Raw genomic sequence first — 237,149 nt, 5'->3', positions numbered from 1 at the left:
CCCCAGTGGTAGGCAGATAGTGGGTTGGAGTCCCTTTGCTGTCGGGCTAACCCTGGGAGGATTACGTGATTTGATTTCCTCTCCGTGTAACGCAAATGCTGGTAATTTCCACTAAAAAGTCCTCCACGAAGGCTCGCAATACTGAATCCTGGAGTTCCCTAGTCTTCTGGATTGGGTTCAAACTGACAAGTTAAACATTGGTAGTCGTAAACTGTAAATTGGGTTTGCTGTTCAACGACGGTTGTAAAAAAATAATAAAAAATATTAACTAAACATTGGGAAAATGAAAATAAGTGTCCCTAACCCAATGAAGAAAACAGATCGTCTTTATTATGCCAACGGGATTTCTTACCGTGCCTAGGTGGGAGGACAGGTATAAAGCAGTGCCTGCAACACTGAAATCTCCTTTCAAAATTCTTTTAAAATGAAAAATAAACAATACCGTAATGAAGGTTTGGAAAAAAATTTCAACTATGAAATTATATTTAAATTTAGAGAAAGAAAAATCTTTCGAAAATTACGGAGTGAAAAAAATCCGTCAATGAGTTTAAGAGATCAAAATTGACCATCGAAGGAAAACACAGAAAATTCCTTAACGAATATTAAACTCTAAATTAATTTTATGAAGTGAAATAAAGCGCAAATTTTGTTTTACTCGAAAGGAAATTTTATGAGGAATTAGATTCACACTGGTTGACAAAAAAATAAGGGAAATTTTTTTAAACTGGTTGAACGATATACGTATTATGTATATGATTCGACCTGATTTCATGAACGATGTATGTGATTTTGAGATCGGGTGATTTTTTAGAACAGCTAAGAGTTGGAGAGAATCGAGAGGTACTTGAAAGAAGGAGGTTACTCAATGAATTTTCGACTACGGCTTCAGATAACTAAATTATAATGCAAATTGTTTTTACATTTTACTTATCTAATTAAATATTTTTTTGAATTTAAATTTTTTTCTTCCTTCATAAAATTCATTTCTCGACTCCAAACACCTTTCTTTGTCCTTTCTTTCTAATTACAAGAAAGAAATACGGAACAATTTTTGGATAGAAACGATTTAAAACTTTTCTCTGTATTATTTATTTAAAAAAAAAGTCAAATTGCATTAATATTGGGAATTCTTATCAAAATAATCATACAAGAATATTCATATTAAGGTTTGCAAATATTTAGACGAGGAAAAACTCATAGAAATCTAGTGGATATATAGCGAATATCAGGAGGATATATAGCGAAACCAGTTTGATTCTCCGATGAAAATAGGCGTTTCTATGACTGTTCAACTTTTCTCTTTTTCTTCTGGCTAGTGAGCAGGTTTTGAGGTTTTTTGTCCGAGATTTCATGAAGTTTTTTTCTTCTCATTTTAATACCATTTGCGACTACAAAAGAATATGCTTTTCTGTCAACATTTTTCGACAGGGATTCGAAAAAATATATATCAAGGATAGTGATTAAGGGACACCCTGTATTATGCACAAATCATTCCTTAATTTGTTTCTTTCTTTTATTCTTTTTCAAATAAATCTTTCCGAATTATGTCAGCGATTCCCAACAGGTGTTTCGCGGAACGTTGGGACTCCGTGAAAGGCTCACAGAGGTTCACATTTCTTTTAAAAATTGTAATTATGCTTAAATCGAATCAAGTGTACGTTATTTATATAATATTTCAGATTTTTTTTAATGAAATTAAACGCTATTAAAAAAGAAATGTCGAATTTTTTTTAAAAAAATACATCGAATTTTTCTGACATAAAATTAATTATGAAAATGACAGGGAATCCAGAAGACAAGGGAACTCCTCTATCAAGTATTAGGAGAAATTTATCTTCGTTCAAGACTATTTGATGAAAGTAACCTTTGATCCATCTTGAGGATATTTTACATCAGAATTGTGGTCTGTGTGAGGCGGATACGGAATTCGTAGGGACTAGCTATTGCTGGGATTCGAACCCGCTTTACCTCTTTGGGAGACGAGTGCTCTAGCCTTTGAGCCACCAAGACTCATTTCTTGTAATTGTAGTTCCATATTAATTGAAATAGTTAAAATAAAAATTGTAAAGAGCCGTTCAAGTACCACGTAAGCATATTATCGGCCGTTTTTGAAGGAAATAAGCAAATCTCAAATCCCCTCTCATGCTTGCGTAAAAAAAGTCGCTGCAATCCCCTTGTATGTTGACTTTGACTTCTACTGCTGTAATTTAATTTTGGGGTCACACTCAAATATACGATGCCATTTGCAAGAGACGAAATTCTTTTTGCTATTTATTTAATCAAATTTTTGAGTAAAATATTCTTTCGAAATCTTTTCTGTTTTCCTTTTAAGGTTATAACCCTTTAACTTAGAAACTTCAAGAATAAAAAAATAAAAAATATATACTTTCACCCTCTCAAAACTATTATTTTTCGAAAAAATGGGATTTTAGTTCTTTACGTTTAGAAAATAATGTGATTTTAATTCTTTAAGCAAACATTGCAAACAAGCAAATCACAAATCCCTACCACCCGTTAAGCGCTTACGTTATTTTAGAACGGCCAACCAGTTTTTAACTGAAATTGCTTAAAATCAGTATTAAAATTGTAATTGGTAAATCGTATTAAAATTATTTTGCATTATCCCAATTACAATTATGTATATATATATATATATATATTTAATCGTAATCAGATACATATTGTTCCAAATTGGTGCAGACTCCAACCCACGACCAACATAAAACACCGTGAATAAATAAGTAAATAAATCAAATGAAGAAGCAATGTTTCTTCCACATATCATATTGCTCCAATTTGGTGCAGACTCCAACTCACCAGCAAACTTGAAGGAGTGTAAATAAGTATATAAATCAAATGAAGAAGCAGTGTTTCTTCACACATCATATTGTTCCAAATTGGTGCAGACTCCAACCCACGAGCAAACTTGAAAGAGTGTAAATAATTAAATAAATCAAATGAAGAATCAATGTTCCTTCCACATATCATATTGCTCCAATTTGGTGCAGACTCCAACTCACGAGCAACATAAAACACCGTGAATAAATAAGTAAATAAATCAAATGAAGAAGCAATGTTTCTTTCACATATCATATTGCTCCAAATTGGTGCAGACTTCAATCTAAGAGCAAACTTGAAAGAGTGTAAATAAGTAAATAAATCAAATGAATAAGCAATGTTTCTTCCACATATCATATTGCTCCAATTTGGTGCAGACTCCAACCCACGAGCAAACTTGAAAGAGTGTAAATAATTAAATAAAGCAAATGAAGAACAAGTGTTTCTTTCGCATATCATATTGTTCTAATTTGGTGCAGACTCCAACCCAAGAAGAACATAAAACAGCGTAAATAAATAATTAAATGAAGCAAATAAAAAACAAATGTTTTCTTTCGCATATCATCATAAATAGTTAAAAGTATTGGATTTACTGAAGTATTTTTTATTTCTGGCGACATTATTTTAAGCTTTGACTCTATGAAGACACGAACACCTGCTTTTCAACTACAGCTGCTAATTTAAAATAGAATGCAGCTGCATTCTAAAACACTTCGCCTGCCTTTGACAAAAACAATGATATTTTATCACTAAAACACGATTTGCTCGCTGCGATAACGCTTATAGGACGAGTTTCGAACATGTGTCCAACATAAAGCAGAATTGTAATTCTTTGAGCGCTGATTGGAGTTAACACTAAATATAAAAAAGTGCAAATAAACGATCCTAACCTAATAAACGCAATTTTACCTTTATTTTGTTCGTTTAAAAAAATACAAAAATAGTAGTGTTTCGCTGTAAAAACATGGCTACACGGTTTTTGTGAATATTGCACTCAAAGCAGAAGTGTTATTCTTTCATATCGGATGCTCAAAAATGGCCAAAGACTTAAAAATTAAAAAGAAAAGAGGAGAAAAACGAATAGAATCAAATGTTATACGATTTGATGCGTTATGCTTAAGAAATTATATATATATATATATATATATATATATATATATATATATATATATATATATATATATATATATACAGTGGAGCATCGTTTATACGACGCCGAAGGGACCACCGGAAAACGTCGTATAAACGATAACGTCGTATAAACGATAACGTCGTATAATCGATTTTTACTTCTAAAACTAAAACTAACTCTGTTTTCAGTTAATTTTAATGTTTAACGTGTTGATTTACATACATTTCTAAATTAGACAAAGCAAAACAAACAAATAACCAAAGAAGAAAAATTGCAGTGAGCAATTTGAATGCATGTTACCTTTAATTATATTTTCTTGCTATTGGTCTCTACAATGCTTTGAATAGCGAGTTGAACTTACTGCTTTCTATGACGCAATTTAAATTTCTAATCACGGCCAAAGCTAATGGCTGAAGCGCACTTGTGCAATTTGCAGGAAAAAAGGGAGCTTTTACATTTTCCAAAATAATTAGTATCGATGGGTACGCTGGACATAGGTCGATAAATAGCAAAATTTTACGCTTTTGCCTCTTCATAATATTGTCTAGTTTTTTTTCCAGTCATCTAGTAAAAATTACGGTCGTCATCCAAGAATTCTTGTTGTCACCCTTTTCTGTATCATTCATGTTGGCAAATTCCACCCTTTTTTATAATACACAAGAAAAAATCCAAAATTAAATAAACGTGAACAAAATCTAAAAACAGACGTATAATCGATTCTGTGCGTCGTATAAACGATATATTTTTACATTAAAATGAATAGGAATGATTTGGGACCACACTAAAACGTCGTATAAATGTAAATGTCGTATAAGTGATCGTCGTATAAACGATGCTCCACTGTATATATATATATATATATATATATATATATATATATATACATGTCATACATACATATATATACATGCCGAGAGGAATGATAAAAATAGATCTCAGGCAGGGAAAGAGGGCACAATATTTATTATTTAATAATTCTTAGAGAGATAACAATCATTCTAGTCGTTGTCCTCCCCAATAAAAGTTGGAGAAAATCTTGCAAAGTAAATCCGTAAAATGGTTCGTTTTAGGGAATAATGGAAAACTTAGTAATTATAATTGGTCTGTTAAATAGGTCCAGGGAAAAAGTCTTTTCCACGAGTTAGTTGGAGGGATAATCGTTTAAGCGTTAATTAATGCATACTTGAACTAAAAATAGGTTAAAAGACAGGATGTGAATATATTAAAGTGTGAGAAAGAGCGTTTTCTTTTGAATAATAAATTTAAAAAAATATTTACAGAAAAGGAATAACATAAAAGGCTTAGTTGAAGCTGTTTATTTGGTACTGAAGCTGTATATTTGAACAGAAATAATTATTTTTAGTCAAAATTGGCTTAAAAAGCTAGTCGAATATCTTAAATTGGAAATATAAATGAATAACAGAATAATTGAAAAATAAAATTATAAAGTTTATCTGTTAGTGCTGCTTCAAAAGTTTTGTAGTTTAATATTTAATATCAGTTTTGACTAAGAAATATTTAATTGAAATTATGTAACATTTTATTCCAAATTTCAGCTTTTTGATTTAAGTAAAACTGTTAACAATTCGCAATTGAATGATCTTGCGTTCAGATAGAGAGCAATCGTAAAAAAACAACAAAGACTAAGAAAGAAATCCAATCCATAACAGAAAATTGAGTCTCATGAATCTTTCGCAAGTGGCTATATAAAAATTTAGGTTTTGCTTTATTATAATTTTTTTCATAAAAAATCTTATATCTAGCTCATTCTTCCATAAAAGTATCTCAATTAATCATTCATTCGTTCTATATTTTTTGATATATTAATAGTTTTATTTTATAAGGAAATTTTTCTCTAAAATATATAAATTAATAAATCTATAATCGATCAAATTCTTTGTCTTGTTGAAATGAAACTGGAGCACAAGCTTCTTTAAGTATACTATAGAAAAACTGGAGTATTAAGAGTATTTTTAGAATATTTCAAACAAAAAGCTTGAGTCATCGTAAATTCCGCAGGCTTTATTTCGTTACTTGAACAAAACACAGATTTTTTTTAAAAATCTGAATCAATTTTGAAACTTTTTTAAATATTCAAATTGTTTTAAAATTTTTGGAAGTCAACTTTACGTCGTTACATTGTTGATCAATTTCATCAACAATTAAGTCGTTTTGTTGATGAATTACAATAAAATTCATCAAAAAACAACTGATATAATCTATGATCTCATAACACTGAAAATCATCCGCTCAAAGTAACACTATAAAAATCAACTTTAAAATATAAATAAAAACGAATCATTCTTGTCCTCGAGGATTATGCAAAAAACTTCACGCATATGCAAAAAGTTAATCAACTATTCTTCACATAACTATGAATGAAATCAGAAATTGAAATGGCACATTTTAAAACTAAATATTTTTATACCCTCTAAACCCTCTATAGTAGAGAGACTTTTAAATTAAGCTATTTCTTACTGTTACATTTCTTAACATCAGGCTCAAACCTTTGATTTATTATCTACGACGGCATAGAAATTTGTGGGACATTTTCTTTGGTTTTTAAATATGACATCAGAAATTTTCTATTTTAAACCCGAAAAAAATGGGAAAAAAAATGTATTTTTCAGGTTTTTCCTAGAAAGAAATTTTTTTCCGTGTTCAACACACCAAAAAACATAAATGTACAAAAATGAAAACTCCCACTGAAATTTTTCTAGATCATGCACTTTGTTGCCTGGACTATACCTGGATTGGTTCAGTATCAATGTTGATAATTGTTCAGCGATAAAAAAGGAAATGCATTTTAACAACTACGAAACATTGGTTTTAAGAAATCTCAAGAATCATAAATCTATAATGTAAACAAAAGCAACAATTGTTTTTTTTTTAAGAATTAAAAGGAAGAGATGCGTCTGTGCTTTGACCGGAAATTCAGTACTGAGTTCGAATTATTACATTTTATTTTTATGTTTACAAACATGATATTGAAGAAAAACGAAAATTGATATAAAATTAATTATTGGAATTATAGGATATAACTCTAATTAAAATGCAACTCATTAAAAAAATTACAAAATAAAGTTATTAACAGTTATTAAAATACAATAAAAACATATTAAAAATGTAACTTCCGCAACTTTAAAATTAAACTTTATTTTTTAGCTTAAATTGTCAAAAGTGGTAGTTTAGTCCATGAATGGACCATTATTGCCTTCGGATCATGCCTTGAAATGAATTCCAGACCGTCGCCAATAGCCAATTAGATAGATCTAGTTAACAATTAAACCACTACTCATTTGAATCTCAATTTATGAAATTCTTAAAAACGCAATGGACATTTTTCAATCATTATTTCAATATTTACACAGCCTTTTTAATGTCATAGAATGCACATTATTATTATTTTTCTTTTACATCACATTTTCAAAAAAATTCAATCACCACATTTTTAAACTTTTCATTTCTATACTATCCCTCCCATGAAGTTTTATTTTATTAACTCGAATTCATTCCGAGAAAATCATTAAAAAATATTTATTTGATTAATTAATGCTATTTTGATTAATTAGATAGATTAAGATAGAGACGTGGTGGCTCTGGGGATAGAGCACTTGTTTCTCAGTGAGGTGACCGTTAGGTTTGAATCCCAGCGATAGCTGATCGATAAGAATTCCGTTCCTGGCTCGGTGCTGACTTAAAATATCCTCAGTGGTAGACGTATCACAGGTTAGGGTCCCCTTGCCGCCTGGCTAACCATGTGAGGTTTTCGTAGTTTCGCCTTGTTCACAAATTCAGCTTAGTTGCATCAAAAAGTCCACCACGAAGGCAAATTTCGCCCAATACCAAGAGTTCCCTCGTCTTCTGAATTGAGTTCAAAATTACAATCTGCTATGGAATTGAACATAGGTATTTAGTAAATTCAAAATTGAGTCGGTTATTCAACGGCGCCGATAAAATAAAATATCCCGAGATATTGTAGGAATAAAAAAACTCGAGAGGAAAAGGATCAAAAGTCGTAAATTTTAGAATAAATTCCCGGCACCAGTTAGTGGGTATCGTTTATTTTTAAAATCACAGAATCAGGCTATAAGAACCTTCAAATATTCAGTTTACCTTCTTTAGAAACGATCGTAAAAAAATATTGCTTTTCAGTTGTTTACGGTTTGTGAAGCTAATAAAATAGAGAAACAAATTATCGAGTCATTTTTATGACTTCTTAATTTCATCTTATTACCAATAAATAGTTCTTCAAATATAAAAATATAAAGCTCGCCAGTAGGCTAAAAAATTTTTCCCTATTTCTAGAGGGATGTCATTATCATCCTCTTCCTAGAGTGAAATTTTTACATTTAATGATCCGTATATTACATTCATAAAAGGAGGTAAATGATCATAATAAGTATAGTTGTTTATTGCTGAAGAAAAAAATTTTGTTTTTTGGGTGGACCTGAATTTTACTTCTTGAAATTTCTTTAAGAAGTAATTTTAATCAAAACATAGGCTTTTAATTAAAATTTATGAATTTTTTTTTAATTCATTAAGTATACAGTGTAGAGTTGTGTATAGGATATAGCATATCGGCTTAATGAGCTTCGTGGTTTCACTTACCCATGCTCACTGTTAAAATTTTAAATGATTATTTTGTATAAATATCGCTGTTTAACGCCGCCTTGTTATCGTTAAAGCAGTGAGAACAAAACCTTACGAATCAAAATCTTCAAAACATGTTTGACTGATGGGGTGTGATCTATCAGAAACACTTTCAAATGTCGTCAAGTAGTGCAAAGGGTTTTGATGTTTCTAATAACGCCTTCCTCAATTGGAAACGCTTACGTTATTTTCCTTTCTAAAATATTAGTTTGCAATCGCAAGTATGCATACAATATTGAGTTCAATTTTGATTAAGGGGTCGGAAAAATTTCATTTTTTATAACTACATATATCTATCTATCTATCTAAGTTCAAAATGAAGATAAAGCAAAGAAAAATTACAGACATATGAAGAAAAAAAAAAGGGGGGGGGGAAGGAAAATAATAATAAAAAAATAACAAACAACTGGGGGAAAAAAAGGATAAATTTTTTTAAAAAATCTGGAAAATAAAAGATATAATCTTTACATCAGCCCACACGATTATATCCGCAAAAAAAAATGTTTTCTGATATTGTATCAATATAGCCAAAGCAAAATATATTAATACAATAGTGTGAGGTGAACTCAGAAATTTTTTTTAACAAAAATTACAACAAATAAAATCGAACATAATAAGTAAAAGTAACACGCAAAAACAAAAAATAAAATAAAATAAAATTAAAGAAAAAGAAAAAATAGAATAAAACAAAATCTATAAAGCGAGTAGCAAATTCAAATGTACTTACATGAACGGGAAATTTTTGAAGAATGATTTAAAAAATATTTTCGTAACAAGATTGCCAGATTGCAAAATATGAAAACAAAAGCGCAAATTGAACGTAACTAGAGGAGTTTTGTTTTAAAGCGCCGTTCTTAATGCATTGCTGAATTGCGTTTGATTTGTTAGTTACCAAGGATGGGTCCGAAATGGATGTGTGCAAGGTAATATTATAATGGATAATTTAAAGAAGTTGACCATAAATTATTTTAGAAAATAAATATTTATTTAAGAAAAAAATATAAAATAGAAAAGAGAAACATGAATTGCCTGTTTTGCACATAATTTTTGCCACGGATTTGCCCGAAATGGATTTGCACATGAAAAAATTATATAAATCAGGGAAGAAAAAAATTTTTAGTAGATAATTTTAACACGGATTTGCTTGAAATGGATTTGCACATGGAAAAATTGTATAAATTAATAAAGAAATTTTTAGTAAATAATTTTACCCACGGATTTGCCCGAAATAGATTTTGCGGATATAATCGTGTGGGCTGATGAAAAGATTTTTCATTTTCCGGCGATTGAACTGGAAGAAACTGGGAGAAAGATCTTTTATTTTCCGGATTTTTTTAAAAAAAAATTTATCTTTTTTCTTTTAAATTCTTCCCCCCTGTTGTTTGTTATTTTTTTATTATTATTTTCCTCCCCCCCCTTTTTTTTTTCTCCATATGTCTGTAATTTTCCTTTGTTTTATCTTCATTTTGAACTTATCTAATGTTTACATGTTTACTTGCAGCTTATGCGCAGTAAATGAGACTTATTGTTTTTCTTAATTTTCTTCGTGTTTCTTTGTATTTATTTATTTTGTTGTATATATATATATATATATATATATATTATATTACAGAATAATAAAGGGGGAAGAAGAAAATTATTAAAATAAAAACTCTATAAAAATCCGGTAAAGTTCAATTTTTTTATAAAGATAATTTTCTTCTTCTCTCTTCATTATTCTGTAATTTTTCCTACGTCTATAATTTTTTATGTCTCTATATTTTGAACTTATTTTATGAGTTCTATATACTTACAGCTTATGAGCTGTAAATAAAACTTATCAATTAATGTTATTAATTTTCTTCTTTTTTCTCCTTTTTCTTTTTTCTTTTTTTTCTTTTTATGCTTTCAGTACTAATTTATTTCTCTCTCTCCCTCTCTCTCTCTCTCTCTCTCTCTCTCTCTCTATATATATATATATATATATATATATATATATATATATATATATACAGTAAAACTTGTGTAAGTTGACCACTTGTGGTGCATTGTTTTAGTGGTCAACTTAGACAAGTGGTCAACTTATAGAGGGGGTGGGTCATTGTTTACTTTTCCGTTTCTTATATCATGTTGCTATTTAATTATTATTTTTTTTTACTTGACTTAAAAATTTTATTCAGAAAATATGCAAATGAATGTCTTAAGAAATGTGTTTAAACCTGAATGAACTTCAATTTGATACATTGTATAATTCTAATATTTAACTAATTTTTAAAAAAAAAAATATTTCGCTAGTTATGCATGTGAAGTGTTTAATAAATATAGTTTCTTAAAATATCAGAACACGAAAACATGTAATTTATAAACTTTAACAAAATAAAATTATTTGAACACTTTAAAATTTATTTACTACGCTTCAAGATCAAAGACCATAAATAAAGGATCAAAGCATATTTCAGAGCATTCATTTATTCAAATGCTCACTATTGCAACTGGAAGAGCAACTTTTCAACTAACACACCTGTTTTCAATGAACGGATGAAAGAAATGTTCAAAAGCTGACCCCTTACAGTTTCCCTTGATGGTCAACTCATAAAAGGGTTTAGATTAGCTTTTTACACTATTTCACCAAACAAGTGAAATTTTAACATACATTGCCAAAATGACAGAAAATTTTCTTAATTTTTCTTTTCTGGTCAACTTATGAGGGTTTTAGAATAGAATTTCATAATACTCCTAGATAAAATTGACTTATTTCACTGGTCAACATACAAGATAGACAGGTGGTCAAGTTACGAAGGTTTTGCTTCTTTATATTATATAGGAAAAATTCCGTTCTTGATAATTGAGGTCAACTTATGCAGGTGCCCAACTTACAAGGGTGGTCAACTTGGCAGGTTTCACTGTATATATATATATATATATCAGCAAACATCAAAACCCGTTTGATTACCGAAGGAAACAGAGAAAGGTGGTTGGTGGCTGCATGTTTCTTATGGCAATTAAACGGGTTTTGATGTTTTTCATTCTGTCTTCCCTACTGGACAGATTTTTAAAGCATTTTTTTTCCTTTCCCGCTTGAATCTTACCCTGCGATTCCTAATGCGTTTACTTTTTCAACTTATTTTTTCACATAAGAACGTTGATTGCTTAGTATACACAGTAAGATCCGCAAATATTGCAGGACTCAGGAAACAAAAACAAAAAAATGCTCTTTGCGTCCGATGCTGCGTGCAATTTTTGTTCACTTTACATATTTTAATTACATATCGCGACATTTTTTTCTCTTTTATCTTTGAGCTTTTTAGTTTCGGCTTTTTCTTTTACGGATAAAGTATTTCATTTAACCATTTGTTGTTGTTGTCATAGACCAATAAGGCAAGGGGTGCAATGTTCTTATTTTCCAGTGGCGTCATCTATGGACAAGAATTTGACTTTCGCCACACCCATACGTCCCACCCGTTTATAGGGCGGACCCATTCATACATTCATTCCTTCATCCACAGATACTAATTTTGACCTGAACCAGAGAACGATCAATCTCCAATTCAGTACTCCTCAGATGTATGATTTGTTATGGGAACTTGGAGGTCTAATGTGACTCTGACAGATTTAACGTGTACCAGTCACCATTTATTAAGCAGGAAGTCTTCGGCCGGCTGGATTTGAACACCCGTTATAACGAACGTGCCTCCAGTGCTCTGCCACCCAGGCTACCCCGGCCCCATTTAACCATTTTAAACAGCTGAATAAAAAGTGAGCATTTAAGAAAAAGTAAAAATCGGGGATAAAACAGCTTGCTAAAAGAATGCGTTTAAGCACACTTATAACAGTATACCAAGCAAAACAATCCATCTTGCACGTTAAATTAAGAATCTCCTTAAATGCAAGGTCGGTATAAGTATCTACTGCATTAATGTCCTCATTTTAATACAATCAAGTAACAATTTTTCTAATCAATTCAATTATAAGACTATTGTGACCTCTTATGGAGATGTTCAGGAAATATTGCAATCACCCATTAGTCTTAAAAATAATATTTCAACCCCAATATTTATATACTCATATTAATATATTTAATTAAAAATTTATATAATTACAAAGTTATTTAATTAATAATTTATTTAATTAATTCAATCAAATGACTGTTGCGCCCTCTTGTGGAGATATTCAATTTCGAGCAAATCTTGGCATAACTCTTTAATCTGTAAGAATAATCACAACCCCAATATTTACTTTTTCGTTTCAATATATTCAAATAACAATTTACATAATTACTCCAATTATAAGTGTATCGTGATCTCTAATCGAGATATTCGAGATCGCCGATATTTACATTCTTGTATTAAATATTCAATTAACAATTCATATAATCAATTTAATCAAGAACTATTGTGATCTCTTAAGGTGATATTCGAAAAAATCAGTGGCATCACGCGTTAGTCTTAAAAATAATCCCAACGCCAATCTTTGCGTTATTGTATAATTAAATTCAATTAACAATTTATTTGATGAATTCAATCATAAGTTTATCGTGACCTCTTATGGATATATTCGAGGAACTCTTGGCATCACCCCTTGGTCTTAAAATAATTTTCCCCGCATCTCTCTTCTTGCATAATCTTATCACAAATCTTGTTCCCGATGAAATTTTTGCACAGTGGGGTGACTTATGGGCCTATGCCAACACATGCGCAATCAGATTCATTGTTTTTCTTTGAACTCCGAAGATAGTTTATCAGTAGTCTCTCACATAATAAGAATCGAAAATAATGGTGGAAGGGGGGCGAGCACTTCCGTGTAGTTTTGCTTATTCTGAAAGCGTAGTAAAATGATATTTCTAATTTCCCGCCGCGCGTCTTGTACCAGTAAAGCCACCCGCTGCATACGGGACACAGTGGCGTCTGGACCCTGAGTTGTTAAGAGGATAGGATGGCGCCCTATATCCCGTTACCCCCGAACACAATCTTCTTCCCCAGCATCCCCATCAGGGATGATTTTTTTGTGGATCAATCATCTTTCATAACGAGGCGGCGGCACGATGCTTCTGAAGAGGTCCACATGGATAGATGCCGTCCTCTTGGCGTGTTTGTTTGAATTCGCAATCATTACCGCCTCTTTACGAATCATTACATCTGTTATACGCTGTTTTAGATCTGATGAAATGTCTGTTTAAAGAATCCCCCGTATACGGAACTCGTTATGCACGGATCTAAGATTTCTGTCGCCCCTGTTTTTGTCGCTCTCCGGATGCGACAATTTAAATTTTATTTTAATGATATTTCCGATTTCGATGTTATATTCATATTATTTCTAATGACAGAGGGTTTGGCCGGGATAGCAGGTAGGGCACTGGGCCTATGTCCAAGAGGTCCTAGGTTCGATCCCCTCCTGCCGAAGACTCCCCGTGTAGTAAACGGTGATTGATGCACGTTAAATCGGTCGAGTCTCAAAGTCTTCCATGTTCCCATAACAAATCATACCTCTGGGAGTACTGATGCAGGAGTTTCCTTGTCTTCTGGATTACAAAATTACAAGGATTACAAAATTTCAAAATTACAAGGCTACGGAGTTGAACATTAGTCGTCGTAACCCAAAAAATTGGGCCAGCTGTTCAACGACAGTTATAAAATAAAATAAAATGACAGAGGATTCCGCACTGGACTGATCTTAAAGACACGGTTCCCAGTAGAGCACCGAAGTCAAGCATCACTTGCTGCGATCAGTAAGTGGGTGGGTGACCACTTTGATCAGCATGCGTAGGGACCGAGGGTGTACGGTATCGGTCCTCGTTAAACTGTTCTATCCTAAAGTGCTTGACTTCGCTCATAGGTCGTCGGGCAACCAAGGCAGGGGAGCCATCCCCTCTGAAGAGGATCAAAATTGCGATGGCATGTCTTCAGATCATCCTCAGGGATGTTTCCCAGATCGTCGTCAATGGCCCATTGTGCAGCGCTAGTGTGACGTAAATAAAGTACCTACCTATCTAATGGTAAAGGACTTAACAAAATATAACAAGTATAAACAAAGGAGCAATAAAAATGATATTAAAAAGTCATCGTCTCATTCGGCCCCTCGCCTACTAGTTTGACCAAGATAGTACTACGAAGTAGTGAATATATTTTATTTTATAGCTATCAATGAACAGCCGACCCGATTTTTTGGGTTTACCACTATTAATGTTCAGCTCCGTAATCTAGTAATTTTGAACCCAATCCAGAAAACAAGGAAATCCTGGATCAAGTATTGGGAGAAATTTGCCTTCGTGCAGTACTTTTTGGTGGAACTAACCAGCATTTGCGTTGCATGTAGAAGAAAACTGCGAAAACCTTCCATGGTTAGTCTGATGGCAAGGGGACTCAAACCCACGATCCGTCTACCACTAAGGATATTTTTACGTCAGCACTGTGGTCGGTGCAAGCCGGGTGCGGAATTAGTATCGACCGGTTCACCTCATAGCAGTGGTGAATATAGTGATCATCCATAATGACGTGTTCCACCGCAACGCAAAGGGGTCAGAAAAGTCACCAATTTTAAAAAAGATGTTCAGCCAGACAGTCATGTTGCGTAGAAAGTCTCAACATCGAGTACGCATATTTTACTCTAAGTATGACCAGCTTTTGGAAACAGTTCTAGTCACAGTTACTCTACATCCATGAGTTGGAAAAAGAATTCTCGATAAGACGTTTTATCATCCATTACTACTTGTTTGTTGTGTATGTTACCGTGAACGACAGAAATCAAGAAAATGTCAACTTTCACCGGTGAATGTCACCAATCGCTTAGTCGCTTTGGTGAATGTCCGAAATATTTATTACATCCCATTTGATATTATTTTATACGTTGATATTATTATATGTATTCGATATTTTAATATCTGCTGAGGATAAATTATATGCAATCAGTGTTCGAAGTTCCGGTTAAAGCATACAGGGCAGAGGCGCTTGACCTTAAAAAAACATTGATGTACGGCATACCGGGTAAATGTATACCGGGCAGTGCCGCTTAACTAGACCTGGTATATATTTCGCCCACTTACCAAAGCGACTATGTGAATGTCAACATGGACCGGTGGAAGTGAACAACCACCGATTTCGATCATACACAGTAACATATACACCAACATCCTTTTTCGTCAGTTTTACACCACAGTGGCCCGGGATCCACCGAAGAGCAATGTTCTAATATCCCGCCGCGAATTTTTTTTATAGGCTGTGTTGCTATTTTCATAACTTTTGCGGATTTTTAACCGCTATTCATGACTGCTAAGTTTTCACATTCTTAAGTTATGTCTTAATTATGTTTGATCCCTATGTCTTAAGTATGAAAATGGGTCAAAGCATCAATTAATAAATAATAACAAAATCCACAGTTTAACAAAAATGAAAAGTATTCGTGATCTAAATTTCTTTTTTTTAATTATTTGAAAAGTCACACTCTAACGCTATAGGCTCATGTTAAGCTCATTTGGTTCGGCAAAAATTTGAAATCATTCATTGATTTTAATGATTTTCATTTAGAGTAAAAAATTTTAAAAGACTAACGATACTTAAAATAGTTTATTATTATTATTTTTTTTTAATACTTAAGCTATTCGCCTCTTGTAAAGCCTAGTTAATTTTGTACGGCAAAATATAATAGAGGGCATTCCATTAAGAATTCATTTAGAATTCTTCTCAAAATTGAAAGCAAAAAAGTATGCACTTTGGGGGTTGTAAGCTAACATTCCACCGAGGGAAAAACATAAACGTTATTAAAATTTAACAAATGGGGGCCGGGATAGCCTGGTTTGTAGAGTGTTGGGCCCATGTCCAAGAGGTCGTGAGTTCGATGCCTGCTGACCGAAGACTCACCGTGTAGTAAATGGTGATTGGTGCACGTTAAATCTGTCCGGTCGCAAGGTCTTCCATGTTTCCATAACAAATCAAACCTCTGGGGGTACTGAATTGGAGATGATCGTTCTCTGGTTTAGGTCAAAATTACGTTCTTTGAATGAATTAATGGATGTATGAATGGGTCTGTCCGATAAACTCTGTGACGAATGTGTGTGACAGAATTCGAATTCTTGCCAATAGATGGCGCCACTGGAAAACAAGAAGAAGCTCACTTTCTGTGCCTTAATGGCATGCGACAACAACAACACCAAATCTAACAAATCACAGCAAAGAAAGGCAAACGTAATAAACGACAGTTTTTATTGGATGGAGGACGATTCTTAGAAACACCTCCAACATCTAATTAAGCCTGTTTTGTTGTCTGTAACATGTGCTTCCTTTTACTTCAATTTGCCAAAATTAATTTTTTTTTAATATATATTATTTTGCGACTTCCAAGAGTACATTTTTTTTGTTTTCATTTCTTTTCAGTATTCTAAAAATGCATGTTAGAAGTGCTTTTTGCGGATCGACCTGTATACACTACACTGTTTGAAATTATATCTGCTTCCAGTATAACGCACTTAAACAGTAGAATTTCTATATTTATTTTTTTGACGAAAGAACTTCGAAAAAACTCAATGAAAGTCATACATTAAGTGGTTTAATTTGCAAATTAACAACATATTCAAAACATGTAGATTACAGTAGGAAATAGAATTGAGTACTGATATATCTCCAAAATGCTATTTCTATTTACATTAAAGCAAACGGAAAAAAAACACGCTCCTCCATCTGAGGGTAGGGAATACTTTGTGCTACGAAGAATAAAGTTAAACATGAATAAGGCACAAATAAAGGTACAAAAAATAGACATGTTGCAGTTCCAGTTCTAAAAACAAAAACTGATTCTCATGGCTCGCTCAGACCACAGTGCTGACAAAAATCATTTTCAGCGGTAGACGGATTATGGGTTAGAATCCCTTTGCCGTCTGGCAAACAGTGGTAGGCTTGCGTAATTCTCTCCTTCCATGTAACGCAGATGCGGGTTAGTTCTATATAAAAAAAAAATAATCATCAACGAAAGCTAGTTTGTTCCAATGCTTGATCCAGAAGTTTCTTTGTCTTCTGGATTGGGTTCAAAATTACAAGGCTACGGAGTTGAATATAGATAGTACGATACTCAAAATTGGGTACACAATCAACTCCGGTTTTAAAATAAACTAGTTAATTCAATGAGTTCGTTCTCATTTGAAATAATTCAAATATTTTGGCAGCTCCCCTTGAGTTAGAACTAAAAGAATGAAAAGAATCTCTTTGAGTTTAGAACCGAGTGTGTTAGAACTGTCATTAAAAAACGGAATTCGACCGAATGCTTGTCGTAGATGCACGTTTCACGCTCCAGAACAAATAATAGGCCTGTTGGTGCATTTTTACACATTTCACAGAGCTAACTTTTCTAAAACATAAAACTGCAATAAAAACCTTCATTTTTTTAAAGTTTGCAGCATCTAGAACGTCTACAGCGTCTAGTTTGCGTCATGATTTGTTTAGAATGTTTGAAATCTTTTTTTCAGCACACAAGCAGCGCCTCTATCATAGGAACCATGTATAAAGACAGAATCTTTCTTTATGGAATAAAGACGGCTCACTAAAGAATTAATGATTTAAAATGAATTGTAAAATATTTTTAGCATTACTTTGCATCATTATCCATAAATACTGAAATAAAGGGATTTGTTCATTCGTTTTACATTAGTTTATGAAATTCCCGTAACCAGATTACTATTTTTCTTTTTAAATTTAAATATCGAATAGAAATTCCAAATAACAAATCGTTCATTTTCTACTTGATGCAAAAGTATTACTTAAGTATTACTTTCACATATGCTCTGTATTAAATGGTGGTATATAAGATATTAGTGCTGCTGTGTGTGTAAAAAAGGATTAAAGTTTATGGTGATGAGATAGAAAATCATTAATGAACGAAAAGAAAATCATTCAATAAAACTTAATCAAATTAGCCGTATAATAGAGTTAGATAAAAAATTGGATACAATCATCCTAATTAACCTAGCCATTAACTGATTAAATTTACTGCCACACGTGGTGGATAACTAAACAATTTAGTGGTAGTATAAAGCTAAAAGGAGTCTCTGGAAAATAAATAAAAAAATTTAGATATAAGTAGATTAAGCTGAAATAAAAAAGAAAACATAAACCTAAGAAAACGACGAAAAATTACTTACACAGATTTATTCCATCACATCAATGAGATCACACTTAAAATAAAAAAATGCATATTTCAAATTTTTCTAACACTCATGTAGAAATCAAAATTTAATTTTGAACATTGTATTCCACTACAAACTTTACAGATCAACATGGATCCTGAAAAATTATCACAATTTCATTATTGAGAATCAGACGCTGCTCTCCGTTCTTGGAGAGAACAACGGCAGGCCGAAGCCTCCGCTCCTCACCAACTCATATCATAGTCTGAGGTATCAAATTACTTCCAAAGGGACGCTTCATTATTGTTGCCACCATTCCAATACTTCCTTCCCAAAATCTGGATGTAGGTGTCTCTGCCCTCGAGTTGGAATTTGGCTCTATCTGCTCCTAGAATCCTGAACCATAGTCATAGGAAACTGGAGACTTGTCAAAAAAATATTATTAGAATAAACCGTCGAGTGTGAAAAGTTCCGTGGAGTGTGAAAAGTTCTCATCAATGAAGAGTGTGAAGAATACAAAGTAGAATAAACCTTGGAGTGTGAATAGTTCTTATCAATAAAGAGTGTGAAGCATTCAAAGTCTACTTAGTGCCTCAAAAATTATTGTTACAATGTGTAACACTCTGGATTTTGGCTAATTTGTTCACAACTAATAATTTTTAAAAATATTTTATAAATACTTCTTGTACTATATGGAAAATATTTTTGAACATTCTTAAGGCAATGTGGTGCTGTAAAAAAATTCTAAACAATTCATAAGTTTTCTACCTCAGAATATCAAGTTATAAGACTCTATTAACAGAATGATGCAAATTGGGAAAGTAAATGCAAATTGACTATATTGCGCTATAGCTTCAGAAAAGACTACATAGCATTTACAGCCATTTAGAAGACGAATCTTATAAATTGAGGTATGTTTCCTCTCCTTAAGTTCTACATCTTGCATATATTGGACGGAATTGAAATTTTAAAAAAAATGTTTTATAAACATTCCTTGATATATAATGTTTTAGATCAATATGAGACCCATGGAACCGGTTTTAAATGGCTGTGGTGTTGTAAAAAAAATTATTTTTTTATCCGTCGTTGAACAGTTGACTCAATTTTTCGGTTTACGACTGCTAAGGTTTAACTCCGTAGTCTTGTAATTTTGAACCCAATCCAGAACACAAGGGAACTCCTGGATCAAGTATCGGGAGAAATTTGCCTTCGTGGAGGACTTTTTGATGGAACTAACCCGCATTTGCGTTACATGGAGAGCCACCAGACCACCAGAACCTCCCATGGTTAGATTAACGGCAAGGAGACTCTAACCCATGATCCGTCTACCACTGAGGATATTTCACGTCAGCACTGTGGTTGGTGAAAGCCGGATGCGGAATTCGTATCGACCAGTTATCGCTGGGATTCGAACCTGGTTCACCTCATTGGGAGGCGTACGCTCTAACCCCTGAGTCATCACGGCTCTCCTGGTCACATATTTTAATTTTATAACCGCTGTTGAACAGCCGACCCAGTTTTGGGTTTACGACAACTAATGTTCAACTCTGTAGCCTTGTAGTTTTGAACCAATCCAGAAGAGAAGAAAACTCCTGGATCAGTACCCCCAGTGGTATGATATATTATGGGAACATGGAGGACTTTGTGACTCGACAGATTTAAGGGGCACCATTTGCTGCACTGTCTTTGGCCGGCCAGGATCGAACCCACGCCCTCTTGGACATGGGCCCAGTGCCCTGCCCCTTCTGGTCATATAGGAACATTTTAGAACAATATGACGAATCATAGAAATGTAACCAGATAACATTATTGCCTTAGAAGGAATCGCTACATGCAATTTCCACATTAAAGAAGACCCGCTGTGGACTGATAACTAGACACTGTTCCCAGTTCAATTTTAATTGCTTTCTTTTTGTGGTGTCGTTATTTCTTTATGCATTGCAGTACATACTAGACATTTTTGTTTTTTTGTGAAGATGCATAATGAAAGTTTGAATTCAAATATTTTACTGTATGATCTACGAATATATCTTAAAACTTTTTTATGATATTGCAGATAAAATAAGTTTTTAAACTTTTAAACTGCATTTTTTAAAAAAAAAAAATATTCAGAGGAAGACAAAATGTGTTTCAATATTTCCAAACTAAATACTAAAATATTTTATTAAAAAAAGCCCTTTGCTGTAACATAATAAAAAAATCGCATTGACGCATTTTCCAAAGTTATATTAACATCGTAGTAAAAATTCAGTGAAATGCTAAATAATCTTGACGTAATTAAATCTTCTACAAGTAAAATAGAATTAACGGCTTGCTTGTAAAATATTCAGAGGAAGACAAGATGTGTTTTAATATTTCCAAGCTAAATACTAAAATATTTTATTAAAAAAAGTTCTTTGTTGTAACATAAAAAAAATCACATTGAAGCATTTTCTGGGGTTATATTAATATCATAGTAAATATTAAAATTATCTGAATTATCTTTACACAGAGCCGGATTATACCTTTCGTAGGCCCTAGGCACAGCCGTTTTTGGGCCCTCCCCTCCTTCCCCCACTCCTCCCCACTTTTCAAAATATATGCTAAAATTTCCTTGCATATTTTTTTTTTACATTTTTATTAATATGGATTTTAATTTGAATACGACATTTTGCGTAGTTTGGAATTCGACAGCATAATACAAGATTTAGTTGAATCCAAAAATCGCAAAAAAGTAATATATTAGATCATAAGATTCTGCAAAATAATTTATTACCGAAAAATATTGTATTTTTATTTGTATCTTCATAATTTTGTGCAAAATACACTTGTTGTTTTAAAAGCTAAATTACTTTTGTCAACAAAATTTTTCTCACAATTTTTTCGTAGGCCCCTGAATTTCGTAGGCCCTAGGCACATGCCTAGTGTGCCTATAGATTAATCCGGCCCTGTCTTTACATCATTAAATCTTCTACAAATGAAGTAGAATTAACGTCTTGTTTGTAAAATATTCAGAGGAAGGCAAGATGTGTTTTAATATTTCCAAACTAAATTCTAAAATATTTTATTTAAAAAAACCCTTTGTTCCAACATAAAAAAATCACATTGAAGCATTTTCTGAAGTTACATTAATATCATAGTAAACATTGAAAAGAAATTCTAAATTATCTTTGCATCATTAAATCTTCTACAAGTAAAATGGAATCAACGTGTTGCTGATCGTCACTAATGACGTCACTGATTTCATCACAACTTTCCTCCTTCACAGACAGGAACCGGAACTTGTTTCAATAGAAGCGCGCTGAAAATTTGTAAATAATAATGGCCGACGAGTTAACGTTCACAAGTGAATGTGTTGCTAAATATATAATAGAAAATGGAGGCAAAGTGACTAACCATGAGTTAGTAAGACATTTCAAGAAGTTTTTAAATGGACCCAATAGTTTGCGTAAGTGTTATTATTTTATTCTATCATTTTCACTGAAATTAAACATCCAAATTTCATGTCATCTCTGAAAGGTCGTCTACGAACTTTTTGTTGTAAAACCAGTTACTCGTGGTAAGATGATTACTTTTCCGCATTGGAAGCATAAAATTCATATTAAATTGCTGTGATTTATTTTGTATAATATGTAGGTCACTGTGTTTGCGTATACATTTGCTATGATTGATTAATTTACTAAGATGAAATATACTGATTGATTCAGCGTCTTTCTATGTTTATTTTTATAAAATGCTAGTCAAATTCGTTAGCAATTGTGATTGAAAGTTCAATTTTAATAATCTTTTCAAAATGTTTCATACAATTTGAATAAATCTTCCAAAATCAGACTAGAATGTGACGTTTATTTTCATATCATCATTGAAAATTCGAATTAAACAATGTTTTTATTATGATTTAGGTTTTTATTTGATTTTACTTAATTCATGAAATTTACTATGTTAAGGCATTTCAATTTTAAAGAATTTTTGGATTCATTGGTTATATTTCTAAATCCAATGATAAACAATGTTTTGATTTCGAAGATAGTATTTCAATGCTTTTCAAATTTAAGAAATTTATCATAATAAATTTAATTGTGGATATTTCTGTATCATGATCTGTCGCGCCAACTACAATTGCCAAGGTGCCAAATAGATTTTGAACTTGCTCATTTTTTTTAAAAAAAAAAACATGCAGATGTATGCCCAGGGGTGGCTACGAGTCATATTTTTCTAGTTGGCCCCTTTCTGTGATGTTCTTTTTAGTTTCTCACATACTACCAGTGAGTTGCCAAGACTTGGCGGTTATTCTGCCACAGATTACGATACGGAAATCTCCCCTTTTCATCTTTCATAAAATTTCCTATGATAAAGCTAATGAATGCTTGAATTTGCTGTTCATGTTCCTACCATAGCACCTAAATCAATGATATGGTTGAATATTTTATTTCAATATTTTTTATGCATCGTTTATAAACTTCACTATGATTAAGCTTTCTTAGTTTTAACGAAGGTTTGGATCTGTGTTTATAAAGATTGTATGTTTTGTTTAAACCATTCTGAAAGGTCTCAATTTTAACTCCAGAAATTCACTATTTAATTAATTTAATGCTGATTAAAAACTATCATATGTTATAAAGGTGATATTTCTATGTCAGTATCTATTCATACCAACTGCAATAGCCAAGGTGCCAAAATAGATTTTTAAATCTGTAAATTTCTATTTAAATGTAATTATTTGTTGAAGATGGCTGTAAGTTATAGTCTTTAACTTGGTCTTCTTTTTTGATGCTTCTTTGTTTGCATTTTGCCAAGACTTGGAAATTATTTTGGCACACGCATCGGTATGAAAATCTTCATGTTAAAACTGTCATAATACCAGTAAACGCAAAGTAAAGAAAATATTATAACATAACACGAAGACAAAATACAAGTATTTGAAATAATTTTAACTCAAGTTCAATGCAATTTATATCCAATTTTGAAAAAGATTTCAAGAAACAAGTTTTACTGTTAACTAGAAACTTAGGGGGAATTTATTTTGAATTATTCCTAGTATTTCGGAAATAATCTTTTTGTTGTGGAAGAATTAATACTGCAGGGTGTTGTCAAATGTAAACAATAATTATTGGTATCACCGTGTATTATCAAATGTAATGAAACAAAATTTATTGCTAAAATTATATAAATCTTTCATTACGACTTGGACATAATGTAACATCGATGTAAATAACTTGGCTTCTTTACTTCAAACAGGACATTTTGCAAGGAATTTGATTGTTTTGTGTTGTTCATTGCAGTTTTGAGCACTTTCAGCTTTAAGAATAATGGGATTTGATACTTCTTACATTTAAAACTGTGTTTTAGTTAGATAAGTTTATCGTAAAAATTTTATCTTAGTGAAACTTAAAATAATTACAAGATTTATGAATTTTCTTTTGTCTTTTGTTGATTAAATGTTTATTATACATATATTTTCTTTCATTTCGCTTTTTTCTGATTTATCTAGTATTGAACGTCAATTTCTTATTACAGATATTTTCAGTAAGCGTTTCCAATTTGCTGAAATCAAAAATTTTAACATCATTTTCATCAACCATGTAAGACTATTATTTATTGTTAAGTTATTAAATGAAGCTTGTATTAATGGTGCAATATAGAATAAATAAATTTCAATATCATTTTCAAGCAGTAATAACGTAAAAGAACATTCTATTTGAAGCTGTTGTTGATCTCCCCATACTATATATATTTAATTCTTTTAGTGAATAAATTTAGGAATTTGGAATAATATAGACATACTGAATATAATAATGAATAAGAATGTCTTTCGTTTAAAATCTATGTATATTTTATTTATTGTGTTTTTAAATTGTCTAATGAGAAATATTTGTTTTGTAGCAAACGCTCGTGCTGTCTTCAAAGATTATGTCAATGCTGTTGCTTCAATTAAGACAGAGGATGTAAGTATAATAACTGTTGTGCTGTGTTATAAGATTAAGAAAAATTTAGTACCTTGGCACACAATCCAAAAATATCTGCAAGCTCATAATATTTTTTTAGTACGGAATGAATGATAAAAAGCCCTCATAATATTTTTAATGATATTTTTTTAATACAGAATGAATGAAAAAAAAAACATTTAACATATTTTTTCCTGACCAAAAATATATATATGTGCATGCACATTAAGAACATTCGAGGAAGATTATTATATTGATCGAGATATTTAGTTATAAACAAAAATGAAATTAAAGAACTGTATTGATATTAACACTAAACATTCCATAACCGGTCAAATAACCGGCTATTGTATGTTGTATTGTTAAGTGTTGGCACATTAGTGTTTTATTATCGTATTAAGAATTGAGTAATATTAATAGTTTTGCTCTTGTAATTCTTCTCCACAAAATTCATTTTTAACTTTTATTGTCAGACGTGGGTAACTTTTTTTTTAAATAAATTTCAGTTAATAAATTATAATTAATAAATTTTTTAATTAATCAGTTTCATTTTTATTTAATAAATAAAATTACATTAAAAGATTTCCTACTGTCACCATAATTCTTTATTTTCGTTGCAAAGTGATAGCCTTGTCCAGTTGTTTGCTCATCCGCTAACGATGGGATCACTAATTTTTGGGCTAAATGAGCAGTTGTATCTTTTCTCCTCAGTGGCAGCACGTATACAACTTCTTCTACCTTGCATGAATTATAATTATGTTGTCTGCTTATCTCATTTTTTTCCCTGCCACCATTTTTTATTTTTTGGATACTTTTTTTTTATATTACAAAAAATATTTTTAAAAAAAGTAACCATAAAATTAGAGAATCTCTGCCAGTGTATCCGCAAAATTGGAGAATCTTTGCCAATATATCTGTGCACTGCGTTCATCTATTTTATCTAACTATGCAACTGAGCATTGTGCATTGGAAGAATATTATATGAAATTTCTCTATAGTGTCTTCCTTTTGCATATAATTGGAATAAAATAAAAGTACTGTGTAGGAAATCAAAATAAACTCATAGGCTGTATTTTAATAATTAGTGGGTTAGCGACTCTGATAAATTAGGTGTATTTCTTGTTATTAATATGATGGTCTGGATTTAAATTTATTATAAGTTTTTTTTTTCAGTTACTGTCTTGGTATCATTGTGTATGATTTTTATTGTTTTCTTGGGAATTGTTTTATTGATTAATTATTAGAGTTTATTTTTAGTAAATAATGTAATATTTTTTTATGTTTGTTTCTAATTCAATATATTTTCTAATTTTTTCGTCTCATATCTGGTTGTCAGGCTACTTGCACAAATATTTCCTTTCTGAGCACTCTTTATTGAATCTCTCTAATCTCTATTGAACTTTTTAAAGAAAAATTTCAAAAATGTATTGTAATTTTTTTTTAGTTACTGTCTTAGCGTCACTGTGCTCGATTTTTATTGCTTTGTTGGAGTTGTTTTATTCATTTATTAATAGTTTCTTTTTTAGTAAATAATGTATTTTTTTCATGGTTTTTTCTAAGTTAATATATTTTCTTCTTCTCATGTCTGGCTATGAGGTACAAATATTTCCTTTCTGAGTAATCTCTATGGAATTTCTATTGAATCTTTCTAATATCTATTGAACTTTTTAAAGAAAAATTGGCTTGTTTTTCTAAAAAGCAATAAGGTCTTAAATTATCTGAGCTCGTTTTTAGGTACTTTTTTAAACAGATTCCTATGTTTAATAAGCAGATGTTTTATGAATAGTTGCTTTGTGACTATTCAAATATTCCACAATCATAATTATGGCAGTTTTGAACTCCATTCTCGTCAGCAAAAATCAGCAAATCGCAACCTTTAATTTTGACTGCAATTGTGATTATCTAATTTTAAGGTTAAGTTCATTTTAATGTCTTATGTAAACATTGCTTATAACCCTCTTACACCTTTGTGAGCAAAAAATAAGCAAATTGCAAACCTCTTTTCGTCCATTAGGAGTTAACATAATTTTTGAACAGCCTCTTTACTATTTCAATAGTGAAGGAGCCTTAATGGTAAAATTGTAATAATAATAGTATTAGTAGGATTGTTTAATAATATGGTATGATTGCGAGTTTCAACAGGTTTTTTATTTAAAAAAAGCCTTTTCAAAATATTCTTATTGCAATCCTATCTTGGTTGTTATAAGGGATTTTTCATAGGCTTATCAAATATTATTATGTTGAATAAATAAGCAAAACATAAGAAAATACTTGACCATTCAAAAAAAATTTTTCTGAAGGGCTTAAGAACATCTATTTTAGCATTGTACTTGCTAATTCGGTTGATGAATAAAAATTCCATAAATTTTTTTAGAAAAAAATCATAGAGAGATGTTTTTGAGATGATTTTTTTGCCTTTGGTTTAAAATTATGTAAGTTAAAGTTAAAAGTCTGGCTTTTTCCACTGGCAGAGAACTTGACAAAATGTAACAAAGAAATAAAAACAATGAACAAGGTGGAAAAATCATTGTCTCATTCGCATCTCTCTGAATTGTTGGACCATGGTAGTTCCACAAAGTGTTCCTCAATAGAAAATATGGTAGCCATCTATAAGGATGTGATCCTTTGCAAAGGGTTACAGTGAGGATCTAGAAAGGCATCGATTTTAAAAAGATATCCAGTTAGACAGTCATGTTTAGTAAAAATTTAAATATGTGATTTTTAAAAATATTTTTTTAAAATTTTTTTATTTCCCATGCCCACCTGTGTTAACATTTTGTCAATTCGGGTATTTATAGAGCAGATTGGTTGGCCACTCTTTCTTGCTCCCACAAATCGCTTATCAATAAATGTTAGTTACAATGTATTTTTGCCATGTATGAGGAATTATGCACAATTAAGTCATCATTAAAAAAATATTGTTGCTTCTGTGTCAATAAAAGATAAGCCATTTTTTTATACATTACAGCATACTAACTTGGTTTAAACTGGATACCTAAACTGGCTTGATTTAAATATTGAATTGCCTTCATCCCGACATTAGCATCATAAACTATTTTGATATTGGCTTAAAACTTTTGAACATTTAATTTTCTTACTGCATATTTGTGATATTTTTTTCTGAATGTTTTTTTTATAAATCTATGTTATATGTTTTATATGGGATGCACTAAAGATGAATGCTTTTGTCTCTGAATTATTTTTAAAATTAATGTGATTTTTTTAGTCTCTTTATTTTTTATCTATTGGCTTATAACTTATGAGCATTCAATTTTCTCACTGTATATTTATGTGATGTTTTTTTCTGAATGTTTTTTTTTTTTATAAATCTATGTTGCATGTTTCATATGAGACACATTATAGGTGAATGCTTATGTTTCTGAATCTTTTTTAATATTAGTATATATATGTGATTTTTTTTAGTCTCTTTATTTTTTTACCAATTAGCTTATAACTTATAAGCATTTGATTTTCTTCCTCTACATTTATGTAATATTTTTTGTGTGAATGTTTTTCTTATAAATCTAAATAGAAAGCTGACAGTAAAATAATTGAATAAATTTTTTCCAGGGTGTGAAGTATGTTGTCTTAAAGAAAAGGGGTCATGAAGAAAAGGTTCAAAATTCTTCTTCCTTTGAGGGGAGCGAAGGAAGTCTTAATGAGAGAAAAAAATGCAGATTGAGCGATGACCCGGATTGCTCATCAACAAAAAACTCAACTCCCTATGTTATTTCACACAGCAGCTCTAGTCCCTCTGTTCTTGGTACGACAACATCCATGGATCCTGTCACGACCCCAACATCGCCGATTCTTTGGAGTTCAGACTTACCTCCCGGGTTGGTACCTCAACCTCCTCCGAGGCGTAAGCATTCCATGAAGGGGAAGGAGAACAGGAGTAATAAATTTGAAGCTAGTTTGAAAATAATTAACAGTGAAAAAGAGAATGCAGTAAGTAGCATTTGTTATTTATGTCTTTTATTTATAATCTTTCATGGTAGGGTTTGCTATCTGCCTGTTTAGTTAAGAACTAAACTAAACTAAATTCAGTGGTGCGACAGCCCTTAGAGGGCCAAGGCCTACTGTGCCCATCTCAGTTTTTTTTACCTTTGGGCTCTGAGGTGCAAGAGCAGATGTTAGGGTTAGGTGGTCAACCCAACGCAGAACCCCCAGTGTTTAGTTCCCAAGCATGCTTGGTACTCATTTAACTGACCCACTAAAGGGAATCAACCTTGCCTGACCCGAGGATCAAACACAGGACCTGTGACACGGGAGCGCGAAGCGCTACCACTAAGCCACCGGGCATCCTGTTTAGTTAAGGGTCATTCAAGCTAGGATATTTTTGACTCTCCTCCCCCCTTTGTCAGCAAAAATAAGCAAAAAACAATACCCTTTCCATATCTGCCAAGTGTCCTGTTCTTTAACGAAGACTCCTGTATTTTATGACTATCTCCTGTTTACCTGTATATTCTCAAAATTCTCCGTATTTGTTGAAGAAATTTAAAAAAAAAAATTTGCTGATAAAATATTCACTGATGGCAAAAATACTTCTCTTATTCCTCAACAGATGGTGCAAATTCCAGTATGTTGAGTGTTAATTGTTTAAGTCGAGCCAGGTTGGCTCAGGGGATAGAGTATTCGCCTTCCAATGAGGTAAACCAAGGTTCAAATCTCAACAATGACTGATCGTTACTTTTGTAGTAATTACAAATTTTTTCAAATTATTAACTGATTAAATGGCTAAGCTACTGAAACAAAATTAACTTGCATTAAAATATATTTTTAGTTTATGCCTCAGTCTCTAACCCCCATGACTGTTGAGTTCGTTCCGAATCAGGCATCCGTGATTAAAATCAGCATGATTCAAATCAACTGATTTTTTTAAAATCATTAGTTTAAATCAAATATTTATTTTTGAAAGAAATAGAAATCCTCAATTTTAAAATTTATGCAGCATTTTAATGAGATAATGAAATTTTTTTTATTGTATTAAAATTTGTTGTAAATATTTTGCTATTTAATAAATTTCAGTAAATTTATTTAATAAATTTATTAGATTTCTACTTGGTGTGTAATAAATTACAGTACTTTTGAAAGGCAATTTTGGAAATCTTATTCTTTTAGTACTCACATTTATAAAAATTACTAATTGTATTGAATTTTTTTTTCTTGTAAAAAATATGATGAAAATCCTACCAATTCCTGCTTTTAAAACTCAATCTTTAGAGCAAAATATTATTTAAATGTTAGACATATATTTCTGTATCTTAAAGTAAGGTCAATTTAAAAAAAAAACTGTTTAAAGATAAATTCATATTATCTTTTCTTATTTTTTTTAAAGAAATTATTTCTTAATTATTATTTAATTTAATTCATTTTGTGCTTAAATATTTGACAACCTTGAGTTAGTTTATTTTGTGTTTAAATATTTTTGCAACCTAAAGTTAATTTATTTGATGCTTAAATGTTTGACAACCTGTAGTTAATGTCTCCCTTCCTTCCGCAAGGACACTACAGTGCTATGTGGGCCTTGGCCTTCCTTAGAATTTTATTCTAGGCTATCTACCCATCTGATTCTGAGAGGACCTCTTTTTTGAGTGCCCGTTGGTATGGCTGAGAAATTTCTCTCAGAGTGAGCATTCTGATCTGATATTGTGACCAATACATTTCTATTTTTGGATTTTGACGAAATTTATTATATCCTAGTCTATTTTTATATACAATTAAAACTATTTTATTTTTAGTTGGATTCTGTAAACAGTTCTCTCTGAGTATCCTTAAACTAAAGTACCTTGGTTTCGGAGGAAGAAGGCCTCTTAGGCGAACGCTATAATCTCTCTTACCTCCATTGTTATTTTGAAGTTTAGCCAAAAATTTATACTTATTGTAGTTCGAATGATCAAATATTATGAAGAAGAAAAAAACATTATTTGAAACTTCGTGGTTTAATAATAACTTTACTGGAACTTACTTTTCTCTACATTTTCAATTACTTGTGAAGGAGGATTCGGCATGAAGGATTTCTTTATCGGTTTAGCACCCTCTTGTCATATGCGTCAGATTACTAATTTTAATTTTTTAAATGATCTCATTTATAAAATTTAAACTCAGTATAATTTCTTTTATTGATTGTGCTTAATTATATATTAATATGTAAATTTTATTTTAACTCTTTATGTCAATGACAAAAGCAAAGTGTGGAATTCATTACACAGTATACTCTCGATATCTCAAAGTTGAAGGGACGCTAAAAATTTTTCCAGATAGCGAGTTTTTGAGATAACAAGTTCAGAACTAAATATGTTCTAAAAAGTATAAATTATATATTTTAAAATATTACTCTATTAATAGAGTCATGATACATGAAAATAACATTAATAAATATGTTTGTATTGATAGTTGACTATAAGTCTAAATACAACAAGGATAATTTTATTTTTAAAAGTATGAAGTAAATAATTATGCTGTTTGCTGTTTATTTACGTCGCACTAGAGCTGCACAATGGGCTATTGGCAACGGTCTGGGAAACATCCCTGAGGATGATCACAATTTTGATCCTCTGCAGAGGGGATGGCACCCCCGCTTCGGTAGCCCGACGACCTGCACGCGAAGTCGAGCACTTTACGGTAGAACAGTGTAACGAGGACCGATACCGCGCACCCTCAGTCCCTACGCAGACTGACCTTGCATGACTATGCATTAAACAGAAAAAAATAGGTCTTCATTAAATTTGCATTGCGATTTTTCCGAAAAAATGCATTTTTTATTTCGAAAAAAAAATCGACATAACAAAAGCAGCGTGCTTAGCGATTTTAAAAAGTGCTTAAAGGTGCTTATTTTTGATTTACGTTTTTTAAAAGCCCATAAAGGCGCTTTTTTTTATTCGGGATTTGTAAAAAGTGCTTAATTTTCTATCTTTTAAAAAGAGATTTTTTTCTTTGCCGTTGTCGATTGTCGTTCTAACTTACGAAAAATGCATGATTTTTCACAATTTACTCTGCAATATTTATCAGAAACTAGTCATTTTATCATGATTATGTAAAGTTTTTGAAAATGTTTCTGAATTTTATATGTTTATAAAGTAAAAGCTTTAAAAGGTAGAATTTTTTTTATTTTTTATTACTGCACAGGCTATTCTAATTAGTTTTTTTTTTTTGGAAAGTGATTTAAAAATATTTTTTGAGTGCTTAAGAAGTACTTAAAAAGTGCTTATTTTTTGTTGAAATATCTGGCTACGCACCCTGAAAAAGTTTTGAAAAGAAACTCTTTAACATAGGAATTAAAATTTAGATTAGGAGGATATATAATGCGACGGGGGAAAATATTTTTTCGACATAACAAGGTTTTCGAAATATCGAGAGTTCACTGTAATTAAAAATTTTGTGAAGCGAGAGTCTGGTCACTTGAAATCGCATTCAGTTTGTTTTCCTTTTTGTCCATTCCTATTTCCGCCGGATGCAAAACTTTTAACCACTTGTTTCCTTCGCACCCTTTATTATATCGCTTTTAAAACCTACTTGATTTGAAGAAAGCATAGTTCATCTTATTGAAGTCATTTCTTCTTGTGACTCTTTGATTTAGCGACTATTTTCCTCACTTAGTAGTTGTTGTTACTTTTTGTAAGTATTATTAAAATTTACGAATGTGTTTTTTTTTTTAAATCTCGTATCTAGTGATCTTCCCTTGAAAAATACTTCCTCAATGCGAATCCTGTTTTTATTTTTATATTTTAATTAAGAATAATTAAAGCAAAAGGCGTAAATGTTCTTGTATCGAATATTAACTAGTATACCGATTAATTTGGGCTAGTAATGCGAAATTACCAGACTCAACTGGATTTTCCAGTAGACTACTGTGTTTTGGTAGTTTCTCCTGGTCTACTGGTTAAATTAAAATTCTCCTGGTTTTTGTACGTTTTAGAAAATTCTCTAAAATTGAGTTAGTTTTCTAAAAAGAATCCCTATTGAAATAGAATTTTTGTACACATTATTGCTTGAATATTTAAGTAAGTATTACTAATACAGCGAACCTCATATATAAAGCTCAGTTTAAAACTTTTTTAGTTCTAAAATGTTCAGTTTATTTTTATTCAAGGCTTTTTAAATTAATTAAAAAATCTTTTAACCATCTTTGATGAAGTAAATGCCTTTTAATATTCGAAATTATGAGTAAACATAACATTTCAAGTATGTTTAATGTCAATCAAAACTGGAAAATATTGCAGTTTTTTTTATTTTGATGACTATAAAAATCTTTAAAATTCCCTATGTGTAAAATATTTAGTACATTCTGCAACAATTATCATGAAATTTATATTACTAGGAGGCTCCGCCCCCTGCTCGCTAACGCTCGCCAACCCCCGAGAATTGCTACGCAATCCTATGTGGTTCACACCGTGAACCATGGCTCGCTCGCCAATGAACACAATGTTCTAGCACAAAGACATAGTATATTATCATCAAAGACATAGTATTGTACTTATGTAGAAGAATTCTATCAATGTTCTTATTGGCTTTTAAAACAGTATATTAGCTATTTAGATTGTACATGGTGAAAAAATCAAAACATTAGCTAAATGAGAAACATATTAGCAAAATAAATTATCAAACATTGCAGTTACTCACCTAAATTCAACTAAATGTGTATAATAAATTAGTTAGTGCTAGAAATTCTGAAAGTTTTAGAATTTTTTTTTTTTTATTATTTAAAAATATAAACTTTAAACCCTAACTTTTCCTTGTGAGATAAAAACCCTCAAAAAGTCAAGAACACAAAAATTTGTTTTATCGCCAAATGAAATATTTTTTTGGTGATCAGCATTATTGCAATCAATTTCTATATTAATTAACATTTGTGATAAAGTACTTAACATTTTAGAATTAAATAAGGATAAGGATGTCTTACATACAATAAATTAAAATGCATGGCTGTTAGCATTACCCGAGAAATACCACGTGGAGGTCGCCATGCTGCATTTCTAATCGGGGAGTTTTGATTTTGGCAGTTCCCCTTGCCTACTGCCAATAGAAGTTTCAATTAAATTTTTTCCAAAAAACAGTTTTTTCTGCAAAGCTCTAAGAAATTAACACTTAGCATTTAGAATTTCTTTGAAAACACAATCATAGATTTGGCATCTTGGAGCAATTACTGAAAGGCTGTCAAATGACTTAACTCTTGACAGGCCAACATAAAGTTGTCCATGACTAAAAACTTGTTTAGTCAATACTAAACTGATTTTCTCAAAGCCTAATTAATTCCTTATTGAGTTTAAATTGAATATTATCTTGTTTTTAGGGCATGAATCTGAATTGAACAACCTGATAATGCTCACTCTTGTTATTGTTTCCGTTTTTAAAAGCGTTATATGTTGAGCCAGTTTAAATTAAATATTATCATGTTTTTAGGGCATGAATCTGAATTGAACAACCTGATAATGCTCACTCTTGTTATTGTTTCCGTTTTTGAAAGCGTTATATGTTGAGCCAGTTTAAATGAAATATTATCATGTTTTTAGGGCATGAATCTGAATTGAACAACCTGATAATGCTCACTCTTGTTATTGTTTCCGTTTTTAAAAGCGTTATATGTTGAGCCAGTTTAAATTAAATATTATCATGTTTTTAGGGCATGAATCTGAATTGAACAACCTGATAATGCTCACTCTGGTTATTGTTTCCGTTTTTAAAAGCGTTATATGTTGAGCCAGTTTAAATTAAATATTATCATGTTTTTAGGGCATGAATCTGAATTGAACAACCTGATAATGCTCACTCTGGTTATTGTTTCCGTTTTTAAAAGCGTTATATGTTGAGCCAGTTTAAATTAAATATTATCATGTTTTTAGGGCATGAATCTGAATTGAACAACCTGATAATGCTCACTCTTGTTATTGTTTCCGTTTTTAAAAGTGTTATATGTTGAGCCAGTTTAAATGAAATATTATCATGTTTTTAGGGCATGAATCTGAATTGAACAACCTGATAATGCTCACTCTTGTTATTGTTTCCGTTTTTAAAAGCGTTATATGTTGAGCCAGTTTAAATTAAATATTATCATGTTTTTAGGGCATGAATCTGAATTGAACAACCTGATAATGCTCACTCTGGTTATTGTTTCCGTTTTTAAAAGCGCTATATGTTGAGCCACCTCATGTGACATTTGTAGCAGCAATTATTGGTCGATTTTCTAACGTTGCCATTCGGCGAGTTGTAATGAGGCTTTTTTTTTGGTGCCGTGTAAGAGAAATATATATATAGATTTCGTAAAATCTACTGCATTTTTTTCCTATCCATATTATCAGCTATGGTTACGAAACAAATTACAGAACCAAACTTTGCATTAACATTCCTTCTTTTCTCGACGAACTTGGAATATTAACTATCAAAACATGGATGATATTCACAAGCTGAAATTTATGATATCGACGGTTTTATTCCGCGGAACCCTAGGGTTCCAGGAGAGGCTCACAGGGTTTTGCGAGAATTGGGACTTTTTTTTTTAAAATCAGTAATGATCACTCTTGAACTTTATATCCTCAATAATTTAAGCTACTTTATTCAGAGGTAATTCTATGTATACAATAATAATTATTTGAGAATTACTTTTTACCGTTTAATTTAATATTGATCAGAAAAATTTTGCATTGTAAGGCATGCCAGCTTTTACATCATTTTATTCGATCTATACAGATATTTCTTTTTCACGGTAACAATGAAAGTCCTCATTTTTTCGCGTTTGCAGCGAAGAATTGCAATATCAAGTGTGTGATGTGTCATAATCATGAAAGGGTATACTCACTTGTTAGAAAATTTCTGCATGAAAGTTTTTTTCTCGTGTGAACAACAGGAAGGTCAAACAAACTGAGCTATAAGTTGGGTAGAATTAGAAGGTTAAAAGCGAATAGCTTAGATACCAAAGAGAGTGTTCTATATTATGTTTTAATTATACTTATGTTCAATAATGATAACAATCATACTCAATAATAATAGTAGTTTTATAGTTGTAAATTATATAATTGTATTTTTAATAGTAATATTTTTTTTAAATATAATTGTTTTGTTTCTGCATGTTTTTTTCTTCTTTTTTTGCATATTATTTATTTCAATTTAAAATTTTTATTTCATTTAAGTGTTATTGATTAAAAATTATTATTATTATTATTTTAAAGAGGAATTCGTTTTGAAAATCTTAATAATTCATTTATATTTGTAAGATTTTGCCCCAAAACACATTTCAAAAGGATAACGAGCATAGTTTGTAAAGTATACCATATAATATTGCATAGCAAATAGGAGTTGGGAGCGTAGGCGAACAGGGGCGAGCCCTAATGTAATTTTAAATGACAAAATTTGAGCAGAATCGGTTAAGAAGAATATTTAATTTTTATTTTTATAAATTAGAATGGAGAAATGGGGGGGGGGGTAGCCTGGTTGGTAGGGCACTGGGCCCATGTCCAAGAGTTCGTGAGTTCGATCCCAGGCCGGCCGACGACTCCCCGTGTAGTAAACGGTGACTGATACACGTTAAATCTGTCGAGTCGCAAAGTCCTCCATGTTCCCATAACAAATAAATACCTCTGGGGGTACTGATCCAGGAGTTTCATTGTCTTCTAGATTGGTTAAAAAATTACAAGGCTACAGAGTTGAACATTAATAGTCGTAAACCCAAAATTGGGTCGGCTGTTCAGCGACGAATATAAAATAAAATAAAATGGAGAATAAGATACTTGCAAGTGACGTAGTGTGGGTATCTCGATCCTCATTGGTTATTGAAACGTGGCATTTGTTTACGTTAGTAAGTGTTCTTTCCATTTTAGTTCGAGTAAGTCAAGTCCGTCAAGTGTTCACTTAAGTGACACATTCTAAGTTCTTACACGAAGATTCTTTCTCAAAGATTTTAATTGTTTCACTATCACAGAGACTTAACACAAAGACAGGCACGAAGCCATAAGGAACGTAAACAAACTAATTATGCATCGAAGTTGCCAGGTGCACAAAACAAAAATATATCACGGTTACAATAAAACGCATAAGTAATAAATAAGAAGTTAAGTAAAAGAAGTAGACGAGAAAGAATTATATTTCAACTCATTCGATGGGCGATACGGCTTTGTATTTAATTAACTTTCCGCTAATTAACATTCTAATTTATGTAGAAAAACTCAGCTCATTTTTAATTTTTATGGAAGAAATTAAATAATTGCATGATTATTCTGTTTGTTTTTTTAAAAAATTAGTGCAGCACTATTAGTTCTATTGATAATTAATTTGTAAACGAGAAAAACGCTGTTTTTCGAAGCTCTGACTCCAAGAAAAATTTAAAGAAAGCCTCAGTGTAAGTGCCTTACACTTGAAACAATGCAATGATTTTAAACTATATATATAATCTTGCCGTGAAGAATAATTTGAGCTTTAGAACTAACAAATAACTTAAATATTTTAAAAGCTATTCATTTTTTTTTTTAAATCTCCAATCTGGCGACATTTTAACACCTTGGTGAATATTTTCAAAATTAATGCCTTATTCTCAGTTTTTGCAATTTTGTATGATTACGCTCAGGAGTCGTCGCGGGCCACATGTCGAGAGCTGGCGAGCCGTGGATTGTGCCGAATTTATTATTTATTGGAAATGTTACGGGGCGTAACTATTAATTTTAAGAACTTAAATTTTCAAATGTCTAATAATTAATTGCAATTTTAATTTATAAAAACTAAAGGGAAGAGTCCTGATTTCCTTTTCAGTTTGCTTTTGAAAATTAAATAAAATAACAAGAAATTAATGTATTAATTATGCTTTATTTTGCTTAGGTTTGTTTTTATTTCCTTATCTAATTTTAAATCTATGACAGTGAAGTTTTTTATGATGGAAGTCTCTAAAAAATATATTTAATATTCTCCCTTTTTTATTTATTCAATTCCTACTATTAGTTCACACTCTCCCTATATATCTTGTTCAAATTTTCAATCGTTTAATAAAATACTTTTTATTCATCCACTCAAGTGTTCAAATACATTTTAGACTTTATTCAATTGCTACTATTAGTTCACACTCTCCCTATATATCTTGTTCAAATTTTCAATCGTTTAATAAAATACTTTTTATTCATCCACTCAAGTGTTCAAATACATTTTAGACTTTATTCAATTGCTACTATTAGTTCACACTCTCCCTATATATCTTGTTCAAATTTTCAATCGTTTAATAAAATACTTTTTATTCATCCACTCAAGTGTTCAAATACATTTTAGACTTTATTCAATTGCTACTATTAGTTCACACTCTCCCTATATATCTTGTTCAAATTTTCAATCGTTTAATAAAATACTTTTTATTCATCCACTCAAGTGTTCAAATACATTTTAGACTTTATTCAATTGCTACTATTAGTTCACACTCTCCCTATATATCTTGTTCAAATTTTCAATCGTTTAATAAAATACTTTTTATTCATCCACTCAACTTCAAATACATTTTAGACTTTATTCAATTCCTACTATTAGTTCACACTCTCCCTATATATCTTGTTCAAATTTTCAATCGTTTAATAAAATACTTTTTATTCATCCACTCAACTTCAAATACATTTTAGACTTTATTCAATTCCTACTATTATTTCACACTCTCCCTATATATCTTGTTCAAATTTTCAATCGTTTAATAAAATACTTTTTATTCATCCACTCAAGTGTTCAAATACATTTTAGACTTTATTCAATTGCTACTATTAGTTCACACTCTCCCTATATATCTTGTTCAAATTTTCAATCGTTTAATAAAATACTTTTTATTCATCCACTCAAGTGTTCAAATACATTTTAGACTTTATTCAATTGCTACTATTAGTTCACACTCTCCCTATATATCTTGTTCAAATTTTCAATCGTTTAATAAAATACTTTTTATTCATCCACTCAACTTCAAATACATTTTAGACTTTATTCAATTCCTACTATTATTTCACACTCTCCCTATATATCTTGTTCAAATTTTCAATCGTTTAATAAAATACTTTTTATTCATCCACTCAACTTCAAATACATTTTAGACTTTATTCAATTCCTACTATTATTTCACACTCTCCCTATATATCTTGTTCAAATTTTCAATCGTTTAATAAAATACTTTTTATTCATCCACTCAAGTGTTCAAATACATTTTAGACTTTATTCAATTGCTACTATTAGTTCACACTCTCCCTATATATCTTGTTCAAATTTTCAATCGTTTAATAAAATACTTTTTATTCATCCACTCAAGTGTTCAAATACATTTTAGACTTTATTCAATTGCTACTATTAGTTCACACTCTCCCTATATATCTTGTTCAAATTTTCAATCGTTTAATAAAATACTTTTTATTCATCCACTCAAGTGTTCAAATACATTTTAGACTTTATTCAATTGCTACTATTAGTTCACACTCTCCCTATATATCTTGTTCAAATTTTCAATCGTTTAATAAAATACTTTTTATTCATCCACTCAACTTCAAATACATTTTAGACTTTATTCAATTCCTACTATTATTTCACACTCTCCCTATATATCTTGTTCAAATTTTCAATCGTTTAATAAAATACTTTTTATTCATCCACTCAAGTGTTCAAATACATATTTTTTTTAAACTTGTAGTGGATGACACTTGATATTAATACAGTTTTTTCAAACATTAATTCATTCAATAAATTTAATTAATTAAATTTATATTTATATGGGAGAAAATTTTTTAATTATTTAAAAAAAAGTAACTAAAATTAAATGTTTCTTTGTTGACCTAAGTAGGAATTGACTTAAATTTTTTTTTTACATTAATTGTTATAATTAAGATTAAAAAAACACAGATTTTTTAAGTACTTTTCAGCGTTGGTTAATAATCCCTCATTTTCTTCCTTCTATGATTAAATATGTGACACACTGGCTTATACAGATATTGTGATTCGATTTGTGTGTTCAGCTTTCACTCGATTTGGTTAGTCGTGATTCTGCATAAAGTTTTCGTGTCACGGGAGGGGGGGCGGGGGAGAGAACATGGCAAAGGAAGAAAACAAAAGTCACGTATAATTTTTGTATAGTGTTCGATTTCAAATAATCTATAATTCATCATTTTTGAAGGCTTTTTAATTTCTCCTATTCTAAGAAGAAGTACGCGAAAGAGTTAAGTACTGTGTATCTAAAGTTTGGAAGATAGCATATTTATACTGGGTTAGACTTAGTAATGTGTGTTTATCTGTATCGATTCTTTTAAGAGAATGGATTAGTGTTTAGTTTTGTGTGTGTCTATTTTGCGAGTTCAGGAGTTTGAGTATACATTGGATTTAAATTTCAGTTGTGTGTACCTATAGTTCAAGAGATTGGCTATATATTGGATTAGAGTTTGGTTGTGAGTATCTATAGTTCAAGAGATTGAATATATATTGGATTAGAATTTAGTGTGTATCTATAGTTCAAAAGATTGGATATATACCTATTGGATTAGAGTTTAGTTGTGTGTAACTATAGTTTAAGAGATTGGATTAGACTTTAGTTTTGTTTATGTACCTATTGTTCAAGAGATTGGATATATATATTGGATTGGAGTGTGGTTGTGTGTAACTATAGTTCAAGAGATTGGATTAGAGTTTAGTTTTGTGTATATACCTATTGTTCAAGAGATTGGATTAGAGTTTAGTTTTGTGTATATACCTATTGTTCAAGAGATTGGATATATAATGGATTAGAGTGTGGTTGTGTGTAACTATAGCTCAAGAGATTGGATTAGAGTTTAGTTGCCTATTATATTAGTTAGAGTACCTATAGTTCAAGAGATTGGATTTATATAATCTTGAATTTGTCAAGAAATCGATGTCAAAGTAATTCCCCTTATTTTAGTTCTTTATATAATGCATTTATATATATATAATAAAAAAAAAGTTAAAAAAAGTTTTTTTTTAAAATTTAAGAAAAGGCCAAACAGGAGAGCGGATCGTTAAACGCCGCTGGATTGTAAAATCACAGCCCAGAACGATTAAAAAAATTCTTATTTATTTTGGGCGGTAATCCTAGCCTGCCTGATATCTATATGATTTTTTTGAGGAAAAAAAAAATATCGAAATATAGAAAAAAAAATATGGATAAAAGAAATTCGACTACCCTATTTACAACTTTGGAATTTCGTGTCGAATTTTGGTTTTAGTTTGAAAAAATCATTAAGGCCGTCGACAAAATATGTTTCTAAATCTTCTTTGTCGACTATTTCTTTTCATATTCCCTATCACTAAGATTCCGTCAGATATATAATATCACCTTAACATACTCTGCCCGATTTCCATTTCTGTAATTTTATTTTGAAATTTTAGTTTCTGTTTGAAATAAATTAAGTACATCGATAAAGTAGGTTCCTTAATCTTTTGTCGAATATTCTTTCATTTCCATTGTGCCAAAGATTCCATTTGATCTGTAACTTCACCAACGCTTCATCTGTCCTATTAACATTTCTGGAATTTTATTTTGAAATTTTGGCTTTCTCTGAAAAAAATAATTGAAGCCTCCGACAAAACGTTTTTTGTCCTTCAATTCCATATTTTCTAAGACTCCATAAAATGTAGAATTTCACTTTAAAACTGCTTTTTATTTATTTATTTTTTGTAGTCTGGTCCAACTAAGGACGAAATAAGAGAGATCTGCAGTCCCGGCAGCGTGAAGGAAAAAGCTCATTTCCTGAACAAAATGGCTTCTGAAAATGATGTATCCAAACTTTCAATAAGTAATAGGAGAAGAGATCGTGATGACAAGGTGAGTTTTTTTTAAAAAAATTAATTAAAATTGATTAAAATTTTATTCTTTTTATTAATTTACTAGCTTAATACCCGTTCTCAGTAGAGGATGGAAAAAAAAATTAAACTAACAATAAAACACTACTAAACAACACTACGAAATCATGCACAAAACTGAAAGACGCATAACACAATTAATAAAGATAAAATAATTCCTTTTTCTATTTATTATTTTTTATCCCTGCTGGTGACTTTACGTTATTAGATCAAACAAAACACGTTTTTAGTAGTTTATCCCATCTGAATAACGATCAACTGTATTCTGTATCTTCTGAAATGATGTTATTGCTCGAGGCCAACTCATCATGGTCAAAATTTACCTCAATCAAGCGATTTTCTCTGATCTACCTATTCTATCGAGTCCCTTAAAATATGTTTTTCAGCAATATATTTATTAAAACTTTACAGTTATGCAGTTTTAGTAGGTACCAAATATACTAATTATGTCTGCATTGATATGTTTGGTATTAAATTAAATTGAAGCGACTACCATAAGTGTGTGTTACCAAAAGTATAAGCGTTGGCTTCAATAATAGTATTGCGATTTTTTACTTTTTCCCTAAACGAATTCGTACCATATCTCTATTAGTTTTTCTATTTAGTGCATAGTCTGTTTTTTTCTTCTAGGTCTACCTATTACCAAAATTAATTAAGCTTCGTGGGCATCAATAATAGTTTGGCGATTTACTACGCTTTTCCTAAATTAATTAGTATCATTTCTCCATTAATTTTCCCGTTTCGGACGTATCTTTAGTACCGACCCCAATGCCGACGTGAAATGTTCTCAGTGCTTGGCGGATCATAGGTTAGGATTTCCTTTCCGTCAGGCTGACAGTGTGAGGTTTTCGTGGTTTCACCTCTATGTATGGATTAGTTCCATCCAAAAGTCCTCCATGAAGGGAAATTTTCCCAATACTTGATCCAGGAGTTCGAAATTACACGGCTCAGGAGTTGAACATTAGTAGTCGTAAACCCAAACGATTGGTCCGGTGTTCAACGACGGTTAGGAAATATAAAATTAAATTTTCTTTTAGGGATAACTGTGGAGGCTCAGGTGATAGAGCGTTCGCCTTCCGATGAGGTGAACCGGGTTGTTCTAATCCCTTTGATGGCTGATCGATACGAATTCCGCACCCGGCTCGCGCCGACCACAGTGCTGACGTAAAAAATATTCTCAGTGGTATACGGATCATGGGTTAGAGTCTCCTTGCCGTCAGGCTAACCCTGGGAGGTTTTCCTCTCTGTGTAACGCAAATGGGGGATAGTTCCATAAAAAAGTCCTCCACGAAGGCAAATTTCTCCCATTACTTGATCCAGGAGTTCCTTGTCTTCTGGATTGGGCTCAAAATTACAACGATGCGGAGTTGAAAATTAGTAGTCGTGAACTCAAAAAATTGGGTCAGCTATTCAACGAACTTTTAATTTGAAAAATATTGAAAAAATTTGATAATATAATAAAATTCTGATGTTCTCGAAGATTGTGACTAAAAATTGATAAAATCCTATTTATAGTTTTGAAATATTTATTTACATTTTATTTTATTATATTTATTTTAATAATTAATTATTTTTTAAATTTAAATATGGAAATTGCTTGAACACGCATTAATAAAGTTTCTATAAAAATGTTTTAAAATTTTTTTAATGGCATTATTTTTTATTTTGTGATCAGTTTTGTGCTTTTCAATTGCTTTTTTTTTTTTTGGCATTTTTTATAGAACTTTTTTGTCATCAATATGTTAGCTCTGATAATCAGTAATCACGAAAAAAACAAAACAATTATTTAAAGTCACACTTTTATGTAAGTTCTAAGTTCCCAACGTAAGTGGGGAAAAAAAATCCGATAGCTACACCTGATAATTCACACAATAAAAATATCATACGAAGACAGTTTCAATAAATTTCATTCTTTATTTATTATCGTGTTCGATGACACGATAGTAAATTGTAAAAATAAAACCGTTTGTTTTAACTTAAAATTTATGCTTGCCAATTTGACAAACCTTATTTATTTCATACTTCCTGTTCCAAATGGGATTCTTTTTCCCCACCCGTTGCCATTCAATGGATGAAAAGTTAAATTAACGTCTACTCTAATAACTACTTCAGTATTATCCAATTAAGCAGTCACCAGATTGTTTCTTTATAAATTTAGATTTATTAACTAATTCAATTTAATGTCATTCGTATAAAAGCATAAATTTTTTAGAGGTAAGATTTCTTTAGAATTAAACGTGCCATGTTTGTTAAAAAAGTGTTTTAATTCTACAGTTACTATTATATATTTATGTTTTTATGTGTATTTTTTTATTAATTTTATTCTTTTCAGGGAGGAGAATATGATGATATGTGCTCTGTTTCTAGCGTAAGTTTGTTTTTATTTCTTTATGAATAGCTAATATGTATTATTTCACTTTTGATAAAGGCATATTTAACGTTTCGCTGTTTGTACTGATATGCTAACTAATTGTAATGCATTTGGAAGCTGCAACTAATGTACTTTTAATCAAAGTATTTTTTGTTAAGGAAATTTAGATTATTTTTGACTGGGATTTTTTTAATATAAAACTATGTAACTGGTAAAAACTTTTAAAATAATTATTATTAATAATTATAATATTTATTAATTTTTTTACTTTAATTAAAGTACCTTTATAGCACTTAAACAAGTTTATTTTGATATCTTTTAACCAAGATTCTTTTTGATGAATACGCAAGTGTCCCAATTCAAACCAGAAATAACAAAATCAAATGACACTCGGGATTATTTATTTATTTATTTATTAAAACTGCTCTTAAAAAATATATTCCCATATTGTAAGTAATAAGTTCGTAATAATAATGAGTGACCCAATAAGTACGTAATAATGAATTTCAACTTTATTCTTATAATTATTTAGATGAAATTTTCAAGCAGAGTTTAGTATAAGTGTGTCTCAATTTCAGAGATTCAAAGTCTAATATCCTTCTTCTAGATAAGATATAAGTGGTCTTAATCTTTTAAACGCATGGGCATATTCGATTTCAAAAACACAAAAACCCACTGAAAAAAGTACTTAAATTCTCTCCCCAATTAATCGAACTAAATGGGTATTATGGTCGGTGTTTGTGCCACAAAATAGCATATTTCATCATAATTGTGGACTTAGCACACTCTTAATTGTAATTTTTTATTTAATGAAAAATTACAATTATGATGAAATATGCTTTTTTGTGACAAAAACACAGACCGTAATATCAAATTTTAAGAAAATTATTTTGATGAAAACAAATGAACGGACCAGGGAAAAACCTTATGAACTTGTTACTGGGCTATAGGACCATAGGAAATTTCTACCTCTGACTGGTATTGCTAAAAATATTGTAATATCTTTTATTACATAAAAAGTCCTAAGGCGGTTTGATATTTTTTTTCCCAATGTACTGCAATAAACAATTTTGATAAATATGTATACTTGTTATATTATTTGAAAAAATATTCTGTACTCAACACAGTATATTTTTTACAGTATATAAAATTGCGGTATATTATATTATTTGAAAAAATATTTAGTATACTCAATTATTCAGAACTCAAATAAATATTCAGTACTGAAAAAAAAAAAATCAGCACTCAAAAAATACTCAGTACTCAACTCAGTATATTTTTCTCAACAGCTTGATCCAAGACGAAAAGAGTGGATACTTAAATCCGCTTCCAGTGATTATCACGAATTAGTTAGATTATTGCGAGAAGAACCTAAACTGGTGAATGTCACTGTAAGTATCCATTTTATTTTTAAAAAATTTACTTTTTAATTTTATATGGAAGTCTTGGGACAATAGAGTGATTAGCCAGATTACCTTAGTGTTGTTTCCAGATTGTTACTTTAAAGTTTCTGGAATTTTCATTCTATGACATATTTGTGTATGAATATTATGTTTTTCTTCAAAAATACCCTTCTAAACAATACCGAATATTTCCTGATATAACTTATTTAGGATAAGGAGCCCTTCAAATATTGTGTAAGCACATAAAGAGGTTTTTTTTTTATTAATTTTGCTGACAATGGGGGAAGCATATAAACAATGCTTACGCAAAAAAAAAAAAAAAAAAAAAAATCCCCTTTTTGAAATTATTTTTAATGCAAGAAAAGGGAGGAGGGAAAATCAGTTTCGGAAAAATTTACCATTTGGAAAGATACATTTGGAGAAATGAAAAATTTGAAAAACAATATCTTTAACGAGTTACGTTTCATGAAATAGTCATTATTTTTTTTTATAAAATACTAGAGGACTAAGCCCCTAGTTCGCTGACGCTCACCAACCCCGATGATTGCTTCGCAATAATTTCTGTTTTTTGTCATGAAATAGTTGAAATTATTCGACTAAAAGTATATGTACTAAAAAGAACATTTCTCCCGCCACTTCCCATGTCCAAATATTTCCCTCCCTTATGATATACTACTATTAAGATCTATTAGTGAATTTAAATCATTTTTCTAAGTAATCATTTTTTGAAATAACATTTAAAATTAAAAGTATACTGTTTTAACAAATTTAGTAAATTCACAACTGTGATTTAATATTTTTGCTTACCAAACTAACGGATGTATAATTTAAATAGAATTTTTGCATTCATCACTTTGTTCATGAAGCTGAAAGTTAAATTCTAAATCACTTAACGAATCTCTTTTTACCTTAATTCATAACAGTATGGAGTAATTTGCACCTAAAAATTTTTAATTTTTTTTTAAGAAACGAAATTAAACTAAATAAATATTAAACACATAACTAACTATTCAACACTACTTAAATTATTATTTGAGACAATCCAACCAAATGAATTACTATTTATAACTACAATGTTGCCAATTTTGATAAAGAAATACCCGATTTTTACGGTGCCACGTAAGAGAAAAAAATATAATAGATAAACGTATTTAAACTTATAATTTGTTGTGGGGCAGCCGAAGACCCCATTTTATTTATTATTTTTTAAAAAGTACCTTATAGTGGAAAAATAATTGCGTGTCTCAATCACTAGAATCCCAGAGAGACCGCAAAACATTCGATACGAGCATTAAAAAAAAGCAAATAGAATTTTTTTTATAGTTGGCCCAAAAGAAACTGTAGACGGTGAAGGATATACGTAAATCTACGCCCACCCTACTCGTGCGTGCAGGTTATGTAGTGCGCGTGCCAAAAATTCCAAAGTCAACGGGTGGGCACCTAAAAATCATCTCGTCTGCAAGGGGGCTTCCTGGTAATATCTTTAAGACCCCCTGACAGAAGAAATATGTGGTGCAAGTGAAAGGTATGACAGTTTTCCTCGTTGACTTGGTTATGTGATGGTGTTTTAAAGAAAATGTAGGCGTGTTTACATGCTATGGAATATATTTTACTTGTTAATCTTTAGATCGCTGTAACCGTGATTGATTTCACTCCAATGTGGCTGGGTAGTTTCGTCCTTTAAAAAATGTCTTACTAAAGATTGTAATTTGTAGTTTTTTTTTAAATTTATTTTTCTTTTTGTTTTATTTGAAAGTATGGGGCTGCGATGGCAAGTTTTTCCATCCATAAATAAGTTTCTTCCATCCCAAGTGGAAGAAAGGGAAGAAAATCTTTAGAAATGTAAAGAATTAAAACGATTATTTTAAACAGTTTATTGTCGCACTATACTTTAAATAATAGTTTTAACTCCGAAGCTTTTTAATGCATTCTTAACACTAAACATACCAACACTTAATATCTACCTATTTCTACCATAGACGGTCAAATGACCGGACTTAATGTTTCTTGATTGAAATAAGAAATTTTAATTCATTGCTCGATGCATTTTTTACATATACAGGGTATTTCCATTGTACATTTTCCGCAAACATATTTCTTCTAATTATTATTATTTCTATCATTATTATTATTTCTATAATTCTTACAATTATAAGAATATATATGAGAATTATAATTCTTATAATTATTCTTATAATTAATATTATTTCTTCTAAGAACTTGTGCTGTCTCGATTGTTTCGACATTTTTCTGGGTAAAAACTAACAGTTAGTTAGAAATGAAGTAAAGCTATCCAAAAAATATAAGCTACTTACCAAAGCATGTAGTTTGTGTCGCTTTTTCTGTCACAAAAATGTCAATCTAAAATTTTAGGTACTTTCTTGAAATTTGAATTCACAGTTATTCTGATTGAACTCACTACGTAACAGTCTTTGCAGAAATGTGCAACTATAATCGAATGCAATACGTTGAACACGCAATACATCGTAACCTTATAAAGCAATAAATTGTTCGTCCGGTCAAATGACCGGTTCTGATAGCACAAGTATTACCACAAAACAAACAAAATACAAAAAATTAATAATAATAGAATATTAACTGTATATAATTGTTAGAAAAAGTCATGAAGTGAAATGTGCAAAAACGACAAGATGATAAGAACCTTTTCGAAGCAAAAGTTCTTAAACGGTCATTTGGCCGGTTATGGTATTTTTAGTGTTAAATAAGTGAAAACTAAAAAGAAGTAAAAAACAGTTAGTGTAGGGATGTACAACTTTTTTTTTTTAAGTATTAAAAGTGATATGATTTAGGCAATTGTTCAAACACCCCTCACGATTTATTGAAAAACCGCTTACGGTTATACCAGTTTTTAATTTTTTTTTTTTTTTTGAGGAAATAATTTTTTTAATAACTCATTTTAATTCCAAGATACATTTTCTTGACGGTATTTCCTTAAAAAAAAAAAAAAAAAAAAAAAAAAAAAAAAAAAAAAAGTTTCAAAAGTGTGTTTTATTTCTTTTAACATTTTTTTTTTAAATTTTATTTTTCGATTCCATCTCCATTGAAAACATCTTATAGTTTTTTTTTTAATGTTCCATCTTGTAATTAAATGTAGATGTCGCTGCTCTTGTTTGACTAGTCAGCGATCGCTCGTGAACAAATATTGAAGCGATGATTTTACGGAACAGTTGTTAATGATCTATCGTATTAGCATGAGTGAGTGTCCGTATCGAATTTGCATCGTCATTATTTCAATATCAGGAAATGAAAAGCGAGACATCCGGTTCTTAGTGTTTACATTTTCTATCATTTGCATACCCGGCTGTTTTTTTTTTTTCATATTTAAGTTTTTTATTTTATTTTTTAACCCTTGCATAGTATTTCTTAAAGCGTTTAACTTATACTCTTTTGATGTTTTTTTTAAGGGGAAAAAAAAGAATAATCGTTGCAATAGCAAAAATGAGTGCCTCATCCCCTTTGTTTTGGGGGCCCTCATGGAGGGATCTGTTACACTTTCCAATAAACACGAGTTTCTTTGCAATCACAATTTTATTACATTTTATTCTATAATACATTCCATTTATATTTCGATATATATCGTATATATCGATGTTATACTCCGTAGCCTTGTAAATTTGAACCTCAACTCAAAACACAAGGAAATTCATTGGAACATTTTGATGAAACTATCCCGCGTTTGCGTTACATCGAGAGGAAAAGCATTAAAACTTTCCGAGGTAACACAACGGCAAGGTGATTCGAACCCACGATCCGTTTACAACTGACGGTATTTTACGCTAACACTGTGGGAGGGGCGAGCCGAGGGCAGAATTCATCGTCGGAACTTGAACCTGAGTTGCATCATATTGAACCGAGTTCTTTATCCCCTGAGCCATCGCGAGTATTTGTAGGTTAAATTTGGAAACCTGGCTCTTGTGAAATGTAAAAAGCCGGCACTGCTGGCATTCAATTCAATTTTAAAAAATTAATTATCAATTAAAAATTAATTATTATTAATTATAATAAGTATTGTTTTAAATTTTTTCGATTTGGCTGTCAGATACTGTTGTGAGTTTGAATCATACATTTGAGAACTGGTGCTTCATGAGGTTAATAAAATCAAGTTATCGTTGTAGATGAATTGATATGCATTTAATAATTTGTTGTTGTTGCCGTAGGCCTTTAAGGTAAGGGGTGCGATTGTTATTGTTTTCCAGTGGCACTCTCTATGGCCAAGAATTCGACTTCTGTCACACCCGTTTTTAGAGCGGAACCATTCATACATCCATTCATTCATCCACAGATCGTAATTTTAACCTGAACCAAAGAACGATCAATTTCCAATTCAGTGCCCCCAGAGGTATAATTTGTCATAGGAACATGGAGGATCTTGTGACCCAACGGATTTATCGGGCACCAGTCACCATTCACTACACGGGAGTCCTTGGCCGGCGGTATTAGAACTGCCATTCTTACGAACGTGTGTTCAGCTCCCTGCCAACCAGGTATCACGGCCTAGTAAATTTGTTAAAATTTTTGAGTCTTTGTTAAAAGTTTCGGGTAAATCGGACAATTCTATATTGGGCCTATATTGACTGTAACATATTGGGTGAATCGAACAATTCTATATCGGACCAATATCGGAAAATAACGGTCCTTTATACCCTTATTGAGCCAATATTCGTGAATATTGGTCCAATGAGGAAAGTTATTTTGCTGCTAGGGTTCGCGGGAAATATTATAATGGTTTTTTTTTCTTCTTAAATTTGCCTCTAAGATTGCGTTTTGGATGAAGAACACCAAAGCATTAAGTTCCTCAGCAGCGTGAAAAATTGACTTTAGTCGAGGGGCAGCATAAAAAAAGAAAAGACTTAGAGGTTTCAAGTGGGCGGTGGGATGTCCTGTCGAGCAGTTGATGGGAGTACTGAGCAAACAAAAACAGCGTGTAAGCAAAACAGTGAGTTCTGCTACGAGGAAGAATCGTAAAGTTGGGGACCCACAATTAAGAACAACATAGAAAGACAATAAAAACTCTTAACGTTATCGAGCACGTCCATCTTACTTTTCTGTCTCGTAGACATAAACCAGTTTGTTGGAGAGAAGTTAAATCTTGTGACTGCATGCTAAGCAGGCGCCACAAAGGAAATTCTTTTTTTTTTTTTGGACTCGGAGACATCCTTTTATGAAGTAATTTTTTTAATGCTTAAATATTCAATTTTGCACAGAATTTCCATTAGACTAATGATTTGTAAAAATTTTTTTATTATTTAATTATTTGCGTCAATTTTCAATTATAAAACACAAAAAGTAAAAATACCACTATGATCCAACTTAAGTTCGCATTCCTGATTGAACCATTGTCCATATATATTTTATTTTATAACCGTCGTTGTACAGCCGACCCAATTTTTGGGTTTACGACTGCTAATGTTCAACTCCGTAGCCTTGTAATTTTGAACCCAATCCAGAAGGCAAGGAAATTCATGGGACAAGTATTGGGAGAAATTTGCCTTTGTAGAAGACTTTTTGATGGAACTAACCCGCATTTGCGTTACATGGAGAGGAAGACCACGGGACCCTCTCACAATTAGCCTGATAGCAAAGGGACTCTAACCCATGATCCGTCTATTACTGAGGATATTTCACGTCAGCACTGTGGTTGGTACAAGCCGGATGCGGAATTTGTATCGACTAACCATCGCTGGGATTCGAACCCGGTTCACCTCATTGGAAGGCAAACGCTCTATCCCCTGAGCCATCGAAGCTAGTCCATATATATTCCAAAATTGTGACTCGACTTTTATTATGACAGCTGAGAAAAAGTGTGATTATTGACAGTGTATATTTAGAATATCTATCAATGATTGAGAATATTTTAGTTGCTTTGATTTATTTGGATTATGATTATTTCGTCTTTAATTATCCTAATTTTTAGTTTTTGGTTCTGATATTTCTAATTTTTTTGTTGTGCGTTGAATAACCCATTTTCGAAGAATACAAATGCGATTTTAAAGAATCTAAAGATGAAGATTTCCAAGATCCAACATCATTTTATTTTAATTCCCTAAGTTGGTGAAAATAGCTGAATCTTATAGTTCGAACTTAGGGGCAATCCATTAATTATCTACACATTTTCATGCACGCATATATACATATATGGTTTATGTATAGATGGACATATACAATAATATGCTTGCGGGCAAGGTTATATACATGGTTCATGCTTAACCGCAGGGCTCATTGTTTCAAACTTGTTACGAATTCAATTTTGTTTCTTATAAATAAGAAAGCACATTTAACAATTCTACATTATCTAGTGATGAATTCAGGGGTCATGTGCTTACATATTATTTTCAGGAGATTGCCGTAACAGATTTTGTAGGATTAGAGTTTTATACTTTAACAAAAATATTGATTCACTTTCTTTCTAATTTTAAAAATGTGTCAAGTATTTTTTCGTTCTATAATTTGTCTAGGTACCTAAAATGATTCTAAACTTTTGAGAGCTGGTTTTTAAAATTCGAAAGTTTATCAAAAACAGGGCCACTTCGTAAATATAAGCTTTAAACGCGGATCCAGACAAATCGATTACAATCGATTATCTGTTGAAAAGATGCATGCTCGAATAATTTATCCAAAATTATTGCAGATCAATTTATCCTAGCTCTCTTCCGGAATAAGTATTTTTCAAAGAAATGTTTCATGTCTGTACCTAGTCCTGTCGGTTGGTCGGGATGCCTGAGGCAGAAGTGGCCCTTTACCACTTCATCATGAATTGAAGAATCGTTGTGTTGTGGGAGTTCCTTACGGTCCTTCTTGTTGCCTAAAAATAAAAGTAGATGACCAAAGATGTCTGTACCAAAACAGGCTTCGAAATTTATCCCGAACTGTTTGTTGCAGTTTTCTTATTCATCTTTGCTTTGTTTGGAAATAAAAAATTTTCAATAAATGTTTGTTGACTTCAAAAATGACATGTTAGTTCCACTCAGTCTTGAAATAAAATATTTCCAAATGTTTCACATTCAGAAACAGGAATTTTTTGAAGATTTAGTGGATCCAAAACTGTGACAAACCTACTTTAATTCTGCCTATCCGTGTTACGAAATAGACAATTTTCTGAAAATTTTGCAAATCTATTCCAACTTAACTGTAAAACAGGCTTTTTTTTTTTTTTTTTTACATAGTGGATTTTGGATCTGTCCTTTAAAATTTTAGTTTCAAAACTGGTAAATTTCGATTAATATCTAATTGCTACCAGAGTCAAATTTTTTTTATGGTTTTCCATTGATAGACCAACATAATCTTAATGGTAACCATCAATAATTCCATTCTGAAACATTATATTTTTGATGGTAACCAACATAAATAACCATCACCCCAAAGTAGGAATTCGGGCTGATTTATGATTGTTCAAAATAAGAATAGCAACTTCTTTTGATGGTTTGTACATGTTGAACCATCAGAAATTTCCATCATAGTTTCTTAGAAATTAGTAGTTGGAACGATCATGAACCACCATCAACCCAATGTAGGAATTCTAACTGATTTTTCATGGGCCAACATATAAATAGCAACTTGTTTTGATGCTATTTTGCTGCTGAACCAACAATAATTATTATTAAACCATCATAGAAATGCATTGTTGTACCATTATAGATCATCACGAATTTTCATCTTAGTATCTTAGAAATCAAATGTTGGAAAGATCATGAACAACCATTACCCCAATGTTTGAATTCTGACTGATTTTTGATGGGCCAACAAAAAAAAATTGTTTTGATGGTATTTTCCTGAGAACCAACAAGAATTCAAATTAAACTATCATGGAAAAGTTTAGTTGGAACCATCACGGATCGTCATGGATTGTTGATCCATGAGAATCAAACTTCTCTTGATAATTAACCATCATAGTATATCATTACCATTAAGTAGCATTTTTCATCATGGAGTGATGAAAGTTTGTTCGCATATCAAAAACCATGAATGCATAATTGAAAATGTTGGATGATGGTGTTCATCAAATGACGTTCGACCATCATGAGTCGCACTAAAACCAACATAGACCATCAAATTGTTTTGATGGGACCAGCAAGAATTTCGATCTGGGGTATTCAAGGTATAATAGAATTGTTGCCCCCCTTATGATCTTAAAATCGCCGCATCAAAATACGAAACACACAATCGTATACACTTCAACGACAAAAGATAGAAGCGGTGGCATTATATAAAGCATCACCACGCTAAAAAGTGACAACTTCATCCATTAACAGAGTTGAAAAGGTCACCCATGATAAAACTCTATATAAGATTATCTCAAATGATCAAAACTAACGAACTCCCCAGAGTTAATGGAGGGGAGGACAGCTGGATAAAAAGCATTTTCAATTAATGACGCAGTTGCTGTTTGGGAAGGCGGGTACTTTGTCGTGCGGACTGGTACTATTCAATTGTATTGTCACAAAAATTCTTACAGTTACAAAATTTTTTTCTTCATTACTTGATCATATCAGTTTGTTAAACATTATCGCTTATTTGTTTGGTTAAAGAGTAAGCATGTCACGTATATATTTGTTTGTTTCATTAAATTTTTTTTTATCAGCTCTTCTGATTTCATGAGAAAATTTTAATTTCTTTCACGCATGAGTTCGATTTATAAAAGGATGTCGTTTAGTTTAAAATTTGCCATTTGGGGTCGAAATATTATGTAAGCATGTTTTTAACAATTTTGGACTATGTTATGTTGTTCATAACACATTCTCTCCTTCTCTTTCGTTTTATCCATTACTCTCTTAAGTATTTTTACTTCGTTAACTTTCATTTTTATCCCCTAAGTTTTATTTCTCTGTGTAAGCTATAAGCTAATTCTTTCATCTTGATATCTTCCGGTTTTATGCTTCGAATGCTTCCATAATTTTCTAGATGTAAACAAACGGGAATGTCTTAGGAAAATTTTCTGTAAATTCTATCCAGAAATATATATATATATATATATATATATATATATATATATATATATATATATATATATATATATATATATATATATATATATATATATATATATATATATATATATATACATACATACATACAGTGGAGTATCGTTTATACGACGCCGAAGGGACCACCGAAAAACGTCGTATAAACGATAGCGTCGTATAATCGATTTTTACTTCTAAAACTGGAACTATCTCTGTTTTCAGTTAATTTTAATGTTTAACGTGTTGATTTACATAAATTTCTAAATTAGACAAAGCAAAACAAACAAATAACCGAAGAAGAAAAATTACAGTGAGCAATTTGAATGTATGTTACCTTTAATTATATTTTCTTGCTATTAGTCTCTACAATGCTTTGAATAGCGAGTTGAACTTACTGCTTTATGATGCAATTTTAGATTTCTAATCACGGCCAAATCTAATGGCTGAAGCGCGCTTGTGCAATGTGCAGGAAAAAAGAGAGCTTTTACATTTTCCAAAATAATTAGTATCGATGAGTGCGCTGGACATTGGTCGATGAATAGCAAAATTTTTCGTTTTTGCCTCTTCATAACATTGTCTAGTTTTTTCAGTCATCTGGTAAAAATTACGGTCGTCATCCAAGCATTCTTATTGGCACCCTTTTCTGTATCATTCATGTTGGCAAATTCCACCCTTTTTTAAAATACACAAGAAAAAATAAAAAATTAAATAAACGTGAACAAAATCTAAAAACCGACGTATAACCGATTCTGTGCGTCGTATAAACGATATATTTTTACATTAAAATGAATAGGAATGATTTGGGACCACACTAAAACGTCGTATACATGTAAACGTCGTATAAGTGATCGTCGTATAAACGATGCTCCACTGTTTATATATATATATATATATATATATATATATATATATATATATATATATATATATATATATATATATATATATATATATTGAGTAAAATTTTTCAGACTGCTTCTTTCCCTGAATTTTGTTCCAAACTTTAAGATTTTAAATAAATTTGAAAATAAGGTAATTTGATTGAATATCGCTCCTTCTGCCCGTTTAAATAAATTTGAAAATAGGGGGATGTGAATATCACCCCGTCTCCCCTCTTGTCAGCAAAAATAAGCAATTCTCAAAACCCTTCCTCCGCTAGATGTTTACGTAATATTTGAAAGACTCTTTCCTATTTTTCATGTCATTTATTTATTATTTTTTCATGCAATTATATGGAGTTTAAAACAATGTTTACTTCATATTCTGATTTAAGTTTTGTAGCTGGAATGATTTTTATTGATAAATTTTGTATGGTATTCATTATATAATGAAAATTATTAAAATAGGCGTCAAAATCATATGCTGGCTATGATGAGTGATTCAACATAAATTACTTTCAAGCATTCTTTACTTTCTTCATTAGTGATGTAATTTTTTATTTTTAATTTCGACTTCCACTTTAAATAGCAATAAAAGACCGTTAAAACGACAATTCGCAATATCAGCAGGAATTGTCGTTATAGTGAGCTTGATGTTTTAAGCAAACACATTAAACGTGAAAACAGTGGTCAAGAAAGAATAAAGAGAACATTGTAAATTTGTGGTCATCGCGAAAGGCACATTCTTTTGAAACAGAGCATTTTTTAAAAACAGAAGCGTTTCTCTGTGTAAGAAAGAAGATAACTTGCAGTGGGTCGCTCTCACATGCCTCTATAAACATGGTGCGTAGCGTTTTTAAAAAGTGCTTAAAGGTGCTTACTTTTGATTTTCGTTTTTTAAAAGCCCTTAAAGGTGCTTTTTTCATTGGTTGTTTTTAAAAACTGCTTTTCCCTTTTCGAAAATTAGATTTTTTTTTCTTTACCATGTCAATTTTCGCCACGTATTATGCAAAAGCGTGCTTTTCACATTGTTCTATTCAACGTTTTCACAATTCATTCAACCACAATCTATTTCAGCGTACCGTTGGTCCATTGCGTATGAAAGCGCCAATCACTTTAAAAGTTAGATGAAATATTTGCGAGTTCGCATGTGACCTGGTGTCGGTGAGATTATTGCGCTCTCATGTGCAACTCTGCTGTATTTTGAAAGATATTCTCAAAGTCAAGCTTCATTTCCCACCCTCTGATACTGAACCAAAAATCTCTTGATCATTTTATAATGGCTAATATGATAAAAAAAAAAAGAGTTCTTTGTCAGAAATTAGTTATTTTATCATGATCATGTAAAGTCTTAGAAAATTATTTTGCATTTAGTAAATGTATATGGTGCTTAAAATTATTTTTTGAGTGCTTAAAAAGTACTTAAAAGGTGCTTATTTTTAATTAAAAGATTTGGCTACGCACCCTGTATTAATCTGGAAATTGTGAAATTAAAATAAGTTTCGTTTTTCTCTTTTCTGTAATGATACCAGAAATGAATTAAAATGTCAATTCTGTTTTTTTTTTTCATCTAATGTTGATAGCTTAAAAAGTATACAAATATAATTTTCTTTTAAAATAAATAAATAATAATAATAAAACATCGGGTAACTATACTTATTTCAAATTCGTTGTAAAAATCTTAATCTTTAATGTTAGTACAGACGGAGCTCTTTCCAGGTAGCTAAATCTCGATAATAAGTTCGTTATATGGAAAATTTGTTAACGAAACATAACAGGTTTTAAATTCATAAACACTAGACATAATAAAAGTAGCTATCGATACACCGTTATCGTGTCAACTAGTATTTACTATTTATTTTATAAATCTTAGCCATAAAAGAAATCTGCATGGAAAGCAACAGCAGAGAAAAGCATTATCCAGTGTTATACTATCATGCTACATACATTTTCAACTAAAAAAAACAAACTAAATTTATGTATCAAATTATAGCTGCATTTATTATAACAGTAATTTTAAACATATTTTCATACATTACTGCTACTGGATTTTACTGCTTTCTCAAAAAGAAAATCAATTTAAGGTCATTTCCCTCTTGAAATGCGTTAACAAGTTTGAAATATTTTGGGAAATGGGGAAAGTGGATCTCTAAGAAAAGCTCGTTAAATAGAAAATTCACTTCGCTTTTTTCCAGTTATTTTACGAAGTTATTTCCAAAATGTTCTTAGTTCCTCGCAAAATAAAGGAATTCGCAAATGGGAAGTTCGTTAAGTAGAAGTCCGACTGTATTATGACGGAAACTTGTCGTAACAACGGACTTATCGTAATACGCCGTACACGTTACATCGTGCTTTTACTGTAGTTTGTTAGAATGTCCTGAAGAAAATTTATTATAAACTTATTTATTAATGAATTTGTATACAGCTTTTACTGGTAAATAAATAGATTTTAAGATCTTATGTCAATATTATTCTTCAGGTGACTTATTATATCAAACTGTTTCTTACTATTTTTTACAACTAGGTATTTTTTTTCGGAATTTTAAATCTTGGTGTTATTGACGTAATAAGCACTAGAAATTTTCTCGTTAATGAAATTTTGACTGAGAATTAATTACACTGTCCCAAGTCTTTCAATCGTTGTGTTGTTTATGTTTTTTTTAACATTTCTTTTTTCTTTTTTATGTTGCTGGAAACGAAAGGACCACCACAAGGTGAGAACTATATTTAATTTATAATTATTCAATACTAAATCTTAGAATGTGTTGAATTGGAGAATAGTCCCTCGGTGTTTATATTATTTTTATTAGGAACCATGCTCTTTTTAAATCGAATTTGCGACTCCAGGTTACGCGATTTCTCTACTCTCTTCACTTTCCCCCTCATAACTTAAATCTGAGATAAGGAAAAAAAAATGTTCAATTTTGATAGTTTCTTTAAATTTCAAGTGTAATGCCCGACCGGTAGATATTAACCGTTTTTAAAATTTCTAATAATCTAACGGTTAAAAACTTCATTCATTTCATAAATATATAAATTGCACATAACAGTCGACATGTTTCTAGCACTTCGAAAATAGTCACTAGGCTTTAGAATGAAAATGGGTGCTTATTTTTGAAGCGAATGAGGCTTGTAATCAGGTAATATTTTAACTTAAATCTAAGACTGGAGAAGAAATTTGAATTTTTATAATTTCTTTAAATTTCAAGTGTAATGCGCGACCAAAGCTTTAAAAAAGAATTTTTTTTTCTTTCTTTTTTTGCTGTTGCCCAGCCGAATAAATATGTTCTATATTAGACTATTTACTATTATTATTTAAATGTATTGTTGTGTTTTCAAAATATTTATTTTTCTTTTCTTTTTCATGTCCTGTTTGTTATTCTCGATTAGTATGTAAGTACATTTTGAAATTTATACTTATTTCACTGTTAAATTATGTTTTTTTTCCCCCATGGTTTGAATGTTTTAGTTTTTTTTTCATTTGTAAGAAAAATAAGTTAATATTTTCACTCTTATTATTACTATTTTTTTAATATGGATTTGTAGTTTTTGCCCTATTTTAAAACTGTTTTTCAACTTAAAACTCATCATCTTTAAAACTATCTTTCTCATGAGCTGTTTTGATATTTTTATATCATTCAAAACTTAATTTATTTTAGACTATTAGTTTTTATTCTTTGAAATGCTATATTTTCCACCAAAACAAATACATTTTATTTACAAAATATGCTATAATAATAATATAACATATATATAATATAATAGGAACATTTTTAACGATCGTTATAAAATGAACATTTATCTGGATTTAAAAAATGATCATCTTTATTTGAAGAAAAGAAATTTAACCTAAGGTATTGAATGTGTGAAAGTATGACTCAATTAGGCAACATAAATGAAAAGTAATTTTCCTCGTTAACGTGACTTCGACAACTTAAATAGATAGAACTGTTTTTCTCGCTCTTATACTGTTATTATTTATCTTTAATAAGTTTGAACCCCATAATGTTAATTTTATTTTTTGCCTATTTCGCCATATCTCGAAAACTTTTCACCCGCATTGAAACAATTTTGTATACAATTATGAAACTTGATTATAATAAGATAATACCAAGCAAAAAAAAAAAATTAGTAAATATTTTTTTTTATTATTTTTTACTATTTCATGTAAAAATAGTTGAAAAAATTTTAAATTGTAAGGCTTATATTTTTTGCATCATTTTAAACTATCTTATTTTAAATTTCAAAACACTAAATTTGAGCGAAATCAGGTAAATAGTTCTTGAGAAATTGAATTTTAAACATGCGACGTTCTTAAAATTTGATTTCACAGGAATTATTCAACCGATTTCGCTTGAATTTTATATTTTGCCTCTTAAAATTAGTTGTTTTAAAATGATGTAAAAAATTTTATACCTTACAATTCAATATTTTTTCGACTATTGTTAAATAAAATAGTAAAGAGTAAAAAAATATCTACTAAAATATATTTTTTGCTTGGAATTAATTTTGGATAAACAAATTTTATAATTGCGTGCAAAAAATTTTCTATTCGTATCAAGTTTTCGAGATATGGCGAAATAAGTAAAAAGAACATGGAGTCAAAGCTTTGGACTAAACTGTTACGACTATATCTCCCACTTGGCCAAAGAATATTGCTGCTACCTCCCAGGGGTCTGTTTAGAAGAAATTTGGATCCTTTAACGGACCCTTCACAAAATAATTTATCTTTTAATCGGACCCTTCACAAATTTGTTTATCTTCATTATTGTTTTGTTAATCGAATAAGCCCTTCCCAGGGAGGGGGGGGGGAGAGAAAGACAGATGTAAACGAACTAAATTTTGTCTTTGGCAGACGCTCCTCCCTTTATTCGTCCGAAATGAATATTCTGCATTCAGCAGTATAGGCTAATTTAGTAACTGCAATTGCTGTTTATTTTTAAAATTTTAATTTTTTTAATTATAATTTTACAGTGCTGAGCATAATCTTGTATGTCTTTACAATTTAAAAACTCCTTGAAAAAGTTTTTTTTTTCTCAATAACGGACCCTATTTGCACAAATTCACAAAAGCGAACCCTGGTTGAAAGAATGTGACTTAACGTTTATTTTATATTCACAAATTACGAGCAATTTTTTCACCATTTTACAAAAACTGACCTTTCACAAAATGTCTGGACAGACCCCTGCCTCCTATATTTTGGGGGACAGAAATCTGAATTCGTCTAAAGAAAAGGTATGAGAAGATTCAGTTTTTGTGCCCGATTCCGTAACTTTTAAGAATGAGTCATAGAACCTGAAGATTCGATTATTAGATCAAAAGATATTAAGGGTGGTTCGTTTTTTATTCTGCGCACTGTACACCTTCTCAATAGTTTAATCTCCTCTTTATACTAAAAGTACAGTTCTTTGTGCTCCAAGCATTTCGAATTGACTTTGCTGATATAAATAAACCTATTCTGTATTTTACGGCTTGTACCAGTAGATAAATGCATGTTTTTCCCCATAGAATGTGGTGAAATCATCAATATTTCAACATTTACAACGTCTCTATGGATGTAAATAAATTAAAAAAGCGTAGAATCAATTATTGCTAAATGTAAAATGTTTCCCTCTGTCCATAAATGTTTCTGTCAAACCAGCCAAATAACTATATTTTACCCTTACCCTTTTTCTCGACCTTATTCCTGCCGAACCTCTTGTTTTCGCACTCCTATGATAGTTTACAGATTACGTGATACCCCCCTCCCCATGCACGCAATGCAGCGCACGTGCCTTGCAATTACGTCACAGCGGGCAGTCCTGCTATGAAATGTTCACCCCTCCCCCATCATTTTTGTAAAGTAATTAACCGCCCTCTTCTCTTTGGTTTGTGGTTTATTGAGATAGCGTTCCATGTTGGTGGTTTATTTTATTTTTAGTTTTATGAAGACCATTTTTATGTCGTCTGCTGGAATGCGTCTCCTCCCTCATTTGTTCTCAAGACAGTGGTTCTCAATTATTTTCAGTTGTGAAAACTTAAATGATCGATCTTCTTTTGCCAAAGACCCCGCATTATAAAAGAAAGTGCTGTGAATATACTAATTAAAAGAAGTCTACTAATTATTAATTATATTGAAAACAATTGATGTAAAGAATAAAATATTTAATACAATAAATGTGCTCTTAGGCCCGGAATAGCCTGGGGCACTGGGCCCATGTCCAAGAGGTCGTGGGTTCGATCCTCGCTGGCCGAAGAATCCCCGTGTAGTAAATGGTGACTGATACACTTTAAATCTGTGTGGTCCCAAAGTCCTCCATGTCCAAAGTCCTCCATAACAAATCGCACCTCTGGGGGAACTGATCCAGGAGTTTCCTTGTCTTCTGGATTGCTTCAGAATTACAAGGCTACGGAGTTGAACATTAGTAGTCGTAAACCCAAAATTGGGTCGGCTGTTCAACGACGGATAAAAAAAAAAAAAAAAAAAAAAAAAAAAAAAAAAAAAAAAAAACAGTTCAATTAGAGCCGTGCTCGCTCAGGGGATAGAGCGTTCGCCTTCCAATGTGGTGGATTGGGTTCGAATCCCAGCGATGGCTGGTCGATACAAATTCCTCTTCCGGCTTGCACTGACCACAGTGCTAACGTCAAACATTCTCAGTGGTAGTGGGATCATGGGTTAGATTCCCCTTGCCGTCAGGCTAGCCGTGGTAGGTTTTCGTGGCTTTCCTCTCCATGTAACGCAAAAGCGGCTTAGTTCAATCAAAAAAGAGTCCTCCACGAGGAAAAATTTCTCCCAATACTTGATCCAAGAGTTCCCTTGTCTTATGGATTAGGTTCAAAAGTACAAGGATACGTAAACATTAGTAGTCGTAAACCCAAAAGATTGGGTCGACTGTTCAACGACGGTTATGAAATAGAATAAAATTTTTGCTCTTGTGTTATGCTTATACCGAAAATGAATAAAATTGACTGAATTATGGTTCTTCGAATTCTTGTCCTTGAATTCAGTTTATTTTGAATTGCAAAACTCGATGAGAAATACTTAATGAAATCTATCTTATTTTTTCTTTTCATAATTTATTCAATAGAGTTATACTGAATAGCTAGGATTCGAAGGATTGTTGGATCTAAATTAGTCAACCTAGAGACTGATTCAACTAAGATGGTCATTCTTTAGTTGTATAGACTGTGCCATTCTCGAAGAATCATAGATACCTTCGATACTATACCATAGATATAGTTTGTCTACTGCAAAAACTCCCCCCTTCACAAAGTCTGAGGCCGTCTGCTGCTATGGAAACAAGAATAGCACCTTTCAGGGAGGGTAGCTCCTCTTCACTCTAGGGCTACCACAATAGACTGAAGAATAAGATTCCCTTTCTCCCGCCTACCCTAAACCAGTCCCAAACAGCGACCCCTTGGAATAGTTGTACCTCGTTACCATATTTACCGCCACGGGCCCAGACAAATAGCTAGAGTAGTTCTTGCTTTAGACAAACTGTACCATACCTTTTATTTGGCTTAGTGTCTGTTTACATTTAAAGTATCGAGTTAAGTTATTTGTTTTTTTATTTGTTTACAATTATTACTGTTAGACTGTCGCATCACACGTGACAAGCTCTATAATTTTTTTCTTCTTACATTTTCTTCCTTTTTTTTCTGGAAAGTTTATTAAAATATCTGCATAACAGGATGTTCATGCATCTTCCACAGTTTAAGGATTTCGCCTTTTGTACATTAAAATACATCAGATGTGACAGACTGATTTTGGAAACTATTTTATGAATCTCCTATTTTGGAGACTATTTTTCGTATCTGAGGCAGCTAAAGCGACTATTTTTGGAATCTTACCACTGTGTCAGCTTTGCTATTGCCACAGAACGAGAAAAATTTGGGGAGTTTTTGCATATATATATATAGTATATATATAGTAAGAAAAACGGAAGTCAAGCTTTACTGGGTCAGTTAGCGGGTGGGTGACCACTTAGATCCGCCTGCATAGGGACCGAGGGTGCGTGCTATAGGTCCTCTTAAAAATGTTCTACCGTAAAGTGCTTGACTTCGCTCGCAGGTAATCCGGCTACCTACGCAGGGGAGCCATTCCCTCTGCAGGGGATCAGAATTGCGATGGCATGTCTTCGGATCATCCTCAGTGATGTTTCCCTGACCGTCGCCAATAGCCCATTGTGCAGCTCTAGTGCGACGTAAATAAAGTACCTCTCTCTATCTACCTATATAGTATATAATTTTTTTCTTCAAATTTTTAATTTCAACTTTTGTGGCCAATTTTTATTGTATTTTATTAATTAGAATAAGGAGTAACTCAAAAATTATTAATTCGATTCTCGTCTCCAACTTTATATATAGCCTCTTATATACCCTCACCATCCTTATTATAGTTGGCCGTTTTTAACTTTTTTCATAAAATCTATCTGAAAAACACTTTGTAAGGTGTCAAAAACACATGAAGCTGAATATGTTTAGATGCAGCTATTGAAGACGCAGGTTATATTATATACAAAGTGAGCTAGGTCGTTAAATACAGTGCTATTTAAAGGATTCGCGTTGGATTCAATTATTGTATTGAACTTCAAAACCCATACACCTGTAACATTTCATTTGTGTAGCCTTATGTCTTGTCTTCTGAATGTCTGTACCCGCCCCAGAAGATCGTTAATAATCCTCAGATTTTTTTTTTGTCTCTTACTCTGCGGGATGTCCATGTCCTCCCCTTTCTGTAACCTCTCTGAAATGCTAAAAGATGATACTGTCTGTTCTACAGTTTTTCTGGAGTTTAAAAGTCAAAAGTTATTTAAACAATAAGTTTATTTCTTTTCTTCTTTTGCTGTCACATTTTTACTTTTTTATTACTCTTTGTTTTGGATGTACCATCAAACGTTAATGTTAGCATATTGTTCAAGCAGCGAGATTAAGTTCGTTTTACAAATTATCACATAGGTTGAAATTTCGAAGTTTATATATTGTTGACAAGGTAAGAAGTTTTATAATGATTTTTTTTTTTTCAAATGAAAATTCTTTCGTCTGGAAATGACGGGTCTTCAAATGATCTTCTTTTGAACACAAATAATAAACCAGGTTACAAATAAACGTATACAAGAGATACTACTCAAGAAAGTCTGAAAACACAAGGATCACGTTGAGAGCCAAATGGCTTCAAAACACACCAAAATCAGTAACCCGGAAGTATAGGCAATCAAGAGCTTGCAGCGCTCCCTAGCGTAGAAAACACCATCCATATGTTTGTACATTTGTAGTCAATTCTTATTTTGTAAAAATAATGTTATTATTGAACAATAATCAGTAGATGAACCTAATACTTTGATGAAAGGTATACCATTACCCAAAAGTATGTGAGATCAGAATACTTTGGCTACGCGGCCTGCATAGGAATCTGTCCTACATAAAAATACATTCATTTTAGAAATCAGTCGTACCTAAAAAATTCTTTGCGTAAGAATCTGTTCTGAAATTCATTAGCCATTCAAAACAGGTCTAACTGTGAATGGTTTCGCTACATAGGAATCTATCCTACATAAAAATACTTTTATACAGAAATCAATCGCTCTTAAAATATTCTCTGCGTAAGGGTCTGTTCTGAAATTCATTAGCAGGTCTAATTGTGAATGGGTTCCCTGCATAAGTGTACCATAGAATAGATTCTCTACATAGGAATCTATCCTGCATAAAAATACATTCATACAGAAATCAATCGCTCTTAAAAGATTCTCCGTGTAAGAGTGTTCTGAAATTCATTAGCCATTCAAAACCGGGAGCCATTTTGGTGTAAAAGTTATCATTTGAAGTCTTAACTTCAGCTTCCTATCACCCCACAAAGTACTCTTATTTTATCGTTGATCTCTCAGGTTGTTGATGGACAGCTTAGGTACATTTAATGAATGTTTGCGTCTACGGTCCGTTCCTGTGTCAACCTCATCTCATCCATCAAATGAAGGGTCGTCCCCCCATGCATCAGAAGGGGGAGGATATTTATCCACCCATTCCAGGGTCCCGGTCCTAGATTTCAATTACTGCCATTAATTTGTCTACCATTCTTTCTCGTTCGAAATCGTACCACTTCGGTTGGAATCTGTTCTTTGATGTTTTCCTTCCACCCCCAGTTCGCAAATTTGGATTTTTAAATTAATTTTGCTTTAGAGAATAGACGCTATTAAGTAGCATGTTCCGGCTATCGCGATACAAAAATATCGCTTCTAAAGTAACAATCTTTGTATGTTGTAACATTTGCTTATTCTTTATCTTGATTCACCATCTCGTTTCAGTGGCTATTTTTGGAACAATTTATTTTTCATTTATATTTCGTGGATGGAATGTAATTGAAAAATGATTCTCTATCAACTGGATATATAAAGTGTAGCAGATAGTGAATTGCAGTTTTAATTTATTGCTTTTTGTTAACATGTTTCTTTTTTTTTCTTCTTTTTTTACGTTCTTTCGCCGAGGAAATTTCATCTGTGGTAGACGGATCATGGGTTAAAGTCCCTTTGCCATCAAGCTAACCGTGGGTGGTTTTCGTGGTTTTCTTCTCCATGTAAAGCAAATGTGGGTTAGTTCCACCAAAAAGTCCCCCACGAAAGCAAATTTCTCCCACTACTTGATCCTGGAGTTCCCTTGTCATCTGAATCAGGTTCAAAATTACAAGCCCTTGAAGTTGAACATTAGTTGTAAACCCAGAAGAATTAGGTCGGCTGTTCCAACGGCGTTTATAAAATAAAATATGCTGTACTGGAGCCGTGGTGGCTCAGAGAATAAACCGTTCGCCAACCAATAGGGTGAACCGGGTTCGAATCCCAGCGATGGTTGGTCTATACAACTATCGCAAAGACCACAGTGGATAGCGTAAAATATCCTCAGTGGTAGACGGATTATGGGATAGAGTCCCCTTGTCGTCAGGTTAACCGTAGGAGGTTTTCGTGTATTTTCTCTCCAAGTAACGCAAAAAAAAAAATCGAAAAGTTCTCCACGAAAGCAAATTTCTCCCTATACTTGATCCAGGAGTTCCTTTCTTCGATATTGGGTTCAAAATTACAAGGCTATGGCGTTGAACGTACGTAGTCGTAAGCCCAAAATTAGCTCGGCTGTTCAACGACGGTTATAAAATAAAATATGTCGTACTCGCGCTATCGAGCTTTTACTGTGTTTCTATGGACACGCAGTTTAAATGAAGGGGGTCCATTTTTCCACAAAACATACAATTTTGAAGAGTGAAAGGGAGATATAAAATCGATCTCTATCGTAATAAAACGTGTGTCGATGTAATATGAGGGAGGGGGTCTTTTTCAGGAAGAAGTATAAACAATCTATTGAAGTGAATGAGGGGGAGGGCGACATATGGCCTGGTCATGGTGTGAAAATTGAAGTTCGGATTTAATAACCGGAGTTATGTGAACGTTTAAAATAACTGTTCCAGCGGCAAATGTCCAGAATAGTCCGTTGTTGCCCATGCTTGACATCATGGTAAAAACAGATATTGATTTTTAGAAGAAATTATTTTCCAGGCTTCCTACCCCCCTAAACCTTTTTATTGCTCTCTTCAAGATTAAATTCTCTCACAACTTATCGTAAATAAAATGTGTTTTTCAAAATTCATTTTCGATTATTTTTATTTTATTTTTCCTTTTCAGAAATATTATGTTCTTCTATAAATTTCTACAATGAGGAAACATTAATTTTCATCTCTACTGAATTTTTCTTGTTTCTTTTGATTTAGTTAGAAAAAGAATTTTTTTTTGCCTGTAAATTTTAGAAAATTCCCTAAAATTAGGAAAACTTTTGAAAATATCCCTCAACTTGGGAAAACTTATGAAGAAAAATCCCTATCAAAGTAATTTTTTCTCTAAATTTATTACTACTTTGTGTATTTCTATAAATTCATAAGTAATAATGCTTAATAATGAAGAAAGCTTTATTTATTTCATGGAAATCAAATCAGTTTAAAGTTTTTTTTTTTTTTTTTGGAGGAAATTCTTCCCATTCGTTTACTTCAAATTATGTCAATTCATTTTAATTGCTTGATATAATTTATTTTTGTACGAAATTGCTTTAAAGCAGTGGTCAGAAGTAGCGTACTACAAGTAGTGAAACTATTGTAGTCGCGACTTTTTTTTTTTCGTAGTTTGTAGTGCAGTGTGCTGATTTATTTAAAAAAAAAAGTAGTGTTGTGAGTAGTGCGATACAATAAATAAATAAAATAAAATTTTAAGAAATAAATAAAATAAACAGTAGTTTGTAGCGATATCTGGCAACTACTTTTAACTTCGGTTTAGAATAGTTACTCCGTTTTAACACGGAAATTGATGGGTTCAAATTCTCGCGGGTCCGTCAGTGAATGCAATGAAAATGATCCTGTGGCTGCAGCTGAACGTTAATAGAAATTACGTATTTAAAATCACATATAACTAATACATAAACTAGCCATGACGAAAAGTAGATAATCATTTCGTCCACACTTACACATGCGAGTGCAGACTCGTTAAACATTGATGTTATTTAAAAGGAAGGGAACTTATTTTCGATATATTTAATATTTTAGAGGTAATAGAAAAGCATTAAACAATTTAAAAATTGCTAGTATTTGATAGTTTCGCATTTCTTAAATTAAATATTCGCTGTTGGAAAAGCATAAAAAATTTAAGTTTAAATGAACAAATTCTAAAAAAATGTTTTGGAATAACAAAATGGCTGGTGTAAACATGAATAAATAATTCTTAATTGTTCCCTTATATTTAATGCAAACCGATTTCTTATTCAAAACCCATTTTGAACATTAAATTCTCCAGCAAAGTTCGTCTCCTTAAAGTAGTTACTAAATCAACAAAGTAGTTTGTAGTTACTACATTAAAAAAAAAGTAGTTGTAGTTGACTACATTTGTAACACAGTAGTTGCAGCAAACTACCAAAATAATGTAGTTTTTCCTTGCTCCAAACTTCTCCAATTTAGTTCAGCTGCTCCATTATGCTTCGAAACAGCTATTTTTCGTGCAAATTTACTCCAAATCATCCTATTTGTGCTAAAAACTTCTTCAGTTCAGCTCATCTTCTTCAAAAAGTGATATTTACTAAGAATCAATAATAGTTCCTTTAAAATTTCTTCAATAATAATTCATGAATACCTCTACTTATTCTTTTTGTCGCTAAAAATAGATTCAATGAAATGGTTCGCTTTAAATTGTTTCTTCAAAATTAGGTCGCCATAGATTTAGTTTCTAAAAAATTGTTCGCTATAAATTGTTTCTTCAAAATTGATTCGCCATAGATTTAGTTTCTAATGAAATTGGTCGCTATAAATTGTTTCTTCAAAATTGGGGAACTATAGATTTAGTTTCTAAAAAACTGGTCACTATAAATTGTTTCTTCAAAATTGGGTCACCATACATTTAGTTTCTAAAAAATTGGTCGCTATAAATTGTTTCTTCAAAATTGGAGCGACATAGATTTAGTTTCTAAAAAAATTTATCGCTATAAATTGTTTCTTCACAATTGATTCGCCATAGATTTAGTTTCTAATGAAATTGGTCGCTATAAATTGTTTCTTCAAAATTGGGGAACTATAGATTTAGTTTCTAAAAAATTGGTCGCTATAAATTGTTTCTTCAAAATTGGAGCAACATAGATTTAGTTTCTAAAAAAATTTATCGCTATAAATTGTTTCTTCACAATTGATTCGCCATAGATTTAGTTTCTAATGAAATTGGTCGCTATAAATTGTTTCTTCAAAATTGGCGCACCATACATTTAGTTTCTAAAAAATTGGTCGCTATAAATTGTTTCTTCAAAATTGGGGCGCCATAGATTTAGTTTCTAAAATGTGGATCGAATTGCTTTCTAGTTTAAGAATCCTTTTCAGAGAATTGTTAACTTTTTTAACAGTAAAAATTTTAAATAAAAAAAAAAACTTACTTTTTTTTAAAAAAAAAAGGTAAAAATTTATTTAAAAAAAATTGTAAGCAAATGTGACCTATGTAGTTTCAAGCTGTCTTTATACAAAATAATTTTATAATAAATAGTTTATTAATCTTTAAGTGTTTTCCTCCTGAAAACTATTTTCTTTATTATTTATGCTTGTCAAATCTTAACATCTCAATTCTATTTGAAAGGAAGTGAAGGGATCATCTCTTGACCTGCATTAAGCAGACGATAATAGATATTAGTCACCTGATCCCTTCTACTGGGGATGCTGTGTGGATTAGGTAACATCCACCTCTGAATCAACAAGTGTGGGTGTTTGTGCAACGAATGTTACAAGTTATCGTTTTTGACAGCTCTCGACTAGCCCCATAATCTTTAAAAGTCTGATGTTTCTCATATCTTCCCTCCTTTTATTTTCTTCTAAGTTTTGACGTTTTTAATAGAAAAATGGTGTTCAAAATTTTTCTGTTTAGTGTTTGTTTATGTGTTTTTTTTTCTGACTGTAACTATGACTATGCTTGTATCAAAAATAGAGGTTTATTTTATTCTGATTATAAATACATTGAAATATTAATTTGTATTAACCGTTAAAGATATTCTATTGAAACGCTTTCCCGTAGTAAAAATCGAAATCTTTGTCTAAATTGACTAAGTTTTAATTTCTTTAAAAGAAAAAAAAATCTAGTATGCAAAGCGTTGACGAGAAAAAAAAGATATTGGCAGTGTACATTAAGTTAAAAATTTTAAATTCAGAAGTAAGTATAGTTTAAAAATTTAATTAAGTTCTGTGATAGGACAGTGATGTTTTTAAAACTTATATTTTATTTAGATTCAATCAATAATCTTTGTATTATTTAATGTTTTAATTAAAAGGACAATATTTTTAAAAAAAACTTCTTTTCTCTCTTAACAATATATCGAATTAAGTATGAAAAAAATATGCATTTATAAAACTAGCATTAATATTACGCATTTAATTTTTCAAAATAAAATAAATAAATTCAACATTCCCTAATAACCATTGTCAACATTTATAACAGTTCATTTTTATTTTCATTTTAACGAAAACCATAATTTCAATTATTTAACTTATTTCCAACTTAAGCATACGCCAAAAAGTATTTTAAAAGAAATTTCACTATATGCTCCTCCTGATTTAAAAGTTCAACTGCCAAACTTTAGGACTATTATGGAAAAACGATGAAAAATTTTCTTCATTCTTTCTGTTAAATGTTTTCAAAATAATTAGTAGTCCTACCTTTAATTATTCTGTGCACAATTGCTTTTATTAAAGGTGTGTTTATAGTCAACTTTATTTATAAAGTGGGGGTTCCGCTGAAAAATGGTCGATCAATTAGGATAAAATTTTTCTTTAATCTTTCTATTAAATGTTTTCAAAATAATTAGTAGTCCTACTTTTAATTAATCTTTTGCACAATTGCTTTTATTTACGAAGTTGTGTTTTTAATTAACTTTATTTATGAAGTTGGGGTTTCGCTGAAAAATGATCGTTCAATTAGGATGAAATGAACGATGGAATTTTCTTTATTCTTTCTGTTAAATGTTTTCTAAATAAAAAGTAATCCTACTTTTAATTAATATGTGCACTATTGCTTTTATTAACAAAGTTGTGTTTTTAGTGATCTTTATTTATAAAGTGGGGGTTCCGCTGAAAAATGGTAGATCGATTAGGATAAAATTTTTCTTTAATCTTTCTATTAAATGTTTTCAAAATAAAAAGTAATCCTACTTTTAATTAATATGTGCACTATTGCTTTTATTAACAAAGTTGTGTTTTTAGTGATCTTTATTTATAAAGTGGGGGTTCCGCTGAAAAATGGTCGATCGATTAGGATAAAATTTTTCTTTAATCTTTCTATTAAATGTTTTCAAAATAAAAAGTAATCCTACTTTTAATTAATATGTGCACTATTGCTTTTATTAACAAAGTTGTGTTTTTAGTGATCTTTATTTATAAAGTGGGGGTTCCGCTGAAAAATGGTCGATCGATTAGGATAAAATTTTTCTTTAATCTTTCTATTAAATGTTTTCAAAATAATTAGTAGTCCTACTTTTAATTAATCTATGCACAATTGCTTTTATTGACAAAGTTGTGCTTTTAGTTAACTTTATTTATAAAGTTGGAGTTCCGCTGAAAAATGGTTTCTAAAACCAAAAAAAAATAGGGGAACCGCTGGTATATAGATCATCAACTTAAGAATGAGTGTAATGGTTCTTGTGTCGCCGCACTTGGTTACAAAAAATCCCCATTCCACTGTCTGGGTCAGGGCACCAGTCATAAAAATGGCTTAACTGCAACCATTTAGTTCAACCTCCCCTAACTGGATACCCTAACATGAAGTGGAAAATTACAATTTCGGAAAAGTGCTTTCAAATAAACATAAGTAAAAATCACGTCATGGATTGTGTCATTCTTTTACGATTTTGCAGAAAAATGTGGATCGCATTTGTTGATCGTATTTTTTATCTATTGTCACGCCTTGCCTAGTCTTCGGTTTTAGTTTTTATCTCCATGAGTAGAAGTTTATTGCACTTCTTTAAAGGTGGGAAGGGATGAAATGTTTTAAGAACTTTCAAAATAATTCAGTATTACTCGCTGCATCCTTTTCATTCTAAATGACGATAACCTCACGAAAGTTTTAGTCAAGCAGAATATATAATCATCATCAGATTATAACCAGAACAGCCGACCCATTTTTGGGTCTAAGCCATCAACTGCAACTCCTTAACTTAGTGATTTAGAACCAAAACCGTAGACAAGGGAACTTCTGAGTCAAGTATTTTATTTTAATTTTATAACCGTCATCGAACAGCCAACCCAATTTTCGGGTTTACGACTACCAATATTCAAGTCCTTAGCCTTGTAATTTTGAACCCAGTCCAAAAGACAAGGTAACTCCTGGATCAAGTATTGGGAGAAATCTACCTTCGTGGAGGACTTTTTGATGGAACTAACCCGCATTTGCGTTACAGGGAGAGGAAAACCTCCCACGGTTAGTCCGACGGCAAGGGAACTGTAACCCATGATCCGTCTATCACTGAGGATATTTTACGTCAGCACTGTGGGTGGTGCAAGCCGCGTGTGGAATTCGTATTGACCAGCCATCGCTGTGAATCGAACACGGTTCACCTCATTGGAAGAGGAACGCTCTATCCCCTGAGCCGAATCAAAGTATTGGTACAAAATAGCCTTCGTGGGAGACTTTTTGATAGAACTGCCGCTTTTGCGTTACATGGAGAGGAAAACCTCTCACGGTTAGCCTGACGGCAGGAAGACTTTTACCCATGATCCGTCTACCACTGAGGGTTGCTGTAGAAAAAGCTTGCTCCTTGTAGTCCTTAATCATTTTGTCGCCTAACTTAAGACATCAGCTGTTGTCTGGGGTTTTCGTTGAATATCGGATAATAGCTCACTGAACGAAGAACAAACTTCGAAAGTAGAATTTTTTTTAATTCAATAAAAAGCTGTGTTACTGCAGAGCACGCTGCAGGAAATTCGATCAAGTTCTGCAAAATAAAATATTACAGAGCAAGTTTAAGATACTGCAGGAAAAAAATTTGTTGTCTACTGAAATCTGTGCGTTAAGAGGTTAAAGATAAAATCAGTTAAATATTATTTTCTTTTAGCAATCATTTTAGTTTTTAATTTTACAATAAGCTTAATTTAATAAATAATATTTTATAATCATAAGGAAGCATATTTTCTGCAAAAATAGTTGGATGATAGTATTCAACTTGATCCGTTTTTCGGACACAAACTGCCCGGAAGAATTTTTTTTGTCACGTCATATCGAGTGAATCGGCAACGAACTAGTTAACACGTCTCTTCTTGTCAGATGGAGTGAGATAGAGAATGTCTCTGTTTCAATTTAAAAAGTACGTTTTTACCACAAATGTGGCATTTCTTGAAACAACAGGGTGCGTAGCGTTTTTAAAAAGTGCTTAAAGATGCTTATTTTTCATTTTCGTTTCTTAAAAGCCCTTAAAGGTGCTTTTTTCATTGGATGTTTTTGAAAAGTGCTTAATTTTCCCTTTTTCAAAATGAGATTTTTCCTTTATGTTGATTTTCGATTCGGAAAAAGACACACATTGTTTTATTCAACGTTTTCATAATTAATTCAACCTCAATCTAATTCGGCGTATAGTCAGCCCGTAGCGTATGAAAACGCCATTCGTTTTACATGATTCAAAATTTCATAATTTTTGACAATTGTTAAAAACAATGCCAAAAGGTTTTTTTTATTATTACATGACGGTTAAAACAAGATAAATCCGTCGATTGTCGAAAAACTTTCCAACCCTGCCTAATTATATTTTTTTAAGGTGCTTAAAAGTATTTTTTGAGTGCTTGAAAAGTGCTTAAATGGTGCTTATTTTTTGTTGAATAATTTGGCTACGCACCCTGAACAAATTTATAACCATTTTACAAAATATTTAAAATTGTGACAATTTAGGCGTTTTTATTCAAGTTTTATAAATTTTGAGACAATGCTTCTCACAAAAGATATTATTTGATTAAAAAAACAAAAATAATGTCCATAATATCAATATGAATTCGCAACTTTTGGTAAGCATTAATTACATTTCGCTTTGGAAAAAAATTGAAAAACCAGTCACCTTAGTTCTCACCCCCTCTGACGACTGAGTAAGAAAGAAACATCTTAAAACAATGACAATGGGATCCATGCAAGTGACGTAGTATCAATGCAAGTATCTCGATCCTGATTGGTTGTTAAGGTAAACAAAGCCAGGTTTTAACAACTGTTCTTTCCATTTCCAATACCGATAAAAGGAGGGCTTTTAAGTTTAAGGTTACTTTTTTTTTCTGTAATTTTGATACTAATTTGTGCAGTAAAATTTTCAAAAATTTAGTTTTTTCTCAATTGTTTAGAATTAATAAAATTTGCAATAATGTTGAGAGCTTTCAAGAGGCAACAAGTAATTTTTTTAAAAAAATTGGAAAATAATGGTTTTTCTTTTAATTTCTGTAATATTGAATTTAAAATTTTAACAAATGATTAAAAATTGTTAGTTTAGTTTTCTTTTAATAGGGCATGATCAAGTCTTAGCCGAGTTGCCTCGGTTAAGCGTTTCTACTAATGATGGCAACTGCTTTCTTGCTCCTTTTCTTTTTTCTTCCTTCTACGCATTAAATTGGGGGGGGGGGGCGTTGTTTTTTCGTTAATTTCAAATTTGTTGAGGCTTTGTAGTAAGTGATGTACTTTGGTTTTGTGATTTATCAATTTGAAGTAATTTTTTGAACATTGTATTCTTTTGTATTTGTTTAGGTATTATAATACTTTTGTATTTGGTTTTTGTAATTTGTATTGAAATTTTCTCTCATCCTGGACTTTAGTAAAACTTTTGGGGTACAGAGAGAGAAGCTTGTTGACATTCGTCGTGCTCTCTCGATAGATAAGGTTTTGCATTTATGACTTCCGGGACTGGTACCTCCTGATGACGTTATCTTCGGTTGTTTTATTTTTCATTGTTTTTATTCTTCTCTTAAGTGATACATTCTATAATCCTTCAGAAAGATTCTTTCACCATATATTTCTTATTTAATACAAAGACTGGCACGAAGCCATGTCGAACATAAACTAATTATGCATCGAAGTTGCCCAGTACGCAATATTAAAAAATACCACGTGTTGCAATGAAATACATAAACAAATAATAAATCTAGGAATTATTATTTGTTAATTATTTATTATTTTTAGAATTATATTTAATTATATTTAAACAAATTCAATGCTTGATACGACGCTGTATTTAATTAATTTCACGTTAATTAACGTTCTAACTCATGTGGAAAAACATTGACGTGCCATTTTACTTACAAACGATCAGCTGACACTGACGTCATGGGTAATATATATGTGAGTATCACGATCTTCTTCTTGAAGTGCAAGTACCCAATTGTAAAGGTTAATTTTACACCCCAATTTGGATATACAGGTAACAACAGTCTAGTCACCTCAAGTACCCAATTGTGAAAAGAAACATTCATGTATTTATTTTGCAATTATATTGTTGCTGAAATTATTGCAATAACAATTTAACGTGTGTAACGTAACCTTATGTTAACGTAATTATGTATGTTAAATTAATGTTTTATTTCCAGACGGCATTACATTATGCAGCCAAGCACGGAAAATTAGATGTGATAAAGCTTATTGCTGGAACCCATAAACTTGATTCTAACCTTCGAACGGTAAGTCATTTTACGGTGCTATATCTGAATTTTCATACTAAAAGTTCACACGATGGGTAATCTCATTATAACTGACGGAGAGTTATGAATTAATTTTTTTAACAAAATTAGCTTTACATAGTTAAAAATCCAGAGCATTTCTACGATTAGCATGTGACTTGAGAATCCATGCAAATGTATTTATGAGGAATATAAATTATCGTAATTAAAATTAACAGCCAAACAGGGATTACATTGTTTTTAGATATCTTTAAGTGCATTACTTAAATTATGCATGTTTTATAGTAAAAATAAATAATGTATTTTATTTGAATTTGAGAATTAAGAAGTATTTTGGGGTCAATATTTAAAACAACTTGGAGACTCCACTCACCAACCGTTGTAGTTGTTCCTGTTCCTAAAATAGCTCATTTTGTTTATAAAATAAATCATTATTATAATTTTATTAACCCATTCTCGGCCTAAGGTGCAAAAACATACCACTTTTATAAATATTTTTTTTATTAACACTGTGACGTTTATTTTTCACTAAATTTATTTCTCTGCTATTTTAAGGGTTTTAAAACATAAAATATTAGTAATTCAATTGGAGTAAACACTTTCTGTTGCGAAATTTTCAAACTTCTCTTGTTATTTGACTTAAAACGGCTATTGAGAAATTTGACTTTTTAAAAATGTGCAATTATTCCACTTGAGTATTAATCAGGTGTTTTTATGGTAGATTTAAAGTTGCAAGCTCTGTAAATAAAATAAAAATACAACAAATGTCATTAAAAAATCTAGTGTTCAACTAAAGGATTTGTTAATAGAATTTGGTCAGTGGTGCATTTGCGCACCATCTTATTTCTTAAATAAAGTATTATTTTTCCTGCTCAAAACTTTTCTTTTGTGTCTTTAATGAATGTAATTGAAGGCTATTTCCATGAAAATAATATGTTTTATCATACGAAATCGCATGTAATCGTACGAATTAATCATAACGAAATAGGCGGATACCTCTGTATTTGAAAAGTAATCTATCCTTGAAAAGAAAATGTATTTAAATTTAAAAATGCAGAATGTGTCACTGTAAAAAGTAATTAACGGGAAGTAATTTTGCATATTAATAACCTGTAACGATAACGTTTTATTGTATAACAGTTCAAATTAAAAATATCTCTTGAGTTTTATGGTATTTTTAAAAATCTCAATATAAATGTTGATTTATTTCTGGAAACATTTAATTGCTCACTTTCTCTTTTACAATCAACAATCATTATTTAAAGCAAAAAAAGTGGGAGGGGGAAACGCGAAAAAGCATTTAAAATAACAATAACTTCCGAAAAAATTGGAATTTCGAAAAAAAAAAAAAAAAACTCGCTTGAGTTCATAATTAAAAATTGACCCTTTAAGCCCATAAAATTTCAACTCAGGAACTGCAATCAGCAAGCAGTAGATCAGTCCACATGATATTTTTACAAATTTAGCAGTTGATAATTTTCGAAATAATAATCGATTCTTAATTCTTTTTATTTCATCTTAATCCCCGTGCATTTTCTACGCATCTTCATAATTGTATGTTTCCAAGTTTAATAGTTTTTGCGCAGCAAAGCAAAATATATCATTAAGCTGAATACTCATAACAATTGCAGCGACGCTTACAATTTTTTAATATCGATCGAGAGAAAAGAAAAAAGCGATTTGCATCTCTCAGACTCAAACATGGCCGTTGATTTTTACTAGATTGCAAAATTTTTTAATATAGAGAAATTTTGCATTGTATATAATGACATTTGCAGTGCTGTCAACTCTACTGGATTTACCAGTAGACTACTGGATTTTCCCATTCCTTCTTGGTCTATTGGTATAATAAAAATTCTCCTGGTTTTTGTACATTTTAGAATATTCCGTGAAATTGAGTAAGTTTTCGAAAAAATCCCTATTAGAATAGAATTTTTACACAATTTATTGCTTAATTGAATATTTAAATAAGTATTACCAATGCATAATGAAGAGAGCATCTCTTATAGTAATCAGTTTAAAAAATATATTTTCTTTTTCTTTGTTCTAAAAATTTCAGTTTATTTTTATTCAGAACTCCCTTTTCAAATTATAAAATCTTTTAATTATCAATAATGATTTACTTGTCTACTACTATTTGAAATTATGAGTTAACGTATTAAAAACCATTTCAAATTCGTACAATTTTAATCATAAATTGCTTAAAAATATTGTAGAATGGGAAATATTGCAAACCATTTATAGTTATTAGTGTAATAAAGTTTTTGTATTTTGATAGCAATAAAAATCTCTAAAATTCCCTATATGTAAAATATTTAGTTACTTAGGCAACAGTTATCATAAAATTTATATTATTTCGTAAAATCTACTGGATTTTTTTCTATCCATTTTGGCAGCTATGCATTTGCAATATTGTATTTTGTCCGAAAAAATGTGTAGTTCGAAATGAATTTTCTTGTTAAAATCTGATGACCAACCTGCCTCCGTTAAATACTTTTACAGAACTTAAAATATTAGAAGAAGAAAAAAGTAACATTTGCGGGAAATAGCCCTTATTTATGAACAATGTAGTTCAAAATTAACTTAGACAGCCGTTAACATAATCACAGAAAATGAATTCGGTTGAAGTAATGCAATATGCATTTTTCGATAAATATGCATATAACAGATGTTAAACACCTTTTTCATTTTTGACAAATAAATGTTCGGTTAATATTCAAAGGGGAGAAAAAAAACTAAATCGAGATTTTTCAAATTATTTAAAAGCTTTGTAAGTATCATTCGATTGTTTAACTCTTTTAAACAATAAGAACCTATGAAAGCACTGCATCTTCGTTGTTTTTCATTTTATTTAAAGCTGATAAAAATTTTCTTTCATTCTAAATTTCTGAGTTAAGAAAGATGACCGATCTTTTCCCTATTCTGTTTGAATCGAACGATTTATTTCACAAATCGCTGCATTTAGTTCTGAAATGGGGCATAAATAAAGCATTCCTCCTCCAGAGACCCCTTTGTCTTCTTCTGCGAAGACATTTTAATTAAAATATCCCAGAATCGGTTCTTTATTGAGCGTATTGTGCTTCTTCGATTAGGCAGTCCCCCCTCCCCCACAATATCCTACTTCCACCCTCATTCTAACCCTTTTAAGCTTAGATTTGTGACAGAATATTGCTCAATAATGAATTACAAGAGCAACTCTTTTCTCTTATTGTTATTGCTTTGAAACTCCTTGTGACAGCTTTTCCCGCCCTTTTCATTTTCTTGTTCGTTTTCTCATTATTATAACACTCCATCTCAGCTGTGTCTTCAGCCATCGCGTATATATTATTATTAAAAGTCGACAAAATTTCTGACTTTTCCCGCGCTTTCTCCGTAAACAAACTTATTAAGGACTTGTTTCTCTGGATTTTTAGAAACGCCTTTCTCTCTTTTGTGACTTGTATCGTTTGTTTTCTCCTTCTCCCATCTCATCCGCCATGTTCACCCGATTTAGAGTCCCTGTCATTTCATATTATGAAACTATTTCTTTTTTTAAAAAAAATATGAAAGAAATTTGTTGAATTTCGATCATGGCATTTGTTTATAGTGCATTATATCCACACAATATTACGTATTCTGAAATATCGTTCTCTTTTTTTTTTTTTTTTATGCGTCTCGGAAATAAACTAATAATATCCATCAAACCTGTCCACTTCTGAGAATTCAAAAAATCGAAATTAGAATTTATGAGAAATCCGGAAATAGTAATTAGAATTTCAAAAGTTAGTATATCTAATAATTCCAGTGATAGGGATTAGTACTTACAATCCGAAATTTAATATTTCTAAAAATTCCAGTGATAGGAATTAATACTTATAATTCCACAATTTAAAATTTCTAAAAATTCTAGTGATAGGAATTAGTACTTCTTATAATTCCAAAATTTAATATTTCTAGAAATTCCAGTGATAGGAATTAGTACTTTTTATAACTTCAATAATTTAATATTTCTAAAAATTCCAATAATAGGAATTGATGCTTGTTATAATTTCAGAAATTATAATTTTTCTAAAAATTCCAGTGATAGAGATTAGTATTTGTTAGAATTCCAGGAACAGGAGTTACAATTCTTGAACTTAACATTTATAAGAATTTCAGAAATGGTTTCTCTAATTCCAGAAATTAGGAATCCGAAGATTTTAAGAAATAGAAAATAAAAATGCAGAAATTGGTATATTTCTAAGAATTCCCGAAAATAATACTTTTTGTGATAATTCATTGCGCTTTAAAGGAGCAAGAATTCTCCTCATACTATGACCCCTTTAAACAAAACGTAACAATAATATTCTGCTTTAGAAATAGCATCTAAATTATTATTTTGTAAAAATCGTTAGAGCGAAGTAAAGAGAGAAACTTTATGTTGGGATCAACGCCGTTTATTTATTGCGCAAAATAAAAAGAGAACACTTTAATAACTTTGGATCTAATGATACGTTTTTACGTTCTTGAACTCAATCTTAATGATCCAACCTTAAATATGCTAATTAATTTAGATTTATTAAGCTACGTATACTTAAGCTAAGAATTTCAAAAATTTGTATTTCTGAAAATCCAGTCATAGATATTAGTACTTCTTATAATTCCATAAATTAGCATTTCTAAGAATTCCAGAGATAGGAATTAGTACTTCTTATAACTTCAAAATTTAATATTTCTAAAAATTACTATGAGTGGAATAAATACTTCTTATAATTCTAGAAATTATAGTAAATTTTAAAAATTGCAGTGATAGAAATTAGTATTTCGTTTAATTCCAGAAATAGGAATTGCAACTCATTGAACTTAGTATTTAGTAGCTTCTCTAATTCCAGAAATTAGAAATGATCCAACCTTAACTACGTTAATTATTAAACTGTAAATACGTGCGCCATACCTCCGGAAATTCTGAAACAAATCAAAATATTTTGCACACAATTATAAAACTCTATGATAAAAAATTATTTTTCTTAGTTATTTAATCAACTAATGGTCGAAAAAATTTTGAATTGTGAGCTACACAAATTTTTTATCCAATTAAATAATTTTTATTGAAAAATCCAGAATTTTTATTGAAAAATCCAGAAAGCAATTGGTTGTTTTTTTTTGTGAAAAAAAATTTATAAATAAGACTTCTTCAAAAGTAAAGGGAAATACCTAAAACTTTTAACTCCGCCTTAACTATTGGCACTCTATTTTCAAGACTCCTGTCCCCCTTTCATATTTTGAGTTAAAGAATCCATCTAAGAAAAATTTACATTTATTCACTTTTGTTTCTGATTTTGTAAATAATATGGTTAACATGAATTATAATATTTAAGATAAGGCCCTTAACCCATTCATATTTAGTCCGAGTATTGAAATAATCCTATCGTTGGGTCAAAGGTTATTACAGTGCTCTTTAAGCACTGTGAATACAAGCCTGTTTTTGTTCAGGTATTATTGATATCGCGTAGCTTGTTAGATTAGTTTTCATTCACCCTTGTATGTATATTTTATAACCGTCGTTGAACAGCCGACCCAATTTTTAGGGTTTCCGACTAATTATGTTCAACACCGTAGCCTTGTAATTTTGAACTCGATCCAGAAGGCAAGGGAATTCAAGTACTGGGAGAAAGTTACCTTCATAGAGGCCTTTTTGATGAAACTAACCCGCATTTGCGTTACATGCAAAGGAAAACCTCCCATGGTTAGCCTGACGGCAATGGTACTCTAGATGCCCATGATCCGTTTGCCACTGCGGATACTTTACGTAAGCACTGTGGTCAGTGTGAGTCAGAAGCGGAATTTGTATCAACCAGCCGTCGCTGGGATTCGAACCCGGGTTATACTGCATTGAAAGGCGAACGCTCTATCCCCTTAGTCATCACGCCTTACCTTGTGTGCATAGTAAATTTTCATTCCCCTTGTATGTATAGCACACTTTTACTATTAAATCAGCAACATCGGTTTTAAATTGTTCTGTTTATGCTCTGTAAAACAATTTCTTTATTTCGACCCAAACATCAAAATATTCCTTTTTAGAGGAAACAGTATTTTAACTTCACCCGGATATCGGGTAGCTGCTTAGGAAAAGGGGTGGAGTGAGAATCCCAAAAGACTGACCCCAGCTGGCCCGATTTCCATTTGATTTGTGTCCTGAGCCAAGCTTCACTTTTATCTCTGTATTATTTTCATCGGATTGTCTTTTTTTTTTTCTTTTTCCACTTTGAATTGAGATTTGTTTTGTAGAAAGCTATCGGTGTTTTATAAGTTCTGAAAGCTCTGATAAAATGGTTTTCTTCTTTCACTTTATTTTGATTATAAAAGTGGAAAAGATACTGTACACGCCTTTTTTCACAAACTTATCCGATTTTCGTTATGTACGTAGCTTGGCTTACGTACATACGATGATAAAAAAAAAAAAAAAACATACTTTTAAGAAAACTAATTCTAAATAGAAGGATTTTGGAATTTTCAAAATCAGCTGCTTAATATTATAGAGTTTTGTGTTGACAGAAGAAAGGCTTCCAAATCAAGAATTTTCTTACCGAGAAATGGATATCCTAAAAACCTGCATTACGTGTATGAAATTTTATAACCGTCGTTGAACAGCCGACCCAATTATGGGTTTACAACTACCAATGTTCAACTCTGTAGCCTTTTAATTTTGAACCCAATCACCACGGCTCACGTGTATGAAATTTGAAAAGAGAAAAGTTTTGGACAGAAGGTGGTTTTTAGGAATAAAATATAAAAAAAATCGGGAAATATTTTTATCATTAGTAGGAAGTTCCGCCCCTGCTCACTCCGTTCTTCAACCCCCGACGCTTGTGGTCAGGCCTACCGTGGGAGGTTTTCGTGATTTTCCTCTCCATTTAACACAAATGTGGGTTAGATCCATCAAAAAGTCCTCTACGAAGGCAAAATTTCTCCAAATGATTTATCCAGTAGTTCACTTGTCTTCTGGATTGGGTTCAAAATTACAACGCTACAGAGTTGAACATGAGTATTCGTAAACTTAAAAATGGGTCTGCTTTCCAACAACGGTTATAAAATATAAAAATAAGTTTGGTTCTTGGGCCTTCTTAAATTTTATTATTATTTTTTCTTTCTTAAGAACTGTCTTATAGAATTTTAATGTTAATGAAGCATGAGTTTATATCCTTTTAATACTTTTATCACAATTTCATTATTTATTATTCTTTAAAATGCATTTAGTATATTAAATATATTTAGTATGTGCTGAGTCCTCAAGATATTGGGAAGCAAGAGAACTTTTAAGGCAATGACTTCGGTCTTCTTTCTTTGTTATCCTACGTACATTTGTATTCGTTATTTATTTCATCTTTATATTTGTACCTTTTTGCCTTGCCATTGGAAATTAAAAAAATAAATAAATAAAATAAAAAACCTTTAGTATATGTATGTTTGACATGTAGTGGGGACGCCAACAATTCTGTTCTGTCCTGTACGTGAGCCCTGTTTTCGAGTTATCTGTGACAAAACTCTCTAGCACTAATATCTTTCTGCAAGATACTTTTAATAATAACGAACATATGTGTTACTAATTTAAAATAACAAATGCACTGAGTTTTCAAACAAAAAACTATATAATTTGTTTTAATTGGACATGTATTAATTTTCTTATATCATGAGTGATATTCTAGGATCGTATTGCGGGGGGAAACGCACAAATTATTTCCTCCTTCGCATTTTGTTAATAATCATCACAATTAAAAAAAAATTAAAAATCATGAAATCCGTAGTAGTAATTGCCGAAAAAAAAGATCGCCAACGAAATCACACGAATCTAACTCCTCAAATGACCTCTTTCGATTCGAGATTAGGTTGTTGTAATAAGTAATATCGTATAAAAAATGTTGGATTTTAAAACTATGGAGAAATCGATAGCAGTAACTGCCAGAAATCCGATAGAATCATAGCCTTAAAAAGAAAATACTCTAATGCACGATTCGAATTTTTCCATATTGTTTGAAATATATCGGGATATTTAAAAACCCCGTGTGAATCAATATCAATAACTGCCCAGTGCCCTACCAACCAGGCTATCCCGGTCAAGTGTAAGAAATTTTTGCAAGAAAAGAAATTTTTTTTTAAAACTTTACGAAAGAAAAATCTTTCTGCAAGAACTCAGTAACGTTCTGCTACTATGTCGCCGTATTGCTGCGATTTTGCCACGAGGTACGTGAGTGTGTTTACCGTCACTAGTGTAACATTTCCCTATGCATTTTCAACATCAGATTCTGATCTCCTGTGTAACAGGAAATAGTATTTTTTTTTCTTCTTTCCTTTTTCCACTCCTAGTCACCTGAAAGCGATTTAAGCACTTAAGGTCTGAGCATATAACATGGCATTTAACAAGCCATCCCTGTTGTAATTGTAAGGATCGATGCACAACATTGTATCCCCCCCAATAAGGATCTGCTTTCCTTTACAATTCAGTATGTGCAAGCAAGAAATGACAAGACCAAAAAAAGAAAAAAAAGTTGTGCAAATCGAGCTGTCCGTTCATCCCGTTGTCAATCTTCGGGAACAAAACCAAAAGGCGTGACAATAAGGACTGAAAACATCTGTCCAAGCATTTTTCCTTTTTTGCGTACAACAAAAAATATTATAACATTTCGAAGTGGGTATTGAACCAGATGCCCACCCCGTTCCACAGAAGGATTATACACACCACGTGGTGTGGTGCATGCGAAAGTCACGATTTGTAATGTTCTGTGTTTATATAAAAAGCACTTGGACAAGCGATTGGCGTGTCAATCATTTGAGGATCAAAATCTGGGACTTCTTTATGTTTTTTTTAAAGATATCGGGGATGAAAAGACACTGTTTTTTAGGGTGACGCGTCACGCCCGTCACGTTTTTAGAGCCAATGTCATTTTTGTCTAAAGTTTTCGTCTATCAAAACCCAGAAGCGCGATTAGATACGTTCCTCAAACGATAACTTTCCCACAGGGTTGACACTGATCTGGGCAACCCCCACCTCGCTTAGAGCTGTCAATCAGGCAGGGCGGCAGCTGGGATACGAGACAGACAAGTCCTGCCAACCGTGATGGGGAATGTTTCAATATTCAACTAAATCCGAGATGACAACTACCGATAAGGAGGGAAGCACCCCAATAATAATAATAACTGGGATGGGATAATGCTGGGAGCACCTACAATGGCAACTGGCTTAATAAAAGAACGCGTTAGTTGTAAACGTTATAAATTAGAGAGTTATGTGACCAACTTACACCTGAAATAAATAATCTAACCAGAAGTCTCCATAGTATATACCAGCAAAAAGTTTCTGATCAAGATGAACTAATGGGGGGGAAAAAATTTAAAAATTATTATCGTCTTATTACGACCACTGGTTACCCATTGGTCAAATGCTTTTTCTTTCTGGATTGACTCCGTTAAACACCACAACATTTCAAATCATGGGTTGCAAAAACCGTCTCAATGGATGTTTTTCGTCGGATTGGTTTTCAAATCCTGCCTATTGTACGTGTTTCGAGACGTCACAAAATACTTTTCCTTCTTCAACATTCATATTTATATTGAAATCACCGTCAAGCCAGTAATTATACGTTAATAATAAAAAGAATATAAAAATACTTTAAATTATTATTATGTAAATACATTAAAAATGCCTGCTAGTGAAATAAAAAGAAAAACGGCAGCGGTAGCCATAGCAACTCATGCAATGACGACGCATGCGCACTGTTTACTATTACTCTTGAACTCAGTTGAAAAGTGTGTGGACGCCATCAAATCCAAACCAAGACTCATTTTGCCAATTGGTAAAAAATAACACTGAAGGAAAAGAACACAGAAAAAAATACACCATTTAATTATACGAATTTAAACACCGACTTTATTCTAGTCATTAAATCTGAATCTCAGGAAATTAAATTTTAAGAAATATGGATATTTTTGAATAAATTAATGTGCAATAATGATTTAAAATAATCAATATACAAGTTTTACGAAGAGGAGAACAAGTTTTAAAATTTTTGATTTTTCTTCTTCTAACTATTGATTTTTAGACTACAAAAACTATATCTGATTGCGCTTTGAACGTTCAGAATCTCATCGCTCAGAATTATTATTTTTCTAGAGACTACGAAAACTATATCTAATTGCGCTTAATAATAATAAGGAGAAAAAAATGATGATAAAAAATATAAATTTTTTCTAGAGACTACAAAAACTATGTCTAATTCTGCTTTAAACATTCAGAATCTTATTATTATTTTTCTAGAGACTATAAAACCAGTGTCTGATTGCGCTTTAAACATTCAAAATCTTATTTTATTATTTTTCTAGAGACAATAAAAACAATCTGATTGCGCTTTGAATATTCAGAATCTTTTTAATAGTACCTGCCATTAACAAAAACGAAAAGAATCCCATTAATTGTTTCTAGTGACGATAAAAACTATATCTGATTGCTCTTAGAACGTTCAGAATTTTATAAATATTACCAAAAAACTACATCCGAATGATGACTGAAATTACATATTAAGAATCATTTTTGCCAAATCAAGCAACATTTAACCCCAAAAGAGACGGATACATAGAAATATTGTTGTTTAACAGGAGCGCGAGTTCTTCAGAACCTCGAAAGTTAGATAGATACATTCGGGTAAAGCAACTTCCAGGGGCAGATGGGAAGAGAAGACCTATAAATGGGGGGAGGTCCCATTAAAAAAGGCGGCCGTCAGCGATATCTTTTGAGAATGATGGATGCGAGTAAAGGAGGTCGCTTCATTAGGGAGGACCCTCATTATCCAGAGGCCTGCCAATTACGATGCACACTCTTTTCAATTTTACTCTCCCCTCCCCTAACCCCTTCATAGTTGGGTCACTGGTGCTACTACCACCTATTATTTGGCATAGGAAGGACGATATTTAAATGCTACAAAATATATTATTCTTGGAAAAACTTTTGGTCTTATTACTCTATTATCTTTATGGGAACATGATTGTATCGGAAACTTTTATGCATCAAGTACATTTTGCATCAAAAATGGTTGCATATTTATACCTAGAATTGAAATGCATTTTACAGTCGTATGCATCAAAAATAGTTGCATATTTTTACCAGGCATTGCTAAATTTTGTAGAACAATGTAAAGGGAGTACGAGGAAGAAAAAACAAAATTTATTATTTGATAATTCAGGGGTCTGTTCGGACCGAATTTACTACCGTTTAGCGGTACCTTCACAAATTTAATTTTAGGAAAAACGGTAGTTTCACAAATTTAATTTTAGGAAAAACGGTAGTTTCGCAAAATACTTTTTCTTAAAATTTAATTTTTGTATTCCTTAAGAAATGATAAATCCATTTTCTTGCCATATTTTTGTGTTGGATTTTTAAATATAATTTTTAATTTTTCACAAGTTATGTCTAAATTTTCACAAAATAGGTACCTCTCAGAAAAACCTAGACAGACCCTATTTTAACCGTTAAACTCTAGCAAAAGAAAAGAAACATACGGGTTATTTTGCAGCGCTAATCTCAGATCAGCAACTGCCGAATTGATATTTGACGTGTTATAAGGACTATTTTCATTTGTGTAAAGCTATCGCTAGTTTTTTTTTTTTTTTTTTTTTTTTTCGAAATTACAATTGATTCGCAAGTTATAGCAATTTAAGTGTTGTTGTTTTTTTCATTCTTTTCCCTTTAAACAATGATTATTTATCCATTGTTGTAGGAAAATTAATCCCTCTCGAGATCTTTATATTATAAGCTCAGGCTTGCGTTGATATTTAAAAGACCGAAAGTAAAAAATATAAGGTATAACTTAGATGTTGCCAGACATAAATCTTAATATATTTTTTAGACTTTTAAAAATATATGTGTAAAAATAATATTGAATATATATGTGAAAAACTTGATTCAAGAGAGAAAATAAAATCCTCTTTTATAATCTTATAAATCTTGTTAACTAGTAAAAGTAGTTCCCATTCTTCTTATTGCTTCATTACTACGTGTGTTCATAAGTTAAAATATTTATTTTAAACTGTAGTTTATTTATGTATTTTTAAAATTTAGATAAACTCTTATTTCGTTACAATTTACATCTCAACAAAATGCTCTTATTGCATGAACTTATTTCAAGACGCATATATTTTGTTAACAAAATATTTTTTTAAAGAAAATATCGACTATCGAGGGAAAAAAAAATAAGTAAGAAATAATTACTGGGGTTGGTGAACGGAGTCTCCTTTACTAATTAAACATTGCTGTAGACGATGTTTCATTTATTTTCTGCGTAAAATAAAGTTTAAAATACTTAATTATTTTAAGAAAATAGTCTGAAAAACTTAAGATGTTCCAAAATACCATTATCGCAAACAACTAAAAAAAAAAAAAAAATAATTAAAAAATTAATTATCCGCCCCCGGATAATCGAAAGAAAATATTTATTTAACATTTTTACGTAGTCATGTGTAAAGCAATGTCTGAGAAAAAAAAATACATATTTTATGTTTCAGTTTTTTATGTTTCGTATCCATGTTGTATTTTCAGCGTCCACTTAAAACCAGTGATTGACAGGTATTTCGTGACTTACAAGACAACGTTGTTCGATTCGGAAAATTCTATTTTACACTTACACCCCTCAAGATTTCTTTTTCCTCCCTTGTAATTGACGAATTGAAACATGTCCTTTTTGAAAATGAAAACGAAATGAAAAATATATCTATATCTATATATATATTATTTATATAAAACTGCTTCTTTCGAAGCCTCGGGGAGAGAAACATGAGCCTTATAAAATTCGGCCGCTGTCCGAGATTGAATGGGGGGTGGGGAATGAATTGCACCAGGTGCCTCTACAATTTCATAACCGAACTTTCGAACTTGTTCGTCCTGAATTTTAGGATTAAAGTTTTCTTTTGTTTATGTTTCTTTTTTCCCTTTCTTTTTATGGCACTACCCCCTCCCCCCTCGATTCCAAAGGGGATTTTTTAAAATTTTCTCAGTAAAAGTAAGGGAATAGATATTCCATAGTACAGGGTTGCCACAGGCGACTAAAATGCAACTATTTTCAGGGTATCTGCGCAACTGGAAACTCATGAATTTCAGTATTGAACAAAATTTGTCATGATAGAGCGAATTATCTTTTAAACTTCTGTGATTTCAAAATTTTTGTTATTTTTTTTATTTTATCAATTTAAAATTCTAGCTGAAGCAAGCCAGTCATTGACGAATTTTTTTTATTCTGAAATGAGAACAGAAAAATCAGGAATATTTCTTTCTAATTCTGCAGAAAAAAAGAAAAAAATATTTGCTTCTGTATTTTTTTCAGCTATTTTATTGCTTCAACTCCTTCTTTACTCTGTTTTTTAAATTTAAAATCTATAAATATGAAGATGCAGAGTATAACAGTTTTAGTTATACCTATCATTTCAATGAATGTCATTATAATGCTTTTTTAAATTTATTGTTGTGTTTTTGTCGGAGAAAATAGTAACTTCGTTAAGTCATGAAAAATTCTTGGAATTAGTCATGGATATGAAAATCTAAAATATAGCAGATACCCTGTATTTTCGGCATGAGGCAACTGTAGCAACTATTTTCAGGAAAACATAATTTCTAGGGACTATTGGGATACTTTTCTTTTCTCCTAGCGATGTTTTTATTAGCATAAATTGGGATGAAAACCTGCGACCCTCGAGAGCTTCTGAGCTCACTGAATTTTTTTTCTTCTTCTTAAAAAATAAAAAAATGTTGAAAATTTTGAATTACAAATTTGATTCATCACTTTTTTAATTCGTTTAATTATTAAAAGGACTTAATATGATAATTACTTTATATGAATGTAGTTCTATGTAAAACTATTAATATGTATTAATCTTTCTATAATGTTTTTAATGTTAAAGTGCATGTTTATATATAAATATGTATAATTTTGTCAAGAATAAATAAAAAATATTAAATAGTTAACTTTTTTTGCATATTTAATAAAATTATTCTATCATAAAAAAATATTTTGAGCTTTGGATTGTGTGCGCAGATACTTAATGTTTTTATCTTACTATGGTGATTAGGACAAGGATAAAGAGGGGTAGTAGGAGAAATGTTAATGATTGGATTGTAATTAAAATTGCATTACTTTCAAATTCTTTTGTATTAAATGGCAAAAGAAAAAAAGAAAGTTTAAATTTGAACTAAAAGTGCGGGGAAAGGAAATGGTGGGCTGGATTTTTTTGAATTTGCAGATTTCAAGAGTTCTAACCACGGAGGGAAAGCGCAGCAAAGTTTTATAAAATGTATAGAAACATATGTTTTAATTTTTAAAAAAAGTTATTCTACCATTTATTTGAATTTAAGGCTACAGTGGACAACCAAAATCGTGAAAATCACTCGAAAAATCGATTTTCTAATTTTGATCATTTTATATTAATTAAATGATGTAAAAAGGAATATTAATTATTAAAATCATAACAATTTGTAAAACATTTGACAATATTAGTGTTATTTTGCTTTTTTATTACAAAAACTTGTTTTTGTCTGTGTTTTGTGCAGTGTTTCTCAAAACAAAAATTTTGCGTTCTGAGAACTGGAAATTGAAATAGTTCCATGCTTTGTAATTTTGATGACTATTCCATGAAATGTTTTTGGCACACTCTCTAGATCAATAAAAAAAAACTTATAGCGAAAAAATTTCAAGGCAAGGTGTCACAACATATTTTATAGTCATTTCAATGTTCCAAAACGTTCATAAAGGGGCGACTTTCATGCAAGCTCAAATTTAAGTCGTTAAGTTTTTCGAAAATATCAACTAAATAGCTCTGCTACCCTATTTTTTTTTTTTTTTTTTTTTTTTTTTTTTTTTTTTTGATGGAACTTGCTTTTTCTTCTCTGTATGGAAATTAGTAGAAAAATGTATAAATTTTTTCCCTACGATTTGAAGAGAAATGTAAATAGAGTTGAAATTAACAAATAATCTTTGAACAACATTTAGAACATTAGAAGTAAACATTTAGAGCAAGAAGGTTATTTAAACTTCAAAATAAATCGACAATTTAATTTAATTTTGCATGAAATATGTATCAACTTATTATTTTTTTATGTTCTCTATCTAAATATGAACAATCTTTGCAAGTTACAGCATTGTAACATTATTTTTTAAGAAAAACTTATTAAGAGTTCACTGTAACCTTAATTCTGAAATTAAGTAACAACAGTATAAGTCAAACTAAAGCAAAATACTAGGGGTGGGTGTGGGGAGTGTTGCGACTTTCTTAAATAAGCGACTTTCTGGCGACTTACTACGACATATCTTGTGTTGCGACTTTCTTACATAATAATAAGGGGTGATTTTCTTATTTTTGCTGATAAGGGGAGAATTATTGCAAAAATCATGCTTACGCAATAGTTGAACAACCCTTAAACATTTTCAAACCAAATATTATCAAACCGATTTTCAAAGCTGAAAAATATCTCTTTAAAAAAATCTATTTACAGCCGAAATATTTATATTCTAAATAAAGAACGATTCTGGAAACCTTTCCCATTCTATCAAATCAAATTATTTAAAGCTTGTGTACAATTACAATTTCTTACATTATTTATAATTGCTAAATATGTTATGTCCCATCCGAATCAGGGCATAGCATCGTCCACCTCCCTACTCCATGGAAAGTGGACAAGAGAGATGACCCTTTGTGGCCATCTGTTTGACCATGGGATACTGCTACCTGTCAATCATTGGGTGAAATTTTCACCATCTAATATATTTCTCTCTTTTTTTTTCTTCCCTTCCTCCTACCCTGCATCTGCTGCATCTCCCCCCTGCATGAATTGGTCTTCTCTCCTTCTATTGGATATCGAAGAGTGTAGGTATTGAATTAATGTAAATTTTGTTTTATTTAATTATGTGTTTTAAATGTTGATTTTATTGAATTGTATGTTTTTAAGTTAGATTTTTAATGAATTATGTATTTTTAAAACAAGGGTAGCAAGTTTTTTCCTCAGTGAGAGGAAAAAAAAGCCCCGGAAGAAAAAGGGTTTCTTTCAACCCGAGATGGAAAAATGGAGGAAAATCTTTTTCAATAAGAAATATCAAATCTTAAAATTAAAGTATTTATTTTTACAAACAATTTATAATTGTCGTCCGGTTCAAATAGTTACAGAATTAACTTCTAACACTTTTTAATCATCATAATAATTTATAGATTTTTTATAAATACTACATAAAACTAAAACAGTATAAAGAGTTTTTTTTAAGCTGACTTTTTAAACTTTTTAACTTTCTAGTACTATATTAAATTAACTTTTAAGTGGAGGCTTTTTCTTTAAATGGATGGTTGACTGAATGTAAACAATAACAAGCTTCCTAAAACAGGAAGAAATTCAGAAAACTTCCGGTGTATCCCTCCGCCTATGTTATGCTTACGAGGCGATGTGTGAACAGGCTTACTATTCTACTAAGTTTTATTATTGTAATTTGTGATTAAATTTGCGCTTAATTCTACCATTCATAAGAGTTTCCTTTAATATATAAATTCTAACTGGTTGTGAGCCTAAAATAAATTTCAGAAAATTAATATCAAAACACAAATAAAGTGTAAGATTATATAACCGTCATTGAACAGCCGACCCGATTCTGGGTTTACGACTACCAATGTTCCAACTCTGTATCCTTGTAATTTTGATCCAAATCCAGAAGACAAGGGAACTCCTGGATCAGTACCCCCAAAAGTACCCGACAGATTTAACTTTATCAGTCACCATTTACTACATAAAATAAATTTCGGCCGGCGGGAATCGAATCCGCGACCTCTTGGACATGGGCCCAATGCCCTACCAACTTGGCTATTCCGGCCCCCAAGTGTAAGGTGTTTTTTTTATAACCGCCATTGAACAGCCAACCCAATTTTTGAGTTTACGACTTCTAATGTTCAACTCCGTAGCCTTGTCATTTTGAACCCAATCCAGAAGGCAAGGGAACTCCTGGAACAACTATTGGGAGAAATTTTGCCTTCGTGGAGGACTTTTTGACGAAACTAACCCGCATTTTCGGTACATGGAGAGGAAGACCACGAGAACCTCCCAAGGTTAGCCTGACGGCAAAGGGACTCTAACCCTTGATTCGTCTACCACTGAGGATATTTCACATCAGCACTGTGGTCGGTGCCAGTCGGATGCGGATTTGTATCGACCAGCCACTGCTGGGATTCGAACCTGGTTCACCTCATTAGAAGGCAAGCGCTCTATCACTGCTCAAGTGTAAGGTTTGACATGTTTTCAATGTTATTTGACTTATTTGTGTTAAATATCACCGTTAGTTATTTTTTGCGTTGCTTCTTGCAGGGCACAGCATGCTTATGGACTGTTCCTCATTCTTATGTTGTTTATTTCGTTGAAATTTAAATTTTAAACGCGTTATATTGTAAACAACACTACAAGTATAATAATATTTGATGGCGTCCTTTTTTTTTCAAATTAAGGGTAAAAATCTATTGAAAGTAGTAACCCGGAAGTCTTACGACGAATTTTAGCCCGTGGCGCCATCTGTGCTTAGCTTTACACAGTCAGCTATCCCTACTTAAAATTGCATTGGTTATTTTTTATTTCTTCCATTTTGTCCAGTTTCTTTACAATTTTCTCACTTTAGGGGCCGGGATAGCCTGGTTGGTAGGGTACCGGGCCCGTGTCCAAGAGGTCGTGGGTTCGATCCCCGCCGGCCGAAGACTCCCCGTGCAGTAAATGTTGACTCATGCACTTTAAATCTATCGGGGTCACGAAGTCCTCCAAGTTCCCCTAACAAATCAATACCTCTTGGGGTACTGATTCAGGAGCTCCCTTGTCTTCTGAATTTGGATCAAAATTACAAGGATAGAGAGTTGAACATTGGTAGTCGTAAACTCAGAATATTGGATCGGCTGTTCAACGTCGGTTATAAAATAAAATAACATTTTCCCACTTTCTTCCAGTGCTTTGGAAGAAATGGATTTCCTATGGATGAAATCGCAATTTTTGTTAGCATCGTAGATTTTTACGGACTAAACATTTTTGATGTTCCTTTTTATCGAATTATAACTTTTTTAGCAAAGATTTTTATTGAATTATATGTTTTTATTGAGTATTTTTATTGCATACTTTTATTGTCAATTTTTCAATAACGCAATTACTTTTGTTATTAACTGAAGCATTAGTAATATATATGTTACTGTTATAATTCCAAAGTGTAAATAATTCAGTTATGTCATAGAATAACTAGGTATTTCATGAAATAACTAGAAAAGTTAGTTAAAGTATATAATAGACGAAAAATTTCATACTTTTCCTAGTTATGCTTTGAAATAACTCATGACAGACCTTTAAAGTAAAAGATAAATAATTTCAAAGTTATTTTATAATTTAATTGATCTTAAATAACTAAGCTCTTCTGAAAAATGCATTTGATCCCTATTGCGGATAATTTATTATTGTTCTTATTAACCCTTTCTTGCGGCGCTTAGTATGATGAAGCCCGCCATTCTGGTCGTCCTGTTATACCAGCCGTACGCAAAAGGTTAATACAGGTAACTACGTCTAAAAGCCACGGAATGAAGCTTACATACACACGTCATTGCAAAGCAGCTATAAACTGTTTAAAGAACTTTATAGTGCCGCTTTTCATTCTTTAACGATAAAGCAATCGTTATTCTATAAAATATCTAGTTAAGTCGTAGAATTCAATAATATTATGTACTTCAACTGACTTGTCTAGTTATATCATGAAATACCTAGTTATTCTATAAAATAACGGATTTCACACTTTGGTGGTAACATATATAACAGTAACTTCTGCTATCATTTTTTTGGCTAACAATATTTTCCTTTTTTTTCATGATTTTGCTATTCATCGGTATCTGCTCGCTGCTTTCTTATGATACATCTCGAAATCCTTTAGGGAGTAAGTATTCATTTCAATCATAATTTATTAACCTATACACTATCCGGCCAAAAGTATCCGGGCATCTGGTTGAAGCGTAATGGTGTCGGGGTGTTTCTCGTTTTTCGGCAAGAATCCGTTAGTTCCAGTGGTTGGAAACATGAACTCTGAGGAGTATGTGGACAATCCTGCACTCCCAACTCTATGGCAATATTTCGGAAAAGGCCCATTTCTCTTGCTGCAGACATGGTTTGACGAAATGGGTGCTCAAAACCTGGACTGGCCTTCTCAGAGCCCCGATCTAAATCACCTTTGGGACGAATTAGAGCTCAGATTACGTAACCAACCAAATCGACCCTCCTCACTGCAAGCACTCACTTCAGCTGTGATGGAAGTCACAGGGTGCGTAGCAGTTTTAAAAAGTGCTTAAAGGTGCTTATTTTTGATTTACGTTTTTAAAAAGCCTTTAAAGGTGCTTTTTTATTCGGGGTTTGTAAAAAGTGCTTGATTTTCTATCTTTTAAAAGAGAGATTTTTTTTTCTTTGCCGTTGCGATTGTCGTTTTAAATTGCAAGAAATGCACGATTTTCTCAATTTTCTCTGCAGTATTTATCAGAAACTAGCTATGTAAAGTTTTTGAAAACGATTAAAATTTCATTCATTTTATGTTTATAAATTAAGAGCTTTAAAGGATGGAAAAAAATAATTTTTATTACTGCACAGATCCTAATTATGATTTTTTTTTTGGAGAGTAATTAAAAATATTTTTCGAGTGCTTTAAAAGTACTTGAAAGGTGCTTATTTTTTGTTGAAAAATCTGGCTACGCACCCTGAGCCAATTCCTATGGCCACCTATGGAAAACTGGTGGAAGGTTTTCCCAGGCGTGTGAAGGCTGACATCGATGTTAAAGGGGGTGCCTCAGGGCGCTCTAAGTTCGTATCACGTGGTGTCCAGACACTTTTGGCCAGATAGTGTAGCTATTTCTAAACCATTTAACCGTAACTTTTTGTGAAACAGGCCCACGTTATTATATGCAGTCAAACCCCGCTAAAATGAACCTTCAAGGGATCGAAATTTCGGTTCACTATAACCGTTCCTCAAACAATTTTAACTAATGGCTTCGAACTCCTTTTTATTATACATTATTTCAATAAATGACTATTAAAATGAAATACAGAAATGACTGAAAAATAATATGTAGTAACAAAAAATGTGTTAACTTGCTGTTATTTTTTTTTATTACTCTTCGTCTTGTGTACAAAAAAAAAATTAGTCATCTTTAGCTGATGCGAGGAAAAATTTGTCCATGCACCTGCCTGGGTTGGCCTTTGTTTAGAGATGGAAAAGTGAGATAAAAGAAGCGAACAAAAAAAAAATGCTTATCACTACATTCCACTCTATAGATGGCTTTAAAAATCTCTGTAAGTATTTATTTTAAAGTAGACATTTCAAAATTATTTTAAAAAATGTAGAAAAAAAATCAGTCGCAGACAGAAAAAAGTTCATAATATCCAATTTCCTCACTTTTTTGGTTCACTATATCCACAAAAAATATTATTATACGTGTATAGCAAGGCACGGGCCCGAACATTTCGTTCACTATATCCGGGAGTTCACTATAGCGGGGTTTGACTGTATTTAAAATCAGCCTAATATCCCACTTTGGATACTCTTGATCTTCTTGGAGTGAGCAATTCATGCACAGATAGAGGGTGTCCCAGGATTATTGGGACAAACTTTTAAGGGGTGGTGGGGGACATCGCGAGGATTTAGAATTGCATAGCTACGCATGGTTGGACACGTCATGGGAAAGTTGTATGACAGGTACAAGGAGCAAAGAAACTTGAGATCATCTGAAATATTTATTGGTCATGTGAAAACGTCACAAAAGATGATCAAAGTTTCCACTATTGCTAACGGTGCATGCATTACACAGTCGCACCGTAGATTGGCGGATACGCTCAAATACACCTGGATTTTGTTGGATATCCACAGCAGCGAAACACTTTTCTGTGCATCCCAAAGAAAGAAATTCATGCTGCTTAAATCAGGAGAGCAAGGTGGCCAGGAAAAAGCTCCACCACACCCTACTCATTTTGTGAACAACCCCACCTGGCGGCTAACAAAGACGTTTAAGACCACGGGGTGCTATGCAAATATGAATCCTTGTGTTGCCCCTTACCTCACCTTAAAGTTAATCCCAATAATCCTGGTACACCCTGCACAACGACGGATCATTTAAACATAGTTATATATTGCAGTTTGTAACTACATGGTTTTTTTTCTTGCGATCCTCTATGCGTGTACTTTTTCTACTTCATTTTTGACAATGATTTTAAAAATGTATGTGAAGATTGGGCATTACGGAACACTCTGTTTTTCATCGAAAAGCATACCCGAAAGCACTCACTATAATAAGGTTGAGTTTTTGAATAGTTGATTTGTGTTATTCACGTTTAACAGGATTGAAGTTACTGTTGTATGTAAGGAATCATTATTGTGATAAACTTACTCCATTTTTCTTCCTGTATTTTGAGACACTTCTTGAATTAAATAAATTAAATGAAAACTTTAATTAATTTTCAAAAAAATATCGAGAAATCATTGCTGTACATTGTTGGAATTTTGGGCATAAATTAAATTTCATTTCAATAGTCCAAAAATTATTTCCAACCCAGTCACATCAGCTCATCTGGATGTCCTGGAATCTTGTTTTATTCATATAAAAGATGATTCCCTTGTTAACGACATTAGTTCTTCACACAACCGCTCCATTGAACGTGATAATGCATTTTACCCTGATTTGCCCCTCTTGGCCATTCTTGTTCTGTATTTCTTTCATCCTTTCTCTCTCTCAGCTACTGGAGTTTTTCAAGTTTTGTTTCTTACCTTTATTTTTTTCATTTTTCGTTTGCATCTTCGCTTTTTATATTTTAAATCGCAGGTGTATCTTCTCATTCACGTCTGACAAGTCTTGAAAATGGGCGCCTATTTTTGAGCGCTTGACTGTCATTTCCAATTTTTATATTTTTGAAGCGATTGAAGTTGTTTTGTTCTCGATGTGAAAATTGCTCTCTATCAAATTGCGACTCAACAATTTTATGTACTCCATATTCTCGTTCTACATGGTTGTTTTACAACTTATTGTTAGCTCGACAGAAAGAATCGAGAGCTAGAAGCAACTTTTTAATTTCAATTTTTTCAAATGTCTCATAAAAAATTCTGTATCAGGATCTTTTTTTTCACAGTTTAAAAATTAAATCTGTGTTTCAAAACAAAAATGACTTTCTTTCAGTAATAGTTCCTTTCTTTTCCCCCTTATGTAATATTGTTTACTGGATGTTTGATTCTGTTTTTTTCAGTAAAAACTTGCTTATGGAATAATTTATACGCTTTACAGAACAGTTAATGTCTCAGACGATTTATTTTCATTTCTCAAAAAGAAATTATACGTGCAGCCGTTATACGAAAGACTAGTCGTGATTAGTGTTGGAAACATGCACTGAGTTGATTGGTTGACGCTTAAGTGACGTCTTTACGTTGTTCCTCGCTGGTGAAGTTGCGTTTTACCCAGCATTCATTAAATCTGAACGAGTCAGGGGACCTTTTCACTTCACTTCTCCCTTAAACACCATTAGTTTGTTGTCATTATGCACTGCTGATTGTTCTCGCTGCTCAAATCGTCTTCTTTTTTCATCCCGTTCATGCTTTATTTTGATAAACCAAAAGAGATATTTATATTTTTTTTCCCCTTTGATTCTCCCCAAGCTCTTTGCCTTTTCTTCTTTTTTTTTCCCTTGAAAAGGGAAAAATGCCACCTCTGGGGTACATTTTATCATCATTTCCAAATAGAGGTGGGTGGGTTTGTCTCGTCTACCATTTGAATGGAAGTGAAGCGAGTATCCTCCATGATTAATATGCATGGCTACATGGAACTTGTGGCAGCACTCTACTTTAGTCTCGAACAATGCATTTTTCTTTTTTGTGAATATCTTTTCTAGTATTAGGTGAGTAAAAAATGGCAACAGTGAGTGTAGGGTGAATTTTTTTTTACTCTAAAGTATACTTTTTTTTCTTCAGATTCGTAAGTGATTTTCACGTTATAGCGGGTGTGATATCCATTTTCGCGTTTGCTTATGATGAAAAAAAATTATAATAAAAAAAAAAATTTAAAAATCGTCCCTATCTTTTGACATTTTTTAAATTTGAAATATGATCTGTAATTTTTCGGATGTCTGTGTAATATTTATTTGGGAACTTGTGGAATATAAACTGTTATAGTGTTAGATATAACTATTAGTACTTTTTTTTTTACCCTATTTTATTTCTTCTTTATTTCCTTACAAACTCTCACGTTTACTTTTTTTCAAATTTCAGTCAGTGTAAATTTGGTACTACCGGAATTTGAATTTTATCCTATATGCATGAAAGGTCTCAATAGAAAAAAAAAATAATATTCAATTTTCAGCCTAAAATCAAGTAACAATGCAAGAAAATCATAATAAAAAACTTTCTTGTTTATGGTTACATCTGTTGCGTCCCCTAGTCTGAAAAAGATCATATAATTTTACCTAATTACATTAGAGAAGAGATTTTTCGTACATACAATGAAAAATAACCTATAACCATGCACGATGAAAAATAAAGTTTACATGATTATAATATTAATAATTGCTGTTTATACCGAGTTTCCATCATAGCTTAATCTTTCCAAATTTCAAATTGTAAAATATAAAATATTTAAAAAAAATAAAAATATTTGCAAAAATAACATTAAAAAAATATAATATTTTTTAAAAAATAATTTAAAAATCTATTCCTACTTAGGTCAACAATGAAAAATTTAGTTACTTTTTATTAAGTAATTTAAATTTTTTCTCCCATATAAAACTAAAATTAATTAATTAAATTTAATTAATGAATTAATATTTGAAAAAAACTGTATTAACATTAAGAGTCATTCACTACAAGTTCAAATACATTTTAACACGCGTCAATCAAATACATCATATTACGCGTTAATAAAATACTTTTTATTAACGCGTAATCGTTAATAAAAAGTATTTTATTAGCGATTAATAAATTTATACCAGATATAGGGAGAGTGTGAAATAATAATATTGAATAAAAAAAAAGAGTTGAATAAAGAAAAATTTAAAATGTAACTCTTACAACGGTTTGTTTAAGTAAAGATAATTGCTCTTTATTTCCCTTCGCATTTTATTTATATAGATCAAAGTGGTGTGGTTGTTTCACCAATCTCTAGAATTGAACTAAGTTGCTGTCAAACTGTGTGTTTTGGAAACCACCTTGCTCTATAACTATAAATTTTTTTTAATTTTTTTTAAATGGCATTTTTACATACATAGTGTTTCATTTTGACATGAATTATTCGAGAGTTGCATTTTAGCATGTATTATTTTTAGAGAGTTGCATTTGGACAAGTTGCATTTCGATATGCATTTTGACATGCATTATGCTTAGATTTAATTTTTGAAATCGATTGTTCGTAGTTATATCGTGACTTGCATTATTCGTAGAGAGTTGCATTTTCACATTCCGTTTTATTCTGATATGCATTCTTTCCTGTTTTGCGAACCAATTTTTTCTTGCTATATGTAGGGAAGCCGTGGTGGCTCAGGGGATAGGGAGTTGGCCTTCCAATGAAATGAACAGGGTTTGAATCTCACCGATGGCTGGTCGAAACGAACTCCGCACTCGACTCGCACCAACCACAGTGCTGACATAAAAATCCTCAGTGGTAGATGGATCATGGACTGAAGTTCCTTTGCAGTCAGGCTAACCGTGCGAGGTTTTCGTATTCTTCCTTCCCATGTAGCGCAAATGCGGGTTAATTCCATCAAGAAGCCCTCCACGAAGGCAAATTTCTCCCGATACTTGATCCAGGAGTTTCCTTGTCTTCTGAATTGGGTTTAAAATTACAAGGCAACGGAGTTGAACATAAGCAGCCGTAAACCCAAAAATTGGGTTGGCTGTTCAACGACGATTATAAAATAATATATAATTAGGAAAACGGATTAAATAATCTACCAAATTGAGCAATTTATGGAAGAGACGCACTGTTAACGTAGAAACGTTTTTACTCAAAAAATATTTAAGCTTATAAACTCTTAAAATTAGAACCACTAGAAAGCTTTATGCTCTCTTTATCCACAAAAATATTTAAGCTTATAAACTCTTAAAATTACTACCACTAGAAAGCTTTATGCTCTCTTTATCCACAAAAATATTTAAGCTTATAAACTCTTAAAATTACAACCACTAGAAAGCTTTATGCTCTCTTTATCCACTCCCATAAGATACAGACCGACCGCTCAATCCTGAAAAGAAAATGTAAACAATGCAGGATTGCAAACAAACTGTTCATTTATATCAGCAGTATAAAAGAAGAGTATCCAAGCAGAGGTGGCGATAGCGCTTCCCCCTCCCTTTCGCGGGTGAAGGGACGCGTAATCGAGCGTAGGTGGGGTTCGCTAAGGTCTTATGAAAAATTTCATGCTTCGGCTATTCGCAAATAGCTTTCTGAACCCCTGTGGAACGTCCGACACGTGGACTCGAATGAGCCGGCCAACCCCCCATCCCTACCTTTACCGATTACTTACTTCTCCCGGAAAACGATATATAGATGTCTACTGCTTTCCCTTTTTCTCACTCCAGAAAAAGGGCGGCGAGGTCCTATTTTATGGATTAAAGAGATCTTCTTCATCCATCACAATGAAAACGCATAGAGAAGAAGGGAGTTATATTCGCACACATACCCCACTAGAAAACGCACCACCTCATCCATCAAATATTCGAGTGTCTCCACTATGAATCATTTGATTAACTATTCGCCGCATATCAAATACACCGTCCACACCACTCAAAAGAAAGAAGGAAAAAAAAAATTCTCCCAACCAGCAGCTTTTAAAAGGGAGGGAAGAAAATTATATTCCATAGAGCATATCTATGTGTGACGAAGACAAATTCTCCAGAGCTGAAATTCTCCCGTGGAAAAAGGAAAAATAGGGTGCTTTTCTTCCCCGATTCGGGAGAAGGTAAATGTTGAGTTCTCTAAAAATGAAGGTTGACACGTCCTCTTGATTTGAATGTCCATACGCTTTCCATTGATATTAATATTCCTATTTGAGTACATTCGAAGACTGATGTGATGTCCAGTAGTCATTCGTGGTGATTTTGGAATTTCTGTACGTATTTTGTACATATTTTGTCGTATTTGTCAGAAGTAAGCGGAAATGAAATCGTAGTGGAGAAATAATCCGTGTTTGCAAATGTCCAGTTTTGGATATTCTTTCTTCGGATATTTCTATTTCGTCCGTTCAGTTGTAAGACATTCTCAACAACTTGTCCGCTGAAATGATACCCGATAAAACTTAGGGTTATTTAAAAAGTGCTTAAAGGTGCTTATTTTAGTTTTTTAAAAGCCCTTAAATGTGCTTTTTCCATGAGGTGTTTTTAAAAAGTGCTTAATTTTCGTTTTCGAAAATGAGATTTTTTTTTTTCCTTTATCAGGTCGATTTTCACTGTGTATTATGCAAACGCGTGGTTTTCACATTGTTCTATTCAACGTTTTCACACTTCATTCAACTACAATCCATTTCGGCGTACCGTCGGTCCATGACGTATGAAAGCGCTAATCATTTTACAGGTTTGATGAAATACTTACGAGTCCGCATGTACGTCTTCTGAGCTGCGTTCGATGAGATTCTTACACTCTCATGTGCAACTCAGCTGCATTTTACAAGACATTCTCAATTTCAGGCTGCCTTTTCCACTCTCTGAAATCGAACCAAAAGATCTCTCGGTCTTTTATGGTGGCTAATATAATCGTGGAAAAAGAGTTATTTGTCAGATCATGATCATGTAAAGTCTTTTAAAATTATTTTGAATTTTTTTAATGCATATAGTGCTTAGAAATATTTTTGAGTGCTTAAAAAGTAGTTTAAAGGTGCTTATTTTTTTGCTGAGAGATTTGACTAAGCACCCTGTCTAGACTCTGGAAAGTACGGATCCTTCAGACCTTAGACATTTTAAATTTCCGAATCATTTTTTTTTTTCCAAAGCGAGACCCTATTTAAAATTATATAAATTTCCCATTTATATTCTTCGGTGATTGCTCTCTGAACTGTAATAATCGTAATTGTTTCAAATCTGTTCTCACATGTTCTGATTTTTGCTTTAGCATTAATCTTTCTGTTTATATTTTTTTAGTAGCTAGAATTTAAAGTCAAAATTGTTTCTACTCAGATTTGCTGGCACCATATTTTTTTTCCACGATGGAGAATTGCGCTTCCCACAGGACGCGCCATAACTTTTTTTTCCACATCCATTCAACAATTTTATGTTCTATAGTGTACCCAAGTAATAATTCTTGATGGTCCCATCAAAAAATTTTGATGGTTTATGTTTCCAGTGAGACTTATGATGGTCCAACATCATTTGATGGTCACCATCATCCAACATTTTCCATTTTGTGTTCATGATTTTTGATATGCCAACAAACTTCCATCATTCCATGATGAAAAATGCTACTTTAATACTATGATGGTTAACCATCAAGAGAAGTTTGATTCTCATGGACCAACAGTCTCTGATGATCCGTGATTTTCCATGATGGTTCCAACTATATATTTTCATGATGGTTTAATGGGACGTCTTGTTGGTTCTCAGAAATATACAATCAAAACATCAAATTGTTTTTTTATGTTGGATCATTGAGATGATGGTTGTTCATAATCATTCAAACAATTGATTTCTAAAAAACTATGATGGAAATTTGTGATGGTTCAGCAAGAACAAACCATCAAAGCAAGTAGCTATTTTTATATTGGACCATCATAAATCAGTCCGAATTCCTATATTGAGGTGATGGTTACTTATATTGCTTACCATGAAAAAATGTAATGGTTCATGACGAAATTATGGATGATTACCATTAAGATTATGTTGGTCCATCAATGGAAAACCATCAACAATTTTGACTCTTGCATAAGCGGAATCTCAGAGTGTATAAATTTATTGAAGCAATGTAATAAAAAATACTTTTAGTCAGCTTCGAAATTCATTTGTCATTTCCAGATTTTCAATCAATATTTTACTGGATCACTAGAGTTGCGATATTATGACGATTAAATTTAGGTACAGACGATTACAGTCTAGTTCAACCTTGCTCCAGAAAATCGTTAAATACAAAAATCTGGCAATAAAATTGAATTCGCCCAGAAAATTTGTTTCATTACTCGTTTTCAAATCTTAAATTTAATAATAATTCTAAATAAAGTCTAAAATGAAAACGATTATGATTAATCATCTAAAAATCGTTTTCATTTTAAATATTTATAGTAATATATCTTTAAAGTTGATTTAATGATCCTGTTGATGTTGCTCACTATTCTCAACTTGAGATATAACCTACCATGCAGCCGTTTCAAGTGTTCTGTAACTTTTCTATAGATTTTAAGATATGATTTTATAGATCTTAAGTTTCCATAAATACTTATTCTATAAGTTAAAGCCAAAGAAAACACGTGAAGATGTTTTCATAAGATGGTTCTATAATGCCGTCACAAACTGCTTCGAGATGTCTCTTCTACAACGAGTTTCGTTTTGCAATTTTATCCGTAGATTGAGTGCACCCATGTAGTGCTGTAAGAGAAAAATCGATTGTTCCAAATTAAGCAGGTAGAATTGTGGCTTTAAGGTGGTCGGCAACCTGAAGCATAAACAACTTCCATACGAGTTCGTACTCGATCGAATCGAAGTGAAGATGATTCTCATATACATTAAGGACCATCTGTCGGGCCAGAAATATGCAAAGCACACAAACCTTCCCCGAGCCACGGCAGCTTGTGCAAGGGCCGATATATTAAAACAAAAGGATTTCCTTCGCCGATATTCCCCTTTTCAGATATCTATATCGAATAAGATAGATATTACTTTAAATTTATTAAACGGTTTCGGCATTTCGTCGCGTTTACACGTCGATTGTTGGACGACTTCGCGTCGAGTCTCTCTCTCTTCGCGAAAGTGTCGACAGCTGCTACCATCCTAAGCTTGGAACATGCAGATTCGTTTCAATCCCTCCGGTTCGCATCTATTTATTCTTCTGCAGATCGATTGGCGACGTTTTGACTTTCTAAAGAGTCAAGATGGAAAATTTTCTACTCAAATGGTGGTTGAGGAAGGGTGGAAGAAAGTTATCACCCCCCTCCCCTCTGACAGAAAGCCGGATTTCTATTGTTATTTTACATATTGCACGCCAAGACGTGCCTCTTTTCATAGCTTTCCCCTATAAGTATTCCCTTTTATTTCTCTTTTCCCTCCTCTTCACTGCGTTATATTTCTTAAAACAAAGGGTTATTCTAAAGATACGACATTCAATAAAATGACTTGTTTACGCTTCACTTGATCTCGCTTCAATACACGTCGTTCATGTTTTTTTTTTCTTCTTCCCCGTCCTCTTGTTTGTGAAGAAAGGGATATTACAGTATTTTGTTTTTATTTTTGCTTTCTTGTTTTTAGTATGTTTACCCTGGTAATCGTTGGTTGTCTAATAGATTTCTTAAAGTTACTTTAAATAATTATCTCCGCCACCAATAAACGGTTTATCCACTTACCGTTTCGAACGAGCTGAATGTATGCCTGGGAATTGTATATTCACGTCGTTCATGTTTTTTCACGTCCTCTTGATTTCGGAAGAAAGGGACATTACACTATTTTGTGTCAGTTTTATTTTTGTTTTCACGTGTTTTGTGTGTTACCCTACTAATCGTCGGTTCTATAAAAGGTTTCCAAAAGTTACTTTAGATAATTATCTCCGCCACCAATAAACGGTTTATCCACTTACCGTTCCGAGCGAGCTGAATGTATGCCTGGGATTTTATTCACGTCGTTCATATTTTTTTCCTCGTCCTCTTCTTTCTGAAGAACGGGACATTATAGTATTTTGTTTTTATTTTTGCTTTCTTGTTTTTAGTATGTTTGCCCTGGTTACCTATTTGACCCCCTCCCCCCCCCGTTGGTTGTCTAATAGATTTTTAAAAGTTATTTAAATAATTATCATTTTTTGAGGCCGGCCTTGCTGGTCGTTTATGGCGTCCAATGTTCAATAGTTTTTTTTAAATATTTATTATCTGAAATTTCGAATAAATAAATCTTTATGCTATGTTGATTTTTCTTATTTCTTTTTTAGGGTTACACACCACTTCATTTAGCTGCTATGTTTGGCCACGAAGAAATAATGGAAGTCCTTATAAATACCTATGGTAAGACAGGATTCATTATTATCATTCTCTTGTTTCTTTACTTTTCACATGCAGATAATAATTTAAAAAAAAAAAAAAAAAAAAAAAAAAAAAAAAACTTTTTTTTTTTTCGTCTTGTAAAGTAATCATAAGCCATAAAAAGATACAGAATTAAATGTAAACTGAAAAATAGTGAATAGTGTATTGAAAAATTAGTAAATACGATGTATATTCCGTTTCTCTTGGCTTTTTTCTATGAATTTAGAATGTTTATTAATAATAGTAAGTTAATCGAAGAGTAGTCGTATACAACAATATATGTTATAGTCCAAAATTAGGAAATTTTGTTATCGTCACGCAGTAACATTTTTAAATGTGACCACTTTTAAAAATATATGGTCACCTTTTCAAAAATTGAAAGTTAATTATTAAGCTAACTTTCAGTCGAACGATTAAATTTTTTAATTTTCCTCTAATACCTTGATTTAAATCAAATTCTCTTAACACAATTTAATTTTAAATATTTTTTAGTGACATAAGACTAAAAGTACAGTACACTCTGATATCTCGAAAACCTTATTATGTTAAAAAAATATTTTTCTCCTTGGTATTATATAACCACCTCATTTTAATTTGAATTCCTATGTCGAAGAGTTTTTTTTTTCCTTAAAACTTTGTTTTGTCGAATTTTTTTAGAAATAGAAACTATAACTATTTTATTTTATAACCGTCGTTGAACCCAATCCAGAAGACAAGGGAACTCCTAAATCAAGTAGTGGGAGAAATGTGCCATCATGTAGGACTTTTTTTGATGGAACTTACCCGCATTTGCGTTGCATGGAGACGGACACCACGAAAACGTACCACGGTTAGCTTGACGGCAAGGGGACTCTGACCCATGATCCATCTGCCACTGAGGATATTTTCCGTCAGCACTGTGGTTGGTGTAAACCGGATGCAGAGTTCGTATCGACCCATTGGAAGGCGAACACTCTATCCCCTGAGTCATCGCGGCTCAACTTGAACTTCTGTGCTTATAAACAATACGTAAACATAAAATAAGCAATATAAACAATAGAACAAAGTAAATAGAATACAATAAATACAATAGAAAAAATAAACAATAGAACAAAAAAAAAACAATATTAACAACAGAATACAAGAGAACAAAATAAATAGAATACAATAGAACAAATAAACAATAGAACACAAAAAATATTAACAATGGAACAAAATAAATAGATTGCAATAAATATAATAGAACAAAATAAATGGAATACAATAAATACAATAGAACAAATAAACAAAAGAGCAGGAAAAAAAACAATATTAACAATAGAACAAAAAACAAACAATATTATAAATACAAATGAGCTCGATGAGAAATGATCAAATTGACGTACGAATAATGCACACAAAAAAAATTTTCAGCTTAAAAACTTTGATTTTAAATTGTGAAGAAAGCTATTCTCATTTCCAAATTAATACCGTACTAGTTTTTTATGGAAATTTTTTCCATGGATGGAAAGGTTGGAGACATACCTGTTTCTGATGTGAAGCTGGTTCTTTTTCTGTCATAAAATCTAAATGACCTTTTTTAACCGATACATTTATAAGAACTGGAGCAGCGTTTGCTAGAACTTATCACTCTCCTCCTTGCAAAAACGCCAATAAAATAACGTTGACGCAGCACCACTGTTTTTATGACAGCCATCTCTGATCGAGGATATTTCGTCGAATAAAATAGTTTCAGTTCTTTTTTCTTTTTTTCTTTTTTTTTTTTTTTTTGTGATTTTAGCGTGTATACTAAGTTAAAGATTTGTCTTGGTATTGTTCTGTTTAACGTAATTTTCTTGTACCTCCATTATTTTGCATCTCTGGCCAAGCCATAAAAATCTCGTATTGATATCTTAAATATATATGGTATAAAGCTGCTCCATAACTGATTTAAAAAAATAATAATAATAACCTGCTCCCTAATTGTTCCTAAAATTTATTTTTCATGTCCCACCCCTGTAAATGCAATTATATGATTACTTTTTAAAATAATTAAGATCGTGTTTTTTTCTTCTTAAAATGTAAGAATTGTCAAGGTTTTAAATTTTTGTTTTGATTAATGAGTGGGAACCTCGTTACTAAACACCCTGTATGCCAAGATATTTAAAACAGGAAGAAAAAAAAAATGAAAACACCGACTTAATCGTAACATGCCTTTCGGATTTTTATCGAAAATAAAGTAACAAACCTTTCCTACGCTTTAAAAACATCCTTATATGCTTACATTTTCTGTCATTTGTCCGTAGATGGCATCGTTTGGCTCTGCCTTGGCGCGACTGTTTCCTTTTCAAAGATAATCTTTGTTAGAAGCAGAGTCAAAAAGAAAAATAATAATAATAATAAAATAAACTTTTAAAAGTCTGATAATTTCATTTATGCCTTCGCTCTTTTAGTCTTCCTTACACTTTGCGAATCTTAAAATTTGATACCTTAAGAAACAGCGATCAGTTATATTCTGTTTCGTAGAACGTTTATCTATCCCTGTTTGATAAAATTGTTGTAAAACCCGAAACCCTGTGTTCACCACAGCTGTTTCGCTGTTCTAAAAACGCATTTTATGAAATAAAACGTTTAGAACTGCTAAATTCTTATCCCTCTGGTTTTTTGTGTGGTTTTTTTGGCCATTTCTTTTTTTCATATTCAGTAAGTTCAGTTCGCCTTCAGTAAGTTCAGTTTGGCCAATAAGAGCCTTCTTATTCAGTTTCAATTGCAGTAATTCGTTATAATGACGATTCGTAATAGCCGGTAAAATTGTCACTGCAGCTAGTTTGTTCTATATAAGCTAATGCACTGGAATTTCTTATTTATGCATGGGAAAAGGATTAAAAATTGCAACAAAAAAAATATGTCTAAATTATACTTGCATGGGTATAATGGGTCCTCAGCAAAATAACTTGGGCATTCATTGGACCACTATTTACGAATCTGGACTCAATAAGGGTTCAAAGGACCGTTATTTTCCGATATTGACCTTAAATACAATTCTCTGATTCACCCGATATTGTACAGCCAATTTACAACCAATATCATATACTATATATAATAAATATATGAACCTGGTTGGTAGTGCACTGGACCCATGTCCAAGACGTCGTTGGTTCGATCCCTGCTGGACGAAGACTCCCCGTGTAGTAAATGGTGACTGATGCACGTTAAATCTATCGGATCCATGTTACCATAACAAATCAATCCTGTGGGGGTACTGACACAAGAGTTTCTTGTCTTCTGGATTGGTTCAAAAATACAAGGTTACGGACTTGAAACATTGGTAGTCGTAAACCCAAGATTGGTTCGGCTGTCCAACACACACACACACAAGTTTTATTTACTGCGCATAAGCTGCAAGTAAATAGAACTCATAAAATAAGTTCAAAATGTAGAAAAAACATGGAAAAATTACAGAACAATGAAAAAAGAAAAATAATAATAAAAAAAATAATAATAAAAATCCCGAAAAAAACGATATAATCTTTTCATCAGCTCACACGATTTTATCCGCAAAAAGGAGTGCTTTCTAATATTGTATCAATATAGCCAAAGCAAAATGTATCAATACAATAGTGTGAGGAGCCCTCAACTGTATTATATTGATACATTTTGCTTTGGCTATCTTGTTGCAATGTTAGAAAGCACTCCTTTTTGCGGATATAATCGTGTGAGCTGATGAAAAGATTACATGTATTAATTTTCCGGATTTTTTTTTCCTTTTTTCGGAAATTTTTATTATTATTATTTTTCCCTTTTTTCATTGTTTTGTAATTTTTCCATGTTTTCTCTACATTTTGAATTTTATGTATATATAACGTTTGTTTCTGTGTCCATCATCTCTTCAGGATCATCATAATTTCCAACAACCCTGCATTGCTATAGGATTTCGAGTCTTAAGTATACACCCTTCTCATCTTAGACTTTCTGAATCTTTTAAGTTAGACTGCCGTATATATGGGGGGGGGGGAGGGTAAACTATTAACAGAGATATTCGAATTAATCAAGCTAGATAATCTAGGTTTAACTGTGATTTAATTCGTATTTTCTTTGTTTGTTCGTAGGTGCTGATCCAAGTCTAAGGGACTATACCGGAAAGAGAGCCCTTCACTATCTCCCCAAGAACCAATCAGAGCGTAAGAAAAAGATTTCTTCTGTTGCACGAGTATCTCTTTTTAACAAGACATTGCACCATTCCCTGCCTAAGAGAACGGCAGTGGCTCCCAAAAACCGCCTCCTCTCTTCGCTTTGCTTGCCCACTTTTGTGGATAAAAACAATTGCCGCTTTTGATTGTTGCATGGCTTTTATCTTGTGTTCGGTGCATGCTTTTCTTTATTTAAATCAATTAACAAAGATGTATGCGTTTATTTATTTTTTAAGAATTATAGAGCAGGTTAGTGGAAGAATATGGACATTTTATTGAATTCGTAAAAATCGTTCTTAGAATCTTTTCCGTGAATTAACAAAGATATATGCGTTTTTTTTTTTAAACAAATATAGAGCAGCTTAGTGGAACAATATGGACATATTAGTGAATTTGTATAAATCGTTCTTAGAATCTTTTTTCTAGTGGAGTAACAAAGATATTTGCGTTTTTCTTTTAACAATTATAGAGTAGCTTAGTGGAAGAATATGGACATTTTAGTGAATTTCTAAAAAATGATCTCAGAATCTATATTTTTTTTAATGAATTAGCAAAAAAATCTGCGTTTTTTTTTTTTTTTTTTTTTTTTTTCTTTTAAACAATTGTAGAGCAGCCTAGTAGAAGAATGTGGACATTTTAGTGAATTTCTAAAAATCGATCTTAGAATCTATATTTTTTTTAGTTAATTAAAGATATTTGCGGTCCCCCCCCCCTTTAACAAGTATAGAAGTATAGAGCAGTTTAGTAGAAGAATATGCACATTTTAGTGAATTTGTACGAACCGTTCCTAGAATCAATCTTTTTTTTTTAATAGATTAACAAAGATATATGCTTTTTTTTAAAACAAGTATAGAGCAGCTTAGTGAAAGAATATGGACATTTTAGTGAATTTGTAAAAATCGTTCTCAGAATCTAACAAACAGAAATATCTTTATAAAACATATCGTTTGACTCCCCTCCCTCAAAAAAAAAAAAAAAAAAGAGAGATAGAAATGTTTTTTTTTTTTTAAACAAATATAGAGCAGCTTAGTGGAATAATATGGACATATTAGTGAATTTGTATAAATCGTTCTTAGAATCTTTTTTCTAGTGGAGTAACAAAGATATTTGCGTTCGTACGTTCCTCTCAGAAAACGCTTTTTCCCTCACTAAGTCAAATTTAATTACATTTATAGATGGCGCTGCTGGGTGAAAAACTATAAACGATTTTTTTCCCTTCAAAATAACCAGTTGGCAACAACAACATGGAGCAGATGAAATCAACAGACTCTCATGCAAGTACTTCAGTTAGAATGTTCTGATCGGTTGCAGAAAATTTTGGTTGTGCTGCGCTATCTGTTGACGAGTTTTGTTATTAATTTAGAAACTTGGTGATAATAAATAATCTGGTTTTCTCAGCAGACTTCCTTGCAAATACTTGAGTAAGAATGTTCTAATAGGTGGCAGAAAACTTTGGTTCCGCAGCGCTATCTGTCGATGAATTTTGTTATTAATTTGGGATTTTGGTGATACTAAATAACCTGGTTTTTTCAGCAAAAATCAATAAGCCATACAATTCTATCTCCTTTCATTTTTATAATTGTTGGCCATTATGTGGATCTCCGACGTATTTATAGCTAATCATTGCATGCCCTCAGGAAATGTTAGTGTTTTTATTATGTTGTTTCATTAAGTTCTTTAAATAATCTAGTGTTTTGTTGCTCATTTTTTCTCTGAATTTTATTTGCTTAAGTTGCCATATTTCATATTTTATTTGCTTAAGTTGCCATATTTCATATTTTATTTGCTTAAGTTGCCATATTTTATATTTTGTTTGCTTAACATTACTAATATTTTATATCAAAATGTGCAGTGAAAATATTGTACAGTGTTTAAAAAAAATGAAATACATATGTTACATCGTCACAGTAGTATTATGTTGTGTTAAAACATTGCTTCGGATTCAGAGTTATTTTTTTAAGGAGAATTACCGATGATAAACCGACTGACTATAAAATTTTGTTTGATTCTGAGCGTAATTATATGGTATGAAACGTCCCCTGAAAATAAATAATAAAATTCAATTTATGACCCTGAGATACGAACAGCTTTACTTATTTTATTATTTAAACAAGCATTTCGATATTAATAAAGTGAAATCGAAAGATTAATATATTTTTTCATTTTCTTCAAATACCTTGATTTAAATCGAATTCTTTTAACACAATTTTAATTTTAAAAATTGTTTAGTGTCGTCAATCATAAAGTACAGTACACTCTTGATATCTCGAAAGCTTTGTTATGTCAAAAAAATGTTTTTCCCCTTGGTATTATATATCCACCTCATGTTAATTTGATTTCCTATGTCGAAGAGTTTTTTTTTTCTCCACATCTTGTTATGTCGAATTTTTTTCCAAATAGAAATTTACTTTTTTCGGAAAAAGCACAAAGTAAGTTTTTCGTAAACCAATTATATTCTATTTAGTGCATAATTATTTTTGTCTTACTCTTAAAAATAAAATTATCATTGTTGTATGTTGTAGATTCACTGATCCCTTTAATATTTCTGTCCCTGGACCAAGTCCCAGTTAAGGGACTTCAAATAACTTTTGTCCAGATATTTTTAATAGGGGTTGATAGATCGTAGATCTTTAGTGGAATTTAGCCTTTGTTTGGATTTTTTATCTTAAGATGATTGGCTTTTAACTTTTAAGGGAGTATGATTCTTAGGGATGGCTAAAACGATTTCCTGCAGTGACGCGAAAGAATTGAGGAGGAAAAGGTTGTTTAGAACGTAGTTAAGATAGAAGTGTGTTCATAATAAAAAAGAAAAAAGCTTGGGACAAATGGCAAAAGATAAAATCCATTTTCTTGCTCTCTTAAAATGGTTTCCGATGGAACACCGAAGTCAAGCATCGCTGGCTGCGGTCAGTAAGCGGATGGGTGACCACTTTGATCAGCCTGCGAAGAGACCGAGTGTGCGCGGTATCGGTCCTCGTTAAACTGTTCGACCGTGAAGTGCTCGACTTCGCGCTCAGGTCGTCAGGCTACCGAAGCATCGAAATTGCAATGGCATGTCTTCGAATCATCCTTAGAGATGTTTCCCAGACCGTCGTCAACACCCCATTGTGCAGCTCTAGTGCGACGTAAATAAAGTAATTACCCACCTATTTTCTTAATAGTTTGTTTGAACTTTTATGACTTATTTCATAAATTTTTAGTTACTTTTTACTCCTGATATTTTAAAATTTAATAAAGAAAGTATTTTAGTTCATTTTTTTGAAATTGAATCTCATACGTAATTATTAATTTCTGCCATTAATTTAATCGATTAGTTCAACTACTTAACACATAAAACTGCAAAAAAAAATGCTACTTTTAACAAAGGAGCAAATTTTCTACCTTGAGTATAGTCTAAAGAAAGAAATTTTTGGCGGTTGAAAAAATTATAGAAAATTTTAATGACCCTATCCTTTAAAATCATTTTTTTCTTCTTCTAGATAGTTCGATTCTCATTTTACAATTGTAATTTTGAAACAAACTTAACATAAACATCAATCTACAGTGATATGATTCACAGAAAGTAGAATTAAACATCGTTTTACGCATTTAATCGTGGGAGGGGAAAAAATAGAAGCTTCTGTTGGGTGAGAGAGCGAAGGATCACACTTGGAAGTTTCTTTTTCTGTGAACTGAATAGCTGCAAAAAGCGTATAAGAAAGAACCAACTTCTCAATACAGCAATCGACAAAATGGCCCTTTCTGTCGCTTTCATTTTCCCTTTGCTTTCAACGGACCATTCAAGTTGAAAGAAAAGAAAGGGAATAAAAAAAAGAAATGTACTTACAAAAATCCCTAGCCAATCCCTGAGTTATCCGAGTAAAAACCATTCAAGTCGAGAAGGTTTTTCCCTTACTTTTTCAAGGAAAATACTCTCTTTATCCATGTCTGGAGAAGGCAGAGGGATTCCAGCAATTTTTCCCCACCCCTTGATCCAGTGTTATACAGGTCTTTAAATGCCAGTAGACTGTGCCGCACCAAAATGTTTAGCTGGATGAAATTCATGGCCCTCCAAAAAAAAAGAACGCCAAACTCTCCTTGGCGGACACAGAAAAAGCGCCATCCATCACTCGTGTGACAGATGCTTGAGGTAGTTGTTTGCATGTGAATTGGATCCTCGGCAGTTTCTTTTATTTATTCATTCTACCTGGAAAGCACCCTATTTTTTTTCCTTTTCCCACTTTCCTTCTTTCTCCCCTTTTTTTTGTTCCATGGATTTCAGTCACCAATTCTGAATTCTCTTTTGGGGTTGAGGCCGGATTTCATCCCCAGTTAATGGATTGGTTTTTTTTCCTCTGCCAACAGTGTTTAATCATTTGCCATTTTTTTCCCTGTACAGATGCTGACGTCTTCTTCAGAATCAAAGTTAAGGTTCTGTTGCGCATCTTTCTTATTAATTGATTTTATTTTTAATGACTTGAGAGCTTTTCTTCGTGCAAAACTTATTAGCTAAATCGGGTGCACGGTCTTTTTAGTCACCAGCATTGAATCTTTTATTACGTAAGTTTTATTCGGTTTTTCATTTTCAAGGAAGTTTTTATATATAAAAAAAAAATAAGAATCGATAAGAACTACAGGACTACTACTTTTTATTTCTTATACCGCCGGACACCCGATTTAACGAATTCATGGGACCGAAAATATCATTCGCTGAATTGGGGATAGTTCGTAATATCGGGGGCAAAATAAAATAAAAAATTCATTACCCTTATGGAACATTTTATTTTATAACCGTCGTTGAATAACTGACCCAATTTTTGGCTTCACGACTGCTAATGTTCAACTCCGTAGCCTTGTCATTTGTCGACTCGAAAGATTTAACGTGCATCAGTCACCATTTACTATACGGGGAGTCTTCGGCCGGCCTGGGATCGAACCCACAACCTCTTGGACATCTACCTGGTGCCCTACCAACAAGGCTATCCAGGCCCTCTTATGGAATATTCAATCATCTCTAATGATTGGGTCGGCTGTTCAACGACGGTTATAATAAATTTTAAAATTAGCCTATCTCTCTCCAGCGCCCTCTATGCTAATTTTGAAAGTAGCGCAAGACGGCAATTTGTGAAAAGGAACAGCGTTTGTGATCTGATTTTTTTTAACATTTAAAAATTTACTTCTGCGAAACATTATCTGAGCTCATAAAAATTTGCTGAAATTGAGAACTACCCCGTGATTTTAATAATTTTTATCTAAATGGAAAAATTATTCCAAATTGGTGATTTTTAAAAGTGTTTAATAACTTTCAGAATATTTAAGTTATTTGTCTGCTCTAAAGCCCGGATACTTCTTTACGGAAAGATGATATATATAGTTTGAATAAAATTATAGCTTTGCCTCAGGTGTATGGCATTTAAACTGTGGCTGTTTTTACTATCCTTGGCGAAAGAAATTCAAAAAGTACTGCTAACAAAGCTATTTGCCTCCTTAAAGCTGGGTATATAATTTAGCTGGGAGATTTCATTCTCACAGTTTGTAAATTGTAGGTTCGGTTACCTGCGAGTGCACCACTCATTTCTTTTATTTTCTCTTCCACTTGATCAGTGGTCGGAAAAACTTGGCGATTCGGTTCCCTGCCACTCATTTCTCCCATTTCCTCTAAAACACAAGGAATTTGATTAGTGATCTCAAAAACTGCATTATTTTTGTAGCTTGCTACAACTGCTTTGTTACAAATGTAGTTAACTACAACTCTTTTTTTAAAAAATTGAGTGACTACAAATTACTTTGAAATTTAGTATAAGAAAACTTATCTCTAGATAAGTGGATGGTTTTTAGAAAGATCTGAAATAGATATCGAGTAACCCTTTTGCTTTGAAAATCATTTTCACCAAGTTTCAGAATTAGTTACTAAGTTCGTCCCCAGATGACGCTGGGAAAACTAAAAAAAAAATTCCTGCTGCGTAACAGACCATAGAAATCCCTTAATTTTGTCTTCAAAATGAACCTCACTTTTTGCTACTAATATCGGTCTTTTTTTTTTAAATGTTTAATGATTTTTCCAAATCAGCATTAATAAGAATTTGTTTAACGTAATAAATAAATGAGAACGGAAATAGCATGAAATAATTTTGTTGATGATTACTATTTGTTGAAGAAGAATTGGTTGTTCGTGGGGAAACAATGCTTGAAAAAATATGAATCATTGTGGAAAATTATTATTGTCCAATTATTCCATTCTATTGAAGAATAAGTTATATATTGATTGCAAAATTCTTTTATTTTTGGAAATATAGAGCCACAAAATAAAAATGTATCATCATTCTCTTATGTACAGTGCGCACAAAAAAAAAAAAAAAAAGAAAATGATCACCCAGAATAACTTCTGGTCTAATGATCGTATTTTCACGTTCTAAAACTCAATCCTAATGGCACGAGGGGGTGACCTCAAATATGCTAATTAATAAGTGCAGACGATATTTTAAGTTACAAAATCAGATACAAAAACTTACTTTTTTTCGACCGTTTTGGATTTTTAATTCCCAAGGTGTTGGGGGTAGCCGCAATCTAGAAGACAGGATCCCAAAAGTTTGCTCAGCAGACCGCTCTAAAGTTGGAATCCCTTAAAGTTAATTTTATTTTTTGCATATTTCGCTATTCCTCGAGAACTTTGTAAGCGAATTCAAAATTTTTTCAGCAGACATTAAAATACCGAATAAATATAATAATATCAACGAATAAATTTATATCAAATCGGATGTAACAGATATTTTCGACATTCACCTATGCGGCTTCCTCTCCTCATTTTGGTTAATGTGAATTTTGCATGTTTGAGAATGGCATAAGTTCTAAAAGTTTCAAGGATGGTCTTTTTTAATTATTCTAACAGTTTTTCCTTGTCAAATCTTCCAAAACAATTGCTTCTAAATATTCTATGTTAACAATTGTTTGTTAACATAGAGCTATTCGGGAAAGAAAATTAGAAAATAAAATTATTTTTAAAAATGATAAAGATAAAAAAAAATATCGAAACTTTTAAGATATTTGTGTCATTAACCCCAATGAAATGCATCGATATTTTAATCCGAAAACAATGTACCTTTTTCATGAGAAGACACTCAGATGCAAGTCTTGTCACTAAACACTCATACACACATCTTTTTTTTTCTCTTTTTTTTTAACAATTTGAACACATACATTCTTTCATTTTCAGAGTCCACTGCACACGTTCAATCTTGCTTTGAAAAATAATCTCGATCCCAGAAAACAGTGGTTGATATAAAAGAACAGCAACATACTCTCCATTCCAGCAAAGTCATCGACCGAACCCCTTGTGATTTGAATTGTCTCTTATGTTTTATTCTACCCTCCAACCCCAAAGTTTTAAAACAAAAAAATGATTGTTATCGCTTCGCCCCTTTTCATATCACGCTAAGCCCCCTGCTATTCACGCTTTTCAATAGTATCTTTTCAACTTTTCGTCCATTCCTGGTTCGAAAAAAGAAAGTCCCTCAGGACCAAACCCTGGTCCTTTCACCATTGCTATAAAAAAAAGCAGGAGAACTCCCGAAATCCCTGGACAGTGACTTTGAAACGAGGTGTCCCCGGCAGTTTATTTGTCGGATCCATGTTTTCAAAGGCAAAAGAATTGAAGAGAAAGAAAGAAACAGAAAAACTGTTGATAAATCGTTTCTTGTTGTATGTTTCATCTTTAAGGGGTATATAGACTACAAAAGAGGCAGATATATATTTCTCTGCAGATCTACAAGAGGCGAAGTATTGTAGTATATCCAGGAACGGATCAAGGATTCTCAATGTTCCCAAGTTTTCCGATATATCAATTTTGTCTTTCGCATTTGTGCGAAGTATTTACCCGTCGAAAGAAGAAGTTTAATAATGTATTTCATTTATCTATACTTGCTTTATTCAGAGCTCTGCACTTTTAACTTCTCACATAAAAATCCTTGAGGTTCACACGCGTAATTGAAGCACGGCGCATTCAACATTTTATACAAAATATTTCTGGAACAGTTAAGTCATCCGAAAATAAAGAAAGGCAAATAGATAACAAAGCATTGCTTTCGTTTTAAATCATTGTATTTTCTGGAGGGAACATGGTACCACATAGTGGTTCCAGGTTTCTTGAGTTCTCGTAGGAAAAATTACTAACTGTAGAATCAAAAATGGCTGTATAATGGAAGATAATAAAAAAAAAAGGGAGAATATCTATTGATTCAAGTTTATGATGATGAAGTTACTAACCGTACACTCTCAGAAAAAATTGGTTCAATAATATCATGCAAATTAGTCTTAACCTTAAAGAAAGTTTTAAACCATGTTTACGTTGAACCATGACATCGTGTGATCAAGTTTGTGTGATGGTTTCAATTGCAAAATAATGGGTTTCACCTTGGCTCTAGATTCAGATAGCAGCGAATTTCCATGACTTCTAAGTCAAACTCGCACGAGAAATCATAAACAGTGTCGATGTGACGGTTTCAGTTGTAAAAGATTAGAGAATTGAATGATATGAATCGTGTTCAGATACTTAGGATTCTTAAGAAGAGTAAGGAGAAACATCAGTGTAGGATATACCCGGCAAATGTATACCAGTCAGCGGCACGGAACCTTAAAAAAAACATTGATGTAGGGCATACCGGGCAGTGGCACTTAACTAGACTTTGTATCTATTTCAAACATTTACTAAAGCGGCTATGTGATTGTTAAACCCAACACAATTCGGTCATTCACAGTACATGCTATTAATTTCTCAAAATACATCAATGCACTTAATCGTATGAATAAACAGCAAAGAATTTACTAATAAAATAAGATATAATTAAGTGAGTAAGATTGCAATGATGTGGTAAACAACACTTTATCCATTTGTAAACAAAGCCTATTTGGCGAGAAACGTCAGTGGATTGGCGAATTTGATGCTGTTTTTAAGTTTTAATCAAACCTTATAAAGTTATCGAAACATTTTATAAAATACATATATATAAAATATATACATGAGTGCCGTCATCAATTAGTCAGCGCATCTGAATGCTAATTGCAAATTATGTTTTTTGCGCATATTCAGAAGGTATTTAAAAAAAAATTTTTTTTTTTTTTTTGCTTGGTTAACCAATTATATTGAATTACTCGTCCACACGTAAACATCGAATATAATAAAAATCCAGAAAAATAACTATAGTTTAATTAACGTTTGTGAAGCTGAATATTAAAGGATTTTCTCTTAATTGCTATTTAAATCATAAATTGCAAAAGACAGTTACTTATAGAATAACACAAAAAAATTCAACGATTTAAGCAATCATCTCAGGGTAGAGTGCCCTCAACAAATTGTGGGTTTCAAACTTAAAAAGGTAGTGTCATTAAGCGTAGAATTCCTTTTTTTTTCTTGTACTTTAACTATGAATATTTACTCCGTCGTAAGTTGTCTTAACGCAGTGGATTTGAGATTTTTGTTGGTATTCATTTTACTAGGCGATACATCCAGAAATATCAATATTTTCACCGTACATCGTGTGATACGATAAGTATCCAACATACAATTTTCGACAGCTATTTTATCGTGATTACTACCGACAATGATAGTATTGCGCTTATTATCGATGCCAAGTACGATATCATCGAGAGTATTGATTAGTTTTATTTGGGTGATGAAAATCTTAAACTATTCCCGCAACGGCCCGTTGTGAGCCAGAGGGATTATGGTTGCATACAGGGAGTAATATAGGGGATCTATGGTTGCATAATTTCAAGACCAACAACACGATTGTATTAATGTGGTCAGCATTAGGCACAGGCCGCTTCTACTTCCCTGACAATCTAGTACGCATCGATCTGAAGCAGGATGACTTCAAACCGCCCCTGAGTATCGAGCCTTAGTTCTTCACAATGGCAGTAGCTTAGTGCCTTTAACCACTGAACCATCGCGGCTCGACGAAATATTGACTAATGCAGATTAGAACTATTGGGAAAATATGAGCTATCTCTCCTGATGTTTCTATACATTCCAATAGATAATTTCGTTTAATTAACGCAAATGTTACTTTAATTAACGAAATTGCTTTTTTGAAATTGAACAAAAAATTTAACTTCATTACAAATTTGTTTTGTGTGATATATTTAAAATACATGTTTCATTTTCCCTCTTAGGTTTCATAACATTGTTTCCTTCCTTGGCGTTTCCAATTCTCCTATGCGGAAAAATTGTAGGTGAGTTGAGGCACAGGCCTCTTTCGTTCTTTATTCTTTCCAGTTAACTCTTTCATCATATATGTCTCATTTTTTAAAATTTAATACTGAAATTATTTTTTACAAAATAAAATCAACAATGAATGCCAACCTGTAAACACATGTTTGAATCGAATATTACCTAATTGATATCCATTGGTATTTTAAAGTTTAGAGAAAGGTGAGTTGAAGTAAAGATCCAGTAAGTCATGAACTCTCAAATGCTGACAATAACGTTTTCAAAATATCAAAGCACTAACGAATTATGGCAGAATTACTTCTCTACTGCATTATAATGTCATACTTTGTTTTTATTTTGATATCAAAACACTAACAAATTAGTCCCGCAGTGGACTCATCGTTAAGACACGGTTCCCAGCAGATCACCGAAGTAAAGCATCATTGTCTGCGGTCATTGTGGGGGTGGGTGACCACTTGGATCAGTCTGCGTAGGAGCCGAGGGTGTGCTGCACTGGTCCTCGTTAAACTGCTCTACTGTAAAGTGCTCGACTTCGCTTGCAGGTCGTCGGGCTACCGAAGCAGGGGTGCCATTCTCTCTGCAGAGGATCAAAATTGTGATGGCATGTCTGCGCATCATCCTCGGCGATGGTTCCCAGACTGTCTCCAATAGTCCATTGAGCAGCTCTAGTTCGACGTAAATAAACTAAAACAACAAGTAACAAATTATGGCAGGATTTTCCTCTCTGCATTATTATGTAATACTTTGTTTGTATTTTGATATCAAAACACTAACAAATTATGGTAGGATTACTTCCCCATTGCATTATTATGTCATAATTTGTTCGTAGTTTGATATATTGAGGAAAAACATTTTTCATCATGTGGTATCTCGTGGTTAATTCTAAGTTTTGCCTTAAGTTAACCACGGATACTGCAGTGCAGTGATCGTAAAGACGCAGTTCCCAGCCGAACACCGTAATCAAGCATCACTTTCTGCGATCAGTAAGAGAGTGTATGTCCACTTGGATCAGCCTGCGTAGGAATGAGGGTGCGCAGTATCGGTCCTCGTTAAAACTGTTTTACCGTCAAGTGCTCGACTTCGCGTGCAGGTCATCGGGCTACCGCAGCAGGGGTGCCATTCTCTCTGCAGAGGATCAAAATTGTGATGGCATGTCTGCGCATCATCCTCAGTAATGTTTCCCAAACTGTCTCCAATAGCCCATTGAGCAGCTCTAGTGCGACGTAAATAAACTAAAACAACAACTAACAAATTATGGCAGGATTTTCCCCTCTGCATTATTATGTAATACTTTGTTTGTATTTTGATATCAAAAGACTAACAAATTATGGTAGGATTACTTCCCCACTGCATTATTATGTCATAATTTGTCGTAGTTTGATATTTTGAAGGCAAAAAAATTTTCATCATATGGTATCTCGTGGTTAATTCTAAGTTTTGCCTTAAGTTAACCACGGATACTGCAGTGCAGTGATCTAAAAAACGCAGTTCCCTGTAGTACGCCGTAATCAAGCATCACTTTCTGCGATCAGTAGGAGAGTGTATGACCACTTGGATCAGCCTGCGTAGGGAACGAGGGTGCGCAGTATCGGTCCTCGTTAAAATTGTTCTACCGTAAAGTGCTCGACTTAGCGTGCAGGTCGTCGGGCTACCGAAGCAGAGGTGCCATTGTCTCTGCAGAGGATCAAAATTGTGATGGCATGTCTTCGGATCACCCTCAGGGATGTTTCCCAGACCGTCGCCAATAGCTTTAGTTTAATGTAAATAATGTACCTACCTGAAGTTAACCACTAACTCAGTTTTCTCTAAACACCCTCACTGAACTCACTTTACTCTAACCTTTAAACTCACTTTTCTTTAAATTTTAAATCACTTATATAGATGAATAAAAATTTGCCATGATCTGACTGTCCTTAAAAAGGTTCGACCATTTGAAAAGTCAATTAACATTTTGCATAAGGCTGGTTTGACTGATGGTCCAGAATGCTATCAGGCGCCTAAGCAAAAGAAATAGAAAAATTCTATTTTTAACGATTTTGTTAATGTAAAGACTTATCGCAAAAAAATGGTTCTGATGACTTGACTATTTGTAGCAAGAGCAGTCTAAGAAGGACTAAATTTTCATAGCAATTGGAATAGTGTGACATTGTTTTACTTTTGAAATATATTTTCAGCTGGGAAGAGAGATAAGGAGCCAAATCTTGTGCGGATGGGATCCCTGAACAGTAAAGTTAAGAAGGGATCTGTTCTCTCTGCAAGTGGACGAGCAATTACTCGAATGAAGAGTTGGGGATCTGCTGACAACATACAAGATAGAGTATGTATCATACCTTAAACATGCTTAAAATCGCGTGATTTTATTGTGCTCATTAGATCTTTTGTCTGACTCGAGATCGAATCCTTGACCACCAGATTTCAGCGAAGGGTGTGATCTACGTTCAAAGGTAATGTTGTTCATGAAGACCAGTCCCGCAGTGGTCTGATCATAAAGACACGGTTCCCAGTAGAACACTGAAGTCACGCATCACTGGCAGTAAGCGGGTGAGTAACCACTTTGATCTGCCTGCATAGGGACCGAGGGTGTGCGGTATCGGTCCTCGTTAAAATTGTTCTATCGTAAAGTGCTCGACTTTGCGCACAAGTCGCCGGGCTACCAAAGGACAGGATCAAAATTGAGATGGCATATCTTCTGATCATCCTCAGGAATGTTTCTCAGACCGTCGCATATAGCTCATTGTGCAACTCTAGTGCGACGTAAATAAAGCACCTACCTCCAATCAAGACCAAAATATAGAATCAAATAATCTTATTAATCCTTTAAATACCAAGTACAGGGGTCTGTTTAGAAGAACGGACCCTTCACAAAATATCTTTTCATAAAAACGGACCCTTCACAAAATATTTTAACTTAAAAACGGGCTCTTCACAAAATAATTTTTCTTTTAATCGGACCCTTCACAAATTTGTTTATCTTCATCATCATTTTGTTAATCGAATAAACCCTTTCCAGAGCAGAAAACAAGAAAGATGGATGTAAACGAATTAAGTTTTGTCTTCGACAAACGATTCTTCCATTATTCGTCCAAAAGGAATATTCTGCGTTCAGCAGTATAGGCTAAGTGCCAAATATTTGTATGTTTCATATCTAATTTAGAAGCAGCAATTGCTGTTTATTTTTGAAAATTTAATTTTTTTTATTATAATTTTACAGTGCCGAACATAATCTTGTATCTATTTACAATTTAAAAACTCCTTGAAAAAGTTTTTTGCAATAACCGGACCCTATTTGCACAAATTCATAAAAGCGGACCCTGATTGAAAGAATGTGAGTAATTTTTTCACAATTTAACGAAAAACGGACCTTTCACAAATTGTCTGGACAGACCCCTGAAGTATAAGTTAGGTTAATTTTTCGCACTGTTACCCGCGTTTCTTTGTACTATTCAATGTCAACCTGGCAGGAAATTTTTTTATACAAGTCAGGCAATTGCTGTTTGAATTATTAGCCTCATAACTAAGAGGTTAGAGGTTATTACTTCCTTGTTATTCAATACCGTAGGATAGCTTCTTATTCATATTCGTAGGATTTGTTAACGTCATCAGATCGCTGCTAATTTGAACGAATTGAATCAAAGTTTGTTCTGACCGATTATAACGATAACTCCTTCAGATACCAGACTTGCGTGCTGCCGATTGTTGTGGTTACGAAGAAAAGTGATTTTAGAAGAGATGTGTGGGTAACTGTTTTGCTTTAGTTTAGATTGAGTCATTTCTTTGAATAAGTAGTTTTACTCTTGTTTCCATAGCATCAGACAACGTAAGACCTTCAGTCGGGAGGAGTTCTCATGATATTTGGACAGTACCTTTGTATATTGGTGCGATTCGTGCAGGAAATTTAAACATAATTATGATTAAAAATATCGATATTATTGAAATAATTTGTGCAGAAGATTTCACCAATATTTAGGACTCTAAGTTCGATTTTATGTTGTTTTCATGAGCCAGTTTCTCTAAAAATATAGTTCAGAAACTTGAGTCATTAACCATTTTTTTTACTATGTAAACCCAGTTTCTCTTACAATATACTAAACCTGTAGTATCATGAATCAATTTCTCTCACAGTATAGTTAACTAGTTGTGTCTTGAACGAGCGTTTCTAACTATAAACCATTAGTAAAGAAACTATCAATGTCATGAACCAGTTTCTCTAACAATATAGTTTAGAAACTTGCAGTATCATGAACCAGTTTTCTTACAATGTTTTAAAGAAACTTGTTGTGTTTTGTGATAATGTTATGTATCACAAATTCATACTCTCCTTATTTTTTTTATTTTTTTTTACTTTTGGCCTTTTAACTCTTAATTGATGTAACACAATTGCACAAATCAACACCGGAAACAAACTGTCACATGTTTATAAACCAGTTTCTTGTACAGTAGTTTAGAAATTTCTGTTATGAACCAGTTTCTTGCATAATATAGTTCAGTAATTGTATCTGTCATAAACTAGTTTCATCTGGCTAAAAAACTTATAATGCCATGAACTATTACGAGCATTTCATTGTGCAGTTTCTCTCACAATATAGTGGAGAAACTTGTGTCATGAACCAGTTTGTTGAACAATATAGTCTCGAAACTTCGAGTGCTTATCATGAACTGGCTCCTTTATCAATAAACTGAAGAAATGTGTCGCTTTTATGTACCAGTTTATCTAACAATCTAGTTAAGAAACTTGTAGTGTCTGTCATGAACTGGTTCCTCTATCAATATACCAAAGGAACTTGTTGTGCCATGATCCAGTTTCTCTTACAATAAACTAAATTAACATGTAGTGTCTATCATGAACTGGTTCCTTTATCAGTATACTAAAGTAACTTGTTGTGTCATGAACCACTTTTTCTTACAATAAACTTGTAGTGTCTATCATGAACTGGTTCCTTTATCAATATACTAAGGGAACTTGTTGTGTCATGATCCAGTTTCTCTTACAATAAACTTGTAGTGTATGTCATGAGCTGGTTTTTTTATTAATATACTAATGGAACTTGTGTCATGAACCAGTTTCTCTTACTATAAACTTGTAGTGTATGTCATGAGCTGTTTTTTTTTATCAATATACTAATGGAGCTTGTGTCATGAACCAGTTTCTCTAACCATATAGTAAAGAAACTTCAGTGCCATCCATCATAATAAATGACACCGAGAGAAAAAAGTGTCAGCGATTTTCTTTTGACAGTTCTTTAGTATTGCATCTGTCTCAGCTACTTATACATACGTAATTTATATCCATAAAACATCGATTGCAATTACTTTGATGAGGGGGTTCATCCATTCAAGGAGTGTATCGAATTTTCTTCTCAGATTGAAAAGAATCACTTCTAAGAGCCTCATTGGAATTCTATTTCAGTATAAACTGTTGCAGAGAAGAAAGAAATCAAGACTGGACGGAAATATAAAAGAAAACAATAAATCACGGCTCTCTCTCTTTACTTCGATTCTTTTCCTCGAATTCGAAACTACCGTTCTTCATCGGGAATCGAACCCCGCGCCAGCTCATTAGCTAAAGCGAATCCGATAAGTGCTTCTAACCTTTCTCCAGACAAAGAGAAAGGAGAAGAAGGGAAAAAAAAAGAAGGGGGGACTGGGGACGATGAGTTAAGAAAATCAAAGGAGTTGTGGCAGAGGTAAATATGCAAATGAAGTTTTTTTAAATATATATATATATAATAAGACTCCGGTAGTTGCTACAAACGGGGTCGAAGAAGTTACGTAATGAATTTTTCATGGATTCCTTATTTTTCCCTGAGAGATAGGGAAGGAGGAATCGGTAGTGGGGGGTGGTGTGGAATTTCTGGAAGATATCTGTATAAAAAATGGCGTTAGGAAAAGGCGCGGCAATCATTAGAACGTAGGCAGTTGCCGACAGAGATTAATGGCTGCCTCTTCAATCTGGCGGCCGCAAAAACAGCTTTCGTTGTTTTCGGCAGAGGGGAAGGTAGTTATCTGGTCGAGCAAGCCTTTACAGCCTGAACAAGGCGAGCCTAATCAATGCCCCCTTCCTTCTTTAAAAGAGGGAATTTTTTTTTTCAATATTTATTTATTTATTTTTTTTTAATTCTTCTACTTCCTTTATCTTTGTTCTCTATTCTTCTCCTTCTGGGTTCTTTTATTTCCTTACTAGCGGTGGAAATGTTTTACGCTGTTGTTGACAAAGTGAGAACCATCTATTTTTGCCCTCTTTTTTATTTATTATTTATTGCCTTATTTAATTTATTTATGGAAGTGAGAAGGGGGTAAAAGTTTTATAATTATGTTTTTTCCGTCAGAAAAGGGAGCAGAAACAATTAATAGGAAGCTTATTATTTCTGAAAATTTCTTTTTAAATGGAATTTTTTTTTTTTTTTTTTTTTTTTTTAAGAACAATGACCTTCAACACCCCCTTTTATTTGTTATCTTTATGGGATTAATCTAGTGGGAGGACCTAAAATTTAATCTGAAAAATTATTTTATCAGTACCCTTTTTTTAACCAATGGAATACTTAAGATATGTTTATCACGTGTTAACAAATTTTAATCAGTGATTAAAGAAATTCGCGGATTCCCTCCGCTTATGTATGCAAGTAAAAATAATGGAAGAACATGTTTTCGAAAATCCACACATTTTCGTGTCCAACGATATATATAAAAATCTAATGATGGTGACACAGTTTTCCATTGTTGACAGTGCATTTTTATGGGTCGGGAAATCACATGGTAGGATCCAGTTTTCCCACATTCATTTTCATATTGGTTTGGTTGTCATCAGCATAAAATTGATATAAGTCATTAAGTTATTGTTTTTTATAAATATTTTGGTATCCCTAATTTAAAGTTATTTTCCTGTACTATTATTACGTTTTTAATTTTGTTTGTTTTCTAAATGAAGAGTTTAAGAGGAATGTTATTATTATTATCAAAAACACGTGCTTTACATTTTAAGATATTTAAATCGGTGTCCGATCCGGTCTTATTAACCCTTTTACAATTATAATTTTTTGGTGTAAATATGAATTAAGGTTAGAGAGATTTGTTTAATGAATTAGAGCTAACTTTTCGCTTCATGCACACAAAGTGCAAACATTGTATTTAAAATATATCCGTCCGTTTGGTAAGAGCAAAAATATTAAATGACAGTTGTGAACTCACCAAATTTGTTACAATAATATACTTTTAATTATAAATGATATGGTACACAAGTGTTCTCTTAGCACATATATATTTAGTACAATAATTTCAACTATTTTATGCCAAGAAACAACAATTATTGCGAAGCAATCAGCAAACAGAGAGCTCAGCTCCTAGTATTTTTTTTTTAATTATAACTATTACATAAAATTTAACTCGTTGAAGATATTGTTTTTCAACTTTTTATTTCTCCAAATGTCTGTGGCTGTGGGTTCGAGTCCCACTTAAGGCATGGATATTTCCCTCTATGTTGTCCTCTGTTGTGTGAATGTGGCCCATCCTATGAACGAATATCTATGGCAATGAGGGGTGGGTAATGTTGCTCATATTCGTGACATTAGTCACAAGGTGCTCACAGAATAAGCAACACAAAGCAGAATAAGCAACACAACATCCGGCACCATATATATATATATATATATATATATATATATATATATATATATATATATATATATATATATATATATATATATATATATATATATATATATATATATATATATATATATATACACACACACAGTCCAGTCATATTAATGTGACCACCTGTGAAAAGCCAGAATAACCACCTTTGGCAGAGCGGACCGCTTCGAAACATGCAGGAAGAGAGTCAATTAGGTTTCTGAAAAAGTTCACTGGGATGCTGAGCCATGCCGACTCCAGTGCCGTGGCCAGCTGCGCTAGATTACGCCGTTGAGGATCCATGGCCCGAACAACCCGATCGAGGTGGTCCCACAGATTCTCGATTGGGTTTAAATCCGGTGAGTTTGCTGGCTAGGGGATGACGGTAAGTTCATCCTGGTGCTCTTTGAACCACGCACATGCACTGCGAGCTGTATGACACCTCGCATTGTCCTAGTGGTAGATGCCATCATTCTGAGGAAAAATCATTTGCATGTAGGGGTGGACATGGTCCGCAAGGACAGATACGTACTTGTATTGATCCATTGTGCCTTCCACAATGATGAGTGCACCCAGTGCATTCCCAAAACCATAACGCTCCCTCTTCCAGCCTGCAGTCTTCCGGCAATTGTTGCAGGGTGTTTGCTTTCAGACGTTTTACGCCTTATACGCCAACGTCCATCTGTCCCATGGAGCATAAAATGTGATTCATCGGAAAAAGCCCCCTGTTGCCACTCTGGTGGACGCCTAGTTGCGATACTGGCGTGCAAATTCCAGCCTTTGTCACCGATGAGCAGCAGTCAGCATAGGTGCATTAACCAGGTGTCTGCTGCGGAGGCCCATGCGCAGCAACGTTCGCTGAACAGTTGTTGAGGATACACTCTTGGTAGCCCCTTGGTTCATCTGGACGGTCAGTTGCTCAACAGTTGCACGTCTATTCGTCTGAACGCATTTCCGTAGCCTTTGTTCGCCCCTGCCATCTTTGACCCGCGGTGCACCACATGTGCCACGCCGCTTGTTTTGTATAGTGCCATTTTGCCATGCACGGTGTACTTTTATCACGGCGGCACGCGAACAGTTCACAAAATCAGTCGTTTCCAAAATGCTTCCACCCTTGGCCCGAAAGCCAATAATCATGCCCTTTTGGAAGTCGGATAAATCGCTACATTTCTGCATTGCGCCAACGACTGAAAGGCTTTTCGATGCCCTAGGACATCCAATATATACACTACACTGTAATGTGCTACCACCTGCACTCTGTGATTGGTTATTTCACGTTGACGTCGAAAGTAGGTGGTGGTCACATTAATGTGACTGGACTGTGTATATATATACATATACAGTCCTCCCTGGCCAAATTATTGGACGCACTATATGGTTCTATGTAAAATCTTAATTATCAGGTCATACTATGCAGCTTTATTTTTTACTTTTAACGTTCTTTTACGCTTTGATTTACGTTGTAATGCAATAGGTTAAAAATAAATACAAATAGGAAATATATTAAAAATCTCCTGAATAAAAACCCATTACATGTACGTTTAAATATAATAGTATTGCCTATAAACTTGTGCGAAACATATAATTATTAAAAAGCAACAGTGCGTCAAATAATTTCGTCTAATTATAATAATGTACTAATTTAATAGCCGATATAATAAATATTATATATTGTCTAATTTAGTGCGTCTAATAATTTTTCCGGGGACTGTATATTGGGGGAGGGGTGCTTGGGGAGTCCAAGTAGGATGCGTTGTCAGGTGAGTATAGTAGCTTACCCTGCACTGCTGCAACTCAGTTAAACTTATAACGGCATACTCCGAAGATTTTTTTACCTTAGTGCAAAATTAATAGAAAATCCTGGTTCTTCGAAATTCTTTGTTAGTTTTTATTTCACAACCGTCGTTGAACAGCCGACCCAATTTTTTGGGTTTACGACTACCAATGTTCAACTCCGTAGCCTAGTCATTTTGAACCCGATCCAGAAGACAAGGAAAATCATGGATCAAGTTTTGGGTGAAATTTGCCTTCGTGGACTGCTTTTTTATATAGAACTCACCCTCATTTGCGTTACATGGAGAGGAAAACCTCCCACGGTTTGCCTGAGGGCGAGGAGACTCTAACCCATGATCCGTCTACCGCTGAGGATATTTAACGTCAGCACTGTGATCGGTGCGAGACGGATGCGGAATTCGTATCTACCAGCCATCGCTGGGATTTAAACCCGATTCATCGCATAGGAAGGCGAAAGCTCTATCGTCTGAGCCATTAACGGCTCCTTTCTTAGTTTTGTTAAAAGTGCATTATTTATCTCCCCGAAAGTTCAGACTCGAGTGTATTGGATATTGATTCAAAATGACTTTTTCATTTTCAATTTGCTGTTCGTTATAATTCCAACATTTTGCATTTGTGAAAGATTTTGAGAATTTATTTATTCAGCATCTCGGTAGGAAAAAAATGCTGTAAAATTACTTAGCGAAACTTCTCATATTTTTTCACTCGTTTTTTTTCTTTCTTGAAAGTCCTGATGTCTAGTTTACATTGATTCCTTAAATTATTTTATTTTTATTCTGCGAGTTTGTTTCCCTGTTCATTAGGACACTTGTCAATTCATGACTTGCTATTCATGATTCAATTCAATCGCAATTAAAGCTGTTGTCAAATTTCACACCTTTAAAACTTATTGTAAAATTCGTTACAAATTTATTTTGTGTTATTTTTTGGTGCCTGAATTGGAATTTAACAATGTAAAATTTTTGCTGTAAAATATTTTGTTATGCCTGGACCGAGTGAATAACCTGGTTGTTACGGGCACTTGGCCCATGTCCAAGAGTTCGTGGGTTCGATCTCAGGCCGGCCGATGACTCCCCGTGTAGTAAATGGTGACTGATGCACGTTAAATCTTTCGAGTCGCAAAGTCCTCCATGTTCCCATAACAAATCAATACCTCTGGGGGTACTGATCCAGGAGTTTCCTTGTCTTCTGGATTGGTTCAAAATTACAATGCTCATTACAAGTTGAACATTAGTAGTCGTAAACCCGAAATTGGGTCGGCTGTTCAACGACGGATATAAGATATCTTATACGCTTTCTTTGTCGAAGTTCTAAATTTCATTTTGCAGAAATGTGGCCAAATTTCATTGACACAACTCTCAACTTCCATTTTCAAGGTGAGAATGGTGATGGGCACGTAGAACCCTATTAAGGTCACACCGCGTTCAATAGTATGATGTGGGCAGCCAATTTTGATCACCTAAGCGGAAATTCACGCGTGACTAGGAAACGACCCAACAACTCTCAAAGTATTACTCGATAATTAAGAAGCGGTTAGTGCTCCATTCGTTAAGCGTTCTATTTTTAATAACCCTGAACTGTCAGCTCTTTCATTGTCTTGTTCTTTTCACTGGCCACTTTTTTTTATGCAAATGGCGCTAAATTCAAATATTGTGTGAGCTTCAAATCTTGTGTTGAAACTTGAACTTTGAGATACTCTTTAAGCGACAGTAAAGCTTGCCCAGTTATTTCGTTCCATCATCAGAGTTCGTTTATCAGAATTATTTTTTCTTTTTTCAGGTGGTTAATCTCATGCCCCCACCAAAGACTTTCCCAAAGAAAAAGAAGTCTCGGAGAGATATTATTGGGTAAGAATAACATTAATATACTGTTGATTTAGAACTTAACGATCTGCTTCATACACAATGAGATGCAAGCAAAAATAATATTTAATATATCCGCCCGTTTGGTAAGCGAATTATTATTAATTACGGTTGTAAACTCATCATATTTGTTTGAACAATTGAATGTTATAACAATATAAATATTATTTTTAAAAAATGATTACTTTAAAAATTACTTCTGTTCACCAATAGATCTAAATATTTATAATACTAATAAATAATAATATTAGGACGTGGGAAGTGGAGGCACAAGCGTAAGCAAACAGAACTCTTTTTAGTAATTTTAACTTTAAGTGAATAATTTTAACTTTAGCAGAAAAACTGTTTTCTGCCAAGAAAGGCCAATTATTGCGGACCAATCATCGGGGTTGGTGATCAGCAGCGAACTGGGGGCCTAGCCCCCTGGTTATTATATATTGTATTAGATTTTTATAAATTTTTCATTCATCCCAAATGGGAATTCGAGCAGATTTAATAGAATAGAGTTTCGGCAGTGGCTTCAATACATTTATTTTCTCATTTCAATTTAGAAAAAATAAATAAAAATAATTCTTTAAAATTAGTAAAAATTTCGTGATTAATGAAGTCATGATAAAATTGATAGATAATTTTTATTTTATAAACTTTACGTCATTAAAAGCGCGATCTATTATTTTTTTTTATTTATATTTTGAGAAAAAAAAATCTTACATTTAACTACAATATTTTTTTTTTCATGTGTAGGAAATGTAGTTGGTCTTCCTAGAGATAGAGGTTATCTTCATTATTTTTACTTCTTAGGAGTGATTAATGAGGCCTGTCTTCTAGCGTTTTGATTAAAAAGAAAAATTTGTTTGACAGCTTTCATTTTGTCAGCCGTCAGGGCTTCTCCATTTTAAGAACGTGAACAAAAAAAGAAAAGAAAAAACTGGAGTCTGAAACTAAAGCGCTTTTCAATAATTTTCTGTTTTTCTTTCTACTTAACCTTAATAAATGTGTATTTAATACACGTCAAAAACGCAACGGCTTAAGTTGATATTTTTAATGAAGATATCTTCTTTTTGGAAGGATTTTAAGTTTTCCGAAAAGAAAAAGAAATTAAAAATAAAAAACTGGTAATTACCAGTTGAGTCAGTTTGATTTTGTAGTTTAAATTGACTGCCTTAGAAACTTTGGTGGAAGTGTTTTTAAAAAATTAACAATGTTATGAACAAATGACACTGTTTGAATGTTGTTTACAATTTACAATATTGTTAAATTATTTTTTGTAAAGAAATAAATAATTAGCAGTTTACAAATTTTAATTTTGTAGCTTAAATTTTCAATTTACAAAACTTTGAAGGGAATGTTTTATAACAATACCTAAGAGAATTAACAATGTTTTAAATAACTATCAATATTTTAAATAATTAACTGCGCTTTAAAAAATGACGATATTTAAATACCGTTTCTAATTTACTAGCATGCACTATTTAAATACTGTTTTCAGTTTACTAATTTATTATTAATAGCTGGAAAATTTTAAAATAACTAATTTTTAAAGCAATTACAATATTCAAGCATTGTTTCCAATTTGCTTTAAATTTTTAAATCCGATTTTATTTTTTTTTAATTGACAACGTTTGAATGTTGTTTACAATTTACAATATTATTTTTTATAAATAAATAAATAATTATGAGTCGATAAATTTTAATTTTGTTACTTAAATTTGCAATTTACAAAACTTTGAAGGGAATGTTTTATAACAATACCTAAGAGAATTAACAATGTTTTAAATAACTAACAATAAATAAAAGACTTAACAATATTTAAAAAAATTAACAATATTTTAAATAATTAACTGCGTTTAAAAAAATTACGATATTTAAATACCGTTTCTAATTTACTAGCATACAATATTTAAATATTGTTTTAGTTTACAAATTTATTATTAATAGCTGTAACATTTAGAAAAGCTAATTTTTAAAACAATTACAAATATTTAAGCATTGTTTCCGATTTGCTGTACTGTTAAGTTAAATAATGTTTAATAAATAGGTGATTTTAGAAACTGAATTATTTTAATTTTATAATTCAAATTTAAAATATACAAAACTTAAGTGGGAATTCTTTACGACAATCAAATGTTCGAAATCATTTAACAATTTTTTAACTTTCTTAACCATAATTTGACGACACTTTTCCTCCTAAATGGTAATAATAAAAACCAATTTATAATTTTTTTTTTTTTTTTTTTTTTTTTTTTTTTTTTTTTTTTTTAATACAGCACTAACACTTCCTCCGCATTCATCATTGTTTCTTTTTTCTTAAAAGTCGATATTGATAACAAAAGATAATTTTCTTTATAAATATATAATTATTACCCAATGGCAACATGGGTCTTGGTTTGGATTTCATGGCGTCCGCACTTTTCAACTACAATAATCAAGAGTAATAGTAAACAGTGCTCATGCGTTGCTATGGCGACCGCTGCTGTTTGATCATTTTTTTTTTCACTTTTAATTTTGTTATGCATTAAGTTGGTGAGTTTATTTTTGAGATATGTGACCAGATAGATCCCATAAATACTTCTTAAGTTGTGAGTAAAAGAGAATTTCATCATTTGAAGGATATTTTTGTTTTCATTAAGATTCAGAAATTCTAACCTACAGTTCAAACTGGATCGTTTTCAATACTAATTCAGGTGAATATCACACATAAAGAGGGTCCAAACTGATTGACACGGTCCCAAAAGTTAGAGTTGAAGCAAGAAAAAAAACGATGCCAAGGCCTAAGCTTACCGAGGCTGAGAAAGCCAAGGCTAAAGAGATTAGACGGGAATACCTTAAGCCGTTACACACAAACTGAAAAACGAAAGGATTCCATTCGCAAACGCAAGCATGAAGCACAAAAGTACTGAAGTGATTGAGAGAATTGAACCCTACCGAACAGTGAATGGTGACTCTCCGAATCCCTTTCAAGTAAATATGAGAACTGGGTGTTGATCACCAGTTAGGGATAAAAGAATTCATTGTCAGCATACCCAATGACTTGCACAAGACCGTAGACCGTCTTCCACTCACTATTCATTCACCATTCATGTTAGATTGAAAAAAAAGCTTAGCTTTAGAATCATATTTCATGTATGAACTTGTGAATCCGAAACGGGTGTATGATGCAGCTTACAATCTCCATCAAAGACTATCATTGTACCAATCTGAAAATGTCTCGATTGGCAGTTCACTGTCTGTCTCAGTCATCAAAAGAATTTACACAGAATGTGTCTGAGCGGCATTTAAATATGTCTGCGAAATTGTGCACCGAGCAGTTCAGGATTAACAGTTAAAGATGTTCAAGATGAAAACACAATAAAGTTTCTTTTCCAAAAAAAATTAGACAGCAACCCTTTCGCCTATGGGTAACCTGTGATCGCCTTGCGTCCATCACAATCTTCTTCATTTTGTAGTGAATCGTATTTTTATAATTTTATTAAAGAACATTTTGTTAATGGTAACGAAATGTACGGATACCTAGTGCGACATAATAAAAAGTAACAAATGAGAAGTAATTTTATTTGTAAACAATATGCAACAATGACCTTTTATAACAATCCAAATTGAAAAGTTTTTTCTTCTTTTTTGAGCCGTCCTTTGATATTTTTTAAAAAATGTTAAGATTTGTATCTAGCAAAATATAATCTCTCACTCTCTTATTTTTTTATTATATTCATTCATTTTTTAATTATATTTATTCATTTTTTTGTAACTTTTGACATCAAGTCAGTCACGAGCTTATACAATGAAAATCACGAGAGGATTAAATTTTTCTGAAACAATGCATAAATAATCATTATTCTTTCAAAAAGGTGGGGTGAAAATCGCAAAAAGAAATCACTTAAAATTGCTTTTGAAAGAAATTATAATTTAGAAGAAAAAAACATGTTTAAGTTCATAAATACAAATAGTCCTTTCAGCACCTTAAAATTCAACTCTGTCGTTGCATTTGTGCAATCTATAGCCGTCCACATGGTCCACATGTTATTGCATACTACAAGTATATCAATTAATTCTCAAACTATTTTTTGAATGCTAATTTTATTTTAATAATCGTACTCCCAGTACATTTTCTACACACCTTCTTAATTTTAAGGTTCTGAATTTTGTAGATTTTTCGTTAAAAAACAAAATATAGTTAAACCTCTCGGGAGCGACCCCTCTCCGTTCCACACTAAAATGATCGTTCTTAGAGGTTTACCTCCATTGACTTCAAAATTGTTATGGGAGGTACTTTTACTCAGTGTCATTTTCTTGGTGTGGAAATGCCACTCCTGTTGGCTTCATGAAAATACGTATCGATGAATAAAATTTAGCTTCTATAAAAATGATCCCAACTAATATAATTATGTGTAAAAACAAATTCACCAATTATGAATGATAAAGCTATTTTAAATTATTAACAACTACGTTTTTTTTTAAAGTTTGCATTTAATTTTATATCATAAAAATTAGTTAGCTTTAAGAGATGAGAAGAGATTTTTTTTTTCTTTTCTAGATAACTTTTTTTTTCTAATTTAACTTTAATCACTAGATCATTGATAGCATTGTCTTCAGTGTATTCTGACTGCAACATGAGGTTGCATCGTCAAAAAGAACTCTCTGAATTAGAGCCTCACACAAATATTTTAAATACAGTTTAATCTACTTACTTGCATGGTGCGTAGCTTTTTCGAAAAGTGCTTAAAGTTGCTTATTTTCGATTTTCATTTATTGTAAGCCCTTAAAGATGCTTTTCTTATGGAGTGTTTTTAAAAAGTGCTTAATTTTCCCTTTTCGAAAATGGGTTTTTTTTTTTTTCATTACCATGTCGATTTTCGGCACGTGGTTTTCACATTCAACGTTTTTACAATTCATTGAAACAATGCATTTCGGTGTACCGTCGGTCCGTTGCGTATGAACCATCATTTTACACGTTTGATGAAGTATTTGCGGGTCAGCATGTGCATATGCTGATCTGGGTTCGGCGAGATTCTTGCACTCTTATGTGCAACTCTGCTGCTTTTTGAAAGTTTTTCTCAATTTCAGGTTTCATTTTCCACCCACTGAAATCGAACCAAAAAATCTGTCGATCTTTTTATGGTGGCTAATGTAATCATGAAAAAAGTTCTTTGTCAAAAACTAGTTATTTTATCATGATCATTCTTTGAAAATTATCTTGCATTTTGTTAATGTATGTAGTGCTAAAAATATTTTTTGTGCTTAAAAAATACCTAAAAAGTGCTTATTTTTTGTTGAAATATTTGGCTACGCAACCTGACTTGTTTTGTTAATGTTTTTTGTTTTGATATTTTTTGTGTTTCCTTGTTTGTCCTTTTCCGCATTTGGTGCAGATGTTTTCCTGGTCGATGAGAGAGGTTTTAATGGTCTCTCCTAAAGGTTTTCTTCAACACAAAGTCTATGGAGAAAAAATTCTGTGCCTCCCTAAAGTGGTGGTCTTTCCTGGAGGTTTATAATTTTATTTTGAATATCCTAAACAGCGGCAGCGCTTACGTTTTTCTAATATGGAGAGATTTATGAGTTCACACTTTGCAGTGCTGGAATAAGTTTTCAAATATTATAAGTCCCGCAATGGATTGATCGTCAAGACTCGTTTACTGGCTGCGGTCAGTGTGCGGGTGGGTGAAAACTTGGATCAGTCTGCTTATAGACAGAGGGTGTGCGGTATAGGTCCTCGTTAAACTGTTTTACTGTAAAGTGCTCGACTTCGCGTGCAGGTCGTCGGGCTACCGAAGCGGGGAAGCCATCCCCTCTGTATAGGATCAAAATTGTGATGGCATGTCTTCGGATCATCCTCGGGGGTGTTTCCCCGACTATCGCCAATAACCCATTATGCAGCTCTAGTGCGGCGTAAAATGAACTACTATAATCAAATATTATAAAATTATATTTTCAAAAAAATAGGATGCTTTTCTTTAGGCAAACATTTATCGTTATTTCTTTTATTCCAATAGTGCTAAAGTAAACGCAAACTTTAGCCTGACCGGCTTGGATAACAGTTATAAAAATGACGTATTGTTTGCTGAAATGTGTTATTTTTTGCGATGACAAAGCATTAAAAAAAAAATCTTAACGTTACAAAAAAATAATAAATGACTAATTATCTAAATTTAAAACACTTTTCATTCTCAAATCACGACTCTTTTACAAGTAACGATATAGCGAGCTTCGCTATTACCACAATTTTCCAAGCTGCCATCAAAATGCAAAGATTTTTGTTATGACAAAAAACTGCTGTTGCGATAAAAAAAATTATTTGTGATGCACTTTCTGCTACGGGCAAAATGGAAATTTTCTTTTTGTTTATTTCAGATATCGATACAAAAAGTGAAAAAACGAGCATCATTTCGCCTTATTTTCTTCCTTTAGTCTTACCTCTTTATGTGTATGAAGCAAACAGGTGTGGGCGACCACCAACTAAGTGTTCCTCCTTACCAAAAAAAAAAGTCTTCTGCTATTTTGAGAAAACTTTATTAACCTTTTATATATACCTATTTATTTTTCTTCATGACAGCTTACTAGTTTACTAATGAAATCAATATTCATTGCTGCCTAAGACTTGTAAAGCTATTGTACATCGTTTCATTTTTTAAAATTTTTTTACTGTAATTTTTACACTATGTTGACCGCAATTTTACACAAAAACTGTGACTAATACTTTGTAATTGTATATGGGAAGTAAAGGAAAACACTTTAAGTAAACTTCAATAAATTTAATTGATACTGAATTAAATGAAATTAAAATTAGGAACATTCTATATCGCCCTAGGTTTCATAAATTTTATTTTATAACTGTCGTTGAGCAGCCGACTCAATTTTCGGGTTTACGACTACTAATGTTTAACTCCGGAGCCTTGTAGTTTTGAACCCAATTCAGAAGACAGGGGAACTCCTAGTTGGGAGAAATTTGCCTCCGTGGAGGACTTTCTGATGGAACAAAACCCGCATTTGCGTTACATGGAGAGGAAGGTCACGAGAACCTCCCATGGTTAGCCTGACAGCGAAGGGACTCTAACCCATAATCCGTCTATCACTGAGGATAGTCACTGGTCAACAATGTGTTAATATGTCTATTTGCTTACAATGAGAAGCTTCCTATAATGATAATTTTATTTATTTATTTATTTATTTATTTATTTTCTTTTGTCACCAGGATATCTGAAAATTGGAGGGGGAAGTCACCTGATTCAGATTCTGATAGTGCTACAAGCGTTGTGCCATAAGACAAGAGTACCAGTACTAATGTTCCTAGAAATTTATTTGTCACAAATGAGATATATTTTATTATAAAACTGTTATGATTTGTTTATTGCAATTTTATTTTGTTGTTTATCATTTAGCGTATTCTATGAAAGAGGTACATCAAAATACATGTTTTTTTTCTTCTTCATATATATAAACAATTAATATTAAGTAATTTTGTTTTGAATGACATTTATTTAAAATTGTAGTTAGGCAAAGCTTTTTTTTTTATTTTGTTACAAAAATTAATTAGATAAATGAATTTAAAAGCATTGTAAGCTAAGTGGCATTTTCCTTATTTTTTGTTTCTTAAACTTTTTATGCTTGTCTATGTCTTTAAAAAAAAAGGAGTGAAAAATGAATTTTGCTTTAATTAAATTGAAAAAAATAGAACTTGAAAATTTTCTTAAAAATGTCGAGCATTAAAATTTTTAGTGACTGTAAATAAGTTACTGTCACTAAAAATTTTCCATTCAATTCTTTACTTTACATTCGTCTATTTTTAGATTATTGAAGATTAATTATTGTAATTGCTGATTAATAATTATAATTATTGATTAATAATTATTGCTTAAAAAGTAAGATTAATAATTATTATTATTATTACAATGTTGAATGCTGATTTAGATGATGCTGACAATTTTTTTTTCAATGTAAAGTAATCAAAAGTATTCATTAAAACTTTAAAAACAGTATACTGCTGTGCAATAGGAAAATCAATGTAAGCTACCAAAAATTCGAAATTGAGATTTTTAAATATTTGGCATTTTTTTAAGATAAACTCTTACCTATTTCATAAGGTTTTTTTAAAAAACAAATTTTGTTTTACCATTTCTTTGAAATTATATTTCAGCATTCATGACATTAGCAATAGAAAGAAAATCAAGCCTAAACTTTTTTTCCACAATTCCTTTTTCACTTTTCTCAGAACTTAAATCATTGTATTCAGCAGTTGTTTTGCAAATGCATAGCATAATATTAGGTCTAAAACTGACCTAGATTTTTACATTTTTACAATGACTCCTTATTAAAAAAATATACTTTTGCTTCTGTTTTTGAGTATCCAATACCAGCTTGTGGTAAAATAGATGAATTTGAACTAGTTTTTTAGAGAAACTCTTCAATTGATTTAATTGATGTTTTTAGAGAAACTCTTCAATTGATTTTAAAAAATAAAATAAATTTTAATCTTAAACTCTTTCAAAATACTTTAATTCAAAGTTTTAAATATTATTATTATTATTTAATGTGAAAGATTTAACTTTTGAAACCTAAAATTTGCGATAGTTCTTAGTCAAGAATTTGTTTGACATGAAACTATAAAAAGTATTTTGGATTAAGTTATTTTGTTTAAGTTAGTTAATTATTCATTCAAACGAAATATTTTGTTTAGCTTTCTGATAAATATTTTATAGATTTTTTTTTTAGTTTTTATCTATACTTGCATATCTGTTTATGTTGTTATTATCTTTAAATTATGTAAGTATATAAAATGATGCATTTAAATTTTTTTTAACTAACATTGTTATATGTTTATACTTTCACTTATGAGCGATCTCTTGTTTCAAACATTTGCTTTTACTTTCAAACATTTGCTTTGCTTTTACTTTGCTTTGCTTTTACCTATTTTCAAATCTACTAATAGTTTTAAATATATAGAATTTTTATGAGCGCGAAATAAATTCTGTCTTTTATGAGTTGTTTATGAAATTTATAAGTTAATGGCATGATTTTTATTTTTTGTTGTTGTGGCTGCTCGTCCTTGAAACTATCTTTTTAAAATAAATTGTATCAAAACAAAGTAAACTAAAAAGATATGCTGATCTTCTTTAAACCTAATGTATGGACGTATGCCTGTTTAGGCAGAGGGGTGTGATTCTTCTTGTTTTCCAGTGGCGCCATCTATGGCCAAGAATTCGACTTCTGCCACACCCATATGTCACACCCGTTTATAGGACGCACCCATTCATACGTTCATTCATTCATCCACAGATCATAATTTTGACCTGAATCAGAGAACAATGGATCTCCAATCCAGTACCCCCAGAGGTATTGATTTGTTATGGGAACATGGAGGACTTTGCGACTCGGCAGTCTTCGGCCGTTGGGGTTCGAACCCACGAGCTCTCAGGCATTGACCCAGCCCCCTACCAACCAGGCTATCCCGGCCGTTAAACCTAATATATGATAAAAGCTAATATATTTTTGTGTTCTAAGTTCTAAAATTTTCTTTCCAATCCATAGAATTTTTCTTATATTAAGTTCATTGAGTAAAATAGTGAGGTAATATTGATTTGCATAGAATTATCTTGGTAGTAGATTTTATTAGCTTTCCTTACACTACTTTTTGTTTGTATCAATTGATGCATTTCCTTTTCTTATTGTAAAATTTAATATGCTGCATGTTCCATAATGAATTACCTTAATATGCATTTTTTAAGACCTTGTCAAAAATTAAGTTTGAAAAATAAACAAGTTGCTAATTAATATTTAGACAGTGAAAAAAAACTTTCAAAATGTAACAAATCATTATTAATAAACGCAGCAACAACAAAACTTGTTTAATTGCTAGAGAAAACAGATAAGAGTAAATTGTTAGTACATAGCTACTGGATTTTGCCAGTTTATGCTGGTCTACTGGTTTTATAAAAATTCTCCTGTTTTTTTTTTTTTTTTTTTTTTTTTTTTTTTTTTTTTTTTTTTACATTTTAGAAAATTCTCTAAAATTAAGTAAGTTTTCTAAAAAAAATCCCAATTGAAATAGAATTTTTGCACAGATTATTGCTTGTTTCAGTATTTAAATAAGTATTACTAATTTTATAATGAAGCAAGCCTCGTTTATTGATATCAGTTTAAAACTTTTTTTGTTCTAATATTTTTAGTTTTTTTTATTCAGAATTCCCTTTTTAAGTTAATAAAAAAAACTTCTTATTATCTTTGATGAATTGAATACCTATTACTATTCAAAATTATGAGTAAAAATAATGCATAACATTTGAAGTTCATTTAATATTCTAATTCATAATCATAACTGGGTTGTATTGCAGTTTTCCTATTTTGATGATTCTCGAAATCCCTAAAATTCCCTATGTGTAAAATATTTAGTACATTAATGCACCAATTATCATGAAGCTTATTTTATTTTGCAAAATCTACCGGATGCATGTTGGCAGCCATATCCCATGTTTCCGTAAGCAAACTGGTTTTGATAGTATTCACTCCTCTATCCTAATTCAGGGTGCTTAGCGTTTTTAAAAGTGCTTAAAGGTGCTTATTTTTGATTGACATTTTTTAAAAGGCCTTAAAGGTGCTTTTTTTAATTCGGGGTTTGTTAAAAGTGCTTAATTTTCTATCTTTTAAAAAGAAATTTTTTTCTTTGCCGTATCGATTGTCGTTCTAAATTACAAAAAATGCACGATTTTCACAATTTTCCTTGCAATATTTATCTGAAACTAGTTATTTTATCATGATTATGTAGCGTTTTTATAAAATGTTTTTGAATTTTATTAAATTTATGTTCATAAATTGCGAACTTTTAAACGATAGAAGAAAATAATTTTAATTACTGCACAGATCCTAATTATGAATTTTTTTTTTCTTTGGAAAGTGATTAAAGATATTTTTTGAGTGTTTTAAAAGTACTTAGAAGGTGCTTATTTTTTGTTGAAAAATATGGCTACGCACCCTGTAATTAGTGAGCGAGCTTACAAAATCTGGTCTAGCAGTCCAGGTCACCAATTATGTTGTCCTGGAAAAATCTGCAACAAAAGGCTTTGGCTCACCTTGATTTGTTGTACCAAATGTGATAGTCATGAAATTTTTACAATTTTTTATTATTATTATTATTATCTTTTTTGACAAGGACTCTAAAAATATATATTATGGGCGATGATTACGCCACATCCCATATATGAGTGATATGTGTGACATTCCAAGAAACTGAATTGTGAAACTGTTTTGTGATATTGTATCCTTTAAAAAACTTAATATTTTTTTCTATGCTCAAAAAGAACTTTATTACAATATAATTCCAACAAGCATTTTTTTAATAAAGTTCCCATTTGTATGACTTATGAATTAATTAAACTTTGTTTAACTCTCTAATACATAGTTGAATATGTTACCGTGAATGACTGAAATCAAGAGAATGTCGACTTTCACCGGTGAATGTCGACAATCACATAGTCACTTTGATGAATGCCCGAAATATTTGTTATATCCGATTTGATATTAATTTATTCGTTGATATTATTATATTTATTCGATATTTTAATACCTGCTGAGGATAGATTTGGAAAAACATCAATGTTCGGAGTACCGGTAAAATGCATACCGGTCAGTGGCACTGAACCTTAAAAAAACATTTATGTAGTTTAGGGTATACCGAGAAAATGTATACCGGGCAGTGGCACTTATCTAGACCTAGTATATATTTCGAACATTTACAAAAGCGACTATGTGATTGTCAACATTCACCTGTGGTCAACAACCACCCATTCCGACCGTTCACAGTAACAAATATGCTAACTGAACATCATTTATAAGTGTTTTTTATCTTCTGTACTTCTGCATATAAGCATATCAATTCTTGAGTACATATATGTATACTCATCTGGCAATTTAAGAACTAATACAAGATATTCTTTATTGCTATTTTTGCTGCATATATTTAAAATCCTTATCATAAATCAACTAAATAAAACATACACAGTGTCGTAAATTAATATCTAAGTATAAGCAACAACAGGAACGTTATCAAATTCTAATATCGTGAAAGTCAATTGACATAAACGTTTTGAATTAAGCCACATTAAAGAGCATAGATGGCATTTTAGTTTCATTTAATAAAAACTGATTTAATGTTTTTAGTTTCACTTATATGCATCATGAATAAGTTTAGCTCAGTTTAACACCATCCAGTTCTTGTGTTAATGAAAATAAAACAACAAACCATTCACAGATTATCTCGTCTTTATGAAAATATTCAAAAATATCTACGATTTCAGTAATAAAAAAAAAGTTTTACTCTTCATTAGATCAGTTTTTCTACTTATATTAAAATATTTTCGGGAATGAAATTTATTTATTCAGGGCCCGCGCAATGTGATAAAACTGAATTGGCGAATGATTTTTTCCACTGGAAAATTAAAATGACTTAAAAATGAATTTTTCTAAACATATCAGTATTTGTTATTCGATTACAGTAATTTTCTGTTAATGCGCCGCATAACCAGTTAGAATCGGGTCCAAACTATCTGAGCCTGAAACAAACTACTGTAAAATAGTTTTCTATGGAAAAAAATAATAATCATAAAAAATTGTTAAGATTTGCATTTGGCGAAGATTTTCGAAAATTGGCGAATGTTTTTGATATTTGGCTAATTTACTGGCAAATAATTTGAAATCCTTAGCTCGTGCCCTGTTTATATAAAACTTCATTTAGCTTTACTACCTAAAATTATTTTGATTTTTTGAGACCATTTTTGTTTGATGAAATGTGAATAGGATTTACAAAATTTTACCGACTGTTGAAAAATTTGTAATAAACTTAAATGTCTGTGCTTATAACAAACGGGATTTCTAAATTCTGCCTTTGTAACAACAAATAAATTCCATGAGGAAAACATCAAATGAACGCAACGCATGACGCACGAGCCTCTCTTCTTGATCCCATGCTATGCTTTACTCTTACCCACATTTACGTACATAAAGCTCTTTATTTAATTTTTTTTTTCATTTTTGAGGAAATAAAAAATGGCAGCAGAAATCATAAGTGGGATAATAGCTTCCGATAGACATTAAAAAATTACTGAAGTTGGTGGGATGTATACTTCCCAAGGCCTTGTAAAGGGCTAAATTACAAGTACGTAAATAATTCGTATAACTAATAATTTTCTACTATTTCTAAAATAAATAGAACCGTTTATTTAAGGTCACTCACTACTTAAATCAAAACTGCTTGTTAGAATAATTCATATTTTGATAATTTTTCATTCATTAAAACTTTTGTTCCTTCTGAGTGTGATATATTATTAAAATGCAGCGAATTTTTTGTTTAGTTTTTCTTGTCCGTTTGCTATATTTAAATTCAAAAAATATATAACATTGTGTGTGTGTATATATATATTGTTTTTTTAGCAATTATAAGAAAAAAAACATAATAAACTTTTTTAAAAAAGATCTTGTATCTCTTTGTTCCTCTTTTTTTTTCTCTATAAAAACTTTTTTAAAGTTAAATGCAAGCAAAATTTATAGTTATAAAACGGGAATAATAATTAAGGAATTGACAAAAAAAAACTGTTAAGGGTACAGGATAAAATCGGATTCAGAATGCATTAAAAAAAGCCTTTTTTACAAAACAGCATTGTTCACCGCTTATATATGTATGTTGAGTACTTCACCCGACTATAGCATGTTCATGAATGAATCGGAAGTGTTTTTTTAAGCTTTATTTTCAGGTTGGTCACGTCCAGAAAGAAAATTTAAAAAACAGTGGCAAATTTTTCAAATGGTGATGGTACTGTTGAAAATCTTATAAAGATTTTAATTTCACTTTCTTTTGAGAAATTTAGTACCGCAATTTTAACATCTAGATATATTTCTTTTAATTTAACAAATATTTCTGGGTAAATAGTAATTAGTCTAATCAATTTGCTTCTTTAATACTTCTCTACATTTTTCACGTACCTCCGTGTAATTTTCGAAAAATAATATTCCATATTCCAAAGGTGTTAATGCGTACTGTGCGTAAAATAGAAAAAAAGTGAACCACACTGCATAACTTTTGATTGGATTTTTCGCATACTAAAACTTAATGGTTTGAAGGCCTTACCTTAAATATGCTAATTAATTAGAGCAGAGCCGCGGTGGCTCAGGAGATAGAGTTTCGTCTTCCAATGAGGTGAACCGGGTTCGAATCCCAGCGTTGGCTAGTCGATACGAATGCCGCACCCTGCTCACACCGACCACAGTGCTGACGTAAAAATATCCTTAGATGTAGACAGATCATGGGTTAGAGTCCCCTTGTCGCCAGGCTAACCGTGGAAGGTTTACGTGATTTTCCTCTCCATGTAACGCAAGTGCGATTTAGTTCCATCAATAAGCCCTCCACGAAGGCAGATTACTCACAACTTTTTAATCGGAATGAAACATTTTTGCAGACAGTTACAAAATTCGTTTATCTAAAGGTAATAAACAAAATATATATAGATAATTATTATATTTAATAATAGTTGAAAATTTTGAAATTGTATGGAAATTTTTCACATCATTTTGAGGAACGAAATTTTGAATGGCTAAGTACAAGATCGGTCGAATAGCTCTCGAGAAATTAAATTTTAAACATACGACTTCTTTAAAATTTTGATAACAGACCTGGCCAAATTATTGGAGTCCTATTTTCACCCTTCAAAGATATGTTATGCAGAAAAAATCTATTTTCGTATCTAATTTCATAACTTAAAATATCGTCTGTACTAATTAATTCTCATATTTAAGGTTATGCCCTCGAATCATTAAGAATGAGTCTTTGTGCTTGAAAATCCGATCATTAGATCAAAAATTATTGAAGGGGGTTTTGTGCTCTGTACAATCTTGCAGTAGTTGAATATGATTAAAGAATTGATTGTTGCATGTTTTATACGCTTTACATGCCTAATTTTATAACTTAAAATATCGTTTGCACTAATTAATTCGCATATTATTAAAAATCGTCGATATTTTTTTCAACGAAAACATATCATTAATGTGAAACAAATTCAATAATTAGCAATCACAGTGTTTAGCTTACGTATATATATATATAATGAACTAAGACTGAAAGCAACTTGTATTCAAAAAAAAGAAAGAATAATAAATGGCATGAGGAAGAATGTTTTAGAATATGAGGAAAACCCGAAAGAATAGGAAAACGAGGAGTGAAGATCATCTATTTTTATGACGAGGAATTCCTCTGAGATCATATTCACTCGGCCGCAAAAGACATTCCTCTGCGCCATAAAGAGTGCCATTATGGCGGCGTGGCGCAAAAAAAATTGAAAGCGCTAAAGAGCCGCTTCGTACCAAAGCGAATGTGAGTGTCGCCCTAGGAATTTAATAGCTGCGTAGTTGGTTCACGTAAAACAGGGAGGTGAGAGAACGGAAAGGGGGAAAAAACTGGATATAAAAAAAAAGGAAATAATCGAGAAATTCCGGTAGCTGATGATAATCGGGAGTTTGACATAGTTGACGACTCCCCTGAAGATCATTTACATACCGCTATAGCCGTTTAAAAGTCACGTGATTGATTTCGTAAAAAAAGAATTTTTTTTATTTGCTTATAGCCAATTATCGTTCTATTTTTGTTTTCGTTGCCAGATGAAAAAGAATTTCTTTTTTACAGATATACGATGTTTCCCTTAATCGTTTCGGTATATTTCTAAAATGATTACATTACGGTTTATTTCTAAAATTAGTTTTTACATCCTAAACAAAATGTTCACTTTAAACACTTCGGTTTATTTTTGTTCAACTTAATCGAAAGGGTAGCCACTTTTCTTCATTATCCTATCCATACAACTCATAACCACCACTTCCTTACATTAACCTAACTGTACAACTCATAACTACTTTCCTACATTGATCACACTGTACAACTCATAACCACCATCCTACATTAATCTAACTGTACTACCAATAACGAACTTCCTACATTTACCTGACTATGCAATTCATAACCACTTTTTTACATTAAAGTAGCTGTACAATTCATAACAGCCTTCCTACATTGATCTCACTGTACAATTCATAACCAACTGCCGACATTAACCTAACTGTACTACCCTTAACCAACTTCCTACAACAATCTCACTGTACAACTCATAACCACCGTTCTACATTAACCTAAATGTACTACCAATAATCAACTTCCTACATTTACCTAACTATGCAACTCATAACCACTTTCTTACATTAACCTAACGGTACAACTCATGGCCGCCTTCCTACATTGATCTCTCTGTACAACTCATAACCACCGTCCTACATTAATCTAATTGTACTACCAATAACAAACTTCTTACATTGATCTCATAACCACCGTCATACATTAACCTAACTGTACTACCAATGATCAACCTGCTACATTGATCTCACTGTACAACTCATAACCACTTTCTTACATTAATTTAACTGTACTACCCTTAACCACCGTTCTACATTAACCTAACTGTGCTACCAATAATCAACTTCCTACATTTACCTAACTATGCAACTCATAACCGCTTTCTTACATTAACCTAACTGTACAACTCATGACCACCTTCCTACATTGATCTTACTGTACAACTCATATCACCTACCTTTCTACATTAACCTTAATGTACTACCAATAACCAACTTCCTACATTTACCTAACTATGCAACTCATAACCACTTTCTTACATTAACTTAACTGTACAACTCATGGCCGCCTTCCTACATTAATCTCACTGTACAATTCATAGCCACCGTCCTACATTAACCTAATTGTACTACCAATGACCAACTTCCTACATTGATCTCACTATACAACTCATAAACACTTTCTTACATTGACCTAACTGTACTACCCATAACCATAAGCGGTTAGGGGGATTATCTGATTTGATATTCTGATTCGATTTTATATTTAGGTTTTACTAGCTTTAACCGTGAATTTAGAAGAATTTTTAAATATGATAGAGGTAAGTTAGCGTACACTTTTGTGTAGAATTTTTCTCAATTCTATGTTTACAAGTGCTACATGTAATCCAAGTTTTTCCAATAATCTTACATTTTTTTTATCTAGAGTGATATGCTTACTTCCAAAAGTTGAACATGAAGCAGTAACAAAAAATACTACTTTGATTGATAAGAAATGCTGCAGGAAAGTAACAAATATGTTTATTCGTAAAACAAACATAGAAACAATATTGAATTTGCCTCAATTATATGCTGACGTCATATTAGATTTTTTAATTATGTTTAAAATTTAAAAAAAAAAAAACAGACATCCATAGGGTTCCATACATATTTTATCCGCACTTAAATGCGTCTCCTGTAAGCATTCACAAAGCCAGCTTTTTATACTACTGCTTGATTTTCATATTTATTATGGACATGAAATCATGAGTGGTTATGTAACATTTTTGCATATTCTTCTACAACAAATTACAGTTTCTCTAATGGGATACGTGCAGGTAACGTAGAGTGGGTATCTCGATCCTAAGAGGTTGTTGAAACATGGCATTTGTTTATATTAGCAATTGTTCTTTCCATTCTGTTTCAAGTAAGCCAAGTCTGAAATATCAATTCGCTTAACATTCTAAATTCTTTCTCAAAGATTTCAATTCTTCCACATATATTTACACAGAGACTTCACACAAAGATATGTGGAACATAAACAAACTAATTACGCATCGAAGTTGCCAGGTACACAAAACAAAAATATATCACGGTTACCATAAAATACATAAACCAATAATAAATCTAAGTTAAGTAAAAGAAGTAGACGGGAAAGAATTATATTTCAACTAATTCAGTATGCAATACGGATCTGTATTTAATTAACTTATCGTTAATTAACCGTTAATTAACTTATGTAGAGAAACTTAGATCAACTTTAATGCGCCATTTTACTGATAAAGATTAGCTGACGTCATAGATCACATGTGTGGGTATGGGAGGTCTTCTTGAAGTGCAAGAACCCAATTCAGATTGGCTTACAGAAATTAACATTTTTCTCACCGTGCTTAACTTTTGGAAGTGAGTGTATATCTTAGAGACATTTATTATGTAAATCTTTTTCATGAACTTGAAATATCGTTCTTTCGAGTATTATTATGAGTTTCAAACTAAACTTAAGCATACATTTCTTGTGTTTAATTTTCATCTGTTATTTGTTAAGTCAAATTTTGCTATAACTTTGAGTAAGCCAAATGATATTTTTTTTTTTTTTTTTGTATGTGTAATCGAAGTTTTTGAATTTAACTAAAACTTTAGTTTTCCTTACTGAAGCCAAGGAATTAAAAAAAAAATTAATGCAACATTTTATCAATATTTAATACTATCCAGATATTTACTTTAGTTTATGCACATTTTTCAGCAAATTATACCGATAAAAATTGAAAAACGTAGAATTCAATAATAGTTAATTAAAAAATAGTAGCAGCTTGATATTTAAGGGTTCCTAAGTTAAAAGCTTTAAATTTCTGCGAAAAGAAAAAGTTTCTATCCACTCTTAAATCTTGTTTTTTTTTTTTTTTTTTTACCGATTTATGGGTAAACAATTTTACTGTGGGATAGATGGTGAAATGAGTAAGCGAAGAATGTCACCTTCACATGTAACTCCGAGATGTGTGAGTGATAACTGTCAGTAGAACGAGTAGCCCTATAAATTTATAAGCTTAGGCATTATATAAGAATAAAGTAAAATGAGTGAGCCAAACGATTTGGAAAAAAAAACTGAGTAAGGAGTTAAAATGGCTAGTTAGTATTAACAAAAAGAAGCAAAGCTCCCTCAGAATAATAATAAAAAATCAAAGTGTTATTCCTTCATATTTTAATTATTTGATATTGTTTAAATTATAAGGTATGAAATGTTTTTGCAACTTTTGTATTGGTTGTAATCGATCAAATTTTTTCTGTCAAAATTTAATGTTAAATTTGACTTATTATTTTGTGTATAATCAAACAAGTATATTATAATAAATAATTTTTAAAAAAAATAGTTTTGTAATGGAGGTTCATGAATTTATAAGTATCAAAACTGATTCTCAAATTTCTCGTCCACGGTTAAAAGTCTAAATTTCGTCATTGGTAAACTGGTTGGAAAGAATAAAAATAACAGAGGGCAAAGAAATAGAAAAAAATTAAAAGTTCCATTTTTTTAGGAGTTTCTTTATTACATTAACGTATTGTTATCTTTCCGGATGAAAGAGAGAGAAAAAGAAACATTGTTTGTGATTTGTAAATTAAAAAGAAGAAAAAAATTGCATTGAAAAACAGTTTTTCTGGCGAAACAAAAAATTACTTTTGATCTGATGCTGCCATCTATCAAAGAAACTAGGAATTATAACTCTAACTTATGCTGTTATTTAAAAAAAGATTTTTTGTTTTTTTAGAAAAATTTTTATACCACAAAAAGACGAATTTCAAGTATTTCCTAATATTTATTTGAAAAAAATTTTCGTAAAAGCATCTTAAGTGAAATTCTTATAAAATATATTGTTAACATCATTCAAGGATACCAACTGCTCTGCTTTCAGCAAAATTTTTAATAAATTGGTAGCGAATAAAATAAAAAAAATCTGTGGAATAAGGATAATTACTCCCATTCTTTAAAAATGCCGCCACGAGAAGCTTTAATATGTTTGCTATTTTCGAGGTATCTGCTTTACGGCATTTGCCTCTTCAACGGAGTTATTTGCCAATTGGCAACGAAAGAATGATATCACTATTACTGAAAGTACACTATTATATTACAAACAATTACTTACAATTTAAAAAATAAATAATTATCCGATTAATATAAATAATATATACAAGAACAATAAGAAATATTCCGAGTTATATATATAAAATAATATTTACAAAGTCGAATAAGAAGTATTTACTGATAGATAGTAGAATATATACAAGTGTAGGTCCATAAGAGGTCATGAAGCTGCAATTAAGTTGCATTTCATATGATATTTTGAATTTTTGATATGTAATGGTGGAAAAATAACTTAAAATGAGAAATACTAAACTAAAAATAACTTAAATTTTGTCCTAACTATTAGAAGATAATATTTACGTAGCGGATCAAGTTAGCATCTCTGTATCATTATTCCAGCCTTTTCTTTTTCCATCTAATAATTTAAATATTTTCGGCAGAAAAATGTTGGAAATATTCAGCGTCGAGCATATTTAACTGGATAAATAATTTATTCATTCCTAAAAGGAACGAAAAAATTATTTATATGTTTCATTAATGAGAAGAAACAGAAATTTCAACTAAATTCCACAAATATTTCTTGGCGCTTCGGAAAATATAACGATCACACACGAAAGCACCTTCAAATGATTTCCAAAGTTCAAGAAATGACATGCTCCACCCCTCTGAGAAGTAATTATTTACTATTCTTTATTAATCACTATTATTAATCATTCTTTATTAATCACTAGAGCCCGCCTTTTGATGACCTAAAAAATTTCAACTAATGCCCTTATAGAGTGCAAAAAATGCCCTTAAAAATGCGAAAATTGCGCTAAAAATGCCTTATGACATGACTTAAAGAAAGTAAAAATATTGAACTAAAACAATGTTTTACTCTTTAAAATTATTATGAGTCATTTCAAAAAATATAAAGCAATGCAATACTCGTTCTACGTTTATTAAAGTTTGAACAATATGTTTTATATCCTAAAATAATAAAAAAAAAAAAAATTCAAAATAAAAAGTAATATTTTTAAAAACCACGTTTTAGTAGTGGAGAATAATAATTAAGAAAATAATTGAAAAACGAAAAGCTTGGGGCGCATGAAATACATAACATTAATGTTAAATTAGTGTGTGTATGTGTGCTCTTGAGAATATGTGTATGTATATCAGTAATTGTAATTGTATCTGAATGTGGATGTGGAATATGCTTTTGTATATGCATATGTATGTGGATGTATGTGGCTGTGCATGTGTATGAGTAAGAAAATGTGTATATGTATGTGAATATGTACTGTTATGTATTTCATGCGCCCCACGTTTTTCGTTTTTCAATTTTTTTCTTAATTATTAGTCTCCACTACTAAAACGTGGTTTTTAAAAATATTGCTTTTTATTTTGAATTTTTTTATTTTAAACTATGATTTTTTTAATTTTTATTTTATATTTTTAAAAAATTATTATTTTTTAATTATTATTCTTCACTACGAAAAACGTGGTTTTTAAAAATATACATTTTTATTTACATTATTTTTCTTAGTCAAGAGTAGTCAAGACTACTACAAAACCACTACTAAAGTAATAGAACTTTTATTTTAAATTAGGGATACAAAAATCTTTATAGAAAAACAATACCTTTACGACTTGTGGTGCGCAAGAGCAATAACATAACAAGCATTTATATTTAGTTTTATGAAAAATAAAAACAACGTTGCTAAGACAACTCAATAATAATAATTACTATATTGACGTTCCAGACATTGGGATGTAAAAGTATTAATGGATTTATATATTTTATATTAACTTGTAAATAACTGTGTATATTAAATGTTGTGATGTCTCCAATTTACTTCGTTTTTATTTATCCAAAATCGCACATAGTAGGAAGATAGAAAACCTTCCCTTACAACTGGTGACCTCAGGACGTGATTAGTTTAACAGTGCGAAGATTTTATTTGGATAAAAGAAAGGTTTGTGCATTACCATTATTTTATAATTATCTTTATATTAAACATGGAGGAAAGCACAAACGATAATTTAAATTCATCAACTCAAGGTAATGTGAATTTAGAAGTAAACAAAATGGCAGAGATGGCAGACAAAATTATTGGCATATTTAGCTCAACAGAGTTATGTACAGTTGATAAAGTATCCAGTAAAAATTTTAAGCATAGTAACATTAGTAACGAAAAATTTAATTCATTGGAGATTAATATTGCAGAATTAACTAAGAAATTTGATACATTCATTACAAGGAGTAGATCTCAAGATAAATCTGTAAGAGCTCGAGACCGTAGCCGTTCGAGATCCCAATCTTCTCGTTATAAGTTATGTTGGTACCATTTTAAATTTGGAAACAAGGCACATCGCTGTGTTAAACCTTGCCAATTTCAAAAACCAACAAATATTTCGGAAAACTAACGGGCCAGTCGATTGAAGAGGCCAACGACTACGGCCATCCAAATTGCCGCCTCTTTCTTTTTGACAAGTCAAGCAAAAGGCACTATCTTATTGACACTGGGGCTGACGTGTCTGTAATTCCACCGCCAAAACCCAATAAACTGTTCCCATCTGATTTTAAACTTTATGCTGCAAATTCAAGTTCAATCAAAACTTACGGCAAGCAACTTATTAGTTTAGATTTAGGCTTGAGAAGACGTTTCAAATGGAATTTCATCATAGCAGACGTCTCAAAGCCAATAATTGGCGCAGATTTTCTTAAGGCACATGAACTTTTGGTAGACATTAAACAAAAACGTTTGTTTGATCCTTTAACATCATTGACAGTCTCAACTAAAATAATCAAAGGACCATCTTCATTTTTAACACCCCTCGATAGTAATAATCTAGATCCAGATATTCATTCTCTACTGCAAGAATTCAAAAACTTATCTTCAGAAAAAATAGAACTGAATAAAGTTAACTTAAACCATAATGTCACTCATGCTATTGTTACAAAAGGCCCACCCATAACATCTAGAGTGCGTAGATTGGCTCCAGAGAAACTAAAAATCGCCAAAGCAGAATTTGACTACATGCTTGAGCGTGGCATATGTCGACCATCAAGCAGCCCTTGGTCTAGTCCATTACATCTGGTCAAGAAAAAAAATGGCGAATGGAGACCGTGCGGAGACTATCGTGCTTTAAATGCAGCCACATTACCGGATAGATATCCTATACCACATCTGCATGATTTTACACACCAATTAGAAGGTTGTACTATATATTCCACATTGGATCTTCATCGAGCTTATCATCAAATTCCCATGGAACCAGCAGATATAGAAAAAACAGCTATTAGTACGCCATTCGGACTGTTCGAATTTCCTTTGATGACTTTTGGACTTCGTAACGCAGCGCAGACATTCCAGAGATTTATGCACGCCGTTCTACGTGGTCTAGAATTCTGTTTCGTCTATCTGGATGACATATTAATTGCATCGCGCTCTAAAGAGGAACATCTACAACATCTCAGAATAGTTTTTGAAAGATTGCAACAATTTGGATTAACATTGAATCTCAGTAAATGCAACTTCGCTAAGCCTGAGGTGAATTTTGTTGGCCACACTGTTTCTCTAAAAGGAATTCGTCCGACAGAAGAAAAAGTCAAAGTCATTGAAGATTTCAATAAACCCAAAACAGTCAAACAACTTAGAAGATTTTTGGGAATTATAAATTTCTACAGAAGATTTATTCCTCAAGCGGCTCAACACCAAGCATGCTTATATGATTATTTAAAAAACAGCAAAAAGAATGATAATCGAACTATCGAATGGTCAGATGAAGCTTCAAATGCTTTTACGAAATCCAAAGAATTGTTAAAATCTGCAGCAAATTTGTCTCATCCAGTGCCATCTGCTAAACTTGCCCTTATGGTAGACGCTTCCAATACAGCGATAGGTGGAGTGGTGCAGCAACTCGTCAATAATGATTGGCAACCGCTAGGTTTCTTTTCTGTTCGACTAACACCTACACAAAAGAATTATAGCACCTATGATCGAGAACTGCTAGCTGCATATTCGTCTATTAAGCATTTCCGATATTTGTTGGAGGGTCGAGAATTTACGTTATTTACTGATCACAAGCCGCTGGTATACGCTTTCCGACAAAACTTGGAGAAAGCATCACCCCGACAACAAAGACATTTGGAGTACATTAGCCAATTCACATTAGAAATTCAACACATTTCTGGAAAAGATAACATGGTTGCTGACGCTCTTTCAAGATTGGAAGAAATAAGAATTACTTCCGAAATTGACTTTGAATCCCTAGCCAAAGCTCAAGAAATCGACGATGAGTTAAAAGATTTAATGACGTCTCAAAACTCTTCATTGAAATTTGAGCTAGTTCCTATTTTTGGCTCTAATCATTCATTATATTGCGATACAACCACAAAAATTAAAAGACCATTTATTCCAATTAACTTTAGAAAACAAGTATTCAAAAGTGTTCACAATCTCTCACATCCTGGAATTAAAGCGACTGTTCGATTAGTTACATCAAAATTTATTTGGCCATCAATAAACAAAGACATTCGTGATTGGACCAAAAGTTGTTTGAAATGCCAGAAATCCAAAATTTCTAAACATAATCATTCTCCATTACAAGAATATCCTATAGTTGGTCAACGATTTCAAGACATTAATCTAGACCTGATTGGACCTTTGCCATCATCAGAAGGATTTCGTTATTGCCTTACGATAATTGATCGCTACACGCGATGGGCAGAAGCCATTCCTCTACCTGATATTCGAGCAGAGACAGTTTCTGATGCTTTATTGAAAAATTGGATCGCTCGCTACGGTATTCCAAGCGTAATTACAACTGATCAGGGTGCGCAATTTGAGTCTCAATTGTTCCAAGAACTTTCAAAACTACTTGGTTTTAAAAGAAATAGAACTACTGCATATCACCCACAAGCTAATGGCTGTGTAGAACGTTGGCATCGTACTTTGAAAGCAAGCATAATGTGTCATGAAAATCCGAGCTGGACAAAGTCACTTCCGATTATTCTACTTGGTTTACGCACAACCTTGCGAGATGACTGTCAAGCCACCCCAGCAGAACTCTTGTATGGTGAAAATATAAAACTACCATATGACTTTTTTGAAAATTCAAACATTGAAGCGCAATCAGAATTCATTCAGAATTTAAAAAGCACCATGGAAAAATTAAAACCCGTCCCATTTCGTCATCACTCGAAGCAGAAACCATTTATATTCAAAGATTTAAAAACTTGCTCACACGTGTTTGTCCGTACTGACAGTGTTCGTCACAGTTTGCAACAACCATATCATGGACCATATAAAGTTTTAAAGAGAACCGATAAATTTTTCACTGTTAAAATGAAGCAAAAAGAAGTTAATGTATCTATAGATAGAATAAAGCCCTATTTTTCGGACAATTCTACAGAATCTGAAAAGACTTCAGAAACACCTTTACTGGTTGAGAAGAATTTTGTGCCTATTTCATCGTCTACAATTTCTAAAGCTGCTACAAAGCAAGGCAATGGAAACAAAAGAGTGAAGCTTGTTATTCCACCCCAAGTGACTAGATCTGGACGTACAGTGTGCATTCCAGCACGTTACACATGAGATTCTTCATCGTTCGAGTAACTCACTAGGGGGGGAGTGCTGTGGTGCGCAAGAGCAATAACATAACAAGCATTTATATTTAGTTTTATGAAAAATAAAAACAACGTTGCTAAGACAACTCAATAATAATAATTACTATATTGACGTTCCAGACATTGGGATGTAAAAGTATTAATGGATTTATATATTTTATATTAACTTGTAAATAACTGTGTATATTAAATGTTGTGATGTCTCCAATTTACTTCGTTTTTATTTATCCAAAATCGCACATAGTAGGAAGATAGAAAACCTTCCCTTACAGACTTTCATTAGTTTTATGCTGATGACTACCAAAACAAACTGGAAATGAATGAGGAAAAACTGGATCCTTCCTCGTGATTTTTCAGCCAATAAAAATACTCCGACAACAAAAATCTTTTCACCTGACACGTAATAATTTGAAATAATGGAATCGACAACAAAAGACAATCTCGAAAATAATTTTTTTTTTAAATTTTAATTTTATTTTACTTTTCATGTCTTTTTTCTCTTCATTTTCATGCATTGTCATCCAATTCTGAACTGTGTGCTAAATTTGAAGTTTGTAGTTAGTCGGGAAGTTAGTTTAAAATCGATTACAAAATTCCACCCGGACAGACATACACGAAGGCAAGTTTATATAAACGTGGTAATAAAAAGGAAAATTTATTGACTCCAAAACATTTTCATTTTGTATAGAAACTTTAATGAATATAACAACTTCCATCTCATAAAATTACTAAATATCAGAATTACATTGGATTATTAAACGATTTTTGATATTTTGAAATGTAAACGAGCGTCTCTTGTCTGCATGTAAATTTTTATACCTGGAGAAGCTTCTTTCAACTTCTACTGATGTTATTGGTGCGTACTGCGTACTTGAAAAAGACGGTCTCACTTACTGACAATTCTTCTTCAATTTGAAAAGATGTTGCTTCACCTGGATCATCCTAGAGATTTTCTTCACTGTTTGGAAGCCAGTGTTCTTCTCCAAAACTTTGTTCAATTTAACTTGTACACTTTGTGCTATCTTTTCCCTTGCTTTTTGCAACACTTGACTCACTACGTCAATATAATTTATTGCATCGCAAAGTTCCATTTCTTGTTTCTCCAAGCTTGTAATTGTCGAGGACACAATAGCAAAGTTAGACTTGATAAATGATAAGTTTCCTTCGATTTTATTAGAGGCCAACACGTTTTGCGCTATCTTAATTGATGCAGCATCTTCTGAATCACGACAAATTATAAGACAAATCTTGCATTTCATGTAATAAAAATGCCCCAAAAAATAATAAAAATTGGAAAAAATTAACAAAAAACTTAAAAAATGCTTTAAAATGCAAAATACGCCCCAAAATTTAAAAAAAATGCCCTATAAATCTGAAAAAATACCCTAAAGGATAAAAAATGTCCAAAAATGCAAAAAAATGCAAATGTCATCAAAATCCGGGCCTTAGTAATCACTATTATTAATCATTCTTTATTAACCACCATTAATTATTATTTGATGTAACATAGATTTTAGTTTAAACATATTTAAAAAATTTCGTACATTTGGAAGAGTTTTAAGCAAGTGTTTTGTTCAATAAGCAATTTAAAAAATTAGATTTTGTATCAGTGGGGGGAAGATTTACAAATGTTTTTTAATGTCAAAAAAATTAAAAATCAGAAAATTATACGACCTTTTCCTAATTAGTCTATCACTACGAAATGTTTTGCAAAATGCAATTGAGAAATGTCACCAAGTTTCTATCTCAATTTTTAGGACCAATACGAACCAAGTGAAAATATATAAATTTCTAAACAATTACTTAAAAATTAAATATAAAAACAAACAAAAAAAAATTGTTTTTTAATAATTTCTTTAGAAAAACATGATTTAAAAAAATTTAAATTTGGGCTCGCTATTGAGATGTTTTTTTTCCGCACTGTACATACAATTTTTTTGTTTTCGAAGTCCAAAACTTAAAATATTTGTAATTTATCATTTTGGAACTTATTATCTTACGGTGATTCTTGAAACAATATGTCTATTTGTGACTACATTAATAGTAATAGAAATAGAAATGTCCTTATATTCTATAAAATGATAATAGAACACAATTTTTATTTTTTTTATTTGAGACCAAAATATGTATCAGAAATGTGTAATAAGGAACTAAAAAACCTTGCTTGTATACAATATTTTTATTTTTGGGAGTGTTTTCTTTTTTATAGCCGTATCATACAGCATATAATTCAAACAGTAGTTTCATACTGTATATGGTACAAACAGTCGTTTCATACAGTATATAATTCATATTGTATATGGTTCATACAGCCATTTCGTAAGAAACTTAGTTCATACAGAAGTTCCATACAGTGTATAGTTCAAACAGCTGTTTCATGCTATATATGATTCATGCAGCCGTTTCAGAAAGTGTTTAATTTATACCTTATATCAGACAGTATATAGTTCAAACAGCCGATTCCTACTGTATATGATACATACAGCCGTTTCATAAAGAATATAGTTCATACAGTCGTTCCATACAGTGTAGAGTTCATACAGCTGTTTCGTACTGTAGATGATTCATTCATATAGCCGTTTCATAAAGTGTTTAAATTAAACAGCCGTTCCATATTGTATATAGTTCATGCAGTTGTTTCATACAGTATATATTTCATATAGTCGTTCAATACAGTATATAATTCAAATAGCTGTTTAGTTCATAGAGTCGTTTCTTTCCTACCAAAGTTGCTTTTAAAAGCAAAAAATAATTCTATTTTTTTCTCACAGCTTCTTTGCACTTCATATTCTATATCACTTCACAAATCATAGCAGATTTCTGTTGCTTGACAAGTCTGTGCTTCCTTCTTTAAAATTCTATTATTTTTCTTTTTAAAGAAAGAAATCCAAACGTTGCATTTTTTTGGCAGAAATTTTCTCATCCACAATCGTTTCTCCATTTTCACACATCTTCCGGAGGTATTACATAAATTCTTCCGATTCTAATCACCTTTGATTCCTCTCCTCCGAAATTATTATTCTTGGCTTCCTTTTCAGGATCACGATTTCTTTTTTTCCGCTAAGCAAGGAAAATTCAGTCATTGCTTTAAAATAATTTCTTTTTAGAAAAATTGATACATTTACTAAACATGGCAATTTACTAAACGTAGCAATAAATATTTGAATGATTTAAGGTAGCTATATTCATTTTTAATATTTGTTAATGGGTCATCTTTTTAAAGAAATTTGTTCGTATGCAATTTCGCTCTTCCTTACTTATGGAACTAATTTTATCTTTTGGAATATTTTCATTTAATTCATTGAAATGATCTATTGATCTATTTTTCAAATTTTAAGATTGTATTTTTATTTTTTAAATTATTATAGCAAACTTATCGTATTTACATACCTGCCATCTCTTCTGGATTTTTCAGAAGATTTTATTTTTATATTTAATGTGAGAATTTTTTTTTCAATCCTGCTGATTCTTGTTTTTTTTTTGTTTTTTTTTCTGATTTAATGTACTTTTATCTACTACTTTTAATGTACTTTTAACTGTTCTTTTACCACTACATTTAAGTGTTTAAACGCACATAAAGAGGACCAGCTAGGCATCTTATTGTGTTTTCCGTGATGGGGAAAAGTGAATCAAGCATTTGCTTACAATATCACTTCAATAGTTACCACTGGGTTTACTGTTACTAGTTACCACTGGGTTCTGAAAGTGTCAAAAAGTTGGCAAGTATCAGGTATGTATTAGATCTATCAGAAAGTTCTGTCTGCGAATGTACACGCCTCCTTTTACAGTAACGGTTTTTTTTATTTTTTTATTATATATATATATATAAACGAAAGTGTTAGGGTATTTTCTCTCCAATTCAATGTTAATGTTCTCTAACTTAAAGACACATCACATGTGGAGCAAAAGAGCATGCGCACACATATTCAAACTTTCAGAACTAAGCGGCATATCTGATTTATACATTTAAGGGTAAATGCCCGTACCACCACTCTGCAAATTTTTTTTCAAATTAAAGCATCTTTTGCATTGTTGTATAATGGGTCGCGTATTCTTTCGCTGATTTCGAATTTTCCTGTAAACCCAATAGTAACTTAGAAAAAGTCTTACAATTATTGACAACCTTTACGTTATATATGTTTTATAACAATAGCCTTGTAATTTTGAACCCAATCTAGAAAACAAGGGAACTACTGGATCAAGTATTAGAAGAAATTTGACTTCGTGGAGGACTTTTTGATGGAACTAACTCGCATTTGCGTTATATGGAGGAAAGAATCTCCAACGGTTAACCTGATAGCAAGGGGACTCTAACCTTTGGTCCATCTACCACTAAGGATATTTTACGTCAGGACTGTGATCGGTTCGAGCCGGGAGAGGAATTCATAACGTCCAGCCGCTGCTGGGATTTGAACCCGGTTCACCTCATTGAAAGGTGAACGCCTTATCAACTGAGCCACCACATGTCTACTCTATGCTATGCGCTCATATCATTTTCCATGGGTTAATAAAGAAAAAGTAGAATTTCTCCTCTGACTGAAAAGTATCCTTATTGTCCGCTTGTGAGATGTCAATAAAACTTTGCAATGTGAAATTTAACTCTTTCAGTATCCTTTCTTTCGGTTTCCTTTATCAGGAATTTAGAGCATGACTATTTTTATATCTGACTTTTAATATATTTGTAAGTAGTGGCAGTAAAAAGTACGTTTAATTCCAGTTCATTAAAATATTAATACACTAGTTTTATACATATACACTAAGGTGAACAGTAGTGCTCAAATCTTGAAGACAGTTCTGAATTTTCAATAGTTCTCAAAAATTTTGAAACTCTTTGAGAACAGAAAATGTTTTCAAATCTTAATATCCTCGAATGTCAAAAAAAACGAAAAATGCACACGTTTTTTTAAACAAGATAATTTTGTCTTTCGGAGAATACAAGCGAAAAGCAAAAATGTACTAAGCTTAATTTAATTTAAGGAAACTCCATACTCGCCTGAAAATAATTTCAGTAAAAAAAATATTCTAATAATCATATATTCTTTCATTTTACATTTGTTAAGCTTGTATTACATATAAGGTGATCAAACGTCCTCAAATTTCATTGATTGTTCTTAAAATTTTAAAATTCTTAAGGAGAGAAAAGTCCTCACATTTTTACATATCTCCTTAAATAGTCTCAAATTTCTCCAAATTATTTTTTTTATCTATTCAGAGAAATAAAAGAATTAAAAAAAAAATCTGAAACGAGCATTTTTTTCAATAAGATAGTTTTGTCTTACAGATAATTCAAGGGGAAAGCAAAAAATCACCTATAGCTAAAAGATGATGTTGTTGTTGTTGTTAATTTACGTCGCACTAGAGCTGCACAATGGGCTATTGGCGACGGTCTGGGAAACATCCCGGAGGAAGATCCGAAGACATGCCATCACAATTTTGATCCTCTGCGGAGGGGATGGCACCCCCGTTTCGGTAGCCTGACGACCTGCGCGCGAAGTCGAGCACTTTACGGTAGCACAGTTTAACGAGGACCAATACCGCACACCCTCGGTCCCTATGCAGACTGATCCAAGTGATCACCCACCCGCATACTGACTGCAGCCAGTGATGCTTGACTTCGGTGATCTGCTGGGAACCGTGTCTTAACGATCAGTCCACTGCGGGACAGCTAAAACATGAAAACGCCATACTCGTCTTAAAACAATTACCAAAAAATAAATAAATTTCCATAATCATGTACTTATTCATTTTAGAAGTGCTCAAATGCAACAGTTTTGAAATCTAATATATATAATTCTCTTACGTGGCTCCCAAATTTTGGCTGTATTTCTTTTCCGGCGGTGGCAACGTTTGCTTTGTTTTGTTTACGTTTTGAAAACACCAAAGCATTCTGCCTTTTAATGATGTGTTTCTGATCTAATATATATAATTCTCTTACGTGGCTCTCGAATTTTGACTGAAGTACTCTGTACAGTCCGCAAAAAAAAAAACGAATCACCCTGAATAACTTTCGTTCTAATGATCGGATTTTCACGAACAAAGTGTCAATCTTAATGGTTTCTGGGGGTGACCTTAAATATGCTAATTAATTAGTTCTAACTATTAATTAAGTTACGAAATCAGACACAAAAACGTACTTTCTCTGAATAAACATATATATTTTTTTACATATTTGGATTTCTGACCTTCAAAATATAGGGGGTAGCCGCAATCTGGGAAATATGGTCCCCATAGTTTGGTCAGCAGAGCGATCCAAAGTTCGTACCCCTTAATGTTAATTTCACTTTTTACGTTTTTAGTCATATTTTTAAAACTATTAAAGAAATTCAAAGAAAATTGCACCCACTCATAAAACTCGATTACCCAAAGATAATTCCATGAAAAAAATAATTATTAATAATTATTAATTATTTTTTATTATTTAATTAAATTGAGGATGAAAAAATTTTGAATTATAAGGTATGAATTTTTTTATACAATATTAATCTACATATTTTTCAATAGAAGAATCTAAAGTTTCAACTGTTTTTATTTATTAGAAGCTGAGAAAAATTAAAACTAATTATTTTTAAAAAAATAACTTGGCGACAGGAAAGAAATAATTAAATGGGGCGATTAATATTAAAATGTGATAAACTTGCGAGGAACTTGACTTCGCGCGCGTAGCGTAAAATTTCATTCATATTTTTTTCGCTAATAATCGTTTGCTAATCTTTTTATTTTTATTTCTTTCAAACTATAAAATAGGATATTTCTTTTTTAGTCGTTTAATATTTTATTTTTCTATTTAGTAAAGAAATTTGAATAAAAAACACTTTATTAAACGAATGTCTAGTTTTATAAAAGCGTGCTTCTGATAGAATATGATTGATTATACACCAGATTGTGCTAATTTAATGTGATTTTTTTTTGATTTTGTTTCTCAAATAACTGATACAATTTCAATAACATACATACGTATGCATAGACTTGAAGTAATATATTTATCAATTTCTTGATTATATATTTCATAAATATTAATAAAAATATGTAGTCAACATTTTTCAGCATCTCTCACAACATCACAAATTTCTCAACATCTTATAGGGTAAACTAACCAATGAAGGAACACTTAAGCTTAGCTTGCCTTTAAAAAAAAATCATAAAAATTTCTAAATTTGTTATTAAATGCAAATTATGTAAAAAAAATTAAATAACTTACATAATATTGTTTTAAGCTTTTGGTGGTTTAAATAATAAGTAGTAAGATAACCAAGTGAAGGAACAGTTCTTACCAGTGAATAAACACTAAATTTTCAAGTGAATGAACACTTAATTTTGAGAATGTTTGATGCTCGTTAGGAATCCATAGGCCACACAAATGTTTAAAAACAAGATTTTTCTTGGAATTGCAACATATAACCACAGTTAACGTGGAAAATGTTACTTTTTTTTTCAGTCATGGAATGGAAAGTAAAATATGTTTAAATACATAATTTTAAAAAAAAAATTAATTTTTTTCCACAGAGTTTAATAGTCAATTCTAAATTATGAATGTTTATTATTGTGTAATCCGATGATGCTTTTACTATTATTACTATAATTAGATCACTGTTTGTTTACTCTTTTCCCCATATTTTTTTGAACTTCTTTTTCATCTTAAGTATTTTTGTTTCTCTTCGTCATACTTTCTGCTTTAACTTTCTTTTTCGGCTCTTTCAATCTCTTTAAATGTTCGTTCTTTTTCTGAAATTAATGCAAAAAAGTAATTTATTTCTTTTTCTTTTGATTTAACCTTCCTCTTTTTTCCAAATTTTTGGCCAATGTAAATGTATCTTCGAAATTTCTTTTGATTTACCAGTTCCATTTCCAGAATTCCTCACTGGATAATAAATGAGAAAAAGGAGTTTCGAAGTTTGAGTAAAATCCATCTCTCATTGACTTATATCTAGTGAGTCATCAGCAGTACTTACCATTTACTTATGGAACCGATTGTTTTTGCAACTAACAATGCCTCAAGAGGACTTATCTCAAAATCAGTTTTCAAGATACTTTCATTATCAATATTAGTTGTATCAGCTTCAGTGCCTAAATTTGATTAACCAAATGTTCTTTCTGAAATAAATTCTTCAATATTGAGAAAAGCACAGGCTATTAGATATTTGGGAGATTAAACTTTTCTGTCAGTGTTCCTTTAAAAATTTGCAACATAACTTCTGAGATTTCCATCTCAAGCTTCTGAAGAAATAGTGCATCGTTACTCTCAAAGCATGTGTTTTGTTGATAAGCTGTCTTGCTCATTAACTCTTGGTGTCTGTTTTGCATGCATTTGTTCAACGTTTTCTACATCGAATGGAATAATATCACATTTCATAAAAGCATTTTAACTTCATCAGTTGATGCTTCAAAATCTTATTTAAAAATGGATGTAAAATTTTCTCGACATATTGTTTTACGATTCATTTGTTTTCAAGATCTAACGGGAGATTTCAATGAATTAGGTAGAAAAGTAAACCAGAAAATTTGTTTTGATGAACAAAACTTGCTCAGTTTCAAATTGATATGAGATTTATACCTATCCAGAACAAGCAAAATAGGGAATTTGATAGCATTTTTAATTAGCCATGGGTAAAAACATTTGCAATATATTTGTAAAATGTTGCTGCGATCATCGTTTCATTTCATGAATCGCTTTTTCCAATGAAATATATAGCAGGGACTGATTCTGTAATATCTCAAAGAATTCTTCATTAAGGAAAAACTACCAAGGGAGGTACTTTTTCTTTCCTGGGTACTTTGGAATATAAATCCTTATAATTTTTAGGGAGAAAAACTTTCCCGTTTAAGGGCAGTATTCAACTCTTGCTTCGTCCGCATTGTAAATGCAATCACTTTCTAAAAGGTTCTTCTAAAGATTCTTCTAAAGTTCTTAAAGATTCTTCTAAAGTTCTTAAAATCAGTATTTCGAATATTATTCTCTAAGGGAAGTTTTGCTTTTTGAAATTATCTTCGCATTGCCCTGAGTTATCGTTGGATGTCACCTTAAAAAAAACTTCACCCATTTTTTACCTGGATGATTGTCTTTAAATGGAGTTTTCCTACCAGTTCCCGTCAGGACATTAAAGACCGCAATAAGTGAAAAATTTAGCTAATTATTGGCACAAAAGCCTGCAAAGAAATTTTCCATTCAAGCTCTTATTATTATATTTAGTCAGTAAACATAGTTTATTAAGATGTCTAAGGTATGATGTAATAACTAATCACTATATTTATAAAGATAATAAATAATATAAATTTCAATTGTTAACGGAATTTTTTGATGTCCTTAAATTAAAATGTTAAGGCTTGTAGCAAAAAAAAAAAAAAAATTTTACTGCATTGATTTTTTTTACAAAGTAGTGAATTATTATTTTTTCAATCTAAGAACCTGTGCCTATAACTTATGTAAAACTTATTTTAATATAGAGTGAAATAATTTAATATGTTGTGTAACTAAATGGATAATCCCAAGAAACTGAATCGAAAATATAATAACGTCAGTGATTTAAAAAAATAATGGATGATAATAAAAATAGACATGTTTTGAGCATCCAATAATAAAAGTCACAAGTTATTCAAGCCTGACAAGTCTTGAGAATGGGCGATTATATATGAACGCTCGAAACATGTTGACTTTTGCTTCCCTCTTCATATGTTTTGAAGCCAGTTGAGTTTTTATCGTCAATTATACTGTTTTACATTTGGATCTTGATCATTATTTTGATAAGGATTTTACACTCGTTAAAGTAAACATATGCATTTTAATATTTTAACAGGATTTATGTGGTCTTTAAAAACGTAAGAGAATCCATATTGTAAAAGTTATATTTAACTCAAAAGTTAAAATTTTGAGACCAGATATTTTGAGTTAATGAAATTAAATATTTTATCTTTTAAGTTTTTGTGCCCCCATTTCAGTATCTTAAAGATCTTACGAGCTCTGTTTAAAAAGAAAGTATCAGATATATATAAGAAAACAAATTAATCATAGTAGCAGTATTTGGTGGTAAATGTAGCGTATCTTAATTGAAGAATATGCTGTGCGACATTTTATGGTCAATTTGCGAACGTTAGTTTCACAATGTAACGAAACATGAGGATGCTATTTGCTAATCATTTTTATCCAAAGAAAACCATGTAACCTAAATTTCTAGCAGAATGAAGCGATTTTTTAAACAATGAATCATACAATGTGCAACATATTATTTCAATATCTTATTCTTAAACATAACATATTTCAATGTTTTTAAAATGGCACTAAGCATTCAGCAATTCCTTGAGTTATAGAAAAAAGAAATCTCGTAAATTATATAAAACCTTGTGAATTTGCATTAGAATAACTAAAAAATTTGTTTCTTTTTTTGAAACTTTCTTGCCTATAAGACTCGATTAAAGCTGTAAAAATGATTATCCCTAAAATTTTTTATATAGCTATAATAAGTTATGTTAATTTAATTTTAGTATGAAATCCTCGAATAAATATAGCAAAAACAGCATAATCTATATAATATCAGATAAAAAGTTCATGTATTTAAATTCTAAAAACTTAGAAAATCATAAATAATTTATAAATCGATGCAAATTTTCTTTTCAAAGGGGATTTAAATAATTTTTTTTCTTTTTTTTCTGCTTTTTGGACAGAAATCAGCTTAAAAATTGTCTATTGCCTAGAAACTTCGAGATATTTACTGTTAACAATTAATTAAACCTCTCCCAGCAATCACAAACATTATTTCAATTTTTTTTACAGTCAGAGCGTGGTTGCCTAGCAACCTAGTAAAATGAAGCATTCCTCTTTTGAATTAGTCAATGGGTTATCTTAAAATATTAATTTGCACAGGCGACTTTTTTTGGCGGTTGCCTCAAGAGTTGCCTCAGAAAAATTTGAATTGTTGACATTGAATTTAGCAATGGAAACAATCGTTTTTGTGAAAAATTGATTTGTATTGCTGACATCAAAACTAAAAATATTGTGTTTCAACTTAACAATACTACCTTAATTTATACTTTAGAATTGCCTAGGAGAAATTTGAATTGTTAGCAATGACTTAAACTAAAAGTTTTATTTTAACTGACAAATACTATATTATAATTTTAACTTTTTCTATGACTATACTCATTTTCTTACTCTTATTTTTTTGTTTTTTATACATTTTATATTTTTGTGATAAAATAAAAAACTTATAGTTGTTCTGCTTCTGAACACTGATGAAAACACAAAATGATGGGCTTCATCAACAATCAAAAATATATACATTTATTTTACAAAATCCATATTATTAAGGTGGCACCCTTCAGAGAATTAAAAATACAAAATTATCTTCATCAAAGCCGATGCTTTACATCCGGCGTTCAGTGGCAGACTACTATTTCATATTGTTTTACAACACATGGCTTTAGCCCTCTGGTGGGAAAGACTTTAAAACAAAACTTACAACAGTTACTTTTCTCAACAACTGAAATTTAGAATAGTGTGATTAAGAAAAATATGTGAACTGTTTGAAATTTCAAATTAATATTGAAATGTACAGGTTTAGAATTTTCTACAGTGAAAAGTTTTCGGAACTTCAGTATTCAAAAAAGTATACAAAAGCTAGACGTTAAGAACGTATCCAATGAGCGAGCAATGAGAGCATTGGATTGCGAAGCAATCCGAAATGAACTGCGAAAGCAGTTCCGGGGTTGGCGAGCGCCAGCGAGCAGGAGGCGAAGCCTCCTAGTATTATATAATATTTAAAAACTGCTCTCGAATGAAATCAAGTTTGATGAAGATATTTTTCCTGCATCTGATATTGGTTATTTAATACCGCAACGCTCGAATATGCCATCAAGGGAGAAGATTGCTTCCATTATCTAGAGTCTATAGGAATGTACCACGATGAATGTACTAATGGTGAGTTTTAAGTGAAAATTTGTTTAAAAAAAGGTGATACGATTACTCGATTTAGAAAGAACTCGCCTTTTTGACAGTCCTGAATTAGACTTTTTTAAACTTATTTATTACTGTTTGTTCTTGTTGCAAGCTGTGCATTATCAAACGTTAGCGTTAGCATATTGTTCGAGCAGCGAGATTAATAAGTTAATTTTACTAATCATCATTTAGGTTTAGATTTCAAAGTTAATGTATTGTTGACAAGGTGAGAACTGTTTTATACTTGCGTCTTGAATGGACAAGTCTAGAATTGACAATTCTTTTTAACTCTAATAATAAATCAGGTAAACAATACACCTATTTAAGAAATACTATTCAAGAGGATCTCAAAACACAATGATTACGTTGTGAGTCAAATGGCTTCAAGTACGCCGGAAACAGTAATCCGTAAGTATAGGCAGTAAAGAGTTTGCAGCACATCCTTGTGTAGAAAACACCTTCCATAGATCGACAGTTCTAGTTTGCGCCACCTTAAAATACACTTTGAAACATTATTGTTGTTGTAGTTCATTTACGTCACACTAGAGCTGCACAATGGGCTATTGGCGATGGTCTGGGAAACATCCCTGAGGATGATCCGAAGACACGCCATCACAATTTTGATCTGCGGAGGGGATGGCACCCCGCTTCAGTAGCCCAAATATTGCAGCAAGAATGGTCTTTAAGCTCTGCTAGTATGCAATATAATCTCGCACAAAGCTATAAGTATACAAAGAGAGCTCGTTACACCAGCAGTCCAATCTACCTGCAACCAAACAAAAATTATTTTATCCACCAAGTTCTCAATATTACTCGAAACTTTCAGTGTTTTTAAAAGAAATATGGCACTTTCTGTGAAGGAGTTTACTTTATTGATGAAGTAGTTCTACTGTTTCTGTTTCCTTTATGTATATGCTTAATATAATAGCGCATAGTTATTAATACAGTACTATTTTGTCATAGAGCACCACAAAGACTAAGACCAATTTTGTACAATAAATAACTTTTAATTCTTAAGGATATTTTTAGTGTGTTTTAAAACAACTTTTTTATGTTTTTTAAACCTTGTTAATACGTACAGTTAATTATTTAAGAAGCTTTTTAGATAATTAATTTATAATTGAAAGGAACATTGGAATATAGTAATCTTTTTGAAGCTTCAAATGTGTTCCTTACTATAATACTTTCTGTGTTTGTTTTTTTTTAATGTAAAAAACTATCATGCACTCTTCTGTAAAAGTAACTAAACCGAATAAGAATAATAAGTAGTAATTTTCATACTGGAACATAATGTACATTCATGATACTGATGAGTTTTCATACAAGTTTCTGGCTTCAAACAACGTATTCTTTCTTTATTTTTTTAATGGACAACAAATCATTTGTATCAAAATTACTAAATTCAGTCAAAATACTTTTCTTCTATAAATTGTAAAAAAGACAAATTACTATAACAAATAATAATTTTTACTGTCTTTTTGTATTCCAATTATGACTAAAACTATCATAATTTTTTGTTGTGTTGTATGAAGTTGTAAAGAGATCATTAATATATGCTACATGCTAAATGAACCTAATTTTGATAGCCATGTACATGATCTCTTTAGCTTAATATTAAAAAGGTATTGAAAAATTCTTAGTTGGAAACAATATTGGGGAACAGTGTAGTATAAAAATGTTACTTTTGGAAAATGGTTAGATTAACAATTATATTGTCCCAAGCCCTTAAATTTATAGAAAAAAAACTTTTTTTTGTCATTTTTATTTCATTCTGATTTATTTTTCATTTTCAAATTTATATTTCATTTTCATTATTTTTCATTCAAAATTTTTCATTTCGATGTTTTAAAAAATTTTACCTAAATTTAAATTTTTGGAAGAAAAGGCAAAATTTGAGGTACTACAATTTTTTAGCAAGCTTATAAATTTTTTAAGAAAATATTGTAAAAAAAGTTACTTTATTTAAAGAGTTTTTATACATTTTTCTGATTTAAAGAAAAAAGAGCTTCAACATTTTATTGATATCGATTTAGAATTAAGTATTAACCATGTTTTTATTAACATTATTTTAACAAAGGGACAAATTTGTTATGTATTAACATAACAATTGGCCATATTGCAACTTAATTATTATCTACAGTTGACTGTATTAACTAATACATAAGACATGGTGCGTAGCATTTTTAAAAAGTGCTTTAAGGTACTTATTTTCAAATTTCGTTTTTTAAAAGCCCTGAAAGGTGCTTTTTTTATTGGGTGTTTTTAAAAGTGCTTTATTTTCCCTTTTCGAAAATAAGATTTTTTTCTTTTCCAAGTCAATTTTCGTCACATAATAAGCGAAAGTATGCTTTTCACGTTCTATTCATTATTTTCATAATTCATTCAACCACTATCTATTTTGGCGTATGAAAGCGCCAATCATTTGACATGTTTGATGAAATGCTTGCGAGTCCGCATGTGCATCTACTGAGCTGGGCTTGGTGCGATCATTGCACTCTCATGTGCAATTCTTCTGCATTTTGCAAGATATTCTCAATTTCAGGCTTCATTTTCCACTCTCTAATATCAAACTGAAAAATCTCTTGATCATTTTACAATCATTAATATAATCAAGAAAAGAGTTCTTTGTTAGAAACTAGTTATTTTATCATGATCATGTAAAGTCTTTGAAAATTATTTTCCATTTTGTTACTTAAAAATATTTTTTGAGTGCTTAAAAAGTGCTTATTTTTGGTTGAAAGATTTGGCTATGCACCATGTAAGAAATTTTTTATCTAAATTCTAAATTGAGTAACATGTTCATTTAGTTTGGTCTTGTTTTGCTCCAAAAGGCTTAATTCATTATAAATTTTGCAGTTTATTAGAAGAAAGTGGGTTAGAGAAACGGATGTTTGAAAGCGTTGCCACTAGTTTTCACCACAATTTCAATAAGCAAGATCATTATAGAGTTGGATCAGCTTTGGTAAGTTGTATATAGTTGATTGATTTAAATGTTTTCAATTTTTTTGCATTGTCACCAAAATGAAAAGATGAATTTTCTTTTTTAGCTTCAGATTTATTCATCAGTTGCTAAAATGAATTCTTTTCCACTTGAGGAGTATACCTACCAAATTTTATTGACACTTTATCAATTATCTCCAGTTGGATATTTTGTTTGGCCTACTACGAGGCCTGAATTTAACCTTGGTGTTAATAATGGATTTTTTAGGCTCTAAATTATATATTTTTATTTTTTAAACCACTTTCTCCTGCAATATTATTTTAAAGGATGATTTTTTATTGTTTATCAGATTTTTATCATTTATCGGTTTTTCAATTTTTTTTTCATAATATTATTATTTAAACTTTTATTTTATTTTTAACTTTACACAATTTTTGCTTTATTTATATTTTCCTATCTTTGAAAAGAAAATCAAAATTTTCTATCACCAACTTTCCAAAATGAATAAAATTTATTCAAATACTATCAATTTGCTAGTACTTTGGGGTACTAGCATATTGCCGCCAAGACCTATTATTGCAATACCTATTACTACATTTAACCAAGTACTGCTAATGGCAATAATAATTTGAACATTTTTAACTTTTTCTCTCTCCCCCTAACAACAAAAAACTACCAGAATGGAATTAGTTGTAAGAAACTTTGACTTTTCAATTTGATGGCTCATTAAACACTTATTCAATTGCTAATTTTAATTAAGTTTATAAGTTTTGTGAATCAAACTATATACAGTCAATTCGCTATAACTCGAAGTACGATAACTCGAATATTACTATAACTCAATTTTTTTATGAGGTCCCGACCCTTTTATCTTCAATTTCATGTTAATTATTCTCGATTACTCGAATTTTACTCCTTTAACTCGATTTTTTTTGGATCTTTTAAAGCAAGAAAGAAAATCTAGGAGCTGATATCTTGCCCCTTCCTTTGCAACACACACACAATGTCTTTCGCACTCTTCATGGAGAAGCTAAAGCTGTCCCTCTTGAAGTATGTGAACAGTGGTTAATTGAAACGTTACCAAATTTACTTAAAGGATACGGTGAAAATGATGTTTTCAATACTGATGAAATGGGTTTATTTTTTAAATGTCTTCCAAATAAGACTATGATGTTTAAGGATGAAAACTGCTCAGGGGGTAAAATGAGCAAGGAACGCTTGACTGTCCTAGTTGGAGGAAATGCGTCTGAGACAGAGAAATTACCCTTACTTGTTATCGGAAAATACCGAAATCCTCGATGTTTCAAGAATGTAAAAACGTATCCTTTGGATTACAAATCTAACAAAAAGTTTTGGATGACATCAGTTTTATCTGAAGACTATGTAAGAAAATTGGATCGGAAATTCTTCGCTAAGAAAAGAAAAGTGATACTCTTTATGGATAAATGCACAGCGCATAGTGATCTACCTAATTTGAAAGCAGTAAACTTGCAGTTTCTCCCTCCAAACACAACAGCAAAGTTGCAGCCGATGGACCAGGGTATCATAAAATGCTTCAAACAGTCTTATCGTAAATGGCTTGTCAGAAAAATGATCTTAAATATTGTAAGCATTTAGAAGATTTGTAATTAATAAGCATTAATTAAATCGAACCGAAATTAATTAAATTAATTATTAATTAAATCCAAAACCGAAACTAACGGTAAGTCGAACTTCCGATATGTCGAAGTTTTTCGTCAGTCCTATCAGATTCGAGTTATCGCGAATTCACTGTATTTATTTCATTAGCTTTATTTTTATGTAATGGTTTAATATTATTTTATTAAAACCTATTGTTGCTATTTATAATATTCCTTTTTCTAAGATAATTTGAACATTTTTCAAATGTTAACTGACCTATTCTTTTATTTGAAATAAATCAATAATTAAAAACTTGTTGAAAATTATTGTTATAGTATTAGAGTCGGTTGATTTTATCAACTTATGTGTCAATTGTTTGCTTTTAGTCACTTGAATTTTTAGAAAACAAAAAATAAGTAAATTATGTTATAAATATTTATGTGTACAGAAACATTGCTGTTGTTACAGCAAATATGATATTTTTACTTTAATGAGTACCTAGCTTGTAATGTAAAGATTCTTTAGGTAGTTTGCAAATTACTTAGGTAAGTAATTTGCGAAATAAACAATCTTTTGCCACATTAAAGAATCATTCTAGTTAATCTTCTCATCAACTAGATAATCTGTAGATTAATTGATGTCAATGTCAGATTCTGATTGACGCAAGGTATGGCAACCAATAATTTACATAATTTTATCAAATATTTTAATATCGCCATCATTTGAGAAATACATATGGATTACAATAATATCGTGATTCCTATTATTTTATTTATTTATTATTTTTTTAATGACATCAGGCACTGAACTTTCGTTCTATTTCTTAAAAAAACCCCGCATGTGTTGCTAATTTATCGTTAACTGGCGAGCACCTGTGAACCAAACTCACAGAGGGGAGCAGCGTAACCCTCGCCACAGAAACCCGTTCATAGGGTGGGCTAGATTCACTCATCATGCAACAGACAGAGAAATATCCATGCCCCAGAGGGGGATTAGAACCTGAAGCCTTTGGCTTTCGCAGGCAGGCACGCTAACCACTCTGGCCAACTGTGATTCTTATTGATAACTATAATTCTGAATTCTCCTATATGATATTACAAATGTTTTTCATAATGATAATTATTGAATACGATGTTAATGTTGATAATTTGGTTTTCGGGTAACGAAAATATTGACCAATGTAAAAATAATATAAATCAGCCAAATTGCTAATCTATTACAATATGCTCTTAAATGTCAATAATCTTTTACAATACATTAAAACCCATATATATTAAATATAATATTAATATTAAAACCCATATACAATATATAATATCTGACCCACATTTATCTGATATAAGAGTCAAATGTCTATGTTGGCGACAGCTCAAAAATAATTCATATGTTTTAAAATAATTCATTTAACTTTCTTTGATTAATTCTTTTTAGGTATTATTGCTACAAAATGAAGATCTCCTTCCTACCAAGGAGCAGAGGTTAATTTCTGTTTTCCTTCTTTACGAGATGTATCGTACTGAGCCAATACAAGCCAATCCATTTGCCTCTGTATTCATTCATTTATTGGTAATTACATATTTTTCTTGCTTGTGTTCTTATTTTTTATTATTTTATTTAATTGCTATGAAACATAACACTGTTTTTCAAAAATATACTTCTTTGAATCTGTTAGTTCTAATTGATTATAGTATTGCTACTGGTGCTGAAAATAAAAATAGCATTTAAAAAATATATGTGGTGTAAGAATGTAACAGTTGGGCGAATTGCATAATCTACTTCCTCGTTGATAGGTGCCAGCCAGGCCAGAAGGGAAAGCCCCCGGTTTCTGCAGTGCCATAGAGTCCAGACGAGAAAAGTCTCAAATGAATTAATAACTCTTACTCTTTTCCATAGAACAATCTAATTCAGTATTCATTCTTGATCCGGCAACACTGCATGTAGGCAGCTCTCACCAGTCATGATATCGCTGTTAAACTTATTTCCTTTTTTATTTATTTATTAAATGTTAAGTTTCATTATTAAACTATTCTCTTTTTTTCCCCCTCTTGCTCCACAAACTCTAAAAATATATATGTATATTGAAATTTAAACCTCAAATGTCTTTAAATCTTGGAAAAATCTTAAAAATCATTAGTTTTTTTTATTTCTAAACAACAAATGTATTTTTTTATATATGTGCAGTTGTAGATCTCAATAGCTAAAACCTTTAAACATAAGGCTTTCTATTACTTAGAATATTGTGTCACTTATCATTAAACTTAACTACCAAACATGGCAATATATATCTGATGCAGATTATAATATTCTAGACAATTTTTTAACAAAAAAACTTCAAAATCCAGAAAATATGCACTTAGATATTTATTATTTCCAAAAAAAAAATCAACAGATTTAGACATAAAATCTAGCAAATTTATCAATTTCTGTTTGCTTTAGAGAATTTGAAGTTAGTGCAGCTTATAGAGAATTGCTGTTTATAGGATTGCGTTATATAAATATCTTCTACTGTAGTAGGACACTTGATTATCTGAAGTATTTGAATCTATTTCGGATACGGGAAATATTTTGATTATAGAATTACTCATGAATAATTTTTTTAATTTTACGTTTTCTTTTAAAAACAAACAAATAAAAAAGGGGCAATATACTATTCAGTATTAATACAACCATTATTATAAGTGGCTTTTTGTGAAATAGGGAAATTAATATTTTGTTTTAATATTCGCTTGTAATATTTTCTATATAGTACACTCTTTTGTTTTGTATTTTAATAATCCATTTGTAAAAAGCAGCAATTCTGATTTATTAGCTCATTTTATTAATTTTTTTTTAAAGTTTTGATCAAATTATATTCCTTTATAGGGCTCTTGCTCTATTGCATTTGTTTTGGGATTTTATATTTCTCCTATATAATAATTTTCTTATATAACATCACATTATCCAATAACATTTGAGTTCTGTGAGAAATTTATTTATCAGTAGTAGCAAACTAAAACCGGAATTTTTAAAGCAAATGATTTGTATGCAACCTTTTTCATTGCTTTTGAATTTACAAATCCTTATTTGACCTTCAATGATCTCTTTAACCCTTTCAAGACCATGCTTACATATACATGTTCACGACCCATGGTATCATATGTAGGGTTGATTGTGTAGTGATCCAGAAGTTTCCGGAGATCGATCCAGACGTTTCAAAAAATCATTAATCACAGAAATTTCCGGAAATAAAATTTTCAAAGGTGGATCTTAAGAACACAGTTTATTTTATTTGTTTGTCAGGGAGTGCCAGAGAGATACTTTATAAGCTTATATTCATGATTAATATTCATTTTTTGTCAATAAATAGTTGTTATAATCATAAACTCAAGAAAGAAAGACATATTTGTAAATTTTAATTACTTCTCCAGGTCATCATAGGTATGTGTAAATGGTATAGGTATGTGTAAAATTTTAAATATATTTTAAGTAAACTAAGAAATATTGAGAGAAAGGAAGAAAAACTTGTTTAAATCTTTTTCTAATTTTTCAATTTAAACTGTTTTTTTTTTTTTTTTTTTAACTCAAGAAATTTTCCGGAATTTTGACTTGAACTCACAATCACCCCTGCATATGTGAAACAAGTCTTTTTGACTTTTAATAGTATAAGATCACATGGACATGAACTCATTTGGTTCTCTCTTATAACAGCTCATATTAGTACTTATAAACTCAGAGCCTGTTGGCCCGGTGAAGCAATTTCGCCTTCTGCCGATTCTGAAGGGGTTAAATTACATGTAGTGGTGGAAAAAATACTTTTTATTATTGTTTATTATCATATCAATGCAGTACCTTCTTCACTGCCAGAAAAATTATTTTTTAAAACTATGGAAATTCGGCAAATGTTCGACGTTATTTAACCAGCTTTCTTTAAGTAGAAATTGAAGCCATGATAATCATACTAATCTATATTGGTAAAAATAATGAAATAATGATAAGTAATACGACATTAAGATTTGAGTAGCAAAACCAAAACAACCATTTTCACCAACTAACAAAAAATTTATTTGTCATAATTTCCTACTTTTATGTTGGTTATGATTTAACAGAAACTGCACCTTAAAAAGCTTTTTATATTAATAAAAATTAAGTTAAAGCTCACTATGTTGAAATTTCCATAAAGCGATCTACGCCGATTCCTGCTGCCACTTTAAAGACCTGTAGCTTACTGTCAGGTTCATAGAACTTTAAAAAAATTTTTTTAGATGCTTACTAGACTATTAAATCATAGAGGACTGTAATTTTTATTGAGTGGTATTCCTGTATCAGATGAACTCAAAAACTGCAATCACCAAAAGGCTGATGCATATATTTTTTTCTTGCAATAAATTTAAAATATATCTATATTATATAGTGGTTTATCCAAAGTACGAATAGTATTCTTTCAGTTTACATGTCACATTATAGACCTATATCTACTGTCTACGTAAGCTCCTCAGAGCATTACTTCTCTCAAAAAATATGAAGAATTTTAATTAAACAATTTAATAAAACATTATCTTAAAAAAAAATTTTGAGATATTGTTTATTTAAAGTTCAAGTTAAAGAAAATGTTTTTATCAATAAATGTGTCATTAAATCTTGTTTATATTTATTTAAGGCAGTGCAAATATGTAACATTTTGTGTTGTAGCCCAATAAAATTTGCATTTGACTGTTAAAATAAAATGAAATATTTTTATTTTATTTATTAATATTTGTGAGAAAAAAGGTTCAAATTATTTTGCTAATTATCTTATTTTAAATACGTTCTGATGTGCTTCTATTTGTTCTTTTTGTTTGAATAGTTTCCATTCATTACAAAAGTTATTTATGACCCCCGTGGCAGAATCCTGGTGACATAACAACATTGTCTCAAAATATTACAGAGGAAGAATTTTCTTTTAGAAACTAAAAAATTTTGGTTTTTTAAAAGTAGTAAAGAAGTTTGGTTTTTGCCGAAATTTTTTATCTCTAAAATTATAATTAAAAGATGCCTTTTTCGCACATTGGAGGGGAAAGAAATGTTTGTGATTTTTCTATTCTTATTTGAGAAGAATGAAAAATATAGAATAATGAAGTAGAAAATTTCTTTTCTGCAGAAATGTTGAAAGAGTTTTTCCCCCTTCAGAAATCATTCTTTGACGAGCTCATCTTGCTCTGATATTCTCGTTAATCCATGAGGTATTTCAATCGTTAAGATAGTGATTGCTACAAATGTTTGCTTTTTTTTTTTCAAAATCCCGATGTCTTTCATTGCTCAGTTATTATTTATATTTTCGTGAATTTTTAAAATATGCCGATATTATCACGGCACGAGAAATTCGAATCTCGTATTAAAGAAATCATTCTTTGACGCGCTTGTTTTGCGTCGATTTTCTCGTTAATCCACGTGGTATATTTTTTTCGCGCGATTTCGACGTCAATCTTTTTTCCGGTAGTCACTGCTACGGATTACACGATTTTTAATTTTTTTTTTTTAATGTGATGATGATTTACGAAATGCGAAAAAGGAAATAATGTGTTTTCTTGTTTAGTAAAATGTGAGAATCTCGCCCATGATATTAGAATGAAAAAAAAATATTACATATACATTTAAAAATTAAATAAAATTTTATTTTATTCTAATAGGTTTTCTTTTGTAAATGCAACGTTTTTGTTACTTTAAATTTAGTTAGTAGCATGTATATTTGTTATTATTAAAAGCATCTTGCAGAAAGATATTAGTGCTAAAGAGGTTTGTACCAGAAATCCGAAAAAAATTGTGCCACAGGGTTTATGGTCTATGACTAAATCTAATGAAATATTTTAAACCTGTTAATACGGATAAATAAAAGTTTTACAAAATGCAAGTTGAAGTTTTATCAATAAATGTGTCAAATTATACAGTTTATTTATTTGAAAGAGTGTAATCAGGTAACATTTTGTGTTGTAGCCTGATAAAATTTGCAATTGATTTTAAATCAAATATTTTTATTTTATTTATTTATATTGAGAATGAAGGCTCAAATCATTTTAAGATATAAGTTATTTTAAGGTATAGATTCATTTGCTAATTAACTTATTTTACATATTCTGATGTGTTTTTATTTATTTATAATTTTTTTTTGTTCTGACCATGTATGGGTTATAGATTTTTCTCTTATTGTAGCACCCTCCTGAAGATGTCAAATCTAAAACCTCCGGAGAGTCTAGTAAGAAACCTTGGGCTCTGCCGAAGCTGGAAAGTTCAGAAAAGTATTTTCTCTCTCAACTGATATCTATGCCTACAAAAGATGTAAGATGATCCACTAAAATAATCAATTTAAAATTGAACATTGAACTAGCTAATTTTTAAACTAGTTATTTTCCTAACATACATTGTTGTGTTAGGAAAATAACAAACATTAAACCAATTATTTTTCTAATTTTTTTACATATATATTGGATGGGGGCTTGGACATTGTGACGACAACTCGTGGGGTCAGCAGAGGGGAGGATAAGGATTGATAGATTTATGAAGAATTAGAATGCAAAAAGCCTTATCGTTCAATTTGTTTTTGTAGATTAACATTTCTTTGAATTTGTTTTTGTGTGATATCAGTTTCATTGAGGAATGAAAAACTTGTTTGCACACAGACTGAACTAGTTATGTTCCAAATTTTTTTTAGCACATTTTGGACAGAAATATTCTGATTTTTTTTCTTTATGTTTGTTTACACACATTGCTTAAATCAAGACATACATTACCTTAATGTTTACACACATTACCTAATCAAGTACTTGATTTCATCACTTTGTTGACCGGCAATTTTACATAGAAACTATGTCTTCTCACCGGCCATTATTTTGTAATTGAATATGGAAGTAAATTAAAACATTCTAATTAATTTCACCCTCAAATGTTGTTGGCTGATAACGATTTAACTCAACATTGCTAGTGCAATGATGAGTTCACTTGGCATCGGTCTGCAACGTTAATTTAACGTTAATAAGTCTGCAGGAAAAGACGAGTTAATTTGTCAGCAATGTGTTAACATTGGATCAAGTAACATTGGACTACTAACATTTCTCTATTTTGTACATATTTTAGGTATTGTTAAGTAATTTTGTCTATGCTTGTTTGCACATGTTACCTAGATTTCAGTACACCCTTTAAAATATTAAAATTTATGTTGTTGTTTTTGATTATATATTTTTCGTTTAGATATATTTTTTAAATAAATTAATCCAACATTATAGTTTGGATTTTTATTTAGTTATAAGGCAATATAAACAAAAAAGAGCTTGATAAAATTATAGAGAAATGAAATGTTTCCATTTTAATTACTGAAAACCAAACTAATAATTGAACTGTAATCTTGATATCGTTGTATTTTGTTGTGATGACAGCCAACGTCATCTTCCGTCATTACTGTGAATCAATGACACAGCCTGTAGTTGCTGAACAGCGGCGCTGCCTTACCTTTCCAGAGAGTGTATAAACATGTTACTAATAGATGTTCATTCACTAATCTTTGTTACTTGCTGCTAGCATGTTAATTGTTATGTTTTGTTGGTTTACAAATATATATTTTAAGTTATCATGTTTCTTAATTGGAATGAATACAACTCCAAGGATAATCACAGTTCAACAATTTTAACATTTTATCTTTGAAAAGATCACAGTTTTTAAATGAAATAAAACATTTTCTACCTTAATGTAATTATTGTTAATTATGTATACATTCGTATTTATTTCTTAGCATCTATTCATAAGTTTGTAAATATGTATGATTTAAATGTTTTAAATATATTTTCTAAAACTTTGCTTACATTATAGTTTTGTTTGTTACTTTCATGCAAGTTTTCTTCTTTTTTTATGGTTTCAACCCGTTTTTTATGTTGCTTTTTACAAAAGGCACAACTCTTACACGAGCATATTTTTTTCCTTTATTTTTTCCAATTTTCTCTAGACCATTAATGTTTCAGTTTTTTCAGAGAAAATTTTAGTTAACATAATTAGTTTGATTTGCTATTACATTTTATATATATTTTACTTTTTCATTCTAAAAGCAGTTGGTAGATTTTGCATCTGGGCTATCCATTTAATTTACAAGAACTTTGCTGTTTCTTTTACATTATTACTACTGTGATGTATTCTGAATATAAAAAGCTTTTATGTGATTTATTTTGAAGTTAAATGTAATAGAGACTTGGCATTTTATGTTTTTAAAATGAAACTGGATGTGATAAATTAGTTTATTTATTTTTTAAAATTTTTTTATAGCTTTTTAAAAAAACTCCTCAACAAATTATTCAGATGGATGTTTCTGACATGCAGGTATGTTATCATTCTACAAATTTAATTTTTATAAAAGTATTTTTTTTTTCCTTTTAATTTGTGACATATAATATTTTTTCTTTACTTAAAAATTTTGTCAAATTTGTAAATTAAAAAATACGAGATCACTACAAATATGTGTCAATCCCATATCTTTACATTTTACTGTACCTTCTTTTTATAATTTAAAATGAAGTTTTGTTGCATTGTTAAAAATAATGCTATTTATAATCTTTCAAATTACAAAAAGTGTACACTGTTATCTCAATTAGAATTTGAAATAAAACATAGTTTTGTTTTCCCATGTTTAAAACTTCAACTTGTTCAAGTTAAAAATATAAATAAAGCATGAAAAATAATATGATAAGCATTAATTAAAAGAGAAGAAACACTATTAAAATAAAATATTAAAAAAATTATTGAAAGGCTGGTAAACAAAATAATAAAAAGATATAATCTCTCTATCAGCTCACACAATTATATCTGCAAAAAGGATTGCTTTCTAATATTGTATTAATGTAGCCAAAGCAAAATATATCAATGCAATAGTGTCAGGGCTCTCAAAAAATTAAAACTGAAATAATAGAACACATTAAGTAAAATATATATGAGATAAAGCATATGAAACAAAAAAAAAAAAAACAGAGAAAAAAATTCTATATATATACATAGAATATAAAGTATCTTGTTCTGCTTTATGTGAAATATTTATTGGCGGAATAACATTAAAATTTTTTTTCTTCAGTCATTTGATGTAAGTGGGCTGCAAGTTGCTCTTGCAGAGAGACATTCAGAAATGTCTCAGACTAGCAAATGTGGAATTCCTGTAGTTCTGTCACATCCTGATGATAAACCAATGTATGTATCAAATATTATTTTCATTTTTCTACATCCTTCATTTTTTTATGTATCTGCCTACCTGATAGTTTATTTTTTTGTAGAACTTCAAAAAAAGTAAACCTTATGAAATGTATAGTTCAAATTTTAAAGCTTTCTTGAATGTTTGAAATAAATCACTCAAAGCTTTGTGCAAACTAAACTTTTAACTTTTTTTTTCTTTTACCTTACCTTTACTCCTTTTTTGTTGAAGGATGTTCATAATAAGTTTGATCTATTGATTTGTAATTCAAATGTGTAAAATATTTTTGTGAGTAAATAGTTTTCTACAACTATTGATGATAATACTTGTTATTGCTGTAAAGTTTGCGCAAGATGATATTCATTTTAATTGGGTAAAATATTCGTCCCCCCCAAAAAAAAATCCTTTAAGTAAAAGATTAGTTTTTTTCATTTTTTCTTCTTTCTTTTTAATGTGGATCTGATTATGTGAAATATCTCCACCCTCTCAGAATTAGCTCTCTTGCAGTCAAATTATTCCCTTTCATCACATAATGAGAAACTTCTGAAAACACGTGCAATTTTTATTTGCATGAATTATTTTCGATGAATAAACACATTTTTATCTAAATAATCTGTATTTGGATTTTCATTTATATAACTTTAATTTTTTCTAACTTTTGATTTTCTGTTGCTTTTACTTTTCATTAATTGTATATTTTATGTTTTAATTCGCTTTCAAAAACTTTTTGCATGTTATGTTTAATCAGCTTGGGTGAAGAATGGTTTATGTCCATACAAACTGATTCTAAAAAAAGAAAAAAATTCTTTTACACGTAGGCTAACAGGAATTGTTTTTCTTCAGCATGGCCTATTGTTGCTGTATAATAACTCTTACAGATTACCAGTTTCTTACCTCAGCGATTCTTAACCTATGGGTCGCGACCCAAAATTGGGTCGCGAAGCATATTTCTTGGGTCGCGCTGAGTCGAACCAAAAAAATTAGTAATTTTTTCAAATAATAAGTAATACCAACACAGAAGTCATTGTGGCTTACTCAGCCTAATTTTGACTTTTTTTTGGGTCGCGACATGAACAGATTTCTCAAATTTGGGTCGCGGCTTAAAAAGGTTAAGAACCACTGTCTTACCTTATTGGTTTGTCAAAGCTTGGTAATCCTCAAAATTCAACAGAGGCAGTGGCGTAGCGGGGGGTGGGCAAAGGGGGGCATCATGCCCCGGGCGTTACTCACAAAGGGGAGCCAAATGGTCCACAAAACAAAAAATTGCTGGATAATTTTTATTTTTATTATAGTTGATTTCTGGAATGTATTTTAAATTTAGTGCCAGTGTAATATAATAAATGTTAATTTGTAAATAAAAAGGAAAAAAAGAAACACTAATAGTCTAAATCAAACTGTAATAATATATTCATAATAGAAATGGCAAGTCTTTTCTACTGGCTGGGCTGATTCGACCCATGTCTGTCAGCACTTCCTTATGGCATCTACATTATGTGGTTACATAAATTATCTCCTTTCTTGATTTGTCTGGTAAAATAATATGTTATAATAAATATTTGCAGTGTACAAAGTACAAACATTCTTCCTTTCAGAAAACTTTTTATATTTATAAACGCAATGTAGCATACGCTTGCTATTTTAAAACGGTAACAATAACATTCTAATGTACTTACATGTACAGTCACGGTCAACTAATCGTCTACTGCCTAAATCTTGGTCTTCTCGACGGGTCGGTAATGAAGAGGAAGGAAGTGCAGTTAACGATCTTGGTTATTATATTCGCCAAAAAATAATGCAGCGTACTGCCTTTGTTGCTTACTGTTTAATACCTTGAATTCCGCTGCACAATCATCTTTCCTAACATCTGCTGGTTTTAATAAATGGAAGAAAAAAGGTAAATTGATTAGTCATGAAAGAAGTCCAAACCATGGAGCGCCAGAATGCAAGCTGTTAGCGTTATCGTCGATGGGCTAGAGAATATAGTAGAACTATCAGAAAAACGAGCAGAGGACACTACCACTACAAGTGACATCAGAAGTGAAGCTACAACTCTGTGGCAAAATATACTAACTTTAGTTCATTTCTGGTATGAAATCCTTAGGAGGATTGATAAGGCGCGGCTCAGATTACAAGATCCTAGAATGAATTTTAGAGAAGCGTTCCATGATCTTGAATCATTAGCTACTGAACTAGCCGAAATTCGAGACAAGCTCTGTGAAGAGACAATTGAAAAAGCAAAGTCTTTTTGAGAAAAATGGGATATTGATACAACAATACGTGTAAGAAGACGCCGCAAAATGCCAGGCTAGAGATGTTGATATTTCCGACGAAAGTGAAAATTTCTCGTTATGAAGAGTGTTCTTGATCGTCTCCAAGAAATATGTACATGATTAAGCAATCTTAATTTCAAATTTGAATTTCTACTAGACGATGAAAATTTATTAAACAAGGATAATGTTGATAACGACGTTGAAAAAAGTTGTAAAAATTTAGGTGAATTTTATGATACAGATTTCAATGGAATGGAACTCGTTATCGAAATATGTGACTGCAAAATGTTGCTCCGCAGTAGAAAAGAAATTGAACCTAAAACTCCATTAGAATTTCTTACTTTTATAATCTCGTATGGAGAAGATGTTTTCGAAACCTGAGAGTGGCACTTTAAATACCCCTGACTATCTCAGTAACAATTGCTAGCTGCGAACGTTCATTCAGCAAATTAAAATAAAATTTGACGTATCTACGATCAACGATAGGACAAGATCGCCAAAGTGACCTAGCATTTTTAAGTGTGGAACGAGAAAAATTTGAAATGATCAACTTTGATGATATTATTGATAAATTTGCTTCATCAAAAGTAAGGAAAATTTATACATAGTAATTAGTTTTATTAATGTATTATAATCATATTATTATTAAATGTATGTATCTCCTTAGAGATAATAAATATTTACTTTTTTATTGTTTTAAAACTGCGTGTTTTTAAAATAATTCGATAAATATGAAATAAATAATAGGTATCTTTTGAACTAATTCTAGATGATCATATACATTTCGAAATCTAATCTTGTTTTCTCAACTACATTTTTTGTCTCAATTTTAAAGCCTAGCTTGAGCCTATGACTGCATTTATTTCTGAATTTGCAAGTATATTTTACATATTATATTATATGGTTTACGAATGGGGGGGGGGGGGGGGCGCTAAAAAGGTATTGTGCCCCGGCGCGAGTTAAGCTCGCTACGCCACTGAACAGATGACATTCCCGTTGTCATTTTTGGGATAAATGGACATAAATCATTCTTCCCACTCTTAGTTTTAATTCCTCATGTTGAAAAGAACATTTTTAAAATGTTCGGTTATTATTATTTTTTTTACTGTTGGATACTTGTTAAAAAGTTTTTTAATAAATGCAAATTCTTGTTAAATTATTTATTTTGTCTTATCTCTTCATAGTAAGATTTTTATTTTGCTGTCTCTACAAATATTTCTCAATTTCTGATAAAATATGAAGGAAGACTCCCCCTAAAATTTCTGATAAGAATATTAGGAAACTTTTTGCAAACACAACAAAAGATAACTTTGCATTAAATATAATATTGATCGTGTTAACAGATCACACATTTTTCAGATATAGTTAATTTTAGCTCTTTGACAGATTATATACTAAATCAAATTGAGCATTCTGAATTACAAAAAAATGCATGATTTTCACAAATTTCTCTGCAGTATTTATCAGAAACTTGTTATTTTATCATGGTTATATAATTTTTTTTTTTAATTTTATTGATTTTATGTTTATAAATTAAGAAATTTTAACAACAGAAAGAAATAATTTTTATTACTGTACAGATCTTAATTATGATGTGATTGAAATTATGAAGTGATTAAAAATATTTTTTGAGTTCTTGAAAAGTACTTAAAAGGTGGTTATTTTTTGTTGAAAAATCTGGCTACGAGAAGAGTATAAAGAAATAAAAGTATATTTTATAAACATACTTTTATTATACTATAAATAATAAATAATATATAGTACAGTGGGTGATCGGTTAACGAACATAATCCGTTCCAAGACTATGTTCGCTATCCGAATTGTTCGTTAACCGATCTAGGATTCACCATAGACTTTTATGTGAAATCGATTAATTCGTTCTGGAGACCCTAAAAATTAAATTTTAAAAAATTTATAATTTCATAGTAAGTTTTTAAAAAAATAATACATACATATAGACTTGCATATTAATCAGTCCTTTTCATTTTTTGCTTATGGGGCTTTGAACAACATGTCCAAAGTCGATTGCTTTTCTCTTTTTTTCAGGATTTTCCGGAAGTAATTAATAGCATTGTCGTTGTAAAGATCCCCAACCCTACTGACATCAGCTTGGTTTGGGTGCCATTCTAAGACCATTGCTCAGACATCCTCCCACTTTTTCAAAAGATCTTTAATGTCAGATGTCGGCATTGGTCCTCTTTCGCCTTCCTCCTGTTCAGAAGGAGACACATTTCGCTGTGTTTCATGGTGTTCTTCATTCAAAATTTCTTGGAGTTCTTCTGTCGTCAGTTCATCTTCATGTCCCATTATGAGCTCTTCTATGCCATCCTCGTTCACCTCCAATTCCAGATCTCTAGCAGTTGTCAAAATTTCATTCATAATTTCAGGGGAGTCTCCCTGATCACCTCCGTTTCCTTTAACGAAGGATGGACACAGCTTTCGCCAAGCTGAAATCAACTGCCGCTGTGTGACTTCTGACCACGCCTTTTGAATGATACGAATAGTAGCTTCAAGAATGTCAAATTTTTCTTTCCAAATTTTTTTTAAAGTCATTGTTGAGGAGAATTGACTTGCTTCAAAACACCGACGAAACAGCGCGAGTGTACAATTCCTTGAAAGCCGCAATAACCTCCTGATCCATCGGCTGAATCAGTGAAGTCGTATTCGGAGGTAAAAACTGAACTGTCAGCCAGGGAAAGTCTGTCAACAAATTATCTTCAAGATCCTTTGGGTGTCCTGGTGCATTGTCCAATAGCAGCAGTGCTTTCAACGGCAAGTCATTGGTATCAAGGTAGTCCTTGATGCTCGGGGCACAAACTTTAAATAGCCATTCTTTGAAAAGATACTGCGTGACCCATGCCCTCTGATTCGATCTCCACATTACTGGCAGTTTGCTCTTAATTATGGAATTTTTTTTAATGCTCTGGGATTCTCAGTGTGGTAAACGAGAAGTGGTTTAAGCTTCATATCACCACTAGCGTTAGCTCCCAAAAGTAACGTCAATCGGTCTTTCATAGGTTTATGCCCATGAGCACTTTTCTCATCTTTCGTGATGTAGGTACGATTCGGCAAGCGCTTCCAAAACAAACCAGTTTCATCACAATTAAATATTTGTTGTGAACGATACCCTTTTGTTTCAATGAATTTTTGAAATTCGAGACAGTACTTCTCAGTTGCTTCTTTATCTGCACTAGCAGACTCACCATGCATTAATGCATGTTTAATTCCAGACCTTCTTTTAAACTTTGTAAACCAGCCAGTGGTAGCCTTGAATTCCAACTCTTCGGATGACGAACCTGGAGTTTGTTCTTTCAATTTCTCAGAAATTTCTCTAGCCTTCTCTTGAATGATAGGCATACTAGTTACATCTCGTTTCATTTCCCGTTCATTTTTCCAAACTAAAAGCAACCTCTCCATTTTATCATGGATGGCACTTCTTTGCTTCGCAGATGTGATTTTCGTACCTCCTTCAGCTGCTTGAGTCTTCTTGATGATATCTTTCTTAGCTAATATTGTGCATACTGTAGACCTGTTCAAGCCATACTGTCTCGCAACATAAGCCATTTTCTGTCCACTCTCAACTTTGGCTATCATTTCTCGCTTGGTGTTTAAAGTGAGCACAGTTCTTGACACTCCATGCTTTTTGGGATAATACTGTCAGATTTTCAATTTTTTTATAAGGGGTTCAGAAAAGCACACACGAAAATTTCAGAGGAATAGGAACCCATTAGCGTACACAATTGACAAAGTTTCGGCGCACACTAGCACCGCACGTGTGTTATTACCACATTCAGAGTTGCCAGTGGCGACTAAAAGGCGATTGACTATTTGGAAAGGAGCCTGCCGTCTGGAATTCGTCATTCAAGACAATGAATGGGACGGGGGATGAGCGAGGGGGGGGGGGAAGCGCTCAAAACGAAATATTTTTCTGTTTTGAATGAAATAAAAACCGAAACTGATGGTTTAATTTGTATGAATATTCTATTGGAATTTTTTTTCAATAGAACTTTGAAAATTAATAGGTAAGCAACATAATTCAAGAGAGATGAAAAACGATTTTTAGTCCGTTTCTCATATTTCACGTATTTTTGCGGCTGTAGCGCGTCATAGGCACCTTTATATTTTATAGTCAGCACTGATCGAAAAAATTAAGAATTCGCTTAATTTATTCGCCATGTCAGCAAATCCACTCGCCCATAACTTATTAGCTGTCAGAAAATATTGATATTCATACTAAAATTGAAGTATTCAAGTGTGTACTGATTTTAGTCATAATAATAATTATTGAATGACCTTTAAATTCATTGTTAATTCAAGTTTCATTTAGTAATTATCAATACTAAACATGCTTTAAACATTTCTCCTTTCAGTGATCTTATGTATGCAAAATTATAACAAATGTTTAATAATAATTTTTTTTCAGGCCGAGAAGTGTTCGTTAGAATTCGTTTTGTTCATTATCCGAATATGTGTTCGTTGTCCGAACTCAAAATTTTTTTCTTGAAAGTGTTCGCTATCCGAATATGTGTTCGTTCTCCGAACACAAAAATCCTTCGTGAAAGTGTTCGTTAACCGATTAGTTCGTTGACCGATCAGTTCGTTAACCGATCACCCACTGTATACTGAAAGTATATTTATAAAAGTCTAATAAAAAGTATTAAATTATTTTCAATTTCAATTATTTGCAATTTAATAATTCACAAAAATTTTACTATTCACGATTTTGTCTTTTTTTTCCCATCGTACATTTATTCATATTTGTAAAAATGATTTAACACTTTATAAAAACATAGGATTTGTCCTTCAGTAATTTTTGTAATTCATTAATTTTCAATCATTGATTTGTACTTAATTAATCTTCATTAATTACCCACTAACATCATTAATTTTTAAGTGTCAATGGCCCACCTATTAACCCACATATTATTTATGTGGTCGTCTGCTGATAAGCTGATAACTTCAAAAAATAGAAAAAAATAATGGAGGACTTAGTTTATATAAATGTGGGTAAAAAGGAAAAAAAAAAGAAAAAAGATTATCCTGGAGTTAAGAAAGAAAGCCAACATTGAGGAGCTATTTCCTCTTGTGGATTTTTATTTGATAATTTCTCATCAAGTTTAGTAGTAGTTATAAACATAGAATTTATAAATTTGGTAATTAATGAGAACAGAAGTATATGACCAAATCTATCCAGTATATTTCTTAAAATAGTTTTTAAAATCTCGTAAAAAAAGCGATCTTAAGGGGTTTAGTTTTGGTAATAAGCTAAAAGAGTTCCATTTTATGAACTGATCTCAACCCCAAAAATATTTTAATGTAGCATTGCTGAAGAAAAGTGGAATCTTGGAAATTTTGCATATTTTTAGGTTCGGAGAAAAGCTATTACACAATTTGATATTAAAAAACCGACTACAAACTATTTTTACTTACTTCACAATCTTGCTAACACAGTCATTTGTCGTGCCAACATCTGTTAAAAACTATTTCCGTGTTAAGAAGAAATTTCTGTTGTGTTAATATATATTTTTTTTATTATTATTCTGAAAACCCAGAGAGTGAGACCTAAATTATTTTATCTTTGTGTCCTCTAGTAATATCTGAAAATACCAATTTAAAGTTAGATTTTATGTAAAATCTAAATGGTTTTTTTTTCCTTATTGTGATTACTTAGAGAGAACATTGATTCAGCCGCCTTGAAGAGTGCTCGAGAGGGACTCCTGTGTGGCAGTGATGCTCCCGTTCAATCTTGTTACAAACCAGAATGCATACGATTAGCTCCTCCTCTTCATGCATTTGATGATGAAGTACTATTCATTATTAATTATTACGTGTTATGAGTAATATATATATATATATATATATATATATAATAAATTAATAAATACAAGAAAATTTTTATTTTTTTTACTTATTATTTCCCACCCCCTTTTTTTCATATGTCTATAATTTTTCTTTGTTTTATTCTTCATTTTGAACTTATATATATATATATATATATATATATATATATATATATATATATATATATATATATTCTTTTTTTCTCATGGTCGAAATCTGTAAAAGTTTCTACTACTGTAACAAAAATGTAAATGAAAATGATAAATATTAATGCAAGGATCAGAACCCGTTAGAAGAAATTTAAAATAATCATAATAATTTCATCACTGGAATATATAAATTCAAACAAATCAAGTCATGAAAATGAATAAGTAAATTTAAATCTAAAATCTCCCATATATTTTATAAAATAAATGAACTCAACATTTCATAGATAAAATTGTTGCTACAATTTAATTTTTGAATTCAAATCTGTTTCTACTTACTAGTGATATTTTTTAATAAAAAATAAATGGTAACCAAAATTTATTCAGAATTAACTATAATTTTATTATATTTCTTTATGGGAGTATAATCATTTCATATTATGTATTAGTGTTTAAGCTAAAGTTTTGTTAAAATTATCCTATGTTTTTTGTTTATTTTTAAATTCTTCTAATCTTTAAAAGTCGTTTCTTACTATATAAAGATAAACTGATTCTGGGCCCCAGAAAATTGCACTAGAGGCAGCCCGTGCTGCTTCGTCAACCAGCTCATTACCAGGAATACCCATACGACGTTTTAAACAAAATTTACAGTTTAATTCACTTTATAAAATACTCGGTCGAACAATCTTTAAAAAAATTTTGTTTACAAATCGTTGACCTCTGGAACTTTTTGAATAAATTTTTTTCCTAATTTTTTCTTTTCCTAAACTCAACATTAATTCCTCATTTGAAATTTTTCTACTTGTAAGTTTTTTTGTATTTTGCTTTTAAGAAAATTTTGAAAAATAATGGGATTATAATGTCTCATGTAAGCATTTCTCATACTTATGTAAGCATACCCTTGTCAGCAAAAATAAGCAAATCACACACCCCATCCTTCGCATTAGAAGCTTATGTAATATTTGAATGAATTCTTATATGCTGTACTTTTATTTCATTTTTAGGACAAATTTATGTTCGTATCGCTCTAATAAATAATTACAGTGCTCAAAGTTGTCTTTAAATTCCTTTAAAAAAGTAAAGTGTCCTTAATTAAAAATTTCAGTAAATGTCTTGAAATTTGTGTATTTTCCAACTTTTTTTGAAGTTAGCAGCAAGAATAAATATTATTTATCTGAAAGAGAATTGAAGAAATTTCAAATTCTGAAATTCTGTTATACACCATGAAACAAAGTATATATAACAAAATGAATGCCTAAGTCTTCATAGCGTGTCATGTATGGTATTATTTTACTTCTATTGTTAGAGACAATTACCCTCTATTGATTTTAAGGAGAGAATTTTGTATTTTAGCTCGTATTTTTCAAGAGAGAATTCTCATTTTTTAAAAAAAAAGTTTCTTTTTTTGCTTAAGTGCAGAACCTATTGAAACTATTACCAATTGCGTATCTGTAAATCCTGGAAATTGCTTTATTAGAGAATCAGCATCCTTAAATTTTGAGACAATTTAGTCCTTATTTTATGTATTGTTAATAATAGGTAATTAAAAATATCTCCTTCTGATAGTTCAATTGCCTCTTAAAAAAAGAGAATTTTCTAATAGTTAGTTTCTTTTTCCTACAACCTTTTTGGAAAAGAAGAAAAAGTAATGTAGCCTAGTAGGGCAGCAATAAATTTGTTTTTATCAAATTTTATAACCATCCTTGAACAGCTGATCCAACTTTTTGGTTTTACAACTATTAATGTTCAACTCCGTAGTCTTGTAATTTTGAACCCAATCCAGAAAACAACGAAACTCCTGGATCAAGTATTGGGAGAAAATTTGCCTTCTAGGACTTTTTGATGGAACTAACCTACATTTACATGGCGAGGAAAACCATGAAAACCTCCTACGGTTGGCCTGGTCGCAAGGGTACTCTAAGCCATGATCGGTTTACCACTGAGAATGTTTTACGTCAGCCCTGTGGTTAGTTCAAGCTGGATGTGGAACTCAAATTGACCAGCCATTGCTGGGATTTGAACCTGGTTCACCTCTTTGAAAGGCTATCCCAGGAGCCACCATAGCTCCATCTAATTTCTGAAAAAAAGTGTCAATTTTTTTCTGGAATTACAAGAAACAGGGATAAATTTCTTCTGCTTTTTTCAATGTTATAAAAAGAAAATTTCTGCTTTTTCAAGGAAAGTACTGCTTTTACAGATTCCCGAAAAAAAAATTAATTTTTTACACTTTTTCCTACTTATGAAAACATGATTTAAAATTACACACTGTAATCTGCATTCACAAGAATTTAAATTACAAATTATAATTTACAGTCGCATATTTTATAAATCTCATTTCAAGTTTGCATTCACGCAATTTAAAAAACACACACTGAGATTCATATTCATGCAATGTAAAAGAAAGAAAAAAATTGATGAAAATTATGCTTTGATATTTTTTTTATTAAAATGTTGATAATTTATGGATATATGCTTCCTATATCTTCCTATATTTCTTCTTGCTAAAATTTAAGTAATTCTTTCAATTTTTTAAAATATATTTTGAACTTTTTGGATTTTAATTTTCAGCTCTTTTGTAGCTGATGAAAGTATTACAAATTATGAATATTTCCACAATGTGTATCATTTTTTAATTTAGCTTCAGATTCATAAAACATGCATGGGATATACACTATTCATAAACATTCATGAAACTCACTGATATAGGAAGTTCATCTTTTTTACTTTTAAATGTTTCAAGGGTTTTGAAGGGTTGGTGAGACAAGTAATTATAAATCCAGGGTTGAAAAAAACAAATAGTTTTGCTTGGTATTTACTTACTTTTTTAAACCCTGGTTTAATAAATATTGATCTCAGACCATGCAGAATACGTAAAAACTTGTAACATTTAAAAAAAAAAATTCAGTATTGCCTAGAAGCTCTGGACAGCTCCTTGACATCTGAATTTTATTTTGCAAATATGTCCTCTCTTTATTAAACAAAATTAAATGATGCTAAGATTTTAATATTTTTTTCTTACCAGGGGTCTGTTTAGAAGAAATTTGGGTCCGTTAACGGACCCTTCACAAAATATCTTTTCATAAAAACGGACCCTTCACAAAATATTTTAATTTAAAAACGGACCCTTCACAAAACATTTTAACTTAAAAACAGACCCTTCACAAATTTGTTTATCTTCATTATTATTTTGTTAATCGAATAAACCCTTCCCAGGGCAGAAAACAAGAAAAATGGATGTAAACGAATTAAGTTTTGTCTTCGGCAGACGATTCTTCCATTATTCGTCCGAAATTAATATTCTGCGTTCAGCAGTACAGGCTAAATTCCAAATATTTGTATGTTGCATCTCTAATTTAGAAGCAGCAATTGTTGTTTATTTTTTAAAATTTAATTTTTTTAATTATAATTTTACAGTGTTGAGCATTAATCTTGTATGTCTTTACAATTTAAAAACTCCTTGAAAAATTTTTTTTTTTTTGCAATAACGGACCCTATTTGCACAAATTCATAAAAGCGGACCCTGGTTGAAGGAATGTGTGTAATTTTTTCACAATTTCACGAAAAACGGACCTTTCACAAAATGTCTGGACAGACCCCTGCTTACTGTAGAATTCGTACCTTTGTATTTTGGAATTTTGTTATTATAATTTCTAAGCATGATTTTCTTTTTTTAAGGAGGGAAATTTAATTGAAAAGCTGTTATAAATTATTCTTATATGAATTATGTAGTTTTTTTTCTGTTATTTTTCGCTAGAAGATGGATCGCTAGTTTACTGCATCACTAGTTTGATGTGAGACATTATAAAAATTTGTGCTACTAGTTTTTGAAGCAGTATTACAAGTTAGCTCCTCTAGAGCAGTTATGACTCAGGGGATGGAGCATTCACCTTCCAATGAGGTGAACTGAGTTTGAATCCCAGCAATGGCTGGTCAAAACAAATTCCACATCTGGCTCGCACCAACCACAGTGCTGACATGAAATATCCTCAGTGGTAGACGAATCATGGGTTAGAGTCCTCTTACCCTCAGGCTAACCGTGGGAGGTTCCTGTGGTCTTCCTCTCCATATAGTCCAAATGCAGGTTAGTTACATCAAAAAGTCCTCCACGAAGGCTAATTTTTCCCAATACTTGATCTAGGAGTTCCCTTGTCCTCTGGATTGGGTTCAAAATTACAAGGATACTTAGTTGATCATTAGTAGTTGTAAACTCAAAAATTGGGTCAGCAGTTCAACCTCGGTTATAAAATAAAATTTTACGGTTATAAAATAACATTTTTCTCTTCTGCTTAGCTGGTGTGGATGAATCTGACTAATCCATCTGAACATAAAGTTGCGTGGGACATGTCAATGTGTGTCAGTAACACGGCTGGTGTAGAAGCAAAGCGACTGATGGCAAAAGCATTCAAAACGGCTCTCTCCCCCCCTCAGACACAGCAACTGGTATCGGAGCTAGAGGTGGATCCTAAACTTGTTTATCATGTAGGGCTAACTCCAGCAAAGGTAAGCATCTGGTAATAACATGATGCATAGCGTTTTTAAAAAGTGCTTAAAGGTGCTTAGTTTCGACTTTCGTTTTTTAAATGCCCTTAAAAGTGCTTTTTTCATTAGGTGTTTTTAAAAATTGCTTAATTTTTTCCTTTCTGAAAATGAGATTTTTCTTTATCGTGTCAATTTTCGCTGTGTATTTTGCAAAAGTGTGGTTTTCACAATTCATTCAAACACAATGCATTTCGGCCTATCATCGGTCCATAACGTATGAAAACGCCAATCATGTTACATGTTTGATGAAATACGCGCGAGTCTGCAATCGTGCCTACTGAGCTGGGTTCAGTGAGTTTCTTGCACTCTCATGTGCAACTCTGCTGCATTGTGCAAGATATTCTCGATTTCAAGCTTCATTTTCCACCCTCTGAAATCGAACCAAAAAATCTCTCAATCTTTTTATGTCTTTTTAGCTCAATTTTCCCCTTTTGAAAATGAAATTATTTTCTTCTTTTTTTTTTATAATTTTCACCACATATTATGCATTGTTCTATTCAACCAGAATCTATTTCAGCGTGCTGTTGCTCCATAGTGTATAAAAGCGTCAATAGTGTATGAAAGCGCTTTACCATGTCAATTTTCGTCACATAATAAGCGAAAGTGTGCTTTTCACGTTGTTCTATTCATTGTTTTCATCATTCATTCAACCACTATCTATTTTGGCGTATGAAAGCGCCAATCATTTAACATGTTTGGTGAAATGCTTGCGAGTCCGCATGTGCATATACTGAGCTGGGTTCGGTGAGATTATTGCACTCTCATGTGCTGCATTTTGCAAGATATTCTTAATTTCAGGTTTCAATTTCCACCATCTGAGATCGAACTGAAAAATCTTTCGATCACTTTTTAAGGGCTAATATAATCGAGAAAAGAGTTCTTTGTCAGGAACTAGTTATTTAATCATGATCCTGTAAAGTTTTTGAAAATTATTTTTTGCGTTTTGTTAATGTATATAGTGCTTAAAAAGTACTTATTTTTGGTTGATAGATTTGGCTATGCACCCTGGTTTAATTTTGCCTCATTTGTGCTATGAAATGTTAGTAAAAAAAGTACAGAGATGCAGCTGATAGTTCGAGGTTATTTAAAATAAAGCATTATGCAAAAGATGCGACATGTTTTAATTTTTAATGAAAAACTTGAATTTTCTTTCAAAATAACTTGTCAAGATTTATTAAATTAAAAAATTTATTGTGCTGATGCTTATATTTAACAATTTTTTAAATTTTTTCATAGTTTCCTGAGTTAGTTGAGATGAATCCTACAATAGCATTTGAAACGCTAATACGTTTGATGTCGTCCAATCAAATAACTGAGTATGATTTTATATTTATATCCCTTTTTTATTTAACTAACATTGATGTCTAAACTAAAAACAACCATTTATAGAAAGGTACCTGAAATTTGTCACTTCTGACACATTTTCTTTTTTTGTGATTTAATTAAAACTATTTACAATGTTTCATAGTCACTACCCTTTATGCATTTTTTTAGAATATTTGTCAAAAATAAAACAAGAAAAAGCTCTTATACAATAGGGGTCAAAAATTAATAATTAGAGAACAACGAAAACATTAAAAAAATATGGGTAGATATGATTTGAGTGTATGTAATATGTCTATATAATTATTATATATTTTTATAATTTATTAATACACTGGAAAGATGCTATGAATTGTGGAATTTTAATTGTCACTAAATTAATGCTTAAAATTAAATATCTATAAAATACTGTTCGTTGTTTATTATGTTTTACGTGCTTTAATTATTTTCAGAATTATGGATTTTGGAAATTTACCTTCGGATAGTAGATCCTATTTGTTCACCCTAAAACTCCTACCCTAGTCTCTTTAATTGCTCAGTTAAATTTTTTTTCTAAATGCATTTCCTTTTATTTTTTTTTTGCAATCATATGTACTTTTCTTTGTTAACATCAAAATAAACCATCTTCAAAATCGACATTTTTGCACACAATTGTTTCAAACCAGTGTTTACCAATGTAAATTTGGCAAAAGTACTATGCAAGTTTCCCACAGTCCTTAAAAACTGCTTAATTTTTATTTTGAAAACTAAAGGCCCTTAAAAATACTTATTTTTGGTACAAGGTTTTTAAAAGTCCTTAATTTCTTGTTAAATTGAAAATTTTTTCTTTCACCTAGAACAGTGGTTACCAACTGGCGACCCGCGAACCAAAATATATTAGTTGTCATTTCTTTGCGGACAATTTTCATAGAAAATCTATATGAGTTTTAAATACTTTTAAATTTTATATCTTAACAATTTTATATCTGTTTCACATTAATTGTTTAATACATAGGTGCACATTAAAGTTATTGTAGCCAGAATTTTTTAACATGCAATTAAATATTTTTAAAAATCTACTTCTTATTTTTATTTGTAATTCAATACTTTTGTTTTGTACAACTTGATAAAAATCTGAAAATAATATTTAATGTTTCTTCAAACATAAAAGAGTCCTATATAAAATTTTGATAAAGTTGTGGCCCTGGTGTTTTTAATTGCGGCCCCCGGCCTCATGTAAGTTGGAAACCCCTGACCTAGAATGAGACCCTGGAATGAGGATAGAGCGTATTGAGAGACTAGAAAGAATATATGCGAGGGGGAGGATACAGAAGGCATGCCCTTGTTGTGGTAGTTTTATTAAAATATTCTTCTTTTTGCCTGTGTGAGAGATTTGAAAGAAAAGATTAGAGTGTGGGGCTGTATGTTGGAGAGATTATTTATTTATTATTTTTTTTAGTAAGTTCTGAGGTGGTCACATTGATTTTCACTATCGACAGAGTTCAAAAAATTAAATTCTACTAGTAGTGCTTATATAAAAGAAGTAACACAAAATATTTTTGAACTCAATCAAAGAAACAGCTATTTCTAAAAAAAATGAAGAATCAAATGTGTATGATATTTAAATGTGTTACAATTAACTAAGTTTTTTAAAAGCAGTTACTTTTTTTAAAATTCATAATTGTATTAAAATAAATAGTCCTGTAATAGATACAATTATATCAATGCTTGCAATGTTTTTTTTAAAGGTAAATAATTGGCACTGTCACTGTGGGATATATATTTTTGATAATAAATAATTATTATACTATTTTTTCAATGTCCTTAATTTTTTAGAGAAAACTCCATAATTTTTTCAATAAAAGTTCTTAGAACTCATAAATTTTTGCTTTGACAAAAGAATGAGAACCCTGAACTGGAATATTAAGAAGCTTGATGAAATTTTTTTGTTCATTTTGAACAAATTTTACTTCTAATAAAATTGTCGAATGTTAAAAATAATGTACTCCAAATTATTTACTATCACAGTTTTAAAATGTCTTATGTAAAATAACAAAAAATTTATATGTCAAATTACTGTCCCTAATACCTATAAATGGTGCTCCAAATAGTTCCAAAAATTTAAAAATAGATATATATTTTTGATTGTTACGAAATGAATGCGAATCAAATGAGTAAAAGTATCTGCTGCAAAAAATCGTAAGAAAAAAAGAACTGTTGTATTTTCAGTTCGAAAAAAAACTGTGTTTCATTCAGAATTATACATGTTTTATTAATCATTTCATAATATTTCTTCACAAAGCACATTGTATTGTAATCTCTTACCATGCATCATTACAGATATTTAATATTATTGTTGAATATACAGTGGAGCATCGTTTATACGACGATCACTTATACGACGTTTACATTTATACGACGTTTTAGTGTGGTCCCAAATCATTCCTATTCATTTTAATGTAAAAATATATCGTTTATACGACGCACAGAATCGGTTATACGTCGGTTTTCAGATTTTGTTCACGTTTATTTAATTTTTTATTTTTCCTTGTGTATTTTAAAAAAGGGCGGAATTTACCAACATGAATGATACAGAAAAGGGTTCCAACAAGAACCGTAATTTTTACTAGATGACTGAAAAAACTTGACAATGTTATAAAGAGGGAAAAACGAAAAATGTTGCTATTCATCGACCAATGTCCAGCGCACCCATCGATACTAATTATTTTGGAAAATGTAAAAGCTCCCTTTTTTCCTGCATATTGCACAAGTGCGCTTCAGCCATTAGATTTGGCCGTGATAAGAAATCTAAAATTGCATCATAGAAAGCAGTAAGTTCAACTCGCTATTCAAAGCATTTAGAGACTAATAGCAAGAAAATATAATTAAAGATAACGTACATTCAAATTGCTCACTGCAATTTTTCTTCTTCGGTTATTTGTTTGTTTTGCTATGTGTAATTTAGAAATTTATGTAAATCAAAACGTTAAACATTAAAATTAACTGACAACAGAGTTAGTTTCAGTTTTAGAAGTAAAAATCGATTATACGACGTTATCGTTTATACGACGTTTTTCGGTGGTCCCTGCGGCGCCGTATATACGATGCTCCACTGTATATATATATATATATATATATATAGAGAGAGAAAACCTGGAGAGAAAGAAAGATATCTCTTCATCAGCTCAAACGATTATATCCACAAAAAGGAGTGCTTTCTAATATTGTATTGATATAGCCAAAGTAAAATATATCAATTATTTTGTTTTGGCTATAGTGATACAATATTAGAAAGCACTCCTTTTTATGTATATAATCGTATAGCTGATGAAGAGATTGATGAGAGATCTTTTTTTTTCTGAATTTTTATTAGTTTTTTTTTTAAATAATTTTTTTCTTCTCTTTTTTTCATTATTCTGTAATTTTTTTTTCATGTTTTCTCTACATTTTGAACTTATTTTATGAGTTCTATATTTTTGCAGCTTATGCGCAGTAAATAAAACTTAATGATTTTCGTCGTTCTTTTTTTGTATTTATTTATTGTGCTATATATATAATCAGATAAAAAAAAATTCTAACATAATTGCTAAAATTTTTATGTATTTCCAGCTATTTCACAGTTCTTGTCAATATGGAGTTATCTTTACATTCCATGGAGGTAGTGAATAGGTTAACCACAGTAAGAATTAATTTCTTTATTTCCTTTTCTACTCATACTATGCTCTTTGTACTGTTATTGTTGTGATTCTTGCCCAATTGCTGCTGGGATTATAAAAACACACCCACCCATAGCCAAGCACCTATCCCCAATTTTAAAGGCTTCATCTTTTAACAGCCATTATAGGAATGCCGCGTAATTTTGACCCAGGTGAAATGACCTGGACAATGCTGTGACAATGTGTGTGAGTTAGTACCTGTATCTCCAAAATAACCAATGAGGGGGTTTTCAGGCTTAACAGATTTGACCTTGCTACGTATACATTTAATCGGACTCCAGGGTTGAACCACCAGGAGAGCAAGTGATATATTTACTGGAGTATCCGTCAGGAGGGATTGTATTCCGGGGGTACCCTAGAATTCTGGGTTTTTCGTATCTTTCTTACGGATACTCTTCCGGATTTCCTCCGGAAACTACATGCAGGGCTTGTTATTATTGGAATTCTGTGTATTTCAAGACCATCGGTTCGCGGACTTCTGCAAATCAAAAACTTGTAATCCGACAAAATTTTGAAGCTTTTTCTAAATCGCAAAACGTTTAGGGTGACCTGGGGTAATTCCTGATCAAAAAATGCAAACATCTATTTTGTAAGAAAACTATTCATGATAGAATTATAATATTTACTGGACGTTTGAGGCTATATGAGATGAGTCCTAGGCCACCTTGTTTTGTTTGAAAATCTAATTAGAATTTAAAATATTTTAAATTTTTAGTGATCAGGAATTACCCCTTCTCTTGATCCTTTCTGGGGTAATTCCTGATCACTTCTGGGGTAATTACTGATCACCAGTTTTAATCATAAAGGGGCTGTTAAACAAGGTTTTTCTTCCTTTTTCTCAATATTTCTTAGTTTACTTAAACTATATTTAAAATTTTACACATACCTATACCATTTTAACATACCTAGGATGACCTGGAGAAGTAATTAAAATTTACAAATATTTCTTTCTTTCTTCAGTTTATGATTATAACAACTATTTACTGATAAAAAATTAATATTAATCATGAATATAAGTTTTAAAGTATCTCTCTGGCTCTCCCTTACAAACAAATAAAATAAACTTTGTTAACTAAGTTCCACCTTTGAAAATTTGATTTCCGGAAACTTCTGTGATCAATGGTTTTTTTAAACGTCAGGGCCTTCGATTTCTGGAAACTTCCGGATCACTGTTAGTGAAAATTCCGGAAATCCAGATTTTTTCCGGAGCACAATCAGCCCTGTAAGATGGAAGCAAGGTACGACAAATCGGAACACATTTGTCTAGCATACGGTTAAAAACAAATTTTGTAATTAAATTGAGTTAAAAATATATTTTATAGTCGTTCCACTTGATAAATATGAACTGTTACTTAAGAAAAGACAATTAGCTATTTATTAGCTTATTTTAATACTATTTATGAAAAGAAAGGACAATGATCAGGAATTACCCCAGTGATCAATAATTACCCCATCTGTAGGGGGCAACATTTGATATAGTTTCCTATAGTCAATTATAATGTTTACAATGTGAAACAATTAAACAAGAGCTTACACTATTTTCATATCAAAGAAAAAGAAAGTAACTCAAAATATTTATTATTAAGAGAAGGATGGAGATCTTTGCAGAAATGTGCACTTTTTGAAACCCATCTTTGAAATGGAAAATACAGAAAGCAGTTTAAAAGATACTTATTTTGTTAGATTAAACAAAAAACTATTATTAAGTAAATGTAGTTATACCTTAGTAAAGTGTACAAGCATTCTTGTCCATGTCTCAAATTTAGAAAAAAATTATTTTTTAAAAATAAAACTTAGGTGATCATTATTTACCCCAGAAACAGAGTGATCGTGAATTACCCCGGGTCACCCTACATTACATTCTTTTAACAATTGCATGAACGACTACATCTTACATGATTCTTCTGCCAATTTGATTCATTTGATTTGGTGAATTTTCGCCATTTTGAGTTCTTGGAGCTGTGACGGAATCTGCTAATATCGTAATTCTTATTCGAGCAATTTCAATAACAAATATTGATTTATGTGTTCACCTGATTTAAAAACTACACATTGCGATTCATGTTCATGCTATTTAAGAATCGCACATTGCAATTCCTATTCAAGCAATTTTAAATCGTAATATTGCGATTCATATTCACATATTTTTAAAATCCAGTATTGCAATTCGTATTTCTGTGTTTGTTATATCAAACACAGACTTTCGTATCTATACGTAATTTAAATAATTCATTTTGCGATTCTATTAGTATTACACGATTTAGAAATTCAACATTGCAATTTGTATTTTTGTGTTTTTAAAATCCAAAAATTTTATTTATATTTACGCGATTTTTAAATCCAATATAGCGATTCTTGTGAGAAGTCAGTTTTTTCTTGAATTAATTACATTAAAGGTGTGATATTCTGCATTAGTAAGTAATTTAATTATAAATGTTGGTTTAAAAAATATATGAAATATAAAACATGCATGTTATATAAATTTTTATTGATTTTTTCACATGAAATTTTCAAGGCGTTTCATTTTGTGCTACAATTAGGGTTTTACATGATAATCAAAGCATGTAATACATTAATTATAATAAAAAACTCACAATTTTAAAATTCTGTGCATCACTATTGTTAAAAATTATGTCTAGTTGTTTAATGCAATATTCTTACTTTTGCATACTGTTATGAATTCTAATATGACTAAAATGACATTATTTTTTCCCCTGCAGTCAGTAGATCTTCCAACAGAATTCATCCATTTGTATATATCCAACTGCATTAGCACATGTGAAACAATTAAAGACAAATACTTACAAAACAGGCTGGTGCGACTAGTGTGTGTATTTTTACAGTCATTAATCAGAAATAAAATCATCAATGTTCAAGTAAGTTTATTTAAATTCTTTTTTTTATGCAATTTATTACTATATTTGAATGATCTGTAAGTTAACGTAAATTAAGTGAAGAAAACAGAACATAGATTATTCCAGTAGAACAAAACGACCTCTCCACGGCTCTTGGAATTGCATTTTACTTTGATTTATCCTTCCCCTCAACCATTGTGGTTTTTCTGGTTTTGTTTTTTATCTTTTTTCTCTCTTGACTACTGTGGTTTTTCTGGTTTTGTTTCTCACCTTTATTTTTCCATTTTTTGTTCACAACTTTACTTAAGCAACTTAATATTTCACATCATTTTTGTTTCTTCTCATTCATGTCTGGCTATTCTTGAAAATGGGTGTCTATTTTTAAGTGCTTGAAACAAAAATGTACTGTTATTTTCAATTTTCTTTTTATTTTTGAAGCGAGTAAGTTTTTAATCAAGTTAAAATAGTAATTATGCTATAGATTTTGCAGTTTTGAATTAACAGAAAAGTAATTACTACAAGGATATTTATTTAAGCTTTAAAAAATATTTTTTTCTATACAAAAAGAATATATGAGAAAGTTTGATAAGAATACACAATTCTAGATAACCTACAGATCAATGAATATAATTTCCTATTAACACAGATATTCAAGTTAGTCATATGATACCGAATAGAAGTTTTTTGACATCAGTTGGTTTCAATTATTAGGTTTACACCCTCTAACACCTATCCATTACTTGATAAGGAAACCTGGTTAATACTTACTTGAGAGTAAACCTCCTGCAATTTACAGGAGAAAAAAATGAGATAGCAATGCATACCTGTAAGGCACTAGGACTAATGGAGTTGATATATTAGCAATTAATCATTCATCAAGTGTCTGAATAAATGTTTCATTTACATGAGCACCTCAAAGACTATTTCTGTTCTCTTTTTTTACCCCAGCTGTGTTATACAGTCTTCAAATTGATAAGAAAACGAAAGAAATTTTCAGTGGGGAAGAAGCATTAAGAGTATTTAAGAAGTCATTTCAGCTTGTGGGGTCTCATAATCTGTGTCCCCCAGATGAAAAGATGCCACTGTGGGAATAATTAGTATCATTTTCTCTCCTTTCTTTGCAATGATAAGATAAGGTGACAGGAGAAAGAATGATTCTTTGGTAGTGAAATAGCTTAACAGTATTTTTAGTTATAGATAAGGCAAAATTTACATGCTTTAAAAATGGTGACAAGTTACATATTTTTTCCCCTTGGAATTTAAAGTAGAAATAGTTTTCTTTTCTTCCAATTTAGAAAAAATGGTGTCAGGTTTGAAGAGAAAATAAGGTTTCAGGGCAAAAATGAATGTCCAGTTACGGGAGTGTCCGTTTGCACACAATGGCTTATTCATAGAAGATTCACTGGGAATAAAAAATGTGTCAGTATTGAGAAGTGTCCGTTTTGTTGGAGTGTCCATAACATGAGGTTTCACTGTATATTAATTAGTATATATAATTAGTATATACATATATAATTAGTATTTATTAAAGATATTTTTTTCGTTGGAATTATCTTTTTTTAAACAAGTTTAATAATTCTATGTAAAAAGTTTTTTTTAAAATTCGCTTAACCTTATATAACTAAACATTCATTTACCCCTACTAGTTTTGCAATTTCGAGATGTCCCTTTTGAGCTCACAGTACTAGAAAAATGAGTTGATAAACATGGCTGTATGTTTGATACTTATTGAGATTTGCTGTACAGAATCATCGTCTAACAGTCAAATGTTTAGTTGCATCAAAATCATTGAAGACATTTTGAATATTAAAAAGCCCATAGAAAACACAGCTAAAAGTGGAACAAACAAACAAAAGAATTAGTAGTCTATGTAAGAAACGCATAGAATGAAAACTATGTATGACTGCAAATGTCTATTTGTGGAGAGCATACTTAACATTTTCCAAAAGTGAAAATGATAATCCTATCTATCTTTCTATTTTTTAATAGAAATATTAATATACTTTCAGGTTATGCTAATTTGTTACTAAGAAATAGAAGAAATATAAAAATATACTTGTTTTTAATTCATAGTCAAATGAATGTTATAATTGAATTCACGATGAAAAGAATTCATAGCCAATTATTAGTCACAAATTAATACTGAATTAAGTTTAATTATCTAGGATTTAAAAAGTTATAGAAAATATGGCAAAATTCTCAAAAAGTAAAATTGACATTAAGTTACATAACTTTCTAACCGTTCTTCCGCCTAAACCTTTGGGGGTCATATTTTCTAGATTGTGATTACCTCTCTTAGTTTGAGAATCAAACATCCAAAAAGAGTTGGTATATTTCATTTACTTAAAAAAATACATTTGATAATTTCTCTGATTTTATAACTAGCATATTTAAGGTCAATCCTTTGAACTACTAAAATTGCATTTTAGTATGTGATAATCTGGATCATTAGATCAAAAGTTATTAGGTGTCTTTTTTTTAAATTTATACTCTGTAACACTTATCTCTCTTTTATTTTAGTTTTTCATTGTGCGTCAAAGTTGTAAAAGTAATTCACATTTCATTGTGTATTTTACAATCATGCTCTTCTATTTCAGGATTTATTCATTGAAGTTCAAGCATTTTGCATAGAATTCAGTCAAATACGTGAAGCAGCTGCACTATTCAGACTGCTGAAGCAAATTGATAACGGTGAACAAACATCCGGACAATCCATTCCTAATTCCCAGTCAAATATGGGAAAATAATTTATTTATATTTACTTTGTTCTGTTGCATCTTTTTTTAAAGAAAAACAATGAATTAAAAATAATAAAAAGTGTTTTGGTATCTTTTTATTGTCAAAAGCAATATATTTTTACCCCCTTGTTAAAAATTTGTATTAGTCCTACTTTGGAGTAAGCTGTTTCGGGGTAACTTTTTTGTTGCACTACAAAAGCATGTTATTTATATTATTATTTTATAAACAAACGTAGTATTTAAAAACAAAATTGGCAAACTATTTCAATTATGTTTTAATTATATGCCTATATATAACTTAATTAAAAGATAATCTAAAATCATTTCTCATTGTTATTGGTACATTCTTATTGGTCAGATAAATCATAATGATTGAATTTTTGATAAATGAAGACGATATAGAAACCAACAGATTAAAATTAAAAGGTATTTTTTATCTACATAATATTTCTTTACCCCTTTTTCAATTTTTGTGTGTCTGTCCGTGGTGTCAAAATGCTGTGTCGAATGTCTTGTAACCTCTTTTAATTTTAACACAAAGCAGTCTTAACCTCATATCCTAAAAATGATTTTAATATTTAAATTAAAAAAGAAAGAGATTATTGAAAAATGAATCTTTTGCATTAGTTTAGTATTAGCTATTGTTACGAAATAAGCTGTAGACGATTCTTTTCGGAAGTTCTTTAATGTTTAATGATTTTTTACAAACTTGGTGATCAACAAGACTTGCATTTCAGGGCTGGGTCACCGAATTAATATTTTTAAAGTTATCTGAAATGGCATGCTTATTTTGTTTATAGTTATGCTTTTAAAACGTGTTTTTATGAAAATAAGTCATTTAAAATCAACGGCAATTGAAATAATGATGAAAAATAAGTTATAAACTAAAAAGCAAAGTTAATTAAGAAATGGTGCCAATTCATAAGGGAAGCAGTAAAAAAAAAAAGATCGCCATTCTGTTATTGATGTTAGCTTAATTTTGGTGTTGGTGGTGGTGTTGTTTTTGATACATAATAAATATACAGGTAAAGGTACTGTTGCAACAGATTTTGTTCAGTCTACTGAAAGAGACAAAATTAACTGGACAAAATTAAATATTAATTGTAGTAAATTTTGACTATCAGGACATGGTTTTGAAAAACAGCGTCTTACCTAACTCTACTGATTACATATAATCTTTATTTTTATGAACTGAACTGAAGAAAGTATTTTGCTTAGGTTAATAACATAAAGCCAATGGGAAAAATAAAATAAAAATTAAATATTTTAGCTGTCTTAAAGTTGTTGTAATATCTTATATTTGAGAATCTGATTTTGCACAACTCAAAAAATTGTGTCAGGGAACACTTTATTTCGAGTGTATCTTTACACCAAAAATGGTGGCAACTGGTTTACATCAAAGTGGAGTAGGGAATAATTTTTGTAACAAACTGGCCACTAGATGGTGCAGAAAAGTTTTTTTTTCTTTTAGGTTGCTTTGTTTCCTGAAGAGTCGAGAGTGAAAAAAAGTGAATGATAGTTTTTTTGTTACTGTGCGCAACAAAGTTTCAATTTGCTTAAAAAGTTGTCGAGATATGGCGGAGTACGCAAAAATTAAAATTAACATAAAGGGGTCCAAACTTTGGATCGCTCTTCTGACCAAACAATATTTACCAAATTGCGGCTAACCCCTATATTCTGGGGGTCAGAAATCCGAATCCGTTGAAAAAACCAAAAACCGTCAACGACCAGGGGGGGGGGGAAGCCTACTGGTATTAATTATAAACTAACTTCTCGCACTGCTACTAAATAATCTATTTGGTGAAAAATCATTGAATAAATTTTATAAAAATTAAAATTTGAATAAAATTTTTTTTTTAAAAATCATGTCTAAATATTCACGAGTGATATATTTTCAATCTATGCATTTAATGCTCTGAAACTCGACCCCCAACAATTCCCTCAGGGGTAGCCTAGCTTCTAAATATTCAGGAATCCCTATATTTTATAGCAGATTTTGATTTACCGGAAAAGAATACCCCGATTTGACCTACAGCTTATTGCAATTTTATTCGTGGGGGGAGATATAATTACAAGAGGAAATTAGATAATAGTTTTTTCATTCTTTTAACAAAAAAATAATTTAACCAAGTTTTATAGAGATTAAAATTTGAATAATAATTTAGAAGCCAAATTTGTGTCTAAAAATTCACGAGTGATGTATTTTCAATCTAAACAATTAATGTTCTTCAACTCGACCTCCAACTACTCCCTCAGGAGTATCCAAACTTCTAAATATTCAGGAATCCCTATATTTTATTGCAGATTTAGATTTTCCAGAAAAAAGTACCACGATTTGACCTACAGGTTGTTACATTTTGATTCCTGGGTGGGGATATAATTATAAAATGAAATAGAGTAAAAAATGTTTAATATGAAGATATCACAATAAATGCATGTTAGATTGGGAGAAAAAAAAATTACTTGTTTGATATTTCTAAAAACCTCTTCCTCAAAATAGTCTCCCGTCTACGATAGTTGCTCTAAACAGAGATGGCGAACCTGTGGCAAAGAATATAGAAAAGAGAAGAACTCCAGCTGTTCGAATACGTAATTAACGCGAAGAACTGCTCAGTTCGAAATGCTATACCAGAAAAACAACTTACAGGGTGAGCAACATACTCACATTTAAGATCCAGAGCATGCGCATAATGATATAATATAACCGTCGTTGAACAGCCGACCCAATTTTTGGGTTTACGACTAAAACACGAGAAAACAAGGCAACTCCTGGATCAAGTATTGGAAGAAATTTTGCCTTCGTGGAGGAGTTTTTTGATGGAACTAACCCACATTTACATTACACGGAGAAGACCGCGAGAACCTCTCACAGTTAATTTGACGGCAAGGGGACTCTAACCCACTATCCATTTACCACAGACGATATTTCACGTCAGCACTGTCATCGGTGCAAGCCGGATGCGGAATTCGTATCGATCCTCCATCTCGGGGATTTAAGCCCGGTTTACCTCATTGGAAGGCGAACGCTTTATCCTTATACGCATGCTCTGAGCCATCGCGGCTAAGAGCATGCTTATAAGAATCAAAGTGACTGTCAGGAGGTACGTAACCTATGAACTGTGTGTTGGGCAACTCTAAATGCATGGTTGGGTACGCTGCCTCCCACAGTTTCATTCTTTCTATGTCAAAATGTGTTAGCAGATTTAATCACTAAGGATGATATAAATGGTTTCTCAAGGGAATATCTTTATTAACAGTACAGTACCGTTTATCAATAATGTAAAAATATAGAACAAACCAATAATAGATAAAAAGAGAAAACTTTCTTTTTCTCCCCCACCCCTGTAGTGGTTGGGAGGAGAGGAGGGTGCTTCTAAATATTGATTTTTCTTCTATACACAGGAACCACACAGGGGGGACTGGTTTACATTATGCTTACGGAAGCTACTTTTCTTCCCCTATGTATATTCTTTGCCTATGGCACGCAAGAAGTACACATTAAATTACTTCTTAATTCGCATGAAATATGACATTCGTTTTAGAAGAATGATATTTACCTGGACGTAAGAATTAGATTTATTCCGGCCCGCCCATAGTTGGGCACTCGGAGGGAATGACCCGCCGCCGCGACAGCCCTGTCGAGAGAACCGCGATCCCTCCACCAACTCATGTGCCCCGCCGACTAACCAGATCGACTAGGCCACATCCGTGGCATTTATTAAAAGAACCAAAACATTACAAATAAACAAAACATGACAACAACAAGGAAGAATAAAAGTTCCGAGAGGTCCGTCTTATATTGCTGTTTGCCGACAAGACCTCCCTTATAGTGAGCCAGAAATAAAAATTTACAAACCAGAGCAAATAATTTAAGAGGGGCGTCAATTGTAACATTTTTTACTTAACTATTTTTAACTAACAAAAAATCAAATATATTATTAGTATTAATTGACAGACGAGTAAAGTCAATACCTCCTAGATGGAAGAAAGCCGAAGGACGGAAAACGATGACTCATACAGTTAGGCCCAGATTTGCTGATCACTTCTGACGAAGCTTCTCTTTTTCCCTTCTGTTTCTCGACACTTTTTCGTTACTCTTCTACTAATTTTTTACTTTCTACAAATTATTATTATTATTTTCTTTGTCTAGATTAAATGTTCTTAAATTGTGTAAAAATGCTTAATATATTTATTTGTTTTCAGAAATGATTAACAATAAATCAATTCTAACAAAAATAACTGTTGTGTGAATGAAAAAAAATATATTTTTAAGCATTAAATATCAGTTTTATTTTATAAATTGGAAAATTTTATCTAACTTTTTGTTATAAAATGTATGGATTAAAAACAAAGAAATATATTTTTAAAGGGATTTTACACATTTATTATTATTATAGTTTTGACATAAAACTAAGAAAGGGGTCTAATTTTTATAATATGATACTTACATTTTTAGTAGATGATTATTTTGGATTTTAATGATTATGTTTTGCATGTTATTAGAACTAGAGCATACGAAATAAAATAGAAATTGTTTATAAACAATGACATAAAATGAGCTTAAAAAAATTTAGAAAATCAAATGCAGTCTTCAAACAAGGTTTAGATAGTAAAAAAAAACATATCAAAAGCATGATTATAATTTGTATTTTTTTCCTGTGGAAGTGTGATTGTTAGAAGTGATAAACTAAAATTAAAGTAAGCAACCTTAGATAACAAATATTTTATTAAATAGCAAATTCAAAAAACGATAAATAAAATGTAAACACAAATTTTACTGAAATATGTTAAAACTTTCAGTAACGTTTAAAAAAGTATAATTTTTACCATCACACTGATAAACTAAAATAAAGTAAGCAACCTTAGATAACAAATATTTTATTAAATAGCAAAAATTCAAAAAAAATGATAAATAAAATGTAAACACAAATTTTACTGAAACTTTCAGTAACATTTAAAAAAGTATAATTTTTACCCATCTGATAAACTAAAATGAACACTAATAAACTAAAATAACACTGATAAACTAAAATAAAGTAAGCAACCTTAGATAATAAATATTTTATTAAATAGCAAATTCAAAAAATGATAAATAAAATTTAAACATAAATTTTACTGATATATGTTTAACTTTCAGTAGCATTTAAAAATAATTCTAATGTCATTTAATATCTCTTTTCTAATGTCATTTTCCTTGAAATGCATCTCACATACCTATAACAAAATGAATACAATATTTATATGTGCATTTAAAATAAATAGTACATACTATATTCATGTATGAAAAATTAATAGATTTTTGTAGAAAAATTAATAGATTTAAATTTCATAATCAAATAAATTACAATATATTATGGTCAAACAAAAATGTTTAAAGTTTGAGCAAAAATTTAATAAAATACTAATATTAATATTTTTATAAAATAAAACTCTATAAAAATAACTATATATTACAATAGTTTGCGATATGATTGATAAGAACAACTTAATTATTATAAATAATTTATCCACAATTTAAAATAATTTACTCTTAGTAAAAATATAATAAAGAAGCATAATTAAATTTTTAAAAATAAAAACAAATATTACTCACTTTAGAATTCTTTGCAACTTCAAAATCTCTTGGCATGGCGGCAAGCCATTTCTTATGTATTGGGAAATCCAAAATTTAATACTTTTGTACCATCAACTTTGTAAAATCCTCTGCAGTTTGGTACACAGCACTCATATGCAATTATTCATAACACTAAGAATTAAATTAATGCTGACATTTATAGCATTTGTAGAATAAATATAAATTTTACGAAGAACGTTGACACCAGAACACAGACGGTTGTTTACAAATTCAAATCAAAAATATTCGCCAATTGGCTGAATGCCGACACAGGTTATAATACTTGAGAATATCGCCAATGGCTCTTTTGATCAGATTCGGAGTTTTTCGTAAAAATAGCTACCCTGACTGGTTTCCCTCTGGGCCTAACTCTACTACGTCATCATCGCCTATAGTAACCCGTTGTGAGGCTTGATTCCTTTCTAGGAGGTAATGGTAAAGTAGACTATCCTCTACTAGAAAAAACAATAAATACCTTATTTTAAATCTTATTATATTAGTTATTAACAATTTTTGACAGTCGTGCACTTGTTACAATTGTCCCCACTTACAATTGTAACAGTTCATAAATTCAACTAAAACATAGTTAATTATACACATTATCATAGTTGTGATATATTTTTTTATTGATCAAAATAGTAGTGATATTTTAGGAGTAAAAATAATAATGAACAGAGACCTAAAGGGTTAAACTTTTAACTTTAAGGGGTTAAACATTTTAATTTATGCTGTGAAAGGTGTCAAATAAAATAATGCACATGCAACATAATATAAATGATATAGGAAACTATTGGTGGTACTTAAAGAGTTAAGTAATGGTTTGTAAACATAAGATTATTTATTTTCAGCTGTTACATTCGTCCCTTTACTTATTGTTACATTTGTCCCCAAGACGCCATTTCAGCTTTATTTGTTAAAAAACAATGCTAGTTAATTAACAAAACTAATCTTTTTTATTTTGAAATGTTAATTAAGGTGTCCACTTACATATTCGGTCAATAATTTTTATTTGTTTAAACAAAATTACTTTGTTACAATATAGTATTCTAATACCAAAAAAAGTACTTACATAGCGTGAAAATATCTTTTGCAATGTAACTCTTTCAAAAGTACATAAAAATTTTTGCCAGCAGGGGTGTATATGTAGATTTATTAAATACACCTTGTGCGCCACCTAGGAACCAAATCTAGAACCCGACACTCGAAATTTTTGCTCTGTTACAATCGTACCCTGTTACAATTGACCCCACTCTCCCCTACAGATCAAAGTTGTTCCCGAAAGGTCAATATTTGAGTAAATGTTCTGTACAAAGCCACGAGGTCCTTCCAATGATATTGTTGCTAAGATGACCGCCTTATGAAAAGTTAGAGCTTAACAAGACATGTACGCATACATATAAATGAGATATCAAATACAAAAATTGAACATTAAAAGGTAAGTATAAAGATTAGTGCCAATGGGAAAAGGCAGGCCCAGAAGAGACAATGCGTTAAGGTCGTGCATAATCAAGTCGTAACATGATAACATTAAAGTAATTAAAATTTACCAAAAGGTAGGTACACTCTAAAAACTGTACCTCTTAAATAAAAGGCACAAGCTAAATGTACCCTTTATTTTCTCGCGTTAGAGGCACATAACTAATGTGCCTTTAAAAATGAGAGGCACCACAGGAAATGAAAGGCACCAAAGCAAACGCGAGTCAATGCGCGGTACGAAAGGATTTTACCGGTTCCCTGTGCCTCTCAAATGGGCTTCCCTTTTTTTTCTTCGGTACGATGTAACGGAGAAGAAGCGCATGCGCACATCAATGAAATATTTTATGACGAAATACAAATAATAAAAGCAGACGATAAAATTAGAACACCAGAAAGTTGTTGAGTTTTTAGAATTAGTTTTGTGTGGAATTTGAGTTTTCATATTACCCGTTACGGGTTTATCTAGTTTGTTTTATGATATTTTATCTATCCCGTTACGGGTGAGTTTTCATATATCCCGCTACGGGCACTTTTTCTAGTTTCCTTTATAAGATTTAACTATCCCGTTACGGGTACTTTATATTTGTTATTGTTGGTGTGAAATAAATGTTTTTATAAAAAAACTGAACAGTTCTTTAATATAGCTTGATACGCTACAGCTATGTATTAATTGGTGGCAGCGGTGGGATCCGTTCCAAAAATGTTTTATTAAGTTTTTGAAAGAATTGGTGATATTATTGTTATTAAGGATTTCCTACTTTAGAAAAAATTAGTGAATGAGATGTTTAAAATTGATGCCAAGAAGTGTGGAATTCGACGGTACTTCGAACTCTTTGAACAGAAAGCGAAGAGATTTAGTGTGAATTTCGATCTTTGGTTTTCGCGTGCTTTACAGCTTATTCCTGCTGAGAGGTCAGAAATTTATGATGATAATTATTATTACTTTAAAGAAAATCTCATTGCCAATTTTCAGTATGATCCACAAGCTATTCCGTGTAATAACGATCGCCAGAAAGAACATTTTAATGAGAAATGGAATTCGCCAAGTATTGTGAAGAAATTTAGATCTGAACGTGAATGTTTCTATTGTGATGAAATAGGTTATTTTAAGAAATACTGTAGACATCAAAATTCGGATTATAGAAAAGAGAATTATATCCGATTGTTGTTATCAAGTTTAAGCACGAAAGTAATTTTTATTTTAATAATATTTATAAAACAAATGCATGTTTTGATTGGGGTAAAAATGCAGAATTTCACGTTTTTTAAAATACAATAAAAAAAAATCTGAAACAAGCTTTCCAAAAAAATTGCAGAAGGTTTTTCATATATTCTGAGCTCAAATAATATCATCGATTAAATAATATTAAGTACAGTTAGTTCTAAAAAAATTGAAAGCTAATGTTCCCAAAATGGGAATGATGGCGCCTAACGGGTTAATATGTTTCGCCAAAATCTGGATTTTAAAAAAATTCATTTCAATGGAAAGAAATCTTTTATTTTACACTTGTTAAGTCATTTGTTTAAGCATATTTCATGTTATAAAATATCCAAGTTGTCAAAATCTACTTCTATCATTTTAAAATATTCTATGTAAGTTCTATTTTTCCATATTTGTGCAACTGTATACATCATATTGCAACTGTTACTAAATTATGTAAAATTGTTCTTTATGTGTGAAAATAAAAGATATTAGATTTCATGATATTTAGTGTTTAATTTTGATCCTTATAAAACTATTTTATTAAATCTCTAAATATTTAAAAAATATCTAAATTTATAAGAAATTTTCATTTTGAGGAAGCTTTTTGGAAAAAAAATCCATTAATTATGTTGACTTGGCTTAACAGAAATAAATATTATCTTTTTGTACCTATATCTGATTAGAAAAGCATCATTGTAGTTGTTGAAGTATCATTAAACGATATATAATTAAAGAACTGGTATAAATTTACATATTTTATAATTGTCTATGAAAAAGTCTTAGATGGAATCCCTTGAAATGATCACTTTCAAGTGGCCAATATTCAAAGAATTGAGAAATATTTTTCATTAAGAATTATTATAATTAATATCTTGGTAATAGTGTAAACCAAATAGAAAGTCCCTTTTTATATGAAGTGCTAGCAAATTACAAATAGGTATAAAAAAAAAATTTTAAAATCTGGTAAATAACAGGTTTTGGTACCACTAAATGCTTGTTTCAATGAGCGGTACATAAAAGCAAAATCTAAGGTACAATGTACCTTTCAAGTTAAGAGGTACATCTGATTTTGCCTCTGAAATCAGAGGTACATTGTGCCTTTCATTTTTAAAAGTACGTTGTGCCCTTAAAATTCAGAGGCACAAACGATCCAAATGTGCCTCTGAAATCAGAGGTACATTGTGCCTTTCATTTTTAAAGGTACGTTGTGCCCTTAAAATTCAGAGGCACAAATGATTCAAATGTGCCTCTGAAATCAGAGGTACAGTTTTTAGAGTGTAGTTAAAATGATATGTACAAAGCTGCAACCAAGTTACACCAATACATATAATTAAGTAGAAGGTTGGTGAATGATTACAGAGGAAAGCCATTAAAATCAAACGAGTGAACCAACACGGTTCAAGCAAGTTTAAAACAATCAATCAAGACGGGGATGAAGATGAGTTTAAAAATAGACAGTGTATTGAAGACAGGACAGATAGTGGCAGAAGTAATAGAATTGTTGAAGAAGTCAAATATTCGTAAATCTCAGGGCTTAATTTGTATGTAGGGGATCCATGAGATCGTCAAGCGTCATCCAGAGTACATTTCATAATTTCGGTAATAGCTTGCTTTTGTTGATTTGACCTAAACCACGAGCTCATGCCTTCCCTATTTCGAAAAAGATTGCCACGGGGTGTCGTGAATTTCTCGCACTCGGTGATCAGGTGTTTTAAAGACTGATGTCTGCCACAATATTTGCAGCTAGAGGTTGTTTGAAAGAGCCTAGCTCGGTGCTAACCGCACAAGCCGTGAGAGTCTACTCTCCTTAACAGTTGGATAGAACTTATGGGTATGTCTCCCGTTAGTTGTGATCTGCCACCTGTCCTGCCAGATTGCCTTGCTTACCTGCCTCAGTCTGGTCTGTGATTTTGTGAGGGGGTAATGATAGTCGACCCCGTCGAGTAGCGTACCTTGTTTTGCTAACACGTCAACCTCCTCGTTGCCAAGGTCCCCCGAGTGAGCTTTAATCCAGTTAAAACGACAATTTTTATTTTTAACAATATTTTTTATATCTTCAACAAGAGTATCTTTCAGCATTGGATTTTCGAGGGACTGCAACGAGGATTTTGAATCAGAATAAATGTTAAAGTCGTTAATGTTTCGACGATAGCCTAAATAGTTGCGAGTTTAATTGCAGTGAGTTCGGCGGGGTAGACACTGGCATCATTGTTTAGTTTAGCGGTTTGCTCATGAATAGTACAACTTCACCAGGAAGCCACAACCCACTCTATCTTCAGGTACACCCGTATCTAGATTCGTAATTTGTCTCTTACTTCCATCAGTAAAGATCACGTATCCAATGCCCCTCGGTGAGCCGTAGCCCCTAGTAACCACCTTTAGCTCAAGTTGATTGTTTTGTTTCAATGGGTTTTTTGGAAGGCTATTAAGTTCAATAATTTGTTGGTTACCAATCCACGAAAGTTTTTTGACAGCACTAATCTGTCTGCTCTTTAAGTCGATGGGGACAATGCCTGCTAGTATTTGAAGAGCCTCTGTACTAGTAGTTGCGTAGCATTTGGTTATATTTAAGAGTGGGATGCGTTGAATAGAGCTTAGTTTTTTGTTCATTATCACATTATTTTTATACCAGACAGAGGCTCCATAAGTAATCTTCTTTCTATGGCTTGACGGTAGATTAATTTGAGGATATTTGGGGCCAGGCCCCAAGTGGCCCTGCTAAATTGTTTCAATTTGTTGCAGAAAATTGTGACCTCGGATTTAAGCCGCTCAAGATGTGGGCCCAACTCAACCGAGGGTCGAAGATTACACCAAGGTATTTAAGTGTTTTAACCGGCTTAATGTGGGCAGTTGTTGTCCCGTCCATCTTAATACAAGGTTGTCTTCTAAGGCATTTGGCGTCTTTGGAAAAAGTTATTAATTTTGTTTTTTCAGGTGCAAAAGCAAGGTTGTGACTCCTGGCCCAATTAGTATGAGACTGGATGATATCAGTACCAATTTTATCAATTCCAAACAGGATGGAGTGTTTCATAAGCAAGAAGACGTCATCGGCAAAGGCTAGCAAATTGTAATCATTAAAGTTAAAATAATCTAGGAGTGAATTAATAAGAATGAGCCACAGAATGCGTCCCAGGGATGAATCCTGGGGCACCTCTACATAAGTTGGTGATTCAATAAAAGTATCATTAAAGTAAAAGCAGACGCGACGATTATTTAAAAAGTCAAAGATTACTGCCAGCACCGAGTCGCCAAGGCCGAGACCATTAAGCTTTCATTTAAGTAAGTGCCAGTTTGCAGAATTGAATGCATTTCTGATGTCCATGGTGACGCCTACTGTGTGTTTGCCCTCTTGTTTTGCAATTGTGACATACTCAACAACAAAGTTAAGAGCATTGTCGCTCCCCTGCCTCTCCTGAAGCCAAATTGGTTTGGGTGTAAATTAGTGTTACTTTCCTAGAAGTATATTAATCTTTCAGTGATTAGTTTACCTAGAATTTTACCCCAGGTAGAGAGCAGTGTGGTCGGACGATAACTCTAGGGCAGGGATGGCGAACCAATGGCACGCGTGCCATTTATGGCACCCGACACAATATTTTGGATACGCCACCGATCACTTTGTTATTACACTATGAATTGTTATTACTCAAATGCTATTACTCTATGAAGCATATGTAACAATTAAATTGAAATTCACAAAAAACACGCAAAATAATAAACAATTATTAAAGAAAAAAATTAACAATCAATGCTAAAAAGCCATTAATAGCCATAAAAAACAAGCTAACAATAAATAACTAACAAAAAAAAATAGTCCTGCTTAAACTAACATCTTACAACCTAATATAAGTTATTTGTTATCTAATCTGCAACAACAGAAGTCACACTGATGTTACTTTAAGTTGAATTACACGTATAACTGAGACATAGTATAATAATTAAAGAGTTAGTCATAGTCAATGTAATTAAAGAGTTTTGAGTTGATAATATTTAGTATTATTATTTTCCCTATAATCACGAAGGCAAAATTATTTGACGGCACGTCTATGACCTCATTAAGCAATTTTTTGGAAAAAATGGCACGTTGATGTATAAAGGTTCGCCATCCCTGCTCTAGGGGAAGCGAGGGTCTTTACCTGGTTTAGGTATTAAACAGATGGAAGCAGATTTCCAAAGTTCTGGGAAAGAACCCAGTTGTAAACATTTGTTAAGCACAGCCCCGAACCAGTGTTTGTTACAATAATATAAGTCCCTGTACACCTCAGCTGGAATTCCATCCGGACCCGGAGACTTATTGGATTTGATGTTTGCAATAACGAGTTCGATCTCAGCATATGTAAAAAGGGGATCATCAATGCCTCTGAGGTGAATCTGAGTGCTGCTGTCCTGTATCATGGGAAAATGATAGTTAAGTATATTTTTAATTGATTCTTTGTAAGCACTCGTGCTGTAGCCGTCTTCCTTGAAGGTAAGTATGTTGTTTTGTTTCCTTACGTTGACGCCCTTTGAGATTTTGTAAGGTTTGCCAAACGATGAGTTTGAAATGAAGCTGTCGATATATTGTTTTATTCCATCATTTTTTTGGTGCCTGATCATTTTTCTGTATTTGGCTAAATGCTTTTTAAATTCTATTTTGTTACTATTTCGGCTTAAGTCGTCAGGACGCATTTGAAATTTTCTTCTGGCTGCTCTCACTCTTTTCCTCTTTTCCTCATTATCATGAGAGTGTCTGACCACCAGAGGTTTTTGGGTCCGCTTGTAAGTTGTTCGGTGACAAATGGCAATGATATTGTCAGTGACGTTTTTTATGAAATTGCTTAAGTCCTCTTAGCTGATTGTACTGTTCGGATCGTGCCTGTGCGTCACATTTGTGAGATCAGTCTTAAGGTCCATCCAACTTAGTATTTTATAGTGAAAACGTCTAACTCCTTCACTTCCTGTGTTTGTTGTTGAATTGGCGTCAGGGATGTAGTTGCACGTTAGTAGTTCATGATCGGAGGCAGTGATCTTATCTTCGACTCTATAATTAGTGTAGTGTGTATTGATTACAATTATTAGATCAATCCAGCTTTGGCCCTGAGGAGTACAGTAAGTGGGAGGACAATTTGGGTCGTTGAGGATAAGTAGATCAAATTGGTGAATAAATTGGATGACTGGTCCGAAGCGGTGCACCACCGAGCCCCCCTCCCACACACACCGGTGACTTGGTATTAAAGTCTTCACAAATGAGGAGGCATCTATTTGCGTAGCGTGCCGCCATAGACTCAAGTTTGTTAATATAGGGTTCAATTGGATCGCTGAGGGGGATATAAACAGAAATAAAAACATGCTCCGTGTTGTATAAGTGTAAATTTTGATCACTAATAATATAGTAGTCATTAAGGTCGTTATGGTTAATCAGAAATGCTGCTTTTGGTTTATCATTAGCTGCATAGATTTTAAGGTTGTTTAAAAAGTCTGTGATGTAATTTTGTCAGATAAAGTAAGGTTCGTTCAAGCTGATGATATCAAGATTTAAGTCCATAATGTCGTGGTTTAACTGAATGTTTACAGCCCTGGATCGATGGAGGTTGAGATGGCCGAAGTTCAAAGCAACGTGGGGCCTACTGTCCATAATTGGTACTTTTCAGCTGTTGTTCTCTAGCTCGGGTGAGTTGGCAACAATCTTTATCAAATAGGCTATGGTTTATATCTTAAATTGGTTTGAATTTTTTATTAGCAGTGTCGCAGTTGGTACAGTGTTTGAGGTTCACGCAATCCTTATCCTGATGACCTTGTTGGGAGCGCTTCCTACAAATTTGTTCGTTAGTGCAGCCTCTGGCCAAGTGGCCCAACTGGGCGTACTTGAACATTGCCTAATCCGGAGGTGCTCCTTGAAGAAGAATCTTCTCCATATAACATTTAGCTTGTCGATATTCATGATTCTGTGGGACGTAAGTGTGACCAATGCCCTTTCCATTGCGGACATCCTTATTGTACAGAGGTTGACTTTTTGTAAGAAAGTACACGAACTTGACGAGTTGTCGTTGTTGTTGTAGTTCATTTACGTCACACTAGAGTTGCACAATGGGACATTGTCGACGGTCTGGGAAACATCCTTGAGGATGATCCGAAGACATGCCATCACAATTTTGATCCTCTGCAGAGGGGATGTCACCCCCGATTCGGTAGCCCAACGACCTGCACGCGTAGTCGAGCACTTTACAGTAGCACAGTTTAACGAGGGCCAATACCGCACACTCTCGGTCCCTACGCAGACTGATCCAAGTGGTCACCCATCCGCACACTGACCGCAGCCAGTGATGCTTGACTTCGGTGATCTGCTGGGAACCGTGTCTTAACGATCAGTCCACTGCGGTACTTGACGAGTTGTAAAAGCCTGAACTGAATTAAAAATTGAAATTATTTTATTTTATGTTTGATTTTATAATCATAAAAGTCAATCATTTTTGGGTTTACGGCTATCAGTATTCATCGAGGCGTGATGGCTCAGGGGAACCGGGTTCGAATTCCAGCGAAGGCTGGTCGATACCAATTCCGCACCCGGATCGCACCAACCACAGTGCTGTCGCAAAATATCCACAGTGGTAGACGGATCATGGGTTAGAGTCCCCTTGCCGTCAAGCTAACCTTGGCAGGTTTTCGTGGTCTTCCTCTCCATGTAGCGCAAATGCGGTTAGATCCATCAAAAAAGTTCTCCACGAAGGGAAATTTCTCCTAATGCTTGATCCATGAGATCCCTTGTCTTCTGGATCAAGTTCAAAATTAAAAGGCTACGGAGTAGAATATTAGTAGTCGCAAATCCAAAATTGGGTCGGCTGATAAATATAAATTTCAGTTTTCATTTTCGTAGCCGTAATTTTAAACCCAACCTGGAAGACAAAGGAGCGTCTTGATCAAGTATATGGCTCATTCCAAGTGAAATCGACCAATGACCATTACCGGCATGTCATCATGAAAATTTTTTGTCGAAAAGCTTTTGCTATAAACGACTAAAATTGGACGAAAAATACAAGAAGGAGTTCAATTTGAGAATTTAAGAAAATTGTGCAACTGTATGTTTAAATATTTCTTTAATTTATAATCCAATTTTCTTGATTTTAGTGCTAATATAACGAAAAATGTCAACACTGTGTAATTAAATTTTTTTGTAAGTTTTTAAAAATTTTTATTAAGTAATATATTTGGAAAATTTCAAGAATTTTTTACTGGGAAGTAACAGCTTTTATCACCTTAGTTTTTTTACTCATAATATCATACTTTTCAACATGAAAAAAATAAAAGGATGTTTTTTGTTTTCGGTCAGTGAAAAAAATAAAAATTGGTTTTTCGCCAAAATAAATAAAATTTTTTTAGCTCATCTGGAGGTTTCGCGCTCCGTGGATGCTTTTCATTTATTGCATGGTTGCATTTCTTTAATTTTGTTCCTAAATCAAAGAATCATTTTATTTATAAAACATGCAATTATTATAACTTAGTATCAGAACATTTTGTTAACATGTTAATCGTAAATATATAAAAGGATACATGAATTTGAAAAATAATGAACTGTGTTAGAATAAAAAAATATTTAAACTTAGAAATTTTTATTACATTTTTTATTATATTTATTAATTTTTTTTGTAACTTTTGACATAAAGGCAGGGCGATCTTATAAAATAACGATTGGGAGACGGTTAAATTTTTCTACAATATAATAAATAGTTACTATTATTAATAATAATATATCGAAATATTATTAAAACATTTTAGGATAAATAGTTATTATTTAAAGCAAAAAGAGTTAAAAAAAATTGTGTGAATAAATTGCAATAAATCACAAACAAATTAAAATATTAAAAAAAAAAAAAAACTCGTGGTTATTTTATAAATGAAAATGACTCTTTCAGCATGTCAAATTCAAACTTTGTAAATGCATTTTTACGGACTGCAGAAAGGTTCACATAATTTTTTTTTAATTTCAAAATTAATAGTTAATGTTTTACGAACTACCTATAGAATGTTATTTTTTTTAATTCAATTTCTTGTACATTTTTCTACACATCTTTGTAATGGGATACCTGCAAGCGACGTTGTGCGGGAATCGTGACCCTGATTGGTTGTTGAAACGAGGCATTTGCTTACGTTAGCAACTGTTCTTTCAATTCTATTTCAAGTAAGCCAAACCCGTCAAGTAACAATTCTTTTAAGTGACACATTTTAAATTCTTTCAACAAAGGATTTTTCCTCAAAGATTTTAATTCTTTCACTGTATATTTGCACAGAGACTTAACACAAAGACAGGCACGAAGAAATGTTCCACGATTCTTTGTGCTACAAACTAATTATGCATCGAAGTTGCCAGGTACACAAAACAAAAAAATATCACGGTTACAATAAAATATTTAAAAAATAATAAATCTAAGTTAAGTAAAAGAAACAGACTAGAAGGAATTATATTTAAACAAATTCGGTGTACTATACGGCTCTATATTTAACAACCTTAGCGTTTAATCTAAATCTTATAGTTTTTGCACAACGAAACAAAGTAGCGTAAAACAAACGTAACATAAAGCAACAAAGAAGTGTGAAAAAATTCTCGACATTGTAATAACTTTCTAACAAATTGAAATTTTCGTAAAGTTGACAAACAACAAACGTGTTTCTATTTACTTGTCAAAAAAAAATCTTAATGAGACGTTAAAAAAGTTTATTACGCTTAAAAATGAAAGGTTCGTTTCGGCACGTAAACTTTTTAAACTGTATTTGCATTCTTGCAACCTGCAAAGTTGTCAACATGGTGTTTTTTGCAATGAGTTAAACGTTTGAGTGCGGCGAAGCGCTATCGCGCTTCGCTTGATATGTGCCAAAAATGCGGTGACGCTGCTGTTGATCAGTATAATTTTCGTAATTATAATTACGAAAATTTGCCATAGGTTTGCCATAAAAAATTGCCATAGGATATTCCTATGGGGTTTTGCCTTACGTATTTTGCCTTACGTATATGGCAAAAGTGTATGGCAAAATTTTACCATAGGCAAAACTCCATAGGAATATGCTATGGCATTTTTTTATATAGCAAATTTTTGCCATAAAACTAAGATGTGTTAGAGTTTATGACGAAATATTTTTCCATAGGCTATGGTACACCTTTGCCATACAGCATATGGCAACATTTCTCGTTGATATTTTACCATACATCAAAAATGATTACTTACAAGAATCTTTCGCAATGGATATTAAAAATGCAAAACTTAATAATTGTAGAATAAATAAATATCCAGAAAGCTTTTTTAAAAATTTCTTTGATAAACTTCCCCTGTTTTACTTGCAGAATCCATTCTGAATGCTGTTCTTATTCAAATAAATTTTAAACGGTTAGTACTAACTGTTAGAAAATGGGTCCGGTGGTCGGAGCGAGTGGGAAAAATATTGGTTATGTTGATTGGGAACAAAATATATTGAGTACAGGCAACCAATATTTGTTAAAGCTGTAAGAAACAAGAAAAATAGAAAGTGGGTCCGGAGGTCGGAGCGAGTATAAAAAACGTTAATCTGATTGATTGGTATCATAATTAGTTTGATAAGCGTCAGCCTGAAAGACCTAAACCTAAAAGAACCTAACCTAACCTGTCAACCTAAAAGAAAGCGAAGTAAAATAATGGTCCGATGGTCGGAGCAAGTATGAAAATTTTTAAAATTTTGATATGTGATACTAAGCTAAAAATTAAACAGACAACTGAAACAATAAAATATTATGAAAATAAACAATAAACAATAAAATATTTAAAATAGACCAAACGGGACAAAAGCCGAATATGTAACGGTGCAACCAGTGGTGGCATGTAAACAAAATTTTATCTATAAAAAAGATGGTATTAGACTATGAAAAGCTAAGAATAGAAAACAGGCTAAATTAGTTGATCCCCTACTAGTGAGGGATTTAAGACTCAGAACATTTATGTTGAGTTGTGTTAAGCACAGTTAGAAAAGAGAACGCAATATAAAAACATTGGAAAATACAAAACATGTTTAAGACATGATTAAAATTGGTAAAATGAATAATTGCTATTGACAATTGGTCAGGGATAGTAAATAAAAATTAATTGGGTATAGAGCATCGCTATGACGAAAAAGTTGTAAACTTAAGGAAAGATTGAATTGTTAAAAGCATTTTTGGTAACAGCAGCAGATAATATGGCCAGGGACTGTCAGTTGATGATATTGGAGCAAAAGAATTGTTAACCAGTAATCTAGTTAAGTGATGACCCTAAGCTATGTATAAATATGTAACAGAACATTGTACAAATATATGTGGATACTTAAGAAATATTAGTTGTAAGATAGTAAAACACAGAGACATGATAAAAAACAATTTAATGGCAAGCAAAAATTAAAAAACACAAAATAAAAATATAAAGCCCTAACGTATGTAAGATAATGCAAAAAAGCATTGCAAGAACCTAAGTGGAATTAAAATCAAAAGCTAATGAGAATGTAAACACTGACTTTGATATTGATATATGACAGCAGTAAAAATGAAATTATCACCGAACAAGTTAAAATAATTAAAACATTTTAATTATTAAAGAAATCATGACCTGGCTTGATCATAAGCACTTAATGGAAATTAAATGCTGCGTTTTTCATCATGAAGATTTTTTACAAATTGTTATGGGGAACAGAACACCATTAATAATGGAAAAGTATTGTGACTTTAAAAATTTATATAAAATCAGAGGGAAGGGATAAAAAAAAAGAAAGATGTCGTTTAATCAGAAACAGTTGAGAGAAAGAAATATAAAAATTTTAGATAAAAATATAAACAGCAGGATAATAATTAAAGTGTACAAGGTCAGCGTTAACAAATAGCAAAATTTAACATAGCGAAAACCTATACCCAATCGCGACACATTTTAAAAAGATACAGATAATAAAAGTACCAGATCGCCGAAAATAAAAAACTTAATAAATTCAGTTAGATAATCGCATAGGCGTTTGCAATAAAGTGTTTTTGACCAAGAATGAGGTCGAAAAAATATTAAAATAAATCGCCAAAGTTTGCGAAAGATTCCACTTGTAGTGGATGACACGTTAATATGGCGGTCTGATACTCTAAGCCTAAAAGAATGGAACATCGGATTTCAAACACTCAAAAATGGAAAAATTGGCCACCCGGAGGCCGGAAAAGACTCACCAGGAATGCTTTGTGGGATTACATGTTGAATTTAATTTACTTCGGGGTGAAAAAATGGATATTTATTTCTTTTAGAAGATGTTTTTGAGGACTCCATAGAAGTTGTTGTTTCGTTGGTGGGGATCTAGATCAGCTTTTCTCTATGGTATACTGCCATACAAATCTTTATGCCTACCATTGGCCTATGGTATACTGCCATACGATTTTCTATGGTTGTCATAGGCCAATGGTGATGTGCCATACAAATCCTTATCTCTATGGTAACCATAGGCGTATGGTATCTTGCCATACAAATTTCTATGGTAACCATAGGTTGCCATAGATTACCATAGGCTTCTCTATGGCAAATTTTCCTAAGGGCCTGTTGACGAAATGACCATGCCGACGAAATGACCCTGTCGACGAAATGACTTGTCGACGAAATGACCCTGTCGACAAAATGACCATGTCGATTAAATGACGCTGTCGATGAAACGACCATGTAGACGAAAGGACCCTTTTGATGAAACGACCATGTCGACGCAAAAACCTTGGCATCCCTTAGGAAAATTTGCCATAGAGAAGCCTATGGTAATCTATGGCAACCTATGGCTACCATAGAAATTTGCATGGCAAGATACCCTACGCCTATGGTTACCATGGAGATTTGTATGGCACAACCCCATAAGGCTATGGCTGCCATAGAAAGTCGTATGGCAAGATACCAAACGCCTATGGTTACCATAGAAATTTGTATGGCAAAACCCCATAAGCCTATGGCAACCATAAAAATTTGTATGGCAGTATACCATGGGCAAATGGTAACCATAAAGATTTGTAAGGAAGTACACCATAGGCCAATGGTAACCATAAGGACTTGTATGGGGCGTCACCATTGGCCTATGGCAACCATAGAAATTTGTATGGCAGTATACCATAGGCCAATGGTAACCATAAAGATTTGTATTTTAGTATACCATAGAGTTTAGACTCAATCCAAAGGAAATTTCTTCTGAATATCACAAGAGCCTATCATTACTCCTACAGCTGCTCTACAAGTCTTAGCTGGATTCCCACCACTCTCAGAACAGATTGCGTCGTTGTCGTGTTCAATAATCATAACTCAACTTAAAAAAGACATTTCCTATAACAATATAAATTATCAATACAGTTCTTACGAAGAAAAACAAACAATAACTATTTTTCACCCCTCTCAGTCTATCACTAACTTAATCAGTTTAGAAGAAAATAAAAACTATACTCACTTAGATCCATACAATTTTCTCACATACTGTTCGAAAACAAATACTGGAACTGGTTTTGCATTCTTCAACATAAATCATTCTAATCATTACACAATTAATAATAACAACTCAGTCTTTCAAGCCGAACAACTTGCTATTTTAGAATGCATTAGATTCATCAAATCACAGACTTCATTTAAGGCATCTAAGAAATATACAATCTGGTCGGATTCTAAAGCAGTATTATACTCTATAATCAACTCAGGCACGAAAAATTCAGTCTCGGCTAAAATACAAAAATTACTCCTTAATACAAATATATTTATCTCATGGATTAAAGATGCCCTAGCTAAATTATCGACAACTAAACAACAAAATTACTCATATCCCTTCCCGATCTTACATCTTAAGAATCAACTTCAGAACTCTGTATCACAAATTTGGCAAAATTATTGGAACAATTTAGATAAGGGAAGAAGATTATATAAAATTATTAATAAAGTAGATTATTTTAAGACGATACCATCAAAACAAGAAATCTGGTTTCTAACTGGGCATGGTCCTTTTCCATTTTATTTTAAATATCTAAATATCTCAGATAATGATCACTGCACGTGCGGCCTTCTGGGCACTCCAGAACACTATCTTACGGAAAGCATCTATAAAGCTTCATGGCATACTCGTGCATCGAATATCACTAATCTACCAACTTGGCAAAAACAATTCATAACTAACAATACACTTAAGACCAAATTATTATTAGTAATGAATTTTCTTTCTGATAATGATAATATTCTAAAATTTTAAACATAGAAAAAAAAATTATTATATATTTTGGAATGCCTACCTATATGTTGTAAATACTGTACATATCTTTTCTATTTAACTTTTTTTTAATTATTATGACATTTTAATTACTTTCTTTTATTATTTAACACCTATAAATCAAAATTTTGATGGAGAACTATATATATATATATATATATATATATATATATATATATATATATATATATATATATATATATATATATATATATATATTATTACCCTTTTATATTAATTTATTTTCCAAAATTCATTTATTGTCACTTTCTATACGTCATATTATATATTGCTTAAACTATAATTAATATTTCTGTCTATTTGTAAACAAATTAATATTTCTGTATATTTGTAAACAAAATTGTAACCTCCTTTCTTTTGAAACTTTAAATAATTGATTGAGGTTGACTGGAAGTAGTTGCCAGACGCGGATCATACGGGTAAGGGTTTTACTAACCTATGTACGTATCCGCGTCTGGAAGGAACGGAACCATACCATAGGGAAAAGCTGAACTAGGTCCCCACCAACGAAACAACATCTCCTATGGAGTCCTCAAAAACATCTTCTAAAAGAAAGAAATATCCATTTTTTCTTCCCGAAGTTAATTAAATTCAGCATGTACTCCCACAAGGTATTCCTGGATAGTCTTTTCCGGCCTCCGGGTGGCCAATTTTTCCATTTTTGAAATCCAATGTTCCATTGACTTAGGTTTAGAGTATCAGACCGCCATATTAACGTGCCATCCACTACAAGTGGAATCTTTCGCTAACTTTGGCTACTTATTTTAATATTTTTTCGATCTTATTCTTGGTCAAAAACATTTTATTGCAAACGCCTATGCGATTATCTATCTGAATTTATTAAGTTTTTAATTTCCGGCGGTCTGGTACTTTTATTATCTGTATCTCATATATCAATATCAAAGTCAGTGTTTACATTCTCATTAGTTTTCGATTTTAATTCCACTTAGGTTCTCGCAATGCATTTTTACATTATCTTACATATGATAGGGCTTTATATATTTATTTTGTGTTTAATTTTTGCTTGCTATAAAATTGTTCTTTATCATGTCTCTGCGTTTTACTATCTTACAACCAATATTTCTAAAGTATCCACATATACTTGTATAATGTTCTGTTACATATTTATACATAGCTTAGGGTCATCACTTAACTAGATTACTGGTTAACAATTCCTTTGCTCCAATATCATCAACTGACAGTCCCTGGCCATATTATCTGCTGCTGTTACCAAAAATGCTTTCAACAATTCAATCTTTCCTTAAGTTTACAACTTTTTCGTCATAGCGATTTCCTATATCCAATTAATTTTTATTTACTATCCCTGACCAAGTGTCAATTTGTCAATAGCAATTATTAATTTTTCCAATTTTAATCATGTCTTAAACATGTTTCGTATTTACCAATGTTTCTATATTGCGTTCTCTTTTTTAACTGTGCTTAACACAACTCAACATAAATTTTCTGAGTTAGCTTAGTATCACATATCAAAATTTAAAAAATTTTCATACTCGCTCTGACCATCGGACCATTATTTTACTTCGCTTTCTTTTAGGTTCCTCTAATATCTGACGCTTATCTAACTAATTATGATACCAATCAATCAAATTAGCGTGTTTTATACTCGCTCCGACCTCCAGACCCAATTTCTATTTTCTTGTCCCTTAGGAAAATTTGCCATAGAGAAGACTATGGTAATCTATGGCAACCTATGGCTACCATAGAAATTTGTATGGCAAGATGCCATACGCCTATGGTTACCATAGAGATTTGTATGGCACAACCCCATAAGCCTATGGCTACCATAGAAATTTATATGGCAATATACCATACACCTATGGTTACCATAGAGATTTGTATGGCAAAACCACAAAAGCCTATGGCTACCATAAAGATTTGTATGGCAGTATACCATAGACCAATGGTAACCATAAGGATTTGTATGGCACGTCACTATTGGCCTATGGCAACCACAGAAATTCGTATGGCAGTATACCATAGGCCAATGGTAACCTTAAAGATTTGTATAGCAGTATACCATAGAGGAAAGCTGATCTAGATCTCCACCAACGAAACAACAACTTCTATGGAGTCCTCAAAAACATCTTCTAAAAGAAATAAATATCCATTATTTCACCCCGAAGTTAATTAAATTCAACATGTAATCCCGCAACGCATTCCTGGTGAGTCTTTTCCGGCTTCCGGGTGGCCAATTTTCCTATTTTTGAGTGTTTGAAATCAGATGTTCCATTCTTTTCGGCTTAGAGAGTATCAGACCGCCATGTTAACGTGTCATCCACTTCAAGTGGAATCTTTCGCTAACTTTGGTGACTTATTTTAATATTTTTTCAATCTCATTCTTGGTCAAAAACATTTTATTGCAAACGCCTATGCGATTATTTTTCTGAATTTATTAAGTTTTTAATTTCCGGCAGTCTGGTACTTTTATTATCTGTATCTTTTTAAAATATGTCGCGATTGGGTATAGGTTTTCGCTATGTTAAATTTTGCCATTTGTTGACTTTGTACACTTTAATTAATATCTTGCTGTTTATATTTTTATCTAAATTTTTTATGTTTCTTTCCCCCAACTGTTTCTGATTAAACGACATCTTTCTTTTTATTTTATCCCCTCACTCTGATTTTATATAAATTTTTAAAGTCACATCACTTTTCCATTATTAATGGTGTTCTATTCCATATAGCGATTTGTAAACAATCTTCATGATGAAAAACGCGGTTAAGTGCTTATCATCAAGCCAGGACATCATTTCTTTAATAATTAAAATTTTTTAATTCTTTTAACTTTTTCGGTGATAATTTCATTTTACTGCTCTCATATATCAATATCAAAGTCAGTGTTTACACTCTTATTAGTTTTTGATTTTAATTCCACTTAGGTTCTTGCAATGCTTTTTTACATTATCTTACATACGTTAGGGCTTTATATTTTTTATTTTGGGTTTAATTGTTGTTTGCCATTAAATTGTTTTTATCATGTCTCTGTGTTTTACTATCTTACAACCAATATTTCTTAACTATCCACATATATTTGTACAATGTTCTGTTACATATTTATACATAGCTTAGGGTCATCACTTAACTAGATTTGCTGGATTACAGGTTGAAAATTATTTTGCTTCAATATCATCAACGGGACAGTCCCTGGCCATATCATATGATATGCAGCAGATATCTGCTGCTGTTACCAAAAATGTTTTTAACAATTTAATCCTTCCTTAAGTTTACAACTTTTTCGTCATAGCGATGCCCTATACCCAATTAATTTTTATTTACTATCCCTGATCAAGTGTTAATTTGTCAATAGTAATTATTAGTTTTACCAATTTTACTCATGTCTTAAACAGGCTTTGTATTTACCAATGTTTCTATATTGCGTTCTCTTTTCTAACTGTGCTTAACACAACTCAGCATAAATTTTCTGAGTCTTATGTCCCTCACTAGTAGGGGATCAACTAATTTAGCCTGTTTTCTATTCTTAGCTTTTCATAGTCTAATACCATCTTTTTTATAGATAAATTTTTTTTCACATGCCACCACTGGTAGCACCGTTACATATTCGGCTTTTGTCCCGTTTGGTCTATTTTAAAATAATTTCGCTTCGACCCCCGGCCCCACTCTTTATCTTTTGAGTTTTCATAGTATTTTATTGTTTTAGTAGTCTGTTTAATTTTTAGCTTAGTATCACATATCAAAATTTAAAAAAATTTCATACTCGCTCCGACCATCGGACCATTATTTAAATTTGCTTTCTTTTAGGTTCCTCTAATATCTGACGCTTATCTAACTAATTATGATACCAATCAATCAAATTAACGTTTTTTATACTCGCTCCGACCTCCAGACTCACTTTCTATTTTCTTGTTTTTTACAGTTTTAACAAATATTGGTTGCCTGTACTCAATATATTTTCTTCCTATCAACATAACCAATACTTTCCCCACTCGCTCCGACGGCCGGACCCACTTTCTAACGGTTAGTACTAACCATTTAAAATTTATTTGAATAAGAACAGCATTCAGAAAGGATTCTGCGAGTGAAACAGGAGAAGTTTATCAAAGAAATTTTTTAAAAGAAAAGCTTTCTGGATATATATTTATTCAACAATTATTAAGTTTTGCATTTTTAATATCCATTGCGAAAGATTCTTGTAAGTAACTATTTTTTGATGTATGATAAAATATCAACGAGAAATCTTGCCATAGCTGTATGGCAAAGGTGTACCATAGCTTATGGAAAAATATTTCGTCATAAGCTGTAGCACATCTTAGTTTTATGGCAAAAATTTGCCATATAAAAAAATGCCATAGGATATTCCTATGAGGTTTTGCCTATGGTAAAATTTTGCCATATACGTATGGCAAAATTTTGCCATACATGTATGGCAAAAGTGTATGGCAAAATTTTGCCATAGGCAAAACCCCATAGGAATATCCTATGGCATTTTTTATGGCAAATTTTCCTAAGGGGTTCGTTTTGCATAAAAGTTTTGTATATTTTTGTGTGAAAAACTTTTTTGAAAATTTTAGTAGTATAGTTTATAAACATGTTTCATTTTTCGTTCTGTTTAGTTGACTAAACAGATAATTTGCATATTCATGTTTTTCATATTTTTGTCATTGTAAAAAATTGATTTTTTCTTCTTCACATAATTGAAAAAAAGTTGTTTGTAGTGGGGGAAAAAGGAACAGTCGTACAAACCTAAAAATTTTAAATTTAAAGTATTCTAAATATTTTTTATTTTGGCTTACCAAAATTTTTTTTGGGGGGGATGTATTACAAAAATTAAATACTTTTGTGTTATTAAATACTTTTGTTAAGAATTAAAACTCTTTCGTTTTCATAAAATGTCTTTGTTAAAGAATAAGCGTAGAGAGATTCTATTTTGGGAATTCAAGGCTGAAAACATACCATTGAAATATAAATAGATTTATATTTCAAAGGAAGAGTTATTTTTAGAATCGTTTCCCTCTTTCACTTCCATATAAGGAAGCAGTAAAGGATTTTCCGTAATGCGTAAGGTTACAAGGAATGTACGAAGTGTGCCTTTTTACCTCAAATCTCGGTTGGTATAAAACGTAAGAGCGCTAGTTGTGCGTGTCCTTTTCATCATGATGTGATCCTGATAAGCTGTTCCGGAATTGTCTGGAGTCTTGTCCACTCCCCCTCCTTTGCAGGAGTGAGGACGTGAACTGTTTTCAATACCAGCCTACATTTAAATAAACCTGTTTAGAACGTCTGATGGCTTACGACTGCATTATTTCAAGCTAAATACAACGCTGATAACAGGGTTGCAGCCCTGTTATTACACACACACACACACACACACACATATATATATATATATATATATATATATATATATATATATATATATATATATATATATATATATATATATATATATATATATATATATATATATATATATATATATATATATATATATATATATATATATATATATATATATATATATATATATATATATATATATATATATATGGGTGGTTCTCACGAAATATGACGATTCACTGTCCCTTGCTCCAAGATCTAATACTATAATACTAAAAGAACTTTTTTTTTAAAAATTAATAAATAGCATTGCTATTAGCATTTTAAAATGACTTTGCACTAGCATTGATTGTTTTGTATAGTTAAAAAATTTAATTGAACTTCAAAATTTCATGTTTCTGGCATGTCACAAACAATGTTTCCAATAATAACTAGCTTCAAAACTTCCCATAAATTTTTCAACATCTAATTTTTTTTTATCTCAACCGGTGCATTTCTAGAATATACGCAGAGGGTATTATTTACAAAATCCTCGTTTAAAATTTTTTTTTTCCCTTCAATAATTTGTTTGTCACAAGAAAATCTGTCATTTTCCAGGCTACTTTTATTTAGTGGTTTATAACCAATATAGATAGAGCCAGCAATCAATATCTTATGTTAATAGATTGATTAAATACCCTCCTAATATGAACATGTCTTGTTGCATGAATAAGGAACCAATTTTCTGGTTCAAAATCTATTTCAAAATTTTTTCAAGGTGAGTATGTTTTTGGGTTGTCATTTTCCTGGCTCCTTGAAATCATTAATAACATAAACTACATAGATTTATCTGAGTTATTTTAAGAAATCTCGTTGTTTTCTGCAGAATATAAACGTCTTAGGACGAAATATTAAATTAAAGTAAAATGGCGTAAAATGGCGAATTTGTCATTATCCTGGCTGTCATTTTCCTGGCTTATGAATGCCAGGACATTAAAGTGTTACCAGAATTTTTTTTAACTACTAATACTGTAAGGAGGGAAAGCAAATATTAACCTAATACCAAGTTTATGTAGGATTGTAATATATTTGGATGTAATCAAAGTTATTTATTTATTTAATGACTGATTATTATACACAATTTTATTCTGTACATATCAGCAAACAAAATTTTTTTTAATTCTTTCGACAGTGGATAAAAAGAATTAATTTAAGCAATTTATGGCCCATCTAACAAAAAGGCTTAAGTTGAGTTACTTACTATTAACTTAAAATGACTGTTTTTTAAACTTCTAAGGTAATATGTCATTTTCCTGGCATTCAAGATTTGGTTAATTTCTATTTTATTTTTTTTCTCGAGCAAATGTCAATAAACCACATATCTGTAAGATATTAATAAGTGTAACTAAAGAAGTATGCAAAAAAAATTTTGATTATTTTGAAGACTTTAAATTTGAAGAAATTTTTTGGTCCGAATTGTCATGTTTAAAAAGAATCACCCATACATATATATTTTTTATAAGTTACTAGGGGGCTAAGCCCCTGTTCGCTGACACTCACCAACCCCGATGATTGCTTCGCAATAATTGTTGTTTCTTGGCACAAAACAGTTGAAATTATTTGTCTAAAAATATATGTATTAAAAAGAACACTTGTGCCTTTTTTTCACCGTTTCCAATTATTTCCCTTATGATAACTACTAAGATCTATTAGTGGACATAAATCATTTTTCTAAGTAATTGATTTTCGAAATAACATTTAAAATTATAAGTATATTGTTATAACAAATTTGGTGAGTTGACAACTGTAATTTAATATTTTTGCTTACCAAACGGACGGATGTATTTTAAATACAACTTTTGCATTCATCACTTTGTGCATGAAGCTGAAGTTCTGAATCATTAACGAAGCTCTTTAACTGTTATTCATAATAGTATTAGTAATTTGTACCAAATAATAATTGTAAAACGGTCAATAAGATCAGACACCGATTTAAATAACATTATCTTAAAATTACGTTATTATAACAATAATACAAACAATCCTCTTAAACTCTTAATTTAGAAAACAAACAAAATTAAAAACGTAATAATAACAGTACAGGTAAATGCCTTTACATTAGGGGCTCAAAAATATTTTTAGGAAAATAATACCTGTTATGACTCGAGATTCTTTTGCTTCTAATTACTTTATTTTACAATACAACACTCAGAATAATAGGACTATTTACAATATATTATTTACATTGTTTGTTGGATGCATAAACTTACATCATAAAGATGAAAATCGTATCGAATTCTCTTAAACGTAACGTATCGTAAGTTCTCTAACTTAATATTATAACATAAATAGAACATAAAATATAATTGCCAGATTCACAAACTCTAATACAAAATTAACTAGAAGAAAACATGACGGAAATGTTAAACTTAAAGTGAGTAGCAACAATACCTTTATGACTTATATCAATTTTATGCTGATGACAACAAACCAGTAGAAAATTCATGGGGGAAAACTGGATCCTATCATGTTATTTTTCCGGCCAATTAAAAATGCACTGACAACAATGGAAAACTGCGATATCATCATTAGATTTTTATATATAGTTTGATTAATAGTTAGTCTACACTCACCTCATGTAATGGGTTACAAAAAATGCACACGAAAATTTTTAAAGAGAAACATTTTTAATTTGCTCAATTTTTTTTAAAATTTTTTTTATTTTTATAATCGTCGTTGAACACCCGACCTAATTTCTGGGTTTACGACTACTAATGTTCAACTATGTAGCCTTGTTATTTTGAACTCAATCCAGAAGACAAGGGAACTCCTGGATCAAGTAGTGGGAGAAATTTGTCTTCCTGGAGGACTTTTGATGGAACTAACCCGCATTGGCGTTACATAGAGAGGAAGACCACGAGAACCTCTTGCGGTTAGCCTGACGGCAAAGGGACTCTAACCCATGATTCGTCTACCCCAGAGGATATTTCCCATCAGCACTGTGGTTAGTGCAAGCCGGATGCAGATTCGTATCGAACAGCAATCGCTGGAAATCAAAGACGGTTCACCTCATTGGAAGGCGAACGCTTTATCCCCTGGGCCATCGAGGCTCTTACTCAAGTATTATTCAAAATAAAGATAAACTCTCAAATTCCAATTAAAAATTACTAATGTATGTTCAAATTAAAAATTAGATGTTTTTTATGGCAAATTTATGAAAATTTCCCCTACATTGTTTCATGGTGATCAAATTGAAACATAATAACACCATAACTAATGAGGACGCTTGCGATGGTCAGTAACAGAGAGTTATTGATGACAAACATTCCTCCTCCAGTGACACAAAGGTTTGTGCTCTGAATCGTCTGGAACAATATATCAAATACATTTGCTGTCTGCGTGTCAGAAGCGATTGTGAAGAATTTATAAGCGCATTCAACCACCGAATCTTTCAAACTCTGCGTCTTGTCAATTATGTCAGTTCCACAATATGAAAGAGAAAGGAGAGCAAATACCGCAACCACAAACAGGCATGCACTGTCGATAATGGTGGCAAGGTTTTGGTACGTTAAATCACTGTAAATGAACACGCTGACAGAACTGAATATGCCACAAACAAGAGCTCCATACGTTAAAAAAACGTAAGCACTGAGCGCCGAATCCACTTCTTGGAAACCAGATACAATTTTTACAGACTGTTGAATTAAAAGCAATATTTTCGTTTTGTCGGTGGGTAATTCGCCGAATTGGTTAATTATCTTACTTTTGAAGGACCGGATAATATTTCTTAGAGCTATGTAAGCATTGCAACTGAGCAAAATTATAAACCCAGTTGTAGATAGGCTAATTCCATAGATGGTAATCATAGTAACCAGAACTAGGTCAACGAAGTGTTTCTGGAACTGTGTTGGTATCCATCCTGATGTCTGAATGCATGCTTTTCGCTGGTAGATTTGCAGATAGAAAACAAATATTGATATGAATCCTAATAATATCATGAAGACTAACAAAAACATGGTGAGTTTCAATGTGCCTTTTTTATCATTTTTATTTTGGTCCGGAGAAGCAGCTCGTAGCTGATCTAGGAGACGCATAGAATGGTAAAGCTGTCTTCTCTTAAGATTTAATGTTATCATGGTCAAAAAAGCACAACCTGCGTAACCGTAATAGGCAATCAGAATTGAAAACGTCGGAATAAGTTGGTGAACGTACAGTAGACTTAAGACAAATCCGGCTGTTTTAAGAACGTTTAAACCAGCGAAGTAGATTCGCCACTGTTTTTTTAAGTCCTTGTTTTGCTCCAGTAAGATCGATGGGGACATGGGTAAGCCGATTATCATCCCGACGAAAAAGATAATGGAAAAAACATTTCGTTCGCTGCTCTGCATTGGGAGCTCATTTTTTGGTGAGTGTTCGATTTCGTTGTCAGTCAAATTATATTTCGTCTCATTTTTCGATTCGTTTTCGCTATGTTCTTTCAAACTGTCTATGCAAAATGGCTTTATTTTTGGAGAGTGTTTAGATGGCATCATTAATTCGTAACAAAATTTTTAAAAATGCTTTACTTCTCTTCGAAATGTTCTTTTAGCTCGACAGAGTAAGAATTGAGAGATATCAATCGGAATAATTTCGTTCACTCAATTTTAGTCTTGGTAAATCGTTCTTTATTATGGAAATAGTTCAATTCGCAAAACCTAGTAACTATGTTCTCTACTCGTTTGGCTTCTACAAGTGGGAGAAAAATTGCATTCTTAACATGTTTTAATCAACTGGCGATTGAAAAATTCTTCTAAACGTGTTAGTTTCTCGGCAAAATTTAAAGTCGTCGGAACATTTTAACTTGCAGAAAACAGC

General features: G+C 31.5%; 2 protein-coding genes across 3 annotated transcripts; both read left to right on the top strand.

Moving 5' to 3' along the window:
- Positions 1–21,939: 21,939 nt before the first annotated feature.
- On the top strand, positions 21,940–139,484 carry LOC107439313 (uncharacterized). The gene is made up of 13 exons (XM_087168475.1): positions 21,940–22,137; positions 24,573–24,634; positions 28,205–28,582; positions 41,259–41,402; positions 43,773–43,808; positions 45,101–45,202; positions 75,145–75,234; positions 105,349–105,421; positions 109,507–109,578; positions 119,734–119,793; positions 121,966–122,108; positions 130,994–131,061; positions 138,263–139,484. The coding sequence occupies exons 1-13, from the start codon at positions 22,011–22,013 to the stop codon at positions 138,330–138,332; spliced, it is 1,425 nt and encodes a 474-aa protein (XP_087024601.1). The 5' UTR covers positions 21,940–22,010; the 3' UTR covers positions 138,333–139,484.
- A 29,387-nt stretch (positions 139,485–168,871) lies between these two features.
- Positions 168,872–205,555, top strand: Not11 (CCR4-NOT transcription complex subunit 11). 2 transcript variants are annotated; one of them, XM_087168473.1, is made up of 12 exons: positions 168,872–169,201; positions 171,178–171,283; positions 174,314–174,448; positions 179,048–179,173; positions 181,145–181,198; positions 181,944–182,056; positions 189,999–190,131; positions 194,605–194,814; positions 196,090–196,169; positions 199,765–199,834; positions 202,592–202,747; positions 205,324–205,555. In XM_087168473.1, the coding sequence occupies exons 1-12, from the start codon at positions 169,164–169,166 to the stop codon at positions 205,471–205,473; spliced, it is 1,371 nt and encodes a 456-aa protein (XP_087024599.1). In that variant the 5' UTR covers positions 168,872–169,163; the 3' UTR covers positions 205,474–205,555. The 2 variants fall into 2 exon arrangements, with proteins under 2 accessions (XP_087024599.1, XP_087024600.1); XM_087168474.1 differs by having other exon boundaries at positions 169,101–169,229.
- The last annotated feature ends 31,594 nt before the right edge of the window (positions 205,556–237,149 follow it).

This window comes from Parasteatoda tepidariorum, chromosome 7, assembly GCF_982258835.1.
Source record: "Parasteatoda tepidariorum strain Cologne lab strain chromosome 7, Ptep-v5.0, whole genome shotgun sequence".
Taxonomy (NCBI): domain Eukaryota; kingdom Metazoa; phylum Arthropoda; class Arachnida; order Araneae; family Theridiidae; genus Parasteatoda; species Parasteatoda tepidariorum.
The sequence above is the reverse complement of the archived record's forward strand: the minus strand, read 5'-3'. Positions and strand labels throughout refer to the sequence as shown.

What these genes read in the sequence shown, in the direction of transcription:
- LOC107439313 (XM_087168475.1), top strand. Translation starts at nt 22,011, where the DNA reads ATGGCCGACGAGTTAACGTTCACAAGTGAATGTGTTGCTAAATATATA. An exon ending in AAATGGACCCAATAGTTTGC is followed by an intron (nt 22,138 to 24,572) that starts GTAAGTGTTATT and finishes TTTGTTTTGTAG; the next exon opens with CAAACGCTCGTGCTGTCTTC. An exon ending in ATATGTGCTCTGTTTCTAGC is followed by an intron (nt 43,809 to 45,100) that starts GTAAGTTTGTTT and finishes TTTTCTCAACAG; the next exon opens with CTTGATCCAAGACGAAAAGA.
- Not11 (XM_087168473.1), top strand. Translation starts at nt 169,164, where the DNA reads ATGGCACTTTCTGTGAAGGAGTTTACTTTATTGATGAA. An exon ending in TTCATGCATTTGATGATGAA is followed by an intron (nt 190,132 to 194,604) that starts GTACTATTCATT and finishes TCTTCTGCTTAG; the next exon opens with CTGGTGTGGATGAATCTGAC. An exon ending in TAGGGCTAACTCCAGCAAAG is followed by an intron (nt 194,815 to 196,089) that starts GTAAGCATCTGG and finishes ATTTTTTCATAG; the next exon opens with TTTCCTGAGTTAGTTGAGAT.